Below are 236,077 nucleotides of genomic sequence, written 5' to 3'. Positions count from 1 at the left end.
TAATTATTCTCATTTAAATCACGGTCGAGATAATGATAATAAAAACAGAATTACAATTTTTATAAGAGAATTTTTGAGAATTGATATTGAGAGCATTATTTTAAGTAATTATAAATTTCCTTATCAACATGTTTTCGTAATTCATATAGTTTAATCCAATTTTAATTCCCGTTTATGATACGTTCAACATATTACATATGTATATGCTATCATCTAACATCATATCCATATCCTTTATTTATAAGCGAAAATATTATTTCAGTAATATATTAAAAGTATCAAAAATGTCAAAATGAAAATGAAAATTATCAAATCTCGTGCTTGGCACGGTCATAAGCTAGTAATGATAAAATATAAGCATAAACATGAATTGGTATTAATTACTCACTTTGGTGATGGGTTTGAAAAGATGTTCTTTGTGAACTTTTATCTATCAAACCGTGCATTTAAAATGCCAAAGAAAAACAAAGTGTACGTGAAACGAAAAGCTATGAATAGTAGATTATGGGGCCGTTTGGGCAAGTTTAAAAGAATTGACTTCTTGCGTAAATTAAAAAAAGTGGAGCACAAGTGAGAAGTAAATAAGTGAATAAAGTGTTTGGAAAAGAAGCAGAAGTTGTGAGAGAGAAGCTAGGATTCTTAGCTTCTTAAAAGTGCTTTTGCTTTTTAACACAAACGGATCAAGAAAAGGAGAAGCGAGAACCAGAAGCTGCTTCTGGTAAACAAACAGGCCCATGTTTCTGTGTATTTATCACAAGCCAGAGGAATTGCTCCTGAACTCTGCTTTTCTTGACCCGTTTATGTAAATAAATAGAAGCTCTGTTCAAGAATAGGGTAGGGTCCTGTTCCTAAGATTTAGATAATAAAGATTTTCAAACCTTTCATTTCAAGGGAATCCCGAAGGGGCTCATTAAAAGCAACAATAGTGGCGTCGTAGTGACTGATGGGGTCAGAGACCGAGAAGTGAGTTATTTATACCAAGCATTCTTATTGCAAGAAAGTAAAATAGATATATATGTGGATTTTAAATTTTGAATTTCTCTTTCAAGACAAGACATGGCAGTTCGGAGACGGGAAATCCGGGTTGGCAGGCCCCCACAAATGCCACAAACTCCCTTTCAAAGTGCTAACATGCACGTCTTATATTAGAATATTAGTAAAGCACCTTTCGCGCTAGGAAGAGCAACACGCGCTAGGAAGAGCAACACTAGAGTATGGGTGCCTTGAAAAATGGGTTTGGTTCGGGCAGCTGTTTATTGTAGACTTCAGAAAAGAGAAAAGAGGCATTCGTCAGCGTGGAAAGGCCAATCGAGCGAAACTCTTTTGTTTAACTTACAATCAATCCATCTGCGTGTAGAAAATTGGCTCTAGCGTCCGGTTGACCTATTGAATAGCCTTCCTTGAAAGCCCCTTCGTTCATCATTGAGTAGCTTTATCAAGATTAGTAGAAAATTGTGTAAAGGCTTCTAATTGGATGATGCCGGGCGGATTAGAATATTCCGCTAATAGCGGAAACTAGCCAAATTTTAGAAACCTTTCTCCGGAGAGGGGGAGGGGGGATCAAGCTCCACGGTTCCTTCTCCTTCACCTTCAAGGCCCCGCTCGTTTGAGTACCTAACTACACGGTAGTGGTCTAGGGAGCGTCATTGCTATTGGACGGGATAATGAAAAGTAATGATTTCGGCAAGAGTAGTTTGACGGACTAGAAGTTGAGAATGCTAACTTTTCTATCAGAGGTTCTACTTCTTTTCAAAACACTTCATTAACTTATTAATTCTCACTTCTCATTCACTTCTTTATTTTAAGCAAGAAGTCGCTTTTTTTAAGTTTGCCTAAACGGTTCATATGTCATTAACTTATCGCAGAGCTACTTTAAGATTATTAGCCTATTTGAGAGGACTTAAAACCTGCGTTTTAAGTCATTCTTGACTTTAAGCTGAAAAATGTCTGTTTATGCAATAAATCAAAAGTTAGCTTAAAGTCAGAGATAAGCCTGATACTGACTTAAAGTCAGAAGTTAGTTTGAGTTATTTTTTTCAATTAATTAATTTTTTCAATTTTGAGATTAAGTTATCCATAAATCATTTTTATTATTATGTTTTTAATGATTTATAAGTCATAATAAATCAAAATTACCCAAACAGATATTTTAAGCACCCACCTTATCATATACATCACGTTAAATCATAAGTCATGCTACTCTCTCCATCCCAAATTAGATGACTTTTTTGAAAAAAAATTTATTGCAAAATAGTTGAGCCTCTCTATTTTCAATGCACATTTATCAACAATCCTTCATGCTCTCTTTCTTATTTATCATTTCCAATGTACCATCTAAATATAAGCGACAATCATTTAATAATTCTTAATATGTGTGTAAAATGAGTATATTTGAATTGAGACGGAGGGAGTAAGTGATAAGTTCACTCCCTCTACAGTGGGTAATCGGGCTCTCTAATTGGTAATGGATATATCAGGTAGACACGTGATGCACTTACGGAACGAATTTGTTGAATTGGGCTGAAACTTTAAATGTGCCGAATCGTTGAATGGGCAAGAAACATCAGCATCAGCCCAATATAACTTGCATGTTATACAACATCAGGAGAATCTTAAACATCCTTAAAGAAAAACAATGGATTACATTAAAAACCTTAAGAAAAAATGAGAATTAAAGCAACGGATTACATTAAAAAGAAAACTGAAATTAATAGTAAAATTAAACAATAGGCAAATGACACGTTGCACACCAGGGAGAAGTGGGTGAATGACACGTTGCATTTGAATGGTATAGTCACCATTCATGACTCATTTTATCAAATTTAATATAATCTCAAGGCGGTGAGTTAAACCATAGTATATATTTGGCACATAATATCTGCAAACACATAGTAGACCTAATTTATAGCTTCTTCATTTCGCACTTTAAAGCTTGCAGTCAAGATAGGATGTGAAACATGTAAAGATTTTGTAGTGTGAAAGTTTGTACAAGAAGTCGGCTACAATGGTGAGTACTTCCATAAATATTTTGTGTATCAATGCTTAATGGTAGGTTTCATGTGTTATTATATGTAAGTTGTGTGTGGAGATTTTATTAGTTAAAAATAGTGGATATGCTCGCTTTTTTAAACCTTAACTTGGTGAGTACTAAGTTGAGCAATCATCATCACCTTTTCAAACTTGGTTCTTTTATCTAAAATACTGATTTTTCAACTTTAACATCTGAAAATATACAAATTTTTTATGAGTTTGTCTACTGTGGGCTCATGGGCACATGCTAAGCGCGAAATTTGATATATTTGAGAGTTTTTGATTGGTGTGGTTAGTGTATTTGCAGGGGTCCACCATTATTAAGATATGAGTGCCAATCAAAATCTATAAAACTTATAAAATTCCGCACTTAGCATGTGCGCATGGGTATACATTAGAAAAACTGATTTTTTATAAAGACGTGCGAGATATAATGTTAACGAAGATTACGTGATAATACATCTGATTTAATAAAGATGACAGTAATAGTTGACTTGGATTTTAAATAGTGATTATTAGTTAATCAGAGCATAATTATTTGTTTCGGCTCGTAGATTCTCCATTCGGCATCATGTACTCTGTAAACATAGTAATAGTCAGGTGAAGATCTACTCATCATAGGATCATTTTTTCTTTTTATTTTTTAGTTAGATATTAGAGGATGATTTCTGTGGAGCTTTGGACTGTTAGGGGAAAAAACAAAGGATTACACTGACGTCTAGGTATTATTAATGCCCATGTATCACACTAGCTGTACGTATCAAATATTGTATGAGATGATTCTTTAGAATCTTTTGCTTCCCTGTTTTATGTGGCTTGACTTTTAGGCACATACTTCTAACTCTTTTGACGGTATAATTAAAATTATTTTTTTGAATAAAAACATATGACTAATATTATAATTCAAAAAAAAAATTAAAAATAATAATTTTAACTAAGCGGTCAAAAGACTTAGAAGTGTGTGCCAAAAAGTTAAGCGACCTATATATTTCAAGACGGAGGGAGTATGTTTTAATTAGAATGTGATTCCTGTATTCACGTCAACCAATCTAATTAAAACATTTTACAACAATTATCATGTTATTAATTCTTTACACATAGCAAGACTCATGATTTATTTATGTATGTCATGTCTTTTTTTATTCAACGTTGACAAACTCTTGCTGCTCATGATATTGGTCGAAATGTTATACTGTCTTTGTTACACTTGTTTTTTACGAAGGTTTACTTTCATGTTCGACAATAGCATGACTTTATGAATACCAGACAAACTCTTGCTCGATGGCATCCATCAAAAAGATCCTGCTGCTTTTTTGTTTTTTATATAATTGCAGTTTTGTTCTAATCCAGCTTACTGTATCGTAGCTGCATAAATAGATTACGGGAGCAAAAGGGTTGTTCAAGATTTGAAGTAATGGAAATGAATTATGGTTTTTATCTTTGGTTCATTGTCATTCTACTACCTGCCTTGGCTCTCCATTATTATCGGCGGAAGTCCGGGGCCGCCAGATTGCCACCGGGTCCACGGGGGTGGCCTTTGTTCGGCAATATGTTCGACCTTGGAAAAATGCCGCACAGGACTTTAGCTGGGCTGGCTAAACAATATGGTCCGGTTGTTTGGCTAAGGTTTGGCACTGTGAACTCTATGGTGATTCTTAATGCCGCGGCGGCAACTGAGTTGTTCAAGAACCATGATCACACTTTCGCAGAAAGAACGATCACTCATACGATGAAATCACATGATTATCACAAGGGCTCTCTGGCTCTTGCCCCGTATGGGTCGTACTGGCGTGTGTTGAGGCGGGTTTGCACTGTGGAGATGTTGGTGAGCAAGAGGCTGAATGAGACGGAGCCGATCAGGCAGAGGTGTATTGGCAATTTGATGAATTGGATAGGGAATGAAGCTTGGAGAGAGATTGAAGTGGCGAAGTTTGTGTTCCTGGGATCGTTTAACATGCTTGGTAATCTCATGCTGTCGCGGGACTTGGTGGATCCCCAGTCCAAGGCCGGCTCTGAGTTTTTTGATGCGATGATGGGGCTAATGGAGTGGAGTGGACATGCAAATATTTCGGATGTTTTTCCTTGTCTTAGACGGTTTGATCTTCAAGGTTTGAGAAGAAACATGGACCGTGACATTGGAAAAGCATTAGCCATAGCTGCAGAGTTCTTCAAAGAGAGAGCCCAAGAGAAGGAACAACAAACTGGAGGAAACAGAACAACTGATTTTTTGGATGTTCTAATTGAGTTTCGGGGCAAAGGAAAAGACGAACCACCCAGGCTACAGGAAAGGGACATAAACATATTTATACTGGTACGAAATATATGCACAACTAAAAAAGTTAATGATGAAGTTGTGAAATGTCATACTGATTTAAATTATTGCAGGAAATATTTCTAGCTGGTTCAGAGACGACGAGCAGCACGACAGAATGGGCACTCACTGAGCTTCTAAGGAACCCTGAAAAAATGACCAAGGTTAAAGCCGAGCTAGCAAATGTCATTGGAAAGGAAAGGAGATTCGAGGAAAGTGACATTGATAACTTGCAATATTTGCAGGCAGTGGTTAAGGAAACACTGCGTCTGCATCCTCCAATTCCGCTTCTCGTTCCAAGGAAGGCCATGAAAGATACCGTCTTCATGGGGTACCACATTCCCAAGAACACACAAGTCTTCGTAAATGCTTGGGCAATAGGGAGGGATCCGCAATGCTGGAATGACCCTTTGTCTTTCGAGCCCGAGAGATTCTTGGGCTCAAAAATTGATTACAAAGGTCAGCATCACGAGTTGATCCCCTTTGGGGCAGGAAGAAGAATGTGTGCAGGCGTTCCCTTGGCTCACAAAATGCTGCATCTGATCCTGGGTTCATTGCTTCATGAGTTCGACTGGCATTATGAGTCTCCAGAGACAATGGACATGGATGATCGAATTGGGATCACTGTGAGAAAATTTGTACCACTTAGAGCCGTCCCAAAGAAAGCACGGTTGTAATATACACGCACGTATGTCTTATTTGTGCTTTCCCAGTATTTCCTAATGGTTCCTGATGTTCAGGGATCTACCTCGAAAGGTCTGTTGTGACTTGTGTATGATTACTACCAAGATGCATGTTTAATTAACAATGTTAGTTTTTGTTTATTACAACTTGCACCCTTTTGGGAAACTTTTTGTCTATCCAATGCCTGCCTTTAAATCCATGATCCCAATGTATATGTATCATCTCATGTTATCAGAACATTCGTATTTGATCTCTACAAACTTTTTCCTGGGAATAATGAATGATGAGGTGATAATGAGGATGATGATCGACAGCGTTGACTAGACGATGACGATTGTGTATATTAAGACGAGGTGTGGGTTTTATATCAAACTGGCCATCGTTACGTCATTTCACTTGACCTACTTATCTCATCGACGACTCATTTAAGTCACTATAAACCAAATTCATATCATTTTACCCACATCACTATTCATACCTCTTTACTTAATCATTTATTAAAAATTAATCGTTTAACTTTTTACTACACCAATATTACAAATAATGCATTAGACACCGGTCAAACGCCGATGCCTGTTAAAAATCCGACCGATATCTTCGCGTGCGATGTTATATGTATGATATTTAGACATCAGTTTTAACCCGATGTAAATAGCATGTTCAGACATCAGTTTTCTCAAAAAATTTGATGTCTTTTGCTGAGATATTACCAATATACTGCTTGGTTACAACATGAATAATGATTTATTACGTGATTTGACACCCTTTCAACACATACATCACAGGGCAATATAAACCATATGCATCGTTTTTCTAAAAAAAATTGATGTAAAAACTGAATTAGACATCATTCGGAAAACAGGACCGATGTGAATGAGCTTTTTAACATCGATTTTTATTTAAAGACTGATGTAAATCATGTATTCAACACCGCCTTTTATATATTAAACGATGTTAATGCCCTTTTTAACACCGTTTCTTATTTAATAAACGCTGTAAATGGTTTATTCAATATCGCTTTTACTACAAAATCATTTTGAGTACTTTCATAGTTGTCTATATTGTTTATCAAAATAATTTGGGAATTTCTAGAGCAACATAGCTATGTAGTCAAAAAAATATATAGCTATATGTGTGTGTGTGTGTGTGTGTGTGTGAGCACCCTACCTATGTTCCTTTATAAATCCTCAAATTATTTTGATAAATATTAGAGACAAGTATGAAAGTACTCGAAGTGATTTTGTAATAAAAAGAAACGGTTAATTTTTGATAATTGATTAAGTAAAGAGGTATGAATAGTGATGTGGGTAAAATAATATATATTTGGTTTATAGTGGCTTAAATGAGCCTCCGGTGAGATGGGTGGGTAAAGTGAGATATTTTGACGTAACGGATGGCAGTTTGATATAAAACCTGATGTGGTGTGGTGTTATATATACGTGTCTTGAACCCTGCAAAGTGCAAAGCCCCGATGATTATATAATTTTAAATATAATATATATAATTTAAATTTAACATCATTTTATTAATATTTTAATATTGATGAATTGAAATTCTATTAGATTATATTAGTCGACTGATTATATTTTCTATTGAAAAATTATATATTAGAAATCATTTGTATAAATAATAAATATTTTTATTATCCATCTTTGAATACTAGTCTAATATTAATATGTGATAGTGCTTTTTTCATAAATACCCAAATCTAAAAGAATTTTTACGAAAATACTGTCACTTGTTCAAACAAATTCCAAAAATACTATGTTCCAAAAAGTATTTGTAAAAATACGGAGGTTACATATGCAACCATATCTGCAACTTCTAGCAATTATATATGCAATCACAAATACAATTTTGAAAAAATCGGTTGAAAACTTGAAATTTACATTTAATTACATAATAAGTTGCAAGTGGCAAAAATGAGTACCCGCAAGACCAATATTAAAACTAATAGCACAGAAGTAATCATGAAATAATCTAAAAGCAACCAATTACATACACATATCATAACCTTCGGTACCTTCTCTTTTCAATATTCAGCACCCACTTCTCCCCCACCTTCTTCCCCCTGGATCGCTCCAACTTGACCTCCCCGTTACAACCCATTCGTCCATCATCTCATAATGACTAGCACAATCAATTATAGAAATCAAACACAAGCGTATAATTACGAATTAAATATGTTAAATATTGAAAGATTTGAGAGCAAAGATGGGGAGATATAGGGGCAACGACACTTCGATGTCGAACGGCGACGTTTCGAAAGAGAGATGAGACGGATCGATCGGAGATCTCGTGCTTTTTGTGCTTTAATTGGTTCTATGTGGAACCCAACCCTATATATATATATATATATATATATATATATATATATATATATATATATATATGGGTCAGGTTCCGCATAGAACCTATTATAATTAGAACTTTAGAACCTTAATATTAGCCATCAGATTGAAAAAAAATTAAAGGCTGAGATCTAAGTGATGTATTATACATGTATATTTTAATTCCCTATACGGTATGTGATTTAGATACTGTAGGTGTATAACTACAATTTTGGGATTTTATTACATCAACAAAAGAAAACTCCAGGAAAAGTGCAAATCAGTATCTTTTGTGTACACTCTAGCTCGCTCCCTTTTGGTACATAATCGCTCGATAAGAAATAGTTTGTGATCATGATTGATTTTGCCACATTCAAAACCTGATTCCTCGTAATCAAAACCTTGATTATTTAAACGGAGAAAGGCTGTACAGTACGAGTGCAGATATTGTGCTATAAGGGCATCGTGGCTTTGACTCCTCGAGCAATGGTTGCAGTGTCTGAGATTAATACTAGTGCGGGAAGAAGTAAGTTCTCTATCTTTCAATGTAGGTGTTTAAATTATGGTTAATGGTTAATTGAGACATCTTTTTTGCATGTATATGCTTTAGTCATTGTTAACAACTTGGATTAAGTACGTTTAATCTAGACTGCTGCACAACCAATTTTTTATGTATGGGTACCTAAAGTATAGAGTTTTATAATTTGTTGAAACGATAAGATGCGATGCAAATTGCTAATGTTCAATTCATGGGATTTTTTCTTGTCGTGCTTCTGCAGTATGTACTTCAGCAGTATGTGCAAGAATTTTATTTTTTTAACTTAAACTTGATAGCTAGTTGTTTTGATTTTGTACTTAAGCAGGACGTGCAATGACCTCAAAAAAGGCTCCTGAAAAGAATCTAAAATTGACAACACTAGGGAAGAGGAAAAAATTGGGGCCACAAGGAGGTTTCAGTTCTATAGGAATTAGGCGAAAAACCTGTATGCAGTCGGGCAATGATGATGATGATTTTGTTACAAGTCCAGCGGCCTTAAGAGAAAAAGGTATGGAATTAATGATGTCGCATGTGTTTAGTACATAAGCATTTTTTAGTCATTGTCTGGGCATAAACCTCTTAATTTTTAGTGTAAGGCTGCAGCATATAGGCGTAGCTTAAAGTTTATGTAAATAGATTATATAGAAGATGCTGTGATAGTATTACCACATCCCCGTGAAAGTATTTCCAAAGTTTATATCTAACTCTAAACGGTATTATTGATTAAAATTGTGTATTATTATAACTTTGATAAACGTGTGCTTGAGCAGGACATGTAATGAGTCTACAGAAGTGGTCTGAAACAAGTCCGAAGTTGAGTACAGTAAGGAAAAAGAAATATGCGGTGGAAGTAGAACTATCAAGTGCTGCAGGTTCTAAGCCAAAACCGGCAGGGACGCTAACTAATAATAAAGTGGAAAGGAAACTTGGGCTTAATAAGCAACGAGAGGAGAAGCGTAGTAAGACTGCAGAACAAATAGATTCTAGCAACTCTGTCAGGGGAACAAAACGAAGGAAAATGAATGCAGAGGTATTACTTGTAATTGCTTTGTATTCCTAATATAGTTGTATACATAAATATAATGGTATGCAGTAATTAAGTTGTGATATATGATCGTAGTACATGATGTCATTGTACATGATATCTCTGTAGATAAAATACAGTTAGCAATTAAAGAAGCAATTTGTGGCCTTAGTCTCGTGTTTTTGCAGCACACATACTTTCCGACAGTGTAATATTACATTTTCCCAATGAACATGCAGTTGTTAGATTTTGTAATAGAGATTGTTGGCTATTGCAGGATAAGGCTAATCATCCTGCCGAAAAGAAGGGCAAGGCTAATCATTCTGCTGGAAAGAAGGGCAAGGCTATTCATTCTCCTGTAAAGAAGAAATTTCGGAATTTGAGTCCCAAAAAGAATGCTAAACCAAAGAGAGTATATAAAAGGTACATACAAAAGAAATTCCGTCCAGAAATTTTCTCAGATACTATTGCAGCATTCAATCAGAATCAAAAGGAGTGGGTTAATAAGACCGGATTTGGTGAACTTTTAAATTTTAAAATGGGAAGATATCCACACAGATTAGGTTATGATATCGTTGAGTCATTCGATAAGAGCACATCTTCCTTAGTTTTGAAAAATGGTTCAATTGAGATTTCTGAGTTTGTAGTGAACAAGGTTCTAGGTCTTCCCATTGGTAGAAAAAAGATTGAGTTAGATGGAGGAGCGGACAATTTGACTATCTGGGCAGAACAATTTGTACCAACAACGAAGAGTCATGTTACAGCAACAATGGTTTCTAAATTGCTGAAGAGGGAAAAGACAGTGAACATGGAATTCAAGCTCAATTTTTTAGTGTTTATGACAAATTTTCTGATAGAATCCAACCAAAATTGTTTTCTTAAGACTGATATTCTGAGCTTCAATGGAAATTTGGACAAGTGTTATGAGTTTAAATGGTGCGAACTTTTAATAGCAAGGCTTAAGTTTACACACGCATTTTGGGCAGCTGACCCAGAAAAAAGATATTTCGCAGGACCACTGGCATTTTTGATTGTAAGTTTTGCATTTTAATAAAGAAGGTGATCTAAATATGGGTTATTTATTAAGCTGATTACTGATATTGTCGTTATATATAGTATTTATATGTAGATAGGGTAAAGAACAATACGACCAAGGAAGTCGTTAGAGAGATACCTGCTTATCTTGCTTGGTCTGATGCACTTTTGCGTGAGCGAGAGGATAATGAGATTTTGGATGACAATTTTGGCATTGGTGAAATTCTTGAATGGGCTGCTGATGAATGCAACAATGATATCGTAAGTTCATTGTGGAAGTTTAATTTGTTTCCTATTTGCTACTGATGTCTTGCTAACAATGGTACCCTATTAGGAAAATGATAATGAGAAATCTGCACCGGAAGTCCAAAATGAAGAAAAGGTATAAGTTATTTTATTATCTATTTTTTGGAAACCTTTAGTGGTGTTAGAAGGTTTTTGTTAATGGCTGCATAATATTAAACATCCATAGTGTCATTAGGAAAATAGAAGTATATATGATTTAATATTGACTAGGCTTGTTCTGACATTAGGGCATATACTATTACAGAACATTATTATTAGTTCTCTATTTCTTACCATGCTTGCCTGACCCCTTAGATGAGTAAGGAGAAATCGGGCACGGTATCCTCTTCCTAGCTGTATATTAAAGTTCTTAATCTAGCACAGATTTATTGTTAATCTAGTAGAAAGATTATGTTTAAACTTCAGAAATAATTACCTGACAATAGACTTTGTGCAGATTTCTACAGCACGTTAGATATGTTAATTTGGTCAAGATTTATTATTGATTATGACTACAGCATACTGTATTTAAATTTTGTGATATATAATGTAAAAAACCTCTGTATATCCTGCATGGGTTAGTATACTGCTGCAGTATACTAGTGTACTAGTGCAGTATATTGGTATTTTAACTGAAGTTTGTTCTACTTTTTTTTTTTTTCAGGATTATGTAAGTGATAGTGAAGCTTCTGCTGACTGTCATGATTTTTCGGATGAGAAGGTATGTAGATGCAGTGATTGTTTAAATTATCTCAGCATGGGTTGTTGATCTAAAAAATTAAATCTTTCTACAAACAGGTAGTGTTTGATATTTTGGAAAAAAAGATTACGGTTCTAAGTAGAATCTTTGAGGACTTCATGACATCACAAGAAAAGGCCAGTACAATGTTTCCAAGCAGTGAGAGAAATGCAATGATTAAGCAAAAATTGAGCGATTTATTCAGTTGCTACAAAGAGAAAATTGGGTGTATGGGGGATTATCCGACTTCACAGAACATTAATGTGTCACAACATGATTTGGACTCACTTGAGCCTTTGTCAACTCAAGATATTGCAGATATTGATAGAGCTCTTGTAGAATACTCAGCTAGCAAGAGTAAAATTTCTGCCGCGAGAGATTTAAATGATGAGACTCCTAGCTTCTCTTTGGGGCTTACACAAACAGAAACTCATGAAATTAATGAAGATATAAATGTCTTGAATATTGCTAAGGAGTGTGCTAAAGATTCAGATGGAGGGAGGGAAGCGATAGAAGTTGCAAGAACAGATGACAATATTGCAAAGTTGGATAGACCTCGACGTCAGGTGCATCTATCTGATAATGCTAAATCCCCATATGTTATTAGAATAGTGAATGACCTACGACGGAGGCAAATTAACCCCGAGCAAGAAGCAGTTTGGCAGTGGCTTTTCAGTAACAGAAAGCGAAAAGAGTATGCCTTTTAGATTATAAATGTCACAAAAGTAACATATACATAATTTGTTGATTATAAATCTGTATTAATGTTGCCTTGTTTTTTGTGATAGTGAATACCTTTTTGTGTGGATCGACAGAATGTGTACTAAAGCACAATTTCAGTCTCTAAAGTTTAACTCATGGGTGGAGGGAACGGTTATTGATTGCTGGTCATATCTGCGGAATTATGGAGAGAGACTAAGAGGGCCAAATTCACCTTTTCGGTGCTTTCTGACTGTTGAAACAACGGTACTTTCTTAAGTTTAGGTTCAAGCTATCCTACAAATTTGTTAGGTGTGAATATTATGATTGTGTACTGCAGCAGGATAAATTCTAATTTATTGTGAATATTATGACATGTGTTAGGTTTTAAAAAAAATTATAATTGTGTTAGGTTAGGCTTAATTAATAATTTTGTATGATGGTATGTAATTTGTGTCCATTTGCTTGTAGTTGGTTGCCCTCGCAAACAATGGAAAAAGTTTCGAGCACCGCTATGATAACTTTATGGAACATGTGGACATGTGTTGGTGCACTATAAATTATTTGCATCAGAAAACATATGTAATCGCTGACTTTGATATGGTAAGTTCTACTTTTGAGTTGCACTTAAAAGTTCACTGTAATACATAACACATAGAAGAGGCATGTACTTCATTTAAGGGACTATACCTATTACTTTTTTGGAACCATTTATTTGCAGTTTTTCTTTCCAATACATCAAGGGGTGCATCACTACCTTATTTGCTATAACATAAAGCATCCATCGTGGGACATCATAGATAACAACAAACACTACAAAGATACTAGTGCGGTATATGGAGATGCACCTTCAACTCTGGTAAGAATCTAGTAAAATATTACTCGGCTAATTTAATAGGATTAAAATTATATAAAGTGGTATTCAAGTGTATTGTTTATCTCGTTGTTAATAACACATGTATATAGCATAAGTTGTTCGTCCGGATGCTGAAGCAAGAAAATGTGCTTACTTGGGAAAAAGTGTCTGCTTTAGAACCTAACTTCATAGAAATGGAGTGGCAAACGAATGATAATGTTGTTGATTGTGGTATTTTTGTGATGCGGCATATGGAAACTTACATGGGTGGGCGTCGTATTCCTTGGGCTGGTACGCTACAAAATGAGAAGGTTAGTTGACTCTATATTGATAAGCTTCATTCTGACAATGTCGTGTTGACCATTACTGATACGTGCATACCATTGATGTATAAACATCTGAAAGCTTAAAATCCTTTTACAGGTCGGGAAAAATCAGATGGAGAAGCTTCGAAAAATATATTGTCATCAGATGCTGACTAGCCCGCTGAATGAAAAAAGGGAAGAAATTATGAAAGCTGTTGGCAAAAGTCTGAATGTTATGAGAGCAAGATAAAAGTTGTTAACAAGTTGCCTTCTTGTTGGCGTTATAAGTGTGGGGTACTAATAATTAATTTGGTGCTGTAGTAGTGAGCTATTAATTCAATTTTCACATCCAGAACCTTTATGTAACATATTTAATATTGTTTCAGCATTGGTTTAAAACTTTATCATTGTGAATTTATATCATTTTGCGAGATATTCAAGGCATGACGTATTTATTTAATCTATCTGTAGCTGTTTTTTCTTATTTATAATGTGGAAGGCTCAGTCTTATGCAAAGTTTGGGAAAGGAACAATATATAGATAGATTACACATCAGATGCTGTAACAGAATAACAGCATCTGGGTTTCCTATTGTTTGCGGTATTTTTTCCCTCTTTGGCTGAATTTGTACTAGTGTACCTATGCAGCACTGTACTTTAGCAGTATGTACTGCAGTTTTTATGTGCAAAGAAATTTCCTTGATCTTGCTTGATGCTTCGAACCGATCCAATTGGTTGACAAGCTATTGTGGATCAGAAAAGTAAGTTATTGTGGTTGGTTCTTTGAGGATCAGAAATTACGTAGCTTGGTATCATTGGCTGTGATCAAACTTGTGTAAAAACTAGAAGAAAATAAATAGAGAAAAGCCGGCTTTAAGAATCGAAATGTGTTGTAGAGTTTGAGGGTGAAATATTACGTAGCTTAGCATCATTGGTTGTGATCAAACTTGTGTGTAGAACTAGAGGGAATAAATACAGCTCCTGTCTTGATATTGGATTACCATTGAATCGCAGAGATGGGGTCTTTTATGGGGCATGCTGTACCGGGGACATTATTCCTGTTGATTGGTGTATGGCGCGTATGGTGCTCTTTGGTGAGGCAGGTGTTGAATCCCAAGTTTTTTCAGGTCAGAGTTTGGAATCCGGTTCCTGGTTACAATGGAAAACTGAAATATTTGGAGTTGTATGTTATATCTGCCGGGGCTTTTCTTGATATGTGTATAGAGCTTTTATATTCACCTCACTTCAATTACTTTGTTGATGGAGTATTGAACCCAACTCACATGAATGATTTTGAACATGGTGGAATGCTTCTCATGTTCTTCGTCTATGGTGTTGTCATGTTGCTGTCTGAGAAAACCAGGTCAGTGTTTCTCTTAGTATCTGCTGTATTTACCTCACATTGTTACATGGGTATCTAATTTTTTTACACGGATGTTTAGTTTGGCAAGATAATTAAACTTAAAAGACCCTGCAGAATCTTGTAACATCTAGATAGCTCGGAGTAGAACAAGTATATATACATCGGGGCATGTCACACTACAAACCTTCAGAATGCATCAACATCGACAAGCGTTATACTGAAACAACATTATAGGATTCACCAGAAGTTCTGAAACAAAATATTTAAATAATATATTAATTGTGGTCAATCAAGATATAAATACTAAGATACAATGTTTATATAACAATCAAAATTACAATTCATTGATATAAGCTTATTTTTTATTTTTTTTATTTTCAAAAAAATTGGTAAATTCTGTTTGGGCTCAAGGATTGTTGTTAATGAATTCTGCATATGTGTATGGTTTGTAGGCTAAGAAATTTTGTGTTTGAACAAGTCCTATATATGTACATATATTCAGTTCACTGCATAGACCTAAACACTATTCCAGAAACAGCTACAGGTATTTACATTTCCCAACTTTCTACCCAAATATAAAAAGATCTTAACGATCATCTTTAGGACGTTCTTTTGTTATCTATTCACAAGCCAGAGCTCTTATACTTTTGTGTGAAAGAGCCCAGGGAATTTAAGGTTTGCAACCAAATAGCTATGTTGTATTGTCATATAGGTTTGAGTATAAGAGCCATATATGCTACTGGTCAATCTGCATTGACAGTGATAAAACACTGCTGCCTAGAAGGAAGTTTGGATTAAATTTCAGTTTTTGGTAAATCAATTGATCACTGCTCAATTCTCAGCTAATTGATCGATGGTCCTTTCTCCATATTTCAGCTTGTTTCCCTTGCCAGATGGAGCTTTATGCTTTGTCGCTGCCACAGCATTTTGTGCTGAGTTCTTACTATTCTTCTTTCACTCGACTACACATAGAGGGCTAGAGGGCCATTACCATCTCATCCTCGTCCTCCTTGTAGCGCTGTGCATATTTTCTGTAATTGCAGGAGCCCTTGTGCCAAACAACTTTGCTCTAGCATTGTACGCTGCACCTCACTATCACCGTTGCCTCTATCAGATTCCATTCGAGCAGACCCGATACTGTCGATCTCATCCATAAATATAATAGATGGAGCATGCTCCCTGTTAAACAAAACTTCAAGCAAAGAACTTGCATCACTGACAACTTGACAAGTATGAAAAGGTGGAAGAATATTTAAAAAGCAAGTTAAAAATTGTTCATTATCGCGGTCTAATTCATAGCTTTCATCACCATCAACCACTTGCCAGTTGGGATCATATGCAAACTAAAGGAAAAAATTAATAAATATCTTATGTCAGATGAATCGATCTTTGATTGCAGTGCTATTAATTTAGCATGAACTTACTATATGATGCGGCCAGATACAAAAATGCACATTGAACATATCTAAGAGCAGATAGCAGAGGATTTTTTTTACTAAGCACTGAACCTATTCCCTTCATTGTAATCTATGGTCTACACCAGTTGGACTCTTAATTAGTGTACATAAAACAGACCTGGCCATAAAGAAAAGTTCTCTGACCATTCGAGAGCCTTCACCAATATATTTCTGGACCAATTCAGAACCAGAGACCCTTATAAATGTACAATAAGTATGATGTGCCACTGCCCTGGCCAATAAAGTGTTTCCAGTACACGTCTGATGCACATTATAGAAATCACTTAGTTGAAATCTTTATTTTGACCACATTATAGAAACTAACTAAACATGGGTGATGCACTAATTCTCCGCTGATGGGAATTGACATCATCTGTCTGCAGTATTGTGCAGAAAACAGCAGAGCTGAACCTTGTTTCAGGTCGAAGGACAAAAATATTACAAATACGCATTGATAAAATGACTGATTCGTAAGTTAAGGAATGAAGCAATGCAACTAGGCGATTTAAGACCGCTGAAGTTGATGAGCGGTAGCATATGCACAGATTATAGATCAAAACAGAGTATTTACTCCAATATTCTGAACCATTTTTATTGGCAATTTAACTAGTTAATGACCAATCCTCAGGAAAGCTCTATCAGCAACCAGTATCAAATGTAATGTAGTATATATACTATGCTCGATACATATTGACAACCATACTACTAGAAAAATTGATATTTTTCATTAACTGAGGGATCCCAACATAACTTCCACAACCATTTCACCTTTTTAAAAAAGTTTCAGCAATGCAAAATAGATAATATGCTGCAAGAAACTTATTCGATAAATGAAATAACCATGACAACTACAAATATCTTTTAGAAGTTAAATTATGTAAAAGACTTGAAAAGAACACATTTTTCTTAACAATCAGGCAATAATGCTTTATTTCTTTCGGAGTGGACATGTCCTAGCATTATGTCCAACAATATGTCCGCATATGCTGCACTTCCGACGGTTGTCATTGTTACTGTTCATCGCTTGTTCTTTGCCACTCTTGATCCTCTTGCCACATCCTTTGTTACGACTTGTGTTTGGATTCTGTACAACAACATCTGAATGAGGTTGTGGACCGACAAACTTGTCAATTGTTGCTTCCTTATGTGTCACTAATTCTTTCATGTCAACTTTCATCGCCTGGATATGTGTGCGCATCTTACATACCGCGCTCTTATCAAAACCAGCAATACTCATGCACGTCTGGAAATCAAACCAATTTTCTTTTACTAATAACTTCACCTCTTCACTGTCAACACAATGTTGAGAATTGGCACTGGACACAATCGCGGGTTGATTTTCGGCATTCTTTGTCCAACGTGTGTTAATGAAAGCTAGTGGAATTTTGGAAACACCACATTGATGCAAACTTGCAAACGCATGTCTGCATAAGTAACCTCTCCGGACATAGAATTTGCACTCGCAATTCACATCGTGATCAGCAAGTCTTACAGTAACCTAAAATTATATAGAAAATTCTATATCATCATGTTTTATAAAAAAATTACATAAACTAACTGACTTAAAAAAAACAACGTACCTCAAACAATTTTCCCTTTAATAATGCATCTTTTATTTTAAAATGTTTAACACCTTCAATAAGACTGACTTCATCAATGCTTGTATGGTACCACGCCGATTCTATTTCTTCCCTGACTAGGTAGTACAGTTGACGTGTATATATTTTTGCAGCATCTTTTTCAATCTTCAACTCGGTGGCAGGTATTGGAACGGATATTGAGAGCTGGTTGTTATCTTCAAATAAATGACGTTGTTTCTCAATTGCACTTTCATATTTAGAGAAGAACTCAAGCAAAGTATCCCCGCTCTTGTGAAAATGTTGAAAGTAGAAGTTTGAGCTCTCCGAACGTGACGTTGTTCTAAGCAAGCCAGCCATTGCAACATTATTAAAATAAGCAGGGATCCATTCTTTGCGGATGACATGCATATCAGTAAGCCAGTCATTATCACCCAAATCGTATTCATCAATAACAGACGTCCAACCTTCTTCAAATTCTTGAATTGATAAGTGATCAGCCCAGACTAAAGACTTCATTTTAGACATGAAAATTTTATCAGAAGCTAAGGATGGACGAATCTGAGAAAATTTAGAAAATATCAGTGCACTAATCAATCTTTATTGAGTGAATCAAAATCAAAATTTTATATATGAAACTACCTTGCTAGACAATTTATTCATAATGTGCCACATACAATAACGATGTATGGTTTCGGGCCAAACCAGCGAAACAGCCTTCTTTATTCCAAGGCATTGATCTGTTATGACGCATGGAGGAATATGATCCATGCATTTGGTAAAAGCATCCAACGCCCACTTAATGTTGGTATGATCTTCTTTCTCAACCAGTGCAGCAGCAAATGTCACATTGCTCCAATGATTATCAACACCTGTAAAAGGAATAAATACCATACAATATCTGGAAAAAAAACATACAAATCTGATTAGGCAATGGTGTATGACATAGAGTATATGGGGTCCTACTACAGCACACATGCACAAAGAACATAAATTTTGACAACTAGAAAAATGACTAAACAAAATTTTCACCTACTTGTTTGTACGATAGGTTGGATCAAAGGACAGAGTATCTCCAAATATGCTATAGTTACGTTTACCAATAGCATCAGCCCAAAAAAGACCAGTTAAGTGACCATCATTGTCTTGTTTATACTCATAGTAAAAGGTTTTTTTTGACGTCACATATTTCCCACTAAACTTGTCAAGTATCATGTCTGCATCATGTGGACCGATACGAGCCCTCATGTCGCGCTTAAAATTTTTAAAATCTGTGGATGTAGCACATACATTCTCATACGAACCAACCATCTCTTTCATTATATTATAAGTTCTAACTGGACCAATATTTGCCCGAGAAAAGTCAGAAATCAAGTTCTGATGACAGAAATTCAACTTCCTACTACATCTCAAGAACTGTTTACCGGAGGCGGAAGCTAATGCGTGATTGTGATCCTCAACGAAATATGATACAACATAACCACTGAGACCGGTATATTTTACTTTGATCATAGCATTACAATCACACCTACGTGAACTTGTCCTACGACGTTTAATGGGCTTCTCAGCAACAACTTCAGATGTTGTTTGCTTATTTTTGTCATACGTACCAGCCCAACTACATTCTATGTACTTGAGAATGACTGTACCATCAGGAGCATGTTTTGCAGAACTCTTGCGAACATCAAATCCACATAAACGTCCATATTCTCGGTAGAAATCATATGCAGCATCAATAGTGGGAAAAGCCCTATCTACATACGGCTTATACTTTTCATCGCATATGGGTGTAAAATACTCACGACCACCAGGGGACGTATATTCTAACGCTTCAAAATGGATTGGCTCTTCAAGTATATTTCCATTCTTTGCGAATTGTTCATCAATAACTGGTGAATGATGTGCCCCACCTGAAAGTAAAAAATTTACATCACGATCTTACATGTATGAAAGTGCATAAAATTAATCATAATTTCAGCATATGCAGTACACGTACTGTTGCAGCACATGGAAATATGTCGACAAAATTCTTGTACGAAACAACACCAATATAGTGTAAATTTGTAGTAGTACCTGAATCGACATGAGTAGACTCCATGCTGGGTTCAAAATTCTCCATAATTTGTAAAACCAGTAGTATTATGAAACTGAGAGAAAATCGAGAGTAGTAGCTTAGTTTTGTTCTATCGAGGAAAGTGTTTTATTACTATTAATTTTGCAAAATTTGATCAGTTATAAATTGATGTATTTTTAGCAACTAATATCTAATTAATAAATACTCAAGTATACTATACGTATTTCATTTAAGTATATGAAAGGTATATTGTTTTTTTAATTAATAGTATATTAAATCATAACCATCTATTCCACTACAATCTAATGGTTAATAGTGGTCCTAAGTTCTAATTATAATATTGGTTCTAATTTGAACCTCGCCCTATATATATATATATATATATATAGGGTTGCACTCCACACAGAACACTTTAAAAAAAGAACAACACAGAACACTATCATAACACTTTTTTTTTCATAAAAAATGATTTGTTATGATTATAATTACATAGTTAAGCACTAACTAAACTTAATATATGAAATCTAACATCCAAATCTATCCAAATTATTAATATGAAATATTATAGAATCCAGAATAGAATCATGTATATATTCTTTACATGATTAATATCACATAGAATCATGTTATTTTTAATCCATAATTATTGTTAAACATGCTAGACACTATTATTATTCATAATAAATGGTTAATTAGCTTAAAGTTAGAATTTAATTCAAGTTTTAGATGAGATTCTATGTTCGATTCCAAAGTGTTCTTTTTTGTTCTTCTTTTAAGGGTGTTCTGTTTTGAGCAATGCCCTATATATATATATATATATATATATATATATATATATATATATATATATATATATATATATATTTATATATATATATATATATATATATATATATATATATATATATATATATATATATATATATATATATATAGACACACACACACACACACAAACACACACAAATTAATTTGATTCTTGTGTGAAACCCGGTCAAAATAAATCTCAACAGCATTTAACCAAAATATGAATATCTGGTAAGAAATATACCTAAATAAATACAAGATACTCTATTATCGGAGGAGCATTTGAATGATAAGCTACAATCAGTTTAATATCAAAGTGATATTTCACTAATAGAAGAATTTTAGTATTATAATTTATTTACTTTAAATGATAGTAACTAATTCTACCTCACAATTACGTTAAATTTTAGTTGGGTGGTTAATATGTATACAAAAAATCCCACTATTATTAATCTGAGTAAAATTAATCATAAATTATCTAGCTAGATTTGAAAAAAAAAATTGAGAACACTCTTTGTGTTCTTAATATTTTCCTATCCAATCATAAATCAACCGCAAGTTATAAATGAGTACTTCATCTGTTCCCTTTTACATGTACATTTTGATTTTCAAAAAGTCAAATTGACCAATTTTTGATTAAAAATTATAAATTATCTATTCATTATTTTTAAAATTTGAAAATTACATATTAAAAAATACTAAATATATTTAGGTATAATTTTTATTTTTTCAATTATATAATATATATAAGTTTTAGTAAAAATATAATTAATTTGATCCGTTAAAAGTCAAAATAAAATGAGTCAGAGGCAGGAGAAAATTATATAGTCATAATTTAAAGTATCAGCGAGTAAGTAGGCACTAGGCAGCGTAAGCAAAGAGCAAACAAACATCACTAACTAAAAAGTAACATTCACTTTCACACGAGGTGGCTTCTGTCCTCTTCTTCCTTATAAAACACCAAGTGCCCATACGAAATGGACACACAAAAACCCATCAACAACAAAAGAAAACGAGGAGGAGCTCGCAAGCCTCTCCCTCAAACCCCATCTCCCCAACCCCACAACGACGTCGTCGCCCCAGATCACGACTGCGCGTCGGTTGACGCGCCGCCGATGGGAAAAGTGATGCCGTCAATGGACGCAGTGGTAAAGGTGTTTTGTACTCACACGGAGCCTAATTACTCGCTACCCTGGCAGCGAAAGAGGCAGTATAGTTCAAGTAGCAGTGGGTTTGTAATTGGGGGCAAGAGGGTTTTGACAAATGCGCATTCCGTTCAGCATTTTACTCAGATTAAGTTGAAGAAACGTGGGTCTGATACCAAATATTTGGCTACTGTATTGGCTATTGGAACCGAATGCGATATCGGTACAAATTCCTTTCTTCTCAATTTTATCAGAATGTAGCTATTGTTTGCCTATAAACATTTTGAATTAATATGTAGGATTTTGTAATTCAGAGATATTTTGGTTGTTTATAAAGTGGACAGCTTTTTAGTCTTGTATTCGATATTTGTTGTGGATTAATTTGCAATCCGTAATAAAGAACATACAAGAATTTGGTCTACCCTGGTCTACCTCCTCACCTGGAACCTAATTACATTCAATATAATTCCCCCTTTTGCGGACAACGACCTACTTGAACACTGTGTTCACCCGTATTTAAACATGAACTCCAGTGACTCGAACAAGCTTGTTCCCTTGAAAAATGATATCTACAGTTAGTTTTGAGTAAGTCAGGTAAAAGATATCAAATTCCTGATAAGCAAAAGACAATTTTTAGTTTCAAAAAAAAAAAAAAGACAATTTTTGTATCTATTCTATTAAAAAAATTTGAACTTTGATATCTGTTAAATCAATGACAATATATAAATAGTCCTTGCATATATATCCTAGCAGAAGATTTGCTGAACAGTTTTAAAAAAAATTGACTAGAAGTTACCTCCTTGGCTTACTCAGATTGTAACTTATTTAGTTCCAGCTCGCTGAAGTGAATATGTTATCTCTTTCTGAAACCTTATTTTAGCTAGCTAATATGCTTAACTGGTCCCGCAAGCAAATAATTATCTTCTCTGTTACTTGATCTTGCAATAAGTTTATGCTGATGAGGTTTATGAGATCGTGTTTATAATTTATATCGTGAACTTGATATGAAGTTCACCATTATGGAAAAAAACAATTTTTCAGTGTGTGTGTGTCTAAATGGAATGCTATGACGCTTATATGGGATATTTCGTGTGGAGAGTCTTGAACAGATTATAAATGACTCTATTTTTGTCTTCTTTGCTTGTTTTTTATTTACGTTGATAATATTTGTTTGAAAGGGCATCGCGAAATTGTGTTCTTAAGGTTAGAGTAAATGGATCGTCAATTAAATTAGTTTAGGTGGGATAAAGTTGGCAAGACTTTAAAGTTTGGAGCTATCTGTTAAGAGATTTGATGGATTGAATTCGTTATGGGTGAAAATGGGCTCCGGTGTTTTGTTGTGGAGGAAGATGATTGGTCGGTGAAAATCGCAGTTGTAGGTCTCTAAAGGTCTGACCTTACTTAATATTTTGTATGTTTCGGAAGGCCTTATCTGGTAAGTTCCTTGGAGATTAATTGTTGGGGCTGGCATAAGCTTATCTGCTCTCTACTTTCATGCCAAAATGCAAGGATTTCTAATTTTAGATTGATTTATATAGAAAAGATTTCTATGGTCCCATGTTTTTAATTATTGTATAATTGCAGAAGGGGGAATATGTAATGCCGATAAAATATTTGGTTAGGTCAAATAAAGGACCATTGTTGTGGTTAGTATATAAAAGCAGATCTCAATAGTGGTAGGTGGAGGCGAAAAAGTGATTTAATTGGAATATTTTGATTTACACAGAGTTGGTACCTTTGTCGGATTTTGCAATCCGGCCATGTGGTCAATTTATAGTAGCGGTTCACTCTGATGTCTATTTTCAGGTGACGTAAAAGTTCTTGTTGACAAGCATTTATGGGGAAAAAATTCTGAGAAGAGTTACCTATTGTCTCTATTTCTAGCTTCGGCAATTGTATCATTTAAGATATCATTTGTTAAAAGAGTAACTTGAACTGATGGTAGAGAGAATCAGGTCTCTCATATTAGATACTAATTCTGAGACTAGTCTTTTGCTGGGCCTGTAGTGCATTTTCTTTATTCTGTGCAGCATTCTATACACTTTCAAGCTGTCATATGTGGTTTAATATTTTTAAGGTTTCTTAATTCTTACCCCCCTTAAAGCAAGTCCAACAATGTCCTAACAAGTGCCTTATAAATATAATAAAAAACAGTGTCCTAGTGATTTAGGACATCATTTTAATATACCAACTCCAACAACATGCCTTATTATTAAAATAATAATATATTTGAATTATTGATGGAGAGAAATGAAAAGGAGAGAGGAGAGAGGAGAGAGATGTCTTGAAATGAGAACAAAGCTATTTTTTTATTAATAGAAATGGTTTAGGGCATGCATACTTGTGCCTCAAAAATAAGGCATTTGTTAGATGTCCTAGTGTTTTAAGGCACCACTAGGACATTGTTGGAGCACTCATTTGCTCCAAATGCCTTAAATTTTGATTTAGGACATCAATTTAGAGCACTCTTGGACTTGCTCTTACTATTATTGACACTCCCAATCACTTAATAATGTTAGCAAAATTGATACACAGTCTTTGCTAAAGATGGATCTGATCGCAATGTCCCTAGGCCACCAGAAACCTGTGATCATTTTTTAAAACTTTTACCCCCTTCGTTTTATTAATTGATCATCTCCTCATTAGCTGTTTGTTGACATTCTTTTTTACCTAATTTGGTGTTGGCACTGCTAAATTTACAGAAGGGTTAATTTTAATTCAACTTTATCATTGTGGACGACAGCTCTGTTGACAGTGAGCAATGAAGAATTTTGGGAAGGAGTATCTCCTCTTGAATTTGGAGGATTGCCTGTATTGCAAGATGCTGTCACAGTTGTAGGCTACCCTATTGGTGGAGACACAATATCAGTGACAAGTGGTGTTGTATCTCGCATTGAGATACTATCATATGTTCATGGAGCTACTGAACTTCTTGGTCTTCAGGTTGTACAATTCAGTTATTATCTTGTTTAAAGTGTAACTTGTTGTTAAAGTCATGGTCTGTCACTTACATGATACATTTGCAGATAGATGCTGCCATAAACTCTGGAAATTCTGGTGGGCCTGCCTTCTCTGATAGTGGCAAGTGTGTCGGGATTGCATTTCAATCCCTTAAACATGATGATGCTGAGAACATTGGTTATGTCATACCAACACCAGTAATTTTGCATTTTATTCAAGATTATGAAGAGAATGGAATGTATACAGGTATGATACTCCTCTAGACATGTATTATTTTACCTGTATCTGCTGTTGATTGAAATCTTATTTGATACTAGATAACAGTTGCAGACTTGTTGTTAGATAAAGTTTTAACATGACATTCATTTCATCATTTAATGATCCACCCTAAGTTAGGATACCTTTGATTACTCAGAGTAATGTATTTCGGGGTGTCTTCCCATCTTCAGGTTTTCCAATTCTTGGAGTTGAGTGGCAAAAGATGGAGAATCCTGATCTTCGAATGTCTATGGGAATGGGGCCTGAACAGAAGGGTGTACGCATAAAAAGGATCGAACCTACTGCTCCAGAATCTCATCTTTTGAAGCCATCTGATGTTATCCTTAGCTTTGACGGGGTTGATATTGCTAATGATGGTACAGGTGAGCCTTGTCTTATCGAAATTATGATTTTTATTTATTCCTTTTCCTAAAACTCTCTCATCACTCATCATAAGGAACTGTGACCATATATACAATAATATATGAAATACTTCTTGTATGTACACTGCATGTGGTTCTAGTATTTTCTGTACTGTTTGAAATCCTTGAAATTTTGCGTACTGGCACCGTAGTCACTTATATTATATAGGCCATTTTGTCTCACCACTTTCACAGAATAGAAGGTCTTTCAATATATTGTTGGCCGCCTAACCTCTATATAGAGTGCCGGTACCTCCAGAGGTAATGATGTTGGCTTCCATGGTCAATAATCTACCATATATATTTTTAATATCCAGATCTTAATACCGGACAACATCAAGATAAATCGATTGATCCAAATAAGTTTTTGTAGGAAATAGTAGATTAATACTCGGGTCCATGTGGGGACATCAGGGACCGAGGGTGTATTATTAATCCTCGGTTCCATGTGGGAACATCAGGGACCTTCGGTGTATTGCTACTTTTTTCTTTAGTATTTATATATACTTGCATGTTACATCTATGGCTTGTTTACTAAAAGCATGGCTCAATGTCTGTGTGCTGGAGTCTTCATTTACGAGCTTTGCCTACAAATATACTATCAGTCCACATTTCAAGAAAATATTGTTTATCATTTGCGCTCATAGCTCAAAATTCAGTTCCTTTCAGGGATGGAGAACGCATAGGTTTCAGCTACCTTGTTTCCCAAAAATATGCTGGAGATAAGGCTCTAGTTAAAATTCTCCGTAATTCTGAGACACTAGAGTTTGATATAAAACTTGCAACTCACACAAGGCTTATACCAGCGCACATCAAGGGAAAACCACCTTCTTATTACATAGTTGCTGGATTTGTTTTTTCAGCTGTGTCTGTCCCATATCTGCGTTCAGAGGTACACTATATGTCACACTACCTTGAAATTATTTTTTAAAAATTCTATGCTTCACTTTACCAATTTTTTTGCCTTTTCTCTAATCATCTTTTCTTAATTCATATAAAAAACTGATTTATCCAACTAGGGGTTTGAAAAGGCTATGTTTGGTGAGCCAAATATGCACATATTAGCTCACTACATAAATTACTTTCCCTTTCTGTTGTATAGCACTTGGTCTGTGTAAGTGGCTTCCAACTCGATTAAGTGCTTTTTTGTACTCTGTTTTCAGTATCACTTGATGTCATATATTCATAATTGAATTCACTATTTTAATGATATTAAAATTTGAACTAGAGCTTGTATAGGTTAATTATTCTTACTTTCATTCTCAGTTGCTTCAGGTATGATTCTAGCTGTGCCAATTGTTTACTTCCTGAAAAGCTGATTTAGAAATTGGTGAGTGGGAAAGATGGAGATGAAAGTCGTAAACAAATGAAGTTTGTAGAGAATAAATTAAATGAATGAATTTCCCAATTGTATAAAGCTCATTATCAATAAGAGATGTCTGGCCCCTGTCCAACTCTATCACGGGTCTAGGGAAATGGAAATATAGGCTGGGAGTAAGGTAATGAATTTTACTAGTAAGCAACAAGTGACCAGGTAAATAATCATACCTCCGCCCCCTTCATTTTCCTTTCTGAAAAGCGAAAATATTCAAGATTATTCTGCACATTTGTAGGTCAGAATGGAATGAGTAATAATAACCATCAGAGCATAATCTTTATGACTACCCTCAGTTCTTGCAAGAAATCCATTCATGTGGGTCACATCATTCCATTCTTGTTCTTCATGTAACTCTCCTCTTGTTTACTGTTATTCCCATCTCGTATTATCAACTGAACCAAAGACTGCATAGGAGCTAAATATGTGATGACTATTCTAAAGGCAAAATTAAAACATTCTGGTATTAATAGCAGAGACAAAATATGTGTTCAGACAGAAGAATATAGTATGTATAACTGACAAGTGGAAATTTTAATTCTAAGCAATTGTGTTTCAATGTTTTTTAAAGACAACTCTCTAATTTCTTGATATTTGTAGGCAATCTGTAACGTATGTTGATTTAATTTGTCGTGATAAAGTATTATTATTTATTACTGTAATATAATGTTTAAAAAAAAAGTATATTCGACATTATAGATTGGTACGTGATAAAATACATCGATCAAGCTTACCAGTTCATACAAAAGAGTATATCTTTCTCATCCACTTGGTTAGATCATCCAATTGACAATCAAAATATTTAATTCTTGATCGAACTTTAATATTATTAAATTTTACTATAGATTCTCTCAGATCTTTTTAAAAAAGAAGTTTATATATGTGGGTTAAGAATAGGCCACAACCAATGTCTATTATATTAGTAGTCTGCTACATGCTTTTAGTTATCACTTTGATTTTCTGAGCTATTTTCTTGAGCTTAGTTTCTTATATGGGGGAGTTTGGATAGTATATGGGTTTGGGGGTAAATGAATGTGGGAATGATATGGAATCCTTAAGGGTGTATAGGGGATGATTTACCTGTTGTGGGATCCCTATTCCAAACAACCAAATTTCTAATTCAAATTCTGGCACATGGGATTGAGGTTCCAATTCTAGTTAATTGGACTCACCAACCATGAACAAATGCCCCCATATGTTGATCTTGTTGTTCCAATCAGTTTTGAATTTTAGGGAAGGGTTCTTATCTGAAATGTCTTTTTTAACTCTTGTTGTGATGTGTTTAGTACGGAAAGGATTATGATTTTGATGCCCCAGTGAAGCTTCTGGACAAGTATCTACATGGAATGGCACAATCAGTTGATGAACAAGTAGTTGTTCTTTCCCAGGTGAATTTTTCATTCTAAATACTTTCCAGCAACCGTAGTCCTTAGGTGCTGTTTGGTATTGTTTTCTGTTAGGAAACAACATTTTCTTATTTTTTTGTTTTCTGAGATTTTTTCTGAGAACTATTTTTTAAAACAGGAGCAAGCACCACATTGTTTTCTGAAAACTGATTTTTATGTTTTTAAAAACAGAGAACAGTTTTTTTTAGTTATGTAGCCAACCAACCACTTAGTATTCCCTCTGCCATGCGACATTGCATGCTTCTTATATGCAAGTTATAAAATGTAGTGGTGACACCGCATGCATCTTATATGCAAACTTAATATGAAGTGCATTGAGTAATTAGCCGCGGCATATTTTTTCCTCCAATATGTAGGTACTTGTGGCAGATATCAATATTGGCTATGAAGAGATAGTCAACACCCAGGTATAAATTAGAAGTTTTTATTAGTATTTGTTGTACTTGTTCTACAATTGCTTAGAAATGAGATTCATATGATCTTTTTTCTGAGATCAAGATTGAGGGATTGACAGAAATATGTTCAGCAGAGATGCAGAGTTCAATTTTCAACTAATGTATGTAAGAGTTATCAACCTATTGGCCCTCAGGAAATAAAGAGTTTAACTCAGCCCTTTAAGTTGGCATTTGTACAGATCAACCATTTCATTATTTTTCTCCAAAAATACGCTTGCTGGATTTAACTAACTCTCAGTTTCTGAAATGTGTTTTTAGTTGGAATATTTAAGAATCAGTTAATTATAGGAGTCATTTAAATAGAGCGTTTCAATTGTGACTGTGAGTGTGTGTGTGTGTGTGTGTAAAATATATACGTACATATGATATATCAATATTCCTCACTAACATATTTTAACTTTCTAATTGATTGATTGATTCACTCATCAAGTGGTGTTTAATTTCCCATTTTATTTATGCTGCTGCTGTGGGATCTTCTATTGCCGTCACTAGTAAATGAGAGATATATATATATATATTATAATACACATAAAGTTGTATAAGTAAGTGTATATATAATAGTGTCGTACACATGCTCTATGGTTTAAAATCCTAAACCTAGGATAATTGGTAGACAATAGTTCCCGTGATGAAAACAAAAATTTAGGCAAGATAACTTCCGAAATCTGGCAAGGGTTTTTTTGGAATAAAAATAATGAAAACAGTCCAATTGTACAAACTGAGAGGGCTAAATCAAAGTTCCTTTTTCTTTGCGAGTTCATGTGTACAAACAGGTATGCTTCGAGGGCCAATATGTCAATAACCCTATTATGTAGTAATGGATATGCATTTTTCAGGTATAGCTACTAACTGTTCTGATTTCAACTGTACTTCGGAAGGTTCTTGCTTTTAATGGAAAACCTGTTAAGAATCTGAAGGGATTAGCTTATATGGTAGAGAACTGTGATGAAGAATACATGAAATTTAATCTCGAGTATCAACAGGTTCGTTCTCTCCCTCCCCTCTTATGCTTTAATTGTAATATCTTTTGATCAATAATATATATTACTATTTGCCTCCGTCTTCTGCCTGTTATTCACTTGATTTCATTGAATGTAGATTGTGGTCTTGCAGACCAAAAAAGCCAAGGCTGCAACAACAGATATTTTAACTACTCATTGCATACCTTCAGCCATGTCTGATGATCTCAAGGCATAAGAGAAGAATGCATTAGGAAGTTGCAGGAAGCAAAAATCATTATGTAGAGATCTCTTGTGCTATATATTGAGATACTAGTCAGAACTTAGCAGATATTGTCCACACACACACACACACACACACTCACACAATTGACTTCAGTTCATGAATATGACTTGTTAATTTTTTTTAAAACAATAAATTTGGTTAGTACTCTAAATATCTAATATCTATTAATAATTATCATAATATTGTGAACGTAGACAAAGGACGTCCAGAGGTCATTTCGGTGGTGTTGCTTACTGGCTATAGGTTTTTATGTGTTTCTGAATCGTGTTTTGTGATGCTTGATTCTCAGCTTGCACGTAATTATGTTGGGAACCTTCCATTTAAATGTTTCCCTATATCTCAAGGGGATATATTTGGTGTAATGCAGAAAAATACATATAATTTTTTTTTTACCATGTGACAGGTGAAAGTTGCAACTTTATATGCATTATTGTATATTTACTTCTTGCATTGATAGGGTTTGATTCAAGTACACCGGAAGGATTTGAATTGTATGATCCATTTGTCATTAGAGTATCTGTGCAGAGTTTGTTGTTTTTTAGCTTCATTAGTAGCTGTGTATTGCCCAAAACCAGAGGCATTGCAAGCTTGATGGTAACAATTGACAAACGAGTATTTGGCTCTTGCTGCTTTGTTAGAGGAGTTTTCGGAGTTGTGGGTGCCAGGCTCTCAACAATCTTTACGGCAAGGTGTAACATTCAACAAGACACCACTGCTGTTTGTTTTTAGTTTTTACGCACGCCTCTGTGTACCTATGATTTTGAATACATCCATATATAAGAAAATTGTGGGCACAATACCTCAAGCAAATGCTCAGCGTCTTTAATTACTTAATTGCAAAATGCATTGACCTATACACTATGAAAATGCAAAGCCGGACCTCCATCTCTTTAAACCCACGATCAGCTTCCCCTGCATGCAAAGATTGAATAGACTCTAAATGACAGAACTATATGTTTCAACATCCGGGTTGTACACATCTATCACTCAGAAGCTCCAGAGAATCATCAACTATCTTGTCCTTAAATTACACAAACAACCAATCATCGTATCTATCCGGTTATCCATCATATTCTTTTAAGTGCAGATAAGAGTTCAGTGGATTTGATAACTCAAGGTGAAGGTTGCATTTCTACTATTGGTTGATTTATTTGAGAGTATATTATGTAATTTGTTCAGTTTGTTATGATATGTTGTAACAATCGTTTGTCAGAACCTCTTATATAACCTTTGTTACTATATCTTAGTAACAAATCGTTTCTCAGGCTCCTTATATAGCCGTATCTCTTGTGTAATTGAACTGGTGAGGACAAGGTACAAGGGTTAGGGTTAGGGTTAGATGTTAAACAGGGGATTTGTTGGTACTTTCCTCTATAGTAAACAATGCAAAGATTAAATCACAGATCCTCGCAGAAAGGTGTGTATAAGATTAAAAACATAAAAATTATAATGTAACAATGCTTTGTATAAAATAAAATATAAGAACTCAATTTTCACCAAGAAGAATTGCCAAGGAATTCTGATTGGAATTGAGAGAAATTGAGTCTAGAATAGCTGCATTTGTTCAAGACAGACTTAACTGCTGCATTTTTCATGGATTTATTTTCATCAAGCTTGCTATATGCAATCGCCCTATAATTTTAACTATGGGTACCTAATAAACTCATCGTTTCAGATGATGCTGGGCCGCAAATTATCAAGAATCAGATGAAAATTTCTAATTGATATTAGAACTCTAAAATGTTATATATCGAGTTTACAACCCCTCTTCTCCAAATATACTTGAACGATGCAATGGCCATAGAAGTATCTCTTGCAAATGCCACTAGTAATAGTGCTCAAATATGATGAGCTTCTTGAACAAATCTTCAGCCTCCAAAGGCTTGTCTTGGGTAACAAAGCCCAAAATGAGAGTGGTATAGGCAACCACCTCAGGGACAAAACGGCACTTGATTATTCCAGCCAATAAAGAGAAGGCATAATAGCACATATAACTCACATTCTTCCTTTTGAAAATGCATTCATATCCTATTGTCTGCTTGGAGGTAGTAGGCAAAAGAAAAACAATATCCAGCTCCGCCCAGTAACACAGAGGTAGTAAAAGCATCTGCTGAGAAGTCAAGAGCACACTTCTCCCGAATAAATATACCTGACTCATTACTCTGTTCTGTTCATCTTAAAAACTTTTAAGAATCTTAGTAGTTATTACGGAGACTCCGCTGCTGTTATCTTACAATTACTTGCTATCGTAATTTATACAAGTTATTCACATGTAGTTTTTAGTTATTATCTTGAATCAATGAACTCTGGTTCCATTAAAATTATCTTAATTTATTATCTAGGTCCCTATATTTCCTGCAACTTACATTAATATAATTAAAATATTCATAATATTTATGGATTAGACGACACATAAATAAATTATATATGAATCAATATTAAAAAGATTTGCCTATGGCTCCTTTGTTGAAACACAATATTTCCCATATTTAAAACTCAAGGAAGTCTAACTCTTAGAGGTCTCATACTACTTGAAAATTGTTAAAGAACAAGTCAAAGTTCTTCAAGTACTTTGTTGTGAAATGTGAAAAATGCAGTAAAATAATTCCCTAGATTCTCGTACAAACTGCGCCCGGCTAGTAAGTAGAAGTGCTCATGCTGAAATATAAATCTATATAAATCCAGGGACTCAATGCTTCACCACAAATCATAACTCAGAAAAGCAGAGACCACGATAACTACAACTGTTGAGTGGGGAAGAAGCCCCACATATACTTTTATTAAAAACCCGGGCTGAGTAATCAAGATTTTCTGTTCAACCGCTCTGACTAGTTTAACCAAGATTGATATCACCTTGTAAGTTATTATAATATAAGAGCCTATAATAATAACCAGTAATTGTATGATTGTTTTTTTTACTATACAGAGCACAAAATCCATTCATTTAGTTTGTAGTATAGATCCATCTTATTCCACAATTTATCAACTATTTTTTTTGTTTACAAAAGTACCATAAGTGTTCATTTATCAACCCTAAATCTGATGATCTATAGAGTAATGTCATCGGTTTCGTCCTGAGAGCAAGTCCAACACTATGCTAAGAGGTTCTCTAAAAATATTATAAAATAATATGTCTTAGTGATTTAGCACAAGATTTAGTACATGAACTCCAATAGTACTCCCTATATCCATTCCCTATTATTATAATAATATTAAATAGTGGAGGAGAGAGGGAAAAAAAGAGAGGGAAATGATGTGGAGGAGAGAGGGAAATGAATATTTTAATGATAAAAATAGTTTAGAAGTGGCTAGCATATTCTAAAAATAAGGAAGGGGAGGCTTGTGCTAGTGATTTAGCACATCACTAGCACAGTGTTGGAGTGCAATTTTATCCCATATTCCCTATTTTTAGATTTAAGACTTGATTTAGCACACCTATTGGACTTGCTCTGACTTTGGACCAGACGGGGGCAAAGACTGGATAGATATATTTGTTTTTGGTCAGGTGTTGGACTGATAGACCCTGTTCATTTTAATTTACAGATCCAGAATGTATGCCTTTGCAGCCCCCTATGAATAGGTGGCTTTCATGATTGATCAAGCTTAAGCGAATTCTAAAAAAGAGTTATAACAGGAATACTCACACTAAACCCTAATCATCTATAGCAAGAACTCGTATACAAAGAAAGAGCAGAAACAAATTCAAGACATCAAGTATCATGAAGGCAGTGAATACATCTGTTCAGAAGTCACAACTAAACAAATTGTTTGCAAGAAAAACACTTAATATAAGTATCTATGGCAAGATCACCAATGCACACACAAGACACAGGCACTGTCTCATTATATTGATAATTCCAAACTACATTTAAACTATATCAAGTCCATTTAAACTATATCAAATCTTTTAGTCATCTTACGTAACAAAGTGTCAAAGACAACAAGGCAAATTAACATTCTAATATTCTATAAACAAAAAGTCCACGCAAATACATTTATATTAAACTGAAACCTAATCATTTGTAATCAGGCAGAGAAAGACATTTACAAGGAGTCCTGCCTACAAACTTGGTTGTAAACTCTTGAATAGTTTGGCAAATAGAAAAGATGATGTACCTTAGCAATCTTTATGTGTTATAACTTTGGAAAAACTTCTTATGCAAAGCAGAAAGAGCATATCCTTTTCTTCTGAGCGAAGCAAGTTCAGTATCAAGGAGGCGGTAAATGCATCTGCTGAGAAGGCGCGAGTATGAATCACATCTCATTGATGAGTGTGCTTCATTGTATTTCGTATTGTGAAAATAGCCACGAGTCACTGTACATAACATCATCCACCATAACCATTTGATTCCATTTCCTTAAATACTTCATTCGTTTCATCAAGAAAACCTTCATGGCACAATCCTCATATCAACATAACATTATCAGATTGTGAACCTTTCCAAAGGAAGGCTGTCAAAAAGACTTTTTTGCCTCTTCAAGATGTCCATTCTTGCTTAATCCATAAATCAGAATATTGCATATGCATATACCAAGAATCATATACCAGGAATCAACCCAGTTCATCCCATAATGTGAGAGAAGGACAATGCTTTCACAACATAATGGATCTGGCAAAGACCGTGCACCATAACACTCATGTGATTTTATTTAACTCAAGACCTTGGTTTAACATTTTCTCTTTAAAAACTTCCATGCTTCAACATGCCTACCAGTATGAAAATAGTACCATAAGTCGTAAGTCGACCTCAAACCTTCAAGGGGCATTTGCTGATATAGGTCTAGTGCTCTATCCACTTTCAGACTCTTATAGTAACCGTTAATCAGGATATTATAGTTGATAGTGTCAGGAAACATTGCCCTTCTCTTCATGGTTTCGAACACTACTAATGCTTCATCAACTTATCTCTACAAGCAAGCAGTATCCATCCATTAGTAAAAGGTAAGTGACTACAATAGTATGTTGGCCTCTTTAAATCACAAATTCAACAAAATGCTCTGCAACTTTTACTTCTCCTTCTTTGCCATATGCATCAATAAAATATAATTCAAGTACATATCATACTGTCATAAATAGTAAGAAATAGTCAGACTCAGCACTCCTCGCGAAAGAAAGAGATAGAGCACCTAAAGGTACACGCTTGTGACCTGTTTGTAAGTATAACAAACCTACCAGTAAGATTACTGTACACATAAATTAATGGGACAACACTGAGATAACAAAAGACTCACCATTCTCCATAGTCAGATAGCTGCAACCTTTGGATGAAATCGATACAGATGCAAACGTAAATGTATGACTTTGTATGCAAAATGATGAACTAAATCGTTGTGGGGGTCAACTAGGGAACCCAAAAAGTCAATTGAGTCGTCTAGCTCTAAGAGTTTGCACTCGATAGGAAATAATGTGGTAACCAATGCCGCACTCGATAGGAAATAATGTGGTAACCAATGCCAAATTAGTTACACTAACTAAGAGACTCGAAGTTTTAGAATCTCATAGTGGCCCTTCACCTTTGTTAATGTATCCAAATTTTAACGCTCCCCGTCCCGAGATCCAACAATCTCACGAATTTGAGCAAGTTAACTCGATGTTTCAACCCAAACCTAGGAATGACCCTTTTGCACCAACATACAATCTCGGGCGGAAGAATCACCCGAATTTCCAGTGGTCCCAATTTTCTCAGAACCAATCCCAATTCTTTTCCTAATTATCAAAACCCAATTCAAGCTCCTTGAATCCTCCCCGGTTTAATGATTCAGATAAGAGACTTAACTCTTTATAAAAAGCATCGAGGCCTTGATAAAATCACAAACTAATTTGACTCAATCTCAACAAACATTCATAAGAACTCTAACTCAAGATAGACAATTTTTGCATTCTAATTTGCAAACCGTGTCTAAGTTAAAAGCCCAGTTGAGTCAATTAACTAGCACGTTGTGTGAGCGAGAGAAGAATAAGTTCCCGAGTCAACCTCTACAGGAATATAGATAATAGTGTTGTAAGTTACTGTATTAGGTTTGCAACCTCTCTGCTCCCTGTACCATAACAACACAATGGGCTTAGAAGTGTGACCTCTCTTGCAGGTGCGTAAATGAAAGGATGAATAGCTTTGAATCAATAAATTCTTAATCAAAGTGGTATAGTTAATTACAGTGGGAACGAAACCGCTCATCATGATTCAACCCAGCAACGAAAAGGCATGAAAAGGTGTATCTCGAAACAGAGAAACAGCAGCAGAGGGATATTGTTTGATTTTAACGAGGGCGGCTGACAGGAAGCGAGGTTTCTGAATGAGAAACTATTCAAGGAATAAGGGAATAGGGTTTAAAGAGATTAGGGTTAGGGTTGAAACTGAAACTATGCATCTTGTTCTGTGAATGTGGAAGAGAATAAAGGCGACGGCTTCGATTTTTTTGGGGCCGTTTGGCTGAGCTGAGCTAGTGACTTAAAATTGATTATTAAGTTATTACAAATGTTTGGATAGCGTGACTTATAAGTTTTTAAGTGTTTGGATAACTTAACTTATAAGTTTGTATAGTTTCGTAGTTTTGTAACATAGTTATTTGATATTTACGAAATAAATTGAGAAAAGTTAGACGAAAATATTAATAATTGTGTTTAAAAATTTATATAAGTATTAATATTAAAACTTAGTATATTTGAGTATTTCATAAAATTTAAATAAATATTAATATATAAAATTAGTATATTTGAGTATTTCATCAAATTGAAAAAAAAAGTTTAATTAAAAAAAAATTATATTCGATCACCTCTCACTCTAGATGTAGATAACATGAAGTAGACAGGAACAAAAAAATAAACAAAAGCAGTAGGAAGTAAAGAGTAGGAAGATGCAGTTGAAATAAGCTTAAGCTGGGTCATGAAAAAAGCCACGATCTCAAGCTTTTTTCCCAGACTTCTTTCACCTCTTTTAAGTGCATGGAATCATTTGCCAAACAACCAGAGAAAAAGAGGAAGTGAGCTTCTGGGCTTTTAAGCCCAGAAGTTACACTCCCAAACACAATTTCCTTTCTTTCGGAAAAATAAAAAGAAAAAGAAAAGCGTTTTTGTTAACTAGAATATAATACACGATTTCACGTCGACGAAATCACGTTGGAAAATAATTAAATAATTTAATTTCTGGTCATTTAATATTTAATTGAGGTTTATCAAAAGAAAATCGATGAATATAAAAATACAAGAAATATATCAAGTATACTAACTTTTGAATCTTATTTGCAAATATATTACATTCTCCAAAATTTGCAAATATACTCTCTTATAACATATAATCAATTAAATTGTCAAAATACTACCTTCACCTATAATCCAGTCGTTCTCTCTTCTCTTCTCCTCTCCTGCAGCCTAAACCCCACTTGAAACCATCAACCAACCATATTTTTTTTCAACCTTTGTTCACAACACAACGCCCTTTTGTTCACAGCACAACACATGTATACACCTTTCAGCATAGCCACCTTCTGCCCTCCTTCACTCTCTCTTTTTCAAACACAACCCACCACTGCCTTCTAGTCCACATAGTCATCTTCCCTGACCTCCGACGCCGCTCCTTCACTGTTGTTATAACACCGTAACCCTTTCTACCCCCGCTGCAACTCGTTTCCCCCTCCCTCTGTTGTTCTTATCTGAGCCATCACAATTTCCTCGCACGAGATCTCGAAGGTAGCGTGTTTGATTGAGATGGAGATTCATTCGTGGATTGACATCGTTTTGTAAATTATTGGATTTGATTCTGAAATCGAGAGTTTTCGAGGCGCTGGAATTGATTTTAGTTGATTTTTTGATTGCAATACTTGTTGATTTTGTGTTTTTTTGTTATATTAGTATTGGTCCCGCAGGTATATTCATTTTCTGCATTTGCAACCAGTTGCAACTTATTATGCAAATAAATATAATTTTTAAAATATTTTTTCAAAGTTGCATTTCCGTTTGCAAGTATGGTTGCTAGCAGTTGCATATATGGTTGCATATGCAACCAACGTATTTTTACAAATATTTTTTGGAATATAGTATTTTTGAAATTTGTTTTAAAAAGTGACAGTATTTTTGCAATTTTTTTTAAACTTGATTATTTATGAAAAAAAACCAAAAAACAAAGGGGTTGGGTGGAAGCCCCTTGACTCGCTTGGAAAAAGATAAAGATAAAGGATGGGAGACGACTATTTAAACACTTATTTTTCAAACTCCCTCCATCCTTTTTTATACGTCACTTTTTGAAAAAGATATTCATTTCGAAATACTTGCTCAAATAAGCGATGATCTCTAGGACTTCTTTATCTTCATTCTCACCTAATGTAACTAGTATCAAGAGACAAAAGATGCACTCTCATTTTACATTCCAGTGAAAGTAATATTTCTTCTCTAGCATTGAAATTTTCACACCTTCATCTTTTCTTCCCATAATTGATTTTTTGAGATCTTTATTTCTTGTATGTTAGAAGCCTATTCTAATACAAATTATTATTTAACAATAAACTATATTAAAAGATTGTAGAAAGGGTATTAAATATAATTTTAAGTTTGTTCAACAAATAATCGATTATTCTTAATAAAGAACATACAAATATATGTAAGTGCTAAACTAAAATTTGAAATAAACATAGTCTTTCAAAATTTCAGGGGTTTTTCTTCTCCACCTAAAGAATTTTTCTATATTAATATACTCTCTGTATTTTTCAACACAGCTACATACACATTTTTTTTTTGATAATGTGAATGAATCTCAACAAAAATGATTCGGCAATACATACACAATATATGTAAGTATATAAGAATATTAGAAGAGATAACCTTGCAAAATTTTGCTTAACTATACTAGATTGCCATTCTTCTCTAATTTTTCAGAAAAACTTAAAATGGCATACAACACTTGGTTATATATTCCAAGTTTATGACTTTCTAGTCTAAAAACAAATAAACTAAATAATCTAAAACAGTTGCCTCTTATTTATTTTCTTGGTGAACATTTGTAGAAATATTTGTCTCCTTGATAGAGTAGCTTTATTGAATATTTCCATATTGTGTAGCTTGGAATGGCAGGCTTCTTGTTCTTGAACATAAGACTAAGACTGTTTATAACTTAGTTTAAAAAACAATTGTACTTTTCCAGATCAACTCATGTAACTATTGTCCTTTAACTTTAGTGTATCTTTCAACTGATAAATTCCAAATTTAGCAATCGATAAGTCAACAATCAGTTGTTGATAGCTTTATTAACCAGACGATGACTTATTAATTTACCAGTTGATAGGTCATTCTTCACTAGCAGTTGAGAAATTGAATAGTAGTTAATGAATCTCTTATTCCTCATATGTTGATAGCTTGGTTTAGTCGTTGATTTTCTTTTCACTTGTGTAGTTTACCTGACCAAAAATATTTACAATTTGACATCTTAACTCCATATAGATAGGTATCTCCGTGGATAGAGATAAAGATAGGGATCCATCTAGATCTTGATCCACTATTTCCATTTTTTGACGACAAGTTTGAAATCTTAATGCGGGTAAGTCGAAGACTTCTCGTCGAATATCAAAGGAAACATCGTTTTTCAATTCTTGCTTGGGTCGGAGCGTAGACGGGCGAGTAGAGCCCATGAAACAGGAAAGCTCGTCATAGAGAGAGCAGTTGACTAAAAATAGAAGACTGTTGCCCTGCCCTGAGAGGGGGCGGCCTCTCTCGGGAAAGATGGCCCAATTTCTCTTCTTTCTTTTTAACCTCGTTAGCTTAGCGGTATATTTTTTTAATAATAGCAGCCGGTTGAGATATTTCGTTTTCTAATTTCCTGCTATTGCGTTCCTTTCATCGAAAGCCTGAGAGCTACACATCCGTTTCAAAAAATTTATTAGCTAATGAACATATTCAATCAACTGCTAATACTGAAAAGTACCTATTTTATTACAAAACGTCATTGATGGTTATCTATAAGCAACAAATATGATAAATTATATATTACACATAAATGAGCCACATTTTAATACGAATAAAATTAGCAAGCATTTTAATTTATCATCAATATTAACGTATTCCCAACAAGTTTTGTATTAATAAACTCCTCGTTAATTAAATTATTATCTTTTATCCGTCTATACACTTTAAAACTTGCTCGAGCCACTATGCTCGTAGTGATCCTATTTGTTGGTCCATTTTATAATTCACTTAATTTTTCAAGTGTTTTTCAAAATTTGAATCTATAATTGTTCGATTTTTTTTCCTCAATCAATAAATTGATTTTAAACTTTTATTTAGAAATTTTATTTAAAAAATTTATCTCAACCGTTAAATCAAATCACCTAAAAACAGTGTTACAGAAATCGGGAATCGGACCTAATCGGTTGAGCTACCGATTCAAGGATTAATTAGAAATCAGGGATTAATCGGAAGGATTAATCGGAGTTAAAATCGGGCTTATTTTAGTATTAAAATATTATTTAATATTTAATTATTATTATATTAGCTATTTAGTAACTAATATATTTACTATATTCATAAACTCTATAATTATTCATATTTAAAGTAATATAATATTTTAATTTTAATAATTTATCACATATACTTCGATTATGAAATATATATAAGGATTAATCGGATTTCAAAAATCGGATCGATGGCCGACCTTGCAGGGATTAATCGGGGATTTATCGGTTAAATCGGGGATTTTTAGAACACTTCCTGAAAACAATCGAGTAACTTGCTGTCACCGTCCCACGCGTCACATGGGCGCGTAGACTGATGGCCAGATTTGTCTGAAAGAGACCTGATGCTTTCTTTGTCATATCGGGGACTTGTAATAATACTTTTGTTAGCGACAAATGGCCTTATTTGGCTTCTACGTTTCTGCCGGTTCCAAATACAAATATTGTATACATCTGCATTTGTTTACTCATAATATATCAAGAACACGAGACAGAGAGAGACTCTGCCTTGTCTATTTTTATGTGACTCCTCTCTTTAAAGAGAGAGGTGTTAGGGTTTTGCTGCTGCTGCAACATTAGGTCCACATCAAGAACTTGTTTCAAGAATACATTAATGGAGACTTCACCATAATCAAGGTAGCTCAAAATTCAACTTTCACATTTCATGTCATTATTTTCTTTGTAATAAAGTAGCCCATTTGCAAAAAAGTAATGATCTAGCAGTATTTTATAGGGATCTTTCAAGAATCCAAGATTATTATGTGCAGAGTTTATATAAAAAAAGAAGTATACAAGATTCTGAGTGTTCCCACTTAAGTTGTTTAATGTCAGAGTTGAGTAAACAAAAAAGGTGGGTTTTTGAGCATGCCCATATGAAGATTTCTGGGATTCAATATCAGTTTATGCAGAAAGATGGAGTCTTTACATACCCACCTCCTCTTTCTTCTTCAATTACATCTCCATATAGTGTTACTAGTACTACTTCTCATTTAAAGTCCTCTTCTTCAGGCAGTAAAATTAGCCCTTTTGTTCTTATAATCATTGTTGTTTTAGCTGTTCTTTTTTTCATCTCTGGACTTCTCCACTTGCTTGTTCGATTTCTCACAAAACATTCATCCTCTACGGCGTCTCAGTCGGATAGATTCCCGGAGATTTCTAGCGCTGATGCTCTTCAGAGACAGCTACAGCAATTGTTTCATCTACATGACTCTGGTTTGGATCAAGCTTTTATTGATGCTTTACCTGTTTTCGTGTACAAGGAAATTAAGGGTCTTAAACAACCATTTGATTGTGCTGTTTGTTTGTGTGAATTTAATGAAAATGATAAGTTGAGATTGCTTCCCACTTGCAGTCATGCTTTTCACCTCAGTTGTATCGATACATGGCTACTCTCAAACTCATCGTGTCCTCTTTGTAGAGGTACTCTATTTAGTCCTGGATTCCCAATCGAAAACCCGATGTTTGATTTTGATGATCCAAGAGAAGAGGAGTTTCATGGTATTAGAGAAAATGAGGCATCTTCCAATCAGAAAAGTGTGATTGAGGAAAGTGTAGTTGATAAGGGGCTTTTACCTGTTAGGCTTGGCAAATTTAGAAAGTTGAATCACCGGGCTGAAGAGGCTGGTGAGGAGACGAGTAGCAGTAATTTGGACGCGAGAAGGTGCTACTCAATGGGTTCGTATCAATATGTCGTTGATGATATTACACTTGAAGTGGCTTTAAACAGTGGGAGAGATGGTCGTATATCAGAGCTTCACGGCCAGGATTTCTCGGGTGATGACAATGACAGAGGGAAGAAGATTAGTGTTGGGACAAAGACTGATAGCTACTCTATTTCAAAGATCTGGCTCTGGTCTAAGAAAGGAAAGTTTGCAAGTTCTTCGGAAACTCAATTGAATTATTCATTATCTTCTGATACAGCGCTTCCTTGGATTGATAGACCTTAAGGTAACTGAATACTGTATAGATTTTTATCTTTTGATCGATTATTCAACCTTTGGAGCTTTGTAGCTTCTTTTGTTGTTACTCATTCTAGCAGGAATTTTTGAGAGGGCCTATCGAAGGTTCTTTGAGATCTCAGGGGACATCCTTAAATGAGTGCTTCGAATTATTATTCGCCATTAATTAAAAAAATGTCATCCATCAAAGTCTTAATTTCTGCTTTATGGGTAAAAAGAAATCCATTTTGAAATTTATTTTTATATGATTTACTGGCTGCTCTTGATCCTACAATATACCCTTATTGCTGACCCTATAATTATGCTGGGACATATTTAATTTGTTCCATTCAATGCGTCAGCCATGTTTGTATTATTTAGAACCTGAGTGAATTTATAGTCTTGAGAATGATCTGAACCAAGTACTTGTTGCAGCACCTTTGTACTTTAACCATAAGCTTGCTCCTAGTCCTGCATAGTTGAACTGACCCAAACTCCTCATCTTTCAGTTATTGTGAGGTAATTTGAAGATACAAGTGTTCTTCATATGAGCACATATATTATGAGGCCGTTTGGGTGAGTTTAAAATAAGTGCTTTTTGCTTAAAATAAAAAAGTGGAGTAGAAGTCAGAAGCAAGTTAAGACTTATAAATGATTAAACTGTTTGACAAATAAGCAGAAGTCCTGAAACAAAAGCTAGTAAACCTAACTTATTTTAAGTGCTTCTTGACTTTTTACACAAACAGTACAAATAAGTGCTTATAACTTATAAACCCAGAAGTCGACTTATAATGTGCTCCCAAACACCACCTATATATACTTCAACTCTTTAAGTTTAATCATAATGTTGCACAAATGCAAACTTGTGCTTGTTAGCATTTTATCAATGTTAAACAACCACTGTTGAACACTTAACAGTGAGTGGGACGCTGCAAGTTGTAACTTTCAGAGTCTATTTTGTTATACAGTGGATATCTGTATTTTACCTTGAGTCATGTACATAGACATGAGTATTGACGAACACATGCAAAATATTCAAATAGCACCCAGTCCCCATTGCTTATACATGCATCGACCTTGGACAATTCTAGGTGAGGCGGAGTAACATAGAATTAAAGCTAGGTGCTCTTTTTCTATACATCATGTTATCAAAAATAAAACTTATCTTAGCAGGTCATTAGGTATGTATGATGAATACCCTAGCAATTTTTCCGTGACTACTGTTCATTCTTCGTTCGACGATACTAATATACCCTTTTCCCGGTTTATCTGTATATTGTAGTCTTCTGCTGCTACTCTGACTCACTATTGATTTAATTGCTTCATTGGTCATTTAGTCCCTTTATGTGCTTCACTTTTGTGACGTATCTTTTTGTATCAAGGCTACATGGCATTGTAAGTTTCCGATACCTATTTTACAAAGACATGATTCATATGGTACCAAGTTTCAGTCAAACTCTGACAGAATCACATTGTAATCTTTTTGGGTTCAATATATCATTTCTAAAGTATTTTTAAAGATTGTTTAGATTTTTCGCTGCAATAATCTTCATTCTTTCATTCAGCACCGCGAGGGCCAAGTGTTGTATTGTATGCTTCCTCCATTCCATACTAACAGCAGAATTAGTAGCTTCGTCAAAAAAACAAAAACAAAACAGCAGAGTTAGTAACTAAGTTGTAAAAAAGGCGTGGGGAAATGAATTTTATTGCCACTTAATTGTTTACTCTTTTAGAAATCATACGTTCTCTCCCTCTCAAACTCTCTCTCCCTCACAAACGCTAGCCTCCATTAAACATTTTTTAGGGGGCTTCCATCGGTTTTCACCGGTGGAAAGCCCCGATTTCCCTTTTCTGTTTCTTGTTTGACATCTTGTTTTCCTTTCAATAAGTTCCCAATTTATTTGGGTTTTGTTAGTCTCTATGAGAGTTGGTTTTTGTTTTGGTGTGTTTTGATGTTCTCCATGACCGAGGTTATGGATCAGCATAATTTTCATGGGTTTGATTCAGGTTTGAAGGTTATTATGGAATCGCATCTATGGTCGATTGTTCAAAACACTAGATGAAAAGGAGTACATATGTTCAAATCATCTTCAAATCACAGCGATATAATTCAGCGTCAGTCCAATTTCGATTATATTTGTAGATGGCATATGACTTTTGATTAATGAATTCATTCCTTTTTATAAAAAAAGAAAAGAAATCATACCACTCACCTAGAAGTTTATTTATTAGAGGTATCAGAGGCAACATTCTAGTGTTGCGTTAAGCTCCTTGGAGTCATTAGTCTTGGAGTACTCACATTCTTGGATAAAATATTTTTTAAACATCCAATAAGCTAAAAATTATGTTTTACAACATAATTAATCTGCATAAATAATTAATTATATAAATTGTAGTATATATTGAACATATTGTAAAACATAGGGTCCTGCAACTTAGAAGACTTTGTAAAATATTTTATTAAGATTTTCTTAAATTTTTTATTCATAATTATTAGGTGTTTCGTTAGTTGGATCATATATAATATATAAATTTTTTATTTGTTGTTTTCGAATAAAGTAAAATTTGATTTAAAATAATTTAATGATACATTAAATAAGATTTTACTAATTGATGCATAAAATTAGTAAAATTAATATGTAAAGGCACAGTACTACACAATTTGTGAATATAAAAGGATTCTCCAATAATAAATGAATGTAATTAAATGTAGAATAAAATTATATTTTAAAATTGGATATGCTACCCTTATTTATATGATCAGTACAAATACATATTTATATCAAAAGAAATGTTGATCATAGAATTAAAAATAAATCAGATCATCGTATTCTTGTTCTATCGTATAGAACTATTATCGATGGAATCCAACCCTATATAAATATATTTTTTTTTTGAAATCAACGTACTTGCATTAATCAAACCATGTCTAAATCAAGGTTACAAATGAGAAAATCAGGAGCCGTATGAACCCACTCCTGTAAACCAGACATAGAATATGCACCCTTTGCTAACAAATGGGCAACACTATTCGCTGATCTAGGAACAAAAACAATTAACACTTCCTCAAAGTGTTTAATTAACTCCCTGCAATCATCAACAATTGTATCGAACGTCGACTCCCCTTGGCTCTCCTTTACTTTGTTAATTGCGTCCACCAGTGTCTTAGCATCTGTTTCAAAAACACATCTGCTCGATCTCCATTCCTTTGTCCAGGAGAGTGCTTCTCGCATGCTCAAAGCCTCAGCAATTCGTGGTTGATGTCCAACCTGTACCTTCCTACTCCTTGCTCGAACAAATTGACCAGACTCATCTCTTGCCACACATCCTAGGCCAGTCATCTCTCCATTCACATGACACGCTGCATCCGTGTTTATTTTTATCCATTGTTCTGGTGGTTTACACCATGTATGCACCCTCATTTGTTGTTGGCCTTCATGATGCTCCTCCACCTCCCTAGCCTTGCTCCAATCAGTCTTCATGTTTAATGCCATAGATTTCACCCCGAAAGATGACACTGTCACTCTCTCCCATACCCATTTGTTTCGCCTGTACCATAAGGCCCAACAAATCATACCATACATAGCCCTCTGTTCATTGTTACCCTTGGTAAAAATTCTTTTAGTAACCTGCAGCACCGTATCTCCAGGATCCTCTGCAATCAGGCTCAGCATACCTACAGCAGCCCAGACCTCTCTTGCAAACTCACAAAGAAACATAACATGGGCAGTGTCCTCGACATAATTTTGACACCAAGCACATCTATCAACAATATTAACATGCTTGGTAATTAGATTTGCAGCTGTCGGGAGCACTTCTCTGCACATTCTCCATATGAAATTTATCACCTTTCCTGGAAGTTTGAGTCCCCAAACTTTACTCCAAAAACTTCTATCAGGACAATCACTCTCCCCTTTGATTTTACGATAGCAGCTCCTTACCGTAAATCTTCCCGTGTCATCCAATAACCAATACCATGAGTCATTTCGTTTACGCATGGGGACATGGAGTTGTTTTATCAATTTCTTATCCCTTTCATTGCATAAATCATCCAAAATATCTTCATCCCACCCCTCCTGATTCTCATCCATCAAATTAGCTACTGTAATTTGTTCTAACTGGGCGTACCTTTCAGTTGTCATGAAACCATTGTCAACGCAGGGCAACCATGGTTCCTGCCACACTAACGTGCTGTTTCCATCTCCTATTTTCTTCCTCGCTCCCATTCGTACCACATTCTGGGCTTCAAGAATACTACGCCAAATGTAGCTGGGGTTGTTTCCAAGTTTAGCATTTAGGAAATCCGATTGTGGATAATATCTGGCTTTCATCAAAGATGTAACTACGGGGTTGCAGTTGTTTATCAAGCGCCATGCCTGCTTTGCCAGCATTGCAACATTGAACTCTCGTAGCTTTTTAAATCCAAGACCCCCAGCCTCCTTTACTTCACATAATCTATCCCATGAAAGCCATCTTATTCCTCCACCCGAACTGTTCTTCCCCCACCAAAAGGCATTGAATTTCTTCTCAATTCCATCACAAATTTCTAACGGGATTAACATCAAACTCATCCAGAAATTTGGAACTGTTTGAGCTGACGTTTTCAGTAAAAGTACTTTTCCAGCTTTAGACAGTGTTTTATTCCCCCATGTCTGCAATTTTTGGTCTACCCGATCAAGTAAAAAAGAGAAGGTTGCAACTCTATTTCTACTAATACTCATAGGCATTCCCAGATAATTCCCTGGTTTATCTATTTCAATCACTCCCAACTTATCACAGACCTTTACTCTATCCTCCACCCTTGTGTTAGGGGAGAAAACCACTGTAGACTTCCCAAAATTAATACGCTGCCCTGAGATCAGCTCATACCTGTTTAGAATCCGTTTCATATTGTCAGCTTCCACCTCTGTAGCTTTGAAGAACAGGTAACAGTCATCTGCAAAAAATAAGTGCGAGATATTTGGTGCGTTCTTAGCCACTGTACACCCATGTATGAGCCCATCATCGACATTTCTTCGCAGCATTGCACTTAAACCTTCTGCACACATGATGTATATATACGGAGAAATTGGGTCTCCTTGACGTACCCCCCGTGTTGGAATTACTCGTCCAATCTCTGCTCCATTGTGTAGAAATCCATATGACACTGTCGATATAAATTTCATAATCCTATCAATCCATATCTCATGAAACCCAAACCTCATCATCATATTTTTGATAAACCCCCACTCCAATCTATCATAAGCTTTCGAAATGTCTATTTTTAATCCTGCCAAACCCCTGTTTCCTTGTGTCCGTCTCTTCATGTAGTGGTTTACTTCAAATGCAATCATTGCGTTATCCGTTAATAATCGCCCTTCCAAAAAAGCGCTCTGCACTTCAGATATCACAGAACCTAGGCATGGTTTTAGTCTATTGACCATTACCTTAGACAGTATTCTGACTAGCACGTTACATAAAGAAATCGGACGCAACTCAGTCATATTTTGTGGCTCTTTTGTCTTAGGGATCAATCGGACTACAGCATGGTTCACCTCATTTGGCAGTTCACCTGATTGCAGGAATTTTTTACAAAATAAAACCACATCCTTTCCTACTATATTCCAGTAAACTTGAAAAAAACCTGGGTTTAGGCCATCTGGCCCTGGTGCCTTATCCGGGTGCATAGAAAAAGCAGCTTCTTTAACTTCCTCAGGTGTAATTTCCGCCAACAAAGCTTCATTGTCACTTGCAGTCACCCTACTGACTCTCTCCCTATCGCTCAACTTTCCATCTGTCGTCTGTGCTGTAAACAACTTCGAGAAATAATTCTCGATGACCTCTTGAATCTCCTCGGTAGTTTCCTTCCACTCTCCTTCATCGTTTTTAATCCGCTGCAATGTATTTATTTTCTTCCTCCCAGAGGCATAATTGTGGAAGAAACTTGTGTTCCTATCCCCACCTTGTAGCCAGAACTGTTTGGCTCGTTGTTTCCAATACGTTTCTTGTTTTTCCAGCAATTGCATGTATTCCCATCTAACATCATTATACATTCGAATCCCCGGCCCATCTCTCCTTGATCTCAACCTGCGCAGTCTTTCTCGACATTTACTAATCTCCTGTTTATACTTTCTACTCACACCTCCCCCCCACTCTTGTAATCTATTACAGCACATGGTAATCTTCGTCATTAGGTCCTGACTATCGTTCCCCTGCCAACTCTGTTTCACAATTTCTCTGCAGTCTTTTTCTTTAACCCAACTATTTTCAAAGCGAAATCTCCTTTCTTTAACTTCAAAGACCTGTCTCTGCAAATTTAAAAACAATGGTAGGTGATCAGATGTAGCCACTTCCAATACCTGAACCTCCGCCATAGGAAACATACTTCTCCATGAGTTATTTGCCAACCCACGGTCTAATCTCTCCTGAACCCACCCATGGTTTCCGCGAGATTTCTCCCAAGTGAACTTTTCCCCTTTAAATCCCAAATCAGTCAAGCCACATGAAGCAATCGTCTCTCCAAATCCCACTAATAAGCTTCTTGGTTGAACACGACCCCCTTTTTTCTCATCTGCAAACAACATATCGTTAAAGTCTCCTATAATGCACCACGGAAGTGTTGACCGACCCGCTAGATTTCGAATAATATCCCAAGACTCTCGCCTTCTCTCCCTTTCAGGGCATCCGTAAAAGCCCGTATATCTCCATCTTCCAACCTGATTGTTTTCCACCTCAAAGTCGATATAGTGTTTGCTCCCATCCAAGATCGTACAACCCCCTTCGTTTTTCCATAACAAGGCCAAGCCACCACTATGTCCCTGAGCTTCTATTCCCCACCATCCAGCAAAGTGCAAAGCTTTACAAACTTCTTCAATTTTTTTTATTTTTGATAATGTTTCAGACAAGAAAATAATACTAGGTTTAAGCTGTTGGGTAATTTCTTTTAAAAATTGAACTGCCCGTGGTTTACCCAGCCCACGGCAATTCCAAGCTAGAAGACTCATTGTTGAAGGCGGGCCTGGACCCCAGGACCCGCCTCTTTCCCGTTTTTTGGCCCAACCAAAGCTGTTGAGTCAGTTATGTTATCCAGCCCATCTACTACTTTACTTGTTCCCTTATCCACTCGTTTTCTTTTACTATCCAATATTGTCATATCATTTTCAAATTCCTTTTCCCTCCCGATATCCCTACTATCATGCCCCTGATTTATCGGAATATTCTCTCCCACATCCACCGTTCTGTTAGCCAAGCAAATCCCCCCACTATCGCCTAAATTTTCGCCAACTTTTCCGTCTATCTCCATGAAATTCGCCACCACCCTGTTCCGTGCTTGCACGGTTGTTGAATCTGTTTTCCGATCATCCATGTTGCTCGTCCCCCCCGTGTTTCTCAGCCATTTAGCTCCTAAATTCTGTTGTTTGCCACCCTTCATCGGAGCTCTGAGCCAAGTACCATAAGCCTTCTCTATCATCTTATCTGGGTTTGCATATACAACTGCACAGTCTCGTTCTGAATGTCCCAAGACTCCACACACGAAACAAAATAAACTCAGCCGTTCATATTTAAAATTCACCCAGTTCCATTCTCCCCCCTCTCGTTTAATCTTCATCCTTCTCTTGATGGGTTTTTCTACATTCATCGTGATGCGAATACGCATAAACATTTTCCATACCCCATTAATATTAGTCGGATCAGATTTGACGAAAGTACCCACAAAATCTCCGATATTCTGCAGTAGCTTCTCAGAAATCAGCCCTTTTGGCACGTCATATACTTGCATCCATATATCCATTTTGTTTAGAGGCACCGTATGTGGGTTCTCATCCTCCCCTAGTACATGATATAGCAACAAACTTTGTTCGAACGTCCACGGGCCGCCTTCAACAACCTTCTGCAAATCCAGTTTATGAAAAAACACAAATGAGAATCGATGGTCTCCCAAGTCATGAATTTCCATACCTTCTTTTGGTCTCCATAATGATGCCATCACGTTCTGCATTGCATTAAAATTGATGTTCTTTTCTGTTAAAAATCGACCCACCAATACAAAAGATTGTTCCTTGACCGGAAGTTCCTCATTTGTCATGATTACTCCATCCTCATCCTCATCTTCCAAGATCATATTGGCATACATATCTTCCAGATTAGTCGTCATATTCGCCTTAACAAAACTACCACAAATTTCAGAAAGAAAAACTTGTTATAAAAACAAGACAAGGGAACTTGCAATATTGCAAGACATCGACTTTCTCTATATTTTTTAATGGTAGATTAACAGTATAGATATTGAAACTATTTCTTCTCTATATGCATCCGTTACTAGCAGCTTTCGTTTCTTACTTCTATTCATTCCCCTTCCTATATAAATATATATGTGTCAACATTCCAGGCAGGGACTCCTTGTATGGAATATATATATGCCAACATTCCAGGGAGGGACTCCTTATATGGAGTTACAAAGTGCGCCACTATAAATCATCAGTTTTATTATAAATTTTGTTATAGAATACATATAAAACGTGATTCTAATATATAATACTATAAAATATATCTATTTTAAGTAATTGAACACTTAAAATTTGATGGAAAAAAGTATATTTTCGAAACTGATTCTACAACAGAATTATTCTGGATGATTATTATTCAGTTATAGAATCATGTTGAGATATTGCATAATTTTAGATGATTTTTGGAATAAAAAAATTGTATAACTTCGTTTTCGGTTTAATAATCAAAATTTGCAATTATATTTCATAAAAAATATAATAGAATATATATTATATATATTTATAATGGTGTGCTACGTAACTCCATATAAAAGGGTATGATGGAGTGCTACCTATATATATATATATATATATATATATATATATATATATATATATATATATATATATATATATATATATATATATATATATATATATATATATATATAAGTTCTATGTAGTACATAAAAACATTGGAGTATTGGAGTACAAATCATAATTTTTTAGTTTGATCCTTTGATTATCCAAATTTTGATATAATCTATCATTTATAAGTTGTCTTGCACATAATTGTCAATTAATCATTAATATCTTTCAACTTTAACAAGTATTAAGATTATTGTTCTTATTAGTTATATTGCAGAACATAGAGTCCTATGATTTATAAAAGTAATTATTCTACCATTTGATCACGATGTTTATGTTGCAGAACATAATGTGCAGGTTGTCAAATATTTACAAATAATATTAGACAAAAAAAATTGAAATTTAGATGACTAGATTACATTTTATCAAACTTTGTACTCCAATACTCCAATTTTTTTTGTACACCATAGAACTTAACTATATATATATATATTAACTTAATAAAAGAAAGGCTAGTCAAAAAAACATAAAAAGTAAAAAGTGTAAAACAATATGCAATAAAGACATCTTTTTTTTAAAACAATAAAGACATATCTTTTAAGCGAGAGTTTTATCAATATATTTTTTATCTATAACATGATTTGATTGTTGACTTTTCTTTAAAAATTATTTAAATTTATATTAAATTAAAGTGAAAATTAGAAGTCTATTTTTGAGATTTGGCTCTCAAAGATAATTAGCAGAACCAAAATGCCGAGAATATTATTTCAATTTTTTTTTCTAAATGATGTGTCTAAATCTAATTGGTTACTTTCATTTCAATAATAATGAGATCCTGAAGAAATTATTTCAATTTTTTTTTCTAAATAATGTGTCGAAATTTGATGGGTTACGTTCACTCCAATTATAATGAGATTCTTGTATATACCCCAATCACCTGGTTACAATTTTTTTTCACTTGTCCGTCATATCATTTGCTAAAGAAATTTGGGAAAATATGCAGAGGTACGTAGCCCAGAATGCAGGGAGTAAACAGTGACATCTCACATTCCGTGTGCCAACTGCCTAGGTGATTGAAAATTCTCAGTATGCTCAAATGTGAAGTATCACTTGCTAGTAGATATGGTCCAATATAAGGAAAAAACTGTGAATGAAGCACGAGGGTGATTCACAAGTTTGAAATAATGTTAGGTTCCTTTGTTTATGAAGCATAAATTAGTTCTACGCACCCAATATTCAAAATTGGCATATATTTCAACCACTCCAATATGTTTATTTATCAACGTTATGCAATTTCCCGACTTGCAGACATATACAAACGCAGCTGAATCCTAGTTACGTATCAAGACTTTACAGTATCTTGACTGCAAATTCAAATCAACCAAGCTACACTAGCTAGTCAAATTACGCTAACTCAACAAGCTTCATCAACTCTAACCTTGCATGCCTAATTGCCTAGTATAAATACACCAGCTTCACATGTTCATCACACTCTTATTAAAACACATAATATCCCTTCTCACTTCTCTTCATTCCACCGTGAACTTGTTGATCCTTTTTGCGATATGGCAAGCTGTAAACAGAGAAAGCAGGATTTCCTGATCACTGTTATTATAGTTGCGTTCTTGAGCTTCGCCTTGCTATGCAGTTGCATGCAAGCCCGATCTCTGCCTCTCGATGGCAGCATACGTTATGGTAAACAGAATGTCGATGACAATTGTAACAAGTACGAAGAAAAGATAATTGCATTGTGGGGTAACATTAAGCATTCTGGCCCGAGTCCTGGTGTCGGACACTCCTATGTTGATGGCAGCATGCCGCTCAAAACCCAACCATGATTACTGATCTAGCAATATATTTATTCGTTTTTTTTTCCGTTGTAATATTGTACTCTAATTTCTCTTTTATTAGCATTGTGTTCAACCTGATTTTATACAAATATACGTACTGCAATTTATTTAATTTGATATGTTTATTCATAGTGTTATCGAGTGGCTGCAAGCTACAAAAATTTATAACAAATAAAGATTTCGAATTGTGACTAACATTGGAAGAAAAATAATGAATGGTTAAGTTTAAGTGGTTTAATCTGGCAAATGATTAAATACATCTGCTCGAGATTCTTTAGGTGGGAGTTGAAGACCAACCAGGTGTGGTACGAGGAGTCGAAGACCAGTCTGGTGTGGCAGGTGGAGTTGATGATCTAGCTGTCATTGAAATATCCAGTGCCTCCTCTAGGATTAGAGTAACTTTCTCCATAGATGGTCGCTCTTTCTTAGGCGCTGTGCAGGACAAAGCTAATTTAAATGTGAGGTCGAAAGCTTCTTCACAGTAGTCTCCGTCAAGCCTTGGATCTGCAAATCCTCTTATGCTTTCATTTCTCGTGAGGGATCTTGCCTGGTAAACAAGAACAATTGTAATCATATTTGAAACTAGTCCGAAAGAAAACTACTGGAGTGAGTTGGAGAACTTACTGTATTATGTAGGGACATTGGTGTGTTCATGTTCATATTTATAACCCTTCTTCCTGAGATTATCTGCAGAAGTACGACTCCAAAGCTATAGACATCACCCCCTGAATCAACTCTTCTGGTGCTCTGGTATTCCGGATCAACATAGCCAAATGTTCCTCTCACTTCAGAGCTCTTGTAGCTTTCACCCGGATCTATCACCTTGGACAATCCAAAATCTGAAAGTTTGCCTTCTAAGTTTGGACCTAAGAGAATATTTGTTGGCTGCAATTTATGAAAACATAATCAATTGATAATAGTTCATCATTCTAATAATTAACATGGCTGAATACAGTGGCCACAGACCTTGATATCACGATGAACAATGCACCCTTTAGAATAGTTATGGAGAAACCGAAGTCCTCTGGCACAATGTATCGCAATCTTGAGCCTATGAATCCAAGGCAGGTGCTTATCCTTTCCTGTCATATTATGCAGAAGTACAATCATCAGTACCAGATCACGTCAAGGTATTAAAAACTGCAAGCAAACATAACATAGAAAGTCATTACCAAATATCCACTCTGAGAGATTCCCGTTTGGACATAGTTCGTAAAGGAGGAAGCACTCATCTTTGTGTTTACAATATCCCAACAAGGCCACAAGGTTTGGGTGTCTGACTTTCGATAAGCTCTTAAGTTCTCTGGTGAAGGTCTCTATATATCCCTCATCAGTGATTTGTTTTATCGCAACAGACTGATTATTGTGAAGTACGCCTTTGTAGACTTTACCTAATGAACAATTAAGAGTACAGAGCAATGATTAACCTTGACTACTGCACTGAACCTAGCCAAAAACAATTATATACTAATGCTTGCACCGACTGTGCATTTCAGAGATCCACACCTGCGACTCCTTCGCCAATGAAGTTTGTTGGGTGTAGATTATTAGTGGCGAAGTAGACCTCTTTGATTGAAAATTCCAAATGAATGGAGTCGATTTGCAGTGCAAACTTCGGTGCTGTGAAGTCAGGGAGATGTTATATGCAAACCTATCATAAAACACTCAGATTCTAATGATATTACAGAGGAGCTCAGCTGGAAATACCATTATCCTTTACTGTGGCATTTGGTGTACACCATCCTCGTGAAAACATCCAAATGGAGATGATGACAGCAATAAGAACTCCGGCAATGCTTCCAACTAAAATCCATCTACCTGCAACAGTTGAAGTATTCCAAGTATTAGATGGCAAGATTTGAATGCAAGAGATTAGTAACAAGTACAGAGTGCTGATCAAGTCTCACTCACGTGTGCTCGTGTTTCTCTTCTCTTTCGTGTCTGGTGCTTCGTCTGCAACTAGCAAAGAAGCTAATTAGGAAGGGCCAAGATATTTATATCTATATTAAATGTAGTTAGTGAATGTAAATTAAGGGATGTCATAGGTACCTGGTGAGACTGTTTTAACAGTAACCTGGCTCTGATCCTCGAGGCATCCAAATGTTTTCTGAATCCATATCTCATCTTTAATCTTTGCACTTGTTAAAGACACTAACACTGCAAACCTGCAAATATAAGATTCAGAATCCGTAGGCTCATCATTGTCATTATATAACCCTTTGATGTCCATCCAACTCCTTACGCAGGAACCACATGACGACTGCTCCTGCTTTACGCCTTGATCTTCAAACTCACAATTCCCCTTCATACTTTCAAACTCATCACCTAATCTAAGTTTAACATCATCAACAGAGAAATTTGAGCATCCCCCACCTCCACTTGTCAGTTCCTCAATTCCACAACCTAACATATCTAGGCCAGGTCTATTCAGAGTAGTCAAGCACTTCCTCTGTTCATCCGAATTCAAGAATATCTGTGCACCTGGACTTGTGTGCAAAGCCAATGCATAAAGGTACTCTGCAAATGGTCTAGCACAGGATGTCTTGTTCAAAAATCCACCCCACCTCCCATCAACGTTACTCACATTGTACAAGGATGAAGAGACTCCACCTCCAAGATCAAGAACGCATTCTAATTCGTCAGATATTAATGCACATTCAGCATTTCCAATCAAGATAAAGATCGTGAAGATGCTAACCACGCCCCCCCATCGGTGCATTTTATTGTTACATGCATAAATATCCAAATAATCTCTACTTATGATGATACAAGAAGCTAGTATATAATCAAGAAAACATTCAAGAAAACAAAGTTAAAGACGAATATTCGAATAATCATATATTCTTAACTTTGCACTCATCTCAGCTACTTTGCAGAAGCTGAATTTACTTTACAGTGATAGTAACATCTTAAGTGCATCCCAAAATTAGTAGCAATAGTTGTCAGTTTTTGGCATGATTGAGTTGAGACTGGGCTAAGAATACAATGTCCAGCCAAAACAAACAAGACAGTGTATATATTGTTAATCAGAAGTTGACACTCTTGTATTTCGTTACCAAATAAAAAATGTGACATAGCTGGCCTATGTTGGACTCGCTTGTATGCATGTACCATGTGTGTACACATATTGGCGGTTCTTTTGACATGCAATCTTGTAGGGCTTGGGTTTATCCTTTACTTTTGGAGTCAACCTGCCGCTACAGCTTCTTAAACTCTCAACTCTTGGCATCATTTCCATCCTTTGCATCAGAATGGCATGACTTTTACCTGAAGTTTGTGTTGCATATATTGTATAAGTAATGTGAGTATGATGCAAGAGAAAGAGCGAAGTTCTTGTATTACATGAAACTAGCACTCTAGCTCGTGCGAGGGACGAGAATGTTCTCGTGTCCGTAAATGGATGTTACTAGTTAGGGAGGATCAAATGGATGTTACTAGTTAGGGAGAATTGGTGATCCGTTCCCATCGAGTTCAAGTTGAATAATTCAAGTTCGGGCTTGAGCTTGAATTCAATCAAGTCAAATATTTTAAACTCGAACCTCAGCATGACAGATATTCGATTAGTCCGAACTAGAATAGAAAGCTCGAATTGATTCTACAGGATATTAACAATATCTCACATGTATATATTAACAAAATCTCACATATTTATCAAAGTATCACATTACAATATATGTGATATTTTCGCCTCGAGTTTGACTCAATTTGATATATAAACTTATTTAAACATTAAATATTTCTATGATAATATATTTATAATATATAAAATAAACAAAGACTCAAATAATCTCATGAGTCAAAGTGATTTGGAGCTCAAGCTTGACTCGGTCGAGTACCCAAATAGCGCTCAATTACCATCGACTTCAATTCTAATATTTCATTAGCCGAACTTAGTTCAAGATCAGTTTTACTCGTTTACCACACGCATCAGGTCCAGGCATACAATCCCGACCCTGCCATATAATTAGAATCTCTTCGTATTAAATAAAACTGAGCACTTGTTATATCTCAATATCAATATACTAAAAATTTCTGAACTGTTGGGTTGGAAATTCAAACCGAACTTGAGTAGTTCTAGATGAGTTTGACTCATTTACGCCACTTGTCAGGTCCAGACATACAATCCCGACCTCTATTTAACTAGAATCTCTTCATATTAAATGTATATCTCAATATCAATACATTAAAATTTTCTAAACTGATGGATCGGAACCCCAGGAAGGATTAACCTTCCACCTAAGCGGCGACAAAATTGTTTCAAGCACCGACAGAACCGTTATATACCTTTAATTGATAGCAAAAAGAATAGAATACCATTCCTTGACTAGTTAACCCAGGTTAGGCCTAAAATGCCTCCTTTCAAGATTAATTATAGTTTCTGAAGCCTTAATGATGAAGTGAATATACATCTACTAAATCAAAAGTGATATAATCAACTCGAACAATGTAGTAAAAAAGATATATATATATCAACTCAACCAATGTATAGTATGCAGCTTAACTACATGCGTCAACACCCTTCCTACCATCTCGTTATAATATTTCACAGTATTTACAAGTAAAAGCCAATGAACCAATATAGAATGAAGTGAAGGAGAAATACCCACTATAATTTCATAAACATTGCATCATTTCTAGGGATCTTTGGAAAGTCCCTCTCTTGCCACATTGGTCACACGAAGGACCGCTTGTGCACTTAATGGTGAAAGGTTGGATAGGCAGAACTGCTCCCAAGAATTCTTGTCTTGGTTCTCAGTTAAGGCAGCAGCTGATGAGATGTGTGAATTCTCGTAGACGCTCTGCAACTCCAACAGAAGAGTTCGAGCAGCTTCTCTGGACTCAGGAAGCTGGTCAATGAGTTGTGTCGCAGCTATATGGATTATTTTGTCAATCCCATATGTCTCGATTCCATCAAATCCCTGTAGACATACATCAAATTAATATTTCAGTTCGGGTAGTTGTCTTCTGAGAAAAGATCAAGAAGATAGTAAATGCCCAATAAGTAGCATAAATTATAGAGGAACAAACTATCAATCAGCTTTATCTGATCATCGAGTATAAAGCAGACGAAGCATTTGAAACTATCTGCTTAAGTCCCAATCTTTGTTACCCAGACTCGGCAAAATGTGTCCGGTAACCAACATGGTTATGCGCCCAAGTGTCAGACTCGGCAATATTAAGACAACATTACATGTTTTTGGCCTAAAATAAGCGTCCTGGTGTCCATACCCAGTTACCCATGTCAGTGTCAAGTGTCCAACACCAACACGGGTACTCAAGGAAAAATAAAGAGCCCGGCTGACAGAGGTGCCAATTAGAATCATAGCTTGCATTTGAGCAAGGGAATTGTTGGTTATAACAAGAAAATGTTTTTTTTTGGTTACCAGCTGCCTATCAGTTGAGCAGAAAAAGTGTATAGAGAAAGTCTAAGTACCATATGCATATCATATATCAGGGTTACAATCTAAACTCTAACTGATAATTAAACCCACAACAAAATCGTTTAAAAATAAAAATAAGTGGACAAGTAGCAAGACGCCCAAGTAAAATAAAATGATTGGAAAAATTTTTCACTAATAATTATTCTCTTGTTTTCCTGTATATAATGCATTTATCTATTTTGTGCACTTCGATCTGAAAAAACCAGAGACGTTTACTAAAAAAGGGAATACCATAAATGATTTAAAGTTAAGAAGTATGCACAATCTATAACTTAACTGTTCCATTCCGGTTACATGACTCTTGGTGGTCATAGACAACTTGGTCAGGTGGTAGTTCTAACTTGCAATTACAAAAGGTGTTATTTAGAAAAAAGAGAACATTATAAAGATGGTAGGTTGGATATTCATGAATAAACAAAGATATTTGATATTACGAAACTTGAAGAATGGCCATAATACTGCTTTAAAGTAATCATTTATTCATTATTCTTAGATTGTTCTTTATGGCAAAATTCAAAATCTTACCAATCGAAGCACACTGCGACAAAAACACATTGAAGCCTTTGCTCGAATTCGAGGATTTCTGTTCTTGAGACAAGGTTGTAACTTGGGTAACAACAATACTGGGGAGACCCAAGTGGTCATGGCGATTAAAGCTTTTTCAGCTGCCTCGCATACAAACCGTTTGTCTTGTGCAGACTTTAGAAGAAGTTGAACAAGCTGAACAAGTTAAAATTAAGCAAATGAACACTAAATATATAATAGTTACATTGATGAACAAATTAGCGATTACAAAAAGGGTCAGGTACCAGTGGATCTAGTGAATCAATAGTGTGATCATTATATGCCTTAAAGATGTCCTCTGAGGCCATAACTGCTGTTTTGCATACAGCACTTCTTGGGTTCTTTAATGATTTTACAACAAGTGATATCACATTGCCCCTGCACATAAGGAAATACTTAGAATGCTGCTTCTCAAATAAAAAACTAATGTAAGTGGTTATATGCTAGTACAATAATCTCTCTCTCTATCTATCTATATCTATATCTATATATATATATATATATGAGAGAGAGAGAGAGAGAGAGAGAGAGAGAGAGAGAGAGAGAGAGAGAGAGAGAGAGAGAGAGAGAGAGAGAGAGAGAGAGAGAGACATCTGAAATTTGATATCTGGTACAATCCTCCATCATGAATAATTTAAGACTTACAGCTTCTCATGCAACAGCTCCTTGTGGAACAGAGATAACCGACGTACATTATTGAGTGCTCCACACACAACAACCCAGTCTTTTGACTCAAGGCCAACTAAGAGAATCTGGAAAAGAAACAAAGATACTATTAATATGATAAGGCCAATAGTAGAATAAATATGCAAAACAGAATAACTGCAATTACATAAGATTTTACAGTTAAAATACACCCTTGCCTCAAGACTTGTATCAACATCTTCAACATCATCCAGATTCTCAGATTCAATGTATTCCACTTCTATGCTGGCTGCCTCTGTCCCAGAAACTAGTGCGCCATTTTCATTGGGAGATATTTCAACCAAGGGACAAGAGTTTTTCCTTTCTTCACGGTTTTCTTCAGTATGTTCAGTCTGAGGCTTGTGAAATTCTCCATTAGTAGAGCTCTCAGTCTCAGTTTTGTTCTCGGATTCAGGGAGCATGTTGAGATCTCTGAGAGTGTTAGCTGACATCAGTAAGAAGTCTAAAACACAATGTGTATGAAAGAACCCATCTAGTCCATATTAGATTATTAGTAACAACAATACAGGCCTGGTCTCCACAAACCTTCGGACAGACTCATCAAAAAACAAAACACAAGCATGTAACATATTGAGCTCTAGACTTCAACTTTTAGTAAATATTGCAGAAAACATTATATTATTTTAAACCATGTAAATTGACCGAATCGCAGATCGCACAGATCTGATAGAAGTTATTATGTGACAGCATGCTAAAGCTGCACAGAAAGCAAATGAGCTAAGACAGAGCAAAAAAGAAACAGATGGTATTCATTTTAATCACACGGTCACTAATCGATCATACGAATATTATTTTGGGGTAGGAAACAAACGCAGATATTGAAACCTAAAAATTTCAGCGAGCTTAGTCATAAAAGCAAAATATAAATATCCATCTGTAATTCTAAATAGGTGTCATAGGCCTCTGTCATACGCTAACAAATCTGAACATAATGACATATGTCTCCTCAAAGGTAACATTGTCTCGCGCTGTACTCATAATCGACTAAAGTTAGCTAAAAAATCTGAATATAGTGAAACTCCTCTTGCATTATTATTTAACCGTGATTAAGCATACTAATCCCTAAGAAGCCAAAACCGAAATTCACAGCAAAATGACAACACTGGCAAACTTCAGCTTTTTCATATTAAAATCTACTAAGCATGGTCAAAAAATCTCTACAAAAGCACAGCTAGACCCAACAGAGACAAAAAAACGAAGATGTTTTCACTAAAACCAAAACTGTCATCAGCAATTGAGCTACAATTATTCAACAAAAATTAAAATCACGGCGACTTTCTAAATACACATTGGATCATATATCAATATATATAAGCGAAAGAAACTGAGCATAGATCTGTTTCGACAAAATGACAAACATTTAGGATACGTAAAAGTTCATAACACAACAAAAATTAAGAAAACTCGGTGTTTGAGTTCACACTCACCGATTTGAGCGCAAAATCAACAAACTAGAAAACCTAAGCGAGAGATTTTGTGAAATTTAAGCAAACAAGTGATGTAAAATAGAACAGAAAGCATACATTTCTAGTAATAGACTAGATAACCTAATTGATTGAGCTTGATTGAGCGAGTAGTAGTGAGTAATTGAAATACATTGAGTAATATACTTACAATAGAAGCTCGATGATCTACAAACAGTGACGAAGATGCCTCAACTTAAGTGTGATGTGTGTGTCTATATGTAGAGAGAGAGAGAGAGAGAGAGAGAGAGAGAATGGAGACTGGAGAGAGATTTGTAACCGGCGAGAGGTGAAGACAAAAGTTACGGCGGTATTACATGTGACCGCAGAGCAGAAAGGCTAATTTAGCATCATAACTGGATCCTATTCGAATTTTTTTATTTTTTGAAATAAATTCCAATTGTTTTTTTAATAAATTCAAATGGTTGTTTAAATTCTTTTTTATTGTCACGGATTTAAATTTAAATTTAATTACATTAATCATGATATATATCAATAAATTTAAAATACTAGTATTCGAATTAAATAGTGCATACAAATTGTGATTCCATGATTTTGATTTTCTCTCGCAAGAAATTAAATTTCATAATACAGAAAATTCCGTAACGTTCTTACGTATTTTGTAAAGTAGAGATTTACCAATTCGGAATCTAATTGTGAAATAACGGTCTCGTTCGAACAAAACGTGTTTATACTCTATTTTTATAAAGCTAAACAAACGGTTAGTTATTAAAGTAACATGCTAATTACTAATTGAGATGCAGTATCTCCTAATTTAATAGCTTAGTCCCAGTCACGAACGTTCAAGTTCTATTAATCATATGTTTAATTTCTTCTTCCATTTTTAATATTGCTATGACTTGTCAAAATCAGAAAATAAAGATAATTTAATAACAAGCGTTGCATTTACATGAGTAGCACATCAGTACTCTTCCAGAATCCAGGCTAACCATCTCCTCTGCATTACACCGAAATAACATCAAAATTATATTATTATATAAATTACACTATTTACAAAATTACCTCTAATGTATTAATACTGTGTATCACATCTAAAATAATATTTTATTTAAGATATAAAAAAAATCTTAAGATAACTACTGTGTTTGAATATAATAAGTACATATGAATCAATAAATTTATTTATTCCTAAATATGAGAGTAAAATAAATTTTATGAAATAAATTAAATTTAGTATAATTTCTAAATGGAATGAAATTTTGACTCCAAATATGATGTCATTTTATTCATTTCATATAAAATAGGTTGTAAAATAATATATATTAAAGTAAATTTTTAAAATTATATTGTTTTTGATGTTTCGGGCGTTGAGACTTGAGAATTGAGATGTTCGTGTCATCCTCATTTCTCTTGTAGACTATACAGTATGAAGTGAGACGACAAAAATTGGTTACATGGTATTTAGCAACCAAAAAAAATCAATTGGTAACATGGCTTCAGAAATTATCATGACATGAGTCGGGGCACATATTTATTTTTGTCACTTATTTTTACAAATAGCGACTGGGCCGACTAGCTGGTGACATATACTAATATTTATATGTGTCTTATTTCTGTAAACATCACATGGTGTGTTCCTTCCACCCATATCTCCCATCAATATCTTATATTTATCCATTTTTCATAAATCGACGCATACGCTTTTCAATGTACACTAATCTTCGCCCATTTTTCATAAATCGACGCATACGCTTTTCAATGTACACTAATCTTCGCCCGTTTTTTGAATGTACCAATGGTTTTGATTGATAGTGCGAGATTTTATGAATAGTGATAATATAGTACCGAAATAGGTGTGGGTCCGGATCTATTATATCCGTATTTTTTTGTGAAAAGACTTTCACGTCAATAAATTGTGATGAAATACGATACTTAAAGAAAGAGATTTTTTCATACATGAAAATTTTCTCATAAGGGACAATACCGAAATGTCCCATGAAAATATATTTATATATATGGGGGATGTTATCCCATATAATTCGGTAGAAAATTGTTTCATCCTGAAATTTTTCACTTTAAACACCTTCTTTCTACTACATGCATCTTGATATTATTTGTATGTTCTTTGATGATAATAAATGTGAAGATTATTCGAATAATCATCAATATACTTATAGGGTTAATTATCTAGTTGGTCACTGAAGTGGGCTTAATGTATCAAATTGGTCACTGAACTCAAAACGGTATCAAGATGGTCACTGAAGTGGTCATAAATATCAAACAAATACCTTGAAATATAAGTTCAAGCAGTAAAATATTATTTATAAAGTTTTACACATTATTTTTGAATCTTACCAAAACCAAGTAAAAGGTTACGACTTCTAATATTTATGATAAAATATTTAGATTTTATCAAGTTTATTTATTATTTATTTTTAATTAAAACAAAGAAAATAACTATATAATAAAATATAAATAATATATAAACTTGATAAAATATAAATATATTATTTTAAATACTAGAAGTCATAACCTTTTAGTTGGTTGTGTTAACATTTAAAAATAATGTGTAAAACTTTATAAATAATATTTTTACTACTTGGACTCATATTTCAAGGTACTTGTTTGATATTTATGGTGACTTTTGTGACCATCTTGATACCGTTTTGAGTTCAGTGACCAACTTGATACATTAAGTCCACTTCAGTGACCAACTTGATAATTAACCCTATACTTATATAAAGGAGAAGCGAGGGGCGTGTAGGTGGCGCCTCTCACATCGCTCCGTTCTATTTTTCTAATTTTCTAGAATTTTTGGATGTAAAATATCAAAAATTAGAACTACCTTTTCTAGTTTCGGATATATTAGAAGTAAATTTCAGAATATGATTTTGTTTCAGATTATTTATGGAATATAGAAGCTTTAAAGTTTTAATCTGATTTTGTTTGATATTAATTATGGGAAAGAGTAGCACACAAGTCTCTCTACACCTATAAATACCCCTATACGTTGTAAGGTTTTGGATTATCTAAACACAACCTTCTATCTCAATACCACAACCCTACATCTCTCTGGTGATACTTCTCTTGCTCGATTTCTAACTGGGTGGTGCCGTTCTTCTGCAACGATAAGTGAAGACTGTTTATACGGTATTAAAAAAAATAAAGGTTGTTGCAAGTAAAGATAGTTATAGACCGCTGTGTGAGAGTCGACAAATCCAAACACGGGAGAAGAATATACTCTTGACATGATATTGATGGATGATATCAATAAATTAACTATTAGTGATGTATGTTTGTTGATTATTCTTTTATAATATTTGTTTTGTTCATCGGACATGTTTGTTGTTAAATTTTATATGATTTACTTTGTACACAGGAAAAAATTATTCATGCATTATTTGTTTGCTCCGTTCAAGCAACTTTTAAGTGAAGACTATTCATACAGTATTAAAAAATATAGGTTGTTACAAGTAAGGGTAATTATACACCGTTATCTCACGGATTTAAGTTAAATGTTTTTGTGCACAATCAATCCAAAAAAATTGGAGGAAGATGACAATGTAAGAACATGATTACTTTTCAATAAAAAAAAACACAAATAAAATTAAGATTCGTCGTGTTTTAAATAGTTGATTACAGGTAGAAATTTATTTTCATTTTTTCAACATGAATTATAGTCCAATTTTGCAATTTTATATATTAGTATTGGTATTACATCAAGCTTTTTATAATATATAATTTATTTTATCCTACAAATATTAATTTTTAATCGCTAATATACTTTTTATAGACAGCCACTAAATTATTACATTCTACAAATATTAATATTGAATCATTAATATAATTTTTATAGGCCGCCGCAACGCGCGGCTTCTCAACTAGTTGAATTATAAAAGTAAGGTGTTGTTTGATCATGTGGTATCAAAAAGCAAATCATGTATGTATATAATATCAATTCCACACCTTATGTTTAGTTTAAAAAAAAAATATTCTTGTATACGTATATGAAATTTCAAGATATAAATTTTTGATGCCCAAAGGAAGACGGGTATGATAGGGAAAAGTAGTATGAGTATTATTTTTTAAATTATTCTTTATTATTTTGTAAAATATTTAAATAAAAATTATTATTATTAAAAAAATATTTATAATTTAGATATATATAATAATTTAATTTGATCAATAACATAAAAATAGTTTAAGTTGTACAAATTTATTACAACACTCGAATAAAAAATGATATCATGACACTTAAATCTGCCACTTTAACCTGATTCTTGATTCCAACCACGTACCACCACTCCAACCAAATAACCCCTATGAATTTTGGAGCTACACTTGAGAGGTTCTCATGCTTGTTAGATGTGTCAAATCATTTTTAAAATACATGCATACTATAATTATATATATGGAGATCAGACCAATAAATTTTGTTATAATTGATTTTTATCTCCACTTTGCATAAAATATATTTTATAATATCCTTCTTGTAAAATATATATGGTCATCTAAACTTTTTAATAAAAGTACGACCTCCATGGAACTTAACCTTGTGCTATTAATGTATAAAAATTATATATTTGGGAAGTTCATTTTTTATATAAATAGTTTTTATTATCATTTTGGGAGACTCTTTAATCTTTTCATTCTCACTAGTTAAGGATTTAAAATTGATAACCAAATTTCCCGATTGAGATCGAACAAGTTATGTGTTATTATAGTCAAAATTACATATAGTCTCAGTATAAAAGATTGATACCTGCATCCGGTTGAGGTTCATGTTTGATCATATTTGTTGAGGTTAGTCTCTGTATGAAAGATTGATACCTACATTCAGTTGGTTCACGTTTGACTATATTCGTTGAGGTTGATGATTAATCATACACAGCAACTGGATCCATAAAGATATATGATCAATCATCAATATCAACCGGATCATCTGATATGTATCAATCTTATCGGCTGATAATCAAGTGGATCATCAAAATGGACTTGATATACCAAGTTAGTCACCAAACTCAAAACGGTATCAAACTGGTCATATATAAGTCAGTTATACGATCTCTAAATATGAGTTCAAAAAGAAAAATACTGTTTATAGATATTTACACATTACTCTTAGAATGTTATCACAACTTATACAATGTTGTGATTTCTAATATTTATGAAAATATATTTAGATTTTATCAAACTCATTTATTATTTACTTTTTATTATATATTTATTTTCTTTATTTTAATTAAATTAAAAAATAATTACTAAAACCTGCATTTTAAGTTCGATAAGTGTGAAAAAACCCATCTCTCTCTACACGCTCATGCCTCTTGGGTCTCGAGCCGGCCGATCTGCTTTTCCTGTTTATCGTTTTAACAAAACGTATTATTCGAGTTGTAACATTAAATATAGAGTTGTATTAACGACATATCTATATTGCTACGGGTTCTAATTTCGAGAAAGCTCTCGTCAACTCCTTCCCCGAAGGCAAACGTTTTTTTGTCTTGAAAATTTTGGTAATAGTTGCTATTTCAACTCTGTTTTTCAGGTATCTCTTCGTTTTTTTGTTTGTTACTTTCATTTTCTGATTTATTTTGAGTGAAATTGCGAAAAGGTGTTGACTTTAATATTGTTTGCTTGTGGGTATTTGTTTGTGTTGTTTAATCCTTGTGTTTTGTTTGGTTTTTGGTGTTTTTGGCGGTTGTTCGTGTTACAAATGAGACGCTTCGTTGTTCGCTTCGTATATGACGAGGCAACTTGACCGATAGCATAGCGGTGATGGCTGATGGTGGCGGTGACGGCGGTTTCGGGATGAGATCCGGTTTCAGAAAGGAAAGCGCTAATTGTGCCTTAATTGAGGGCGTTAATTGTGCCTTCTAATTGAGGGCGTAAATTGTGCCTCTTTATTGATGACGTAAATTGGGCCTCTTGTGCGTAAATTGAGCCTCTTTATTGAGGACGTTAATTGTGCCTTATTTGAGGACGTTAATTGTGTATTAATTAAGGACATTAATATTTCATTATTATGCCTTAATTAAGAGTTTAATTGTCTCAGTCATGAGTTATCATGATTGTGGAAATATTTTGATATAATCTGTTAAATATATCGATTTATATTTTTTTGTTTTTCTTGTTTTATTTTCAGGATTTTTTGAAGAAGATCGATTTTTTTTTTCGGTACTGTCTAAATTTCCCCGGCATCTTGTATGTCCGACGGTTAGATAATAAACTTTTTTGAATGAAAGAATTATCACGCTCATTTTCCGATTCTCGTTGAGATTTATTCTATTTTAAAAAAAAAAAAGTTCGAGTGTCAAGAACCGTTCAAGTTATTGGGTGCGGGAATAAAGCGGCAGTGAAGCAACAACCCAGCGAGGAGTTGAAAGAGAGACGCAATGGCAGAGACAAGATTGACCAAGACCCAGGAAGATCAGTGGATTACTCAGTCTCAAGTTTTTCAAATCTACAATCACTTTGATAACCTTCCTCCTGCTCAACAACACCTCAGGTACTTTATTAATTACTCTACCAATCTATCTAGGGTTCATATATTTACTTACGTAATTGTGCTAAACACACAGGCTCCAGCTTTTTCGCGACGAGCACATCGATTATCTCACTAAAGGCCTGCGACATCTCGCTCCATCCTTCTGCGTCTTGGATGCCAAGTACTTTTTTATTATTCTCGTCTCGTAATTTATCATATCAATGTATTCGTTTTATTAGTAAGTGATAACTAGGTTTTATGAAATTGGATCGTGTAGTATGAATTGCGGAGTCTGAAATGGAATTGTTGTTTTGGATTTTATTTAATAGTCGGCCTTGGCTTTGCTACTGGATTCTTCACTCCATTGCGCTACTCGGAGACTCTGTCGATGATGAGCTAGAGGACAGAGCTATTGATTTTCTGGATCGTTGCCAGGTTAATAATTTTTTTTCAAGTATTTGAGATTATTAGCTATTGGTGTCTCAACTCTAATTCCACGTAGCTTGTTTTGACTTTCCACCAGAGTGTATGAGTGATAGGGGATGAATGAAGAATCGTTCTGAAAACAGGATTTTTCAACTTAATTTGATTTCATTTGTTGACAGGGATCCGATGAACCTATTTTCACTATTTTAATCGAGGGCTAGAAATTTTGTGACATTCTACTTTCATTTTTCTAAATCTTTTGTTTTTGTTATGAAACTTAATTCAGCTGGATAATGTCTTGTTGGTGAAATTCCTTGTTACTTGGACTCGGGTACGCCAGTACGGATCGTCGGACACGACACATATCCGAGTGTAGGACTTAGGAATTTTGAAAATTGGGGACAAGGGGACACTGTCGTACTTTCGGACACGGGTATGGGGACACATCGTAGTATACTAATAAACAAGTATGGCAAGTTAGACATTTTAACAAAAAGTAACAATAAAACTCAAATTAGACATGTTTTTGTAGGGGATTTTACAAATTAGGCGTCTTTTATACTTTAATCCCATTCTTGCTTCTTTCTTTTTTCTCACATATTTCTTTGGAATTGTAAGTGTGACTCATAGTTTATTTGCATCAAGCTTTCGAGGGGCTCATTCAAGACTTACTCGAACAATTACTCAACAGAAAATAATTGATTTTTAAATTGGTGAAAGTGTCCCATTTTAGTCAGAGGATCCATTAATACGAGATAAGTGACCTTTAATACGAGAAAAGAAATTTTGTCTGAGCTTATCATGCCAATTTTTAGCAAACATTGCCATGCATGGTCTTATTTTAGTTAATTTGTTGCGCAAGGTGTCATATATACCTGGTTTCTTACTTCAGCTTTCCTGTTTTGATTCTTTTTCTATCCATTTACTTCTAGGATAAGAATGGTGGATATGGCGGTGGGCCTGGACAGGTAACTCTCACATCTATACTAAACAATTTACTAGGAAATTATACAGACATCTGAGTTTTCCATATTCATCTGTAGTTTTTTATGCATGTGAAGTAGTTACTAGTTGATGTCTCAATATAATTTGAGAAGATACTTCACAGTTGGAGATCTTTAAAGGAACAATTTGCATGGGTGCCTCTTGTAGCTGGCGTTTATCTTTTATTAATAAATACTATCTAAGGTGTCTTTCTTTAGTGTTCATTAAAGCAATAGTGCATATCATATCTTTATACAACAGAGAGGTGACATTCTATTATCTGGTTAGTTGAAATATAATAACAACTCTTTGTGATCATTGATTAATGTTGTATTAATTAAAAATATTTACTTCCTAGATTGTGAAGGTGGTTAATGTAGAATTGTAGATCACGAATGTGAAGTCTAATTTAGCACCCAGAATAAGGTATTTGGTTGTATAAGGGCAATGGTATATGAAGATGAAGTGTATGAGCTTATTGTATTTTTGTCAAATTTGACATGAGATGTTAATCATATAATAAATTTTTTTCTTGATTTACTGTGATGGTTGATTTTCTCCTTTATGATGCTAACTCATTTATGAACTTCCTCAGCTTCCACATCTTGCTACAACTTATGCAGCAGTAAATTCACTTGTTACTCTGGGTGGCCAGAAGTCATTGTCATCTATCAATAGGTGGTCAGTTTAGTACATTGGGAACTGTACTAAAATTTTATTATATGCTTGTGCCTATTGCCCAACGGCTGACCAACTGACTTCAAATTAATGTTCATGCATTTCAGAGGTAACTTGTATTTGTTTTTGTTGCGAATGAAAGACAAGAATGGAGGATTCAGGTTAGCCATTCTGTTAATTTGAAATTTCACCCTTTATACTGCATGCATTGCTTCAATATACAAAGTAGAGTGTACAATTTTGCTGGATGTGCATGAAGTGGTCAATGTTTATATAAACGTATTACTATATGTGCAATTTAAATTGTAGCTGTCAGTTTTGTCTCATCCTGCGTTCACCAGTTACTTGAGCTCGTGGCATTTATATACCCTATAAATAGATACCTATTTATAGTTTATATTCTATAGTGTCTAACCTCGTGGCTGTTAAAAAATTTGTTGCTAAAAGTTGTTGAGTAGTTAAAACCTTGAGGTCACTTCTTATAGAAATTCTATGTGGAGCTTAATTTTCATTGTCAACATGTATCACTTGTAGCTTAAAAAATACCTTCAATTAAATTAATTAACTTGGGGCAATGATAGTAAAAGATCAACCAAGTCTCAGCTTTAAGCAATGCTTTTTTTATAGTTTATCATGCACTTTAGGCTTCAGTCTTCTCAGAACTAGTGAGAGTATCCTGTGATGTCTAGCAATTTTGTTTGACATACTTATCTTTGACCTACAATGCCTTTTTTTTCTTAATAATAATAAGCATCACTTTCCATAGGATGCATGATGGTGGAGAAATTGATGTTCGTGCTTGCTACACTGCAATTTCGGTATGTGTTGTTGTCTTGGTATTATTGCTGAGTTATAATAGTTCGTGATCTTAGAGGAAAGCTAAAATCTGTTTTCTATGTTTCTGTAGATTGAAGATTTAATTGATTGTGCCCAGTTCTGTAGTGTGGACTACTTCAAATAACTAAATTACCTAACGTTATCCAATATTTAAAATAATCATCTTCAGCTATATATGAAGATGTGCATAAATTTTCTAAAAGAATCCAAATTTGTCCGAAAAGTTCCTGCTTATTGCTCAATACTAATATTTGATGGAAAATGGAAGATAAATCTTGTCTCTTTCAAAATTGTCTACTGGTTTTATCTTGAGTTTTTATTTTTCTACTTGTAGGATTTAGTTTTCTCACTGATGGCTACCTTTTGTGTCATCTTCAGCCATTTATGTTACTTTATCTTTGCTCTATTAGGTTGCAAGTATTCTAAATATATTGGATGATGAGCTGATTGAGAACGTTGGAAATTACATTTTAAGGTTGGTACAAGTAGTCTATACTTCATTATTGGCATAGCGATGTGAATTATGTAGTATGTCGTAAGTCAAGAGTTCTATTCAGTTAGATATCAACATGTATATTCCTCTTTTCTTCCTCTTATCAATTTGTTGAAATATTGCTTGTGCCTCAAAATAAGTGTAGAATTTCGAGAAAGTGCCTGTGGGAGATTTTTGTTCGTGAGGTGACTTGATAACCTTTTTGGGGTTGTATAATTATTCATTCAGACACGAGGCACATTTTATATACACAGTATTTATGGATTACAACAAAATGCAGATGTGCTGAGAAATGACTGAGTTATTGTTGGCTCATAAAAGTCCTGAATGATGTTATGCTTTAGTTTTCAGCTTATGATAATAAATGTACAAATTATAAATATAGGGCTGCTAAAGATTGCATTCGGGGTTACAATTTTTTTGTTGGTTCTAATTTGGAATTTGTATCTTCATTTATTAATGCCACTAACTGAAGCTTGTCTGGTTGGCATGTCCCCTGTAGCTGTCAAACGTACGAAGGTGGAATTGCCGGAGAACCAGGTTCTGAAGCTCATGGTGGGTATGTTTTGCACACATTTCACCGTTCAATCAAGGAAAACTATGTTGTGAATCCACACTATTTTTCAGATTAGCTTGGTTTTTTGATCTTATGTTTTATGTTTGTGATGTTTTTTGGTTTTGAGCAGCTATACCTTTTGTGGGTTGGCCACAATGATATTGATCAAGGAGGTCAACCGTTTGGACTTGGCTAGTTTAACTGTAAGGACATTTTCTGCTTCGTAGTTCATACTGCTTGTTTTTTTCTTCACGTTATGAAGTCATATAATGTTTCCTGTACATAAACGTATCTGATTTATAATTGTGGCGGTGTAATTGCTATCTTTAAGCTAAAGTGAAATTTGTGTAATTGCTATCTTTAAGCTAAAGTGAAATTGGTGTAATTGCTATCTTTAAGCTAAAGTGAAATTGGCCTCGATACTAAAATATTATTCTTCTCATTTTGCGCTGCTCATTAAAAACTTTCCCTTTAAACTGTTTTTTAAAATGAAATATATGTACAACATGAGCTTGTGACATACAGTTTTAAAATTGTTATAAGGATAAAATATTATTGTAATTAAAGAGTTGCAGTTTTGTCTCTTCTGGTAATGCAGATGGCCCACTTTCATGATATGTTTGTAATTATATATTAATGAATTCCGACTAGTAGACTATTAGTAAGCCTAGTCGGCCAATGGACCCCTGTCCACTATACTTGACTTACAGTCTTAACAACCATTGCTCCCTTTCTAAAACTAAAAATCCTTGTTTTTATCTGTATGGACATCAGATATCTCTCCCATGCATGCACATCTCTCTCTAGATTCTGACATCTTCCAGAATTCTCAATTAGGTGCAGTAAATGAAGACTGCGAGGGAATAATATATAGATTAAATATATATTTAAATATGGAAAGACGACATTCATCTTGAACCACATGTGAAAGAATATTGGGCCTGGTTCTCGATGGAGGAGCGAGAACATTTCTAGAGGCTCAAGGCAGCCACAACAAGATTGCTGAAAGCATGATGTTTGTTTGTACCATTATAAAATTCTTGCAGAGCATTAGATAACTGAAAACTGGAACCAATGATTTGCTCATCACTAAACCTTCTATATAATCTATTTGGCCTTGTAGGCGAAGCATGCTTAAAGTGAAATTTATGACCTTTTACGCTCGATAGCTAAACAATAGAAACTCAAAGCAAAATTCATGTTAATTAGCTTAAACTCTCAAGGCGAAGCTGCAGCTACGGTGGGATGAATGGTTTACAATTGATATAGGTGGACTGAGTGTTGTAAATTTCCCCGTCCGGACCTTTTGGCATTCTTTGCCATTTATGGAGGTCACCGAGAATGTAGAGAGCAGGTTTCTGAACTTCTGGAACGCATAGGACGAACCGACGAAGAAATTAGAAAATTCGTTCAGGTTGTTTATTGTTGGAAGGGTGACATACCTTTAACATAAATTCAGCCAACATGTTTACCTAAAATTTCAGTAATCCCTCTGCATTTCCATTGAAAATGGTTATACAGTACAAGAAGTTCACAAAAGAATCAAATACTATGCAGTTTCAACAAAATTGTCACATGGTGATTGGTAACCACCCAATGGTCAATGCTTACTTCTAAATACTAGTTTTAGTATTGAACAGGGTATGCAGTCTCTCTGTTTAGGTACCAACATTTGCCTCAGATTTTATTTATTTATTTTTGTAATTTAGCATCTGCCTCATTTTTTTGGTAATTAAACGTCTGCCTCCTTGTCTACCCTTCGCCTATTATGCTCCATGAAAACCATAAGGAACTATTTGCACCTGCATAATAAAATGTTTTGCTTGCTTATTTGGTTGTGCTTACCAAAGCTTAATATGTGAGTGTGTTACTCTGCGGACTGTATATGGCTGCTCCGTAGAAGACCTACAATTTTGTAAAGCATAGTCATTCTCTTTCAAGCATGCGAGACACCTAAAAGGTTATGTTGTGCATTTATTACATTAGGATTGGTTGGTGTTTAGACAAGGATTGGAAGGTGGTTTCCAAGGGCGAACAAATAAATTGGTCGATGGTTGCTACTCATTTTGGCAGGTATTCTATTTTGTTTTGGTTTGTTATTACTCAGGCATATTTTTTTCCCATATAGTGTAATAACCTACATTAAATTGATCAGGGAGGAGCATCGGCATTAATACAAAGATTGCATATGATAGTTGATGAGCAAGCTTTTGTGTCTGATGAAGTAGATGAAAATGATGCAGACAGCTCTCAAACTTCTGCTGATTTAAGTGAAGAAGAACAATGCCTTGGTGGGAACTCGCCACATGCTGATGAACATTGCTCTCATGAGGATGGTATGCTAACCAGGGACAGTTTTTACTTTTTACTAATAAACAAACTCATTAACACTATAAAGAAAAACTTCATCATTTCCTAAAGCAGAGCGGTGTACCTAGTACGAAAAGTACGGCATCTGCTTGTTATGTTGTTGATAACTTGATGTTCATATCTCCCAGGTGCCGGACAGCGAAATCCTTCTGATCAAGTTAAATTTGAGCGGTTAGGTGTTGGTTCTACTGGGAGAAGAGGAAATGCAGAAACAGAGCCTCTATTCCATTGCATAGAGTTGCAGCGATATATTCTCTTATGCTCTCAGGTTCCTTTCACTTCTACAAATTTCTGTGCTAAATATCTGGATTGAATCTCTGTTACTCTTGGTTTCTTGATACATCTTTTTTGTGTGTGTGGTAAAAAAAAGGTTTATCTATTTCCTATAATTAAAGCTACTTTCCAGGTCTCTGTCAGTTTCGCAGGGTAACTTGAGTTGGTAACACTAGTCTATACAATTCTTTGCTTTATTTATGGTGTTACAGATTAAAGAATAGATAATATAATTATGTGCTACTTTTAATGTTTGCTTGTATATTACAAGGTCATTACTGAATTTTAGAATTAAGTGCCCAGTGCCCAATCTTGGTTTGTGACCACAAGTTAGTGATTAAATCTGGTAGGTATGCTAATCATGGAGTTTTGGTTATAGTGATTTATTGGAGTTTAATAGTTTGTCTCTGTTAATTTCCCACAAATAAGGACAACAAAGAAGTTATCCTTTTCGCATGTTCAAGACTCTGGAAAGTTCTAGTCCTTTAGACTTTTTTGGGTAGTGTCCTGCTCAGTTGTCATTCTTTCTGTCGTGATTTTTTTGGAGTTGTTTTTCATGCTGTACATAGTGCTAAAATGCTTGATGCTTTCAAGGAAATCTTATTGGTTAAGTTGTTGCACTTTGAACATTGCTAAGATTAATGGCCTGACCAGGTTGAAAATTAGGCTTGTATACATAATTCTGGATTATCTCTGTAATTTTGTTGGCACAGGTCGAGGGAGGGTTTAGGGACAAACCAGGGAAGTATAGAGACCACTATCACACATGCTATTGTCTAAGTGGCTTATCGGTGTGTCAGTATAGCTGGTCAAGTAATGTTGATTCTCAGCCTTTGCCAGCTGCTGTCTTCGGAAATTATTCTAAAAATCTCTTGGAACCTGTCCATCCGGTGTACAACGTTGTCTTTGAGCGGTACAAGGAAGCGCGGGAGTTCTTCATGTTGCCTTCCTAGGCCTCTTCATGTTTGTTTCCTCGGCCTGAATACACTACGGCCTAAATACACTACAGAATTGTGAAAATTGTGAGAACAAATCAAGTCTTGATTCTGTTGTAAGATTAGAACTCGCAGTTACCTGTCATAGAAGCATAATTCTGGAGCGTTTATAAAATGACATTGATATTGTACTCATCTCTGTTTGTGTATGAACAATTGTTTATTCATAGTATACGTCCGGAAAGTCAGACATACAAGTTACTCCCTTTGTCCCCCTCTCATTTCAAATGCGTGCAAACGGTGTACGTATACGTAAACAACACCGGGGACGGGGGACGGGGGGAGTGCAACACTGGACACTTTCACCTCTATGAACACGATGATGGGCAAAGAGATTTGTTTACTGTACCCCGATTTAGAGAATTGATGAGCCGCAAATACATCTTTCGTATCGGGGAGTACGACCTAAAAATCTTGCAGAATTTAATATAATGCAAACAAGTTCAGTTTGAATATGAAATTTTAAATTTTCTTTTATCTATGTCGACATTTACGGGGTGTATTCGATTGAGATTTTAATGGATTGTTTTTAGTTCATGAATTTTAATAGATTGTATGTGATTTTGTGCGGATTCTTGATAAAATGTCGCAGAGTTGATAGGATTTTAGTACAATACTTCAAAATCCCATTGATTTTGATGGGATTTCAAAAAACTTAAAATACATTGGAGATTGCCACAAAATCCATCATTTCATGAAATCCAAAAAAATCCATCAACATTTTAATATCATCAAATTTTAATGGATTTTAAACAATCTCAATTAAATACCCTCAGATTTTATGAATGAAACTCTCCTCCTCTAGATCAACTAATTTATTACATCATCACCGGGACACTGGTCAACACCCCCAACAAATTGTTCAATGAATAAGTATCAACTAGGGGGATAAAATTAAAAATATCATTAAACTATACCCAATTGATAGTTGTAGACTAGTAGACTTTTGTCTTTCAGCGAAGCAGAGATAAATATTGTGATTTATGTAGAATGTCCATGAACTTAGATTAAAAAAAAGAAAAAAGAAAGGGAAATTGGAAGCAGAAGCTGTCACTATTCTTGCTTACTTTCACTTTGCTCCCTTTGCTAACTTTGCTTCGTGTGTAAGCTCAAATCTTCTCGTTTCCACCTATAAGCCTTCACTTCCAGTTTTAAACTATACATACAAGCTATACATACATGGAGAAGAGCGAAGCAGCTGAGAAGCAGTGGAGAGTCTCCGACATCACCAATCCCAGTCCAAATACTTCACTCAACTTGCCGCCGGCGCGTTCCCCCACCGACTCATCTCTCTCGTCTTGCCGCTCATCTCTCGACCACGCCGATGCATCGCAGCACCTCTCTTTACAACCCTCGCCCTCGCCGCCTCTTCAGTTTCACAACTCTCCTCCGACTTTCTCGCCGACTTTTTCGGCGGCTCCGAACCGGTCGGTTCCGGCCGATCCGGTCACGGTTACGAAGCCACAGCGTGCTGCTAAAGAGACTAGCGGTGGAGTTAGTAGTATAGGGACGAGGCGGATGAAGACGACGTCGTCGTTTGGTTCGAGGAGGACGGTGAGTGAGTTGGTGGTGAAGAAGGCGGCGTTAGGGTTCAGGTTTTTTGGATTCGTGTTTTGTTTGGTTTCATTCTCGGTTATGGCTGCTGATCGGAATAAAGGCTGGGCCGTTGATTCCTTTAATCGGTATATTGAATTCAGGTAAAATAATTTTGATATATGATATATTTAGGTCTCCTTCCCCGGAGAACAGTGATAGCAGCATAAGCTCTCCTAATTCATTTTCTAAAAAATAATATAATATAGGGCTCCCGTGATACATGAATATAGTGGCAACTTCAACACTACAATTGGAGAGAAGTAAATAGAATGTCAGTGATTGATAATAAGTTAGGAGCATCTATATCCTCTTTAAAACAGAGGAGAGATAAGACTTTTAAATTTTTAAAAAATCATTAGAGCAAGTCCAATGCAAGATGCTTATGACTTGTTTGAAGAGGAGGAAAAAATTAGAGGAGGAAAAAATTGTTTGAAGAGCTCATTGGAGATGCTTTAAACACCGTAAAAAATTGTTTTCAGGTGGGAAATAATTGCGGGATGATATGTAGAAAAAGTAAAGAACACTTGTTGAAAGTAAAATTGTTCTAATCAGAGTGTGGGTTTGTATGTGTGAATTAAAGCTGAATTTATATGAGTTGAACAGGTACTGTATTGCGGTGAATGCCATAGGAGTTTTCTACTCGGCTTTACAGGGACTAAATCTAGCTTATCAGTTATCTTCTGGAAAACTAGTTTCAGGTTCTCATCTCCGTTATATCTTTGATTTCGCCTTTGATCAGGTGTGTGTTCCCTCACCTTTACTCTTTTTCAAATTTTGCTGATTATTTACTTTAGCCGGTATAGATTAGTTTTACATTTTTACATGGAATTTGACTTATCAGTTTTCTTAATATTTCTCAACGAAAATGACAATTCTGGGGTGGTGGCTCCACTCCGGCAATTTTTTTTTTTTTTTTTTTGCCGCGAACCGGCAATTTTTTACGTGACACAAAAATTAGAAATTTTCAAGGTGTATTTAATTGAGATTTTAAAGGATTGTTTTTCATTCATGAAACTCATGTGTATTCAACTCGGATTTTAAAAAATGTATCGAAATATGGGGTATTTAATTAGGATTTTAAATTGTCCTACAAAATCTGGTCGTATTTAATCAGGATTTTAAATTATGCATAAAAATCCAATGGTATTCAATTGAGATTATTTAAAATTCACTAAACTCTGATGGTATTTGCATATTGATGGTTTTTTTAAAAATTCATAAGATGATGGATTTCATGGGATGTTGAGTGTATTTTATGTTTTTTAATCCCATCATGTTCCATGAGATTTTGAAGCATTGTGTGTAAATTCTATGAACTCTACATAAACTCTACGACGACGTTTTATCTAGAATCCGCTTAAAATCACAATCAAATACAATTCATTAAAATCCATAAATTTATTTAAATCCGAGCTGAAAACACCCCTTAGTGTTTAAATATGTGCTTTTGGTTACACAAGCATAACTTTTTATGATAGTTTAATAATGTTGTATTTACTCCAATTACATGGCGCAACATTGAAATACATGAGATATATTTACATTTATATTTAAAAAATTTCACTTTAAAATATATCAATATAGGACCTATGTTACTCTGACTCGGTATGAAGTGTCAGACACGACACATCCGAGTGTTGGACTAGTAAAATCTGAAAATCAGGGACATTGTCCTATATTTGGACACGGGCACGGGGACACGACATAATATATTAATGAACAAGTATGGTAGGTAGATACCTTAACAAAAAGTTACAATTAAATTCAGATTAAACACTATTTTATAAAGGATTTTGTAAACTTGGGATCTTCTCATTGTTTTTTTTTTCTTCTTCTTTCTTTTACTCATTTTTTTTTGTTTGCATGTATATTTAACGCATATGTGATCTTTAAGTTGGACACTCCAAGTGCCCAACTGTTGGAAATGGGTACGACTACCTAAACATAAGAGTTGGAGTAACACAGTTAATAGGGCAATAGGGCATAGGGCAAAGGTTTAGTGGAATACTCTTAAATTAGTTCAATGGAGTACTAATTGGTGGTATTATATGTTATACTCCACTGAAAATAAACCATATTATATAGAATACAGATATATTTGATGCCGTATGATTGTTTTGCCTACATTTTGGTAGTCTAAGCATTAAAGAGTGGTTAAAAGCTAATTAGTGTGATTTTTTTTTTGGTTGCTATTATTATCTTATTTATACATCTTATTAGGGGATAGCACAAATTTGCAAGAACAGGTAATATTTATTTAGGAGTATGCAATAAAATATTAACCGTCAGAATACAAAACAATATAAGAATTTGCTCATTGCTCTTCAGGGTTTTTTTGTGTCTGTATAAGTTCTTCAGTTTCTTTTGTGTCTCTAAAAAAAAAATTCTACTAGTTTTGTTATCAGTAAGCAGGTCTACAGCTTCAAAACTTATTGGAAAATTTGAATGGTTTGAACCCATCTACGTCGCCCACAACCATGCCGTCAAGGAATTTTATTTTACAGTTTTTCAATTTTCTTTGCGTTGGAGACAGACTTATCTCAAATTACAATATAGTGGAGATTACACTGTAACCTTGTTAGGGAGGGAAGAGAAATTTGTCCCAACCAAGCGAATCTTATACACACGACATATCTTCTGTTCTATTGATCAGCACCAAGTTTAACATATTCCTCCTTTCTATATTATAACTACTTCCCCTGCTAATAGAGTATGCATAAAGAAAAAAAGTTGTGTAAATGTAAGAATGTGCTAGAGGTTGGTTTTAGGATATCATTCACTCCTTACAGACACCTGTTTATTCATGAAATTAAGGTGAATTGTTTTGCACATCTCTGTCCAAATGTTTCTGTTTATAAGCTTAGAGATTGATAATGTAAAGAATGTATGAGACAGCAAAAGAATCTTCCAGACAATGAGAGGTTAGTTTTAGGTTATAATTCACTCCTTACAGACGCCTGCTTATTCATCAAATTAAGGTGAATTTTTTTGAACATCTCCGTCCACATATGGTGGTGTATAAGCTTAGTCCTCTGACTGATAATGTAAGGAATGCATGAGACATCAGCAGAATCTTTCAGTTGCTACAATTTGGCAGATTTTATTTATTTATTAATTTTGCTTCTTTTTCTGCGTTCCATGTATATTTGAATCCTGTATTTAAATTGCAGGATCTTATGTTCTTTTGCATATTTTTTAGTTAAACAGCTTTTCAAAGTGTATGGTTATAACTGAAAATGAATTATGTATGTATATAATGTGTTTGTGTATATATTCATGTCATTGCCATGTAAACGAAAGTGAGTTTATTCTGAACAATATACTATCTAATTTTAAATAAATGCTTGGGGTCTAATATTGCAGATTCTGGCTTATCTTCTGATATCATCGTCATCATCAGCAGCCATTCGTGTAGATGACTGGCAATCCAACTGGGGGGAAGATAAGTTTACGAATATGGCAAGAGCTTCAGTGGTAGTTTCCTTCATAGCATTTGTGTCCTTAGCTGCTAACTCCATGATATCTGGTTACACTCTATGCACTTTATAGCATATATATTTATCATTGCTGCCTATAATGATCGATCTGCTTCTGTATCTTTGCCTACGAGATTAGTGTTGTAAAACAAAAAATGTCACGGGTAATGTTGTAAGTTATATGCATATTTATAAATGCTTGTATATGTATATATTTATTGTCCGACTCTCTACGCCTGAAGATACTTGAGTTGGATGTTTCTTTGGCAAGTTGAGTAAGATGTTGCAAATGTAAAATATAATATTGTGGTTACATGACTTGTTACACTAAGAATTAAAATAGGGAACTCTGCTCTGTATATATTTATCATTGTTGGTCTGTATATTAGACCGTGCATCGATGTTTTACATTCTCTTGTACATAATGTATCTACATGTAGTCTACTCCGTGAATATATTTAACCAGTACAGCGTGTCATCCCTGGCCTTAGGAATATATATACCGCTACTAACATGGTAGGGAGCTGAGGGCCTGGGGCGTGGCTGTTCTCCTTGTGATTGCCATTCCCATGTTTTATATTTGTTATAGAAGTCCTTGATTTCTGCTTGACATATAGTCAGAAAAGGGGGAAAACCCCTAACAGTTCTTTTAAAATTTTGATTCAGCCAGACATCCTTCATTTATTTACCCACAGCAACTTTAGCTTTGATAATTAAGGAGATTAGGAGAATATACATTGCACCTGATGAGCTTTGGGGACATTTAGTTCCACCTATCACTGAAGAATTCTATTATTTGGATTAAAAAAAAATCTGGCCAAAGAGCAGGTTTTTAGGCTAGATAAAGTGAAATGCTTTGATGAGTTGATTTCAGAAGATGTTTTTGTGGGCTTGACATTCTTTCAGCTTGATTATATGATAGTCATGTTGCTTCCCCAATTATTTTTTCCTGGTAGTCTTCTATAACATGGGCCTAACGGGGAAATCTACCAAAGAAAATTGTTGGTTTAGTATGTTTTTTTTTGTGGGGATGTGTTATTGAGAGGCAAGAAAACAAGACTTTTGTCACCTGCACCGAGTTTTGCTGGGTAGAAGAAAGTAACTGGTAGAAGAAGTTCAAGCTTTTTGTTGAGAATACTAGTAGTATATTCTATGCCAGTCCATGGTTTCTCAGATCCTAGACAACTCCTCGGGGTTCGGGGATGAGGGTGGGAATAGCACTCCTGCCCTAATAAAGGGACTCAATGCCCATTGCTAGGAGTAACATGCTGAAAATCACCTTTCTGATCATCTTCCTTTTTGAATATATACACATAACGGGAGAAAACAAGCATCACTAAATTGTAAAGGCGGTAAATTTCATTTTCTTCATCTCTCTTTTGGAAAATAACAGAGCCAATGTAAATTTACCAATCAAGGAACATCAACCGATATATCTAGGGGAATCTGCAAACCATATCTCTAATGAAATTAAACGAGCATTCATAGAAAATGCAACTGGAGCAACCATTTTACGACGTTACCAAAAAAAAAAAAGAGGAAGGGAACAATGTGGGAAAGGGCTACCTCTGATTTATTTATGGTATCAAACAACAATAATAAGATAGAAACCAAAATGTAAGTGTAACTGGGCCAGTAGGGTTAAGAGTGATCAGGCAATAGGATGAATAACCACTTTGCCAATAGCTCTGCCTGTTTCAAGATGAGCAAATGCTTCCACAGTCTTGGAGAAGGGAAACGGGGATTTAGGGTCCAACAATGCCTTCACCTTTCCACTCTCCAAGTATGGATTGAGTTTCTCCAGGTCCGATGCTTTCGAAGTCACCAGGAATGAGAAACCAGGTGCAGTCACCTCACCCCATATCGTTACTACTTTCCCGTTCTCTTTGATCGCCTTCACTGCCTTGTCGCAAGCCCCAACTGTGTCGAACACCATGTCATATTTCTCAGGCAGCTCCTCGAATTGTTCCTTTGTGTAGTCGATGGCAACATCAGCACCCAGACTCGTTACAAGCTCAATTTTTCCAGTGCTGCAAGTAGTTGCAATTTTTGACGCGCCAAAAACATGTTTAGCCAGCTGCATCAGCACAAGATATTTGACATTAAAAACCACAGAACTAGAAAACACAAGCAAACAGGATAAGTATCGATGCCACCAGAAAAACATACCTGAATTGCTAGGGATCCAACACCACCAGCACCTCCCAAGATGAGGACAGATTTACCAGGTGTAAATTCTGTGAGCTCGAAACCTTGATAAGCAGTCGAAAGAGCAAGCGGAAGGCTCGCTGCTTCAGCAAAGCTCAGATTCTTGGGCTTGATAGCCACAAGATGCTCCTCAACTGCAGTGAACTCAGCCAGCGTCCCCGACCTCTTACAGTTCTGGAGAGGTGTTTCATTAACATTACCATAGACTTCATCTCCTACCTTCAACTTCTTAACCTGACTTCCAACCTTGACTACCACCCCAGCTACATCATATCCTGGAATATGCTGCAATATCACAGTCAAAAGAATGAACTACAGAAGCAGCCTCAGGTTTCTCATCTTTCTATTTGTTTTTATTTACATAGAAAACAAAACACAAGACAAGAGGGCTTTTTTAATTAAATAATTAGACTCATATTCTTTACAAAATGAGTACATGTTCTAACAAATCTCAGGGTGAGCAGGAAGCGAACTTAAAACTGGGACGACTAGAAATAAGAACGTAGTAATTAATCATAACTTACAGGTAAAGCGGAGTCGATGCCTTTGAAAAATCCGAGCATTCGCTTATAATCAACAGGGTTAAGAGCAGCAGCCTCAACCTTAACAAGAACTTGATTATCATTAATCTCAGGAACACTGTACTCACTCTCGTATTTCAACACTTCTCCTGAGACACCATATTCACTATAAACCCAGGCCTTCATCTTATTCGAACTCAAAGTGTAAGTACTACTAATCTCTGTAAAATTATGAAAATAGAATTGATTGAATAAGAGTGCTAATAAGAGAACAAATAAACAACTCAGGATCGCTAATAATTTGGTTTTCTCCATTAGAATTGTATAGAGCCTGGTTTATATAACGGGGAACTAATAGTCAGTCGCTGTAGTTCTCTATGGGGATTGTATAACGTCATCGATGATCTCTGTCTAGTGAATGGCACGTGCTAGCCTCATTACGAAATGTCTTTGGACACACAGGATGACAGGAAGGCTGGGTAACCATATTTGACCGATGAACCTTGCCAAGTTAACGTCTCAATGCTTTTGACTCTTTTCTTCCGCCCAAGGTATTTTATTACTCCCTCGGTCTCAAAATAATAAGTGTCATTTTTGACTTTTTTTCATGTAATTTGAGGTAAAAAAAATCCATATTTATATATTATTTTTCAAAATTTTATTTTCTGAATAAAAGTTTAACATTTATATTTTTATTCAAAAAAAAATTAAAAAATACTAATGTGTAAAAATATGTTGTAAAAAGTCAAAGCGACACAGAGGGAGTATAAGGGGCCGTTTGGGTTAGCTTAAAAGAAGTGACTTTCTACTTATAATAAAGAAGTGGAGTAGAAGTGAGAAGTAAATAAGTTAATAAAGTGTTTGGAAAAGAAGCAGAAGCTGTGAGATAGAAGCTAGCATTTTCAGCTTCTTAAAAATGCTTCAACTTTTTTACACAAACAGGTCAAAAGAAGCAGAAGCCAGAAGGAGCTTCTGCTTCTTTGAACCAAACAGGCTATAAATCTGGTGTTTTCTGGACATAGCCGGTTAGATCGGGTCGTTTGGTGTTTCGTTGACATAACTAAAAAAGTCGATAATTACTGGAAAATACAGGAAATTTAAAAAATATAAATATGATAGTGATACTCATTGTAAATTATTATTATTATTTTTATTTATATAAATTCAAGATAAATAATATAAATATTATATATTTATTTATATAATAATTTATTTTCTTGTACGCAAAATATAAACTCAAACACAAGATTTTGTACAGTTTCACGTAAAAATAGCTACGCCCAGCATTTGTAACTCAAGTTACCTAAGACCAAGTTTTCTTTTTCTAGCTTTGCGAACTCACATATAAACGGTCACTAAGTTTTGTAAATTATAACTTCTTATTTTTGACAAAATTGTAGATAGTATAACTTTAATGTTTTTAGAATAAGAATTTGATTTATAGAATCACTTACGGGGATATATTTGATTGGGATTTTAGTGGATTGTTTTTAGTTTATGAATTTTAATGGATTGCGTGTGATTTTGATTTTGTGCGAATTTTTGATAAAATGTCACAGAGTTTATAGGATTTAAGCACAATGCTTCAAAAAACTTAAAATACACTGAAAAATGCCACAAAATCCATCATTTTATGAAATGCAAAAAAATCCATCAGCATTTGAATACCATCAAATTTTAATGGATTTTAAAGAATCCCAATTGAATACCATCAGATTTTAAAGCATAATTTAAAATCCCAATTGAATACCACTGGATATTGTAGCATAATTTAAAATCTGAATTGAATACCACTGGATTTTGTAGCCGTAAAATGTGACCTTATACATACGATGTGCAGTTTTACAACTGACAAGTTACACAAGATATACTTCATAAACGTTGCTTATACATAAAAATTATACAAACCAGGCAAAATGAGAATGATTGGCTGCGCAACACTTCCCATTCTTTATTTTTAATAGTAGGATTGCTTAATAAAAGTCTTCTTAGCCCTCATGCAAATATGTTTACTAGCTAGGTTGATAAATCTTAAGAATCCAAGCACCAGCAGTAGTAATCAGATGCGGAGATCCGCAGGAGTTCATCCGGACTCATCCTCTCGAGTTCATTCGACCTCCATGAAGCAAAATTGTTGCGGTTTTCAGTGGCAAGAGGGATGTCCTCTACTTTATTGTTATGAGACTGGTACTTCATTTTCTTGTATAGCCGCATTGTTGCCACACAATCCTCGTAAGGATCTTGTATACCTGTTTGAATCTCGTAACTGATAACACAAATAAAGTGAATGATTGGCCGAGATTAAATGTGTTCAGTATGCAGAGGCAGAAGAGCGAAACGATATAGTGTGAATTTATTAAGTAGTTTACCCGAGGTATGCTTTTGCTAGGTACTTGAGTGAGTTGCTGAGCTTGCTGGTTTTCATTAGTGGAGGATATTTTGCTGTATCTCTGCAACCAAATTAAACAGAAGAATGACTTGTTAATCAAGTTCAGGTTTTTTTTTGTTGACAATTTAGGCTTATATGCCTTGCAAATGAATATCTGTTTTAATACTTCTTAGGATGAGCCAGAGTTGAACCCGAGTGTTTGGGGACAACAAAGGATAAACCCACCACTTGGGCTATCCAATCGTGCTCATCAAGTTCAGGTTTTAATCGTTCTAATGTTTAGTTATGTACTGTGGATGGTTTATATATGTGAATGTGAGATAAAACTTGCCTGATCATTGTTCCAGGGTAGTCCACCTCTAAGCATCTGAGATCGTGATCCAACCCGTGACCAACAAGGATTCTTGCTTTTCCTCCCTTAGGCCGGATCTTCCACATCGCTTCTCCATTGCAGAGGAATTCTTGAATCTTCCTTTGAACTTGCCGCACTCCTGGTGCATCCATAATCATCTCTGGTCGTATGCCTGTTGTTTCATACCTGAAAATTTTCGTTTTTTCTAACTGTCACATAAAATTGTAAACATATTGACACCATATTGTTATTCCATATAATTTTTAATAAAAAAAATCATATAAATGAAGATTTTGCATTACAAAACTGGTTATTTGATTGGAAAAACCAAGCCATTTTTTGGGATAGATGGGAGTCGTATAGAAGCAGATGAAGCTTGAAAATAGGTACCTAAAGTGAGTGACAGGAAGCTGTGGTTTGACATAGGTATGGAAGATAATGTTCTCATATTCATCAATAAGACAAACCCTAGCACAGAGATCCAAGGAGCCATCACTCCCCCCACCAACCATCTTGCAAGCAAGTGCCACCACTCTCCCACCTGCATTCTCATAGTTTCTTGTGTTGTCGTAAATCCCCAAGTTTGCCATGCGATATGCCAACCCCTGCGGTTAATGAGTGTAAATAATCCATGTGATCAGCAGTCAATTGATGGAAAAACAAATTGTTTCATTTTCATTTACAGGCTTACATTTACGTTGGTGCGTGGGAGCTGGCATGCGTTAAGGTGAGACCTGAGAGCATTGCGGCTGCCAAGAATGTTCAGACAGATGTGACATCCACGCTCTTTGAATATCCTTTCACATTCGGCTTTTGGCAATGGTCCTGCATATGAGAAATTGAGTAAATGAAGAAAAATTAACAAATCTGCAACTACAAAAGGATACCTATGAGTGTATTGGAGTATAGAGCAGGCATGTATGCTTTGAGTGATCAAAATGGATACCTATAAGGTGCTCCCTGAGGGATTCAAATGATCGACAATGTTTCCTGCAGATACCACACATGGGTTCATGGTCAGAATGGTACGAGGTCCTCATGTGTTCCACCAAGTGCTCCATCCTGTTGAATTGTCTGTAGCATGCTGCACACTTGTTCCTGCAATTAAATTGTAACTAGATACTGATCATCATGTCTATTAGTTATGCATAGAAGTCAAGCGATGGACAAAAAGAAGAATTAAGAACCTCAGGTGCTCTGCAGATTCCATTCGTCGTGTGATAAGACAATCAACTACAAGACTCCCTTCAGATAAGAATGATATCCTGCTGTGCTGGAGCCTGTATGGAGAGTGTATGGAGTGTGAGGTATTTATAGTTAAGCTGCATGCAGAAAAAGTCCCTTATTTTCTCCCACATGACATATACAGCCCCAAGGGAGAAAAATGCCAGAGTCCTAATCGATCCAAGCTAAGAATAATTACTTTATTCGATTGGAAATACATCAGAGATTTCGAATTTTCAATAGTAATAATTAACTTCTCAGTCTGATGATAGCAAATCGCTGGGCTCTGATTTTTGGAGCAATATCTGTCAATATTTGCCCCACTGTCGAAAGTTCAATAATTGAAACTATTTAGGGTAGAAGCTTCAGATCTATTCCAACTTAAGCCACATCCTCCAAACTGAGTTGTGAACATGTTAAGTAATCAGTTTTTCCGGAGTGTTTAATATCTTCAGATAACTCGTACATTCTGTTATCATTTGAGAGTATCAAATTCAAGAAACATGACCTATCTCAACTTAAAAGTTTAGATAAGTCAAGATTCTGGAATAAGCTATTTATCAACTTGGTTGGTGAGTTTCCAACGTAATTTCGCATGCAGAAAAACAACAGTCTAACATGGTCAAACACATCCTGATATTCCAAATTGTTAAGGGTCCACTAATTTCACTCTGTATATTCCCAGGCCACAATGCATTTCTATTCCAAAATCATTGGTAGATGTAGGGTTTTCATAGAGTTGTGATTCCAGTCAGATCCACCTTTGCTGTTGTTTATATACTGTAAAACAACTCAAGCGGGATAATTTGATGTTATGTAACTGACCTGCAGGAGTATCCTGAAGATCTATAAACGACCACAACAGGCACATCATCGATTATTGGTGGAACTGATCATTCTCCCATTGGCGTCTGTTGAGAACAAACTCTACTTAGTTCCTCAGGCTCACACATGTCATGCAAATACTTTTTGTTAGATAATAATATGATCCTGGTAAGTTTTCCTTCTAATACCTTGAGGTTTATAGGAGGCCGGGTCACTTAACATGATATCAGAGCTCATGTTCACAGAAGACTCAAATATGACTCATTGACCCCCAATATTCTCATAATTAGTTATGGACACGAAGGCAAAGTTATGCCCCAAAGATGGGCGCATTTGATCCACTCTTGACCCGAAAACCAATTTTTGAATATGATCCCGATAAGTCCTCCCAACATTTTGAGGTTTTTTAGGAGAATCGGTCACTTAACACCTTTTTCTATTCAGTCAACAGTCATAGATGCCATTCCCTCAAATTAAAAGCTAGCTTTAATAATCTTCTGATAGAAGGGCATATATTGTTACACATACATGAGATGGTGTGTGTACATTTTACAGCATGAGTAAAGGTGGAGGGGCATTACAACATGGTTTGACATTCGAATGAATCTGCAGAAACGTTAAAAGTAGTGGCCGTGCGGTGGACCAGAAATTTCATATTCTTACGGTAAATCTGTTTTTGTCCAAGGCATCTTCAAAGGCAGCGAGAATCTGTTGGCCCCCATGAATATTTCTTTTTTCTCTATCTCTTGGTCAAAAGCTAAGCTGGATATTCCAGAATATATGTATCAAGTCAAAAGCCTCCCACTTACGGACACACTGGAGAATTGCAGATAAACCTGCAACTTACGTGCTTGGCTGCAATCTTTATTCCTATATATATTCAATGCATAGACATGACAGTATAGCAGATCTTGTTCGTAGTCATTTCTGGTTGAAGTTTTCTGTTAAACCTGACAACAACAACAACAACAACAAAAGACCTTACGCTTAATTTAACAGAACTAATCAAAAAATTGTAACAAATGCCTCTATATATCAGTTCATTCATTCATTTGCATTCATCTATGTATGGTGATGTGTATCCTCTTCCTTGTGATTAAGCCTCAACTTGGTCCTTGTATTCTCCATGATTCTCTGACAGCTCTCCGAAATCATTTGTTCAATGACATAATGTTCCTTTTCCCTGACATATTTATATTGCTTAGACATGCCAACCATCTGTCCTGAAATACTGTGATAACTGAAAAGCAAATCCATAACAAAGAAACTTATTATGCAATGAAGATTAATATAAGATTTGGTCAGGCATCATTTGTCATTTTCTATTTTTGCAAGTTTTTTTTTCTTAGAGGCGATTTTGTTTCAGGAACCAGGATCAGTCCATTGATTTTTTCAGATCTGAAGCTAATTGCTAAGTCCACAAAAGAATCTTCCCTCTCCGCATCAATATTCATTTTCAACCTTACCTTTGCCAGAATAACATAATCAATATTAATCTACCAATTAAGGAAGATCAAAAGTGTATCCAAGGATGATAATTAAACTAAAGGATCTTTAACCGGAGGTTCTACCAAAACTAGAAGAATATGAAATTTCATAAAAGGGTAACGATCCCGGCATGGGATCTGTTAAACAACATACATGAATGTCCCCCCAGAATTATAATAATAATTTTAATACATACAATGTTTTTTAACGACTACATAAGACTTTAAAAGCGCCGGAAGCCGTGTCTTTGCGAAAATTCAAAGGACTTGGCATGTCTCGTTATACTTGCCACTTGGCATATCTATTATAAAACGGTAAAAGGAAACTTATAACAAGAAATAATATAATTTATTTTTTTTGAAAATTAGAAATAATATAATTATATATTCATGTGACATATAGAAATAAAATTTTTGAAGATTCGTAAAACTTTCGTCACTTTCATACAAAACTTATATAATGTATCATATTGAAATGATATTATTTATCCATAAAAATATGAAATTACAAAGCAATCTTTTCTAAAATATAATAATCAATTATTATATATTATGATCCCATCAAAGCACAATAATTCACAAAATAAATTATATTTTTTTAATTAATCGACAATATTAATGATCTAAAATATACATTAAATTAAATATTATAATTCAAAGAGAGGGTAAAAATAAATATTGAAAACGCACGGAATTCCAAAAATGAAAAATGAGAAAAGCCACGTAGAAATTGGGATATACACGTCCAGTTGAAAGAGTCGACGAATGAGAGAAAAAAAGGGACGAGGTTTCCCGTTGAATAATAATCTTATTTCATTTCTTTCCTGCGTATTCGTTTCGAAATATAAAATAAAAAACATCTATGGGTAACTATTTGGAGAAAGAGCAACCCCCACCGCCACCGCCACCGCCGGTGGTGGTGGTGCCGCCTCTCTTCGACTTTCCTCCTCTTGCTGTCCGTACCAGGTTGTTTCTTTATTCTCTAACGCGGCCTTTTAGGGACGAGACTCATTTTGCATGTCAATGTGTATGCACGGAGGAATTTAAATGTTTACATAATCAACTAGTTCTTATATTTTGTAGCTAGGTTTTAGAATTTTTTATTGGTTAAATAATTTACTTTTTAACATTTGTTCTTCAAGTTGGAGCATGCTATGTTGGATTTCAACAGCTATATATTTCAATTACTACCAAGTGTTTGCAATTTTGCTTGGTTAAAATACAATTGGGATTATGACTTACATTTTTCGATTCTTCTATCACATAAATTTTATGTATAGTTTTTAGGCTAAAATATGCCCCAAATCTTGTAAACTACCTAAATTTCTTGCTTGGTCTTTTCAAAGTTTGCATTGTTGATCATGATTTTGAGAGCTCGTATACTAATCATCAAGTATCTAAAAAATAAGTGTTCATTAGAAATTTAGAATATATTTAAATTTATCATGTATTGTATTGTTATTATTAATTAGTTTGGAAGACACTTGCTTACATTTAAAATTATTTATATAAAGGAAAAAAAAAGAATTTTCCCCCATCTAAATTTTTGCTTCCTGATCTGATCATGGTATTATGGATTTAGTGTTCTAAGTATTTCTTAATATGTATATGTATATAAGAAATTCATCAAAATCATGAAAGTAATCCTTTGCTTTAGATTTATGACCTGTAAGAGAAAAACTTGGACAAAATCAACTCAGCTACTCAACTTTATTGATGTCGTTAAGATTTAGTACTTAATTGACCATACATCAAGGACAGTGGGTGCTAGTGATGAAGCTTGGAGGTTAACTGATATGCTTGGTGGTGATGCAGGATGCTAGAGTCATCGTATAATTTGTTGTTTGGGAAGCTCGCACTAAAATGTCTTTTCGATGATTACTTTGAAGACGCTAGGCATTTTAGCACAAGAATCATGCTAAAGCCAATTGATGATCCTCATGCAGACTTGGTTGCCACTGTATCCTTTAATTTATTTTCTTCTGCTCTGAGTATTTTACATCTATGAAGCACAAATTGAAACCTAGTCTCTGTTCTCTCTGGCTTCACATTTTTGCCTTGTATCAACTTACCTTTCTATATAGATAATTTGCCTAAAAAAAATTATTCATATAAAAAGTAGATCACTTTTTATCATTAAAATACAATAACTTATTGTCTAATATGTTCGATTGCAATTTCCACCCACAAGTTCATGTAATTTGCAGAACTTCTCTGTTTGCGAGGAGCTTCTATGTATAATTAAGTGTGTGGATTTGAATTAAGCGCTTACTCTATCCCAACCTGTGTACTCATAACTTGGACTTGTATGGACACTTAAAGACTTATTTTAGGCCAAAAGCATATATACATAAAGATATAACCCAATCTGACACTTGGACATGAGAAATGAACACATATTTAATGCCTAACAGTTCAAGCCAAGTCCGGGTATAAGACCTATTACTAGGTGTAAGGAGTGAGTTTATCGTTCCCACTCTTTTTTACTAAGGCCTTTCCTTTTTTGATGCCAAATGAAAAATAACATTGCCTTTTTTTGTAGAAAATAAAAAAGGCACTTTTTACGAAGCTGTTGAAATTCCAGGTATATTAGATTGTCTACACATTGCTGAGATTGAGTATTAAAATTCTACAAGAATTTGTGCTGAACTGATCCTAACAGTTAGGATCACTATAACATAGTTTCACTATACGCTCTCGATTTTGTTTTCTGTGGTGGTGATACAGAAGGAACTGCACTTACTTTGAAAATTTAGTACCTGCCATAAGCAAAGACCAATAAATGTTTTTCCTCAGCTCTCTTAGGTTTCAGGTCCTTTTGACCACAAGCCCGACGACAATATTGTAGGAAATGCAGAATTCCGTTGGCAAAGGTATTACAGGGTTTCTCATATTGACTATTATTAAGTTGTTCTCTTCTGTAGGAAGTAATAATTAATAAATTTGATCTCAAATGAGTTTTTCACTTTCCTTTGCAGCAATGTCAATGATCCACATACATTCACAGATCTTTTTGTATCAAACTCTGACCCGTAAGGACTATTCGTCACCACAAAGATACACATGTGTTACGAACAATTCAAAGATGCTTATTCTTCCTTTTTCTAGGATTTTACGGTTGAGATCATGTGCTTACTACCCTAAATATGGATTTGGAGCATTTGGCATCTTCCCGCTGCTCTTAAAAAGCAGGTGCATTTTATAATTAAAATTTTTAATTTCTTTTTTTGATCAGTTCTTAAGTTAGCTGTACTCAAATTTGAAACATTAATTTACAAAAGCCCCGGAATTTTGCAGAGATTCTTCTGGAAATCAAGGTTTAATGGGATTAAGATATGGATCGACAAATCTATCGTTTGGAACTACATTCCTGCCTTTGCTTGGTATATCCATCATTTTCACTTCACTCTTTACATTGTTTAGGATCTGTCTTGTTTTCTGGTAAAGGTCAATTAGAGGGGCTATCCGCTTAGCTAAGCCTTGCAGATAGGATCCATCTTTCGTGCTTGGGTATATCTATATCATTTGTTTGTTTAATGCCATGTAAAGGTCCACAAAAATTGAACTGCTTACAATCTAAATCAGACAATCAGCTTGTGTATTATGAAATGCAAAAAGATTTTTTTATATAAATCACCCATATTTCCTAATGACATACATATTGTGTCAGAAGATATATAATGTTAATTCTTGGTTAGTGTATATAACTGTCCTATTCTATTCGTTCATGTAGTAGGAGATGATATCCCTAAAAGTGCATGGTTGATAAGAAGAATAGGAAGATTAACAGCTGGAGTGCAGTATGAGCCACAAAGTAAGTTCTTTACACTCATTAAATTGTTAAATTTAGGTGTAACATCATTAATCAATATGCTAATTATCTTCTGTATCAAAAGAGTTTTTATTTTTGCATTTTAGTATTCTTCTGTCAAGCTTTTTTTCTGTACTTGCTATTGTAGTGTTATTAGGTTGAAATTTAGTGCAAGTACTTTAATTAGCATGGTCACTGACTCACTATAGAGTAGAAATGACACATCTTTTAAAGAGTGGAAAAAAACAGATTTTTCTAGCTAGATTTTTAATAGTTTTTTGTTGGAAGTCTTTAGTGTTCCACCTGCTCAATTTAGTAAGTTTTGTGGTTGATGGTTTAAAGGGTATACTTTTAATGTTCTGGTGGACTATGTGTCGCATGTATGCTTACATGTGTTGAACAGATCTGATACTTATGACATCTTCCAGAAGATTGCAGTTGCAAACCTTTGTAATATTTTTGTTTTGGCCATAGTTGGAACAAAGGGTGCAGAAAAATATAATGATTTAGCAAATTGGAGTTATGCTATTGGCTATGGAGTTGGATCAGGAAGCCCCTTGAGTCCATCGTTTAATTTTTGCCTTGAACTCGCAAAAGGTTCTGAGGTTTGTAGAAATTTAAAGTTTCTTTTTTGAACTTCTGCAGACATTACTTAGTGATTTTATATTATATTCAGCATGTTATATTAGATATTCAAGTGCATATATCACCGACTTCAAAAGAAATATTTTGCAGTATCCTTTCCCATGAACTGGTAAAAGATTTTATTCCTCACTCACCAATCCCCTACAGAATATATTTAACTAGGGAGGGATTTGGCTAATAACAATCTCTACCATGAGAACAACGAGAATAATTATTCTGCACTCTTCAAAGTGTGCAGAACAATATAATATAAAATATGTTGAAGATGTGCAGAACTGTTCTTCCTGCTCTCCCGCAAGGAGGAGTCCTCCATAGCGTGCAACCCTATGTAATTATATAATTATAAGTGTGCTCTTTCACCTCTGTAGTATGCAACTTCTGTTTTTTATTCTAATGTCTAAATCCAATTTTTTTTTTTTTTGACAAACAAAAGATTTTATTAATACGAAGCACAAACTCAGCCGGGACAAACCCCCGAACTGTAAACTACAATCTGATTGTGAAACAAAGAACGAACTAAACAAATAGTCGTTTTGTTTTCAGATCGCTTAACAAATAGAATATTCATATTCTTTGATCTAAAAAGTATTACAATGATATCTCGAGCAATACCACCTACATCAGTAATGAAACTAGTAGTATCGCAATTGACCTTCACATAAGTATCATCTGTGGCCCAATGTTCAGAATTATCAGTCAAATCAACTGATCCCGGAGCACCAAACATCCCTAAAACATGAACAATTATTTGTTCTGAATGTTGAGCTCTTGCAGTATCCACCGTCGTTCCAAAATCGATGCGAGTCTTACCGATCTCCCAAAATACCACATAAATCCTTTCCAGATTGATGATCGAACGACACATCAAGACACATAAAAATACGAAAACATAACAAACTGACATCCCAAAAAGATGGGCACACACTAACATCCCAAAAAGATGGGCACACACTGACATCCCAAAAAGATGGGCACACAACCTTGATAACAAGGTACTCAAACAAGATTAAATCTTGGTTTTATTGAAAAACTAGTAAAATAATAGAGGGGATGAGAGAGCGAAAGGGTTAATTGGTGAGAAGATGAAGATATGGAAGGCGGAGAAGTGACGGCTGAAACGCTAATACGGGAGTCGACTCTCAAAACGAGAGAGAAAAGAAAACCCTGCCTTCGTCAGCCCTGTATATTAACACAAAGTAGTTTCAATGTCTAAATCCAATTTAGTTTCATGTATGCATTTATATCTGTGTAAACTTTAGGATTTATGATGATTCAATTATATTTTATTCACTGAAGTAGTTCTTCAATAATTGATTTTCTGATTGCAGTTTATTGCCTCGTTTTATCAACACGTGGTTGTCCAAAGACGGGTATGTGTCCTTCTTCCTCTCTTCTCACATATATCAAGCAGTCTGTGACAAACCCTGATTGATATGTCGTAATTTGTAAAAATTTAAGGATATCTCATGGTATACATCGTCTTGCCTCAGCAAATGAGAGGTATATAGTGAACGCACTAATACTAACAGTGCTGGAAATTTTGTTAAAGTGGGGTAACAAATAATTAGAGGTATATCGTATACATGAATCCGAGAACTATTTAAAATTTCTCTTCCTAAATGGTGGGTTGCAAGAGTGAAGATGATGGCCTTGCCATAGGCTTGTGAGCCACTGTCACTAGTATTGTCACCATGATAATTTTATTGGCAGTGTTTAATCTTACAATTATGGTTAGATATCGGCCCTGTTTGGGAATTAGCTGTTAGCGGATTGAATTAGATGTTTTGACTAGCTGATTGAATTAGATGTTTTGACTAGCGGATTGAATTAGCTGTTTCTCATAAAACTGTTTGGTAAATAGCTGATTGATTAGCTTTTTCAGACACAAATCAAAACCTCTAACCCAAAAAGCTCCTCAAAGTAGCTTTTTGGGAAACTCTATTTCAATCCGCTAACAACCAAACACTAATATTAGCGGATTCTAGTGGTCAAACCTCTAAACCATCCCAAACCTCTAATTTTGCCCCAAACCTCTACCTTCCAAACAGGGCCATCAATTTCTAATAAAAGGCAAATATGCAAAACTTCAACATCAGCAGGGTTTATTTCCAGAATTAGATATCAATGTCTAGTAAGAAGCAAATCATGAAAATTTTGAACATCAGTTACATTGAAGTACATAATGTCGAGGATTTAAAAGACAAGTAATATATAAAATATCCTGTGATTGCACTCAAATCACTGTAAATTTTGCATGTTTCTAGCCCAAATTGTCGAGTCGAATCTTCATAAATTATAACCATGTCCGAGTGTCTAACACGAGTACTTGAACTAGGATGAGATGTTGGGGTAACATAATATGTGTAAATAACCTTAAACCCTAGTGAACAATGATTTGGAATACGTCAGATATAGTTGGATCCTTAAAATTGATATAACTAGAATCTGATCTACGAAAGTGTCGTCCCAATTTCCCTCACTGTTATTCCTTGTCACAAGCAGGCTCACCTTTGTGATAAGTAAAATTGTAATATTGTTGATAAACACTGTTCACAATATTTCATAGGTGAAGACTTCCCTTGAAGAATATGGAGCTTTTGGTATTACAAATTATATCGACTTTGGGTTTGAGCTAAAAACAAGGTACCCCAGGCTGATCCTTCTAAGACTAATTCTTAAGTCAAGAAAGGGACCTGAGGATTGTATTTCTTATACAGTGTTAACAATGACAAAGCTAAGAGTACTATGCATGATTCGACCTTTCAAGTGGCTGCATCTTGGCAAGTCAACAAAAACTTCCTATTAAAGGTGTTACTTTTATTTCTATTATTTTTCAAGTTAATCAGGAACATGTTTGCTTCAGTTATGAACTTTTAATGTATACATTGTTTTACAGGGAAAGACAGGGCCTCTCAGTTCTTCCTTAGCATTAGCTTTTAAATCATGGTGGAAACCTGCCTTCACTCTCAGTCTTTCAGGTATATATATATATATGTACTGGTTCCGATTTTTTCTCCAACGTATTGAGATTCCAAGCTGTGTCATAAGAAGTTATTAAATTACGATATGTTTTTGCTGATATAACTTATGAGCACTCTGTATATTATCGAATCCGTTGTTCGGGTAGCGTTTTCTAACAGTTGGTAAAAACCTTCCCCAGCGGCCTGAGATTTATTAAGCATGATGATTTATTAAAGTTTCAGCGAAAAGAATTCTACTGTACTGTTTATTCTTCATGATTTCTAAAACCTAGCCATTGAATGGAGAAATTGCATATAGACCAGGCGTCGCATGAATATTTTTCTTCCATGTCAACATTTAGTATGCCATTAGGAGAGGGGAACCAGTGAGTTGTCAAGCTTATGTGAATATATTCAAAAGCTAGTTATTTCATTGGGACTGATAATATCATGAACATAACAGTATTACTGAATGTCGCTCACAAGTGGAGTGATTATAAGCAGGATGATCTTGATTGGACATGATGATACCAGCAAGATTAGTGAAACATTTGATAATTTTTTGTCACCCAGGGAGGGGCTTCAAATTTGGTGAGAACTGAGAAATGTACGATCTCCAAAACAGCGTAAAATATTAATACACTAATATTATTAGCATATACTCTCTGGTAGACTGGTTCTCTCTATCCTCCTGAAGTGATAGTAGAATGGGACCTGCACAAAACTTGCTTGATGATGAGTCTGTTTAAATCTTTATTGAACTGAAACATTTCAATAAATTTACTGGATGCAAGTAGACAACAATTTATGGGCTATTTTATTTGTCGATCAACAGCTAAAAGAGACCGTGCTGATGGGAAAATAGCCTTTGGATTTGGGATCGTCGTCGACAGTGTTAGAGAAGCTAGGTTTGTTGTTCTGTACCTCAATTCGTTTTTCCTAAGAACTTGATGCAAGTGAAACCACAGGATTCACCTAATATTTGTTTGCTCTGCATGCAGTTACCATAGGGCTGATCCCAATTTTGTAATGCTGAAGCCAAACAAAGAGCATCTAGCAGAGGGCATCCAATGGAAAATAGGGGAAAGACCATTGTTTGAATCAGATCTTAAGTCGGGGAAATTTGATGGAATACCAAAAGAATTAAGACCATTGGATAAAATCATGTAGAGACAGGCTGATCCTTATCGTTTCTACTTCTAGGCCGTAAAGATGAACATTTTTAAATTACTGGAATATGATCTATGATCCACTCTCTTTTCCTCATAGTGATGGTGATTGGAGGTGCTTTCATGAACCAAGCTCATCAATGATGTTTGAGCACAATATGGTTGATCTCCAACCAGGCCTGAGTTTTTTTGCAATGTTATTCATAGTACACTGTACATATAAGTTTCTTATCATTTTTTTTCATCTTTTACCTTCTGTTGTCCAAGATATATGATCAGATCATATCAATACACATGTATTTGGAATCTGCGATATGTTCCTTCAGAATTTTAGTGACCCGGATACGCCTGATATGTTTGGTTTTAGTTCTGTTTATACAGCAAGACACGTTCATATAACACCGCATATTAGTTGGGGAACAAAAGTTTCTGCTTAAAACTGCCATCCCCCAGAGTCCCAGAATTCAATGGCTTCACAAGAATTTTAATAACACCGTTCACAACACAGATAATGTATATGCATTTGGTCAGATGAACCGCACGGAATGAAATTTTAAATTAAGGAGCATCTCCAACAGTGTTGGCGGTTAAAAGTGGTTGGCTAAAATGGACCTGTAAGACATTAGGTAAAATTTGTTGTTGAAACTGTAAGCCATTTTGCTTCGATGGTATTGACTATATTGGTTGGTTATATTTCAAAATAGTAAGTTATTATTCCAAGTTGTTATAAATAGAATATATATTATCATATGGTAATAAATGATACGAAATCTTGCTACAGGCCTTTAGTGGTTGGCCAAATATAGTCAACATTAATTGGTTGGCTATATATTTAGATAAGGGTTATGTATGGTTGGAGTGGAGCAAATTTCACACATTATCTATAATTTTTATTTATAGTATGATTTAATGAATTTTAGCTAAGGGTTTTGATAGGTTGGAGATGCTCTAAGAGCAACTCCAATGCAAGCTCTCCTTACTCATATTTGGTCTAGGTGGACAAGATTTAGGGGTTAGGATCAAAAATCAGTCCTCCAACGCAACTCCCTATCCCTAAAAATTTTAGGGGAGAAAAAACTCATCCCCTTATTTAAGAGAGCAAAAAACCCAACCCCTATAATGCCACATCATCAATATTACCTATAATATAACATATATTTACTCCAACTCTACCTCTTCTCGCATATATTACCTTAAATATTGAATAAATATTAATTTTTAAATTATAGGTAACATGTATAAGTAATACCACCGGAGTAAAACAATTTTTTGCTTACTTATATTTTAAGTAACCATTATTTTATTATATTTTAGATAGCCAATATAGGGATTACCCTTGGAGATGCTCTAAGCAATTTATTTTTAGTCTCGGCTTTGCTGCCCTTAAAATTGTTTTTTAGATAATCTCTATAAATGCCATCTAGACGCCACCTAAATGCCACATAAGAAATTTTAGATAAGAGTTTTTGGGGTTGAAGATGCTCTAAAGATGTTTTTATTAGTGCAAGACTTGTAATAATACAGATCAGTATGCATCTGAATGTATGATGTCCCATTATCAAATGAATTGGCAGCAATACAAAATATAAGAACACACCTCATAACAACAAATTGGACACTGGCATAGTAAAATTCAGCTCTTATATCTCATAATTAGATTATGATATTCGTACAAAAAAATAACAAAAACACGGTCCAGGCATTGAACAGTGACAGTTAGTCCAATAGATTACACAACCAGGGTAAATGGTTCATAACCGTTCCGAGATTGAAATACTGGACTGCCAGCTAGATTATTTCTTAAAATTTCTGCTGCTAATACATCCATCATCTAGCTAATATGTTGCCTATTGCACAACATGGCAGCAGAATCAGACAATATAATTGTTAACCATATTAGATCAAGTTATGCTAATATTACATGTACTGTATATCCTAATAAAGTCTATTTAACCAACTTACTCTTATTTGTGGGAGAGACAACTCCGCCTGTCTATCGCAAAGAGCTGGAGAAAAGCACCCTTGAGAACTTTCAATCAATTTAACCCTTGACTTATTCTGAAATGAATAAAAACTCATCAATTTCTGTCATAACATTTCTAAGAGGAATCTTCAGAACCTTCTTCGAAAACCTTGAGCATATAACCCTTCTTAGAAATCCTTCAAATCCTTCTGGAAGAGTATGTAATCTCACTTTGGGGCTAGCTTGATTGGACAAACTGAAAATGCAACACATCGAGCTGCTTTTGCCAGCATAAAGCGCTCGTTCTCCGTCAGCGTCCTTTCAATCACTTTCACAACATTTGCATCCTTACATATGAAACCAATAAACAAATCATTCGACTGATTGGATACCAAAAAATAATAATAATAATAATGAGATCCAAACTCATTTTGAACGAACCCATCAAGCAGTTTGACACTTCAGCTAGCAGCAAATCACATTCACCTCAGACTACTAATGATTGAAAGTTTTAGGTTCTTCATTTATCTATTAGTTCCTCCAAACGCAACTGTCATAGAGATGACGGACCCGTTTTGCTATACAAATAACTGACAATGTCTAACATTTAAGTTATGAAGAATTGTCAAAACATAAGAACACGTGTAAACATTATTCTTTGTCAAGTCAGATTACAAATTTAATTTACGACACCATAATACATACCCTCTTTCCTAATTTCGCAACTTGAACTTATAAGTTAGTTACGAATCCAGTTAAACTTTAAAAATAGGGCAAAAATAATTGTTAACTTATTTTGAGCCACTTGTTATTTTTAAGGCATAACAAATATGCCCTTAAGGTCGTTTAGTGCTATCAGATAAAACTTACTAATAGCAAAGAGCAACATAAGCATGAATCAACGAAATAATTAATGGCTTAGATACAAAACCATTACTCGTCCAAACAATTTTATTACTATTTTTTAAATCGGTGTATGACAAATTTACCTTCTTTTCCTGTCGAGAAGTTGGTCTTACACTGGCAATATCACCAACTACTATTATATTGTTCAGATTTCCTCGCTCATCTCTTTCAGTAGGTGAGGCTGTGGAATGTCTCCACTGCCCACCAATTATGAACTTATAGTAGTACCTAAGATGATACGAAAACAACATAAATCATTCCTTAATTTAAAAAAAAAAGAAAAAAAAAAGTACTACCATCTAGCAGAATAAAACAAAGTAATGAGGCATAAAAGTTGAATAATCGAATCTTACATCCCCTGTGAAAGTCTGACTTCAGCTTCAAATCTTGGGCCACCTTTGTGTATTGCTTTGATTGGCTCCTTCCAATTTCCAGTAAAATCACCAACCAAGGATACATCTTCCCCCTGTATATAGATACTGTGAGATCATAGCCTTGTCAATCTGGAAACACAAGTCATCATGATCACCTAAGAAAACATTTGAAGATTCTGGTTCACAGAATTGTACGCTTTTATAAACTTATCTCAAGCAATAACAACTGTTGTTAAGGTAGAAGATAAAGAAAGAAAAGAAGCTGTTACCTCGTGTCCAATCCACACAAAGGTTACAGCATGGGTTGGAGGTCCATCATGTTTCCCGTCTTCCACCATTGCAATAAGATCCCAAGTTGCCCAGGCAATCGCTGGTCTGAAATGGTAAATGGTATAATAAAGTTCAGAGTAAATATTTAAGATACTGATCTCTACTACAACATAGATTGAAAAATAAATTGTGGTTCCTCTTACTATACGATGACAATTCTCCAATATTGCTTGTTAAAATCTAATGAAAAAATATAGATAAAAATATTAAACACTACAATTACACGGATAAAAGTTGAAGGTTTCACAGCAAACTAAGTGTGACCACAGATACTATTAGGATGCCCATGTCCATGTTATCCGCAAAACAAGAGATTCCTAATCTGTTTCAGGTTGTAAATATTCAAATATTATAAATTGACGTCATCCTACTAATGCTCACTCACAAATAACCCGCAAGTTGAAGCTAGAATTTTAAACATTCAAGAACACAAGTAATTCAAATTTTCATTTCCACGTATCTTCTTGACTTCAATTTGTCCTTCCATATCAAAAACAAAAAAGGTGCAAACATTTATTAACACACCTGGTATGGGATACTTATACGAAGATAGCTGAAGACTGAAGAAGATCGAGTAATACCTATCAGGTCTGCATGTATGTAACCCAGTAACAAAACTATATGCTGCATGAAGAGAGGTATCCGTCATCCAGTGAAGGTACGCGATTACGCAGGCTGGAGAGCGATCAAAACCAGTAGTGCAAGTCACATACACACGATGATTCTTCTTCAGTAAACGTAAAAGAAGACCCACACAAAATGGCAGCTTCTTTCTCATGTCAAATGAATTTACCTCCCTGTAAAACAATCATATGAAAGGGCGATGTACAAGTATAACTATAAACAAAATATGAAAATTGCAGATTGAATCGCTAAATGCCATAAATACAGTGTGAAATAAAAGGTACATATTCTATTATAACTAGGTACTGTCTATAAGCAGCGACAGCTTTAGGTTTTCAAATATTTAGTCTACAAGTTCTCAGTAATTACAAATTTAAAATCTCCATACCTTATCGGATAGTTGATCATAAGTATATTAGACTGTTGACATGATTCATTGATCAATTTTGAATTAATTCCCCAATTCTGTGCTTCAGTGACACTCTGGAAATTTAGCACAGCTGTAACTCCCTGTTTGAAGATATATATGTATACACGTTAAGATCTGAAGAGAATGTACTGACAAATGTTTTAATCTTCAATAGGAATGATAATTACATTATGAGGACATAATAAGTAATTTTAGAGAGAAGGCGTAATATAGTGCTATATATCTATGATAATTGAAACAACAACATTTTATTGTTTCCTGAATTACAGCCATTTTACTGAAAGGACGAGTTCATTTTTGTCCAGGGACCAGAATTTACAGAAATATAAATCCCCTATCATCATTTTTTAGGCCTACGGTTTATCCTATCATAATGCAAAGCTTCTCAAGCAAAACTTACATTCTATTTTCCAACGCATACACATTTTAAATGACCAGGAAATCTGTGAAAGTAAAAGAGGTAAAGACACTCACCACAACTCCTGACAAAGTTTCAACATCATTCTCATTTTGTATGCATGACCCAACATATATCTGCTCTGTGATCTGACAAAGAAAACCCAGGAGAACATAACATGTGCACAAAGCGCTTGCTATTGTATAAAGAACTCCAAGAAGAATTGATGGAAACAATCAATATATTTTAAGATTGTCTAATATAATTACTAAGATTACAGGATATCTGAAATGATATTAGATTCTAAAAGCAACAAAGATATCTGTACACAGTAAAGATCATTTGCATAATACTACCTCTGTTGATGACCACACAGATTATTGTAGTTCCATAATCAAGAAGACCCATATATACAATGTGAAGTTCAAACATTTGATCACATGTCCATTATAGTACTAAATTTTTCCGAAAGATAACATTTAGGAACTATAATGTTAACCTTAGCAATGTAAGAAAAGCTGAACTTCACACCTTACTATAGCGCATACCAAGAGAATGATTGTAATATAGGTCTCCCTTCGAACGATCCAATGCCTCAATGTATTCTTCCAATGGGAAGTTCCCATGTGCCCACTCAATGTCTCCAGATTCCTCATCAGAGAACATAGTTACAAGTTGACTTATTGGTTCAACATGGGTGCTATTCTGTAATTTTGACTGAGCCTGTCCAGTTTCAGCATTCAAACAATTCCATCCTTTGGAATTCAAGAACTTTGAGTTGAAAACGACAAACCCAGAATTTCCAGAAGTGTCTGCAGATGCTCTCAAGTTTGATGCCATTATTTTTTTGTTCCAAGTTGTAACTGGAACATGGCCTTTATTGAATAATAGATCAAGATCATTCAGTGGATGCAAGTGGTGGATCGGAAAAGGGGAAAAGGGTCTCTCGAGGACAAGACTACAAGATCCAGATTTCTCTTTTGTTAGATTCCTGTAAACAACAAAAGATACATTAATAAAAAGATGTAATTTGATTCATGGACTAGAGCACGGAATAGGGCTTAAACGATTAACATTTCAGATGACGAACACAACCCACTTAATCTTTTCTTTCTACAAAAAAAGAACGCACAAACACAATACATGGGAATATGAACAAAAACCATTGGAGAGACCAAAAAATGAAATTTCATTTACGATTCCCTTAGTTAAAGCTAATTACAAGAGTTTGAAAAGATTATTTACACCCAGACAAAGCTAAAGAGCTGGATCTTGTTTTGAAAAAAGGGAATATTTCCCATGAGAAAGGATAATAAGCATATGTTGCAGCTTCTCATTGTAATATTAGGATTGTATGGTCATTTTCATGTTTTTACTAAGTCCTGCAAATACATAAAGATTGCAGCAAGTCTTCAAAGCATATATGGGCTTTTAGCGGAATGGGATGGAAGAACAAGGAGCAAGTTGCATCTTTAATATGTTGTAATGCACATTCTTTCATAAGTAAAATTGTATGCCCTTTTCTTATAAACAAACTGATGGAACAGCAAGGGCATATAAGCACTATCGGAGAATTGCAGATGCCTCATAGCTAAACAGGGAAATCTAGCATGAGATTCTCAAAAGATATAAGTTGAAAATAATCAAATGCGATGTAACATTACACTATACCAAGATGATTCAAATATTAACATAATACCCTGCATCACCGAAGTCTTTAATCTCAATCAATTTTCCACCACTTGATTCGCTTGCTTTCTTCACAGTATCACCTACCATAATTATTCTCGACTTCTCTGCATTACCCTACATATTAAGCCTACCAGTCAACATACAAATTGCAAAATATTACCACGGTCTGGATCAAGCAAAAACCTAGCAAAAAACGACAGTTGAGAACAGACCTAGAAAAAAATTATTCATTACAAATGAAGTTCCCTGCATCACTTATATAGTTCCCAAACTAGAGTACTACGTTTTATTGTTTGTAAACAATTCACAAATCCCAGGTGTAAAGCCTGAAAATGTTTCTTAAATGTCATAATTCTGCTTATACATATCACATATTATATGTTGGATCTTACTAAATGATGATAGCTTTTATCATAAATTTATAATGGCTCAATGAGAAGACATTTTGTTCTATGTTGCTAAGGCTCCACATTTTTCCGTTTCTCATTCGACCCTAACCTGGATACAGTTTATGATCCGATTAAGCCCTCCTCCTGATACCTCACGGTTTTAAAAATGTTGGTCACTCTGAACATAGTACAGAATTGTTGAATATAATACTTAACATCGTTGCTTTTAGAAACAGAATTGCAGCAAAGTAATACTATAGAATTAAAAGAGAAGGTATAAAAAATCTGACCCCCTTTTTAAGAGAATGAACAAAAACACTGCCATCAACAGAAAGAGCAAACCTAATACCAAGCGGCTTCTCAAGCGTCACCATATACTCATTCAAATTCATCTTCAACGCTGAAGAAGAAGACGAAGAGGTGCTCATGGCATGAACCCTAAAGTAACCCTTGTTTCTCACACACCCAGGTGAAACTGAACCTCCATTTCTCAAACACAAATCCCTTCCCCATATTGCACAATCATACACTGTCTTTTTTGATAAATGTTGTGGTGATTGTTGGAAAGTTGTGTAGGAATTGGGGAGTGTAAGAGAAGACATATTGTAACGTGGGTATTGAAGCTAATTCAAGTACATCAATTGTGTGTTAGAGTTGAGAGTTACATAGAAATGTTTGTGTGTGTGTAATAATAGTAAGCACAAGAGTGTTGTGTGTGTGAAGATAATTGAAGAGGGAGGGAGAGAGAGAGAGAGAAACCACATAGTCACGGTAAGAGCAGGATATTGTGGCGATCTGGACACAAGTGGGAGCCACTTGCTCGTCCTTCAATATACGCCGAGTCGCTTACTTCCATGCACGTGCGTTTCATCCTTTCCTAAGCAAAACATTTAAGAGGCCCCGGAGGGCCGGACCTCCACCCTCCTCGTTTAGCTACAATATTCATTACTCCTCCGTCTCAATTTATATGTCCATTTTGGAATAAACACGCATATTAAGAAAAAAGTTGGTTAGATAGAATCTTATCTCATGTATCATTAATTAGTGCACTGGTAAGTGAGAATATAGTTGAGTTTCAAAAAAAATAACAATAAATATAGAGATTTAGTGCATTGAGAAATGAAAATGATGTTGAGTTTCAAAAAAGTCACAATTAATATATAGATAAATTTGAATTGAAAGAAGAGAGGGACAAGTGTTTTGGGACAAATTTTCTTTCCAAAATGGACCTATAAATTGAGACGGAGGGAGTATTTTAAAATGAAAAAAATAAATTGATAGCTTGAGTAATTAATTGATGATGAAATCAGAATGTTTTCGATAAATTGATAAATATTATATTTATAAACTATTAAAGTATCGAGAAATTATGAATGGTACTCCCTCCTACGGGTGTAAACAAACCAAATTATTCGTGAGCTACTCGAGTTCAGCCCGGAAAATATTCGAATTTGATTCGGTAATAATCGAGCCGAGCTCGAGCTCGAGCTATTCGAATGTTTTACCGAGCCGAGCTCGAGCTTCAAATTACTCGGCTCGTAAGGTTCGCGAGCCTTATCGAGCCTCTGTTATTTTTTAATTTTTTTATTATAAATATATTTTTACAAATATATTCAATATTTTATTTAATATATATATATATATATATATATATATATATATATATATATATATATATATGTTTAATCGAATCGAACTCTAGTCGAACCGATCATATTTCGAATTTTTGTCAATATTTGGTAACTCGATTCGAGCTTTCGAGCCGAACTTGAGCTTATCGAACTATTTACGAGCCGAGTTTTGAACTTGAAATTAAAGGTTCGGTCGAACTCGAACTCGAGCTCGAGCCCCGAACTTTTCAGTCGAGCTCGAGCCGAGCCTGGCAGTGTTCGACTCGGCTCGGCTCATTTACACCCCTGTCCCTCCATCCCAAATTAGATGAGTTAGTTGATTTTGGGCACGTAATTTAAGGTGCATTGACCATATAGTTTTGAAATTTATTTTTTTAAATTTTCTTTTGCGAATGAAAATTTCATATTTAAATTTTTTATTTGCAAAAATAAAATTTCAAAAATAAGTAATATAGCTATGCAGTCAATAGATTTTAAAGTGCGTGCCCGAAGTCAACGAGCTCATCTAATTTGGGATGGAGGTAGTACCATTGTGTAATTGACTTTTCTAAATGGTACCATTTCGTATTTTTGATTTACAAGTGGTACCACTCAGCTTATGATCCGTTAACGATACTAACATCCCGTCCATTAAAATGTTAATAACGTTAGTTGGTCGTATTTATTTCATATTTTTCCTTTAAAAAACACATAAAATACAACTGATATCTGTATTTTTTCTTTATGTTCTTCAGTTCTTGAAGGTTAAACAACTTTTTGATCATGTTGCCGGTATCCGTTTTAAAAGTATGAGTAACCAAATCGAATCTTGAGACGAGCTCTCTATTTTGATCATCAATTTCACGATTTGGTACCTGAGAGAAGCATTGAAGAGCCTGAATAAAGTCACCCTAAGCCTCAAGTCCCTGCCTTTCTCAAGCAAACTCACAGCTTCAGAAACTCTACGAGAAAGACTCAAACTTGCGTCTCTCTCAGCTGGGCTAACTGGGTCATAGCCAGGAGTTGCAGAGCTCTCGGAATTGTACTAGAAAATACTCGCTAAAGAGATATAACAGGGACTGTCGAGAGCAGCAATTGTCTTCTTTGTATATTAAAAGAAGATGATGATGATTGTATTCTAGGGGTTGTTTGGCAAAACTTTTTGGATAAAATAATAACTTGGGTTTTGGGGTTTAAGGCGGAGGGAAGAGGATGAGAAATGGGTGCTGCGGAGGCACCCATTTTCTTGATTTGGCGACCATGCCGGGAGTGGACTGCCCCCTTTTAAGTGCTCGAGTGTGTGTGGGTGAGTTTGCTGCCCTTCTCCACCTCTACCTTAAAGCCCACAAAAGAAATGGTAAGGCTTCTTTATCTAACTTAAAACGACTTCTTGTCCATATAAACTGGAAGCACCGTTTAGTTTTCCCAAACACTCACACTTGTAAAGTCTAAACCGTTATCTCTGTAATAATATTTTGACAAACATATAAATAATTATTAAGAATATATTTTAAAGAGTAAAAAAAAATGAATCAACTAGATTTATAAAAAATTTACACGTATTCAGGGAGTGATATAATAGAATTATATGATCGTCTACCAAAAGTAATTAAAAGTATATATAATATATGATCACTAGAAATATTATATTAGCACAGGGAATATATTGATCATATGATCATATGAAGAAGGAACAATTTAGATTAAGCATGAAATCTATTATATATCTTATACTGCAACAAGGGGGTTTGAGGAGCCAATTAAATCGTGTCTAATTACTTATATGCCCATGGAAAACCCATTAAACCTTGTCCGACTGCTTATGCCTGTTCACTTGCCGTTGCATGTTCGTTACCCCTGGTCCCTGGTTTGAGCTTTTTTATGCAACACTGCCACGCTCGTTTCTCTGCAATTACAGCCTAGATCAAAACCTCATACAATTATACACACACACACACACACCCTTCTCAGCTCTCAGCTCTTAGCATCGCTTCAGGTACGTCTATGATTTTAGGGTTCTTATTTTACACAAATATATTGATTCGTTATAATAATCTGAAATTGTAACTTGAGATGATTGTGGCGGTTCTGCATGAGTTGATTTATCTATGTGAGTCGAAGAAGACAGATAAATAATGTATGTTGTTTGGGGGATTATTTGGGATTTGGGAATAGATTTAAGAAGGCTTTGATGCATCGTCTTGGGATTTTTTACATGTCCAATAAGATTTACACACAGACTGTTGGTTTTGAGGGAGGCTAATCGAAAAACTGCTTTGATTGATGTGCATCCGCTGATAGAAATGAGGTTCCGTTATATTGATCTCATGAATAAAAGACAGAATAGAAACCCATTTCAAGTCAGACCTGACGTGCGGAAGAACTCATCTGTTTTTTCTGCTAAGGAGATGAAATGGATAGTATATCCGGGAACAAGACATAGAGTCAGAATTGGATTGCTTCCGTATCGAAGGTTCAAAGTAGTGATAATAAAGTAGATATGATGAGTCAAAGAAAGGCCATGTCATTGATTAATAAGAAACGCCATATTATTTATTATTATGATCTTCTGCAAGCCATGAGGTCATTTTATTTAGTCTTTTGATTTATCAACCACTTACTGTTGTGCTGCCTCCACGGTGCTGGCTATAATTGAACTTTTTGTACTCTTTAAATTACTTCAAAATTTACATAGCTCGGCTTTGTTTTCGATATTGGTTTGTTATTAATGCGATTGGTTGTGGATGTTAATGCTCCAGAGTTTGAAGCTATGCCTCTTGTGAAATGTAATAGAATGTGTATTATGATCGTTTCTGCTTGTTTTGCTGTTTAGCATACATTCCAGTACTATGTCATATTCTCATTCTTGTATATCACTCTGACATCTTAACCTATGCTCTTAGGCGGTTAGGCCGAATGTCATAGAGCTGAAACTGGAGAGGAGAGGCAACTGAGGCAACTAGAGAATTTTACAAGCGGATCTTTCTCCGCTTAGGTACATCCTTCGTCCTTTTTTTTGCAAGATTATTTTTTTTGGCTTTTCAAGTTAACATTTATTATTAATAATGATATAAGGTAAATTATCATTTTCATTTGAAGACAGAGCAGTCTTACCTATATAATAAGATATAAAAAAATTGATCTGAAGAAATCTTTGTTGTTCAAGAGGAAAAATGCATGAATATGCCTGTGATAACATCTTCTGAATGTTGTTATAATAAATTATTAATGTAATAGTACTGGTATTACATGTATTGATTCACACAGACCATTTGGTTTTTATTTTCTCTTTCTTTCTCTGCCAGAGACAATAGAGCTTCTTTTTTTGTCCAGAAAACACAGATTTCCCCTTTGCTTCTATGTGCTTCTGCTTTATGTAGATGTCTGAGTTTCAATTCATTCTCATTCGGTCTGTTCCTTCCGAAAACAACTAATGATCTATTTAAAAAAGAGCAAGACATTTGCACCTAGAATCTGATTAATCGGCCAGAACATTACCTTGATACATGAGTTTAGATTTAATGCTAAAAGATGCAATCATTGTCAGACATTAGTGCACATCATATAATATAGTCCTTAGCATGTGCCCATGGGCACACCAGGAAAAACGTTAAAATTTTATCAACGCAATTGGAACAGACTCTATGAGACTATAAATTCCAGGAAGAAGTCTGAGGAGAAGGTGTCTGTAGGACTGTAGCGGTAGATCTGGATCAGATGAAGACTAAAAGAGAGAGGAGTTTGAGTGAGTTGACGCCAGAAAATAAATGCGAGGGTAAGAACTCTGGTTGTGGGAAAAAGCAAGCTTATGATGGTCGTGTATTCAGAGCTCTTTTTAAGAGACAATCAAGCATTAAAGCTGCTGCAGGTAGTTTAGTTTCTCTATGCCCTCTTCCCATATAAATCTGTCACTTTCTGATGTTGGGCTTGAAGAGCCTTCAGCAATTGCAGAAAAATTGGTTGTTGACTTATTCCAAGGGAGTTTGCTGAGCCATTTTATTTTATGTGGCAGCCACGTCAGACTACACTTGAGATCCACCTAAGCTAGGTTACTTTTCAAAATATTAATATTTTTGTTTAAATTTAACACTGACATTACTTAACATATTATAGTTTTTTTATAAGAATATTGGAATTTTCTGCAGAAGCACTTACCTTAGTCACTCATCAGTCATCTGAGCAGGTAAATCATTGATTTTGTCTTTTTCCCACCATTGTCGAGGATACCTTGATAAAAATTAATGAGACATGCAGAAGACAGTGTCATGTAAATATGTGATCTATTATAGAATGTTCAGTCACAACATCTTGTTTTGAAATTCCGAACATTCTTGTCGCTTCTTACTACAACTTAATAAAAAAGGCCAAGTTCGTGCACTTTTATACTCTAGCACCTTTTACAGGTGAGTAGGAAAGATATGCACTAGAAACAGGCTCATTTATCTAACCATGGAGTATGAGAGAATTCAGAACTTCAGGTACACTCCCTTCGCTTAACAATAATACTGTATATATTTTATTATCTGTGTGCTCTTTTGAAATGGAGTTGTGACCACATTATTATCACTCTGTCTGTATGAAAAACATGGTCTGACTGCAATGGTTTATTCAAATTTTTGTAAATTTTGGTGGGAATTTAAGTGTGTCTATTTGGTATTTGATCGAATGGTTTGCTGGGTCGTTATAAAGTGGTACTCATGGGTGAAATTTTAGTATTTTCTAATTTGAGTAATATGTTTCACTTCCCATCATTAGTTTTACGCAGACTAGCCTTATTTCTCCAACTAAATTGAGGATGAAGCCTATGGGTCACCAGAGGAAAATAGATGATTCTGATATTAAATCAGCTCGTACACATCCTCAGCTTCAGGATATCGAGTTCGTTGAGAACAGCTTATTAGCTTCTAATGTTGATTATGATGAGCAAGGTCAGTGGTTGATTCACCGTGCTCTTGCACCTAAATACATTTTCAAAAGCAGTCTTATACATATTATTGGCATCTAAATTATTAGGTTGTATTTGAACAAAGGCCTATATGTATGCGACGTTCTAAGTCTATTCTTCAATTGCAGTGTGTAATACAGGGAATGCATCACTGCATTCCAGCTTGAGCGGCATTGTATCAAATGGTACTCAAGGGGATCAGAGTTCTTTTTGGTTAAAGGAATTTACGTCAGGAACTCCATATCGTTGATTAAGCCTAAGCCTAATCAACAGTCGAAGTACTGAAATCTACATCAAGTAACCTTCTATATTCTCACTTCTGGCCTCATAGCAATTTCTTTCCTGCAAACCAGGGATTTTGTCATAGGCCCCTTTTTGTCTCCCCCACAAGCAGAATTTATTTTTACACGGGAATGTGATGAATCATTATGTATGCTCACTGTGGCGCTGTTTGATTTAACTGTTTGGATTTTGATTAATTTATAAGAAATGAACCGTGATTAATTTATTTCGCTCTGATAAGCAAGGTCAGTAGTGACAGCATGAAATAGTAACTCTTAAACATACTTATAATTCTTTTTTCCATCTAAACTGGATTAGCATGAACTCTCCAACACTTTATGGTAATCCTATACTTTTACTGACTTCGTGTTAAATTAATCTATTGTTTGATGCTTAAAATGATTTATTGACTCTGATGTGTTTTGTTTGCATTTGACAAAGCAAGGGCAGTTTAAACATCAAGATTGAGTCCGACTGAGAGTACTGGTTCTTGTACAGTCCTTGATTAACATGCTCTGTGCTAATTCTCGTATTCTTTTTTGTTAAGGTAATAATACAATATGCAGTGGAGTTGCATATTGCAAGATCTCAATGGCTTACATGTTCTCTTTATGGCTGCTATGGGAATACTTTTGAAAACATTATAGTTACTCGATTTTATAGTACGGGGGTTCCATGATATAGTTACTCGATCTTATGTGTTATATTATTTAGGGTTTATAGAATTTGTGATATTGGCATAATTACATAAGTTATTGTATATGTTTGTGTAATTACAGGTTTCTGTTTTGCAGAAAGTGTGTATCGAGGTTCGGGTGATTTCAAGAGGAAGAGAATACTTCTAAAATATTCAATATCAACAAGCTCGATGAAACAGAGTTGATGTAAAAAGGTACTGGATTTAAGCTCAAACATTCTATTTTTATAGCAATAGATAGGACTATGGATATATTCAGTTTATCTTGACTAGGTGTAGATCGGAGGATTGCTTGTGTAATACTTATATTCTGCTAGCGTAGCTAGATTTTATTAGGAGCTTATGTTAATGCAAAAAAATGTTGCTATTGATTTGCTGCACGACTTGTGAAAAATTGCTGCTTTTTGAAAATCAATTGTGTGGTATTATGTATTGGCGAACTGATGTTGTATGCTAGATTAGTTAAATAAAATGACTTCGGTTTATTTACTACCTGGTACAAGGAGATCGTTGAATGAAGGATGATACATGCTTAAATATAGGAACACTTGTCTATTAATAATGGTAGTATCTTTTCCTCGGAAATTTGAGGCTTAATGATCTATTCTTTCATATGTATATGATTCTGCAACCAGTTTGCGATTGTTTGTGTCAGTTAAGCTACCGCTACCTCTTGCTAATTCTGCGACTAATGGGTGGTGGTTTACATTATAAAATTTCTGGTCAGCCTGCATTGCCGGTAGTGAGGAGACTGTAACTCATCCAATAAATGCCAATCCACTAACTGAAAACTGATCGATCAAAATTTAGAGTGTTTAAAATAACTCAGATATGTTTATTTTTTGCCTAATCATCTTGGTCATCGTACTTAAATAAGACTAATATTATAATTACTCAACTTTGTTTAGAGCTTTCAAAAATTTCTTGTAGTTTTTATATTCTGTCTTTGACTGGTTAAGGTTAGCTTATAGGCCTTATACATTTGCTTAGATTTACAATACTTTCTCGAAACCAAACCACCTGAAAACAATTACCAGAAAGTGCTGTCTTTAATGATAGCAATCTAAATTATGTTGAAGGAATATACATATACAAAAACGATTTTTGGAGGCAGGATGCTTAATGCTTGCACAACTTTTATTCAGAACTTTGTCAATGCTTTTTTGGGTATGTAGACTTAAGTTGAATGCCAATAAACGTGCAAAAAACTTCAGCTGAAATGATACAGGAACACTGGATGCCACCAAAGGAAGATGCATTACTATTCAAACAACCCAGTAGTTAAATACATCAACAAATTCAACCAGCAATGAAGCCTCTGCAAACAGTATACAATCGGAGAGGTTGGTACTCTCCAATTTTACTGCTATATTAAAAGTTTGTCTATTTTACTGGTCTTTTTTGCTACATGTACATAAGTGCAAGTATATAACCAATAATAGCAACATCGAGAGAATGAAGAAGCTAAATTGAGGCCTTAGAAGACATAATCGACTAAAGATTGAGGTGATGCAGTTTAGAGAAGGTAGTGACTTGATTGGCCTATTATTGGAATTGTCTTGGTAGCAACTTGAAATCAAGAAATGTTGCGAGTTTGGAAGATGTGATTCGGCGAGTTCAACCTTTTCTACTTTGTTGGACACGACACCACCTCATATAGTCATATGTCCTTGCTGTCCTTGCTTGGGCATTGCTTTTAGTTGATGATCATCCCAACTAGAGAGTTTTGGAAGAAGAGAGTATACGTGAGTGTTATGGAGTCATGGAACACATGATTCTAATAATCTTCCCATATTCAAAGTCATAGATAGAAAATCTACTATTTATTTGTCAAATACACGGAATAATGTTACGATCAAATCTGTATTACGCTATTATTGTGTAGGAGATTATAATTTTACATGAGAATTATATTCACGGGGAGATGTATTTATCTAAATGGTACTACATCGGAAGGAACCTCTTAGAACAGAAATATCTCTTGAAAAATCTGTGAGAGGAGTGTGCAATGCAATGGATAAAACTTTGCAATGTAGAAAGATAAACTACCTCTTTCTACCATTTTACAACATTTAACACTTATTTTGAGCAAGTCTTCTCGTTATCATAACAAGTTCACAGTTAAAACACCATAAACAGTGCATTTCTTATCTAATTCAGCAATATTTTCTATCCAATTTTATAACAAAAACTTGTATATAGAGCATGCCCGTGCCTCGCACGGGCTATAAAGCTAGTTACCACTTAACTAGGTAAAAATTAGTTTAAAGTATCTATTTACGAAATCATACATCAATGTATGCATGTTGAAGAATTTACATACCTACAAACATAATAACCAATTAAAGTTGTAAGAATATGAAAGAACTCTTTCGAAATACCTGAATTCTCCTCTTCTTCTTTTTTTGATTCTGATGAAAAACAAAATGAGCAATGCAAAACAGCGCAACTCAAACATACACATTTGGAATAATATAATAGAAATTGAAGAAATGGTGAAGGGAAGAGTGCCTTAAAGTTTTATAAAATTTGACAATCAATTCTATTAAATTCAATATTTCTTATTTCAAAAAAAATCTAAGAAATAGTATTGATAAGAATCTCTAGTATTAAAATAAATCATCATCAATTAACCCGTTAAAATTTTCAAACCATGATATTCTTGTAGATGAAATATAAGGATATACAAGTATAGCGGAACATACGAACAAAACGGAAAAAACGAGTCATGCTGGTAACATATTATATATATTATACAAGAGAAGTGTATATGATATAAGAGTTGTGTTTTATAAAATTAAAAAAATGAAAATGTAGTAAAAATTATATATTTCTTGCATCTTCTAAACACGTACAAATAATTTTATATAAATCTTAAAATACCAATGAAAAGTCAAGAATTTCGAATGTTAATAGATGAAAAATTAAAAGTCAAAAACCATGGGAGAAATCAAAGAACCATTCTCATTTCATAACAAATTACAGATATTATTACAAAACTACTAACCTAGTATGTATAAAAAATTGAAAACTATTCCTGCACAAGTGCTTTTCAATCTAGTGTCTCAAATAGCAAATTTAACAAGAGTATTACTCCCTCCGTCCCATCCATTTCTTTACACTTTCCTTTTTGAGGTGTTCCATCCAATTCTTTACATTTCAAAACTTACCAAAAATAGTCAATGGGTCCCACCACTTCTCCACTTTTTTTTCCTTTTCACACTACTTTTACTCCACTATCTTATTTTTATACATTAAAAATCAATGGGTCCCACTACTTTACCCATTTTTCTTCCTCTTTTTCACTACTTTATACATATTCCTTAACCTCCGTGCCCAACCCATTTGATAAGAAATGGGTGGGACGGAGGGAGTAATTGTGATAATATTTCGGATCACGTCGCGTATGGCATTAATGCAAAGGCAGCCCGCGTATGTTGTACTAGTTGGAATAAATATCGAATACAGCACCAACTGTAATGTCACATGTTTCATTAGTACTACTGTATTACACTTGCACCTAATCTTTGATTTCATTAAATTAATTTTCCGCCCTCAAGTTGCTGCTGGCAGAGACAGAGAGAGTAATAAACTTGGCGGAGGGGGCATGATAACGCATGACCGTCAAAACGCTCCGTTCAAGACAGCCGCAAGCTGCTTCACAGAGTAAAATGCTCATACCGATAATTCAATTTTCTTGTTCTACAATACAGGAGTACTCCTCTGTCCCATTTTAACTGATGTTTGACTTTTTAACACGTATATTGAAGTGTAAAAAAATAATATCTACATTCAATAAAAAATTTCAACTCTTATATCAAATAAAAGTTTAGACTCTAAAATTTTATTTGATATAAATTTTATAAAAAATAATCATGTTTAGATGTAATTTTTATAACATCTTAAAATACGTGTAAAAAAATCAAAAGCAGTTAAAATGGGACGGAGGGAGTATATGATAGCCGCATTAATATTTTTCACAAAAATCCAGAGACAACAGTTTCTGCTTTTTATATAATAATAAGAAGTTTTGGAAAAAAAAACTTTGAAAATTAGTTTTAGAATAATATATATAATTTTAAAATAAACGAAATTAAAATAATGATTTTTTTATCAAGTTTTCTATGCGTTCATGACCACAAATTAACAAATATTTTTGGATAATTCACGAAATTTTATCAATTACGATCTCCTTATTATTAATATCATTTTTTTTCATCTAAATAAAAATTAATGTTGAGTGTGCATGAACACACATCACAAAAACCCTTCTTACATCTACAGTATTCAATACAAGTAATAATTTGGTATGAATGCTTGCCTAGCAAAATACGCATAATCATGTGAAGTGCAGCGATATTATTTCTCCAAATCCCATTATGCATTGTCAATATTTGTCATCAAGTATAATGATAATGTTCGATCCCAAGCAATGTATGATGAATATCTTGTATAACATGCATGTATAATAAAATAATTCTACGTACACACTGTCTTCACTCTCGAATGAAATAAAAAAAGATTAAACCCTGAAACTGCGGAGGACCTAGGTGCTAATCAGAAAATCCCGTAAAACAAAATATATATAGCTGTAATATATGTAGTTGTATAATGGCTTTGATTATAAAGCTATGCAAGTCAAGTTCTAGAAGCTCTTCCCAGCACCGAGAAAAATCCAACGAGATCTTTCCTGTAAGGCAAAAAAGATTTTCTCTTATCGCCTTCCTTTATCGATCTGTTCTGAACATAAAATAACTCGTGCGCCGATGACGCCGGTGCCGCCTTCACTTTTCCGGTCACTCTTCCCGGTGATTTACGATAATCGATCTTATTCGATGATTTATCGATCTTCGCTGAAAATAAATAAGACTCTTTTCCGTCGCTACTGCTCCGGAGCAGATCGCAAATCTTGAACCGCTTGAATAAAACCGATCCGGTCGATCGGCTCTTCTTACAGTCACTCGGCGACGGTGACGATCCCACGCCTTTTCTCCGCCACATGCAGGAAGGCTCCGCCGCCTCATCGTCGGACTCGTCGGACGACGACGTGGAGATCCGATTTTCTCGCTCTTCTTCCAGAAACAGAGTTTTTAACGGAACCACAAGGACAGAATCGTCAAGCTTTTCAATTTTTTTATCGATGTCGTTATGAAGAGCTTCACGATTAAAAACCGGATAAACCGCGGATTTCCGCACGGCAGGAGAACCGGATTCGAACTCGAATAAATCGTCGTTTTCGTCTTCTCCGATACTGCTTTTATAATCGTTGCTAACTCTTGTCGCGGTCTCGACCGATCCATCCCGAGTGTAGCTGCTGAATGTAGGACACAGCAATGGAGTTTCGCTCTGCGTACTCATAGTTATTTTTCTGAAACAATATATGAAAAAGAGGTTTGTATATTGTAGTATATAAAGATGGTTTATTTGGATAGCAAGTAATGTTAACAAATAAGATTGTGATTTTGTTTGGTTGAGGAGGGAAGGAATTTATACGGAGTGAAAGTGAGTTAATGTGGTGTGGGGCAGGGGGTGCGGGTGTGAGCACTTTAACTCTCCACTGGGGAAGTTTCATCAAGTTGACGCTCTTTCCTTTGTACGATTTGTTTATTAGGGAAGGATTTTAGCGAGTATTGGACTGGTGCGGTTATTCACACACGCTACACAAGGAAAGTGCACACGTGTAGAACGTTATTTATTTGTTTCGGTTTTTGTTTATTAATATTTCCTGTCCTGCATGCAGATATACATAGTAACAACAAGGGTTTTGTGTTCTTCCATGCATGTAAAAGAGATCTCCGAATTATTTCATTCCAATAAAAAATTGGGTATGTATGGTATATAATACAGTTTGTTAGTTTGATTATACTTTTTATTCATGTTTTAAATTAGAGAAAATAGATATTTATGTCAGCGAACTTATTATGTTTTTGGATATTTATCACTCAACTAATTTTTTTTCGTTTCAGTCACTGAAGTTAGGTTCGGATTTTTTTTGTCACTGAAGTTAGGTTCGGATTTGAATATTACCATTATATTAATTCTTTGTAGTATTATTAAAATTTAATAATAATTTGTAATATTTTGATAATTTGATATATATCTATCTTTATATATATATATTACTTTTACGTACTCATGATCGTTTATCTTCGGTGATAAGAGTTTGATACGCATTTTATGGTTTCTAAAAGATGTAGTCTCATAAATTATTTTATTTTTTCTTCCGAATAAAAATTTAGTGTTTGAATTTTTACACACAAAAAGAAAATCTCATAAATCATCGAAGATTTAGTTTTCCTCTCTATTTATTTATCTTTATCTTGAAAATTATAATAAGATAAAATTATTAAAAATTATGAAGATAAATTTAAGAGAGATCTTAGGCTGAACTTGGTGATTGAAACTTTACTAGTGGAAGATGATGCATCGTATCACTCAATTAGACTTTATTTTATCATGGAGAGGATGAATTATTTGAAGTCATTGATTCATACTGTTGATTTAATGAATTTCTAGAATTCTAATTATGATTTTTCATGATTTTAATATTATATCGCCTCATTTTATGTTATTATTGATATATATAAAGATATAAACATACATCATATTATCAAAATGTTATATACTATCACTATGTATTAAGGATGCTACAAAAAATTATCATAATGCTAATAATCATATCCGAACCCATGTTAGTGACTAAAAACAAATCCAAACCTAACATTAGTTACTAAAAGGAAAAAAAAATTTAGTTGAGTGGCAAGTTTCTAAAAACATAAAAACTTGGGTGACAAAAAAATCTATTTTCTCTTTAAATTATTACAAAATATGGATTTTATTTACATATTTACCTATTTTATTCTGGAAAACCAAACTTTTATAATAATATGATTGGAGAAAATTTTGCTTTTTCGAAGTCATTTATAGCAAAATTGGGAGTTTCTTGATATTCTCATTGTATTTATTGTTTTGATTATAACTGAAATCCGACAAATCCGTTTTTAAGAGTTTTGAAAATAAAATTAATATATAAATTTTATTCATAAAAATTTGAAACATAAGTCTGCGAATGAAATAGCGCACTTACTTAGCAAAAACATTAGTTCTTTGACAGAATTCAGGGAATGGAGCTCCTGTGCTCCAGATTTCGTTTTGGATGTTTTTAGTGCTGATTTGAATTAATGTAAGTACTTTTGGTTAAAAGAAAAACTATATTTTCTAAAAATAATATTAAAATATGGGCCGAATTACAAAAAATTGTACGGATAAGTGGGCCGGGAGAGTAATTAATATGTTAAGAGCATCTCCAAGAGACTCTTCATTTAGGCTCCTAACTTGAGATTTGAGGAGGGAGAAGCAAAATGTTGCTCCAAGATAGGGGTGTCAAACGGATAATTCGGATACGGATCTGCCTGTATCCGTATCCGGATCCGAATCCGAAAATCCATATCCGTATCCGGATCCGAATCCGAAATTTTTTAAAGGATGATATCCGAATCCGGATCCGACGGATACTATCCGGATTCGGATAATATCCGGATCCGGATCTGATTTTTAATCAGAATTTTTATTTCTTTATTAAAATTTCTAAAAAATCATAAAAAATAGTAAAAATTAAAAATTAATTTTGAAAACTGAGTAAAAAAATTAAAATCATTAAAAAGGTTTATATTAATTTAAAAATTAATTCTTATTTATCTTTCAATATAAATTTGTTATCTTTAAAATATTAAACTCAAATAAAATTATGATTCTATAATATTTTAAAGTTATACAAAATTTATATAAATATATTATTTTATGTATACATATATAAATACACACATTATATAGTTATTTAATAATAATAATAAATATATATATATATATATATAATATTTAATATCATATATATTTAATTTCGGATTCGGATATTATCGGATACGAATATGTCTATATCCGTATCCGTATCCGGAATTGTCGGATTCGGATACGGATAATTTTTCGGACGGATATCGGATTTTTCGGACTTTTTTGACAGCCCTACTCCAAGAGACTCTTAAGTGGCTCTTAAATCTTAAGAGCCTTTTGTTTCTCTCTCCTCTCTTCTCAAAGTTAAGAGCCACCACATGGCTCCTAACTTATTTTTTCACAATAAAAAAATCCTTCCCTCCAATCAACCTCCATCTTTCCCTCTCTTTTGTTATAGTGGAGCCCAATATATGAATAAAATATGAAATAGAGAAGAGATGTAGAGAGTATTGTTGGAGTTTACACTCTTAACTTTGTCCTAAATTACTAAGAGCCACATTTTTTATATTATATTTAGGAGCCAACAAGGAGGCTCTTGGAGATGCTCTAACAGTAAGTGCTGGGCTAAACACCTGTGAGTTAGCGGTGAGGAGTGGGAATAGATGTTAAATGAGGAAAAGGATAATGAAGCACGTTGACATAACCGGAATAAATTATTAATAAATTCAGAAATTCCTATCATTACCAGCCCAGGTGAGAAATCAAAGTGAAAGCAAAAGTGAGAGTGAGAAAACTGGAACAAACAGAGAAAGAACGTACAAAGTACCAACCGTGCCGGGAGCCCGGAACTGTGTTAAAAGACACGGGAGTATAAATTTCGAGCTTTCTATCCGTGCATCTGAGTTTTTTAATCACAAAAGTCTTTTACAAAACTAGTATTACTAATGCCCTTAGGGAATTTATAGGTGATTCTATAGTTGTCATGATTATAGTAATTGTTATATGTATACGCCTATGCGGTGCTTAACCTTCTTTCATATTTCTCTCGTCCTATAGTCCTATTCATGTTAAGGGGAAAAATATCAAATTGGTGATTTGTTCTATTCAAATATATCAAGTAAGTTATCATTTTTCAATTTGACTCAAATTGGTCACCGAAGTGACTCTTTTGTTCAACCCGTTATTGTCAAACAAACGGACCGGTCATTTTTAACGTTAAACGTCAAAATAAATATTGTATCAGTAGAATACCATCACGTGGAGATGAGTTGGCGTATTTACTAGATTAAGACAAAATAAAACTTAAAGAATCTCAAACAAATATACACATATACATATTGCGTAGGAACTCAAAGACATATATATATACACATGTATATTTATATATGGGATAATTAATTTATATGTTCTTAAACTTTGGTCCATTTTTGATTCGCGTCATTGAACTAAGTTTGTCAATTTACGCATCCTCAAACTTTGTAAATTTCCAATTCAGGTCCTTCCGTCAATTTTTGACTAACGGAAGTTAGTCAATTAGGGTTTTCAATTTGATGGTTTTCGATTCGTTCATGGATTGATGAAATTGATGGTATGGGAAGTTTCGGGAGGTCAAACCGAACAGATTAATGTAGGTTTGAATGATGAGGATTGCCGGAATGGTGACAATGTCTCCGCCGGCCGGAAAATGGCCATTGATTCCGGCCACTATTCCGGCAATCCTCCGTCATTGAAACCTACATGAATCTCTTCGGTTTGACCTCCCGAAACTTCCCATACCATCAATTTCAACAATCCATTAACGAGTCGAAAACCCCCAAATTCAAAACCCTAATTACTAACTTCTGTTAGTCAAAAACTGACGGAGGGATCTGAATTGGAAATTTACAAAGTTTGAGTATGCATAAATTGACAAACTTAGTTCAAGGACGCGAATCAAAAATGGGCCAAAGTTCAAGGACGTATAAATAAATTATCCCATTTATATATTTGTCTGAGATTTTTTGGATTTTATTTTGTTTTAGTCTAGTCATTATGACAACTCATCTCCATGTGGCGGTCTTCAGTTGATTTAACGTTTATCGCTAAGAACGACCGTTCCGCTTGTTTGGCTCTAACGGACTGAACGAAAGAGGTGCTTCAGTGACCAATTTAAGTCAAACTGAAAAGTGGTGACTTACTTGATATATTTGAATGGAACGAGTCACCAGTTTAAAATATTGACTGGGTTGTGACTTTGTGCCGAGGGCGCTAGCCTATTCTATAAGTGGATGAGGGGATGAGCTATTTCGTCCATGTGGGGCTTGGTCTCTATTTTCGGGAATGACCAGATGTTGAGAAAACTGCCACGTATCTGGTTTCTTCGGGCTAGTCAGTAAAGTGCTTACAAGAAGTTCTTTAGCTGCTTGTGAAGCAGCTGAGTTTTCGGATTATAACTAAAAAGGGCTCACGGGTGCCCCTGGCTCTGGGGCTCCTCTGGAGCTCGTCTTTTTTAGAAGGGGTTCGAAAGTGGACTCAAGAGCTTGCGGTTTTATGGGCCATCAATTACCAATTAGTCAAATAATTTTGAAACCTTTTTAAATAATATTCTGTGTGGAGAAAATTACAAGGGAAAAAAATGAAATCCTAATTTGCGAATTTCATTCTATGAACTTTCTTCTTTCTTTGATTTTACAAGCAACGAGGTGAGCCGGAAATTGTTGTTAAAATATAATACTAACCCCGTTCCAATTATTTGTCTTATTTGATTTTTTGGGTTAAATTAGCTAAATTTTAAATGAAGTTTCTATCTATTAAATAATTAAATTTTTTATTAAAAACATATTACGGCCAAATTTTGTTCACCGACTGCTCGACTCAATTACGGCCAGAGGACTTACTGAATTATTAAATATGATTCCTTGTAATATCTTGAATTACTTTTTGTTACTCCCTCCGTCCCCCTGAATTGTATACATTGGGGGACGGGGACGCGGCACGGATTTTAATGCTCCTGTAAAGTGTAGTTGTGTAATTTATTTTTAAAATTTTCTTTTTCTGAATTAAAGTTTGGATGTTATATTTTTATTCAGAAAAAGAAAATCTCAAAAATAAGTTACGGAACTATATTTTATAAGAGCATTGAAATGCGTGTCGAACAGTTGAAAAGAAACGTATACAATTAAATGGGACAGAGGGAGTAAAACGAATCAAATTGAGTTTAATTAATCAAAAGTTTGATCTCGTACCAAATGCCATGTCGTCGGCGCTAACTCCAACCAAGCAGACTCATTAGTCATTCATTTAGTCATTCACAAGTGATGTGTTCCGTGACGCTAAAATGGCCTCGTCTAATCAAAAATTAAGGTTTTATGACTTCGTGATCACGCAGCCAGGTTATTACAGGAGTATTTTACTATGATATCGTTCACTATAATTGTAGCATTTGGTATTTTGCTTTTAAATAAGCCAGCATGTTCTTTTGTCTTCTGAGACTTAGAACTTTAGACATGTATCTTGACATATAATTTTCTTAAACACGTAAAAATAATATTTAGTGCTGGCTAGTTTAATTGAAGGATTAATAACCTAATAACAAAATTAATCAACTGAAAATCAGAGAGACCTCACGAACCATCTAGAAGACCAGAAGCGCATGTATATACAAGTACGAACGATTCCATGCATATCTATTATTAAAATATTAAGAATGATAGCAAAGCCATGACGGATGTTCAACGCAAATCATTGATATCATGAATTTTTTAGCAAGTAAAATGATTAGGCCTTAAAAGACACTAAATCCAACATAGTTAGAACCTAGATTAAGTAATAATAATAATCGATAAAATAATATCTTTATTATAATAATATTTTGTTCTAGTCCCAATATCATAATGTAAATAATATAACTTTACTTTTAATAAAATAATAAATTCGACAAAATAACTTTTTTTTTGTCCCAATATACTTTAAAGAGGTTTATGTGTATATCATACAAAAATAAAAGCGTCCCTCGAAGAAAATATGACTAACATATATGACCAAATTACAGTTAACAAAAGTATTTGACTTCACTATCTCTCTATAATTGCTTGGTCCGAAGTCACGAGTTGAAATAATGAACTTTGTTTGGCATGCAAGCAGACTATTATATTTGTTTGTTATTATTTCACTAACCTGTTCTTTATTTGAGTTTCCTGGAATTGTGTTTGTAAAATTAATTATATTGATCAACATGCCTCATTAATATGTTATCATTTCATTAACTCATGCTTCACTCGAGCACGGTGTATATATGTGTGTAAAATTATGTAAACTCCGACACTCGGATCTTTATCCGCGGATTTGCTCATGATCATAAGCTGCTATAAATTATATTATTTTTTGGGTCAGGGTTTAAGCAAGTTAAATCAAAGAAGTGTTTGAGTTTGACCATAACCAGGTATGCATGTTCGCCTATCTGTCGCCGTGCAAGGACGTGTAGTGTTATTTAGTATATTTTCCGAAGACTCAATTAAATTAAATTAATTATGACGATCCGATATGGAAATGCAACCTATTAGCCGTCATCTTCCAGATCTGTTCATACATATTTATGATTCTGGTTCGTGACACAAGAATTTTATTGGAAAATTTTGTACCGAATAATTTAATTCTAAATTTTTAATAATATACATAAAGTATTAGTGGGACCGGCTATTTTAGAATTTTCCTGTCCAATATTTTCTTCTAATATGTCACTAATAAATATGTTTGTGTCGTGAATAGTTTTAACAAGTTACTTTGAAAATTTTCAAATAAATTTGTTAGAATATAATATGATCCTGATAAACCCTCCACCTCATTTTGAGATTTTATGAGAATTGATCACCTAACATGATATCAGAGCCAGGTTCGTGGGACTTGAGATTTTAAGAGAATTGGGCTCTCGACAAAATTTAGTTAGATATGAATTGCAAAAGCACTTGTAATCCGCCCAACCTCATTTTAAAGATTAACTAATTTAAAATCTTGGCAATGCGCAGACACTTTGTGAGGACGACGGCTCGCAAGTCGCAACCACCCTCAAGTCCTCAACTGCGTGTAGCTAATCATCAAGGCATGACTGCGCCCCTTACTACATGCATCTGTACATACAAAAGAGTCAAAACACAGATTCTGTTTATTTGTATATAGTCAATCTAATCAATGTTATTATTGTTATTTCTTGATACGAATTCAAAGTTCTTTTTCCTGCCTAGTCTTCATGCTCTTAAGTAAATATTAGATATTCCTAAAATATTAAATTATTATATAAATAGTTAAGTTTGTTAAGTTCTATCGTATCTTTGTACGAATATCTCTATGCAATAAAAAAATAGTTTATACCGTCTAACTCTAGCTCGCATATAAGAATCTCAACTTGAATTTTACATAATATTATCCCCTACGAAACTGGTTCAAGACTCAAATTTAAATTATGAGGCATTTTTAAAAATCATAAATACATTTTGGCAGAGTAAAGGACGTCAATATCTTGGTTTTCCAGTGATTTTTTATTAAGCAAATTATTTACTACTCCCTTCGTCTCTTAATATTTGGTTTTCCGGTGATTCTTTTTTAAGCAAATTATTTATTACTCCCTTCGTCTCTTAATACTTGATTTTCCAGTGATTCTTTATTAATCAAATTATTTACTACTCCCTTCGTCTCTTAATACTTGGTTTTCCGGTGATTCTTTATCAAACAAATTATTTACTACTCCCTCCGTCTCTTAATACTTTTCATGTGTCTGTTTTTCACGTTTGCCAACACACTTTTGATCGTAAATATCTTCAATTTTGTATTAGCATTAAATATAAAAATTTCACCACTAATCCAACAAAATCACTTATGAATATATTTAATTTTATTGATTAGATGTAAATTAAAATAGTAATTTGTCTCATGTTATGAACGGTACCGACATCACAGACAGGAAACGAAAAAAATAAACGGAGGGAGTGCTAGAATTAATGCTGATCTTCTGACTTGTGAGTGGGTCGTTGGAAGTTAAGCTAGATTCGGCTGCATGAAAACTTTTTTTTTTCAAAATTATAGAATGATTGACTGATTGTAGTTTATAGACTCGCAGTAAACAGATAAGCACAGATCTTGGGAAATAGAAGAATATTATTAGTGAGGATTAGATTCAAAACTAATCACTAATCGCTATTAGGACGACTGATGCATCCATCCTCTCTGGTCACCATGCTTTTGGGAGAACTCAGATGCATACAACCTAATACAGTTGCGCCTGTGCTTGTTAAGTATGGCTATATACTCATGACATGCATACATGTATCTGAGAATAGAGAAATTAATACTTATATAATTAATATATCAAGTAGAAAATATAGGAAAACTCAACATACTTAAAAACTTGTAAATCATGGCAAATTATAATAATGTATAATATATTTATAGAGTTAAGTTATATGGAGTACACAAAAACATTAGAGTATTGAAGTACAAGTCTTAATTTTTTAGTTTCATCATAAATAATATATTTGATTATACAAATTTATATACAATCTATCATTTATAAGTTGTCTTGCACATAATTATCTATCAATCGTTAATATCTTTCAACTCTAACTAGTATTAATATTATTGTTCTGCTTATTAGTTATATTGCAGAACGTAGAGTCCTGTAATTTATAAAAGTCATTATTCTACCTTTTGATTACGATGTTTATGTTGTGTAGAACATAATGTGCTGGTTATTAAATGTTTACGAATATTATTGAACAAAAAAATTGAAATTTAGATGAATAGATTGCATTTATCCAACTTTGTACTCCAATACTCCAATGTTTTTGTGTACTCCATAGAATTTTACTATATATTTATAATATATATTATGTATATATTTACAATATTTCAATATATAAATAATAGTATTTAAATAAACAGTGGAAGGGGATTTTTTTTTTTTTTTTTTTTTTTTTTGAAAATGAGAATGAATCTCAACGAATATGAATCAGCAATTCACCGTGATAATTCTTTCATTCAAGAAAGCTTATTATCTAACCGTCGGACATGCAAGATGACCGGGGAAATTTAGACAATAAAACTTTAATGTCCGAAAAGAAAACCGGTCTTCTTCCAAGAATCCTGAAAATAAAACAAAGGAAACAAGAAGAATATAAGTCGATATATATAACAGATTATATCAAAATATTCTCACAATCATGATAACTCATAATTGAGACAATTAAGCTCTTAATTAAGGCACAATTAATAAAATATTAATGTCCTTAATTAAGACACAATTAACGCCCTCAATTAGGGCACAATTAACGCAGGCACAAATTAAGCCCTCAGTTAATAGGCACAATTAACGCCCAATTACGAGGCACATTAAACGCCTTCCTTCTTGAAACCGGATTCCCTACCGATCCCGGAACCGCCGTCACCGCCACCCTCGGCCACCACCTCTGTGCTATCTCTCCCGCACACGACTGCTTCGATCAAAATTGAGTAAGGTGTATAGCATGCCATCGATCCTATCATCCGATCTTGCTTTTATCCAGAATTACGAAACAAATATAATCTTCATGAAATTTATGAATTAGATAGAGATTCCAACGAGACATATGATAATATGAGAGAGAGAAAGAGATTGCGATGTCACTGATTCATACACACACAAGGTTATGTAGTCTGCACACGAACATTAGGCTATAACCTTTAATTTATCATATTAGTGCTTATGACAAACCACACAATACAAGTAGAGTACGTAAACAAACAAGAAGAAAAAGACAGAATCTTCCCTTGTTACGATTGACGCAGGCGCATCCTCGAGTGCGTAAACTCATATACACATTCACACTCATGAACATCCTCCACGAGATTTGATCGACTGATTCATGCCAAAAACCGCCATACATGACTCTGATTGACAGGAAATGGTTGATTTTCTGGTGGAGAGATGGGAACAGGAAGGCTTATATTGATTCAGACCACTTAACATACTGTAATCTGTTTAATTTTTGGATTGGATTTCATGAAGCTATGCTACATATGCAGGATTGGTGCTGCGCTTAGAACTGAAGTGAAGTCTGTAAGGTCCGCATAATTAGTGGAAGGGGATTGATCAATCATGATCAAGCATATACACGTTTTAGAAACCAGCAAGAACTCTTATATTATTGTTCATTTTCTTTATCAATATAGTTCGGGTTTGTCTAGTATGTGCTCAAGAGCACGTAAGATTTATGAATTTGAAAGTTTTTGATTGATGTCGTTGTTGTAAATCCAGGAAGTCCACCATTATTGGGGAATATAAACTAATCAAAACAAGAAAAATTTATCAAATTTTGTGCTTATTGTGTGACCATGGACACATCATAAAACCATATCATACTTGTGGGCTGGTGCCTGTATGGCTGTATAAACTTTTAACTTAAAGTGTAATTGAAGAACAATGCAATCATTACACAAGCTAATTGGCCATTGTGGAGCTAAAAGGTGGTTTATTTCCAGTCTAGATATTCGACTACAGGGTTATATAAACGTGACTAAATTGCAGTAGAGCTTGATAGCAGTCGCCTTTGAGCCTGTTTGTCCGATTTAAAAAATTGTTTACAATTTTAAACTAAAAAATGTTTCTTCTGTGTAATATATCAAAAACTGACTTAAATCAGAAACCTCTGTTTTAAAAGTCGGTGATTAATCACGATTAGTCACCGATTAATCCGTGTTCCGTAACTGGCCGAACTGATTAAATCTCCGATTTATCACTGATTAATCCGATTAATCCCTGATCAATTCAATTAATCACCGATTACTCCCAGTTCCGTGACTTCGCCGATTAAGTTCGATTCCCGCTTTTTACAACACTGTCAGAAACTGATTTAAAACCAGAAATTAGTTTGAGTTTTTTTTAGTGAATTAATATTTTAAACATTTTTTTTGATAAAAATTACTCGCAAGACATAAATTATCTATGATTCACTTTTATTTATATAATTATATTTTCAATAACTCATAAGTCATTAATAAGTCAAAATTACCCTCATATATTTTAAACTCTTATATTATCACATCAGTCACATTAAGTCATAAATTACATTTAGTCATAAGTTATAAACTTAGCCAAACGAGCTTATGTTTAGTCCAAGTTGATCCTCCTCCAGAATCTCCTACTGCGATTCTTGGAACTACTGCTCATGGTCAAGGACCTGAGTTGTCTGAAAAGTATCTAGATTTTATTCTTGAAGTTCGAGAAAATCGGAGGATTTTTCTTAGAAAGTTTGTAGAGGTTGCTGAATAGAACAAATTTTGGAAAGATCTAGTTACTGCAGCTGTTTAGAGGCTTGGAAAAGAGTATGGTTTGAATGAGCTACTGTTAAAGCATGACCTCAAGCTCAAGGTTGGTGAGGGTTATTCTCCAGCACAGGGTTTTTCTCCAAATATGGATAAATCTGGAATTTCACATGATGAAGTAGAGACCGAGGCTTACCAGAAGAAAACTACTTAAATTTATACATTTTTAATGATTAAAGGGGAGTAGATTTAGGAAGGGAAGGGTTGTTTTTTACGTTTCTGTCAAGTTTTAAGATAATATGAACTTGTTTGATGGTTCTTGCTGGTGAACTTGGCTATTAAATTAGCCTGTGATGTTTGTTTTTTGCTGGTTGGTTTAGTTTGTCTATTTTCTAAAAAAGTTTTATTCTGGTTGATGTGGTACTTTGATTTATTGACTTGATTTCAAACAAGTGTTTATGCATGATTTTATGTTTATCTTCGATGACTAGGTGATAATTGTTTTCTGTAGTTGTTAGTTAAATATTATGCATGTGAGTTTACAAGATTGTAGGTTTTAGGGGAAGTTTATCTCCTTCCTATATGTTCTGTGTAAGCATCAAAAAGGGGAGATTGATACTCCTAATATTTTGATGGTCACACTGTTAGCAAGATTATATCTTGTATTTGTTTTATCTTAGCAAGCTAACATCAGAGGTTTAAGGTTTATTAGCAAGCTTATAACCTCTGTCCATAATTTATTGAAGATCTAATTTAAGTCCGATTTTTAAAAATATATTATAAGACTTCACTTGTAAGAGCAAGTCTAATGCAATGTCATAGAAGATGCTATTTTTATAATATAGCATCCCTTATTGAATTTAACACTCCAATGCAATGCTATATGAGATGCTAAAATAGAAAAGTGCTATACTTGGTTGTAAATATAGAACCAAGTATAGATATAGCTATAACCACTGCAGATTGTAAATTGCAATAACCACTACAGATCCACGATTAGGATGAGGTCAGCTACGGTGACATACGATAGTTGATTAAAAGGCACACAAATTATTCAGAAAACAGAGAACAGTAGTTCATAGAGTACTAGCAGATAAATCAACAAAACCCCTCCTCGAGCCCATTCCTTTACCATGTCAAATAAACTCCTTTTTTCTATATTACAACCATAAAACAAAATATATTAGGTATTATTTGTTCAGAAAAAGAAACCTACAATTTATGCTACCGACTAATATATCTTAGATAGTTGGTTGCAGTACACTTAAAAGTCATTAAAAAGCAGGATAGCATCATCAAGCTTCATCAACGAAGATTCTAAAACAAGTCTAATTTTCATCCACCTATCAAATCTTTTCCCCAACTCTCCTTCACGCTTTTCTCTTGGTAACTGAGCAATCTGGCACAAGTTCACACAAAATAAGTGCATATGTTTAAGCATTATATATGTAGACAAGAAAAGCTTGATGGCACAAAGAAGTTCAGAATGCTTAGCAGAGGTAATTTGAAGAGCAAACCTTCCCAAAGAGAGACCAAAAAACAACAAATAATTTCAAGAAGTTTGCTCTTTAATTTAAAGTTCGTCCTGCAAAGCTTTCATCTGACTTAGTTCACATTGATCACATTATTACTTGGGATCAACCGTTTTTCATATCATCAAAGCACTCTGTTTTTCGAATGCAGGTATTATGGCCAAATATCATGCTCCACAGGTCTAAGATAGTTGCAAGTTGACTAGATGCAGTCTCTATGACTGGAAAGAATTAATAACTGTCAATTCCAAACTTATTGTTTTGAGTTAATATATGTGGTTTCACATTAGACACATTATTATTTGGGATAAACTGTTTTTGAGAATTATCAATAGCCCTCGGTTTTCCTAATGCAGGTCGTGGCAGGTACTATGGCTAAATTTCACGTAACACAGTTCTAAGACAGTTGCATTTTGACTAGATGCAATCTCCATAGCTGGAAATAATTGATAACTATGAAAGTTCCCGCCTGTGTTTCAAGATCAAACAGGACCATGAATACAGTTAGATTGTAATTTGTGCTGCAAAGATAGTTTGCAGTCCTTTCAAGCTAGACTGGGGGCTGCTTACCGGGAAACATTTTGTTCTTCTAAAGGACAAATTGTTTTTTACGAGCTCTTAATGTAAAAAGGGAAAGCTTTTATCAATGCATCCAACTGCTTTGTGTTTGAAGTTAGATGCAAATACTAACCTCTTTATCCTTTTCTTGTTCAAAAGCACTTCGAAGTCGTAAATTTAAGGCAGCATGGTACATATCATCTAGAATATGTTGCCAAAGTTCAGGCTTCTTTACTGCCCACAACAGGTACTTCTGTTTTCCTTTATCTTTTTCCATGACCTGCAATAAATAAGATAAGAATTACAAGCTAACTAAGCATCACAATTAAGAAACAACAATACTGGACCAATGGTTATCAGGCTATTGTAGATACTCATATTGTGTTCATATTTATAATCAGAACTTGCACAAATTCAAATGACAAACAGGTCCTAAACAAAACAGCTAAAACTATGTTCAAAAAGTTGGCTATTTACGTGACATACACTGATGCACTCGCTCAGCAAATGTACACAAAAATAAGACAGTTGACTTTTTATGAGGGCATCAAGCTGCTCCTTTAATTCCTCAGCCAAGGCCAAACTATCTATTTACCTGCAAATGTAAGTAATCATCTTTCCACATCTGATGAAGAATCTTGGCTGCATCTTTTTTATCAACAAATGTGTCCTTCGAAATCTACCCAAAAAATATAAGATAAACTGTTAACACCTTCTCCTCAATTCATAAAATATTGCCTCAAAATTGCATCAATTCAAAATATGATAAAACTATCAATTTAAGTAGTCATCTCAAACAAACCGAAGTCAAATGACTTGTTACAGACATCCCATTAAAATTTCTTGATAGACAACTGAGCATAATTCAAATATTCAGGATATATTACATTAACCACTCCTAATTTCTAACACATGCAACATATAACCATGGGGGTTATTACCATCCACCCTGACAATTAGCAATCAAGTATGCAAAGAAAGTGATGGTGAATCTAGAAGTAAAGATCACAATACAACACCTAAAGAATTGAACATGATAAGTACACAAAAACTGAGGTGATTCCTGAATACTCTAAACTAGAGTTCCCAACGTAATATGACATACTTGATGACTTCAAAACTTTACACATGTTTGAGTAAAAGACTGAACCAGAAATTTCCCAAAGGAAACGAACAGCAGAATTACATTCAATAAGAAGTAAAGTGAAGGCAATCTAGTAGTAAAGACCACAATATAATTATTTAAACAATAGAACGACATGATAAGTATGTGAAGGCTGAGGTTTCTTATCACCCAACACTAGAGTACTCGACGTGAAATGATATAACTGATTCTACATCTTTACACGACATGCTAGAATATATAAAAATCAGAAATTTCCAAAACGAAAAAGCAATGGAATCAAATGAATAGAGAATAAAGAGATTGTTCCTAGAATTAATACATAGACGGTTTATGAGTTTCTGATAATAGGAGCCAGGTAAATAGTAAGTGGAAGAAGTTCATTGATATGTTTCTGTGGAATTAATCTTGTTTGTTAATTGGAATTTATGGTTGTTTGAAGAACATAGAAGTGGAAAGCCCGGTAATGGGCTCCAAAATAACATTTTTTTAGACAGAACTAGAAGCTTGTAAAAGCAACTGGCACATCTAATAATGTTTGATCAATAATTGATGTGTTCAAATGGTATGCTTCCGGTGCAAAGTCATGAATTCATCAAGTTTTAGGTAGAAAGTTTCTAATGTAGACAAGGGTTACTTCACGCTGAAAGATGTTGCTTTTGGGGAGGCTTATCCAGAAGTTGAGCTTAGGACAGGCAAGCTTATTGTCCAGGAGGGGTGAACTGATACAGTGGCATTCTTGGAAAGTAAGAGGGTGGAATATTTAGGAAAAATTACCATTTATATTAATTTTGTAGTATAATAGATTATTCCAGCTTTTAGGAATCCTACTGACAGGATTTGCACATAGTTAAACTCTCTAGAAGTGGTACAGAGTGGCCTTGACAGGGAATGCTGTGATGCTAATCCCTGTCATGTTCCAAATGCAAATCTCTTGAGGGTCACTCCGCAAGACAAATATATATAATTGTGTCTTCATTCACATAGTGGTCACAAGGTTGATATCTTTTACCATTTCAGTCTCAACAACACGATCTGCTTGTAGAAGTAACTTGAAAATCCTAGAAGCTTCCTTCCCATATCTTTTCAGCACAATAGATTCCACCTGCAGCATAACATATATGATCAGATTTGAATTGGCTTATTTTAGTTCTTTTTATATATCTGGAACGAAAGCAATTAATTATACCTCCTTAATTTGAGCCAACTCAAGGATTTTCTTTAGATCTGTAACGAGTATAATACTGTTAAATTATATTCAACAACAGTTCAGTAGCAATTCATAAAAAATAAGCTAGAAATTCTTCAAATGATAGGATAAGATGGGATGCATAGTAATTACCAATACTATATGTTTCATCTATTCCAGTAATACTGGGCATATCACATCCCAATTGAGCAAGGGATGCTCTGACTCGATCTGAGTTCATAGTACGACCTTCTTCGCTCTTTATCACTTCTTGCATAATGTCATCAATAGACAGAGGAACTGCAAATATATAAAAGAGTATGAAAAATTCAAGCACCCATCACATGGATGCGGCATCTAAATAGATTTTATAGTCAAAACTGCAACATGCAGAGTAGAATTACTAACTGATGAAACTGTAAAAGATTTAGAAATTTAACCCGACACGTCAAGTGCAATGAGCCAAAGGCTAGCAAATTTTATTGACGAATACGCCCCTAATATAAAAAAAATAGAAATATTTAAAAAAAAAAAGAGCTACTCAGACCCCCACCTACCACCTTACTTGCATAACGTTCAGATGATGACAATACTCGGCAAAAATCATAGATTGTCACATGTCCAACCACAGGTATAAACCATTTGTTTATTAATAATAATTAAATTTTTGTCATAGTGGCGAACAACTTTGTTGTTCAACTGTCTCAGAAACTTCAACATTTGATTTACAAACCTTAATAATTTTTACGAAGGATAGTTGATAGATAACAAACTCTTAAGCTTCTATATGTAAGTATCATTTTCTGGAGGACAATGAGCACAACACAGCCATATTTCCACTTAAATAGCTAGAACAGAGTCCAGCCAACAAGTGGAACAAGAAAAGCAGTTATATGTTAAACATGTAATTCTAATTGACCTCGGTCGTGGCTCTATTTTAAGGGTCAAACTCTGAAAGTAAGGAAGCTATGGAAGCAAGCCTAGACATCGAAAAAGATGCCATCTCAGTCTAAATGGAAGTAGACCAAGTAGCTAAGCCTTCTTTTCTTCTTCCGTTCGCTCCCTTTCGTGTGAAGGCACCAGGTTCCAGTTAGACATAAATGATTCTTAAAATAGACTGCTCCTGGCTAGCAAGGAGTACGATCGACTTAGGTACTTCTGTTTATGGGATATGTAGATGTGTTTTGGCTGGTACAACCACTCTATTACTGTAACATCCCAAGCCCACCACTGGATGCATACCGGAACCAACAACCCACCACAGGTCGGCCCAAAAGTGCTAGCAAATTGGTATACATTAGTTATTTGCTTGTGCTTATAAAGGCCCAAACACTCTTTATCCAACCGATGTGGGATGTTATAATACATTCACCCTGCGGGTTCGCCCAGATGGCCGGCCTACTTGAGAAAACACATAAGGATGACATTTTTATTACTATATTCTGTTAAATAAAATGAAGCTATCGAGCACGATTGGATAGCCCAAGTGGTTAAGGGTTTATCCTCTGTTGGCCCAGGTCCTGGGTTCGACTCTGGCTCACCTCGAGATTATCTTAGAACAGATACTCAAATTGTAAGGCTATAAGCCATATTAGTCAAAAAAAAAAATGAAGCTATCTTCACGCGCCCTGATATAGTAATATGATCTAGTATCTACCACTGCCAGTATAATCGTAATCTACTACTTCCAAAATCTCGGTATCAATTATTTGTTAACATGCATTAGTAAACGACTAGACGTGAATTTGAAATTTAAACTGGTGCAATAGATAACTGTATTACCTGAAATTTCCACTTTTACTTTAGTTTCAGTTCTTCTAGTTGCCTCTAGAACTGCCCCCAAAACAGTTGCCGCTCCAGAATCAAGCCGAGCTCGGACATTTTCAATGCAGCTCTATGACAAAAAAGTAGATTAGTATGAGGTTTTATCAATACTAGAACATCAAGAAATTTATACCAGCAACTTTCAGATATTAACAAAACATCTTTCACTCATTCACCAAACGGTTCTGAAAACCTGAACTGTTGATTAATGTCTAAAAAGATCTAGCAAGTAAACAAAAGTTATCACTTGTTGTATTTATACTAAACAGAGCCAGACTTACCTTATGCCTAAGGCGGCGTACAAATTCTTCAAAATTTACCCGCCATAAAACTTCTTTCTTCTGATTTGTAGCCCATAATTTAGTATCAGACTCCAAAGCATCCAGTTTCCGCTGTTATGAGTCATATTAGTTAACATGTTTAATCAAGCAAGTATATCTAATCTAATCTAATTCTTGATCAACCTTCTCTCCAGCAGAAGCCAAGTTACTGGAATCATCATTGCTCTTTTGCTCAGGATCATCTGTCCATGTATCTGTTTCAAGTAAAAATCTAACTGAATCCATAGGAGATGCTTCTGCCAAAGCACGTGCCTCTATAGTATCTTCCCCTGTCTGCATATTCAAACACTAATTTACTGTCCGAATGTAACCTCCAATATTTACAATGCAACAAAACATAGGAAGATTCAGATACTATCACATCGACTGTAATGGTAATCATGGATTTGAAAGGAAGGGATGATATTAGAGGTGGCAATATGGTTGCAAAACCATTAAACCAATCCAAACCAAACCAAAATTGTGGATTTGGATCCATTTAAAATCACATTTAGAAAAATGGATTTGGTTTCTAGTCTCACATTTCTCGCAATATATGTGATCTAACCACATTTGGTCTCACTTTTAAGATAACACACACTATAATGTTCTTTTTCTTTTCTTTCTTTCTTTTTGCTAGTTACCACACATGCACATCCCATGATTCGAACTCATGACCTTACTTGGAGAAGCCAAGAGCTTGAACCACTACATCAACTCACACACTCACACACACTTTTGTTATATTTAGTATTCATTATATTGTCACTTGAGTGTATTAATTTTTGTTCATTATATAATACTTATTTTTACTTACTAAACTAGTTGCCCATAATTCAAACTAAAACCATAACCACATTTATTAATATATGGTTTGGAAATGGTTTTGGTTCATTTCTCCAAACTAAATCCATTTTATAAGAACCAAAACCAAACCAAAACCACATTTTGCCACCTCTAGATGATATCAGTATAGTATTAAATACAAGTTCCAGATTTTGACCAAAGATCATGCCTGCTTTCACCAAAAAAATATCTTCAATGCCTACCAGAATTATCGAACAAGAATATCAAAGTTAAAATATTATTAGTTTGGAGTCTGAGGGTGAGGACAAATGAAAACGTCAAAAGGGTACAGACACTAATTTGGTAGAGTCACTTATGTACATCACAATATTCCTTGTTTCCTGAAGAAACTATCAAACAAAAGATACAACACCTTGGTGAATTTAGCAGCTCTTTTCTTTGCAGCAGTTTCCTCCTCAGTTGGTGGAGCAAGAAATGGTTCATGAGCAGGGCATCGTTCCACATACTGGGCATTCACAAGTTTTCTAAAACACTCATGCAAGGCATCTGAAGCTGTAGAATTTCCTAGATAGAGTGCAACAATTCATTAGCAAACTAGACTTCTAGTCATTTATGAATATTACAGCATACCTTGCACACAATAATCCCAACCCCCATCCATGCACATTTGCATGATTACATATTATATTCCACTCAACTGCAGATAATATTTAGGTTTAACTCTCTCTTTTCATCTAGACCCTCGAGTAACAAAAAAAGTCCCTAGTTTGACATACAAATTAGATGTCAGTGTGACGAGGCACTTAGACACCATTGTTACTGCAATGTTATAGATATTTAAAATAAAACTGCTTCATGCTCATCACAAAAACAAAAAAATATAGCCGACCACCAACATGTTACCCCGACTCTTCATTTTGCCTCGAGTACCCGTGTCGGACACTCGACACTCGGACATGGGCATGGAAACTCCGACACTTATTTAGGCCAAAACCATGTAAATTTTCAAAATATTGCCGAGTCCGACACTCGGAAATGTATCCAGTTTGGACACTTTCAGCCGAGTCCGGGTAACATAGCCGACTACAAGCGGAACATATGTGACAAATTCCAGGAGTTAAAATTGGATATACCACTTATACGTAATATCACCAAGGGTATACTATTTAATTATTCTAGTGATTACAACTACAATCAACTATATGCAAGGTTGCAGTGAGGAATACTAACTTGATGGCTCTTTCTGCCTTTCTACGATATCATTCACCGAAAGTCTGCCATCTTGAAGCAACCATACAAAAATCTCTTCACACTGCGAGAACAAAATCCAACACACGATTAACCTAAACGCCGGGAATTATTCAATCTTCAATGATGAAGACCACACCAACCTACCTCTTTACCCAATTCCTCATTAACTATTGCAATAAATTTTGGAAACCTCATATGATGAATGATATTATCAAATAGTGCCATATACTGAGTTGAAATCCTCGGAGCAGCTCCAAACCTGCCTGCATTAACACTAAAATAACTAAACTGCAACTTTTTACATAACAATCCAATCAAACAACACAAACTAACCTAGACCAAACATCTCATATTCTTATTCAATTCCTTATAACCTAACTCACACAAGTGACTTAAATAACCAATACCACTCAACAATTTCACATTACATAATAACCGAAACGAAGACGGAAATAAAGGCACGAAAAGCACACCTTCAGACTGAGTAGCGAAGGCCTGAACACAATTATGCTGAATAAGAACAAGTAGCGAATTAACCGCATTCTGTTTACTAAGCTCAGTGAAGTGTATAATCTGTGCTAGCGGTAGGGTTCCTTTTCGAAGAAGACATTCACAAACTTTCTGTACACACAATCAAATATAAATTATCAATCATAACTTGAATAAAACCAATGACTAACAAAATTAAGAACATAACATATTGTTATAGGCAGAGGATATAGATAATTACAGCGACGATATCACCGAAATAGGCGGAGATGAGATTGACGGCGAGTTTGATGCCGTGTTGCGACGGCGTTGTCAGCATGGTTTTGGGTTGGAGCTGAGCAGCAGCAGCCGTCAGAGAGGGCTCGCTGGCGGTTGAATTTGTCGGAGACTTGCAGTGAGTGCGTGAGTTCGGAATTGGGAGGAATTTATAGGCTAGGTAGGGTCACAGTTTCTTTTTATTAGATTATACTTATGTTTTTAACTAATTTTTAAATATTAGTTTTTATTTGTAAAATCACTACTTTTTATTTTATTTTTGTTAATTAATATATTATATATGTTTTAATATATTTTCTTACAAAATAAGTCTCTCTACATGATATTTATTATTTTAGCGGGCTAAAAAAATTATATTAACATCAATAATTAAGCGGGTTAAGAAAACTTTACAATGTTATAAAATATTGAGTGTAAATTCTAAGTATCATATTTTGATTGGATTCTTTATTTCTTTACTCTTTTTGTATAGTCTGCTGTGATTTTGTATAAATAGACTGTTAAGTGTAAATTTTTAGGTATCATATTTTGATTGATTCTTTATTTTTTTTAATCTTTTTGTATAATTGTATTTGCTGTGATTTTGTATAAATAAATTGTTAGTTGGGGGTTTCGGATTTTTCAAAAGTTAAATTTGAATTTTGAACAATTGAATTTTGTATAAAAAAATTGTTAATTGGTGGTTCTGCTTGTTAATTGATGTCATGAAACTGGAGAATTTAGAATGCTCATTGATTATTGTTGCTTTGGTGATGTGCGGACTCTAATTGGTATAATGAAATGGATTTTTGGGCTGTTTGGTTGGAGTTAAGGAAACGGAATAGAATTCAGAAAAAGAAAAGAAGAGAAAGTAAAAGAATGATGTTCAATTGTATTACCTGTTTGGTTTTGATCTGGAAACGGAATGAAAAATTATATAATTATTTCGATATTTGATTTTTTAATATTAAATAATATGAAAAGAGTCAAATCTATTTACGTTTATAATTTGATATATTTTATTATTTAAAAATTTCATTAATTTTATAGATGTCTTGACTTATAAATTATATTAAAATTATTTTTAATATGTAAAAACTAAATTGAAATTTATTTTTGATCTTCAAAAATATTTTACATATTATTTTTAAACGTTAATGATTTTTGAAACAAATTATAATTGAAAATAAAATAAGAATCAGGAAAGGGAAAAGAAATACCTGGTGGGGGTGGGGAATGGATCAGGAGGGATTTGGGGTAAACCTAAAACCAAAACAAGGGAAAGAGAATGACAGATTTTATAAAACAAACAACTAGAATGAAATGGGCTGTTTCCCTTTCCCTTTGTCAGTTACGCCTAACCAAACGGCCCCTTAAGTATAAGGGCCTTATATAATTATTATATTATATGTATTTCTTGTCTGTTTGTTAGGGATACATGGATAAATTCCTGATTAGGACTGACTATTGAGATGTATGAGTATTTTGTCTGTTTGTCCAAAAAATAAAGATACGTGGATAATTTTTATTTGGGTTTGGCTAGTGTGTGTCCATGGGTACATGCTAAGCGCGGAATTTTTTGTATTCGGGAGATTTTGATTGGTGTGGTTGATTTATTTGCAGGATCCACCATTATCATGAGATAGGAGCTGATCAAAATGATTGAAGCACAAAATTTTCTGCGCTTAGATGTGCCCATGACAACCGTTTTTATTTAAATATTTGAGCCCTAAATATTAGTCCTGGGTCCGCACTGATCATGTCCAGAAAAGCCTCTTCTGAATTCCCGCCTCACCTGAGAAGAAGGCCGTTAAAAAGCAAAGCTTTCGACACTTTTCTTCGAATCGTCTCCGAATGTCACTCGCATTTTCAGAATCAAGGTAGCCCATTTGCTTAGATTGTGGTGTGTGTTTTAATTGATGTATTGGTTATAATTTGTATATGTGTGTGAATTGTTTGTTCAGTGTATGTTTATGGTGTATCGATATTTGTTTTTACCATACATGACGCGTGTCTCCACTGAAACTTGAACCCTCGATTGCTTGCAATTAAGATGTTATTTGTGTGCTTTTACTGATATTCTTGTTTTTTGTGTTATTTTTCTATTTTTGGTAGAGCAAGTTGCAATGATTCAAGGTGATCAGATGGTAGAGAATAATTATTTGGCAATTCGAGGCGATTCTTTGTTAGAAAATGATAAATTGGGGACTGATGATGGGTTGGCACGTGAAAATTTATTGGTTAATGGGGATAGAGAAGGTGATTTGTTGGTAGAAAACAATGATTCGAGAGCTGAGGATGGGTTGGCACTTCAAAATTCTTTGGTTGATGAGAATAGAGAAGTTGTGAGTTCTCAGGAACCAGCTTGTAGTGGTGACCGTATGGATGTAGATGGGTTGGAGATCGTGGATAATGTAAAGAGTAATGGTGACCAGGTGCCTGTTGATAATGTTAACGGGATAGAGCAGGTGATAGAAGGCAATCAGAATTGTAATAATGATTTTGCAGCTTTTGCTTCGTTAATTGATAATGATGATCAGTTTAGTCTCCCTGATTTTGACATGGAGGAATCTGACTTGGGAGAACAATTGGGTGATAACGCACCATGTGCTGATGTCTCTGAACTTATAGACTCGTTACTAGAAACAGATGCAACTGTGAAAGCTTCAATACCCCTTGTAAATAATGATGCTAACAGTTTACATGCGAAGAGAAATGAGATAGAAACTCAAGTGGGTCTGAAGGAATCAGACTCACCAGGATCTGCCTCTGTCATGGTTTCTTCCCCTCTTCAGAAAACTGTTGAGGGCATTGAAGATGGGGAAGTTTTGAAAGTTTCTGGATTTCTAGAGAAATCAAGTGATTTATTACATGAAGATGTGTTGCCCTTGGAGAACAGTGTAGACAAGGGCGACCTTTTAGGAGATACTATTCACAAAGAGGGATTCAATCCGAATACACTTCAAAGAGGACTTAAGAAAGATAATCAGTCCTTTAGCCAAGCTAGAACTGGAGTTCAAATAACGAGCACTGCCATGAATGTTGAAAGGGGGAATGATAACCGAAACTTGGTGAACAATAGAACTCAGGTTTATTATGGAGATACTGTAGAAGATAACGAGGAAGAATGGGAGGATAGTAGGCTTGAATCTGGAAGAAACAGACGAAGGTCTGCGCCCAAAGCAGCCAACAGTCAAGCTTCTTGTCCCAAAAATATATCACTAAGGGGTGGATTGACAGGGGAAAATACAATTGAGAACCAATGCAGTGCATCGACTGAAAAGGTTTGATTTTTATTTATATAAAGATAAAGACCCCCTCCTTGCACATAAATGCTCGTGCTAGATTATATTGAATACAATAATTACATAACTTTATCTTAATCTAGTTGTTATTGCAAATTGTTATGTGTGACAAGTGACCACGTATTAAATCTCATTATGGGAAGACTGCTTTAGTATATGATTTCATAGCTCATCTTAATCTCCTTCTCACAATAAACGAACACATGACCTATTTATTTGTTGAGTATTAAGCATATTGCATATAGATTGTAATGTTGTAAAGTCCAGAATTCTCCCTAGTCTACTTCTTTACCCCTGGAGTTAAAATGGCATTCATGCTTATGCTTGTGTATGTTTCTTAGATTATTGCTCTGTACCTGAATATCAAGTTCTAGAATAGGATCCTGCTTCTAACTTAAATCTGTTTGCAAATCAGAATGTCCATAAGTAGTGTTTGTTAGTCAGTGTGACCACTGGCTACAGTATCATAGAACATGTAGAATCATAAAACTTAAAAATTAATTAGAAGCGAGTGAACAATTTCGCGAGCTTATACGCTGTACTCCGAGTTACTTTCATCATATATTGGCTGTTGTCGACCATCTTGCCTACGTGGCCACTGGGCACAATATCAGAGAATGTGTAGAAGCATACAATATGCAACGCAAACCAATTAAAAGCCAGTGGAACGATTCTGAGAGCTTATATATTCTACTTCAAGTTTTGCTTCCATTGTATGTTGTTCGTCCTCTCCCATCCCTACCTGCACCTCAACCAATAGAAACATCAGAAAGTCACAAAGATAATATATAAAATGATGCCTCTGTGAACTCTTATAAAGGGGCCACATTCACCAACTACATCGTCAGCTCCCGTCAAACCTTTGAACAAAATAACTGGAGTTCGTGAGTGAACCGAAAAGGAAATACTAATCTGTAAGTATATCTGGTACACACCTCTACCTCAACCATCCTTTCTTAGTTATTAAAATTTTGGTGGTTTTGGAAGAACTTTCGTGAAATATGAGTATTTGACTAATTTGCATATAGAGATACATATTTATTGTCAGGGCATATAGAGATACTTGATTTACGCAACTTTAAGCAGCAAAGACATACAAATAAGTCTAAAGTTGCATTAAGCTTTACTGGATGATAATGTGTTGGTTTGCTTTGTTTAAGTTTTACTATATCCGGTCTGGCCTTATTTTGACTTTTTTTTAGGTTGCCAATCAAAACAATAAGAAAAGAAAGGGGGGTTGCAGTGAGGATCGAAAAGCAAATAGAAAGGTATGTCTTTTCTCAGTGATATCTACTAGCTAAATTTTGTTTTTCTAAATATTATGTTATATTTATATTCACATTAGTCTTAATATGGACAGAGCTTTACTTCACCTGGCTCGTTCATTATTTTATATGACCTTATTTAAGTGCATGTTATAGGTAACCAAAATGTTCACATATAGTACTCTTTCACTTGTTGAGGCTCTTATAAATGTATTTATTATTTATTCCTATTATCATTCTTGCAGAAGAAAGAAAGAATGAAGAGAGCAGAGCAACTCAGAGAACTGGGTGTTAAAAAGTTGAAGCTGCTACCAGTGTCAAAACCAAAAACAGTATCATACTGTCATCACTTTCTCAAAGGAAGATGCCATGAGGTTCTTTATCTACAATAATTATAATTTTATAATGATAAAATTAGGAACACACACACACACATATATATATTTATTTATTTATTCCTTGATTATTTCCTTCTGTTTCCACAGGGAGACAAGTGCAAATTTTCCCATGATACAGTACAATTGACAAAGTCTAAGGTAAATCTTTGTTATGTTTAACTAAATGGCAATATTCTTTCAGAACATTATCTGCATAATGTTGCTCAGTTTTATTCGTTTATAAAGTCATTTTTTAATACCATCCAATGTTGAATTCTTGCTTGCTTACATATTTAAGTTTCATTAATGTTTCTATAAGACAACCACACTTATCAGACACTTGATTGGTTTGACTCTCGGCTTCCCAGGATCTTGTGGGCTTTAATAATTAAACCTTATTTTAGCGGTTCTGTTTTTTGAGATTATTGTAGCTTATTATACACTGATGCCCAGAATATGTTATTACCGTGTGTGACTTTGCAAAGTGAAATACTCGGTCCGTCCCCCTCAATTCTTAACATTGGGGGACGGGGGCTCGGCACGCATTTTAAGGCTCTCATAAAATATAGTTTGATAAATTATTTTTAATTTTTTTTCCTTCTGAATAAAAGTTTAATGTTTAAATTTTTATACAGAACACGGAAAATTTTAAAATTTGTTGTAACCTATACCTTATATGCACCTTAAAATGCGTGTCAAGCAGTTGAAAAAAAAGTGTTAAGAAATAAGAGGGACAGAGGGAGTAAGGATTTATTCACATCGGAATGTGGAGTTACTGGGATTTCAGGACTTGTTACAATATATATGGCTTTGTAAATAACATACATTGCTCATGACTTGTGACGTACAACTATTTTTATTCTTACATTTTTATGAGTTAATTGATAAGCATGAATTAGTGTGGCTTATTTTGCTGGGTATTTCTGCTATACGACAACACGAATATATCTAATGCCCTATGATTTTCAGCCATGCTGTCATTTTGCACATCAGTCATGCATGAAAGGAGATTACTGCCCATTTGACCATCAGCTCTCCAAGTATCCGTGTAACAGTTTCTTGAGTCAAGGTTCCTGCATCAGGGGATTCAACCGTATGTTCTCACACAAGGTAGTTTTTTCATCCCAACTTTGATTATTAATTTAGCTTGTATATTATGAGTTCTGATTCTGTAAACATGATACATGTCTATGCTTTATATATGTAACTTATGTATGTAAAACCATCCCCAGGTACTGATGAAGGAAGGTTCTTCTGGTGCTTCAGATATTTGCAATCCTGATTTAAAGTCCGTATCTGTGACAGAAATTTCTGTTCCGAAAAAGCAAATGAATCCTAATTTCACTGGTAGTCAAAATTCCAGTACCAATTTATCTTCCAGTGGGGTCTCTTACTGCAAGAATTACAAAAAGAACGGAGAGGGTCTTGCATTAAAACCTGCTGGACAGGCACCCAAGGGAATAAGCTTTCTTCTGCATGGAAAAGTTCCCCTAGGTAATATTAGTAAGAATGGACAAGGTCCCTTGCCTAATGGTGCCAAAGTTGACCAACAGACACTCGCTAATGCATCAAATGGGGTTGAAAGCTTGCATAAGAGCACACAAAGAAAGCCTGTTGTGCCACGGGGAGTAAACTTTCTGTCATTCGGTAAAGATCCTTCTGAAAGCTGTACTAAGAAATCAAGCTTTTCTTTAGTTAGCAATGTGGAAACTGGGAAATCACCACTAAGTGATCCCGACAAAAGTGAACAAGCTGATTCATCATCAAAGACAGATGTTGGTGTCACAGTTGACTTTCAGACTGGCCAAGGTGCATCCAGCACTGTTCAGAACACGAATGAGACAGCAAACAGAACACCTGCAACGACACCTCAGGGTCTGGGCTTGCTCTCAGCTGGCAATCTCTTAGACCGTTTTTTTAACAAGAAACAAGCTGGCTCCAACTCGAATGAGAATAATGCCATGCATCCAACTGTTAGAAACAATGAAAGTGTGAGTGATAAACATCGGACCTTTGACCTACTATTGCCTCCGGTGTTGTCTTCTCCGCTTCCTAGTAATCATTCTTTAAGCAAGTTAACAGATGTTCAGAGCAAAGGGTCGTCAAGCTCTCTTCAGGGATCACTATTTTCAAACACTCCAAAGTCATTACAAAGGGCATTCCAATCAACATTAGCATTGGCTGCTAAATTTGAGTCTAAAGCTAAGAATGCTGTTAGTACCGACTTAAGCAAGGAAGGCAGCAGCAATTCACACAACAATTCCATGAAGCCTTCAACAATTTTGGATTTTTTATATAGTTATAAAGGCAAAAGTGAGCAGTGAATTCAAATGAAAAAACTTTCTGAGCCATTGGAAATACATTGTTGTCATATTTTACCAGGTGATAATGCTTTGATACCAAGTTTGGCTTGTCAGATGCTAGTTCAGTTTTCGGAAGTCTTAGTGCATACTCTCTCTATTCCCCTAGTACCTAGTTTGTTTATCTGGGGCACGTATCACAAATTATTTTAAGTTTTTTTTCTTTTTGATTTTTTTTAAATGTTTATCAAGTAAAGCAAAAAAAAAAAAAAAACTGTAAAGATATGAAAGTGAGAGATATACAATACTTTAATATGAATTTTAGAACTCAATTTTGTGTGATGCTATAATTACTTTGTGCTCATCAATATTGTCACTTGCTAGAAATTAAAGATTTCTTGACCTCTGTAATCACACACTAACTTCAAATTAGATAGCAGTACGAGTTACCAATTTAATATACTGTAAAAGTCTCAGTTATATGAATCCTACCTCTTTTTGTGCATATACTTCAGCTTGTTTGTCACATCTAAGAGCACGGAGGTTGTTTAAGTTGAAACAGAAGAGACATTATGGCAGAGCCTGAAAAAAGGTTTCCTCTTAATGCACAAGACTACGTACTCTACGAGGAAGTTGGTGAAGGTGTTAGCGCCACTGTCTTCAGAGCTTTATGTGTTCTGTTTGATGAGATAGTGGCAATTAAGGTTCTTGATCTGGAGAAGTGGAACAATGACCTGGTATGTAGGCCTATCTCTTCTCATATCCCTGTTCTTTGATCTTATGTTTGTATTGTAGGTAACTTCGATGGTATTACATCAATCCATGTCATGTGTTATCACTTAACATGCTTATGTCATATGTACATGATGCTTTCTAAACAATTTACCTCCAAGTGTTCTGTAATCTATTCAGTTAGGGGTGTTGTCTCAATTTTTAAGGCTATTCAAAACCTGAGTTATTATATCATTACCGGTTTTTTCAGTTCGAGATTGGTTGAAGCCTAAAGCTTTGTGTTGTAGGATACAAATATTCATTTATAATTTATCTGACTATTGTTGTCCGGAATCAAAACACCGTACCAAATTAGTCGAGAATGGTATTGCCAACCAAATAAATGGAAAAACTTATTCATGATCTTTTACAATGTCAATAGTGTCATACCATCATTGCTCTCTTGATTATTTTTTTCATTCAAACAATGTTCCTAGAAACGTAAGAGGTTCATCACTCCATCCGCTAGATATTAAGCCTCTGGTTGTAATGTCTTTGCAGACATTGCTTCATAAGTTCATGCTATGTAATAACTGTTCTCTTTGTAATATTTTACAGGATGGTATTCATAGAGAGGTGCAGACAATGACCTCGATTAATCACCCTAATTTGATATGGGCACATTGTTCATTCACATCAGGCCATAACCTTTGGGTTGTGATGACATACATGGTCAGGGGATCATGCCTTCATATTATGAAGTCTGCTTTTCCAGAAGGTCTGGAAGAACCTGTCATTGCCACATTATTGCGGGAGGTCCTTAAAGCCCTTGTCTATTTTCATGCCCATGGCCACATCCATAGGGATGTGAAGGTAACTTCACCACTCTTAGTTGTATGCAGGAGTAAATTACATTATTTTTCTCACTGGATATAGGTTCATATAAACATCCTAAAACTTCATATTTAAGTATGCAATATGCTTATTGAATTTATGATAATATCATCACATGATCGGTCCTTCTAAGAAGTTATTCGACAAACCACTACCCACTGCACTCCTGAGAGAAAATATATTCTAGGCAAGATGAGATGTCTTAAACCTTTTTTCCCCTTTATTTTTGGTGACTAATGAAAATTATACTTTCGAGTCTTACCCAGCTACCTCTGTTCTTAAAAGTGAAGATGTTCCATTTGCAGCCTTAGTTGCTTGTCATGTCCTCTCAAGTCTTTTATCTCCTGACCCCTCCCCCTTATATGCTCTCCACTGGCATCACCGGTGCCATGATACAACAGACCAGCAAGCGTGGCTAAGCCACCACATTATTTCCTCTCTAAAATATCAATAATCTTGAAGGGGTCATCTCCTATATATGTTCGTGAGCTGCTCCTCACTTTATCACGTTAGTAAACCTTTAGAATTCAAGATTAATGTGATGTGTCTAAAATTGACATTGATGCCCTTTCCTGGCACTTTAGCGTTGGTTCCTGTCACTTGAGTATGAAATTGACATTATCATACTTTTGAAAAGCTTAAAGTAGGTGTTGAGGACTACAAGATCAAGGTGAGAGTTATCCGTTTATGGAGAGGATCAACCAAGACATGGGAGGAGTTAAAAAAATTTAACTTAATTCTACTGGACCACAAGGTCTGTAAATCATAGTTTCATTTTTTTTCGAGTAAACAACAAAAGAGAATGTTACATTGCAATTGTTTTTTTTATGCAGGGTCAAAGGATTCATGCATTTGTTCCGACTAAATGTGCTGAGGAAATTCATAACCAGATAACTTTTGGAAGGGTCTTCAGCATTAAGCACTTTGCAGTGCAGCTGTACAGCCCGTGACAAGTTCAGGTTCCTCAGACACGACAGACAGATAATCTTCAACAAAGACATCAAAATCCAAGAGTTAGCAGATTATGGTGTTAGTATACCCCAGGACGCCTTTGATTTCTACGATCACAACCAGCTGGAGGAGCTTTCCAAACAGACCACATACCTGGCAGGCAAGTTCAAATTTATTGTCATATAGTGGTCATAAAAAAATATATCATTTTGCAGACATAAACTTCTTCTGCAGAGGTTGTAGGAATAATTAAAAATTATGACAAAATAAGAGATCTTACGAACAAACATGGTAAAGATCAGAAGCAAGCAAAAGTCGTTATCACTGATGGAAGGTAACTAAAACCTATGTGTATAACCTGCCCATGTGCCGAACAAACATAATTTCTTGCAATTGCTTAACTGTAGTTCCGCTGTTAACGTAACCTTCTGGGATAAATTTGGTGTTTCATTTGACAATTTGATGACAAGTGCTTTATAGAAACCTGTGATTATTATTATATCATAATGCAAAGTTGGGAAATGGAATGGTAAAATACTATCTCTAAACCTATTGATTGTTATGTTACACCTCACAAGATCTAACTGGTGAAGTTGATATATCAAACAACGCTGCAACAAAAGTTTACCTCAACTACAAGCAGCATAGTGTGTTACACCTAAAGAACTTGTTAGTGAGATAGCTTTATTTAATGAATTCATTCTTGTTTTATGCATTTTTTCTGTCAAGTTTAATATCAAACAACTTTGAATAGGTTGATGAATGAGGAATTTGCAAGAAGAGCGTTATCAAATAACAAAGAGAAAAAATTGCATAATGTTACTGTTACAGACTTGAAGACTCTTAGGAAGAACGATGTTGAGGTAAACATAATTTATCACTGACTACCTAGGTTGTGTAAGATAAATACCACTTTTATCATGTGTGCAGTCCTTTTTTATGTTACATGTGAAAATAAAAGGCATTGATGAAAGTATGGGGTGATTTTACAATGCTTGCACTAGCTTTGAGAAGGAGACTAAAATGGAAATCCATGTCCAATTTGTGAGAGCTGCAACCGATGTTGCTTACCCAGACAAGTAGTAAGTTTAGTTTCTCAACACTAAACACACACCTATAATGACAATAGATTGATTAATTTCTACTATTTAGGTTTAAAATTCATTTGGCTGCTGAGGATAGTACTGAACAAATGCAAGTAGTCTTAGGAGATAGGTAAGTACGCACACTTATTGGAAGAAGAGCTTTGGACTTAGCTAAGGAGGTATTCACAGTTTGTTCGATTGTATTTTCTGGGTTCTTTTCAAACCTAACAGTTTATATGAAACAGATGAAAGCTGATAGTTCCATGCCGGAGGCTTTGCTGAGTATTTTGAACAAAGAATACAGCCTGGTAATCCAAATGGAGGGAAATTAGCATTGTCAACAATTTCACTAACATCTGCAAAGGTTTTGTTGGCATTCCAAGATACAAGCGCGGCTGTTCCCAACTAAGAAGCACAAACATCACAAGTAGTACTCTATAACACAAAAACAGTTTTTGATTGTCTTGCTTTACTAATGTCAAACCTTATTTTCTATCTGACAGGCAACCATATCAACCTACAGCGCTCAAGGAATCTCTGATATCGACTTAACCTTTAATTGAAAAACCCAAGCAGTATAGCATTACTGTGTTTTGCATTTTCTAAGACTACTGTGATCAGATTCTGTACTTTTGCTTTGTCTATCAGTTTGTGTTATGTCCTTGCATCAGATCAAAACTGTAAGAAACATGTATTAACGACTCAATTCTGTAAGGCCCCTTTATTAACTATGTACCAGCTAAGGAACATCGTTGTATTTTAAGTTCACAAGGCAACAACTATGATGTGCTTTGAACTCCCAAAAATGTCTGCGAGCAAACATAAATTCGGACATGCAAAGACCGGGGCGGGTTTAAATACTAGTTACAATATTGAGATGCTAGCAATATATTTAAATACTAGTTACAATATTGAGATGCTAGCAATATATTAGTTGATATCAGTGGACGGGCTTAAATACTAGTTACAATATTAAGATGCTAGCCATATATTAGTTGATACTAGTGGTGCAGTCAAGTTAGATGACTCAAAAATATATAAAATTTTATTTCAAGAGTATTTTTGAATTAGTTATAATTAATCATTTAATTTTTTTTTTAAAATTAGACATGATCATTCACCACTCAATCAAACACATGATATTAAAAATGATAATTCAACCTTATACCATCTTAGCCCAATTTCTAATTCCAACTCATACCCTCTCCCGGACCAAAATGATCATTAATGAATCAAACTTGCACTATAAATATATTTTACTTATGTATCCGATTGAAAAATCGCCTCTGCGAAAACATCATACTCTATTATATATACTAGCCTTTAGCCCGTACAGTTTGTAATTTATTATTTATAATTTAAATTTTAACATCATTTTATTAGTATTTTAGTATTAATGGATTGAATTTTAATTAAATTATATTATTCAACTGACTATATATACACACACACACACACACACACACACACACACACAGAGGGTTACTCCAGTGAGAACTTCTTAAAATAAGAACCGTGAGAACTTCCTTAATTTATCATATTTTGGCTAATCTAAACATCAAACTAGTGGGTACCCAATATATAAATGTATATAAAACTAGTCTCTTCCTAGCTAGTCAAAAAAAAAAAATTTCAAAAAAAAAAAAGTCCACTGCCACGTCATCAGTGATTTTATTTTTTATTTTTTTAATTTTTTTTTTCGACTAGCTAGGTGGAGACCGTAATTATATATATTTTTTGTGAAGGTGCCCCTGGCGGGGCCCTTCAAATGAATGAGATATTGATAAATTAAACAAGTTCTTACGGTTCTCATTTTAAGAAAGTTCTCATTTGAGCAAGTGCCTATATATACATATTAGTACATTAAATCAGAATTTAGTACACGTAGATTTTAAAATAAAAAAAATCATAAAATTCAAATCTTTTTCAAACATAGCCGATCGTGTAATACCTTTGAAAGATTCAGTAATCTAATCAATCGAATTTCAAACGTAATTTTGCAGTCTTGGTTTTTTTGACAACAATAACTTTTAAGATTAGAGTTAGAAAGAGTTATGTAATGGTTCGTGTTTATATGAAATAGAACACGTTAAAGTTGAAAAAAGTTATATGAAAGTTCTTGTTAAAACAAGATATTCAAAATTGTATATTTATAATTTTATTTATAACATCATTATAAATTTTTTAATGAAATATTATATGATAATGTATTGTTATGAGTGTTTTTAGTATTTGAAACTGTTTAACAATATAATACTAATAGACTCCACATTTGTAGGCTTGTAGTACCAAAAAGAGAGTACCAAACCTAAAATTTTAACTAAAACTTTGGACTACAAATTATACCCATGTTACCTTATTATATTATAGTATAATATAGTATAAATAGATATAAAAAATTTAAAATTATATAGTTGCCCGTGCAAAGCACGGGTATAAGGTTATTAAAATATAAAAACAATAATATAAACGAGTTAACCAAATTGAAACCTGTCCAAAGTCAAAAATATGCATTAATCATGTTCACCGTACAAAAAGCATTATTAATGCATAATTAACAATTAACAAATTTCTATAATTCACTTTTCTTTCTGAAATCCCAAACCCGAATCCTGATATATCTAAACAAATTGTCAGCACACGTTATATTAAAATGAAACACGTTAAAGTTAAAAAGAGTTATATGAAGGTTCTTGTTAAAAAAGATATTCAAAATTGTATATTTATAATTTTATTTATAACATCATTATAATTTTTTTAATGAAATATTATATGATAATGTATTGTTATGAGTGTTTTTAGTATTTGAAACTGTTTATAATACTAATAGACTCCACATTTGTAGACTTGTAGTACCAAAGGGAGAGTACCAAACCAAAAAATATAATAAAAATCTTGGATTACAAATTATACCCATGTTGGCTTATTATAGTATAATATATATATATATATATATATATATATATATATATATAGGGAAGTGCTCAAATACAAACTAATTTTAAAGTACAAACTACAAACCATATATAAAAATAACATAACTCTAATACACAGTAGTTTATTCATTCTTCTTTACTCAGGTCCGCTTTCTCTCTCTTCTCGTCTCTCTCACCTCTGTTTTTCTCTCAACTTGCCACGTTATAAACTAATATAATTTGCTACAATTGGATTTTGTTCCCATCGAGATAGATACACACATATTGATATAATTTAGTGATGAAGCTACGGTACTTTTGATGTTTGATGATGCTATGTTTTGGTAGTGGTGATGTTGGTGATGAGGTGTCAACGGTGGTGGTGCCATGATAATGGCAGAGGCAAAAGCTGTGCTATTCCATTCAGTCCCGTCGACGAACAAAGTTGCTGTAGAATTCGGGATTTTCTGCTATATACCTTAGTGATTTTCGCTTTGCAAATTAGTGATTTGTGCCGTATAAATTAGTGATTATCACTTTAGAAATTTGTGAAACATCGAGTACAGAACAAAACCGGGTGACAGTTACAACATGATGGGGCTGTGATTTCAGGCGACGGAGGTGAGGCTGGAGGTGATGATGGTGAAGGTGGAGACAAAGGTGGAGCTAGGTGGGGGTGGATTTGGTGGTGATAAAAATAATGAAAGTGGACATGGAGGTGGTGGTTATGGAGGGGGCGGGCGGCATGGAGGTGGATGTGGTGATGACGGAGGTGACTGTGAATTCGGAGCTGAAGGAAGTGGAGGTGGGGTTGGTGAAGATGGAAGTGGAGATGGAGTTGTTAGAGATTAAAAACTGCTAATCACTAAATATTATTGTCATAATCACTGGTTTGTATGTTTGTACCATAAGAAGTTTGTACAGGAATAGGACCATATATATATATATATATATATATATATATATATATATATATATATATATATATATAACTGATTTTAATCTTCTTAAAAATCTTGCATGTACTCCAGATCTAAAGAAATTGGATCTCTTAACTTGAAGTCCTGCACTTGTTGATTTTGTTGATGCTCAACTCATTGGGTGAACTCGTAACTCGATGCCAACAACTCGTTCCAGGCTTAATTTGGTTCTATAGCTGGATTATCATCCCTTTGAAGGGATGATACAGGTAAGTCCATGTGAGACCCGACCATGGCTCAGGTGAGGGGTTCCAAAAACCCTAAGTGGTTTGTTACATTATTAATTCGATTGAATCTAGTATTGAACTCAAATTTGTTGAATACGAGTTACTTGTGTGATTAATTCTTTATGCAAGTGTGAAGAGATGTTGGTTATTAATGTTGGATGAACTGTCTTATTGATTCTCTTGCACTGTTTTATTAGAAATGTCTCCCGGTAGTTTTTGTCATGAATTTTTTAATCAATATTAGTATTAGTTATTGATATTCATCCATATTTATATATATTTGTTTTGTTCTGGTATTGCTATTTGTTATGGATGTAGGAGCTTCTTGCCTAACAAGGTCACATCCATGGACCATGGTGGTTATGGAAAGATCTAGAAGGGGTGGAGAAGAAGGGTGCAAATTTGGCGATAATAATATCTTAATTAAGAATATTAATTATTCTTAATTAAGGTTTTTAGTACCATTTATGGCGACCGTGATTGATGCATTATTGGCCCATAGAGGCATTTAAGTGCCATAATGTTGGCTCGTTTATGTCTTTATTTTAATTTTTTCAAATTCGCTCATATTCGTTTCATTCGGTTTTGTCTTATTTTCAGGATATTTGAAAAAGATTTTAAGAATTATTTATTAAGGCTGCTTCCGAGAAGACGCGAACCTTGGTGTACAAGACAGTTGAGCTACAAACATAGATAGAAAGGATTAAAGAAGACATCTATTTTTAGTCTGTTTTATAATCGATGTAATTTTTGTAGGGCACTCTTTTTCCCACTTAGTTTTTTTCCCACAGGATTTTACTCTTGAGGGGTTTTAACTATCTCTTGTGACTTGAAAGGCTATGTTATATAAACATCCGGAGTATTTACATACTTTCAGTGAGATGATATACATTTTTAAATGAAAGAAATTTTGTCCATCCGGATTTGTAACTTTCGATCTTGGTTTAATACAACTGATTTTATGAGGAAAAAAAAAAAAATCTTGCATGTACTCCGGATGGAGAAAAGCATTTCGATCAACTATTACGTACTCGTATTAAAGTGGCCACGCAGACGACCAATTGATAAGCCATGCTATCGCTAATTTATTTCCGGTCAAAGTTGATGCTTCATCACACACATGCTCTCTCTACATGTAAATATATAGCACTCGTTTGATGATCACATGCCGAAGCTGCAGAGATGCTAATATTCATGTATTATTTATAGTTCTCTCCTTTTTAAATTCAGAACTCGAATCTCTAACAATATATGTATTAATCTCTCTTTATCAACCTCTTTCTCTTTCACAGAACTCTGGACTCAAATTAACAACACTCAGTGTTGGTACTAAAAAATATCATAATAAACATTTTACCGATAATTTAAGATTGGACGGGCCTAAAAATAATTAATTTAAAAAAATCGATACTACAAAAGTAGTCGGCGCTCAAGTGTAGAGTCTGTAGACCAGTAGTCCCTTGTGGTGCCTCTGCATGTATATTATATAAGTTATCTATGCATTAAACTATGAGTGTCCTGGAGTATAATTATATAGTAGCATTGCCTTAGATCAGATCCATAAATATTTTTCTCTCGTCCGATCTCCATTCTCTAGCTCTCTTGAATTCCACTGCCCGGAGCGGAAGCAGCATATATATATTGCAAGACAAGATTTTTATGATGCACTGGAGCTTCTTTCTGATTGTTTGAGTGATCTTCTTCAGTTAGAGGTTAGTAAACCAATGTACATCATTCTCAATCACCCTTCACTCCTAGCGTTAATCATAAGATGCGTTGTTTGTGTTTTGTCGGAAATCTCAACATTTTTCAATTTATAAATACTTAAGGTATAGACATGCATTTTAGCAAATGTGTGGTTAAAGTCTAAGTATTTGTGTAGTCAGGGACGGAGGCAGGCGGGGTCCTGCGGGGTCCTGGGCCCCCACCAGAATTTTGTAAAAAAAAAATAATAATTTTTTTTTTTTAGATATTAAGTATATACTGGGGGTAAAGGGCAGAGTATTAGTAGGTTAAAGAAAACAGAGCTCCTGGCCAGTACATACCACATACCGTGCGCTTATTCTGTCATAGTGAATACTGTCTTATCTTTACATAATCTTTGTATCAGTGATCCAAGAGCTCTTCATCTCCAGGTTCGATCATCTTTACAAGTAGTTAGTAATGCATTTCAAGCTTTATTTTAGTAATATTGTTATGTATGCTTTGTGTTTGATGAAAATCCTGAAAGAAAATTATTTCTTTTTTCAGAAATACAAACTTTACTTTAGTAATATTGTTATGGATTGCTTCTTTGCATGATTTAGTGAAAAAAATTTTCCGCGCTTCGCGCGGGAAGGACCCCCTTCGATATTTGCTCTAGTTCCGTCACTGTGTGTAGTAGTAATTTGTAATTAACTTTTGTGAACGACAGCAACCTCTGTTTTTGACAAAAGAACGAATGCAACCTTGTATTTAAGTAGTCAACTTAATCTTCGACCATTTTATAAATATATTACAAAGGTTTGCATAACTTGAAAATTATAGTTAGGATTGGTATTAACATGTGTATTATATATATACTTATATATGTCACACAAAAATATTTTGCTCGGGACTTGGTCACTGTACGTTAAGACCGAAGGGGCCAGCTTGTTCAGGTGGAGAATTGGCACAAATCAGAAAGTCTTGATTAATTTGAAAATTCGTACAGTATGATATAGTATTGTAGTTGAAATAATTTGATGAAATTCATAAATGTTCGAAATTTTTTATTTCTTTTTATTGTTTGAATGTGTAGAAGCTAAGCATTCAGGTACTCATTTTGGTCAAATTCTTTATCAAACAAATTTCATATTCTGTACTTCGAATTCGGCTGGGTTAAGTTCACGAGAATAGGTACTATATATATCACGCGAATTTTGTATTCTTTATTGTTATTTATGAGTTGTATAAATTATCCTAAAATTTATCCAGTTCAAATTTACTCTTAAAAATGGATTGAATCCGAAAATAGATCGAATCCGTCAGCTACAGCCTACAAGTAGGGATGGGCAAGGGGGCACTTCGGGGCGGGAAGTGCTATCCCCGACCACGATCGAGCACTCCCCGACCCCGATCCCCGATCCCCGAATTGAATACCAATCCCCGACCCCGCCCCGAAACCCGAACGGGGATTATTTTCCTCCCCGATCCCCGCCCCGAACGGGGAACGGGGATCTCCGCGGGAATTCGGGGAATTTTAGTTTTTAATAAAAAAATTATAACTTTATAATATATAATATATTTTTTAATAAACAAACAAACTACTAACTCCTACTATACTAATAAAATATTATTATTTTATATTTTCAATATCAAATCATATTAAAATTGATTTATAATATAAATAAACGATAATTTAAAATATATTATATTACAATATATTTATAATCAATCAATAAAAATAAAGATCATTTTCTAATTTTTATTATATTATAAAAGTTATCTATTTTTAATAATATATTTAGTATAATATATATAAATATATTATTATTTATATATATACACAATCGGGGTCGGAGATCGGGGCGGGAGAGATCAATCCCGCCCCCGCCCCGATCCCCGATTTTTTTCTAAAATTTTCCCCGATCCCCGCTCCGCCCCCGAAAAATTCCCCAAATCCCCGACCCGAACGGGACAAGGATCGGATCGGGATCGAGCGGGGCGGGGCCCTAGCTACAAGATCTTTTATATATGACTTCCTACTTGTTTTTTCCAGAGAATCTTTTAAACATCGATTTTTCTAATGTGTGCGCTCATATACACATGCTAAACACGAAATTTTATAAATTTAGAAAATTTTGATTAGTTCATATATTCTAATAATGATGGACCCTTGCATATAGAACAACCACACCAATCAAAATCTCTGTGTTTAACGTGTACTTGTGTATGAACATAGCAGACAAACTCTTTAACCATTATTTAAGTGTTCTATTCCCAAATTTTTGGGCAGACATACCGTCTTTAGCGATACTCAGCGAATTGAATATTGATATTTAGACATATTTGTACAACTTAAATGAGTAGTTATTTACTCGAGACACTACAAACTTAAGTATCCCACGAGGAGGAGACGACATCATCTGATTAACCCTCGTGAATTTGACTATTTGAGAGCATCGAATCAAAAGTATGGATTAAATTATCTCTACGTTTCGGAATCTCCACGCACGTATGCGTTGGGACTTGCGTAATCTTTACTATGTACCCCAATGCTTAAGATGCTGTTCATAATTTTTTAGTATTGGAGGAACTAGTATCAGGGCCGAGAACCTTGGAAAATAGAAAGAATGAGAGTGATAAAGAATTATAATTTGGATAGTATAATTTAAATTAAATTATTCTAGAATATATAAGAATGGAAGTAAATCTCATGTCCTACTCCTCATTTCGTTTGTGTCGTCGAATTAACTAAAGTTTGGCTGGAATTTAACAAAATAAACAAAATATGTCATCAGAAATAATTTTTAATCTATTTTAAGATATAATTTTCAACTTTTAAAAATAATGAGTGAATGATTTATAATTTTTGATCAAAATTTAGTCAATTTGATCTAAAATGTGAAAACTGAAATGGGTCGGAGAGAGTAAATTTTTATTTACATGATTTACTTTATTGGAGATCCTTTTCTTTATCACATTGCTTTGATAGTAGTAATGCTCTTTTTTTCTATCTCATACTTTAATTTTTCACATATTTAATAATAGAACATGAAAATAGTTGGTATTCCTTTTAACTACAATAATATTTTTATTTATACAAATTTTAAATATACAATTAAATCACACAAAAATATGTTTAAAAGATTAAAATCATTAAATAAAATAATGACTAATAAATTAAAGTCAATTCAAGATTTGGTGATATCAATTTAAGTATTTTATTTCAATTTATAATAAAAAATAAATTTACAATTAATAACTAAAATTTTAGTTATACTCCCACTTTGCCGTTCAATTATATACAATTTTTTTAATTAATAATTACGCATTGTAAGATGAATATAAAATCTACTGATTAGTTTTTTATTTTAAAGTTTAAACATTGAATTTTTGTTCAAAAAAATCAAAAACAATTTATAAAATTATATTTCATGAAACGTTAAAATATGTGTCAAATCTCGTCCTCCAATTATACATACAGAGAGTACAATTTTATTAGTCAAATAAATATAAATTTGTGTAATATTTTAGATATAAGGTAAGAAAAATTAATATGCGCCAACTGCCGCCAAGAAGTAAAGTAAAATATTTAATTATTATCTGTCTGCACAATCCAAATCAGCTCCTGTCCTCCTCTATGTTACGAAATAAATGTCAGGTGTTTGTATATTTGTATTCACATGGTTTGCCGCATAAATATAGTAGAATAATCGATCATTTGCATCTCCAGTTTTCATCCCACCCCCCATTTCAATCTTTCACAATCAATGGAGGAAGACCCTAGTAAAAACCCCTCCCAGCGGGCCCCACACGACGGAGAAGACTACACCGGCGACGGCCAACCCAAGTGCTCCGGCAAGTCATGCACGGCGGGTGTAATAGCAGACTGTGTGGCCTTATGTTGCTGCCCCTGCGCGCTGCTCAATCTTTTCACACTGGCGTTTGTCAAAGTGCCGTACATGATTGGGAAAAAGTGTTTGAGGAAAAGAAAGAGGAAAAAGAAGAAAGTCAACGAGGTGGTGGAGAGTCAAAGGAGTGAGGAAGGGGAATGGGTGGAAAGTTGTATGAATAATTGGAGTGGAAGATTTGAAGAAGAGAAGATATGGTTAGAGTTGTATCAAATTGGGCATTTGGGGTTTGGGAGGCTTTCTTGTTCGGAGCTTCAATCTTTAGGCAAAGAGAAATAGAATTATATAGATACATCATTATATATTTGTACACGCCATTTGTGTAACCTCTCTTCTTGTTAAGAATTACACTATAAATTTATGGTGCTATTTTAACAACTTTTTGAATTTATATGATATTGTGTATTTTTTGTCGATTAGGAGCTTAGGTTGTTTCAAATTTTTAATTAAGAAATTATTTTCTCTTAAAAAAAATTAAGAAATTATTTTAAAATTTTGTTGTCATTGATTTCCTTCGGCTCGATATTATAAAAATGACTTCTCTGTTTACAAATGTTAAAACTAAATTTTATATATGTACTAAAAAATAGGAGATAATTAAAATAAAAATTAATAAAATTAATTTATTGCTTAGGACATGTCATAGAAAAATTGTTATATAAATTAAATTTTATTAATTTGATCAACAAATGTCTACAAAATATATATTATTTGAAATAGAAGTAGTATTTTCAACTTCTTACATGCATTTCAATTTCAATGTATTTAAATTAACTAAATTATTCTATTTTATTTTTTTAAAATTATGTACTATTAAACAACTCTTACAATATAAATGATATAAGTTTTAGAGTATATTGCATTTTGTAACCCCGAACTTTAGCTCATTAGCAAATCCTTTGAAACATGGTAGTTTGTAATCCTAAATTTCATTTAGCTTTCGGTTTGTAACCTTGACCCACACATCCGTTAAAAACAACCGTTAACTTTAATTGTTTGAGAGGTAACAGTGTGTATATTAGTTTCTAACAGCTACTTTACCCCCTGGGACCCCTCAAAATTTATGTATTATATATTAAAATTATTTCTGAACACACAAAACGATGTAAAAAGAAATTAAAATAATTTTTAAAATATGTATTTATTTTAAAATTTTAAAATAAGTTACATCGTTTATGTAAAAATAAATAAATTTTCAGATTTCAAATCTGAATACATATATTAAAAATTATTTTAAATTGTTTTACATCGTTGTGTGTGTTCAGAAATAATTTAAAATATAATACATAAATTTTGAGGAGTCACATGTGGTAAAATAGCTGTTAGAAACTAATATACACACTGTTACACTTCAAACAGTTAAAGTTAACGACGGTTTTTAACGGATGTGTGGGCCAAAGTTACAAACCGAAAGTCAAATGAAACTTAGAGTTACAAACTATCACGTTTCAAAATGTGAAGTCTGATTTGCTAATGAGTCAAAATCTGGAATTACAAACTGCAATATACTCTAAGTTTTATTGCATATTCGTTCCGATTTCAAACAATGCAACTAAACTGACAACATTGTTGTATTAACTTTTAATCTTGTAATAGAGTCGTATTTAGAAATTAGACAAGTAGGCTCTCTGTGTAAGGGTTTCAGTGCTTAGAGTCAATTTTCAATATTAGGCTGCCTGTCACTTTTTCGTCTTTCAATCTTCATTTCTATAATTAATCAATTCATTTCGCTCTTTCATCTACTCTCCTGTTTAGTAAATTTTTTTAATAAATTCAAGATATAAATTTTTTGATGAATTCTTATTGAGTACATGTTATCAAAGTTTTTAGTCACACTCAATTTTTTAGGAAGTTGATATTTTGTATTTTGATGTTTTTATGTGCTTTATTATGAAATTCAATAATATTTTGAATAAAGAATTATATTGTGTTTTGCGTGATCCGCAAGACTGACAGCAAATATGACACAATGATGATACCATAAAAGCTCACATTTTAAGACAAAAAAATTATACATATTTTGAAGCAGTTGTTGCTCCAATATCAATTTATGTCAGTGATGGTTACGAATATTGGGCCATAGATAATGGTTATTTGAAGGTCAATTACGATACTATTATGTTCACGACTGATGTTGGTTGGATTACTCAGACATATGGCCGTTATATTTTTAGATTTAAAATTTAGATATTTTATGTGTTAAATGATCTAAAAATACAATAATTATTTATTTAGCTCATTTTTTGTTTTAGAATCAGAGTATAAGATTTATCTCACCTGAGTTTCAAGATTTTAATAAAATTTCTATTTTTTCTAAAACAAGCTAAAAAAAACTTTAAAAAATAGAGTTAACCACAAACTAATGAAAACACACCATACATATGTTTATTAAAGTTTCACGTACACATCTTGCTATCATGAAACTCTAGATACACACAGCTTGCATAAACTTGAAACTACACGTATACATATTTTATTTTTATCGTAGAAATACTCCATCAATATTATTTTTTTCTACATAAAAATTTGATATTTAAATTTTTATTAGAAAAAGAAAAATCTAGAAAAGCATTATGAATCTATACTTTACAAAAATCTCAAAATACGTGTAAATAGCGAACATATACATCTCGCGACGGAGTATAAATGTTTAAATTAAAATTGAGATTTGAAGTTTACTGATACAATTTTGAGTTTAAGTCGAATATGAGATCATTTAATATTTGTCATGTAATTCAGAATATTGAAATATTTTTATAAAATTAATTTATCATATTTAATAACTTTAATATTATTATATTATTTTAATACATCAGATTAGTTCATTAATTAATTATTAATTATTAATTACTAATTACTATCTGATTAATGGCTAAACAGTGGCAGGACCTATTGGTTCCATTTTCGGTCGCTTTAGTTTCAATTTATTTCTAGTACTCGTGTAAATAGTTTGGGGCAAGGGGACCAAAGCGTAGCCCAGGCAAGCATCACTCGTATAAACAGACAACAGCAGGTTCGGGTCAAGAGGCGAATCCAATCAATATCATTTCTTCATCTTGACGCTTCCGGAAAGCAATAACAATGGCGGGAACACGCGAATCGGAGATCAAAGCGGCTTCGGCTTCGGCATCTTCTGAGCCTCCGACTAGAGTTATGATGGGAGTTAACGAGTCTACTATCAGAGGTTATCCTCACGCTTCAATCAGTAGCAAAGGAGCTTTTGAATGGACTCTTAACAAGATCATTCGCAATAATTTCTCTGGCTTTAAGCTCCTTTTTCTTCATGTTCAAGTTCCTGATGAAGACGGTCTCTCTCTCTCTCTCTCTCTCCCTCCCTTCCTTCCTCGCCTCTCTCTCCCTCCCTCTCTCTCTCGCTCTCTCTCCAACTTATATGATCTGTTAGGCTTTGTGCTTGATGTTGTGATGCATTTCGTTCCCAAATCAACTCGATTAGTTTATACGACTACTCAATAAGTGCGGTGAGCTATACTCGTGAATTAGTTGGGTGATTTATTAGTATCATCGTTGTGAATTAATTAGCCGATCTAATATCCTCGTTGTGAATTAATTAGACGATAATTAGTATCATCTTTCTGAACTAATTAGGCAATCTTATATTGTGTCGTGGTATCTATATACTTATGTGTTTGCATTCTGTTTGTTGTCTTGTGTTAGACTTGCTATATAGGCATTTGTGTTTGTAAAGATAGCAGCGTGTGGTGTCTGTGTGTCTTTGCCCTAATTTACCTACATAAGGATAAACAGATAAATCATCTTTATGACATTAGACTAAATGCTACGAGTTGATATACATATCAATTTCTTATTCATTGAAACTTTGTTAATTAATCATCATCCCCAACATCACGAGTACCGTGAGTTCTCTGATATATTTGTGAGGTTATGTGTTGGTATGCTATTTTGTCAATCAGTTTATAGAGTTGGACTAAGTAAACAGAGTACATCTGTTTAGTTAAGCGATTATACTTTATAAGCGCCAAGTTCAGTATTAAATTGTGTTCAGATGCTTGTAAATGGATGAATCGTTTCTCAGATGAATTGGTAGCACGTATGCACCAGACTAGATATGGAACTATGAAAGTGAAACATGAAAAATCTAATAACAAGCATATGACTTGCTTGCTAACATTTTCTTATATTCATAAAAAGATGTCACTACACACATATTTCTTCGTTTTCTTTTTCTTCTTCTTTTTTTTTTTTTTTTTTTTGGGGGGGGGGGGGGGGGGGGGGGCGCAGAACAGCATATAAACATGGGGTAAGGACCAAAATTGGCGCACATACCGACAATTTTGGTGAACAGCATTCTGTAAATGTGTTAGAAGTGCAAATCATTTCTCATATGCTTTACTCGAAAATAACATTTCTATCATAGCTTCTACTTGAAGGAATTGAAGAGTTGTTTCGAGGATTCCGCACACTTGCCACACATGTCAAAAGTGTGTTGTGCAGGTTCTAAAATTCCATCATTGTCAAAAATCAAAATGCCATTGTGGACCTTCATATTGTGCTAGAATAGGATGGCAGTCAAGGTCCAATGTATTTCTGTCATTATATGCTGTCATCAAGTATTTTTATATCATGTCTGAGAATGCATGTTAATTATGGATTACGGTCTGAAGGTTTGTTTATATATTCTATAGTTGGTCAATGTCACTACTAGAATTGTATATACCTATCAAGCTGAAAAGATTTGTATGTGCTGGTTACTAAAAATGTTGCAATCTCTATGTTAGTCATTAGTTTTGTTTGCTATTGGTTGAAAATGGAGTTTGCTACCTATTTCATTTTATATAGGTCTTGAAACTGTGAGTATCTGTTTTTGCATATATAAGGCACTTGTTTTTTTGTCTCAACAAAGTTGGTGCTCTTAAAGGTTATCTAGATGCCCTGTGCTGAAAGTAAGCTTTTATCAATCACTACAGTTGCCGTTGTTTGCTTTTTCTTTACTTGATACATAAGTGTAGATCTTTTTTACTTGATACAGCACACATTGTTTACTTTGAGAACAAATTATGACTACATATACAGGCGTGGATAAATTTTAAGCTCATTAGAGTTAGCCAGCGTCGCCTGCTTGTTTATACATTACTTTCTTTGTGTCAGGAGACACTGTATTTTCTCTTTAGCCACTGCTTTCTCTGAAAATGTCTTGATGCTTCATAATAAATGTCTGTAGGATTTGATGAGGTGGATAGCATCTATGCATCACCTGAGGACTTTAGGAGATTGAAGCGCAGGGATAGAATAAGAGGCCATGATCTGTTGGAGTACTTTGTTAAAAGATGTCACGAGATTGGGGTGAGTCCCTCCCTCACTCACTCCACCTCTCTCTCTCTCTCTCTCTCTCTTTCTCTCTCTCACACACACACACACACACGTAAAAATTTGCCATTCCAAGCACATATGCCATTTTTGTATATGCCAAGCCCCACCAGTCTCTCTCTCTCTCTCTCTCTCTCACACACACACACACACACACACACTCACACTCACACACACTGACATGTAAAAAATATATCTTTAATGTATATGCCAAGCACCATCAGCGAGCCGCCTCGGATATGCGAGAGCTTTAAACTGACCACTCTACAGTCGACACTAAGTGCAGTCATATGCTTTAAAGCCCGCACTAAAGTTTTACACAACGGTTGTAGGTTGCTTGTGAAGCATGGATCAAAAGAGGTGACCCCAAAGAGGTGATCTGCCATGAGGTGACACGAGTGCAGCCAGATCTCCTGGTTGTAGGGAGTCGGGGACTGGGTCCCTTCCAGAGGTTTATTTTTTATATTATTATTTTTAAACTATCCTCTTCAATCTTCTGTCCTAAAAAAAACAAAAAAAAAACTACCCTCTTCAATGTTTCTGCTTTTTAATTTTCAATTCGGCTTAGCTTAATATCACCTCTCTCAGTATATGTAATGCATGTTTACATGTACAGTCAGGCCGACATGTCTGCGTATACAGTATCCCTTTTAATATACTTTTGAGAAAATTGACCAATTTTTAACCTTGTTAATAGGGTTTTTGTGGGAACTGTGAGTGAATTTTGTGCAAAGCATGCTGAGTGTCCAGTTGTAACTATCAAACGCAGTGCTGAAGAAACTCCTCAGGATCCGGTTGATGACTGATTCTTGTTAAAATTGCAGCTTCTGTCGTCCTATGTTAATATACGCTGATTGTGAATTTGTGATTCTGAGAATTTGCTGTGTAGATAAACTCGTTAACTTTCAATTTCTTCTCTCATCTGCCCTCTGCACATGAGAGATATCTGTACTAAAGACCGGCATTACAATTTGCATTAAAGCACTATTGGATTTCAGATTACATCCAATCGTCAACTATCTATAATGCAGTTTGCAAGTAGAATATTCTTGTGAATTATGTGTTGCTTACTGTCCACAAATCACAAAGGATCTGTCTAACCATTGTCCCTTGCATGAAAATTCGTAACATATCTCTTGCCAATGTTATGGAAAACAGTGAGATAATAATTTAATCTTTCAAAAGATAAACTCGTGCAGATATTATTTGGCAGGTAAGAACCCTAACAAGAGAGTCAGCTCATTTCCTCAGTGAAAAAAACTGGGACGGACATTGGGCAAAAATGTTATATTACACATTATAGCAAGTGAAAGGGGTTAGGCAATAGAACATTTGGCGCCAGCTTCTTCAAGCTGCTTCTTAGCCTCATCAGCTTCTTCCTTAGACACACCTTCCTTGAACTTCTTCGGCAGACCTTCAATCAACTCTTTTGCTTCTTTCAGCGCTAAACTCGTGATGATAGCTCTCACCGCCTTTATCGTAGCGATTCTAGCATTGCTTGGCACCTCATCAATAACTACATCAAACTCAGTCTTTTCCTCCGCAGCTGCTGGAGCATCCGCCACTGCACCTGTAGCTGCAACAGCAGCAACAGGAGCAAGTGATGCAGCAGAGACGCCGAGCGTCTCCTGAAGATAGTCAATGAGCTTTTGTGCGTCGGAGAGGGTGAGGTCTGAGATTTTATCGCCAAGTTCCACAACTTTTTCGGGAGCTTCGACAGCAGAAACGGGGCGGAGGAAGTTGCGCTGATGTTTAGGAGAAGAGATGAGTGAGTTAGGGTGCGTGGGATAGGAAATGGAGGAATTCACAGGATGAGAATAGGAGGAAGAACGTTGGAGAGGAACAAGTAGCGTAGATGGAGTAGAGGATGCCATACTATTTCTTTCAAAAAGTTTGAACAAGATAAGTGTAGGGTAAAGTAACGAGGTCGTTTATAAATATTGGTAATAATAAAGGGAAAATAGATTTTTTTGCCACTCGACTTATTATTTGTTTAGAAACCTATCACTGAACTATAATTTTTTTCTTTTTTGCCACTGATGTTAGGTTCGGATTTTTTTTTTGTCACTAACGTTAGGTTCGGATTTTGTAGTAACAGAAGTTCATCCGAGGACAAAAGAATACATGGCAGGATTTTTTTTCACCTTTTCTTTTCCTTCCAAAATGATGATAGAAAATTAGTCAAATTGAGGATTAAAACTTGATCGTTAATATGCATTATGGAAATCCAACATCTCAACCCATACCTAGAGTTACAATACATTTCATAATTGAACACACGCACCAGTCTTGTTTTTGTTGAAAATTAGTCGAGTAGAAGATTAAAAATTAATCGTTAGTAAAGAGCTGTCATTATATCTATTTGAAGTCCTGATAATAATTTCTCAATCCCTAAATTTTTGCTGGATGTGGTATATGATCAAAATTGATGTATAAATTACAAGATAAGGAACCGCTGGATGAAGTCAATTCACAAAAGTATACAATTATTAATCGGTAAGCTAGCCAGTTATCGGTGATTATACAGAAGTACAGAACCAATGCAACTTTCCTTGTTGGTTCATTATTGCTTTAAAGCTAAATATATTTGGAATCCTCAACATCATATCGAGTATGATTAGATATAGTTTTACAATAGTAATAAAGAATATTGTGATCCATTTAATGGTTTAATGATGCGTTGATCTTGAAGATCAAGAACTTTGAAGCCCCTACACCTAATATTGTTACATTAAATTACAGTAATGATAAGCAGTGCACTGAAATCCTTCGTATTAAGCTCACCATCTTCGGCGTCTTCTTCCATACCAAAACGCAAATGCAGCTACTGATGCAGCCACAATAACACCAGCAGTTGCATGCCAGGCATATATTGGTTTCTCCACAACTATATCAGGAATGCGAACATTGACAGTTGGGGTTGGTAATGGATCATGCTTTAATGTTAACGCAAAACTCAGGCCCTGCCTCTCAAGCTCAGTTAAATCATCAACAGGTGGTTTGAGCCTGGTTGCCTTAGCTAGAGCTTCATACTGCTCTTTGGTTCCACCTTCAAGAAAAGACCCTACGAGATGACCCTTACTTACCCAATACGCACCAAAAGTGGTTCCTGAGAAATCACCGAAATGAATTGCTTCTCCTGCGTTGTCCCCATAAAACTGCCAGGACAATGAAAAGACTCTAGAGTAGAAGAATGGAAGGTAATCAAACTCCAGTGTTTTGCTTGGTTCCATTATTGCAGCAACAGCATGTCTTGCTGACTTCCGAGCTGAATCAACATGCTCAAGTCTGCGAGTCTCACCAAATAGTTTGACCGGGAAACACGCGACATCGCCAACAGCATAGACAGAGCTGTTGCTCGATTGCATGTGTCCATTAACTTTGATTCCCCCTTTCTCTAATGTGAGTTGGCCTTCAAACAGGCTTGTGTTTGGACGGATCCCGATCCCCACAACTACCATATCTGCAGCAAGCTGACTCCCGTCCCTAAGATTAACCCCCGTAACCTGTACAATTGATTTGTAAAAACTCACGAGCCAATGAACTTAAAATTAACTCAGAGACAGTGAAAACTACTCCAATTATATATATAAAAACCAACCTTTCCCTCGGAGTTAAATTCAAATGACGACAAAACAGTTCCTTTAACAAATTGGACTCCTTTTGATATGTAATAGTCCTCATAATGACCAGCAATCTTTGGTGTAAATAAACGAGCCACTGTAAAGGAAAATATATAATATTAGTTAAAAAAGAACCTACGAGGGATGAGCTCAATGTTACGCAGGTACCATGAGGTTTATGCTGTTAGATCCTAAATGACAATCAAAGTTGCTTGTCAGATCTATCTTTCAACACCAATATTACATGATATTATCCATAGAAAATATTTCAAACAAGTCTTAAAAGTTGAGATTTCATAAGAAAAACTTACTGCATTGAGCCTCTGGAAAAACCATGGTGGCATTTATCTTATTAATCACTAATGAAGCAGCACACTCCATTCCTATGTAGCCCCCACCAATGACAATAGCATTCCCACCTGCTGAGGATTGCATCACACTGACAAGTCTGGTTGCATCAGCTAAATCGCGTAAATAACACACATTTTCAGCATCCGACCCACTAACTCCAAATTCTTCAAGCTTCAAAGCCTATACACAATACACTTATCAAAATCAATAGGTATGCAAAATTATCTCTTGATTAAGAAGCACTATCCTAAGCTATCAAAATCAGGGCCATATGCAATCTGAAAGTCATTGAATTAAAAAGTGATTTTGGTGCATGTTAAACATCGCAAGCAATACAATAATTTTAAAAACTATCCAATTCACCTCAATTTGAATGACTTTGAACATTCATTAATTCATGAGCGATGGTTGGTTTAACTATGACTATTCTAATTATATAAACTTAATACGCGCCTTCTGCAGGTCAACCCACAATAAAATAGGTCCTTCAATAAATTACTCTATACTAGAAAACATTTCAAAGAATGATATTCTTATCAAGATAGGTATCTTTCTTTCTGAACCAGGTCACTATTTCATTCTATATGCTGTGGCTTAAGGTGTAAGAGTAGAATAAATTCAGTACCCGAGCCCCTGTTGCAATGATGAGAAATTTGTAGCTTATAGTTTCTCCTGTTGCAGTCAATAGTGTCTTCCTCCTCACATCAGCAGACTTAACTCGAGTCCCAAGGACCAGTTCAATTCCTACAAAGAACAACAATACCTAGTATTAATAAATATTTCCAGGATTGACCAGGGTACATACTTTACATATCCAACTCAATCAATCCAACATTAGGAACTCATAGATACATAAGAGCAACACAAAGAGAAGAAACAAACCAAATTAATTATGCAAGTGTATGCAAAGTGCATACTGGAAGGAAGATATCATTACACTTGTTAGTGAAAGTTAATTATGCCTCTATATAAGCTCCAACCACGAGAAATTGCCAATTTTCTAGGATATAGTTTGCACTCTTCGACTGATACCAGGCATGACATTAAATCTTATATGTATCAATTATTCATTTGTTGAAAGCATAACTGTCTTCACCAAAAAGACATCGCACAGCAATTAAAGATTGTTGCGTAGAAGTATAGTGTTACAGGGTAAGTACACACACTACTGGAATCACCTTGCTTTTCCAGAAATTGAACTGACGTGTTTTTATAATTTTTATCAATATCATGATTTAATTAAGGATATTTACTTCTTCTAGTTACTTGTAAGTTATTCCCAGTTCAAGTGTAGGAGAAACAGCCATCATAGATTGATAGAGGACATAAAATAATCGTAATCAAATACAGTTAAGAATAAATCTATGACAAGTTAAACAAGCAGCAACACCACTTGGTACCAAAGTAACTATTGTTACATCAGAAACCAGGTACTATAAATTCAACTGCTACTTGCAACATTTGTGACCTCAAGATCAGTCCAGAAAATCAATTAGGAATCGCCATTTTGTTTCCAAACATATCAATTATCACGTGACAAATAAAGAATAATTTTTAGTCATAAAATAACAACTGTACTTGAAAAGGTAAAAAATAATCAAAGACCATTGCATCAAACTATTTATTTGCAATATATTATCTATTAGGGACTGACCATTTAGCCGACTATATCAGACGTGAGATAATAAAAGTCAATGATAATCAAGAACACAACAAAGTCATCAGACATTTAAAAAATGAGCAGCACAAGCGCAAAGTGTTACAAATTTATTGCAAGCATAAGTTTTGTGGCTTCAATATGCATGTAACTTTGAAAAATCAATAGCAATAGGAGGAATATTTACCATGTTCTTTGTACCATTTTGGAGTTAACCTCTCCTCATTTGCACCCACACAAGTGTGAAATGAAGGTAGGCGTGCTGGATCTGAATATCATAAATGATATTGAAAGTTAAGTCATGGACAGATAAAATACAGTGAAAGAAAAAGGGAGGTAAGATATTTCCAGCAAAATACATTGATACATTCATATTACGAAAAGGATAACTGAATCCACCTCTTCTGTCCAATTATATTAGCTGTAATACAATATTTTGATTAGCTTTTGCTCCAAATGGAACATCCTAAGAGATATTATACTGCCAAGGAATTGTGGAAGCTCAAATTAGTTGCAACACTTATGGGGGTTGCCTCCATTTTCATAGTGCTTTTTTTTTTTTTTTTTTTTTAATGAGAATAAATCTCAACGAGAATCGGCAATTCACCGTGATAATTCTTTCATTCAAGAAAGCTTATTATCTAACCGTCGGACATGCAAGATGACCGGGGAAATTTAGACAATAAAACTTTAATGTCCATAGTGCTTTAGATGTATTAAGGTGTAATATTTTATGTACTGAGATTTTAAAATCATAACTGATATAAATATTCTAATTTTATATTGCCTTTTTTCAGTTTTTCCCATGTTTAAAGTACTACATAGCGGAATTAGAAAACGTGAGGAAAAAGACACAGGGCGAAAACAATTCTACTTTAGAATTTAACAAGTACCTTCTGGAAGTAGAAAACCTTTGCTCAGGGCAGGTCTCTCATAAGGCGCCACCTAAATTCAAAAACAGTAACACGTCAAAATTATCCATTTATAGTAAATATAACAGAATCCTACCATAAGCAGTCTGTATACACGATATAACAGAACGGTAAATATTTTCGGAAAAAAACAGAACTTTATACAAAAATATACATATTGTTCATCAAACTCTATTTAAGATGTTATATCAAATTTAGATCGTACTAGAGAATATAGCCAAACTGTGATATTTTCAAACAATAAGTATGAGTTTGATGGAACGAGGAGAATCAAGTTAGCAATATATTGTGAATAGCTAAAAGAACAGGTAGCATCAACACAAGTTTATTAGAAAGTTAAATAAGTAAAGTACATTAAATTACATAAACAATATGATAACCAAACTTTAAAAAAAAACAATTTTGAGGTAGCAATATGAATAACAAACAACAGCAAACTAGAGACACAAGCATGAGTACAAAGGCAGCTACGTCAATACACATATACGGAGAGAGAGGGGGGGAGAGGGGGGGGGGAGAGAGAGAGAGAGAGAAGGGGAGGTAGAGGGGGAGAGGGAGGGAGAGAGAGAGAGGGAGAGAAGGGGAGGGAGAGGGAGAGAGAGAGAGAGAGGATTACATACAGATTCTTGGGAGATAATACAGAGTTCACCACTAGAAACACCTTTGCGAGTGAATTCAAGAGCTGCATATCCAGCCGCTACTCCTCCTCCCAAAATAACATACACAAATGCTCTTCCCATCTCCTCTCCCGGAATGAAAACGAGAATTCAATTCAAGTGTATTTGTAATATATACATACACGCACATCACTCTTATTATCTCTCTCTCTATATTATACTTTGCTTAATCGCTTTGCCTTAAGTAATTGCGTTTTGATCCGGTGGATGAGTGTAAGAGTAAATTTGATCTGCACCGTCCGGGGATGGATGCTTCTATTAGTCACATTTGTTGACTGTTATTTTCTTTTTTCCGATCTTTTTATCTTAGGGAAAGTAGATTTTTTTGTCACCGAATTTATTATATTTTTAGAAACTTATCACCCAATTAAATTTTTTTTCATTTAGTCACTGATGTTAGGTTTGGATTTGTTTTTAGTCACTAACCTAGGTTCGGATATGATTATTAGGATTGTGATAATTTTTTGTAGCATCATTAATACACAGTGATAGTATATAATTTTTTGATAATATGATGTATGTTTATATTTTTGTATATAGCAATAATAACATAAAATGAGATGATATAATATTAAAATCAGGAAAAATCGTAATTACAATTCTAGAAATTCATCAAATCATCAGTATGGAATCAATAACTTCAAATAATTTATGTTCTCCATGATAAAATAAAGTCTAATTGAGTGATACGATGCATCATCTTTCACTATTAAAGTTTCAATCACCTAGTTCAGCCTAAGATCACTATTAAATCTATCCCCATAATTTTTAATAACTTTATCTTATTATAATTTTCAAGATAAAGATAAATAAATAGAGAGGAAAACTTAATCTTCGATGATTTATGAGATTTTCTTTTTGCGTATAAAAATTCAAACACTAAATTTTTATTCGGAAGAAAAAATAAAATAATTTATGAGAGTACACTTTTAGAAATCGTAAAATGCGTGTTTAACTCTTATCACCGAAGAAGATAAACGATCTTGGGTACATAAAAGTACTATATATAAAGATAGACATATATCAAATCATCAAAATATTACAGGTTATCACTAAATTTTAATAATACTACAAAGAATTAATATAATGGTAATAATCAAATCCGAACCTAACTTTAGTGGCAAAAAAAATTCCGAACCTAACATCAGTGACTATAAGGGAAAAAAAATTAGTTGAGTGGCAAGTTTCTAAAAACATAATAAGTTCGGTGACAAAAAAATCTATTTTCCCTTTATCTTATTATCTAGTTGAACAATTAAAAACAAAGGGAAATAAACACAAATTAGTTTAATTTACTATATTTATCAAGATAGTCCATGATAAGATACTCGACTAACATTATTTTCTTAATATACATAAACACATAGAAAAAGATATTATAAATTATTTAAGAAGTAATTCAGATATAAACTTGTAAAATAAACACACCAAGTTCTCTCCTCCCCCAATTTAACAACGGCCAATAGATTGATACACGTGGGGATGTGAGTACGTTGGGAAATGTGATGCTAAACATTTGGATATGGTGATGAGTGGGCTTGCTTTTTGGCCCAGTAATACTTGAAGTGATGTTTGGAGTTTTGTAGAACAAGAAGCATTTCTGTCATCAAATTCAAAGTGGATGATGTTTAACATCTCCACCACACACAAACTTTTCCTTATACTTCAGTTTATCCGATCTTTTATTTATGTGTTCCCGATTCATTTGAACATTTGATTTACACTTATGTCTAGGTCTTGCAATTTGACACGTAACACGCTAACACGAAAATAAACCATACAAAAGAAATTGATATGAGTTTTGATTTTTAATACACGAAACACGAATATACACGAACACGAAATTACACGATAGATTTCATGTCGGATATAGGTATTCATTTTGGGTACACGAAGGTACACGAAATATCTGTACATAATTTTTATTATATATATATGTTATGTTGTAATATATTAAATATATAATTGTGTAAAATATATATATAGGTGTTTACTCCGTTAGAAACTAAATTAGCCTAGAAACTAGAAACTAGTCCTTGACCAGTTTTTCACCATAAATTTTAACTAAAAAAATCACTCATTTGTATATCAGAATTCACTATTTTATATATACAAAATCTGACAGATATAGATATATAAATACACATATATACAACGTATATCATCGTCATCTTCACTCATACTACATTGATGAAATTCCTAGCATCATTATCAACCCCTTCCACTACTACTGCCGTCACCTACAACCATAATTTGCTTTTCACCGTTTGTCAACATAACTTGCCACTGCTAATGACTATCTACCACCACCACACACCTCATATCGTCATTTGCTACTATCATATACCTCCTACAACTATAATTCATCATTAATAATCAACCACTGATACCCATCATAAGTAAATTTTCTCAATTATCAAAAATAATAACTGATGATTTTACTTCATAAAATAGTGATTAACAACATAGAAACTAGTGATTTCTGTAGTTATAAACAATGATTGAAAGAATGGTTTCTAGTTTCCAGAATAAAATTAGTTTCTATTTGATCACTTGCCTACACATGTGTGTGCGCGCGAAATATCATTCATATTTAGTAAAATTATACATGAAAATATATATTAAAGTTATTTTTTGATTAAAATTATATTAATATTTTTATATATAATGTACACGAAAAGTACACGAAACGTTTCGGATCGGATACGGGTTTCAAATTAGGTACAAGAAATTAATAACGGGCGGATACGGGGTTCACCTTAGAGTACATGAAACACGAAAATACACTAAACGAAACGATTGTCACATCTACTTATGTCTATGACACCCTTTTGCATAAATCGGAAACCGCGCCTAATCATTTGAGCTAGCGATTTAGGATTATGCGAAAATCGAGATTAATTGGAATGAAAAGCGAATGTAATTTAATATTTGATGTATTAAATCTTTATAACCACGATTATACGAGGTCACGTCATTAAACATTAACATGAACACTCCGGCTGCGATTTCAATCAATCCATCGACAACTTCAGATTTGTATTCCGCGCCATAGTTTAAAACAATACTCCGTACTTCTATGCAAACATCACAAATTAAGGTTAAAAAAAAAGGCTGTAGCAGTAAATATTGAAAGGTCTTTGTATTAGGTTGTAAGACTGAGTACATATATGTATTAGATTACTGGGATTAAAATTTCGATTTCTTTAAACTGAAACTGAATCGAAATAATTTGGGTGGTTAGATTCAGTTTTGAATAATAACTCGGGTCTGATTCAACTTAAAATAAAGACAATTCGATTTTTGATTTTTTTGGTCTGGTGTGATTTTGAACCGAACCAGCCGAATGCTCAACCTCTTATGTCATAAGTTGTTTTGTAAATAGTAACATATTTCAAGAAATAACAACAAAAATAAGAGCTAATGAATTATTCTCTCTTCTTCTTTATCCATTTTCTATTGAAGCAACATTACATATACGCACAAATATTTATAAATTTATTTATCATATAAAACTAAATATGTAAATTAAGAATTATTTATAAATATATACAATATCTATGATTATACACAATAGACTCATATTTTACGCTTTGGTCATAGATTTCTTCTTAATAACATGAAGCAGCTTATGAAAGGGATGAATCTGCTAAATCAAATAATTAATTATACTATCTTAACTAGCATTGTCAAAAACATGTAGTTCTAGGAATAGATTGATCATACAATATAAGTATAAACATATATAACTATGAACAAACACGCCACAAATTAATCCGATCATATAAATATCAAATAAAGGACATGACTATCATAATAGATTGCAACTTATTTATGAGCCCAAGAAAAAGACATATCGTAAAGGCTATTACTTCAGTATATATTGGTTGATGGCTAGTTCATTTCAGTGATAACAAACCTTTAAATCTTTTTTGATATTGTAGTTTTCAGATCTTGAACCCACAAATCCACTTTGCACTTCACATCCATGGGTTTGCAATCACAAAATATAATATTTACTTATGCATCCAAATTATTACGTTCGTGATGGTCTAAATGCGCAATTCTCACGAATTTGGATCAACAAGACATGTTGATTTGGTTCAAAAAAAAATATAGTGATATCTTACTAATATTCAACGTTTAGTGTTTGTGTACTGTTAATGGACTTTAATCCCAAACAAAAAGCTAAAGACCTAATTTTCACTCCAACAATACTAAAGTTTATAACGTAAATTCTTATATTGTCCATAATGTTCTAAAATACTTTTTTGATCATTTATTTCAACAAGATCTTCCTCTTGATATAATATCACAACTAAACCCATCAGAATTGCAGCTCGCAACATCATTTACCAATTTTATACTCTAAATCCAATATTATTTATAATAAAAAACTAACATCTACTTTTGTGTATATATGCTCTCAATATTATGTATATGATAGAGTGAAGATTCTACTACGATACAATTTTGTAGAAAAAAAATTTTATATTCTCATAAAACACCAAATTTAATTTTTAAAAAACATTAAAAACTTCAATTTATAAAGTACACCTAGAAATGTGTGAAATCAACTGTCTAACCTGAACTCTCGTCTCTTAAAATGAGAGTTCACTTTGATATTATGAATTAAATTTTTCTATTTCAATTTGACTTATTTTATTTATAATAGAATTTATATATAATCGTACTATTACCATAATTAAGAAGACTTAAGTAGTATATCATCCCATCTTTTTTTTAATTACTTTTTAGGAGTTTGGAATTTGAAAAATAAAGTATACAAAATTGAAATTTTCATTTAAATTATATGGAAATAATTTATATGATTATAAAAATTTTGAGTAACATGACGAGATTGTTGAAACATAAATTGTAATACTATTTGAAATCATTTTTATCTTGGTGCGACTAAAATGTTATATCATTATAAATTTTTTTCCGGGAGTTAATCAATAAAATAATATATAATTGTTTCAAAGATGGTATAAAATGCTAAAACAATTAGTTCTCTTTGATGAAAAATATAAGTATGGTTAATCCACCTGATTAATAAGGAACATAAAAGGACTTGAATCAGAAAAAAAAAATAAACGACAATCACATAATAGAAGATTTAAGGTGGTTTGAAAATTCATACTCCACAAACTGCAATAATCGTGGCACCACTGAATCGTATCTCAGGGATTCTGGTCGCCATGACATCCAAAACATGACTCACCTTTATTAAACATTAAAGTAACAACAACAACAATAATAACAATAATAATAAAATTTTCATAATAATAATAATAATATAATTATTATTATTAAGAGTAAGATTATAATAATAATCTTATGCTGCAAGACATACATATTTGTTAAGTCATTGAAAATTCAATTTTAGCATATGGATATTTTTACATACATATTTGTTAAGTTATGTTGAAAATTCAGTATGAGATATGGATATTTTTTTACGTAAATTATAATTTTTCTTTTAGTTATTACTATTATTGTGAAGTTTTGAGCAATTTAGGTTTCAGTGCAATGATGTAGAGCTTTTATGTTTATACTTTGTTCTGCAGTATAAGATCAAAGTAGAGAGTTCACGTGGATGACTAGATTGACTTTTGGTATTTTTACTAGATTGACTAGATATAGGGCTGTAATTCGAGCCGAGCCGGCCTAGTTTCGAGCCGAGCCTAATTCGAGTAAGTTTAATCGAGTCGAGACGAGCCGGCTCGTTTAACTAATGAGTCTAAATCTCTACTTGAACTCGATTCGTTTAATTTCACGAGTCGAGTCGAGCCGGCTCGTTTAGCTAAACGAGCCGGTTTTAATGAGTCGAGCGAGCCAGCTCGTATAATTTTACACTTAATCGAGTCTAAACCTCTACCTGAACTCAGCTCGTTTATTTTCACGAGTCGAGTCGAGCCGGCTCGCTTAATTAAAAGAGCCGGAACCTTTGCCCGAATTCGGCTCGTTTAACGAGTCGAGTGGTCAAGCCGAGCCGAGCCCAGTTAAACGAGTTCGAGCCGGGCGAGCTCGCGAGCCGCCCGAGTCGAATTACAGCTCTAACTAGATACGCTTCCACTTGGCCTGTTGATTTGTGTTTTATAGCACTTGCTTGGCCAATATTCTTTTCGCTTACAAATTAAGGTTATGATACTTGATTTATAAAGGCGTTTAATGTAGGCCATTGTTACCAAATAAAATTTCTGATGCCTACATCATATCTTCTTGGTAAATTGTTCTTATGTACTAGGTAGAAGCATATCTTACTTATAAATTATTATTAGCAGGAATAATATACTCCACTTCACAAGAACAGTGGATGGTTACTAATCAAAGTCTCTTTCCATGGATAGGTCTTTTCTTCTTTTTTATTTGCTAAATCCTCGGATAGTTCGTTGCTTTCCCCATCAGATTTACAGTGCAAAGGCGGTCTTATTTGCCTTGTGTCCTCCATAGTTCATACTATGGTGGTGTTTGTTTACAAGAAGCTGGAGCTGCTTCTGACTTCTGCTTTTCTTGACCCGTTTGTGTAAAAAAGTAGAAGCACTTTTAAGAAGCTGAGAATGCTAGCTTCTCTTTCACAGCTTCTGCTTCTTTTCCAAACACTTTATTAACTTATTTACTTCTCACTTATGCTCCACTTCTTTACTATAAGTGAGACACTTCTTTTAAGTTAAACCAAACGGCCCTTATATATACATCTATTATACTTAAAAATATTCATATGACATTATGACTATATATACAAATTTTGACTATTTTCCTATTACTTGAGTTGTTGATCTGCTGCCTTGAAGTACTTGAGCACAATTTACAGTATGATGTGTTTTGGGTTCAAAACGCTACTTAAAGTTGTGTTTTGGGTGCAAAATGCTACTTTATCCTGGGTTACTAATATTTTATAAAAAAGGAAAAAGGGAAAAAGTGTCCAACACAACATTATGTTACGTGTTGAAGTTTGTTAATTAATGTTAAACGATCAAACGTCTCTTTGTGGCAGTCAGGGCCATTTTTTCGATTATGTTATTCAGAACATTTTAATTCTAAATTATGTTATTGGGGGACTTTTCTTCATCTGACTCCGGGAATCATGGCTCTTATTCATCCTGAGATTCGTTTTTTATTTCATGTTTCAGTTGTTTCATTGCAGAGTGTACCGGAGCATTTCAGATGGCAGAGATATTTATTTTTTTTTCATTGGCAAGGATTGTTTGTGGCATTCTTTTGAATACCAAAAGCCAGTTATCTTTCCCGAAATAAAAATGTGTAGAATTTTTAAAAATTAAAAATACATCAAATTTTTAAATATATATATATATATATATATACATACATACATACATACATACATACATATATATAGATATACTGAAATACAAGATAATTCTTAAAACTGAAACTATGTATAAAAATATTATGTTATTTAAGTGAGATTATACTGATTTTTTTTTTTTTTTTTGCAATCTGAATTTGTTAAAATATGATTGTTTGCATGGATTAGTGGATTTCTTTTGAAGTACATAAACTAATAATTACTAGAAATTTGTTCTAAAATTATTAAAATATTAAAAAAAATATGTTTAAATTTGAAATATCATATAACAATATCTACAAGAATCTTTATTATAAATGTAATCTATGAAAATTAATTTTACAACAATCTTAACTACAAATATATAATCATTGAAAATATATAGATTACTTAATTTCAGTAAAATTTATTAAAATCTCAGTCATTAAATATGTTTATATAGGCAATTGATCAAATAGTAGTCACTAAAACAAAAACTGAAATACAAACCCACGGTAACTATAATTAAACGCCATCACTTACGTTCGATATGTCCTCACCCACCAGGGGCCCACCCTCGTTCCCACTCAATCCACCCCACGGTAACTATAATTAAACGCCATCACTTACGTTCTATATGTCCTCACCCACCAGGGCCCACTCTCGTTCCCACTCTCGTTCCCACTCAAACTACCCCGGATCCGCTAGAGCCTCGCCAAGGCTCTGCACAGGCCGTGGACAGGCTCCAGACAGCTTTAAGAGCCAAACCTTGGCCCCATCATGGTCTTACGAGGCCCATCCCGACCCTACGATGCCCTATTTAGATCCCGTCTAGGCCCATCTCGGGATCCATCTCCGATCCCAAAACCCTTACCATTCTACTTCATTGTTTTTATTTAGTTTGTATTTTAATAATTTGTATTGAGGTAGAACTCTATATATATTATTAATAGTGTTGTATGAGACTTTTACTACTCCCTCCGTCCCACAATACATGTCTCTTTTGAAAATATTATGCATATTAAGGAAACATTAATTAGATAATATTTTCTCACTTGTACCCCTAATAAATGCATGAATTTAGACTCTTATTCAACTCTTATTAATTGTTATATAACTTTCAACAAGGGTAATTTTGGAATAATGTCAATATATTTGTATTGGAAACTGAAAATGGACAAGTATTATGGGACAAATTTTTTTCTTCTAAAAAAAGACATGTATTGTGGGACTGATGGAGCAAGAACTTAGAGGGGTGTATTGGATTGGGATTTTAAAGCATTTTTTTGCATTCATGAAATCCGAGGGTATTCGATTGGGATTGTTTGAAATCCGTTAAAATCTCGAGGTATTCAATTGGGATTTTAAATTATGCTACAAAATTTGGTGGTATTCAATTAGGATTTTAAATTGTGCTTTAAAATCCCATGGTATTCAATTGAGATTCTTTAAAATCCATTAAAATCTGATGGTATTCAAATGCTGATGGATTTTTTTGCATTTCATAAAATGATGGATTTTGTGGCATTCTTCAGTGTATTTTAAGTTTTTTGATATCCCACCAAAATCAATGGGATTTTGAAGCATTGTGCTTAAATCCTATAAACTCTGCGACATTTTATCAAGAATCCGCACAAAATCAAAATCACACACAATCCATTAAAATCCATAAAAACAATCCATTAAAGGTGAAACAAATAGCTGAGCAGAATGAAGTGATTCTTACTATCAGACTTTTGTTAAGAATTTAGAGATAAAATAAATTAATTTGAGCAATTTAACTAAAAAAAACTATTTGAGCCTTATTATCTTACTGTTATTTAGTGTGAAGGTTTTCTTTCTTTTTTTTTTTTGAAAAAAAGGAAATTAATTCAATAATGAAAAATTATACAGCATCTACAAGAACAATCGAGTCGAACAAACATAAAACAGATCATATCACTAATTAATGTAGTCTTTATACATAAAAAAAAAATATAATTTACATATAAATTCCCGGTAGCAATGATAGACAGACAAAAATGGAAAACAATTAAGTAGACTTATTTTTATGGGAATAAATTAGATCGATTTTAACCAAACAGGGCCCTTCTACATACAATATACACAAAATCCAACACAACACACACGATCTTCCGGTTCATCTGCCTCAAACTCAAACTCAAACTCAAAGACTTTAGTTACAGAGTTCGTACCGCCGACTCACTCAGGTACATTTTAGTAGCTTACTATTCCAATTTTAGGGTTTCTTAATCTAATTATGTTTAACATTATCCTCTATTAAAACATTAATTTCCCTTTCCCTTTCTCAATTCCACCACATTTTTAGGTCAATCTTTTCCCGCCTCTCTCTCTCTAGCTTTTTGTATGTATGTTTGCTTTTGTGAAAATCTCGCCTAATTGATCAAACTTTTGATGATAGTTTGATAGTTGGAGCTTGATAAATTGATGTACATTACGGCATTGTATGCTTGTATTTATATTGCTTGCTTGTTGAGTTAAGAATATATAATTATAACTGAAGAGGAAAGCTAGTAAGATTATGTGGAAGCTGGCAATGATATATACTACTGGTTGTGCTTGAGAGTCTCGGGAGAGAGTCCATTATTGTTTTTGAGCATGTGGAAGCTGAGAAATTTTTTGTTCTAACATTTATATCATGGTGATTGATATACTCTTTACTTGTGGCTTGTTTGAACTTATTGCTTATTGCTTAAAAGGTATTTTTATAACTTGTAAGGATCAGTAATTTGCCAACTTATAAGGCAGGGTAAAATGAATTTAGAGTTACCTTTGAATGAATTTGCCAAAGCTGACTTCTACATTTTATCCGTTTGTTAACTGTATGTAATGTTTATAACTTAATCAATTGTCCCATATAATGCAATATATATTTTTTTGGTTTACAAAATTTTGCCATTACCATGCTTTCCAGACCTTGTCTTGGTTTATATCTCTCCTTATACTTTTTCTCTTTGTATGTGTATATATTTTTTATATAGGACCCTACGTAGCAACTCTTTTATGGCTGATTCTAAATCCGCTGGTATACGATATGCCCCAGAAGATCCCTCGCTTCCTAAACCATGGAGAGGCCTGGTTGATGGTAAGACTGGATATATTTACTATTGGAATCCAGAGACCAAGGTTACTCAATATCAGAAGCCTAGCTGTTCACAAATAAAACCAGATTCACCAAATAATAGTGTATCGGAGTCTTTATGCTCATCAGTTCAAGTTCAACAGTCCTCACAAGTACTGAATCAGGAAATCGCTGCCAATGATGATGACGATAAAAATGGTAGAGGCAGCGGTGGTAGACCAAAGTTTGATCCTGGTGAAAAAAATGATCAGGTATGCAATCGGATTGTCTTCTAGTAATACCTCTTTATGCCTTTAGTAAATTTTGTTAGTAATTGTGATAATGTGATCCTTAAAAGCTACTAAAAATGTTAATGCATAAGGCTTTGTCATGATACAATATAATGTTGGTAAAGGACCACTCTATCTAGTTTTCCTTTCCATACAACATGTCATGTGGTTCACCGAAGACTGAGAAATTGATATAATATGAATATACTAGACTTGTCTCCTGAACTCGCTAGCAAGTTGCAAGAGCTCCCACAACAAATTTGTGAAACTTGTGCTTACACAGAATTTTGGTGAATTAAAAATTTCTAACAATTTTTTTAAAGAAAATTTTGGAGTTCCCTGAAATTGTATCCTATTCCTGGGTATCCACTGTCCGTGTTATATATGACACCAAAATTGAAGAGCTTGGGATGTTTTGGCCATATCACTGATGCCCTTGCAATCTGCATTGTTTATACGAGTAAAGATCGCATCCTACTTCCTCCAATCGAATCCCTTTTTTGACACTAGAACCTTTTGTAAGGAACCGAGGACGTGGACAATTTCATTTATTTTATGATGCTAAAATTCTTCTTTGGGATAAGTTTTTACCTCATTGTGATACTTCACTATCTGTTGCAAGTTGCATTCATCGTTTGCATTTTGAGGTTTACTGGTCTGACCGTCAATATGGGCAGCAGTTCCGCAATTGAATTGCATTTTTATATGTAGTATCTTCACCCTTTTATTCGTACATTTTGGATTCCTACTAGGTTTAGGGTTTCACATTGAAGAATATGTTAATAAATGAAGCTTAGAAGGCGCCGGTCTAAAGTATGAAGTGGTACACAAGCTTCTCTGTTTTCTAGTTTCCTTGGCACATTAATCTGAACTCTTGCTAATATTAGGGTGACAGGAAAGAAGCAGACCAACCCAATATCCCACATGATTCAGGTGGTTCACGGGAGGGTAGGTCTTCTGACCGAGTTGAGGTGTTGCCAGCTGTCCGAAGTGGTCCATCTGCTGAGTCTTATCGCCGCCAGCATGAAATAACTGTTACTGTAAGCATATAGTTAGTGTCCATTTGTGATCAGTATACTAAATTTTTTGTGATAACTACATCCCACTCTCATTATGTAAATTACATTAGTGTTGTTTTTGTGGTAACCAGTAACAATGTATGATTGGCCATGAGCTCATGAATAATGATGAATCATGTAAAGGGTTGGTGTACTGTTATCATTAGGGACCTTCTGATTTTCATAATCAATGATCAGTTCTACTTTTTATTAAAGACTTCTTCAGCCTGTAATTGGCAAGCTTGGTGGTATCTACTGGTTTTCCCGATTTGACCCGCAGATCTTTATTGTGGACCTAAACGCTCTGCAACTGATTTCCCATCAATTCTTGCTGTAAAACGCTCGATGTCCTTCCTGTGGTGATGTGAACAAATTCTTGCGAATGTAATAGTTTAGTTTTATTCATGAGTAAAGCTCATTCACTTTAAACTTTCTGGTCACTTGCTGACTGTTATTTCAATTTTTTTTTAAAAAACTAGAATCTCCAGCAAAAACATACTTGAGAAGGAGGATAAAATGGACGGTGTCAGTGAAAATACTCATTGCTCAATATGTTTTGTTTAACCTTGCTGATTAAGAATGATTATATTCTAGTTTCTTGTTTGAATATTTCGACATAAAATTGTTTGATGAATTATTTGTAGTAAGTACATAAATTTGTCTTATATTTCATGTCTAGTTTTTTATTTGTTACAGCTAATTATTCTTTGGAGAGACAGCGTGCCTGATACTTTTATCGTTCTTTAATCTTTCACATCTAGTTTGTTAAGTTTGGCAGTTTGTTTTGTATTAGGGAGACAATGTGCCCCCACCGTTCACATCATTTCAAGCAATTGGCTTACCTTCAGAGATACTCCGAGAGGTATGGATGTTGTCTTCGCCTCTTCGGATTTATCCAGAGATAGAGGACATTTTCTAAGCTTTCTGCAATGCTGGTCTTATTTTTGTGCATTTCTTTGGTTGCTATATATCTATTTCTCTCTCTTTGATTTTCTGACCTGTCTTATATTTTCTGTTTGCACTTGTCGTAACTGTGATGTGTGCTATTTGCCTGCCCCCTGCATAAATTTTAATTTCCCGCAGATTGTGTACCATTTATTAAAGGCTTTACAATGCTTTTTAAGTAGGGCTGTAAACGAGCCAAACCGATTCGAGTCGAGTTTTTCCTTACTGAGTTCGAGTTTTCTCTTGCTGAGGCAAGCCAAACACGATTAGCTTATCAAGCAATTTCTTCTGTTCGACCATGAGCTCAATTAAAGCCAAGTCGAGTTCGAGTTGTTAACGAACTAACAAGTTGAGTCCGAGCTGGTTAATAAGATTATTATTATTATTATTATTATTTTTTTATGGGGGGCTTGTTTTTGCTGGACCAGATTAGGCCTAAATTAATATGCATTTGAATAAAAGATATTTGTGTTTGATTTCAAAGTCCAGCCTAAATATTTACTACTGGTATAGCACTTGTAAACTAAAACTAATATAATAAAAACAAAAAAAATTAAATATAGCCAAGTAACTCGGGTTTAACGAGTCGACCCAAGTTCGAGTTGATTCGGCGTCGAGTTTGAGGGGAGCAACTAAGAAACTCGGCTGGACTCGATAAGCTTATCAAACATATTTCGTTATTCGAACTTGATCTTGATAACAAACCGAGTTGAGTTTCTTACCGACCAGCTTGGTTGGTTTACAGCCCTTGATTTAACTTCTTACAAGGGCCATTTCTGTTGATGATTCTACGCTGGTCAGATTCAAAAAGGTCTCTTTCTGCTAGTTTTTGTTGTAGCAAAGATGCCCTGCCATAGATTGGGGATTGTGTTATTCTTGCTCAGATCATTGCAAAGCTGGTCTCCCTGATTATTAATTTTAATGGTTTTCTGATTTGCCTTTCCAGGTACTAAAGGCTGGGTTTTCTCATCCTACTCCTATACAGGCGCAATCATGGTCTATTGCTTTTCAAAGTAGGGACATTGTAGCCATTGCTAAGACTGGTTCAGGGAAAACCTTGGGATACTTGTTACCGGCCTTTAGGCATCTCATGCGATGTCGTAACAATCCTCAGTTGGGTCCCACAGTTTTGGTCTTGTCACCAACAAGGGAATTGGCAACCCAAATTCAAGATGAAGCTGTGAAGTTTGGGGGCTCATCAAAAATATCAAGCACGGTATGTTGATTTTAAGTCGAGGTTTGAGTTTTCACAATCTAAGTAATGCCGAAGTCTTGTTTTGTTAAACAGCTGTTTGAATAACTTGTGGCTTTATACTGGGAAATGGATATGGTTTGCCAATCTTAGTTGGGTGGAACATATGTGCCCCAGGCCCCCAGCTATTCTGACTTAAAAATATTACTTCTGTTGTCCTATATCTTTGCCCTCTGTTATTTCATAGTATTATTTATAAGTTTCACTCGTCCTAAATACTAATTTGGAAGCGTGATTTGTTATTTGTTACTCATTCAATTAATTAGGATTTACTTTTCACAATGGCCATGCATATTCTTAAATCAAGAATTCTTTAGGAATTGAGGGAGTACTTGAGTGCGAGCTTGAGTAAATAATGGAACTCCGCTAATTTTCAAAACTACCTTGATAATTTAATTTCTTAGATTAGTTCAACAGGAGGATTATATTTCTTGCAACTTAGAATCTAAGCTATGGCCTATATTTACATATACCACTAACTATAAGGACCACTATTTTATAAATGTACCTATCAACTATGCATATTTGCATTTTTGAACAATTAAATGTTAAGAAGTATTGATTATTTCATATTTGCATTTTTGAACAATTACATGTTAAGAAGTATTGACTATTCACATGATTTATGTTTCCAATTTCTTCATTAAATTTAAGAGGTTGCAAATGAATGGTAATTTTTTGACTTGGTTACAAAGTAAAATTGTTTTCACTAAATCAAAGTAAATGCATTCTGATATGCGTTTTTTTTAATAAAGCATTTAGGTTATGGATGAACGTTCTTCCAGAGAAGTCCATACTTTAATAAAAGGTTTATCTGTTCATCTAACAACATGTCTTATTGCATGAATCATGTGATTTGGAAAAGTATGTAAGGTGAAGTTTGGGCAGAAGGTTTGAAGAAACACTTGAACAGAAAGTACTAACAACCAATATAACTCTGCATATGTTTTATAAACAAGATGAAGTATATACCCTAGTAGGAAAAAGTGAATCTCTTAAGATAACCATGACATCAACGAAATAAAATTGACATCAACTAGATGACGGCCACCGTAGTTTAGGAGCGGTCAATCCCTGAGTGGAATAATGGTGTAGCTGAAGTGAAATTAAAATAAACAAGATACCAGCCTATATTAGGACAGGTGAGTTCTTGATGGGAACTTTGATGAAGTGAAACTTTATAATACTAAGTTATGCTGATATTAGTGGTTGTTATGTTTCTAATTTAAATTTTCCATCAAAATTTTATGTTTCTTAGACCGTATATACAGATTCATATTATTACACCGGTACAGTAATATAATGAATATAAAAGAAAGAATGCATCAGTAGTTATAACCTATAAACACTTATGAAGGAATATATCATATTTATCTACTATTTTTTCATCAATTTTAGTGTTTGTACGGAGGAGCACCAAAGGGTCCCCAACTGAGAGACTTAGACAGAGGAACACATATTGTTGTTGCTACTCCAGGCCGTTTGAATGATATCCTGCAGATGGGACGAGTCAACCTAGGCCAGATTTCATACATGGTTCTGGATGAGGCAGATCGGATGCTGGACATGGGGTTTGAGCCACAGATAAGAAAAATTGTAAAAGAGATCCCTGCACGCAGGCAGACCCTCATGTACACTGCTACATGGCCGAAGGAGGTGCGGAAAATTGCAGCTGATTTGTTGGTTAAACCAGTTCAAGTTAACATTGGCAATGTTGATGAACTTGTCGCAAACAAATCTATTACACAGGTGTATATCTAGTCCTTTTCTCCTCTATGCTTAAATATATTATATATAGGGGATTATATGACATTTTGAAATATCTAGCATGTGGAAATTATTTCATCGATGGAAAAACAAAGAAGGGTAGAGCAGATAGTGAGATCTCAAGAACCAGGCTCTAAAATCATCATATTCTGTTCAACAAAGAGGATGTGTGATCAGCTTTCACGGAATTTAAGTCACCAGTTTGGAGCCGCAGCAATTCACGGAGATAAAAATCAGAGTGAGAGAGACCATGTACTTAACCAGTTCCGCACAGGCAAGTCACCAATTCTTGTTGCCACTGATGTGGCAGCTCGTGGTTTGGACGTCAAGGATATAAGGTCTGATTCCTCAGTCACTTTGTACTTGTAAATTATTGCTTTACATTTGTGAGGAATCTTGACGTAAGCTTAAAAAAAACATAAAGATGTTTTCTATTTCTAGTTTAGTGCTTCTCCTTATATAATATATTTTGTGAACACATTCTTGTCAGGGTGGTGGTCAACTATGACTTCCCTACAGGAATTGAGGATTATGTTCATAGAATTGGAAGAACAGGCAGAGCTGGTTCCACAGGAGTGGCTCATACATTTTTCAATGATCAGGATGCGAAGCATGCTTCAGACCTTATCAAAATTTTGGAAGGAGCAAATCAACGAGTTCCGGATGAAATCCGAGATATGGCTTCACGTGGTGGATTTGGAAATTCTAGGAGCCGTTGGGGCTCAGGTAGGGGTTATGATTCAGGATATGGAGGAAGGGATGGTGTTGCTCGTGGTTCTGAGAGAGAGTCACAGGATAGGTATTGTATGCTTTTGTTCAAATAGTTGTGATTGAGAACAATTGCGTCCAACACTTTTGTGTATGTAGGGGATTTAATATCAAGCCTTCCGAAATTTCAGTAAATCTTTGTAGTTGTTTACTAATTTATCTTCAATGTTATATAAGAATATTACATCATCTGTAAGGTTTTGAAATTATCCTTGTGCAGTGACAAGTATGGCAGCGGTGGATATGACGTTGATGCTCCAGGCAGCTATCATGCAAAGAGCTTTCACCAAAGCATGATTCAAGATCTGGACAAGCAAAGAAGTCGAAGCAGAAGCCCTGACAAGGGTGGCTATGATGCAAACACTCTTCCTGGAAGCTATCAAGCCAAGAGCTTCCATGAAAGCATGGTTTCTCGTCCAGAGAAGCGAAGTAGTAGAAGCCCTAATGGGAGTGGCTCAGGAGATCGTGGGCGAAGCCGTAGCCGCAGTAGAAGTGTTGACCGTTTTGACAGTTCCTCACAAGGACAAGAGCGCTCTCCAACGCGTAGTTTCCATAGAGCCATGATGGAACGATCTTGATAACTAGTCACTTGAAATCAGAGTGAAGAGGGGACAAGGAAAAGCAATGAAGGTATCTTTGGTAGTTTCTCAGTTTGGGGTATAGTTTTTGCTCTAGTGGTGCTGTTAATATGCAAGTTCCAGACTCTCTATGTAGGGGAATTTCAAGTGTTGATTAGATTCCTGTGGCAGCTTTGTTGATATTTATCAAGTAGTAGGTCAAGTTTTGGACTTTTTTGGCTGATATTATTACTGATGTGCCCTCTTTTGAAAGATCAACAGAAGTGAAATTTCCTGGTGTTGTATCTGATTCTCCTTATTCAAATGGGTTTTTGCCCAGCAGATAATGCATTTCTGTGGACTATACCACTTGTGTGACATAAGTATTAAGCGGTAAATGGTGTGGTTGCTACATGCTTGAGCTGATTTCAACGTGACTTTTAATAACAGTTTAAATACCTCGTTTTTATTTGGTTGTCAACGAATATCAAACTGATAAGAAAGACACTGCAATGAAAGAGTCCCCGAACTGGCTAAGAGATCCCTGATAATTTCTTTTGGTTCCCTCCAAATCCAGTTCACCATTTTGTTGATTAGTTCGAGCTCCGGTTCACTTGGCCACTTTCATTGTGCACTAGATGTGCTCTTAGAGAAGCCCTATGTTAAATATCTATTCAATATAGCATCAAAAATATTTTATTAGTATTAAAATAAAAATTACACTTTATTGTTGGTATTTAGTTGAAGTCCAATGGTGTGCTATATGTTAGTGAGTTGGTCTATAAGAAAAAAGATACATTGAAATTCATCTCTTAACAACCAGCTCAACCGGAAGCTCAACTAGACCTGTAATTTAAGATGAACCGGCGGTTGAAGTAAATGCAAATGTGGAGTCACCCGAGCAAGTGTCAAAACCAGGAAATCAATTAACCTGACCCGAACCAAATGTAGAAGTTGAACCTGAGCAATCAGTGGATGGTGATATATGGGTGAGAGTGAGGGAGAGGACTTTTGATTCGGAAAGTTAATATCAAGATGTTCCAGCACAAGTCTAGCTGAGAAAAGTGTCTCATATGAGGATATGTTTTCAGATGCTTACATTCCAGGGTCTCCGCCAGCTAACCTTAAAAAAAATGTTGACAATTTCTCACTTGATACTTTCTGGCTTAATGAATTAATTGATGTGATTCCTACTTCCACCCTCATTGGATCAAAAATCCCACATATTTATAACCCTGACATAGAGCCTAACACAATTGAATAACAACCATCTAAGCCCTTAAGCATAAAAAGAAGAGTTAATTGCAAATTGCATCCTAAACTTCAAACACACTTTAGTATACCTACTTTAGAAAATTGCATTTCGCATCCTCTTACCATTTTGTGCGCGGCAATATGCACTCTTTCCGTCAAAAGTTAACGGTGCCGTTAAAAAATTAAGGGCAATTGAGTCATAAAAAAAAATTACAATGCAAACCCACTTCAAAACCCTTCATTGCTTCATTGCTTTTCCTTGTTCCCACTTCAAAACCAAGATGAAATCTTTTGGTGAACAAGATGATATCTTTAAGAACAGAAAAACACCCACTCGAATTCATTGTTTATTCAAGTGATTCATTTGATAAAAATTGTTTCTTCATGATTTTTCCGAAGAGATGAAATTTTGATTTCTTTGGCTTCAAGCTGGCCTTCAATTTTCTTGATTATAATCTGATACATCTTCATAAGACTCTGCTATCCCTGAATCTCTGTCAGCAAGAGTGTGACATTGGGTAGTGAAGAATTGGAATCTTTGTTCAAGAAACCGTGTTTAAGCTCTAATTGTGTTCTTAATTCATCAACTATATCTTTATCTGCATCCTATATCCCATCAATGTTGTAATCTGGAAAGTGAATCATTTGTATCTCTGTATAAAAAGCCTTGATTCTGGAAACCGTAGCGAAAAGTTTTGATATGAAAGCTTCCAAGGCTGCCTGTTTTTTGTTCTTGTTTCATCTCTGGTGAGTGTGGAATGGACAAGCAAAGGCCACTGCTTGAAACACAATACTCCCCCATCTTTTTTGAAGAAGATAAATTAAGAGGAAAAATCACACTCAATTAGGGTTAACATTTACTGAACCAGGGCATAAATGGGGAAGAAGACTGATTTTCCAGTTTTACCCCTAACTTATTTAATGTTAACGTGGATATTTAACGGAAATGGCTGAAAAGGGTGCATACTGCAGCGCACAAAATAGTAAGGGGATGTGAAATTAATTTCCTAAAGCATGTATACTAAAGTGTGTTTGGGCCCAAGTGTAGGGTGCGATTTGCAATTAACTCTAAAAAGAACTTATTACGAGAGAGAGGGAGATAGTCCTCTAGTGCACTTCATAAGGATGACTCTATATATACAGTTCTACATCACACTAAACCAAAGAGAATATGATCTAAGGCATCTGTATCTGCTTCTTATACTGAGACGCTATCATTGACATAAATAATTCCAATACACGGTGAGGTAGCGCACACACAATATGAACTAACCGTTGCTACAACTCTGTCGTCCATATCTGAGATAGACACTAGTAGGGCTGAGCATTCGGTCGGTTCGGTTCAAAACCGAACCGAACCGAAAAAACCGAAAACCGAATTGAGTGTTTTTTCAAAACCGAACCGAACCGAACTTTCATTCTAAACCGAACCGAACCAACCGAATAATTTGGGTTCGGTTTCGGTTTAAAAAAACCGAATTTTTTGAAAACCCATTACTGTACAAGCATCAGTAGTTACAATCATACGTGGATATACTCAGAAGACCCAAATCCATTTAACAAATCTATCACAGGAGAATTTTCAACTAAAAGTGAGAGTTGTGCAGCAGGTATTGCCGATGAAGTTTATGCTAATCACGCTAATCACTTACTGGGTACTCGAACCTTGACCCAAAGATAAGAGAACAGCCAAAATCCTCAAGAGCTTTTATCAATATGAGAGATTTAGACTTAACTTCTTGTTAGTTCGTGTTGATTACTGACCAGAAACAGAGCTAAGAGACGAGCTGGGTTAAGTGTTATCTATAAATAATATATGTATAATATTTATTTATATACAATAAAAAGTTCGGTTATTTCGGTTTAAACCGAAATGTTATATTAAAAACCGAACCAAACCGAAATTATATTCGGTTCAAACCGAAAAACCGAACTAACCGAAATTTTGAAAAAAATGAAACCAAACCGAACCGAAATTATACTCACCCCTAGACACTAGAGTTGTCAGTTCTTCTCAGGATCAAGTGTCTTCACAGACATTTGAGGGAAATAAAGACCATACACCAACTTTAAGGTCTTTGTCTACCTTCTTGAACGGAACATTTATGGATCACCCACGGGATGTTTCACCCTTTATGTGTGAAGGCAATTTACTAATGTAAGCTTTATTTTACAAAGTGATAAGTAAGTAGATGATTCTTCACAAGATCACCCCGCCTTCACATGCATTTGAGGAAAAATAGGGATCTATGTCAAATGAAGAATTTAATCCTCTTATCAGTCAGTCCTTCCTAAAACTAACACCTTTAGATCCTCTTAAGGACTCACTACCCTCTAATGGTAGTCCACAACTCATAGATGACTGATATTCATCTGACGAGTCTATCCAGGACGCGAATTTACGAAGCCCCATTACACCACCAACGACCTCTCTCGAAGGGGGGTTATAGTGATTTCTCTTATAGATACACAGAAGGCTCATTGAGTGCGATGGAAGCATAACATAACTTGTTATTTGCCAGAGAATTGGGAGTTCCTATCGTAATGCATGATTACTTAACATGGGGATTCACTGCAAATACTAGCTTAGCCCATTATTGCCAAGATAATGGCCTAATTCTTCACATCCACCGCGCAATGCATATGCAGTTATTGATAGACAGAAGAATCATGGCATACACTTTCGTATACTAGCTAAAGCGTTACGTATGTCTGGCGGAAATCATATTCACTTCGGTACCGTAGTAGGTAAACTTGAAGGGGAAAGAGACATCACTCTGGGCTATACAAAACCCTACCACAAAATCGAGAGATTCGAGAGTGAAACACCTGCAGAACGTACTATTACCCACCTTGACCAAAACTCCTACTCCTGAAATTGTCCCAATTGTTCAGTTAGTAGAATTTGAGGCTCTTAAGTTCAAAATATCACATCTAGAGGCTGAGAATGTTGCGCTTAAGACAAAATGAACGAGTTATTTCAGATAAAATTCAAAGGATTTTGGAGCCATACTAGAAGCTCAATTATTCAAGTCACAAATGTCTTCTCGATATTAAGTTAGTATCTTCATACTCAATCACGTAAATATAAGCACGCGCCTCCACGCACACACACATATATATTAAAGATGGCTAATTTATATATATATATATCCTCAATTTGAATCTTGTATGTTCTTTTTATTTTTTGAATCCAAAATTATTGTAGGAGACTATTGCCAAACCTTAATTTGTTTAGTCTAATCCAAGTATATATAAAATCTTTTTCAAGACAAAGTGTAAGTATTATATATTTACCAAAATTATTTTAATTTTTAATATTAGTGTTGCTGTAAAATAACTGAAATCAATTTAACTTAGTCCATTTACCATAAAATTTATTAGATTGTCAATTTAACATAATATAACTTATTTATATTACTTCATAAATACAAAATTATGATAAACTAACCATAAAAATTCAATAATTTAATAATATTAATATATCACTTTACCCGTGAAAAATAAGTTCTAAAAAAAATGAAAAGGTGAGGAAAAACGTGTGATGATGACTTCTGTCAGAATTTCGGCTTAAACTAAAAATATCATATGAATAGCTATGCGTGTGGGTCCATTAAAAATATATAGTTAATTTTGTGGCTAGGAATGAATGAGTTGTAAGATACTATTTTGTGACTAGAATCCAAAATTGATTTGAATTCTTCTTATTTTTTTTTTGTGTGGGCTAGAAGGATTTTTTTGAATATAACCTTATAGTATAAAAATTACATAGTTCTTCTTCAAGTCTAATATTAAATTTTAAGAAAAATATAAGTAGTTTATCTAGTTTAAGAAATAATTTTGCATGAATTTTTGTCATATTACTTTGTATTTTTTTGATAGTTCGCGAACACAATAAATTTTTAACGAATAAACGAGATATATATGTATATTAACTAAGCATCATTTACCAAAAGGAATAGTTTAAACATAATACAAAATTAAAACAATTTCATATTTAATGAGTTTTTTTGTCCGACACTAACTGCTTTAACGGTTTAATGACTAGACTGATTTTTTTACACGTATACAATTTTAAAAAAATCAATGAGGTAAACAACATCGTAAGATATGAGCAACTTTAGAAAAGATAGTATGCGCTGCTAAAAACATAGTATATATGAACTATTGTGTTGATGTTATATAGTTGTATATTTATCATTGAAAACGCATAATAATATTTTTAAAATAATAGAATTAAGAGTTCTTTGTATTTTCATTACAAAGATGCATAATGTCTCTTAACAAAAAAGGGATGTATCACGTCCGGCTCTGTTATTCAAACCAAATCACGCCAACATTAGAGAAGTTCCAGGATCATTTAAAATAAGAGTGCAATAAAAGGCGGCAAAAACTTCAGACTTCTGAATAGAAAAATGAAAAATTGGCATAGGTTTCAAATCAGATGAATGTTTTGTTATGGTCTAAGTTTTGATAGTAGAAGAAATATTTTGTACTCTAACTAATTAAACAGAGATAAACAACTTACAAATTCATTATGTATACCATATATACAATCACATAATAAATTTATTGGCGCAAAAACGGTTTTTTTAAACATGTACTTTGCATGCATAAAGAAGAACAATATAAATGTCATATTGGTTAAGATCATATTACATTCTAATGAAAAAAATCATACTCACTACTCAATTTTGTTTATACATTCGGATTATACCTCTAATCTATGGTCAACATTTATTAGCCCAACTATAGTTTCTCTTATCACGTAATATAAAACTGCATGATTATATCTATCAAATAAAATCATATACACACATAGACACTCCCCCCCCCCCCCCCCCCCCACCCCTTCCTTACTATCCCCACTCTCTCTCTTCTTATTCACATTGTTCTCTCGTCTCTATATACATACTTGCATTGCTAATTGTTCATATCCTGCCCTCCCCCGTCTTATTATATACATCATCTTCTCTTCTCTACTTACATCTTTTAACTCTATATCTCTCCTCATCTCCCTCAAAATTATGTCCATACATAATAACTTGAATCAAGATCTTGATTTAAATAATCTCGTGAACCAACCATCTAATGAAATTATGAATCCATTACTTCAAAATTTATTTGAAGATCAACTTTTGCCGAGTACTTCTGCTTCTAATGGCATTAATGATGTTGAATTAGTGGATTCGTCTTTCCAAAAATTATATAATGAGTTTAAGGATTTGATACAAAATCCAAATGATCCTAAACTATCTGTCACTCTTGATGAATCTTGTTCTTTAAGTTCCCAAAATCAATGCATACGTGAGGAGAAGGCCAAGAAAAGGGGGAAGATCGATGAACGATATTGGAGCAAAGAGGAAGATAGGTTCGTACGTCTTCATTTACAAATTAATTTATAGTTATATGTAAATATTAATTTCACTAGTCAATATGTGTTTTATGTAGGATGTTGCTACAGTTCGTCAAAACGTATGGAACTAAGAGCTGGAACTTAATTGCTGACAAGATGAAATCACGCAGGAAAGGGAAACATATGAGGGATAGATACTACAACCATCTGAAATCGGGATTAAAGGTCTTTCTTTCTTCTTCTTCAATCATGTTAACTATCACTTAATTATCTATTCTAATTTTAACTACGCATAACGGCTTCGCTTGTTTTATGTGATGTCCAAAATATTTTTTAAAGAGTTAATGCGATACTTATGTATATTAATAAAGGAATAGGTGGAAAAAAGTAATGATGAATACAAAACAAACGAGATTTTATAATAAACACTGATATCGATCTCATTCTAGTTCCAACATTTAGTAACCGTTTTTAACGATATAATGATAATGACTTCAAAAATTTGCCCAAAATGAAAATTAGTGATATAATTACTTGAAATAAAAAAACAATTATGGCACAATAATAATAATAATAATGTTAATGAAAAAATATGAAGGGGGTCCCATATTATTATTCCTTCAATTTGATGAATAGTAATTATGTCTAATATATAGCTTTTTTAAATATATGTATGTTATAAATTTTTTCATCTATGATCAATTTTTTTTCTTCGAGTCAGTAAATTATGGTTGATTCCAGACCATCGACTTCTTTGATATTCTAAGGTTCAAAGTATTGTTATCTCATGCTAAAATTAGTGAATGCATGACACATGTGGACACTCATTTGTTTGTCATTTATGAGTTCATACGCAAGACAATACAAAGTATTTACTTATGACGTTTGTTGTGACTTGCATATGTAGCAACAATTATGTATTATATAATGTATCTAATATATCATCAGTGATAGTTTTATACACAATAAGATTAAATGAAATAACTATTAATGTTTATATAATTCCAACTCCAATCTTGAATGAAATTTTATAGTTGCACTTTTTATCCAATATTGTGTATCCAATATATATATTCAAAATAGTGTTACTGATTATATGTACAAAATGCAGAAAGGGCCGTGGAGCGAGGAAGAAGACTCCAAATTAGTTAATGCTCATAAAAATTTGGGTAATAAATGGGCTGAGATTACTAAGCTATTGCCAGGTCGAAGTGAAATTTCTATTAAAAATAGGTGGAATGCAATGAAGAGGCGGTGTCTCAATGCCATTAAACAGCGCCAGAAGCCAAATTGCAGTAATCTTGAAAACTATATAAAGAGTCTTATAAGCAACAAGGATCAGAGTAGTGCCATATGTATCGACTCTGACGTAGTTTCTAGGGCCCAAGGTAATGGTCATAGATGAATTAAATGAATTATCATTTTTTATTTATAAGCTACTTGGTGAAAACACTGAACCTTTCTTTGCAGGAGGATCAAATGGGCTTCCTTCTTCCGTTCCAAATGATTTGTACGATGATGATAATAGCTCGAACCTCGAATCTCTTACAAATTTGATTTATAATAGCGACGAAGATGATTCGGGTTTTGTGGAGTTAAGGGATCTGCTAGACGATGAGTAAAAAAACTCTAGAATTTTTATTAATTATACTAGTGGACCTACTTTTCTTTTTCTTAAGTTCAAAAGTATGTGATTGTATTTTCTTAATTTCTCTGTTTAAAGCACATATTGTCCTTTTGTTATTAGTAGTGTGTTCTGTCTGCATTCTGCGCACGGGCGTCAAATTATTTAGCTTTTTTGATATATATTCAGGTATATTATAAAAATATATGAAATATGTAGTAAATAAGTAAAATATGATTATGGATGATGTCTGTATATAGTTTGGACAAACGCAAGCAAAAACTAATATACTACAGAAGTTGATCCATGAGGAAAAAGATAATGCTATTTTGATCATGGTGTGCAGATGTTAAACATAAACTTTGAATATCATATGTAACCAAATATAAAGGGCAGATAAAATTGAAACGTGATCCCAAAATATAAAAATTACTAAATATAATAATTATGCGGAAATAACACTAAAAAAAAATACAAGTATAAGATCATAAGGAGCTAGAATTCAAACAATGTCTTGTACAAACTTACTTTAACCGAATAATAAAGAGGTTGAATCATCAGGTCATCCACTACTAGAAAAAGTGGAATAGACATCGCACTTAAACTGATGTGTTAAAGTGCTTTAGACATCAGTTAAATCGATGTTAAAAGATATAGACATCAGTTAATAGCTGATGTAACCAAAAAACTCGAATGATGTCTTTGTGGGTGATGTTAAAGGCATTGAGCTTTTACATCAGTTAATGACCGATGTTAAAGACAACAATAGACATCGTCTACCTTCACAGAAACCGTTGTTAATGACAACAAAGATATCGGTTCGCCTATGTTTAAACATCGTTTTTACCACTAAATTGATGTAAAAAGAACAATAGACATCGGTCTTACTAAACAATTGATGTAAAAGGTAACAACAACATCGTTTTTTGGGGAAAAACTAATAAATTGGCATGTCTAGAGTATGTTAGATTAGATTAGAATATCATATTATGATCATATTCAGAAGATAAAAGTGTGTTAAAATTTGAAAATTGAGTTATTATATCGGTTTTTTAAGTGGAAATGATGTAATAAGTAGTCTTTTACATCAGTTATTAACTGATGTTAAAGACAGGGACCTTTAAAATCGCCCACAGTAACATCAGTTGAACTTATACGGGACATCAGTTTTTAACTGATGTATATTAGCATAATTCTAGTAGTGTCATCACCATCAATCTTGCCATCTTCACATTCCTGTATCCAATATTCATCAAAGCTACAATTGTCGAGGAATGAAACATTACTTGTTATTCTTGAGGGCACCAATGACGTCTATAAATTGGATATAAAAGGCAAATTGATATAATGAAACCATGAAGAATCAAAAAGCATATATATATTTTGGTGATATCATTTTAATGAGATAATTAATATTATTAGGATATTTAACCATCTGCTTGCTATCGCCAATCTCAAAGAAGTTGAATTCCATGTTTCTTATCATCTTGTGATCATCTTCAATTTGCAACAATTAGGTGCTTGTTTTTCACACCTTGTGCATCTTATAGTTCCCTTCCTATAAGTTCAAAAATGTCTTCGCGAAGACATTTTTGAACTCATCCATAAAATTTATCCATATAAAGCATGCATATGATAATGGTATATTAAAAGTAAATGGATCAAGAAAAGGAATAATATCATTATTATAAGTATTTCATATATTATATATACTATAAATACACAGTATATTGCACACAAATATATAGTATGTATAACCACCTTGTCATTAAGCATTATCATGTTACAACTTTAAATCTTGTTTCTCTTTTATTTCTTTGAAACTGTCATGTTAGGAATATGCCAAGCTTGATGATAAATTAGAACACTTAGTGTAATCTTACTTGTATTTAAATGTAGCTGATCAACGAAGAACATATAATCTGTACTATCCGTCAATCCCATCAACAGATGATGAGGTGTTGTAACAAGTCTAGTACTTCAGTTTTAGCAGTTGATAGAATAGCTTGATCAACTGATAAGGTTTTCGATCTAATAACAGATTTGTGGTTAGGATGTCAAATTATAAATATCGACGGCGTAATCAGGCTATCAACGGATGAGAAATAAAAGATTCATCAACTGCTATACAACCCATCAATGGCTAGTGAAGAATGTACTATCAACTAGTAACTCAAGAAGTCATCAATAGCTAATCAATGAAGCTATCAATGACTACTTATTGATTCATCAACTACTGTATTTGGAGACTATCAGTTGACAACTACTGCATAAAGAAAGGACAGTTGTCACATGGGTTAAAAAAAAAGCGCAAACAGTTTTGAAATCTAAGCTATAAAAAGTCTTAGTCATATGTTGAAGAATTCAAAGCCTACCATATTTCAATCTAAAAAATAAGGAAACATTCAATAAAGCTATTTTGTCAAGAAAACAAATGTTTCCCAATATGTGCAAGCAAGAAAAGAAGTAGATATGGCAGCTATATTCTAGAATTATAATTTTATATATCTAGAGGAGAAAATTGATGTAAGATTGAATATATAATCAAGCATGGTATTTCATTTTGTATCATCTAAAACAGTAGAGAATAAGAGCAACCTAGTGCATTAAGGAAAAAACTTGTAAAGGTTAGCTCTTCAATCTTTGTAAGAAGCTATGTTGTTCATTCACAAAGAAATTCTTCAAAATACATAAAGTTACTCAGGTGGGGAACAAAACTCTCACCTGAAATTGAAATTTTGAAAGAGCTTTGTATTATTTCAAGTTTCATTACAGCAATTGATTTTATATGATTTCTGTTGATTACAATTACTATCTAGCTACAAGAAAATTTTAAAGATTTTATTCAACCCCTCTTCTACGATTTTTTTGTATTGTTGACTTGTTAAATAACAATTGATATTAGAGTAGGCTTCTAATATGCAAGAAAAAAAAAGATCTCAAACAATCAACTATGGGAATTTAAGAAAGGATGAAGGTGTTAAGATAGCAGTGCTTGAGAAGGAAAATTACTTTCACTGAAAATTAAAGATGGTTTCACTGGAAATTAATGATGAGGATACATCTCTTGTCTCTTGATACTAGTTACATTAACTCTATTGAGAAAGGACCACAAATACCAATTTTAGACCAACACTGTCGTTCAATTTGATTGAAATGAATCTAAGATGAAGAAGACCCTAAGAACATATCATAATATATAGATGAAGATGAAAAAGAAGTACACAAGGACAAGAAAGCCGTGAACATTCTATTTAATGACATAGATTTTGATACGTTTGATAGTGTCATAAATTGCATTACTGCTAAAGAGGTATGAGATACCATAAAAATCATGTGTGAGGGAAGTAAACAAGTGAGGTAATCGAAGAGCATCTTCAACCTCAAAAATCCTTAGCTAAAATTCTCTATGTGGAATCTAGGTGACATCCAGATGGCACTTATAGAGATTATCTAAAAATTATACAACTCCAACCCTCCATCCCCCTAGCAAAATATATAGCCAACCATGTTTGGTTGGCTATATTGTCGAACCAAGTGGACCCTTAAGTATAATTTTACGCAAGCACAATTATTGATAATCTCATTGGAGCATATACATATCCCCAAACAAAAAATTACATGATCAATTTAGCCAACCATTATACATATCCCCCTTAGATATGCTCTTATATATGTTTTATATGTTGTATAAAACTAAAATGTAAGACATGTACTAGAAAAAATTGATTCAATAATCTTTATGTCAATCTCTTCAAATAAGACATCTCTCTTTTTGCCATATCTTATATTTTATAATAGATTATTGTACATACTATATTTTTATTTTTATTTTATATTATCATTCAATGATTCACGGAAATTTTTAATAATAATAAAATATTAAATATATATTGAGGATAAGCAACATTCTTGGCCGTTGTAGTTGAAGTTAGTTAAATATGTCCTAAATTATTAGGACGTAATTTTTTATATTAAATTTAAGGTTTCAACTATGACACTGTTGGACTTGCTCTAAAGAAGAAGTATTATATGAATAAACATGGGTTAAATGGCGTTTTCATTACTCAACTAACTATGAATTTTCACTTGGGTCATTAAACTCAAAAAGCTTTTAATCTAATCACTTAACATGATAAATGTTTCACCCAACTCATTAAACACACTAAATATTTCACAGTCGTTAAATGTGGTTGATTTTAGACGGTAGGCCGTTAAATTGTGCCACGTGACGTGACACATCAGCTCCAGTGACCCATCGTCTTCAAAACTACCACCTTCTGTCCATGTCCATTCCTTCCAATTCTAGTCACCTTCGGTGACCTCAATCCACCGTCTACCACTATTCACAACCTCCCCAGTTCTCACCTTCCCCAACTCGACTGTACCCTTCCATGGACCCCCTCTTTCTCTCTTCCATGGACAGCCTCGCTTCCTTCACCCCTCCTTGTTGCGACCTCAATTTGTAATCGTTCCCCCAGCCTACAACGGCGTTGGCGCCACCCCATACAACCTACACAATAGCTATAGCTCCACCTTACTCCGTCGATGCCACCGGAGACGCCATAGCCACCCATTCATTCCCCCTACATCGCTTCTTCACTGTTCAATCGTGGTGGCACCGCCACCCTTTCACAGTCCCGACGACCTCTTTACAATCTCCAGCACCGCACTTCCGATGATCTCCCTTATGCCAGACCCATACCAACACCACCGTCATGAGGAACGATCCTCTGTTCTTCCAGCCATCAATTGAAACCCCATACCTCTTATTTGCAACACCCATCCACCAATAAATCACCTACCATCTTCCAAAAGGAACGGAGTTTTGAGCAGAATACCAATCTGGCACATAGGAATAGAGTCGAATGACATGGAGTAACCGCATAGGTTGCCAATCTGCCATGTAAGCAAGCCAACTCAGTTTTCCGTCCAAGAGTTAACGTCGGTAATGACTAGTGACTTGATATAAAGTTTTTATCAGTACAATTATTTGACTAAAATGAGTTTGATGAAACAAGTGAAAATTCGTAGTCAGTTGAGTGATGAAAACGCCATTCAACCCGAATAAAAAATACCCAATTAGTTATACACACAATATTATGTACACAATTTTGCATAAAATAATACTCCATGTGTCCCTTTCATTTCTTGACATTTCTTTTTCACTACTCGACACGCATTTTTATGCGACTATAAAACATAGTTCTATAACTTTTTTTAAAAATTTTCTTTTTTCGAATAAAAATTTAGACACTAAATTTTTAGTCTAGAAAAAGAAAAAAATTAAAAAAAAGTTATAAAACTATATTTTTTAGGCGCATTGAGATGAAATGTTTTAATTAGTATAATAATTGAAATGAAATGTTTTAATTAGTATAATTCATATGAATACAAGAGTTCGTTACGATCAAAACTTAACATATATCATTTTATAAAATATTTTACACCAACATATGTCATTTTATAAAATATTTTATATCCATTTATAAAGCATGTTCCATACTTCAAAATATCTGTGAGGACAGACACCTGCACATCTATATACACCAATTTTGTCAAACCGCACCATTGGACATATTCAAAAGTAGAACAGAAACATAGAATGCTTGCAAGTTGCAAACGTATATAAAATTTAAAAAGCAGTGGCTTCTGCATTGCTTCTCAAGTGCGTATGGTTTGAACAAGTAAACATCTTTGAAAGTTGAAAAACATCATGAACCATCTTCTTTCAATATCTCAACTAAATTTATCACCAATCCCTTAGAAACTTCACCACAAATGCTCTAATGCACTTCCAGTTCCTCACATGCCTCATAATCCTTTTCCTGTATCTTCCCTCGCTGTATTTCTGCGATCCTCGGATCACAGAGGCTGCTCGAATATGTGGAAAATCCGAGCCCCTGAATACTCTGATCGTCCCGATTTTTGTAGAAGAAACACGACAACTTTTGGAGCTCATCAGAGACGACAATTGGGGCCAGTATTTGCTCAATACTTCTGATGAACCCATGTATGGATTAGCTCAATGTTATCAAGATCTTTCTAAGTCGGATTGCTTGTCCTGTTACGCTGCTATTCGAACACGAATACCAAGCTGTCTTCCTGCTCTGTCAGGTAGATTGTATCTTGATGGATGCTTCATGCGTTACGATACTTATGAATTTTATAATGAGAGTTTGGACAGTGCTAGAGATTCCGTGAATTGTAGTGGTGGTGTAATTAGGAATGAGGACAAGGTGGTGGAGTTTAATGAGAGTGTTGGACTTTTGATTGGTAAGATTGTTGGAGATGATGTTTGGAAGAAAGGATTCGGAGTTGGGGAAGTTGAGGGTGTGTTCGGTTTGGCTCAGTGTTGGAAGAGTTTGAGCAAGGAGGGTTGTAGGAAGTGTTTGGAGAATGCTGGAGATAAGGTCAGAGGGTGTTTGCCGAGTAGAGAGGGGAGGGGGATGAATGCTGGTTGTTACTTGAGGTATTCGGATTTTAAGTTTTTTAATCAAGATGGACATGACAATAACAATGGAGGTTCTGGTAAGTTATTTCTACATTGAATAGTTGATCTTTTCAATTTGGATTGTGACTCTGCCTCCGTGTTCTTCAATTTTGATTCAATTCTTTGGTTTGATTGTTCATGTAGTATAAAGTATAAGATGTATAGAGTCTTCTAGGATTTTGAAGTGTCGGTTCTCCAACTGGTATTAGCTCAGGTTAGGAGAATCCCTAGTTCGAACCATCCTACTTCTAAAATTCTCAACCTGGAGTCCCTGTGAACATCTTTGTGCAGGGTCAGGCGTATGGGGTCATGGTTTGCCTGAATTCCAATTTATAACTACTATTCATTTTATCATTTATGGTACAAGCTCTTTCGTGGTAACATATGTTCAATAGACTATTGAACATATGTTACCATCTTTTTGTCTTTCATTGACTCCCTCACATTTCTGTGTTTTTTATTGTAGTCAAGTTAGTGATGTCTTCGGCTGTCATATATTTGTTGGTCTTGTCTGACTCAAAAACAGCCTTTCCCTAACAAACATTGTTTGTGTTTATTGTTTACTTAGGGGCTCTTAGCACAGGAGCTATTACCGGCATTGCTATATCTGCATCTGCATTCTTAATCCTGTTACTTGTTGCAGCTTATGTTTACCATACAAGATCGCCAAAAAGAGGTACAGTTCTGCATATTTCCAAAAGTTAATAAGTTATTGCTGCATCTGTTGATTATAAACATCATTTTATATGCATTTATGCAGGAAGGAGAAGCCTCGACCATAGAATGACATTTAATAGGGCCAGTTTGACATACAAATATGACATTCTTGAGAAGGCAACAGATTATTTTAGTCAATCAATGAAACTAGGAGAAGGGGCATCGGGTACTGTTTACCAAGGAACGCTGCCTGATGGATATATTGTCGCAGTTAAGAGATTATTTTTCAATACTAATAGACAATGGGCAGATGAGGTCTTCAACGAGGTCAACCTGATAAGCGGAATTCAGCACAAGAACCTTGTGAAACTTTTGGGTTGCAGCATTGAAGGTCCGGAGAGCCTTTTAGTTTATGAATATGTTCCCAACAAAAGCCTTGACCAATTCCTTTTTGGTATGTTTTTCTGATATTTAAAAAAAATGTTTATGCATATGCTGGTGAACTATGAAGTCATGTTGATTATATATTTTTCTGCTCTTAAGCAGATAGGAGCAGCAATAGTGTATTGAGCTGGAAACAAAGGTTTGACATTATACTTGGAACAGCTGAAGGGCTTGCACATCTTCATGGAGGTTCTGATATAAGAATAATCCACAGAGACATCAAGAGTAGCAATGTTCTCCTCGACGAGAATTTCACTCCAAAGATTGCTGATTTTGGACTGGTTCGTTGTTTTGGAGCTGATAAGACTCAACTGAACACTGGAATTGCAGGAACATTGTAAGATTTTTCTTTTTGTCTTCTTTTTCTTGAGATTACTGCGTAATTTCCTACCCTGTCAATATTCTTTGTGAACTGATAGTAAATTTTAAGATCATACAGTCCCACAAAAAAATGTACTTACATGTCACTAATGTCGTGTAAACTATATTTTGAGTGCAGAGGCTATATGGCCCCTGAATATCTTGTACGTGGCCAACTTACTGAGAAGGCCGACGTTTATAGCTTTGGGGTGTTAGTTTTTGAGATAGTATGTGGCAGAAAAAATGTAGCTTTCGTAGATGATACAGGCTCCCTTATTCAAACAGTGAGTTCTTTACCACATTAGTCCTATGATTTATCCATATAAATGACCAGAAAAAGGAAAAAATATATTATTCATATTGCCTGTTCGTTTGGAATCAGATTTGGAAGCTCTACAAGGCCAATAAACTGACTGAAGTCGTTGATCGTCGTCTTGATGATGATTTTCCAGTAAGAGATGCACTAAAAATTCTGCAGATTGGGCTCTTATGTGCACAAGCTTCGCCTATTATAAGGCCGTCTATGGATGAAGTGGTCCAGATGCTGATCAGTAAAGATTGTGAAGTTCCGATTCCTAGTCAACCTCCTTTTCTGAGTGCAAAATTGGAGGGCTCAGCTAGCTCTGGAAGGTCTTATAGCACTGACACTAGCACGTTGATCTCAAGTGCACTGGATAAAAAAGAAAACGACATTTCATACGATTCCACATATTCTTCGGGCGTGCCGATTAATGAATTATCATTAATCAGGAGGTGAGTTCATGTAACAGTAACACTGACTCTGTATTGAAGAGAACTGCTGCATCAATGTCAACATGTGTTGAGTTTGTACAGAAACCACTCTGAAAAATGTATAGAAATTAGAATGTACAGAAGATAAAAAAGCAATTCTGCTTCTTGCAGCATGCACATAACAGCAAGAAATGAAAAATGATATTACAGTTTTCTATGGTGTGCCCATGGCACATGCTAAGTACTAAAATCTATAAATTTAAAAGTTTTTGATTGATATACACTTTCTAAAAATGGTGTATATCTGCATTTACAAAAATCACACCAATCAAAACCACACCATTTACCCTCTAATAATTTGAGTGCAGAGGCTATATGGCCCCTGAATCTCTGCCGGACCACATAATGAATTGAGTTAGCAATAGTACTCATGTTTTGACTTTTTACACGTAATTTAACGTGCAGAAAAAATATAAATATTTTTCAAATATTTTTTTGAATAAAAATATAGATGTTAAAATTTTATTCAGAATATGAAATTTGAAAAACAATAAATAGAAGTATGTCACTTTTATGTCTCAAATTATGTGTAAAAAGTCAAAGTGATATTTATTTGGGACCGAGGGAGTAATATATTATTCTATCATTGTGTGATATACTCACTCCATTTTGGTTTGAACATGGAGGTTAAAAAATATGTATAAAATAGTGGAAAAGATAATGAAAATTTGGTGAATTGGTGAGATCCATTGATATTTAATATATAAAAAGGAGATAGTGTAATAATAGTAGTGTGAAAAAGAAGGAAAATTGAGAATGTGATGAGACTTATTGACTATTTTTGATAAATTTTGAAATATAAAAAATTGGATGAGACTTCAAAAAATAAAATCATAAAAAAAATGATATGGACAGAATGACTAAATATAGTGTACGACGACACAAGTGAACAAATTAAGGTAATATTGCTTCTAATCGATCTTGTTTAATTAGTTGTTAGGCTGAGCAAACGGTCGGATCGGTTAAAAATCGGACCGAATAGAAATAACTGAAAACGAACTTTTATAAGTTTGAAAACCGAACCAAACTTGTATTTCAAATCGAAATACTTCGATTATTTCGGTTCGATTTCGGTTTAACCGAACTTAAGAAAATTGCAATTTTTAATTAAAGCTCCAGTAGTTGGCTGGCTAGTTGCTCACTTCTTCAATATGTTCACGATAGCAGTTTCTTCCATGGCTCACACTCCGGGAACTTGCAGGAACAATGTATAGACGTTGTAGCACATCTTTTAAACCCCCTGAAAATACGAACAATAACTTTCGGGTACACTTTGCGTCCCAATTTATCTATCTTGTTTAATTTTTTGGTCAAATTGACCCCACTTTGATCGGAGTAATTGTTATTACATGATCTTGAAAAATGAAAAAAATACATTTTAGTAGAGTAATTGTACATTCTAATAATATATTTTTCATCATTTTTTTAATTATTTCAACCAAAATTTGGTCAAATTAACCATAAAAAAATAGACAAAACAAATAAATTGGGATGAGAATATAAAATAGTATAAAAATAATATCAATGGGAACATTTCTATTTCAAGGCTGAACACGTCAGGTGTCTCGTCTGGGAACTGTAATTGTTGACAAATCTTACTCAGGAAGTTACTCTCTGCTATTTTGATCACTACCCTTCTTTCGCTGCCCCCATTACTTTCTTTCTGCTCCATTACTTACAGGTTTGCAGCTCCTGGCAGAAGCTTGTAAATATTTGTATGTATATGTCTTATTATTCTTGTATGTATAGTTTCCTATTTATTATTATGTTGGTGTTGAGGAATGCTCATTTGCTCATCTTGATTTCTTTGTATTTGCATGTTGTTCATTCCTACAGAAATAACTATGTGTGCTTGAAGCTTTTCACCTCAATAGAAGCCTCATTCGCTTCTCATTTCTCAAATTGTAGCTTGTTTACGCTTTCACAGGGCGGAACTAAAAGGGTTAACCTAGACTTCGGTCTCGACTGAACTTTAATATTTAGTAAATTATTTTTTCCAAATCCCGAACTGTTATTTAGGAAATTATTTTAAAGTGAGGGCTCCGATAGCATCCAAAAATTAGGGTAATACCTTTTAGTCCTCACTGGTCATAGATATATGTTGTGTTGGGGTTTGTAAAATATTTTACACCCAGAACCCTGATTTATAACGTTCGTTTTCTGCTATTTTGTGTTTATTGTTTGTCATGTAAAGGAAGCAGCTCTTTTTTAGTTTTAAGGATATGATTTTGTTGAATAATGATAAGTGGTTCCAAACAGGGTACTAGATTGGGCTTTTATTAATGTGTCATTGACTCATTATTTATGGTCCTTATGCAGATCTAAGTGATTCATTTTTATGAGAGTTATGAATTACTGAGTGATAATCTATAAAAGATGCTTAAATTTGGACCATATGGCCCTCTGTTCGTACCTCCTACCATTACAACATTGCCATTTCTCGGGTGTTTTATTAAGTGTACTTTATCCATGAGAAATAAGATTTGGCCACGAATAGTTACAACTTGTTTTATTTGGTTGCTTCCATGTATTGCTTGTAACTCCGTCTAATATAGTCAACAGATATAGCTTGTATTGTGTCCTTGTATACCATTGGAACTGTACATGATCACATTTAGAAGTTATTTTGCAAAGTGATTAAAGAAGGTTATATGGGAAATTAATGACAATATAAGCCTCTTAAGTCATGTCTTGTTTATTTGGTTTAGAAGGTTGATTATGTTCTGCAGTCTGCGTACTCTATTGATCATTCTGCTACTATTGTAGTGCCTGCAATGATTTCCACAAACTCCATACATTTAAGTAGTGATAGTGAAACTGAAGATGCCACTGGAAAGAATGTAGTAAAGAGGCCACATTCCTGTTTAGAGACTGTTGTAAGAAATTGCCTTAATAGTAGGAAGAAGGCTTGCCAAAAGTTCAGAAGGCATCCTGCAAGATATGAACTCGAAGATGAAATCTGCACAAATTTATTAAGCTCAGCAGAAAATAATGTGTGTTACACAAATCAAGGAAGTGCTCAAGTTGCTGAAACAAGACCCTGTCAACTGTCTTCTTCATGGGCAGCACCTATTTGTCGGCAGTTTTGGAAAGCTGGAAACTATGGCAACGAACAACGAGCTAAAACTACAATGAAAAGTACTCTTACCATCTTACATAACTTCCAGTCTGCCCTTTTCCCTTGATGTTGATTTATATATATGCATGGCATTGATCATCGTTGAATTGTAATGGGACAGTCCAGTAACTATTTCATAAATAGATTTGGATACTTATCAAATAGTCCAGGCTTCCGATGTCTGACCTAATCTCTATGTTCCCTTTTGTTGGGCTTGTATAAAGTTTGCATGTGCTTCCTGACGTTTACTAGTTTAAGTAATATGATCTGATCAGGCCTGTGTCACAGATGGTATAAAATTTAAAAGTATATGGCTCGACTGTGTATTGTGATATAATCATAAATCAAATGAAGCTATATTTAGTAGCATGTGCTTATTCATGGTGTTCCAGTGCTTTCTAAAACACTTTCTTCGTCATTTTTTTCCTCTCAGATGGGAATAGTCGAATGCACATACATCCAGAGTTCCTTCACTCCAACGCTACCTCACATAAGTGGATCTTTGGTGGTATCTTAATCTTTACTTTATGCTATCATTTTTCTCCCTGGGAAAATTCTGTTCACTATCTAATGATATATATATATATATATATATATATAGAGAGAGAGAGAGAGAGAGAGAGAGAGAGCTTTACTGACTCTAATTACTTTTTTCGTTTGGGTTCTTACTTGCAGCAATAGCAGAGCTACTTGACAACGCAGTTGATGAGGTGAAAGTTGCCTTCTCCTTCTTTTTTCCACTTGCTCTGGTTGATATATTTCTGTTAATTCTTTTACACAATTGAAATTGTTCCGTGTACATTCATGTTCTCCTTCTTCCTTCATTCTTGTTTACTGCCATTTTTCAAAATAAGGTGTTATACATATTTGTATGGCTACTTGTGGACAGTACTGCGAGTCGCTAAATCATAATTTTATTATGTATTTTTGTTGGATTATAAGTTGTAATTTCTGATGATAGCTTCAGATCAGGCTATTATCTTTGGTACTGGTCTAAGTGTCTAGTTATGATTTAAAAAAATTGTCATATGCCGTCTATACTAGATACACAATGGGGCTACATTTGTGATGATAGACAAAACTACTAATCCCCGGGATGGAAGTCCTGCGTTACTTATTCAAGGTAAAAAAAATTTAAAGTTCGTGTGGGGTACTTGTTTCATCCATTTTCTTAATGATTAATTTTGTTATGTATAATCTTCTAAAACTTTCTTTGTCTATTACAAGATGATGGTGGTGGAATGCACCCCGAAGCTATTCGTCATTGCATGAGCTTTGGATTTTCAGATAAGAAGAAGATTAAAAACGCAATTGGGCAGTGTATGAATATATTGGGTTCTTGACTTATTTTGGCTCTCCACTTTGTGCACTGCTGATTACTGACTATAACTCCACAGACGGAAATGGCTTTAAGACGAGCTCTATGAGACTTGGTTCAGACGTTATTGTCTTCACTCGACACTCTAGTGCGAGGTTTGACATCTGCTCAAGTATTTTATATGTATCTACATGTCTGTTAGCAGTTTAGGTGATTTTGTAAGCATCAGGGGAGGAAGAGCTTTTCGATTCAATCTATATTTGAGTCCTCAGTATTCCTTATACCAAACTTAATACTAAACGAAATTTAGTGTTACTCCATAATGTGATAATATTTGGAATTTGTTATAGCTTTTAGCTGAAACTTCATGGAATCTGTAGTGTGGCCCTTTGTAAGGCATAAAACATCAGCATCTGTGGAAACATAATCCCCATTTTAAAAAAATATTGTCTACTTGTGTATTTTTCAGCATTTACTTGTCCTGTGGTTTTGAGTATCTTAAAGTTTATCTGAGTTGATATAATTTTTATCATCAGGGGACTATGTCAGAGCATTGGACTTCTCTCTTATACATTTTTAAGACAGGCAGGTCATGACAGAATTGTAGTCCCACTGGTCAGTTTAATGTATATTTAAACGCATTAAAATATTAATTGTTAATTTGAATATTGCCATGTCTTGGTAATCAAACTAGGTGGTACTTCTTATTTTATAGAGGTTTTTAGCACAGAGCTAGAATCCTCTCCTGGTTCTTAATGGAAGATTGAAGCATAGCATAATATTGTGAAAACAAGACTTGTCAATAGAAATTCTCTCCTGTTGTTATCATATAAGTACCTTGTTGGAAATAAAAGACAAGACATTGGGTAGCTCAAAATTGTTATGAACTGGACTTTAGGTTGGACCAAATGAACAAGTAAGAAGCTCTATTAAATTGCAGAAAAAGCGAAAAGAGATAAGTAGAGAGTCTACTTTATATGCAGTTCAGTTTTTTTCCTTAATGTAATAGTCAAAGTAATGTCTTTTTAGCGAAAAAGAATCTACACTTACCATAATATTAAAGGCCAAATATTTGACTTTAGGTCTATTGCTATACTTAATTCAGTGAAGAAATAATTGAAGTTGATCATGCAAAGGGAATAATTAAATAATATCTTAAGTTTACACAAAAGAAAACAGGCAACAAATAAGTTCGGTGTATAAAATAAAATACAAAACAGTACTTGTCTGCATACTAGCTCAACAGGTAGACAAGAAAGTTCCTTCTGTCCTCTTGTTATGCTTGAGAGTTTAGTGATGATTAATCTATCGAATACCTTATTGCATGGCACTGAGCCATTAATAAATTTAACCCTTTCCTGTATTCTAAACCAACTGGTTTAGGTTAGAAGTTTACTGGTATTGCATTCTATTTGGTTTCACTGCTGGTAATTTCGTCTCTAGCAAATGGCTTCTCCAACCTTTTATTGACTTCTACAATTCCTTGTATATCTGTTGTCTATTCATTCTGATACCTTACCAGTGTGCAACTAAATATCAGTTGCTCACTAATAGCATCTTTTTTACAGGTAGATTTTGAGTACGAAGAATCAATAAGGAGTATGGTTCCCGTGTATTTTAATGGCGAAGAGCACTTTATATCTAATTTGTCTGTTTTGTTGCAGTGGTCCCCCTACTCCACTAAAGACTTACTTCTTGAGCAAGTGCGCTTCTTACGTCTTCTCAGAGTTACTACTGACTTCTTATACTTTAGAGTTCTTTAGTTGTTCTGATGGATGTGATGATAATGAATGAGAGAAATATATATAACAGAAATCTATACCAGAATTGGGACAATATTACGAAAAAATTGGAAATCAGTCTAGATGATCTCAAAGAGGATGCTGATATTGAAGTTTCATAGTTATGAAGAAAGTAATGTGACTTATAAAAAGAAAAACAGGAGACAAATACTATAACAGGAATCCTTGAAATCATTTGGCTAAGCAAGAATTGCAGAATAAAATGTGACTCACAACTTCCAGCAGAGGCCTCTTACCTTATATATAGTGGGGATAGCACTTAATATGGCTGATTACCAAACTACACCCATACACTAACACACTCTTTAGTCTATGTACTTGTCAATCTAAATGGTCAGGATATTAATAAATGAAACTTCATAGAACTCAGATTTCTACTTTTAAATGCCATATATTACTGCAGAATCAATGTGCTCTCCCATTACTTCAAATTTCTTTTCGAAGATTTATGTAATATTAACTCAGTGAACAGTTTGATGATATAGGGCAGCATGGGACCAAAATTGTTATTTATAATCTCTGGCTTAATGATACAGAGGACATGGAACTGGATTTTGACTCTGATGCAGAGGTTCATTCTCTTATATGATTTCATTTCCTTATGCTTACTATGTGAGTTATAGCTCAAATATAATGGTTTGGCTACTTTCAACTTGGTTACCACAGGATATCCGTATTAATGCTGATGCAGAAGTCATTCAGACAGGCCTGAACCCAAAACCAATTCAAGACCAGCATATCACAAACCTTTACCGATATTCTCTCCGTGTAAGTTTCTATATACTGTGGAATTATTGAATTCACGGGATACCTTAACTTGCCTTACAGTGTTCTAACATTATTCTTGTGTACAATAGGTATATGTATCCATCTTGTACCTCCGTCTACCACAAAGCTTTAAAATTGTTTTAAGAGGAAAAGAAATAGAGCGTCATAATCTTGCGAATGATCTCATATTTCCTGAATTCATACTATATAAGCCTCAAATCGGTAGCAATTCAGAGGTTTGTAATATTCTTAGTGCTTCATATGCTTGCTATTATCCTGCATCGCACCTCTTCAAGTGTTAATTTGTTTTTACCTTGCTGTGTATCACCTAATCTGAACTATATGATATAGTTTCGATAAACGATTAAAGAACTTGTAAAACAATTCTGTATTATGTTCATTCAGCTTCTTATAAATAGCTACTTTATTGGACACGCTATTCTGAGAATGAACACCTCTGCCACTTTGCTTCCTAGAATTGAACAATCTACTTCTAGTTGTCTGTTGTAGATATCAACCTTTTGTGCCACCTGGTATGTGATTTCAAGAGCCTCTATGTTGTGTATGACAAGTACTCTATTTTTATTAAAATTCATAAACCTATGTCTTCCTTCGAATTATTTGATAGTTCTTTGGTTTGCTGAGAGGCTGCTGTTGATTTATTGCCCAGATTACCAACTAGCCATTAACTTGCTTATGGGGTTTATGCACAGGCTGCTGTTATTACTACAATAGGTTTCTTAAAAGATACTCGCCAAGTTAATGTCCATGGATTCAGTGTTTACCACTGGAATCGCCTTATACTGGTAATTCTCTCTCTCTCTCTCCATCTGCAAGTTCTACTTGGAAAAAAGGAATCAATTTCTAGTATCATGACTCCTGCACTCTCAATGTTATAGTTCCACAAGAACACATAATTGACCTGAATGAAGGATCCTTTCTTTTTTATTTCCATGTTCATAATAATAGATAGAAGGTTAAATAATAGGGCTTACGGAATGAGTTTTCTGACTAGGCTAAAAGTTGTTTAGTTTATTCTTTTACCAAGCTAACAGTAATTTACTGAGGGCGAGAAAAGGCTAATATATTTCTTAACATTTACATCAACTTCTTAAACAGCCATTCTGGCCAGTAGTCAACTATAGAACAAACAATACCGCAAGAGGAATTGTTGGTAAGTACTGTTTGTGTAATTTATTTTACTGTTTCTTGTAAAGACATATCTATAGGTGTTGTAGCATATAGGTAATGCACGGTGTTATTGTATTTAATAGGTGTTCTGGAAGCAAATTTTATTCAGCCAACTCACAATAAGCAAGATTTTGAGAAGACTTCGCTTTTCCAAAGGCTTGAACATCGGTTGAAGGAAATGACACTGGAGTACTGGTAAGCTAGGAGCTGCTAAAGTTTAATTCTCTTTCAGAGAGGTTAAATTGTAGGAATATAGTAAAACTGTACTTGGGATGAATGCTTCTCTTTAAAATGGCTGCATAACTTTTAGACAAATTTATCTGGATTTCCAGAAATTTGTTTTCTGTTGTTGCATTTAAAGGCCAGCGGAAGTATCTGATTCAGAAACCCAAATAATTTTAGTCAGGACTGGCGTAATATATATAACTTTATCTGAATCTGTTTTTTATTTTTTAAGTAACTCATGAAGAATGAAATGGCTTTGAAATGTTTTTTTCTATATGCTTAAGAAAATATGTGAGCACAGTTACTTTAAGGTGACACTTAAGAGGATAGATTAAATAGATATAACTTTATGTTATTCTGGTTTTTGATTTTTCTATGGAATTGAAGAATGAATAGCTTTGAAATGTTGTTTCAGTATGCTTAGGGAATATATGAGCAACATTACTGTAACGTGACAGTTAAGAGGATAAATTGCCCCACTTTCTTCTTTAGATATTTTCCTGAAGTAAAATGTTAATATTATAAATTTGAATTTTATTTTGTTCCATACTAGCTATAATCTCTAAATAACTCTATGCACCTATTCACATCTGTTAAAATTCTCGGTATCATAAATTCATAATTTTAATTTTCTCCGGAAAGTGAAAAAAGCCATCTTTATCCTTTTCCGCTGGTTAATTCAGTATATTTGCTATTAAATCTTGGCAGGGAGATTCACTGTGGACTCATTGGTTACCAGCATAAGAAGAAGTCCCGCACCAGGAGACTACCTTTAGGGTCTGACAATCATGTTCTGCTACCAGTGCCAATGAATCCTACTACATCCGTGATTTACAACTCAAGAGGTGATCGACCAAATTCTTCTGCAGTTGAATCTACCGATGATCCTAATCTGAATCATGTCACGGGTAGAGATTGCAATTGCATATATTTGCTGACAATTAAAGTAACTGTTTAGAACTTTGCATTGCTGCTGCTAACATTTGCAGTAATATTGATCAGTAACCTATATACAAGGGAAGGAAAACAATTCGAAGATGGTATCCAAAGCTGAACCTAGAAAGTATGAAACATCAAGGTCTTATGAAGCTGATTCCCCGGACAATGAAGCTAGGCAGGTACATAAAAAGAAGTAAAAAAAAAAAAAAAAATTATTTAATAAACAATATTCCGATCTCTTTTATACTATGATATATATATATATATATATATATATATATATATATATATATATATAGGTCCTGGTCCACAAACATCGATGGCTGTGGACCTGGTAGTTGGCAGATAGTTTTTTGGCCGTTGGATGAATATCTAGCGGCCAGGATTATAACACCTCTTTAATACATCCAGCGTTTTAACTTCTGGACGGGGAAAATGATCCCGTTCAGAGCTTTTTAAGCGCCGAATGTATTAAAAACGGCCAAAAAACTATGGACCGCCTAACAGGTCCACAGCCATCGACCACAACCATATACGTAAGTGTGTGTGTGTCTATTAAGATACTGTAACTTTGACATAGATGTAACATCGACATAAATTTAACTTGTGAGACTATAAATCACATTTCACGAATGAGGATTGGTTTAGTAAAATTTATATACGAATTCTTTGTGGTCAACTCGACTATCTTCGATCTCAGTTTGAGTTTGGCTCGACTTGAATTGTTGAGCAAACTTGCATCGGCTCATTATTAAACGAGCCGATCTTGAACATCACTTTCTGTTCGGTTGGAAAACTCAGATGGCTCAGCTCATTTCAGAAAAAAGTTAATCTCGACCCGGTTCAAACGGAACTCAGCTTGACTCTGTCACTTGCAGCCCTAGTTTATGCCATGAACCTTCTTACTTGAGATATGTTTATACTTTTAGTTCTCTAGTATCTTGTTTGAAGATTTTAAAGATGTTTATACAATTTAAGGGTAGTTAGTCAATTATTTTCCTAGCTAAGAAGATATGACATGATAATGCAAAGTGAATTTTAACTAGTATCTTATTCAAGTTCACATATTACTGTGATTGAGATTTAGCCAACGGCTGAACTTCTTGGGACATCGCAATTGATCCTGGCTTTCACGGTGCAGCCTTCCAGTGACTATGACATTCAAGTGCAAAATGAAGAGGAAAATTTGCGGGAAGAAAACCGAAAGCTCAAATCACGGTAAGTGTAAAACATTAAAAGACTGGTGTATCTTAATATGTCCAATTGATTCTTTCACCTGAAGGAATTTGAAAGTTATAATTCAACTTGGTAATTTCATAGGGTTTAATAGCTTATGATGTTGATTTACGTAGCAATGTGCAAAATAACATGTTGAAAATCTTATACTATTGGTTTCATGTACCTCAACTTGTTAGTGGATATGTCAACTCTAACATAATGGTTGTGATGGTAATTAAACTGTCTATATGATAACTGTGTCAACTGGTTGTTCTGATCAACCTGGTTGTTTATTTAGATACCAAGTGCAGTGACACTGCTACAGTGGATGCTAGTAATATAAATTGAATCAAAATTACATCTTATTTCATGTTGCCTTAAAAATCAGTATATTATTGTGATATCAGCTTAGATGCCGAACTTTGGGCATCATCCACATTGCACATACATGTTCTGTGATCCAGTTGTGGTCAGACACATGGGGACACAAATCTGTTAAGAGTATGATTTGAAACAGCAAGGTTGTAATATTATTTGTGGTGCAAATTACTCATCTCAAATCAGGTGTTTCAAAAAATATTGTTCACATTGTCCCATAATCCACATCAAGGAAACAAATAGTTCAACGAAGTTCATTTCTTTTCTAGATGCTTTGAACTGTTGCACGGTTTGTCTGATGAATGTTCTAATCCTCATTTATCCTATGTAGTTTACTTGACCTGATGACAAGGGAGGATGCTCTTAATATAAAGGTACAATTTTCTTAGCTTGCAATCCTCAGCAGGAAATTCGATAAATCAAGATAGTTGCACTTAAAAGGCAATATGTACATTAATTTTCAGCAGAGGTTCTCCTAAATATGTTTCAGGCAAAAGAACTAAGAGACGAACTTGCTAAGCTTCAGCAGGAGTACCGGAGGCTGCTTGAAGAATCAGTATCAGTCTTTTTAGATGAATAAAGTGAATATATAATAACAAGTACATAGATAAGTATATGATAGGTTTCTCAACTCTGTTTATATGGTCTTTGGAACCCTCAGTTTGAGCAGGAATTACAGTCGTAGATTTTCACACAGAAGTCTAGTTAATGTAGTAGAACAAACTGAAACTGTATTTAACAACAGAGATAAGATTTGCTAGTTGACGTGTTGATTGTTAAGTTTCCATACCAACTTTTGTTACAATATAAGTTTGATGCGTGCGTGAGATCGGTTCTTTCTTTCGGTCTGCAATATGAAGAAGGGGTGAGAAAAACAATATTAAAACTTGAAAGGTGTACAAAAGCAGGATACTGATAAGAAGCCGTGCAAAAGTTCTGAGCTCTGAAATTGAACAGCTAAGCACATTTGGGAAAAAGTTATCAATCAACCTTAGGAAAAAGACATTAAAACATATTATACATAACAAACCTCCCAGAGCTAGCATTAAAACTCTCTCTTCAAGATGGTTTAACGGTAATAAAGGAGAAAAAGTTGCACTTTTGAGAGAATCTCCTATTATGTCATTTTTGTTGATAATTTGTTAAATCGGAAGAATTTACTTTTTAGAATAATAGATCTATTCTTTTACAAAAATTAAAGACTAGAGTTGCAACTTCTACAAAAATTAAATACTAAAAATTCTTTGATCTCTCAAAAGCTGAAAAATTAGATATGAGATGTTAATAAAGCATATGAAACATTGTAGTGCTAACAATATGTAAGTAGATGAATGAATGACATCATGAAAAAGCCTAAGGTATGATATATATTTGCCAAGATTTTTAAGGGTGCTGTACCGTTTGAAAATACATTGCAGATTTCATTATCAATTTAGGATCTTGACATTTTGTATAGATTCCGAATGGACATACACACTCTTCAAGTATCTGTACAACCATGTAGGCTATAGTAGTAAATAGTTTTCGTTTCAAATAAATATACATGAGTGAATGTGGGTTGTTGCCAGGCTTTCTATACGTAAGATTACCCCATGCTCATGCGAGAGCGGAGACTTCAATAAGATAAGTTGTACCAGCTCGCGTCTTTGGTGAAGAGTGGGGTTTTTGATATCTAATGATTGTCGACTCTTTTTATATAGTGCAATATTACGGGATTTGCAAGTTTGCAGACTCTATCCGACAAATTCAGTGCTCTAAGTTTGAAATATAATTTTGACATATATATTATGGTGACAATATATGTAAACTAATTTACAAGCGTAATAGGAATATTGTAAGCATCATGATGATGATAGGAAGATGTAATAATATATTGACTTTTTTTTCCAATTATTCTATGCATGTGTACATAATTATTTCTTTCAAGGCACCGATTTTAAATTAAAAAAATTCAGATGAAACGACAAAAATATCATAATTTTTATTTATTTGTTTAAAAATTATGACAAGAAATACCATTCTATTATCCCCATTTTGAGAATGAGTAATAGGATATATTCATATATCATATCTGTAATTTTTTTACGAGAAAATAATTGATGATAAAATGATAATATTAATGATTGTTGGCGTTAAATTGAAAATGATGTGTGTAAGCGAAAGAGTCGTATATGATAAGAATGTAAGAATAAGAAAATATAATTATCCAGGATAGCATATTATATCCGATCTTATGATACATAACATATTTCCAACAAAATTTAGCATAATATCATTTCACCGGTTACTTATTCTGAATTGACCAAGAATGCTTAACACCTATTTTATAAAAAAAATATATTAATGTTTTCTTCAAATAGATGCTTATTATAATATTTTGTAACATTTTCTCGTATTTCGGTCAACAAAAATACTAAAATTTGGTTAATGACCCGGATACGCCCAGTAAAACTGGTTTTAGTTAATGGGTTTGTCTAGTGTGTGCCATGAGTACATGGTAAACATCAAATTCTATAATTTTGATAGATTTTGATTGATGTGGTTGATGAATTTGCGGGGGTCCACTGTTATAAAGAAGCATGACTCAATCAAAAACCGGTCACCAAAGTTATAAAATTTGGGTCTTAGCGTGCGGTTAACCATTTTAGTTAATTAAGATGTGGGGTAAAATAAAATAGTGGATTATTTTGGCGTTGCGAAGAATCTAGTTGATTAAGAAAGTATTTGGTAGATGAAGTGTTGAATATCGAAGTTTGATAGATACACTTACAGAACAACAGAATACACATTTTGTAATCCAAACGCCGCGGAAGATGGTGGAAGTGAATCAACTGAGTGACGACACTGTCCGCAACATGTCCATTGGAGCTCTCTTCTCCGATTTCGTATAACCCCTAAACCCTAACCATCTGCTCTGCTCTTCTTTTTTTCTATGTAAATATGTGAAATCTTCTTTAAATTTTGCTAATTTCTTTGCCCTCTGTTTCTCCATTGCTTTAATTATTATGTCAATTTGGTATACGGCTTCTTATTCCGACTTAATTTTGTCAGGCTGGGAAGATTTTTTCACTTGATTTTCATCGCACTGCAGATTTACTGGTTACAGCTAGTGAGGATGATTCGGTGCGCTTGTATGATATCGCAAATGCCAAGTGAGTGTTTTATTAAAATTAGAACATAATTCAATTTAGGATTTTTACGATCCTCAGACTTCCTTCTGATTTATATCTGCTAGTACCAACTGTTATATTCCATATTCTTCACATAATAAGAGTACCAACTACTATGTAGGGGTTTGGCTAACCTTATTTTTTCAGAAATAAGGGCTTATTTTTGGAGAAAAGTAACTGTACTTTTTTCTGAAACAAGCTCTTATTTTTTTTGCTAAATAATGAGTATAAAACACCTCCTAAACATTTATATCTGAAAAATTTATTAAAATGTGTTTTTTTTTTTAAAAAAAAAGCCCTTAAATTTGAAAAGAAAAGCTTGCCCGAACAGGCCCTATATTCGCAAGTCAGAATGCAGCTGAGATTAGCTGGGAGTAAATCCGGAGAGGTTAATGGCTTACTGCAGACAACTCTCGTTGAAGTACATGGATACAGTCTGCTTGTATAAGAGGATTGAGTTTTTTTTAATAATCTCATACTTTATTTGCTTCATGCTTTTAGCTTCAACATATAGCACTATGTAAGAGAATAGATAATGCAGTAGTCGTAATGGTCATGTTGCAAAAGATTGAATTTTGGTGTGTATGCCGTTTTTTGAATTAAAATTTTGTTTTATAAGGCTTAATTGGATGGTGATTGCTATTATATATGATTTGCTCATATGTTATTTATTTCTTACTGTACAATAAGTGAAGGAAATCTCTAGTCTGATAACTTTTATCCGGTGTTATTCACTCTAGCTTTTCCCTTAAACAGTGGTTTTCTTGAGCCTTATGAATTATGATGTTAGCTGTACCAAGCTTATTTTAACGATCGTTTAACAATTCTTGGGGCGAATTTCAGGTTGCTGAAAACCACATATCACAAGAAACACGGTGCTGATCGGATATGCTTTACTCACCACCCTAGTTCTGTTATATGCTCTTCAAGATATAATTTGGATTCAACTGGGGGTAAGCATCTCACTTCAAGGTTTTCAAAAGTAGATTTCATGAGTTGTAGAGCAATAACAAACAATTTACTTTTATTTTCAGAATCCCTTCGGTATCTGTCTATGTATGACAACCGTTGCCTTCGTTACTTCAAAGGGCACAAGGAGAGGTTTGTCCTTCAGCCAACATAGATGTTAATTAAATACGATGTCACATTTGTAGTAAATAATAATCTTTAACAAGATAGTCGTGGCACCAACATTCGCAATATGCAACCATATATACTTTTACTGTTGAAACGATCAAACGTTGGGACCATTTTATTCCAATCGTTGACACTTTTTTTTCTTTGTAGAGTGGTGTCCCTTTGTATATCTCCAATTAATGACAGCTTTATGTCTGGTTCACTTGACCATAGTGTGAGAATATGGGATCTTCGTGTAAATGCCTGTCAGGTTGGTTGTTTATAGTTTCTCATCACATAAAATCAAATCTACTATGCATGTTTTGGGTCTTTTTCGGACAGGAATTATGACACCAATGGTGTGGCAATTTCGAGTTCCAGGTCGGGTTCGTGTCTATAAATGGGTCAGTTTAGGTGAAGCTAAAATTACTTAAAATTGCATTAAACTGAATACTTGAGTACAAAGGAATGAAATTTTAGTGTCGGATCACTTTCGGGTTGTCTGAGTAAATCGGGTTGCAAATTAGGTCGGGTTCGTGTTTGATATTTTCACCCCTGTTCACCATGGATGAATTGAATATATGAATTTAGAGATCAGTTCCGAGTGCCAGAATTATATCTGCACTTGGTTCTTCATCAAGAGAGAAAAGTGACTCCAGATCATCATCTTCAACATCTTTAATTTGTGACATCTTTTCTAAGAGTCTGGAACTCTTCTCTTTATTAGGATATTCTTTCGCAAAGTATCCTTTCTTCCTGCATACGTAACACTTAGATGAATTGGTGTTACCTTTCTTTTTTCTGAGAAACTTCCACTTCTTCTTTTTGGAGAAAAAACCTTTTCCTCCTTTATTCCGGTAATTAGAAAATATAACTTTCTTCTTTTTACAGCTACACAAACCAAGTTTTCCACACTTGATTTGTAGATCCTTCCGGTCACAAGCTGCTCCTAGATTTTTTCCCTGCTCTTCAAACTCCTTAAGAAATGTTTTCTGATTGCAAAGTCTTTCAAGAGCTCATATAACATGCTGTTATAATTCTTAGGGAATGTTAATGAAGATAAGGATTGTTAATGTAAAGGGTATATGTTACTACAGGGTTGAGACTGAACATCTTCTTTTTCTTCCTTGCCATTTGGGATGGACCTCTTGTCACTTAATACTGTTCATCGTCTAATTTATATTAGACATGTGCATGAAAACCTTTAAATTGCAGCTGAAGATAAGAACAAAAGAATAAAATGACACAGAAATTTAGCAAGTTACTATGGCTTAAATATCAGCTTACTGATGTAGTTTACAGGGACTTTTGCGAATGAGAGGTCGGCCCGCAGTTGCCTATGATCAGCAAGGCCTTGTGTTTGCTGTAGCAATGGAAGGGGGTGCTATTAAATTGTTTGACTCTCGTTCATATGACAAGGTTATTAGCTTGAACACACGCTAAATGTTTTAAAGCCTTTTTTATTCTTTATTGATTTGGGTTCCATTCAATTTCTGAGTTGTAGGGCCCATTCGAGACATTTTTAGTTGGCGGAGACATGGCTGAGGTCTGTGATATTAAATTTAGCAATGATGGTAAATCGATGCTCTTGACCACCAGAAAGAATAATACATATATTCTTGATGCGTATGGAGGGGAAAAGGTAATATTGATCATCAACGCGAAGGAAGTTTACCATTATAGAAACAAGGGATTAACTCATTAACAAGTATTTAATATTGGCTGTTATAGTGTTATGTTTTGGGTGTTAATTGCCCGTGGATATTGAACCAGGTCTAATTATTGTTAAAATATCAATGTGTGCAGCGAGGCGTTTTCAGTTTGGATCCATCTCCAGATACAGAATTAGAAGCAACATTTACCCCAGATGGCCAGTATGTGATATCAGGTATACATTTATTACTTGCATGAAGTATGCATACTATAGCCAAACCAAACACATATCCAGTTAATCCTGCTCTAGAGATTTGGATGGTAAGATGTAGCTGTTTTCTGCATATACCTGAGGCTTTGACAATGCTATAGTTGTAATACCACAGACACAGAATAACATACAAAAAGATGAGACACTATTAATCAAGCACTAACATGATAAAAATACAAGAAGCATCGAAGTGACAGTACAATTAAAAGAAGTGACAGCTTTAACAATTTTCACTGCTGTTAGCAATTATCTCTCTGTTTTTCTTAATCTATTTTGTAAATCATGGATTCAGTTAATCTTGAAGCTGTAGTTTGTAATTAATTTGTGTTATTGGAAAGTATATGGTATCTGCTTTTGAGGCTTGCTTTGTTGGCAAACATTTCTCCGTTCATCCCTGTATTTGAATACCTCATTATGATTTCATTCGTGTTAATCATTCTACTATGTGAAAGGTTCAAAACCCTCCAACTGAGCTATCGGGTTCTTATTTTTGGTAGCCTCCTTTCACTAAGAGCGTATACTGTAATTTTTAATTTAAGCAATTGAGGATGCCACTTTGAAAGTTACTCTATACTGTCATATATAGATTGCATATATTCTTCTTATTTTATCGACAACAAATGATCTTACTCTTTCTTATCTCCATTTTAAAGGTTCAGGGGATGGAACTATGCATGCTTGGGGCATAAACAGCGGCAATAAGGTATTGCTATAATTTTCAATTGGCTCCTGATGAAACTTTCAAATTAAGCAGTTAGTTTAGTTTGATGTGCGCTGCACTTAGATATCAGCATATCACCAATAAAGTTTTTAGTTACATCTTCTGAACTCTACTTGCCAACATCGTGAAACACTTCATTCGGTAAATATTAAAGAGGGTTAGGAAAGAGTTGTTACTAGTGTCATAACATTCATTGACTGGAAGTGTGGCTTCATTATCTTGTCTGATTACAGTTTATATTAACGCATTATCTAAGCACCTATATCATCTCAGCAATTTGATTTCTTTCCTCATAAGCATGTCAAGCTTCAGCTAATATCAGTATTTTGCGAACATTTGAAATTAGTATGCTCTTGATCGATAATATGAGTGAGAAGTTTTCGGTGAAAACCTATCCTTAATAAATTAAAGTCATGTGCCATAGTCTCTCCCTTGCAATATAAACTCAGTATTCACATGAATCATGCTGTAGTTTCTTAACATTAGATGAACACTGATCCTTGTACACCCAACAGCTGACTATCTTCTTGCATTGTCCATAAACAGGTGGGATCCTGGGACAGCAAAATTGGAGTTGTATCATGCTTGAAATGGGCACCTAGAAGGGTGATGTTTGCTGCTGCTGCTTCTTCAGTTCTCACTTTCTGGATTCCTGATGAATCCAAATCCGGAAAACCTCAAAACTGAAGTGTGTTTGTGGGTTTCCAACACCCAAACCACATGTTCACATGTTCACTTAATTTATCATATATCTTGGACTTGTTAAATTTAAGGGTTTGTCTAGTGTGTGCTCATGGGCACATGCTAAGCACCAAATTCTATAAGTTTGGCGGATTTTTATTGGTGTGGTTGGTGAATTTGCAGGGGGTTCACCATTATAAAGAAACCAAATTCTATAAGTTTGGCAGATTTTTATTGGTGTGGTTGGTGAATTTGCAGGGGGTTCACCATTATAAAGAAGTAGAAGCCAATCAAAATCCACCGAACTTAGAAAAACCGTTAAACGGGCACACACTAGAAAAACTGTAAATTTAAAGGTGCCTCAGAGGGTTTTGTGAGTAAACTCTTCTGGTGTTATTTTGTTCACTGTGTTCTTCTGTACACCATACAGAGAAGTCAACTGCTGTATGAGCAGCAGGACCCCGCTGCATGAATGATGGCCCGGAGGGACCCTGGTTCTTCGGTGGCCATCACTTGTTGCTTTTCCTTCCAGGTCAGACCTCTACCGAGTTCCTGAGCCTCGGGAGAGTTTCGAAAACTGATGACGTCAGCCCCGCTGGGAGAAGGCCGACCATCTAGTTTCGGTAGTAATACCCATAATTCTGAGACGCTAATTAACATAGGCCTAATCAAAAATCACCGTTTTAGCGAATTCGAAAATCTCAAATTCATTACCCAACTAAAACATGTCACATTTGAGTTTGACGAAACCTGAAAGGCGAGTTGCAAGTAAAGTAGCACACAGATGCAATATATTAAAACAGCAGTTACATTGACACTAGCGCAACAAGTACATAGAAAAACAGACGCAATAACAACGATCAGCCCGAAAAGACCATCGTGAGTGCAACTTTTAAGAGACTGCCTACATTATTCAGCCAGGGTTCTGGGAACACCTTCCTTTCCATCATTCCGTGCAGCCTTGTTCTGAATAGTCTGCCCTGCTTCCTTCGTCTTCTGACCTGCATAGCTCGCAACATCCAGCGCCCGCTTCTTCGCAGCGTCCACCGTTTCAGGCATCGCCTCAGCGGTCTGCCTGAACAAAGTTAACAACCAAGAGAGCGACGAAAGCCCCGAGATCCCGAAAACCCCGGAGGCCATCACTCCGGCCACAGCCAGCCCAATGGCCAGAACTGCAGGGACTATAACAGGGCTAAAGATTATGAAAACAGGGGTGGTGACGGCTAGCCCGATAACCGTGCCTATGAAGGTAATGCCGGCTAAGCCAAGAAGGGTTGCTCCCACAGGGAGGAGGGTGATTATAGCCAGGACTTGGGAAGTTGTTGGGCCATTTTGGTGAGTGGCTTGTGAGTGAATTTGGATGTGTCTTGGACGGTCAGCCATTGATTTATCAAACTTGGAGACTAGCAAGATATCAAGGTGAGAAGAGTGTGATTATGTGAGTGAGAGAGGGTGAGTGTGGTGGAGTTATAAAGAGAGAAATGAGCGCATGTTCGTGAAACGTGGCAGCTTATTAGGCTGAAGGCTTGCATGAGTTACAAGTTTTATAACTTTAGCTGACACCTTTCCTCGTGTCTTCTTATACTGGGAAGGCGTGCCTTTTGCTAGTTTTTGTATCAAAATGCTAGCAACTTGTTTTAGCCTGATTTATCGTTTGTTATCCGAGTATTGTTCATCACTGTTCTGCACACAAGATTAATATGACCACCGGATAAATCCAGCGTACAAGAAACTGCCTCAACTACAATGTATTCTTTACCAAATATATAAAAAGTTGGTCGTTGTTTTGTAGTATAGTAATATATGACTTGCATTAAGATATTTCATATGGTGTGCATAATAGTCACTGATTTTGATGAGAATGATAAATTTTGATTAGTGAACGAATAATAAATATAAAAGTCTCATGTATTAATTCTACCAATCAAAATTTATCATTTTCGTGAAAGTTAGGATCAGGGTGTTATTAAACTTGCGTATCATATTTTTATTGATTATATTATTAATAAAGATTTTGATTAATAATACAAGTTAGTGGGTGGTTTCATATATATATATATTTTTTTGCGCTTTGTGGGAGGGGTTAGTGGCTTTGGTTATCAGTAAGCTGGGAAAAAGAGCTTTGAGGGTAGTGGCAGCAGTGTATCGATGAATTTAACTATGTAAATCAATAATTTTTATTTTTCTATTACTATATTGATTTCTCCATTTGCGTGTGTTAATAAATTACACCATAAATATAATCTAAAATTTGATTAGACTCTAACTAAAAGCCAATTAATTATGACATAATTGATTTAACATAACATGATTTTATATATAATTTATGATATGATTGAAAATTTTCTGCATGGCTTAAGAGAATGACAATACAGACAGAGACGAAGTCAGCAAATGTTTATAGGGGCCAATTTTTTTTCCGGTCAAAACCTTTATATATTCAATTTAGCAAATACACAAAAAAACTAGTACAAATTTTATAATAAAACTCTATGTTCTTTCATTTATTTTAATAATGATCAAAAATATTCTGTAGGGATCAAGTGTTATATTTATATAAATATAAATATGAAGACTTAAATACAAGTATTATAACATACATGTATCAATATATAGTGACAAATTTGGGGTCATGAACACCTTTGATCGCCCTATTCAGGCTCGTCCATACAGATTTACAAGTTCGTTTATGTATAATCCGACTGTAAATAATTTACAGAATCACTAATGATATCAACATTTGAGAAATACGATATAATATGAATAGTAGTAAATTAAAGTATTTATTTGTTGAATTAATAAAATATGAGCTACTTTATTCAGGAAGATTATACTATATTTTTTTTTATCAAGATTTTTATCTCATTAATATTCTTTTACAAGATTTTAAGAAGATGGTTAATTTTTTAATACTCCCTCCGTTTCAAATTAGATGTCCACTTTAAAAAAATCACACAGTTTAAGAAAAGTGGTTGTTCATAAATTAATTGCATTAAATGATCAAAATATGTGGAGTGAGATTGATCTAGGAAATATAAATAAGAGATATGTGGAGTAGAATTGATTTTGGAAATATGATTTTGCATTGAAAGTTGAAGTGGACAAGTAATTTGAAACAAAAAAATTTCTTGAAAGTGGACATGTAAATTGAAACGGAGGGAGTAATTGGTATATGACAATTACCAAAGTATAAATGAGTGTTTGTGACTGTCGAATGACACAATTACCAAGCTTTACATATCGAACGTTAAACATTAATCGTGAAAAGGAAGACAATCTGTTGAGACACCCTAACCATCATTTCCGATACACGGAGAATTCTACTTGGCCAGCTTATATACATACGAAAGCAATGCACTACTAATAGGGCAATGCGTTCGAGTCATTTGGTTATAGGACGACAGACACGCAATAACAACTATTCTTATTTAGATTTTAAAAAAATTATCAGTGAAGATTCTTATACGGATCAGTATAATTATTAAGAAGATCGATATGAATCAATAAAAATTGAGCATCTAACTAGAAAATATTTGCACACTAAAAAATACATGTTATCTAAACAATTATAACTTCTCTCTTGAGTGTTATATATACGAAAAACCTCTTAATTAATTTTTTCACATATTTTATTATATTTGTAAAAAATTACAAATGTTGTACAGACTGTGGACTGTGTGCACATATATGCTTGTCGCCCAATGTTTTCTCTTTACTTATCGGAAATACTTATATTAAACGGCTTATACATGTATGATTTACATATTATTCATCCGTTGCTGCCATTTCAAGTGTTTCTCTCACCCTCATTGGCATCTCCCGAATCTTGATTCAAAGAATATGAACAATTGCACGGAAGAGAAAGCCCTGCATCATTGTGACCAAAACAAAAGGTTCCTTGTCTCGAAGGCAATATTGCACTATGAGAATGCAGTGTGATTCTATTGTCATTATTGCTCGTGTATCGCAAGAGACTCGCATTTGTTGCATCCAATTCTTTCTGGAGGCGAATAACCTGTTGTTGGAGCACCGAGATTGCTCCCACGCAGCCGTACACCGGATCTTTGATCCGAGCATCGGCTTCGTAAGCGAGGGAATTGACAGCGTCTTCTCTCTGATGAGGGAGGATTTCGAGGAGCAGTTTGCTCACATTGCTTGCCCCGAATATCTTGTGCACGTATGCGAATTTTTGTGGCTCCTCGGGTGGGAAGTAGGGAGCGAATATGCATCCTAATATGCATTTTCTTCGGAGGAATTTGCAGGCGGCGCAGGGAGAATTGGTGTAGCTGGGTGATGCCATTTCTTTTTTCTAGTTATTTTCCCTGCAAGTAAAAGGAATTTGTTTTGGATCAGTTTCTATCCAATTTTCTGTTATTGATCATCAAGAAGATAAGAAGAACCAAGCTAATTAACTATGTTATAAAGTACGATAAATGTTATGGATGTCAAGACGACCCAAGCTAATCGACAAGCAAATATTTTACAGTACTTTGTTAGCTTAATTACACGATTAAATCTTAATAACCACAAATTTAGGCTTTACAAGTACCATACCGTAGCTAGCCAGCAATTTAAGATGTATGAAATGTTCGCATTAAACATGGGGGTTTGGCCTTTTATTATGACAACTAGTATTAACGGAGCCTGACCATCCCGACGGGGAATTATGTAGCGACCTAAGTTTCTAGTTTGCTGGTGGGTATGGGGAGGATGTTTAATTAGGTAAGTCCACTCTGTTGATTTGATAGAATTTTCATTGTATTACAAGTACAAACACTGAACTAACTATACTTACCAGATCGTTTGTGACAAACTTTGCTCAGTTGTTGAACAATCAAAAGAACAATTAGTTTGTTTCTCAACTTAATATATAACAAGGTAGGTCAATGGGATACCTTAGTATACACATGTAAACATTAGTTAATCATGAAAATCATAGCTAACTGCAGATCCTACAAACCCATTTACAAATATATACACACACACAAATACATAAATCATAATGCAATAATATATACATGAGTCACATGAGAGATGGTCCATGACAATGGATTTCTGGCAACAAGCTTTCCACGCTTTTTTATATCGGAAAGATAGATACCCTAGAATGTGTGTTTAAAGGGTGGAGAGACAATAAGACCCCTGTATTCACATAAAAAAATAGGTATATATTGTGTCTTTCAATGATAAAAAACCACATACAGATTGTTCTAAACTAATTATTTAAGTTCCAAAAATCTCTGTTTTAACGACAGACTTTGTAAAAATTATATATAGAGTAAAGCTTATCCAAAAAACCTAAAACCGCAACAATAGTAGGTGTACCGTGTATCAGTTTATGGATCAAGACAATCTATTAGGTCACAGTTCACATATAGAATAAAGAAATGCATCTCCGAGCAGTGAGCAGCTCAGTGACTTGCTTTTGTATAAAATTTCGATTAAGGTTTTATATAATTGTATGAAAACATGATACTCATCTTCACAAGATCCTAACCCTATGAATATATATACACACACATGCAGATCCTTGTTAAAATCGTCATATATATATATAAAGAGAGAGAGATAGAGGGTTAGTAAAATCAATTAAATTAATTATCCAAATAAATTTCTTCTATCACAGGACATAATATATATCATATGTACTACATCTGTGTGTGTGTGTGAAGTAGATAGAGAATGTAGATACATCGTACCTAGCTAATAGCTACCTGATACTTGAAGCGCTTTGTTTCAACTTCCCAAAGTGTGCAAACAAATGGTCTTAGCTAGCCTCTCCACAAAGTCTATATATAAACAGAACGATAGGATTGTACAATAGGAGAGATCCAGTCAAAGAGAACCCTATTGAGCTCCAGCAAAACGGATCGTATTATTGCAGGAGACAAGAGGAAAAAGGGAAACCCTGCTGCACCTACAGTGAAGTAGAAAGAGAAAGGAGGCAAAGAGCATTAATGAATGCACTACTATTCAGAGGAAGGATTGAAAAAGGCACAGTTCAGTGGCAGGAGTCAGGACCAATCAGGTTTGACCCACCCTGATCAGAATGCCTTCATTTTAAAGCTTGAGAAGCTATACTAATTTTAAGAATAAATCAAGTTGAACTGTTGAAGTACTGATGGGATGCATATGTATATGTATCAGATTTTAGACCAATACAGAGAACACCACCAACACGGCTAACATTCTTCGTTTTCTATAAAATTATGGTTTAAATTTAATACGCAACTAGGGCGGTAAACGAACCGAACCGAACCGATTCGAGTTTTTTTTACCGAATCGAGCCAAACTCGATAAGCTTATCGATTTTTTCCGGTTTGAACTCGAGTTCGTTAAAGACCGATCGAGTCGGGTTCGAGTTTTTAACAAACCGATCTGAGTCGAGCCGAACCGAGTCGATACCGAGCTGGTCAATAAAATTTCTATTTTTTTCAAATTTCAACAATTGACTTTGTCTATTTAGTACACAATTTTAAAAATAAAAAAAGTTCATTACAAAATTGAAAATAAAAAAGCTAAAACTAAGGTCTAAAACCAAAGTTTAAAATTAAAAATCTTTTTTTTTAATTTATATTTTTTATCGAGTCAAGTTTTTAACGAGTCGAAACCAAGTCCGGGTTCTTAACGAGTCGTGTCGAGTCGAACAACTAAAAAGCTTGGTTCGACTCGTTAAGCTTATCGAACATTATTGGTTATTCGAACTCGAGCTCGTTAACGAGCCGAGTTCTTACCGAGTCGAGTCGGCTTAGCGACAAGTTCAGTTCATTTACGGCCCTATACGCAACTCAATGTTACAAGATTCATTAATTAAATATATAGTGGCAATAATATTACTCCAATTATATAATGAAAAATGAAGCAGGCGGTACGCGGTGCGCAGTTATACAAATAGGGTTTCTTTTGCTTTTGATTGCTAAACAATAGTAACGCTTTCTTCATCATCATGCGTACGAGCTTGACCTTCAGCGTTTTCATACTCTTACTGTTCATTCAATCCAAGTTCAAAGCTCAATCCAATTCAACTTGTCCAAAATTCCGTGACTCGTTGTCGAGATACCGTAAATATTTGACATTGCACCTATTTGTTGTCGAGACTCGAGTGTCTGCTTACTGATTCTATTTCAGGTTTCCAATTCAATTTTGCTTAATTTTAGGGATGTATTCAACTAAAATTTTAATATATTATTTCTAATATATTAATTTTAATGGATTGTATTTGATTTTAATTTTGTGTGGATTCTTGATAAAATGTCGTAAATTGATAAAGATTTTTTTGAATTTAAAAACAGCGATTTAAAATCCTATTGATGATGAGATTTCAAAAGCTTACAAAAATACAGTAAATAATTCCACAACATCTATCATTTAATCAAGTCTTAAAAAATCCGTCAGAATTTGAATACCATCATATTTTGAATTTTTAATGAATTTAAAACAGTTTCAATTGAATATCATTGAATTTTTAAGTATAATTTAAAATCATAACGAATATCATTAGATATTATTAGTTTAATTTAGAATCTCAATCCAATATTCCAAAATTCTGATATATCTTCTAAAATTCGAATTGAATTTCCTGGAATTCATGAATGAAAAACCCTTTTAAATCACAATCAAATACACCCATGATTTGTTTGATATATCAATCAATACAGAAATAAGATCCTAATTCTGTATATAAGACTGAACAAAGTAAACTAAAAATTATCAACAGAATTCATAAAGCGAAGTAGTGATGATGAGGACAGAAGAAACCCTACGAGGACATTTTCTCAGGCGTAATGGAAGGACACATGCATATTGAGTAGTCTAATGTATGTATCATTGTCATTTCACTGCTCTTTAATTGCCCGTTCTTTTTTCTTGCCGACATGTCCCCAGCTCGCATGTAATAATTAGTACTGGCTACAGTTTTAAAAGGCTACCCAGCACTGTGCACTAATTATTAAGCTTTCGTTTGTTTTAAACATTTTATCTGCATAGCCATTTTATCTGATATTCATTTTTGGATTTCTCATCTAAATCTTTATATTTTAAAATTTATAAAAAAATAAATTTTTATAGTTGAAATCATGAATAAAATTTAAATACATGACTGTTAAAATAATTTTTTATAATATTTATAAAGAGTTACAACAATTGCTCAAAATATCAACAAAAATATAAGTATAATTATAATGAGTACGAGGAGACATATCATAACAATATAATCATATTATAAATTTTAATATAATATTTATATTAGATTTAGAAAGTAATTAATTAATATATAAAAAATTTAAGAAAGATATATATAATATAATTACAGATAATATATATATACATATAATATAATTTTATTTAACTATTATTAACATATATATATGTGTGTTATTGTATTGTTGTACGGTGCAATTTAAACCGTACTAGTAATATATTAAGCTGTAGGATATTCGTGAAAAATTCAACCTATAACAATATCACGAGAAATAAATATTGTGTTCTACGATGCGCACAAGTTATGCACTTTTGATATCACCTCTAATTACACCAAGAATAGTGCTTCCCAAATTTTGTTCGCAATTTCATTTTTCACATGACGTGATATACACATATGACTAAAAGTTCGTAAAATGCCAGGCAGAGATTATACGAATCTTGTTCGTTTTTCTATTTTCTTCTTTCGATATAATTATACGGTTTCCGACGAGTCATGATTGCAGACCACTTACAGTATGTTAAGCTTCTCTAGATCTCTAAAAGATGCATGAATCTACTTTATATCAATATAACGTAGAGCTTTATGTACCACAAAATGAACATTTTGATATATTAATTGGTTTGGTCCGGGCAATAGTCTTTCTGATGAAGAACTATTGCCGAATGATTACAATACCATGGACTTCTGTAATTTATTCATAAGAAAGAGCAGAACGATTGGACAAGAACGGATGCTATAAAGTCACTATTTCACATTTGATTTTATCATTGTAGCTTTCATCACTATTATTGCTGTATATAATATCATGGGTTTGTCTAGTGTGTGTTCATGGGCACATACTAAGCACCAAATTCTATAAGTTTGGGAGATTTTAATTGGTGTGGTTGGTGCTTAACATATGCCTATAAGCACACATAAGAAAAACCGTAATATCATTTTCGATTATCGTCATCACCGTATAATATATATAACTTAAAAAACTTCAGTACTAGTGCTAAAAGCTAAAAGTGCATCTACCATATGATCATAGAAAAGTTAAACCTCAAACTTGCAAATTTGTCTCCAAAGATCCTCAAAGTGCAAGTGTCCTGAAGGTGTATTTAATTTTGATACTGAACACATTTAATTTTCATATCTAGTCGATGAGCTCTTTTTCGCCGGAAAAAAGTAATTACAAATCAATTTTTTTAAGCTAACCCAGACCGCCTCTTAATACCAAGAGTTTAACTTACTGCAACTCTCTTTATCGAAAGGCTAACAGAAAAATTGCACATCTTGTTATGTGATTAGGATACCTAATGCACTAATTAAAAGATAAGATACAAAAGTTTGCACTTGTGCATGCGTCTCGGCTCGATATCAATATGATTGGAAACCTAGATTATTGGTTGTTGATAGATTCTTTGCTCATGACTAATGTAATATACAATGACTTGCTGCCCAGCTTATCATGCAATTTATATAGTAGTATATTATAAATGATTCTATTTTTGAGTGAGGAAATTTTTGGGAGGCAAATTCAACAATGATTAAAGTTCAATTTGGGATAAATTATCTTAAATTTTATTTCATAAATGATTCAATTATTGAACCCATCTCAATTATGTGTCATCTTGTTGGCTGCTATTTTGAGATTTTTTTAAAAAGTCTGGACTTATTTTGAAAATCCCGTAAGTATATTTTTAATATTCAAATTTTATTTGAATCTTCCAGATTTCAAACCAAGCGTGTTTTGATAGATCGATTGAGATCTCTAACAACATCCATACCATCGGGATCACTTACCTTCTAGATCCACGTCACTTGACTAGACTCTGAGTTCTGCTCCTCGATTCCCGTCAAGTGACTAAGTTTTTAGATCCCGTCAAGTAATTAAATTCCTATTTTTGTATATTTTTGGTGTTAAAGTATCATGTCAAGTGACTTGACTCCTAATTTTGTGTATTTTTTAGTGTTGGAAGTTACCACCTCAAGTGGTTAAGGTGTCCATGGGTCCAAACCCATTTTAGTTATTTTAAAAAAAATTAATATTACTTCCACACATTTCTGTACTTCTGACATTTATTGGGTCCTACAAATATATAGCAAATGAACTTACATTAAACGAGCCGAGTCATATTTTTTGAAAGCCCCTTATAGATGAGGTATCACGCAAGCAAAGTACTCTTGCACTGAACGAGCAAAGTCATATTTCTCAGGAAGCTCACTTATGGTGTAACAAAAAACTGGACCATATAAATGAAAGAGATCCTCTGCATTGCTGATGTTACGTGGATCGGGTCAAATCATTCCATGCCACCTTTTGAGAAGATGAAAATCAATAGACCCATTAAGGCTGGAAGCAGGGTCAGATTATACCTTTCAGGTCCCGTTCTGATCGGGTTTCATGCTTCGCACTTTTTGGCATCCCTCCGGTCTCAACTTGTGCAGATATTGAAGTGACACAATAGCTTTTGACAACCTAGAAATAAGTTGTGTTCAAACTAAGCAGCACATCTTTGTGGCTAATATCCTATCTTGTACATTTAATTGATAACACACTGATCTCAGCCAAGAAATTGTCATTATATCTCTGATCAGCAAAACTGATGGCAGGAAATCTCAGTCAACATTTAACTCAAGGCCATTGGTGAACAAGGCTTAATATTGCCTTTTTGTAATGGTAAATACCTTTCAGAGTGGGCCAAGTGTAAAAAATAAATTGTGGAATCAGTGTTACTATGGATGATTGATTGTTTAAATGGTCATGGTCACGTATATCAAGAACCCTCTTGGTACAATACTGTCAGATTGAAAAAAGTTCTAT

General features: G+C 34.3%; 30 protein-coding genes and 1 long non-coding RNA gene across 95 annotated transcripts; 17 read left to right on the top strand and 14 right to left on the bottom strand.

Moving 5' to 3' along the window:
• The first annotated feature begins 4,264 nt into the window (after nucleotides 1-4,264).
• Nucleotides 4,265-6,202, top strand: LOC108218231 (cytochrome P450 76A2). Its single transcript, XM_017391140.2, has 2 exons — nucleotides 4,265-5,341; nucleotides 5,416-6,202. The coding sequence occupies exons 1-2, from the start codon at nucleotides 4,445-4,447 to the stop codon at nucleotides 6,016-6,018; spliced, it is 1,500 nt and encodes a 499-aa protein (XP_017246629.1). The 5' UTR covers nucleotides 4,265-4,444; the 3' UTR covers nucleotides 6,019-6,202.
• Nucleotides 6,203-13,407: 7,205 nt separating this feature from the next.
• On the top strand, nucleotides 13,408-14,259 carry LOC135152064 (uncharacterized). The gene is made up of 3 exons (XM_064091549.1): nucleotides 13,408-13,534; nucleotides 13,642-13,842; nucleotides 13,955-14,259. The coding sequence occupies exons 2-3, from the start codon at nucleotides 13,660-13,662 to the stop codon at nucleotides 14,084-14,086; spliced, it is 315 nt and encodes a 104-aa protein (XP_063947619.1). The 5' UTR covers nucleotides 13,408-13,534; nucleotides 13,642-13,659; the 3' UTR covers nucleotides 14,087-14,259.
• A 408-nt stretch (nucleotides 14,260-14,667) lies between these two features.
• On the top strand, nucleotides 14,668-16,354 carry LOC108217239 (uncharacterized). The gene is made up of 2 exons (XM_017390078.2): nucleotides 14,668-15,198; nucleotides 16,075-16,354. Exons 1-2 carry the CDS (start codon nucleotides 14,852-14,854, stop codon nucleotides 16,352-16,354), a joined length of 627 nt encoding a protein of 208 aa, XP_017245567.1. The 5' UTR covers nucleotides 14,668-14,851.
• Nucleotides 16,355-17,583: 1,229 nt separating this feature from the next.
• On the bottom strand, nucleotides 17,584-20,351 carry LOC108217238 (protein FAR1-RELATED SEQUENCE 5-like). The gene is made up of 5 exons (XM_017390077.2): nucleotides 20,306-20,351; nucleotides 19,333-20,142; nucleotides 18,875-19,104; nucleotides 18,236-18,793; nucleotides 17,584-18,153 (listed from the first exon to the last, which is right to left on the bottom strand). The coding sequence occupies exons 1-5, from the start codon at nucleotides 20,349-20,351 to the stop codon at nucleotides 17,584-17,586; spliced, it is 2,214 nt and encodes a 737-aa protein (XP_017245566.2).
• A 1,625-nt stretch (nucleotides 20,352-21,976) lies between these two features.
• On the top strand, nucleotides 21,977-30,742 carry LOC108219370 (protease Do-like 9). 4 transcript variants are annotated; one of them, XM_064091404.1, is made up of 9 exons: nucleotides 21,977-22,481; nucleotides 25,002-25,201; nucleotides 25,285-25,465; nucleotides 25,669-25,860; nucleotides 26,559-26,791; nucleotides 28,561-28,662; nucleotides 29,037-29,087; nucleotides 30,014-30,118; nucleotides 30,234-30,742. In XM_064091404.1, exons 1-9 carry the CDS (start codon nucleotides 22,091-22,093, stop codon nucleotides 30,330-30,332), a joined length of 1,554 nt encoding a protein of 517 aa, XP_063947474.1. In that variant the 5' UTR covers nucleotides 21,977-22,090; the 3' UTR covers nucleotides 30,333-30,742. The 4 variants fall into 4 exon arrangements, with proteins under 4 accessions (XP_063947474.1, XP_063947475.1, XP_063947476.1 ...); XM_064091406.1 differs by lacking the exon at nucleotides 30,234-30,742 and adding an exon at nucleotides 29,179-29,236 and having other exon boundaries at nucleotides 22,003-22,481; XM_064091405.1 differs by lacking the exons at nucleotides 30,014-30,118; nucleotides 30,234-30,742 and adding an exon at nucleotides 29,179-29,474 and having other exon boundaries at nucleotides 22,002-22,481.
• Nucleotides 30,743-34,274: 3,532 nt separating this feature from the next.
• Nucleotides 34,275-36,815, bottom strand: LOC108216367 (uncharacterized). Its single transcript, XR_010291113.1, has 2 exons — nucleotides 36,536-36,815; nucleotides 34,275-36,419 (listed from the first exon to the last, which is right to left on the bottom strand). It is a non-coding gene; the product is annotated as an uncharacterized LOC108216367 (long non-coding RNA).
• Nucleotides 36,816-41,185: 4,370 nt separating this feature from the next.
• LOC108217765 (RING-H2 finger protein ATL46) lies at nucleotides 41,186-42,964 on the top strand. 2 transcript variants are annotated; one of them, XM_064091067.1, is made up of 2 exons: nucleotides 41,186-41,453; nucleotides 41,551-42,964. In XM_064091067.1, exon 2 carries the CDS (start codon nucleotides 41,642-41,644, stop codon nucleotides 42,761-42,763), a length of 1,122 nt encoding a protein of 373 aa, XP_063947137.1. In that variant the 5' UTR covers nucleotides 41,186-41,453; nucleotides 41,551-41,641; the 3' UTR covers nucleotides 42,764-42,964. The 2 variants fall into 2 exon arrangements, with proteins under 2 accessions (XP_063947137.1, XP_017246140.1); XM_017390651.2 differs by having other exon boundaries at nucleotides 41,541-42,964.
• A 2,708-nt stretch (nucleotides 42,965-45,672) lies between these two features.
• On the bottom strand, nucleotides 45,673-49,737 carry LOC108217237 (uncharacterized). Its single transcript, XM_017390076.2, has one exon. The coding sequence runs from the start codon at nucleotides 49,735-49,737 to the stop codon at nucleotides 45,673-45,675; it is 4,065 nt and encodes a 1,354-aa protein (XP_017245565.2).
• A 3,751-nt stretch (nucleotides 49,738-53,488) lies between these two features.
• Nucleotides 53,489-56,468, bottom strand: LOC108217236 (serine/threonine-protein kinase PBL35). Of its 2 annotated transcripts, none has more exons than XM_017390074.2 (8): nucleotides 55,488-56,468; nucleotides 55,350-55,397; nucleotides 55,146-55,256; nucleotides 54,945-55,058; nucleotides 54,611-54,829; nucleotides 54,405-54,520; nucleotides 54,063-54,323; nucleotides 53,489-53,985 (listed from the first exon to the last, which is right to left on the bottom strand). In XM_017390074.2, exons 1-8 carry the CDS (start codon nucleotides 56,155-56,157, stop codon nucleotides 53,713-53,715), a joined length of 1,812 nt encoding a protein of 603 aa, XP_017245563.2. In that variant the 5' UTR covers nucleotides 56,158-56,468; the 3' UTR covers nucleotides 53,489-53,712. The 2 variants fall into 2 exon arrangements, with proteins under 2 accessions (XP_017245563.2, XP_063947442.1); XM_064091372.1 differs by having other exon boundaries at nucleotides 55,350-55,391; nucleotides 55,488-56,467.
• Nucleotides 56,469-57,885: 1,417 nt separating this feature from the next.
• LOC108216238 (uncharacterized) lies at nucleotides 57,886-61,939 on the bottom strand. Of its 3 annotated transcripts, none has more exons than XM_064092602.1 (6): nucleotides 61,763-61,939; nucleotides 60,307-60,620; nucleotides 60,089-60,195; nucleotides 59,689-59,821; nucleotides 59,405-59,599; nucleotides 57,886-58,357 (listed from the first exon to the last, which is right to left on the bottom strand). In XM_064092602.1, exons 2-6 carry the CDS (start codon nucleotides 60,577-60,579, stop codon nucleotides 58,073-58,075), a joined length of 993 nt encoding a protein of 330 aa, XP_063948672.1. In that variant the 5' UTR covers nucleotides 60,580-60,620; nucleotides 61,763-61,939; the 3' UTR covers nucleotides 57,886-58,072. The 3 variants fall into 3 exon arrangements, with proteins under 3 accessions (XP_063948672.1, XP_017244434.1, XP_017244433.1); XM_017388945.2 differs by having other exon boundaries at nucleotides 60,307-60,572; nucleotides 61,763-61,938; XM_017388944.2 differs by having other exon boundaries at nucleotides 60,307-60,559; nucleotides 61,763-61,938.
• A 5,938-nt stretch (nucleotides 61,940-67,877) lies between these two features.
• On the top strand, nucleotides 67,878-75,803 carry LOC108219387 (protein farnesyltransferase subunit beta). The gene is made up of 14 exons (XM_017392805.2): nucleotides 67,878-68,077; nucleotides 68,151-68,237; nucleotides 68,386-68,491; nucleotides 69,415-69,450; nucleotides 70,062-70,144; nucleotides 70,252-70,305; nucleotides 70,911-70,962; nucleotides 71,392-71,456; nucleotides 71,977-72,033; nucleotides 72,161-72,233; nucleotides 74,017-74,103; nucleotides 74,186-74,366; nucleotides 74,529-74,668; nucleotides 75,387-75,803. Exons 1-14 carry the CDS (start codon nucleotides 67,965-67,967, stop codon nucleotides 75,624-75,626), a joined length of 1,374 nt encoding a protein of 457 aa, XP_017248294.1. The 5' UTR covers nucleotides 67,878-67,964; the 3' UTR covers nucleotides 75,627-75,803.
• An 863-nt stretch (nucleotides 75,804-76,666) lies between these two features.
• LOC108218860 (CASP-like protein 4A1) lies at nucleotides 76,667-81,053 on the top strand. Its single transcript, XM_017391998.2, has 3 exons — nucleotides 76,667-77,365; nucleotides 77,868-78,003; nucleotides 80,628-81,053. Exons 1-3 carry the CDS (start codon nucleotides 76,848-76,850, stop codon nucleotides 80,811-80,813), a joined length of 840 nt encoding a protein of 279 aa, XP_017247487.1. The 5' UTR covers nucleotides 76,667-76,847; the 3' UTR covers nucleotides 80,814-81,053.
• A 1,147-nt stretch (nucleotides 81,054-82,200) lies between these two features.
• Nucleotides 82,201-83,876, bottom strand: LOC108218859 (2-methylene-furan-3-one reductase). Its single transcript, XM_017391996.2, has 3 exons — nucleotides 83,473-83,876; nucleotides 82,910-83,233; nucleotides 82,201-82,817 (listed from the first exon to the last, which is right to left on the bottom strand). Exons 1-3 carry the CDS (start codon nucleotides 83,782-83,784, stop codon nucleotides 82,392-82,394), a joined length of 1,062 nt encoding a protein of 353 aa, XP_017247485.1. The 5' UTR covers nucleotides 83,785-83,876; the 3' UTR covers nucleotides 82,201-82,391.
• Nucleotides 83,877-85,239: 1,363 nt separating this feature from the next.
• On the bottom strand, nucleotides 85,240-88,305 carry LOC108218168 (uncharacterized). Its single transcript, XM_017391088.2, has 8 exons — nucleotides 88,260-88,305; nucleotides 87,398-87,551; nucleotides 87,157-87,308; nucleotides 86,902-87,035; nucleotides 86,601-86,815; nucleotides 86,190-86,396; nucleotides 85,839-85,919; nucleotides 85,240-85,735 (listed from the first exon to the last, which is right to left on the bottom strand). Exons 1-8 carry the CDS (start codon nucleotides 88,303-88,305, stop codon nucleotides 85,501-85,503), a joined length of 1,224 nt encoding a protein of 407 aa, XP_017246577.2. The 3' UTR covers nucleotides 85,240-85,500.
• A 2,219-nt stretch (nucleotides 88,306-90,524) lies between these two features.
• On the top strand, nucleotides 90,525-98,697 carry LOC108216409 (uncharacterized). The gene is made up of 14 exons (XM_017389163.2): nucleotides 90,525-90,712; nucleotides 91,562-91,706; nucleotides 92,552-92,619; nucleotides 92,725-92,778; nucleotides 92,855-92,938; nucleotides 93,044-93,129; nucleotides 93,480-93,560; nucleotides 94,032-94,162; nucleotides 95,531-95,572; nucleotides 96,769-96,845; nucleotides 96,920-97,010; nucleotides 97,099-97,180; nucleotides 97,998-98,070; nucleotides 98,164-98,697. Exons 1-14 carry the CDS (start codon nucleotides 90,609-90,611, stop codon nucleotides 98,330-98,332), a joined length of 1,287 nt encoding a protein of 428 aa, XP_017244652.1. The 5' UTR covers nucleotides 90,525-90,608; the 3' UTR covers nucleotides 98,333-98,697.
• Nucleotides 98,698-99,955: 1,258 nt separating this feature from the next.
• On the bottom strand, nucleotides 99,956-106,408 carry LOC108218518 (phosphoglucan phosphatase LSF1, chloroplastic). Of its 5 annotated transcripts, XR_001806430.2 has the most exons (11): nucleotides 105,727-106,396; nucleotides 105,055-105,161; nucleotides 103,887-104,346; nucleotides 103,433-103,504; nucleotides 102,917-103,038; nucleotides 102,486-102,701; nucleotides 101,844-101,949; nucleotides 101,554-101,666; nucleotides 101,284-101,428; nucleotides 100,294-100,641; nucleotides 99,956-100,178 (listed from the first exon to the last, which is right to left on the bottom strand). XR_001806430.2 is itself a non-coding variant. In XM_017391493.2 (10 exons), exons 1-10 carry the CDS (start codon nucleotides 106,036-106,038, stop codon nucleotides 100,522-100,524), a joined length of 1,773 nt encoding a protein of 590 aa, XP_017246982.1. In that variant the 5' UTR covers nucleotides 106,039-106,396; the 3' UTR covers nucleotides 99,956-100,521. The 5 variants fall into 5 exon arrangements, 3 of the variants coding, with proteins under 3 accessions (XP_017246982.1, XP_063947270.1, XP_017246985.1); XM_017391493.2 differs by having other exon boundaries at nucleotides 99,956-100,641; XM_064091200.1 differs by having other exon boundaries at nucleotides 99,956-100,641; nucleotides 105,027-105,161; nucleotides 105,727-105,769.
• A 1,848-nt stretch (nucleotides 106,409-108,256) lies between these two features.
• LOC108218519 (uncharacterized) lies at nucleotides 108,257-115,015 on the top strand. Of its 37 annotated transcripts, none has more exons than XM_064091223.1 (10): nucleotides 108,520-109,042; nucleotides 109,950-110,041; nucleotides 110,686-110,914; nucleotides 111,059-111,094; nucleotides 111,192-111,229; nucleotides 111,450-111,524; nucleotides 111,802-111,974; nucleotides 112,120-112,820; nucleotides 113,068-113,165; nucleotides 114,185-115,015. In XM_064091223.1, the coding sequence occupies exons 6-8, from the start codon at nucleotides 111,496-111,498 to the stop codon at nucleotides 112,239-112,241; spliced, it is 324 nt and encodes a 107-aa protein (XP_063947293.1). In that variant the 5' UTR covers nucleotides 108,520-109,042; nucleotides 109,950-110,041; nucleotides 110,686-110,914; nucleotides 111,059-111,094; nucleotides 111,192-111,229; nucleotides 111,450-111,495; the 3' UTR covers nucleotides 112,242-112,820; nucleotides 113,068-113,165; nucleotides 114,185-115,015. The 37 variants fall into 37 exon arrangements, 33 of the variants coding, with proteins under 33 accessions (XP_063947296.1, XP_063947291.1, XP_063947281.1 ...); XM_064091219.1 differs by having other exon boundaries at nucleotides 110,998-111,094; XM_064091215.1 differs by having other exon boundaries at nucleotides 110,989-111,094.
• Nucleotides 115,016-117,608: 2,593 nt separating this feature from the next.
• Nucleotides 117,609-118,328, bottom strand: LOC108217714 (uncharacterized). The gene has a single exon (XM_017390593.2). It carries the CDS (start codon nucleotides 118,326-118,328, stop codon nucleotides 117,609-117,611), a length of 720 nt encoding a protein of 239 aa, XP_017246082.1.
• Nucleotides 118,329-131,067: 12,739 nt separating this feature from the next.
• Nucleotides 131,068-139,484, bottom strand: LOC108216043 (uncharacterized). Of its 4 annotated transcripts, XM_064092544.1 has the most exons (15): nucleotides 139,306-139,484; nucleotides 139,049-139,196; nucleotides 138,720-138,838; nucleotides 138,555-138,636; nucleotides 137,737-137,888; nucleotides 136,662-136,811; nucleotides 136,479-136,589; nucleotides 136,156-136,267; nucleotides 134,527-134,673; nucleotides 134,374-134,411; nucleotides 134,197-134,289; nucleotides 132,657-132,740; nucleotides 132,195-132,341; nucleotides 131,234-131,370; nucleotides 131,068-131,126 (listed from the first exon to the last, which is right to left on the bottom strand). In XM_064092544.1, exons 1-14 carry the CDS (start codon nucleotides 139,381-139,383, stop codon nucleotides 131,236-131,238), a joined length of 1,596 nt encoding a protein of 531 aa, XP_063948614.1. In that variant the 5' UTR covers nucleotides 139,384-139,484; the 3' UTR covers nucleotides 131,068-131,126; nucleotides 131,234-131,235. The 4 variants fall into 4 exon arrangements, 3 of the variants coding, with proteins under 3 accessions (XP_063948614.1, XP_017244189.1, XP_017244190.1); XM_017388700.2 differs by having other exon boundaries at nucleotides 131,068-131,370; XM_017388701.2 differs by lacking the exon at nucleotides 139,306-139,484 and having other exon boundaries at nucleotides 131,068-131,370; nucleotides 138,720-138,834; nucleotides 139,049-139,183.
• A 1,360-nt stretch (nucleotides 139,485-140,844) lies between these two features.
• On the top strand, nucleotides 140,845-150,938 carry LOC108216044 (uncharacterized). Of its 6 annotated transcripts, none has more exons than XM_017388703.2 (14): nucleotides 140,845-141,199; nucleotides 141,435-142,603; nucleotides 143,827-143,892; nucleotides 144,135-144,263; nucleotides 144,375-144,425; nucleotides 145,236-145,376; nucleotides 145,499-146,648; nucleotides 147,082-147,303; nucleotides 147,896-148,150; nucleotides 149,005-149,985; nucleotides 150,084-150,204; nucleotides 150,275-150,386; nucleotides 150,453-150,634; nucleotides 150,711-150,938. In XM_017388703.2, exons 1-7 carry the CDS (start codon nucleotides 141,079-141,081, stop codon nucleotides 146,588-146,590), a joined length of 2,769 nt encoding a protein of 922 aa, XP_017244192.1. In that variant the 5' UTR covers nucleotides 140,845-141,078; the 3' UTR covers nucleotides 146,591-146,648; nucleotides 147,082-147,303; nucleotides 147,896-148,150; nucleotides 149,005-149,985; nucleotides 150,084-150,204; nucleotides 150,275-150,386; nucleotides 150,453-150,634; nucleotides 150,711-150,938. The 6 variants fall into 6 exon arrangements, with proteins under 6 accessions (XP_017244192.1, XP_063948652.1, XP_063948655.1 ...); XM_064092582.1 differs by adding an exon at nucleotides 148,809-148,925 and having other exon boundaries at nucleotides 145,499-147,303; nucleotides 150,711-150,877; XM_064092585.1 differs by having other exon boundaries at nucleotides 144,138-144,263; nucleotides 145,499-147,303; nucleotides 150,711-150,877.
• An 8,487-nt stretch (nucleotides 150,939-159,425) lies between these two features.
• LOC108217792 (uncharacterized) lies at nucleotides 159,426-160,233 on the top strand. The gene has a single exon (XM_017390683.2). The coding sequence runs from the start codon at nucleotides 159,783-159,785 to the stop codon at nucleotides 160,200-160,202; it is 420 nt and encodes a 139-aa protein (XP_017246172.1). The 5' UTR covers nucleotides 159,426-159,782; the 3' UTR covers nucleotides 160,203-160,233.
• Nucleotides 160,234-162,860: 2,627 nt separating this feature from the next.
• Nucleotides 162,861-166,271, top strand: LOC108215801 (universal stress protein A-like protein). The gene is made up of 4 exons (XM_017388376.2): nucleotides 162,861-163,230; nucleotides 165,124-165,245; nucleotides 165,602-165,720; nucleotides 165,967-166,271. Exons 1-4 carry the CDS (start codon nucleotides 163,005-163,007, stop codon nucleotides 166,073-166,075), a joined length of 576 nt encoding a protein of 191 aa, XP_017243865.1. The 5' UTR covers nucleotides 162,861-163,004; the 3' UTR covers nucleotides 166,076-166,271.
• Nucleotides 166,272-166,457: 186 nt separating this feature from the next.
• On the bottom strand, nucleotides 166,458-167,185 carry LOC108215802 (large ribosomal subunit protein bL12c). The gene has a single exon (XM_017388377.2). The coding sequence runs from the start codon at nucleotides 167,141-167,143 to the stop codon at nucleotides 166,586-166,588; it is 558 nt and encodes a 185-aa protein (XP_017243866.1). The 5' UTR covers nucleotides 167,144-167,185; the 3' UTR covers nucleotides 166,458-166,585.
• Nucleotides 167,186-167,862: 677 nt separating this feature from the next.
• Nucleotides 167,863-172,742, bottom strand: LOC108215538 (monodehydroascorbate reductase 4, peroxisomal). The gene is made up of 7 exons (XM_017388018.2): nucleotides 172,453-172,742; nucleotides 171,794-171,845; nucleotides 171,088-171,168; nucleotides 169,869-169,987; nucleotides 169,204-169,423; nucleotides 168,871-168,989; nucleotides 167,863-168,775 (listed from the first exon to the last, which is right to left on the bottom strand). The coding sequence occupies exons 1-7, from the start codon at nucleotides 172,570-172,572 to the stop codon at nucleotides 168,050-168,052; spliced, it is 1,437 nt and encodes a 478-aa protein (XP_017243507.1). The 5' UTR covers nucleotides 172,573-172,742; the 3' UTR covers nucleotides 167,863-168,049.
• Nucleotides 172,743-181,883: 9,141 nt separating this feature from the next.
• LOC108219364 (ATP-dependent RNA helicase-like protein DB10) lies at nucleotides 181,884-189,902 on the top strand. Its single transcript, XM_017392778.2, has 9 exons — nucleotides 181,884-182,010; nucleotides 182,803-183,154; nucleotides 184,060-184,212; nucleotides 185,024-185,092; nucleotides 186,122-186,391; nucleotides 187,826-188,176; nucleotides 188,255-188,532; nucleotides 188,685-188,993; nucleotides 189,183-189,902. The coding sequence occupies exons 2-9, from the start codon at nucleotides 182,825-182,827 to the stop codon at nucleotides 189,538-189,540; spliced, it is 2,118 nt and encodes a 705-aa protein (XP_017248267.1). The 5' UTR covers nucleotides 181,884-182,010; nucleotides 182,803-182,824; the 3' UTR covers nucleotides 189,541-189,902.
• A 5,970-nt stretch (nucleotides 189,903-195,872) lies between these two features.
• Nucleotides 195,873-197,751, top strand: LOC108217233 (transcription factor MYB115). The gene is made up of 4 exons (XM_017390072.1): nucleotides 195,873-196,144; nucleotides 196,225-196,354; nucleotides 197,241-197,517; nucleotides 197,600-197,751. The coding sequence occupies exons 1-4, from the start codon at nucleotides 195,873-195,875 to the stop codon at nucleotides 197,749-197,751; spliced, it is 831 nt and encodes a 276-aa protein (XP_017245561.1).
• Nucleotides 197,752-203,409: 5,658 nt separating this feature from the next.
• Nucleotides 203,410-206,647, top strand: LOC108216742 (cysteine-rich receptor-like protein kinase 42). 2 transcript variants are annotated; one of them, XM_017389577.2, is made up of 6 exons: nucleotides 203,410-204,284; nucleotides 204,815-204,922; nucleotides 205,007-205,357; nucleotides 205,447-205,684; nucleotides 205,847-205,991; nucleotides 206,090-206,647. In XM_017389577.2, the coding sequence occupies exons 1-6, from the start codon at nucleotides 203,543-203,545 to the stop codon at nucleotides 206,462-206,464; spliced, it is 1,959 nt and encodes a 652-aa protein (XP_017245066.1). In that variant the 5' UTR covers nucleotides 203,410-203,542; the 3' UTR covers nucleotides 206,465-206,647. The 2 variants fall into 2 exon arrangements, with proteins under 2 accessions (XP_017245066.1, XP_017245068.1); XM_017389579.2 differs by having other exon boundaries at nucleotides 203,416-204,284; nucleotides 205,450-205,684.
• A 1,383-nt stretch (nucleotides 206,648-208,030) lies between these two features.
• Nucleotides 208,031-218,279, top strand: LOC108216353 (protein MICRORCHIDIA 6-like). 8 transcript variants are annotated; one of them, XM_017389100.2, is made up of 20 exons: nucleotides 208,031-208,180; nucleotides 209,266-209,637; nucleotides 210,051-210,122; nucleotides 210,293-210,327; nucleotides 210,662-210,740; nucleotides 210,845-210,937; nucleotides 211,015-211,090; nucleotides 211,472-211,550; nucleotides 212,504-212,662; nucleotides 213,210-213,308; nucleotides 213,404-213,505; nucleotides 213,595-213,741; nucleotides 214,219-214,311; nucleotides 214,625-214,679; nucleotides 214,780-214,891; nucleotides 215,630-215,829; nucleotides 215,924-216,039; nucleotides 216,948-217,078; nucleotides 217,788-217,830; nucleotides 217,947-218,279. In XM_017389100.2, exons 2-20 carry the CDS (start codon nucleotides 209,274-209,276, stop codon nucleotides 218,034-218,036), a joined length of 2,145 nt encoding a protein of 714 aa, XP_017244589.1. In that variant the 5' UTR covers nucleotides 208,031-208,180; nucleotides 209,266-209,273; the 3' UTR covers nucleotides 218,037-218,279. The 8 variants fall into 8 exon arrangements, with proteins under 8 accessions (XP_017244589.1, XP_063947120.1, XP_017244590.1 ...); XM_064091050.1 differs by having other exon boundaries at nucleotides 210,051-210,125; nucleotides 212,504-212,638; nucleotides 217,002-217,078; XM_017389101.2 differs by having other exon boundaries at nucleotides 210,051-210,125; nucleotides 212,504-212,638.
• A 1,828-nt stretch (nucleotides 218,280-220,107) lies between these two features.
• Nucleotides 220,108-225,473, top strand: LOC108216461 (protein ANTHESIS POMOTING FACTOR 1). The gene is made up of 10 exons (XM_017389226.2): nucleotides 220,108-220,341; nucleotides 220,508-220,608; nucleotides 221,470-221,579; nucleotides 221,661-221,727; nucleotides 221,914-222,013; nucleotides 223,045-223,161; nucleotides 223,247-223,384; nucleotides 223,549-223,630; nucleotides 224,320-224,369; nucleotides 224,934-225,473. The coding sequence occupies exons 1-10, from the start codon at nucleotides 220,270-220,272 to the stop codon at nucleotides 225,072-225,074; spliced, it is 978 nt and encodes a 325-aa protein (XP_017244715.1). The 5' UTR covers nucleotides 220,108-220,269; the 3' UTR covers nucleotides 225,075-225,473.
• A 504-nt stretch (nucleotides 225,474-225,977) lies between these two features.
• Nucleotides 225,978-226,451, bottom strand: LOC108216539 (oleosin 16.4 kDa). The gene has a single exon (XM_017389329.2). It carries the CDS (start codon nucleotides 226,449-226,451, stop codon nucleotides 225,978-225,980), a length of 474 nt encoding a protein of 157 aa, XP_017244818.1.
• Nucleotides 226,452-228,675: 2,224 nt separating this feature from the next.
• On the bottom strand, nucleotides 228,676-230,918 carry LOC108216538 (LOB domain-containing protein 25). 2 transcript variants are annotated; one of them, XM_017389328.2, is made up of 2 exons: nucleotides 230,783-230,918; nucleotides 228,676-229,390 (listed from the first exon to the last, which is right to left on the bottom strand). In XM_017389328.2, exon 2 carries the CDS (start codon nucleotides 229,366-229,368, stop codon nucleotides 228,856-228,858), a length of 513 nt encoding a protein of 170 aa, XP_017244817.1. In that variant the 5' UTR covers nucleotides 229,369-229,390; nucleotides 230,783-230,918; the 3' UTR covers nucleotides 228,676-228,855. The 2 variants fall into 2 exon arrangements, with proteins under 2 accessions (XP_017244817.1, XP_017244816.1); XM_017389327.2 differs by having other exon boundaries at nucleotides 230,768-230,903.
• Between the last annotated feature and the right edge of the window lie 5,159 nt (nucleotides 230,919-236,077).

Source organism: Daucus carota, chromosome 4 (assembly GCF_001625215.2).
Source record: "Daucus carota subsp. sativus chromosome 4, DH1 v3.0, whole genome shotgun sequence".
In the NCBI taxonomy this organism is placed as follows: Eukaryota; Viridiplantae; Streptophyta; class Magnoliopsida; order Apiales; family Apiaceae; genus Daucus; species Daucus carota.
This window is presented reverse-complemented; position numbering and strand designations above follow the sequence as displayed.

Bases quoted from the DNA above. Each gene is read 5' to 3' on its own strand.
- LOC108216238 (XM_064092602.1), bottom strand. From the start codon at position 60,579: ATGTCAGCTAACACTCTCAGAGATCTCAACATGCTCCCTGAATCCGAG. The intron at 59,822-60,088 runs GTAAGTCTTAAA...CCTTATGTGCAG, and splicing joins GAGCTGTTGCATGAGAAGCT to GGGCAATGTGATATCACTTG. The intron at 58,358-59,404 runs GTAAGATTTTGA...GTATGTCTACAG, and splicing joins GTCGCAGTGTGCTTCGATTG to GGATTTGATGGAATCGAGAC.
- LOC108215802 (XM_017388377.2), bottom strand. From the start codon at position 167,143: ATGGCATCCTCTACTCCATCTACGCTACTTGTTCCTCTCCAACGTTCT.
- LOC108216353 (XM_017389098.2), top strand. From the start codon at position 209,274: ATGATTTCCACAAACTCCATACATTTAAGTAGTGATAGTGAAACTGAA. The intron at 214,680-214,779 runs GTAAGTACTGTT...TGTATTTAATAG, and splicing joins TACCGCAAGAGGAATTGTTG to GTGTTCTGGAAGCAAATTTT. The intron at 217,831-217,946 runs GTACAATTTTCT...AATATGTTTCAG, and splicing joins AGGATGCTCTTAATATAAAG to GCAAAAGAACTAAGAGACGA.
- LOC108216043 (XM_017388700.2), bottom strand. From the start codon at position 139,383: ATGCTGACAACGCCGTCGCAACACGGCATCAAACTCGCCGTCAATCTC. The intron at 134,674-136,155 runs GTAATACAGTTA...ATATATTTGCAG, and splicing joins AGTAAAAGTGGAAATTTCAG to TTCCTCTGTCTATTGATGAC. The intron at 131,371-132,194 runs GTTAGTATTTGC...AACTTGTGCCAG, and splicing joins AACAAGAAAAGGATAAAGAG to ATTGCTCAGTTACCAAGAGA.
- LOC108217233 (XM_017390072.1), top strand. From the start codon at position 195,873: ATGAATCCATTACTTCAAAATTTATTTGAAGATCAACTTTTGCCGAGT. The intron at 196,145-196,224 runs GTTCGTACGTCT...TGTTTTATGTAG, and splicing joins TGGAGCAAAGAGGAAGATAG to GATGTTGCTACAGTTCGTCA. The intron at 196,355-197,240 runs GTCTTTCTTTCT...TACAAAATGCAG, and splicing joins ATCTGAAATCGGGATTAAAG to AAAGGGCCGTGGAGCGAGGA.
- LOC108217765 (XM_064091067.1), top strand. From the start codon at position 41,642: ATGTCAGAGTTGAGTAAACAAAAAAGGTGGGTTTTTGAGCATGCCCAT.
- LOC108218231 (XM_017391140.2), top strand. From the start codon at position 4,445: ATGGAAATGAATTATGGTTTTTATCTTTGGTTCATTGTCATTCTACTA. The intron at 5,342-5,415 runs GTACGAAATATA...AAATTATTGCAG, and splicing joins ACATAAACATATTTATACTG to GAAATATTTCTAGCTGGTTC.
- LOC108215538 (XM_017388018.2), bottom strand. From the start codon at position 172,572: ATGGGAAGAGCATTTGTGTATGTTATTTTGGGAGGAGGAGTAGCGGCT. The intron at 169,424-169,868 runs GTACTGAATTTA...TATTGTGTATAG, and splicing joins TCATTGCAACAGGGGCTCGG to GCTTTGAAGCTTGAAGAATT. The intron at 168,990-169,203 runs GTAAGTTTTTCT...TTTCCTTTACAG, and splicing joins TTTTCCAGAGGCTCAATGCA to TGGCTCGTTTATTTACACCA.
- LOC108216409 (XM_017389163.2), top strand. From the start codon at position 90,609: ATGGGTAACTATTTGGAGAAAGAGCAACCCCCACCGCCACCGCCACCG. The intron at 94,163-95,530 runs GTTTGTAGAAAT...TTCTGATTGCAG, and splicing joins AACTCGCAAAAGGTTCTGAG to TTTATTGCCTCGTTTTATCA. The intron at 95,573-96,768 runs GTATGTGTCCTT...AATATTTCATAG, and splicing joins ACGTGGTTGTCCAAAGACGG to GTGAAGACTTCCCTTGAAGA.
- LOC108216461 (XM_017389226.2), top strand. From the start codon at position 220,270: ATGGTGGAAGTGAATCAACTGAGTGACGACACTGTCCGCAACATGTCC. The intron at 222,014-223,044 runs GTTGGTTGTTTA...TGTAGTTTACAG, and splicing joins TTCGTGTAAATGCCTGTCAG to GGACTTTTGCGAATGAGAGG. The intron at 223,631-224,319 runs GTATACATTTAT...TCCATTTTAAAG, and splicing joins TGGCCAGTATGTGATATCAG to GTTCAGGGGATGGAACTATG.
- LOC108217237 (XM_017390076.2), bottom strand. From the start codon at position 49,737: ATGAGTCTTCTAGCTTGGAATTGCCGTGGGCTGGGTAAACCACGGGCA.
- LOC108217792 (XM_017390683.2), top strand. From the start codon at position 159,783: ATGGAGGAAGACCCTAGTAAAAACCCCTCCCAGCGGGCCCCACACGAC.
- LOC108216538 (XM_017389328.2), bottom strand. From the start codon at position 229,368: ATGGCATCACCCAGCTACACCAATTCTCCCTGCGCCGCCTGCAAATTC.
- LOC108217238 (XM_017390077.2), bottom strand. From the start codon at position 20,351: ATGGAGAATTTTGAACCCAGCATGGAGTCTACTCATGTCGATTCAG. The intron at 19,105-19,332 runs GTAAACGTAACT...TTCCTTTTACAG, and splicing joins TTTTTGGGCTGATGCTATTG to GTGTTGATAATCATTGGAGC. The intron at 18,794-18,874 runs GTAGTTTCATAT...AAATTTTCTCAG, and splicing joins TGAATAAATTGTCTAGCAAG to ATTCGTCCATCCTTAGCTTC.
- LOC108217714 (XM_017390593.2), bottom strand. From the start codon at position 118,328: ATGAGTACGCAGAGCGAAACTCCATTGCTGTGTCCTACATTCAGCAGC.
- LOC108218518 (XM_017391493.2), bottom strand. From the start codon at position 106,038: ATGTCTTCTCTTACACTCCCCAATTCCTACACAACTTTCCAACAATCA. The intron at 105,162-105,726 runs GTCAGATTTTTT...CTTAATATGTAG, and splicing joins TTCATTCTCTTAAAAAGGGG to GGTAATGCAGAGAAGTCGAG. The intron at 104,347-105,054 runs GTATTATGTTAA...TGTTGTTTACAG, and splicing joins AAAGACTTCGGTGATGCAGG to GAATCTAACAAAAGAGAAAT.
- LOC108216539 (XM_017389329.2), bottom strand. From the start codon at position 226,451: ATGGCTGACCGTCCAAGACACATCCAAATTCACTCACAAGCCACTCAC.
- LOC108218519 (XM_064091226.1), top strand. From the start codon at position 111,496: ATGGAGTATGAGAGAATTCAGAACTTCAG. The intron at 111,525-111,801 runs GTACACTCCCTT...TCCCATCATTAG, and splicing joins GAGAGAATTCAGAACTTCAG to TTTTACGCAGACTAGCCTTA. The intron at 111,975-112,119 runs GTCAGTGGTTGA...CTTCAATTGCAG, and splicing joins TGTTGATTATGATGAGCAAG to TGTGTAATACAGGGAATGCA.
- LOC108217236 (XM_017390074.2), bottom strand. From the start codon at position 56,157: ATGCACCGATGGGGGGGCGTGGTTAGCATCTTCACGATCTTTATCTTG. The intron at 55,398-55,487 runs GTACCTATGACA...CTTCTTTGCTAG, and splicing joins TGTTAAAACAGTCTCACCAG to TTGCAGACGAAGCACCAGAC. The intron at 54,324-54,404 runs GTCTGTGGCCAC...CATAAATTGCAG, and splicing joins TTGTTCATCGTGATATCAAG to CCAACAAATATTCTCTTAGG.
- LOC108218859 (XM_017391996.2), bottom strand. From the start codon at position 83,784: ATGGAGAAAACCAAATTATTAGCGATCCTGAGTTGTTTATTTGTTCTC. The intron at 83,234-83,472 runs GTAAGTTATGAT...GTGATATTGCAG, and splicing joins GCATCGACTCCGCTTTACCT to CATATTCCAGGATATGATGT. The intron at 82,818-82,909 runs GTATGTTTTTCT...GTGCTGATGCAG, and splicing joins TTGGATCCCTAGCAATTCAG to CTGGCTAAACATGTTTTTGG.
- LOC108218168 (XM_017391088.2), bottom strand. From the start codon at position 88,305: ATGTGCCTGTTGTGGTCGTTTATAGATCTTCAGGATACTCCTGCAG. The intron at 86,397-86,600 runs GTACCTATTTTC...GAAAATTTTCAG, and splicing joins CTTCCTGTCACTCACTTTAG to GTATGAAACAACAGGCATAC. The intron at 85,736-85,838 runs GTAAACTACTTA...TTGTGTTATCAG, and splicing joins CTAGCAAAAGCATACCTCGG to TTACGAGATTCAAACAGGTA.
- LOC108215801 (XM_017388376.2), top strand. From the start codon at position 163,005: ATGGCGGGAACACGCGAATCGGAGATCAAAGCGGCTTCGGCTTCGGCA. The intron at 165,246-165,601 runs GTGAGTCCCTCC...CAACGGTTGTAG, and splicing joins AAAGATGTCACGAGATTGGG to GTTGCTTGTGAAGCATGGAT. The intron at 165,721-165,966 runs GTTTATTTTTTA...CCTTGTTAATAG, and splicing joins GGACTGGGTCCCTTCCAGAG to GGTTTTTGTGGGAACTGTGA.
- LOC108217239 (XM_017390078.2), top strand. From the start codon at position 14,852: ATGGGGTCTTTTATGGGGCATGCTGTACCGGGGACATTATTCCTGTTG. The intron at 15,199-16,074 runs GTCAGTGTTTCT...TCCATATTTCAG, and splicing joins TTGCTGTCTGAGAAAACCAG to CTTGTTTCCCTTGCCAGATG.
- LOC135152064 (XM_064091549.1), top strand. From the start codon at position 13,660: ATGCTGAAGCAAGAAAATGTGCTTACTTGGGAAAAAGTGTCTGCTTTA. The intron at 13,843-13,954 runs GTTAGTTGACTC...ATCCTTTTACAG, and splicing joins GTACGCTACAAAATGAGAAG to GTCGGGAAAAATCAGATGGA.
- LOC108219364 (XM_017392778.2), top strand. From the start codon at position 182,825: ATGGCTGATTCTAAATCCGCTGGTATACGATATGCCCCAGAAGATCCC. The intron at 185,093-186,121 runs GTATGGATGTTG...TTGCCTTTCCAG, and splicing joins CTTCAGAGATACTCCGAGAG to GTACTAAAGGCTGGGTTTTC. The intron at 188,994-189,182 runs GTATTGTATGCT...ATCCTTGTGCAG, and splicing joins GAGAGAGAGTCACAGGATAG to TGACAAGTATGGCAGCGGTG.
- LOC108216742 (XM_017389577.2), top strand. From the start codon at position 203,543: ATGCACTTCCAGTTCCTCACATGCCTCATAATCCTTTTCCTGTATCTT. The intron at 204,923-205,006 runs GTACAGTTCTGC...GCATTTATGCAG, and splicing joins TACAAGATCGCCAAAAAGAG to GAAGGAGAAGCCTCGACCAT. The intron at 205,358-205,446 runs GTATGTTTTTCT...TCTGCTCTTAAG, and splicing joins CCTTGACCAATTCCTTTTTG to CAGATAGGAGCAGCAATAGT.
- LOC108218860 (XM_017391998.2), top strand. From the start codon at position 76,848: ATGGAGAAGAGCGAAGCAGCTGAGAAGCAGTGGAGAGTCTCCGACATC. The intron at 77,366-77,867 runs GTAAAATAATTT...TGAGTTGAACAG, and splicing joins AATCGGTATATTGAATTCAG to GTACTGTATTGCGGTGAATG. The intron at 78,004-80,627 runs GTGTGTGTTCCC...CTAATATTGCAG, and splicing joins TTGATTTCGCCTTTGATCAG to ATTCTGGCTTATCTTCTGAT.
- LOC108216044 (XM_017388703.2), top strand. From the start codon at position 141,079: ATGTCCAGAAAAGCCTCTTCTGAATTCCCGCCTCACCTGAGAAGAAGG. The intron at 143,893-144,134 runs GTATGTCTTTTC...TCATTCTTGCAG, and splicing joins ATCGAAAAGCAAATAGAAAG to AAGAAAGAAAGAATGAAGAG. The intron at 145,377-145,498 runs GTAGTTTTTTCA...AACCATCCCCAG, and splicing joins ACCGTATGTTCTCACACAAG to GTACTGATGAAGGAAGGTTC.
- LOC108219370 (XM_064091404.1), top strand. From the start codon at position 22,091: ATGGACACACAAAAACCCATCAACAACAAAAGAAAACGAGGAGGAGCT. The intron at 26,792-28,560 runs GTACACTATATG...TGATGTGTTTAG, and splicing joins TCCCATATCTGCGTTCAGAG to TACGGAAAGGATTATGATTT. The intron at 29,088-30,013 runs GTATAAATTAGA...GTACTTCGGAAG, and splicing joins AAGAGATAGTCAACACCCAG to GTTCTTGCTTTTAATGGAAA.
- LOC108219387 (XM_017392805.2), top strand. From the start codon at position 67,965: ATGGCAGAGACAAGATTGACCAAGACCCAGGAAGATCAGTGGATTACT. The intron at 68,078-68,150 runs GTACTTTATTAA...CTAAACACACAG, and splicing joins CCTGCTCAACAACACCTCAG to GCTCCAGCTTTTTCGCGACG. The intron at 70,145-70,251 runs GTGGTCAGTTTA...CATGCATTTCAG, and splicing joins TCATTGTCATCTATCAATAG to AGGTAACTTGTATTTGTTTT.